Genomic DNA, 288,358 nt, shown 5'->3' with positions numbered 1-288,358 from the left:
TATTATTAAGACAGGAAATGATTCAGCTTCTTTTTTATATCCTGGATATCATAAATAAGTTACGACCCCTGGATCTAATTTTTTGAAACACCTAATAACAATTATTGATTGCTTAGTATTTATCCAGTGATGAGCTAAATGACCAAGTGATTTGTATAACATTAGTTTATCCTCATAACAATCTTTTTGATTTGGTAGCATTATTCTCACTTTATATTTAAGAAAACTGGAGCTCATGAATATTAAATAGCTAGGCCAAGTTCTCTTATTTAGTAAACATAGAGTAGGCAATCAGTTCCATCTCTGTTTATCTTCAGAGAGGATTGAATTATCATCCCTTGACCTTCTGGTTCTTAACCTTGAGCTTCTACATCTTGTTTGTTTTTTTTTTAATTATTTTTGGAAACCATGAATGCTTCACCACTGAGCCACATTCCAGCCCTTTTAATGTTTTATATTAAGACAGGGTCTTACTAATGAGGCTTAGGGCCTCATTAAATTGCTGAGATTGGCTTTGAAACTGTAATCCTCCTGCCTCAGCCTCCTAAGCTGCTGGTATTACAGGTGTGCACCATTGCACCTTACTACATCTTAGTTCTTACAAGGACCTTAAGCAAGGACCTTAGGTTACTATGCTTTTAGTTTAGGTTAGTTTGTTTTCTGCACATCCATTCAATAAAAGTTACTGAGTGGGTCTTATGGAGGAGAAAAGAGAGTATATGAAAAAATACAGCAATGATATTAAAAATAATATCCAACTGCTTATTTTTTCCCCTATATTTCTTACTTTTTTACATTTGTAGCAAGATTGTTACATTCCTTTTGCAACTTAGTTGTTTGTTTGAATCAAAAAGTGGAGGGCTTACTATACCTTTGCAAAGCATCAGTCTTCCTGTATCTATTTTGAGTCTCACACTTTTGAGTTATGCAGCATAATTTTGATGTGGAAAGACAGGTGGGAGAGAATGCAAAGCTAGAGAGGAGGCAGTCCATATAAAGTTGGTGTCACAATCAAACTGTGTCCATGGTAGTGACAAGATATCACTCACAACTTGCTGTTGTTGACTGGCAAGTTTGCCGGCAGATCCTCCATCTACTTATCATCAAACTTTGCTAAAGTGTATGGCTTTTGTTAGCACAAAAGATTTCTAAACATTGATGTGGTCTTTACCATGTGGTTATTACCAACCAGTGGTTAACCCTATCTTTTAAGTCTGAGTCAAAACTTACCTCCTTCCAAAATATTTCTCCAAGCAACCAACCCCTTCTGAATCCTTTATTTAGCATGACCCAGGATTTAAGAAATAATCTTTTATATTGTTGACATCAAAATGCTTACTGATTTTGTTTTGTTTTCTTCAGGCTGTGTTTTGCCTTTTATTAATATTATCTATAATACTAGAATTCAGCCAACAATTTAATCACTGCAGAAATTTATTTATATGTATATATACACACAGATATGTGTGTACATACATATATGAATCACATACATTTCAGAAAAAGTGTTATATATTTATGTGTATAGAATAGTCCATATATGATAAATAGTATATATACATATTTATTTATGTGTGTGTGTGTGTTTTAACTTAGACTATATCCAGACTGTTAGATTCCTTCTACAATCTTGCCTTTCTTTCCTTTCTATGTCACCTCTTGATCTGTGACGGATGGCTGGGTTCTGCTGCCTTAAATCCCAAACCACAACAGAAAGGATTGCCTCACTACACGGCCAAATGGCTCAATGTGTCAATGCCATTATAAATATTTCATAACTTCCGATGTGTGCATACATTTCTACTCCTTGCCTTTTTTAGTAACCTCTAAAATATCTACATGGTTCTCTTTGGGGCAATTTTTCTCCCATTTTCAATTTTCTCTCCTACTGTTTACCTACATATTATGAGATTTTTTTTTCCCCCTCCAGAAAATTGCTTCTGTGTACAAGATCCTGCTATCTTGGGCAAAACGGTCAGAAAGTACAAGCTGCAATCTGGTCTTTTCTAAGGGGAGATCTAATTACCCAGCTGGCACCAGAGAATACAAACATTTTTACTCTGGACAGTGCTTATCTATTTTTTGCAAGTGCATCACTTTGGAAAGCTACTTGCTCAGCTAATCTGTAACTGTCATGGAAATGTAATTTCTCCCTCCTTCAAACCAATAACAGGCACCTGGTAAGACTGCAGTATGCACCCATGCATTCAAGTCTCACTGTTGCCGTGGAAACCTACAAAACCCAGGTGCAAGGTTCCCAGCCCCCTGCCACATTCCTTTTACTAATCTTTACTGCTTGTGTGTCCTTGCTGTGAATTGCAACAACTCTGCAACTGACTTCTCTGCCATTCTTTTCCTTGTCAATGGTGGAGGACAGGATGCGGGTCTGAGATGTGGAATTTCCTCAGTGCCTCGTCCAGTGCCTTAGATTTAAAGGACTCTTGAAGTTTATGGATTCAATCAAATTGAATTAAGGGCTTATTGTCTCAGTCAGTTTAAGTTTTGTGATATCTAGAACTTGCTTATCACGAGCTTCCTCAACAGAATGACTAAGAGCTTGTTGAGTGAATGCAGTATTTAAACCACCAATGTAGATATTTTCAAATTAAACTTGAATTTTCATCCGTCTCTTAAATCTTAACATTTTAAGTCTATACAACTTAGAAATGAGGGAAAGTGTACTAATACTTATTGAGCAATGGTTAAATATAAATTTTCATTTCCCTGGGAATGAAATGTTATTATCTATAACTTACAGCCACCAAACACAAAGACAAAATGTGGAATAACTTTTCAGAGATCACACAACTAGTAAATGAGAGAGTGCTTTTTAAAGCCATATATCAGGTGTTCCCTTATTTTCCTTTAGGTTTGCTTATATGCATATAAATATTGAGATCTTCAGTCTGAAAATATTTCAGGCCAGTGATAACACTTTCCTGTCACTCAGACATCAAGAACACACAATTATGCAGAACATTGTCTAAAAAAGAGTAATTGAAAGGCAAAACATATGATTAAAAAGAAAGCCAAGTGATAAGTAATTGTCACAGTGAGAAAAGCCATTCTTGAATATTCTGTTTTATCTGGGTTGGAGTATAAGTGAATGGTTGGGATCATTGGTTGGGGCTATTATATCCAACAAGCAGCCAAAGTCTTGAACGGATGATACCAAAGTGGGAGGTATCCAGACAACTAAACATGGAGAGGTAGGGAGATAGAATAAAATGCTAATCAAATAACTAGAAGTGCCTATCCTCCTAGAGATTTTAGATTAAGGATGAAGAACTCCAACTAGCTCATGAGTCTTCAAAATTGTTATTCCATCACAGCAAAGTATAAGAAATATTTTTAACAATGATTGCTCCAAAAATGGGCACACTGGGTGGCAAAAATTATAGGATTCTGGTGAGAATAACCTTTTAAAAAGCAGATTTCTCCTTTCTTTTTTTTTTTTTGATCAACTATTTATTGTGCCTATCTTAAAGATAACACATGTGCCAGAAAGAGGAGAGTCATAACAATGGAAAACTTACATACAGTTCCTCTTGTAGTCAGGCTAGAATTAGATTGGAGAAAATAAATATTGAAAAACACATCACTAAAGTAAACATAAAATTATAATAGCTCCCATTAGGGGTAAGTTCAAGATATTATGAGAGACTGTGTATTTGTTTGAAAGTTTAAGGTATTTATATCAAGACTTTAGTGAAGTATATGGCTTTACCAAAAATAATTTAAGAAAGAATTCCAAGCCAAAGGAACAGCATGAATTTGGAAAAAAGGAATGAAAAGATAAGCATATAAACACAAAATCACCTGAATTTATTTACTTTCTCCAGATTCTTCGGAAACAATGCAGTTAACACTTCAATTTATTCTATTTTATGTCTTGTCTAATTTAATTAAATCTACTTTAATGAAGTAAATGACTTCATTAAGGGTCAAAGACTTCCATATACTATTAGGAAAATAAGATTGAAAGGGAGAATTCTTTTGGACTGGGGAACGTTCTCCAATGGCTCAGGAAACCCAATGTAAATATACATGTTTCAGAGGGTGAGCATCAGCAATGTTATGTTCAAGTTAACAGAGACATGTGTTTCTCCAGGAACTCCATGGTTTCTCTATTTCTATCCTCTCTAAATCCTTTTCCAAAGTTTGTACTAGATTGAAAAAAAGGTCAGTAGAGGAAAGGGAACGGGGACAGGGAGGAGGGTAGGGAAAACAGAAGTACTGGGGACTGAATTAGAGTAAACTGTATTCCATGTTTGTATAATTATGTCAACATGAGCTCTAATGTTATGCATAACTGAAATGAACTAATGATGTTTGTATTAGAGAATCATCAATGAATCCTTGTCTCTCTGTTTCTCTCTCACACACATACATAGATTGTTTTTATTGCAATAATTTATCTGGCAGTTCAAAAATTGTTCCTCTCTTGCCTTTAGAGGAAGAATTTCTATATTTGTTTTGTTTCCTTCCAGCTGTATGAAGAAATGAATAATTGAGGGCTAGGAATGTGGTTCAGTGGTAGAGTACTTGTCTAGCATGCTCAAAGTCCTGGGTTGAGTCCCCAGAACCATACACCACACACACACACACACACACACACACACACACACACACACACACACAAATGGAATTCAGGAAGTAAATAATTCATGAAAGATAATTTCATCACAATTGATTTAATAGTCTAAATAATCAACCGATATTCTTAACTTCTGGCAGTACATTATGATCTAGTCAGAACTTCTGTCTTTTGGGATGTGCTCGAGTGCCCTGACCAAACCTATACTAGATATAACTTTAAAATGCATCAATGATCTAGAATACTGGTGAGAAGCCCCAAACTAAGAAGAATAAAAACCTATTAGGTAAGTGTATGCCCACACCTAGTGACTTGAATTTTAGTTTCCATGATTCCAAATTAATGGAGAATGAAGGACAAAATATAGTATACTTAGGTGCGTGTCCTAGTTAAAACTCCTAATTAGAATTGGAACTTCAAACTACTATACCCTCAGGAAAAGAGTAAGTGAACCTGATTCCTGAGAGCGCTGCAGTGAAAATTAATGCCCCAAATTAGGCAGTTAGTGGAGAAGAAAAAAAAATCATTTGTGCATATTCACAGCTATAAAGGTTTACAGCTACAAGTAACACATAAGTCATGAATTCAGTTTGGGTAAAGATTCTCTGAATGAAATTATCCACTAGTGTCAAAAAACTGCCATACATAACTTTTGAAAAATATGTTGATATAGTAAAAATATTATTGAACATATAAGGGAACTGCAGCATAAAGAAGCACAGCAGTTCTCCAAAAAAAAAAAAAAAAAAAAAAAAAAGCTTGAGAAATCAAACTTGCAAACTGAAATAAGTAGACATGGAATAATGAAGATGTATGCTTAAAGTAGTTAATGAAATGCAAATAATTTCAAAATATCAGTATTAAGAGATTGTAAAATAAAGAAAGAAATAGATTAAGAACAAACTTCTAGAATTAAAAATACAGAATAACTAAACAGAATGGAAGATAGGTTTTAATAACATGTCAGACACAACTAAAGAGAGGAATAATAAAATGGAAGATAAGTTTGAAGATATGGTCCCCAAAGACAAAGAAATGGAAACAAGAAAGAAAATAATATGTGACAATGGGTATAGAGTAAGGACTAATATGCCTTTTCATCAGAGTTGCAGGAAAGAGAGAGAAAGAATTTGCTGAGGCATTTATCTGAAAATCGAACATTTTCTACAACTTAGGAAAGATACCAAATCACATAATGAAGGCTCAAGATAAATCTCAAGCCATATAAAAATTAAACTAGAAAGTACATTGAAAGCAAATGGTTGATGTAAGAATTAAATATAGTCGTAAAGAGCATAGAAAAGAATAGTCATCAATTTGAATGCTAATTTTAAATAAAAGTAGAAGTCTGAAAAAAGTAGGATGAAGTAATATCTGTAGTATACTGAGAAGAAAAAGATCATATAACCAGTGGAAAAAATACTTAAGCAAAGAAAATAAAATTTTAATCAAGGAAATGATGATTGTGCAACCTAAAGACCAATTCTGAAAGCAAGAAAGAAAGAAAGAAAGAAAGAAAGAAAGAAAAAAAATTATATATATATATATATATATATATATATATATATATATATATATATATAACCACACAAAAGGATAGAAATCTAAATATACTAGTAGTTACCATACATACAGGTGGACCAGATTCATCTTCTTCACAGCATATCCTATATACCATGGTTGTAAACAGTTTTATACCTCAAAAACTGCCAATTCTTTTCTTCTAGTTTTAAAAACACACCCCAGTCAACCTTTCCTCTTAATACTCTGCTGCTGTCCATGTTGTGAACACCATCACCTTGCCACACGCTAAGCTCCAGCCTCAGCCTCATCTCAGTTGAGTCATTATTAGCATTTAGCTAGCTATTAATCCCCCGTTGAAGCTTATTTTAATCTGACTTCTAGATGTTAGAATCACACATTTGTTATTGCATTTGTTTGTTTTGAACAAGTAGCTACTCCATTATGGGTTATCTGGCCTCTTGGTATTGGATTGGGAGCCTGTTAAAACTTTTTCTTTTCTACTTTTACTGCATTGAAGACCTTATCTAGTTTAATGAATTTAAAGTTCATATATATGCTGATGTCTTCCAATTTATATTTTGAATTAGAACCTTCTTTCAGAGACCTGACACAATATTCAGTTGCTCTTGCTTAGTATACACGTTTCACCAATCAGCAGTTAGGTTTACCTTTGCCCTGTGGGATCTCCTGCATGCCAACACACAGAGTAAACCCTCTTTCATTGGAAGGCCATATTTTGCAAACAAGAAAGTGGAAGTAAGGGTGAAATCTATTAAATAAGCTTAATAATCACATTATTTTCATAAATAATATTAATAACAGACATGAAACAGGATAGGTGATGCTCATTCACAAAGTAAATCAAGAAAAGTAAATTTAAGAATGCATATAAAAGTCACACCAGCACAAAATCACTTGAACTGGCCCCCAAATTTTTATAATGTAACTTGATGATTTTAGTTATATCAGGTTAAAATATGAAAAAATAAGTTACATGCTCATATACATGCATCTGTCTGTCTATACATTTTTCTTGGTGTTCATACATTAAATTTTCAGCACAAGTACACAATTTATAACAGGAATTTCTTCTTAGACATGAGAGAACTGAGTGAGATTTCTGAGCTCACCTGGGACTTCAGTTCAATAGAACATTAAAAGTAAAAATGATTTAAATGATAACTTGTTTTGAAGAATGGAAAATGAATAGAATGGAGATAATAAGCTCTATCTGATTTTATGATGCTAGTATAATATTAATTGTGAAGTATAAGACAGTTTAAGAATATTGCCATTATTTTCAAATAATAGAAGTACCATTATCACTATAGGAAACCAAAGATAATCTATGAAGTCTCATCAGAAATAGTAGAGGAATTCAGAGAACTGCATGAATATAAAAATAAAATACAAAAAAACTACAATCTTAAACATGAACAGGAACCATCAAAAGTAACAAAAGGTAATACCCAATTACAACATAAATTACATGACAGATACATTAATGTAACAAATTATATCATAAATTTCATGGTTCATTATATATATATATGAGCTACAATCTGTGTAGTTCTGAAGCTTTAGCACTGTTGAAGTAGACAAAAGCAAATTAGATGCCTCATGTAGCAGTATTAGTGTTTATACCGAATTGACACAAAACTAAAGCAGAACAAAATTACAAAAAAATAGTAAGTCATCACAGACTTAGAGATGACATTTGTATTCATGAATAACCCAAAACGGCTAACATTTAAATATGATTAAAATAGTTCATATAGATTAATAAGGAAAGAGGAACAAAACAATAGAGAGTGTGTAAAATGTGAATTGGTACTTCAAAGGAAAACAACACTTTGTTTAATGATTGTATGAAAATATTTCAATTTCACTCTTAATGAGAGACATATGAAAATTTGGGTAACAAAAAATTTCTCATTATGCAAAAATTTGCAATTTAAAATATCCAGACAAATCTAAATGGTTTTATAAAAACACATATTTATTCATGGTATAAAGGTGTGCATGGATACAATAAAGATGAATTAAACATGGTTAGGTATTGAGGGAGGAACAACCCTGGGGAATTCACAACAGGTTTAGTGGAATTTATAGATGTATTTCTAGACTGGTTAATGGTTAGGTAGATATTTATAATGTTCTTCTTCCTTTTTTTCATATTTTTAACTTCTCATGAAAAAGTGACATCAGCAGAAAAATCACTTGACCTTGCCTCCAAATTTTCATGACTTAAAATTAAGTAAACATATTTGTTCATGAAAAGAACATCATTTGTGTTTTCCTGCATCATGATTATGGAGCACTTTTTCTTTTCTATCTGTAGTTCTGATCTATTGTGAATATGCATGAGCCCATTTGTAAGATTTATTTGGATACATTGTAAAGCGAGAACGTCCATTATGTCAGGAAAGTAAATATTTTTTATATCTAGTGCATTTCTCTGTAAAGAATTGTCCTCAGTGCTTTGTGGATTGGAATGCAGATGTACACCATCATTATACATGGTGATTACCTTTTCAATAACTGATTTATGCCAAGTTTTTAAGCAATTAATTTTAAATAGTGTTTTTTTTTTTCAGAATGGTGCTAAAATTATGTCCTTGTGATGCAGTTATTTTAAACTAATATTCTATTGAAGTAGAAGAAATTTAATGCAATATATCCTTGCCCTACTCCACATCATTTTTTTCTTAAAGAAATTTCAGATTTTAATTGTCAACTAGTCCCATAATTGGGCAAGGTCTAATTTATATAATAAAACCCATAACACTTTTAACTTCTCTGTTCCTGGATTAAACTTCCATTACTGACACTAGAAGTGTTTCCAGGGGAACATAACTTCAGGAAGGACATCTGGGTTGGCTTTCTGACTGACAGTTTAGTCATGCATGACCCTGTTGCTAATAAGATGTGGGACATTGACAGCCCTTGGCACAGGGTCGTAAAATAGCTACTTATAGTCACCTACCAACAAGGGCCAATAAATGGCAAGGCTTTGTGTAACCAAGTAGTTAATGACATAGAATTTTCAGTAAAGGAAAAATAAGTATTTAAAATCTCCGGGGTTTCTTAGTTGCTTCTAAATGCACTATAGAATTGAAAGAAACAAACTGATGATGATTGTACTGAATAGTCTCACATCTCTTAAATAAATTTGAGTTTGTAGCTAAAAATTTTCCCACAAGAGATCTCGAGGCAAAGATAGCTTAACTAGTAAATATTACCAAACATTTAAGAACACAAATAGCATTTCTAGTCAACTGTTTCTAGAAAAACAGAAAAAGCAGCAAGCCTTCCCAACTCATACTATTACTCCTGCTATAGGAGGATACCAAACCAGACAAAGTCGTTATAAAAACAGAAAACCTTAAACCAGTACGCTTCTGAACACAGATTGTGAACAAGCTTTTACCAAATTAAGTCCAATCATATGTAAAATACTATAGCACATGGTCAGGGGAGGCTTATTTCAATAATGTGTTTGCTTTAATATGCAAAATTCAACCATTATAATTCAAAATATTAAGCTAAACTAAATGGAGTTAAAATTATCTTTATTATAATAAATATTGGTGAGAAGACCTAACATCTCTTTTTGATAAAAACTCTCAGAAACAAAACAAAACAAAAACAGTGGCAACAACTAAAAAAAACTAAAGGCAGAAGGAAACGTCCTCACCCTGATAAAAATAATCTAGGAAAATGCTATTCCTAATATTATTGGTGCAGAAAAAACAAATATTTTCCCTTTAAGATAAAGAACAAATCAAAATGGACATTCTCACTATTTATATTTCATCTTATGGTGAAGTTTCTTGCTAGTGAATCCAGGCTAGAAAAAGAAATAAATTGCATCTAGGAACAAGGAAAAATCTCTCTTTTCCATTGTCCATGGTTATTTAGTAGAGAAGTATGATGAAATATAATGAAAAGCTTGCTACACTAATAAAAGAGTTTGGAAAATCAATATGTAAACATCAATAGCATTTATATTGACTGTGAACAAACTTGGAATTTAATAAAAATATAACCTTCAAAATAACAGAAAAAATATGATAGACATAGGGGAAGATCTAACAAAAAACATGAGATGTCTATGCACACAACATTACAATGTACAGCTGAGAAACTAAAGAGGACTTTATGAAATGGAAAGATACCCTGGCCCATGGGTCAGGAGATTCATGCATTATTAACATATTAGTTATCTTCCCATGTATCTATAGATTTATCACAGAATGAACCAAACCCCTGCCTACATTTTGCTGTTTGTGCAGTTGAGAAACATGCTAAAATTCACATGGACATACAAAGCACTTAGAATACTAAAAGCAAAAAACAAAAACAAAAACCTTCAAAAAAAGAGAATAAGTTGGGGGATATAATAGTATCTTATTTCAAAGCTTATTTTAAAGCTGTAGACAACAAGAACATGTGTTATTGGTACAAACATAGAAAAATAGAACAAAATAGAGAGCCAAGAAATACACCCACGTGAACATGTGTAACTGATTTACAAAAATGATGCCAAAGCAATTCAGTAAAGAAAGATTATTCTTTTCAATAAGTGTTTTGAGGGCAATTAGATACTCATACCTGAAAGAGAAATGGCTTCTATCCATCTCTCTTGCCATATACAAAATCAATTCAAATGAGATCATGGAACTAAATGTAAAATTGAAAAATAATAAGGCATAAAGGGGAAAAACCTTATTAACATTACAAAATATTTTTATTAGATATAACCCCCAAATCACAATATGTGATAGGACAAATTCAGTGGACTTCATAAAATTTAAGCACCAATGCTTTTCAAGGTACACTTAAGAAAATAAAAATTCATTCACTGAATGGGAGGGAATACTTACAATCATGCATTTTATAACATAGTTGTATTTGGAATATAGAAAGATCACTCAAAACTCAAAAATAGACTTCCAGTTTGGGGAAGATGGGGAAGATTTTCCTTTTCTTCCCATTATGTACAACCCTAACCCTAGATGCTATGTCTAAAACCAACATCAGAAGACTCTGAACTGGAAATAATGAGGCACAGGAGCTGGGTATCTTGGGATCTAAGGAGCAACACAGTTTAATTCTTTGGGTTTTCTTTTTGCCTTGATTAGTATGCCCATACTTAAACTGATTAAATGATTTTTTTAAAAAATTTCCAAGACAATTCAGCAAAGAAAATGATCATTTCAACAAGTGTTGGTGGATAGTAACAAAACACCCGCCCCTGCCTTTTCACTGTGCTCTTGCAGAGAACTTCTGGAAAGAAAACTTCTACCTGCACCCAGCTGTAATAACTTCTCCCCAGGATGCCATCAATGCAGAACTAGTGGAGAGTAAATATTTGTGTCTACTCAGCAGGATCAAGGGCACATCATCCATCAGGCATCAGTAGAGACCACATAGGGAAGGGTGGACTTGGAAAAAAGGATGTTAGAAGACACCTAGTGGAGACTTGAGACTTCAGGGCAGCCATAAGGACATCCTCTGTATTAGGGGAGGGTAGGTGAAAATAATGATAAGGCCCCTTTCTTAGTCAGATTGGTATCAGCAGGAATGTAGAGTACAGACTGGTCCCACACCCGCAGTCCACAGAGACAAGAAACCCATCCACCCTAAGTGTCCACAGAGGCTGAGGAGACTGCTGATGTCCATCCCCATCTGGCAGGAAGTTGTTATAGGAGGGATGAGAAAACAAGAGATTTGATGCATAAAATAAATAAACTCAAATAAAGACCAGGGTCTTCTAATATCAAACTCCAATAATTCAGGTTTCAAGTGAAAATCACTTGTTTGTCCAAAGAAGCAAGATAATCAATTTGAATGAGGAAAGACAATCAATCACAGATACCAATACTGAAGAGATGTTAGGTTTGTCTAACAAGGGTTTAAAAGTGACCAACACAAAAATGTTTACTTAAACAATTACAAATATTTTGGAAACAAATGAAAAAATAGATAGTCTCAGGAAATAAATAGAAGAAGTAAAGAAAAACTAAGTAGGAATTTTATAACTAAAAATGAATAAGAAGTGACCATATCTAATATTGACAAGGAAGTAGAGAACTTGTAACTCTCATACATTGGTTATGGATAAATAAAATAACAAAACCACTTTGAAAAACAATTTATTTGTTTAAAAAGTTAAACATGCCTACCATATCAGTCTGTTCCCTTCCTAGATAATTACTAAGAGAAATAAAAACACATGTCCATACAAAGTTTTAAACACAAATGTTGTTAGCTGCTTTAAGTGGACTAGCCAATACTAGAAATAATACAAATGCCTATCAACATGTGAATGGATAAGCAAACGATTGTATGTCCATACAGTGAAATATTACTCAGCATTAAAAATTGTTTATTGATACATACTGCAACATAGATAGACTTAAGATGATTATTTTATGATAAAAGAAGCTGAACAAAAACTGGCAATACTGTTTGTTTTTATTTGTATAAAATCTGGAGAATGCAATGTCATACAAAGATCAAAGGCTTTCGGGGATAGGGGAATGAAGGAGTAAAAGAAGGAGGTGCTGCAAAGTAGCCAGGAGAAACTTTGCAGGTTGATGTATATGTGCACTGTCTTGATGTGGTGATAGTTTCACAGGCGCACTCATATTTCAAAACATCAGTTTGTAAATTTAAATACATGTAATTTATTATATGTCAACTACACCTTAATAAAACTGTTAACTATTTATATGGCTACAAAAGCCTCAATTTTTAAACTGAGCCATTTCTGATTAAATAAATTTCTTTTCTCTTTCTTATAGCCTTAGTAGAAATCTGATGGGACTTCCAATTTGAAATTATTCTATTATTTATAGACTTCTGCATATCAATGAATTAATTAATGTTTTCTTTTTATTCCAGGGATTCTTCTGCATATCTATTTTAAAGTTCCACTTAGATTTAACACTTTACCAAAATCAAAACTTCCTAAAGAGGCCATTGTAAATTAACATCATCTTGGTCATTAAAATTCCTTCTTTTGTAGATTTTGACAACTGTCATGGCCATAATGAGAAAACATTAAAAAACTCAGCTTGATTTTGCAGAGGACAAGAATAAAAAGAAGTTTTGATCTTTCAAATTAGAGAAATCCATATTGGCATAAACAAAGCAAAAATAGGAGATTTCCATTTTATTAATGGAAGGACAAATATGAATGACTTTCACCCCTATGTTTCCAAATGTCAAAATTATTAGAAGCATCAGTATAAACACACACAGACAATACATTTTTATCAACCAAATTCCCAGGCATCTGTCAGCTGACAGAGAATAAACCCCTGCTGTCCACCACCTGTTAGAGATCTCCAGATGGTCAGACTATAGAATCAAAGCCCAGGTTACTTACTTTTGCCATCTGGGGAAATAAACAATCTGCTGTGCACCAATAAGGCCATAATCAGAAACAAACTTAACTAAGAAATCTATGTAGCATGCTACAGCTGAAGTATTGAATTATTACCGAGGTGAGAGCCAAGGGAGACTGAGCCCTGCAAAGTGTACAGATTAGACTTCAGGGTCCACAACTTTATTGGCTACAATTGTATGATTCAGGCAATCATTTTTCAGGGGAAATTTCAGACATGATTTATCAACTCAGAAATATTGAGGGAACAGAAATATTGAATTATTTAATGAATGTGATTACTTATGTATGTGAAGGAAGTTTGCTCTCAATAATCTAAGTCAACAAAGAATTCACAGGAGAAAGTGGAAAGGGGGAGAGAAAGACTGGGAAGAGTGTTTTGTTTTTACAGATCTTATCTGCAGATAAGAGAGAGATTAGCTCTTGAGCAGGCTGATGAGAGTCCTCTAAAGAGGCTACTGTGGCTCTTCATGGATTCTTCAAAAAGGCTCAGGCATTAAGCCAGAGCATGTGCAGAAGATGGGGGAAGATACAGTTGAGACTTCTACCTTGAAGAGTTGGAAGGTGAGAGCCATTCTTTTTAGTCAATGAAATTAAGACATAATGATCAGGTAAAGCCTGGGTCATTCGGTGGATCTCATGAGCGAAGTATAGGAAAAAAATTGATCAGAAAAAGAACATGAGAAATAATCATACATGGTTAAAAAGTGCGTTCACTACTGGAATGTCATAGAATTAGAGAAAAGTTCCAAATAAAATGACATTTTAAAAAATACAAGTAAAGTTTGTTTTTCTTAGCATTCACTGGGAAGTCTGCATCTTTCCATTAGCTTAATTTGACATGCTATTTTTTTAAAAAATACCAAATGTGTAGATCATGCAAATACCCAGTGCTATTCTTCACATCTTCCCACCTTCCTCTCCCCAACCCTTCTCTCTGCAGGTGTTCTGTGGGCATCCTGCATCAGCTCTCCCTTAATATTGACTCTTAATTAAATGTCATTTTGTGATGTCCTTTTTCCTTTTATTTGTAAGCCTACTTGAATAAGTATTATAGAAAACTGACAACTAAGATCAAAAAGAACAAAAATGTGTTCCTATTTTCAGGCTTTAATTTTACCCTTTGAGGCAGTGGCTGTTATTATTTTCTTGTTATCCTTTCCCAAATCAGCTTGGAACATATATGTGGCTAGGTGTGTGTGTGTGTGTGTGTGTGTGTGTGTGTGAGAGAGAGAGAGAGAGAGAGAGAGAGAGAGAGAGAGAGAGAGAGAGAGATAGAAATTTATATGTGTGAATGAACATAAACACTCCTATTAATAACATATGCAACAGGATACAAATATATAATGTTTGGCATTATCCAGGTGGAGGTGGGGGATGGGGAGATGTAGCTCAAATTACAACGTTTCAGGTAGGCAGGATGGATAAGTTTGGGAGATGCTATTGTAGAACAGGGTGACTATAGTGAATAATGTATTTATGTACTTGGTTTTCAGGATAACATTATGTCAAGTGATGTGTGTGCTAATTAGCTTGATTTAACCATTTCACAACAATTTCATAATGAATACATATATAGACATTTCACAGTAAATATATACAATTTCTATTTTTTAGTGTAGAAGTTTTTTAATTTTTTATTTATATATGATAGCAGAATACATTACAATTCTTATTACATATATAGAGCACAATTTTTCATAGATCTGGTTGTATACATAGTATAGTCACACCAATTCATGTCTTCATACATGTGCTTTGGGATAATAATGATCATCACATTCCACCATCATTAATAACCCCATGCCCTCTCCCTTCCCCTCCAAACCCTCTGCCCTATCTAGAATTCATTTATTCCTCCCATGTTCCCACTCCCTGTCCAGCTATGAATCAGCCTCCTTATATCAAAGAAAACATTCAGTATTTGTTTTTTTGGGATTGGCTAACTTCACTTAGCATTATCTTCTCTAACTCCATCCATTTACCTACAAATGCCATGATTTTTTTCTCTTTTATTGCCGAGTAATATTCTGTTGTTTATATATGCCACATTTTTTTTATCCATTCATCTATTGAAGGGAATCTAGGTTGGTTCTACAGTTTAGCTATTGTGAATTGTGCTTCTATAAACATTGATGTGACTGACCCTGTAGAATGCTGTTTTTAAGTCTTTTGGGTATAGACTTAGGAGAGGGATAACTGGGTCAAATAGGTCAGTTTTCTAAGAAATCTCCATACTGCTTTCCATATTGGCTGCACCAATTTGCAGTCCCACCAGCAGTGTAAATATATACAATTTCATTTGTCAACTATATGTTTATACGTGTGTGTGTGTGTGTGCATCCCTGTGTGTATAAATCTCATTGTGACATAGGGAGCACAATAAAACACTTAATCAACTGAAATTCAGGGTTGCATCATTGGGGTTTGTTTTAGTCATTTTTTTTTTTTTTTTTTTGCTGCTGTAACTAAAAGACCTGACAAGAACAAGTTTAGAGGAGGAAAAGTTTATTTTGGGGGCTCACAGTCTCAAAGGTCTCTATTCATAGGCAGCAGGATGCATTCCCTGGGGCTCCCCGTGAGGCAGGACATCATGGCAGGAGAGTGTGGTAGAAGGAAGCAGCTCACATGATGACCAGACAGCAGAGAGAGGCTCCACTTGCCACATACAAAATATAGACCCCAAAGGTGCATCCCCAGTATTGGGGTTCCCCTCAGTGGAATAGGCTGTCTGAGAAATAAAAGCTAAGAAAAACAGAATGAAGAAAAAACCACAGGACACAGAGAATATTTGCAAAAAGCAGGGGTGGGATGGGCTAGCCGATTATATGGATCAAGCTTCCAGACTAATGGAAAAATGGAGCCTGCACCTGCTTTATCTATATCTGGAAACATCACAGGCCTTCATGGAATATACTTCACCAAAAAAAGTTAGATGTGTCCAGTTCCCAATATGTTACACCCATCTCCGGGGCCACCATAAGAGGTCTTCCTAGCAGAGCAAAGATAAAGGTCATGTGCTTTGGGAAATCTGTTGTATGGGAGAACCATGGATAGTTCCCAAGGTTAAAACCTGAAATCTTCCTGGCTTCATGCAGAGAGAGAAGATCCTCATGTGTTTTTGTTTGTTTGTTTGTTTTGGGTTTTTTTGTTTTGTTTTGTTTTAATTAGTTATACATGACAGTAGAATGCATTCATGCACTTTGATATATCATACATAGATGAGATATGATTTCTCATTTTTCTGAGTGTACATGTTGCAGAACCATATTGGTCATGGATTCACATATACACAAAAACTAATATTGTCTGCTTCATTCTACTATCTTTCATATCCCCATACCCACACCCCTCCCCTCCCTTTACTTCCCTCTGTTAATCTAAGGTAACATTATTCTTCTCTAGTCCTGTTCCCCCACCTTATTGTGAATTACCATCAGCATATTTGAGAAAACATTCCACTTTGGTTTTTTGGTATTGGCTTATTATTTTAGCATGATATTCTCCAATTCTATCCATTTACTGGCAAATGCCATAATTTCATTCTTCTTTAAGGCTGAGTGATATTCGATTGACTATAAATACCACATTTTCTTTATCCATTCATCTATTAAAGAGCACCTAGCTTGTTTCCATAGTTTAGCTACTGTGAATTGAACTGCTATAAACATTGATGTGGCTGCATTATTGTAGTATGCTGATTTTAACTTCTTTGGGTATAAATGGAAGAGTGGGATAGCTGGGTCAAATGGTGGTTCCATTTCAAGTTTTCTGAGGAATCACCATACCCCTTTCCATAGTGTTTACACCAATTTGCAGTCCCACCAGCAATGTATGGAGTGCACCTTTCCCCCCACATCCTCATCAACATTTATTGTATTCTTGATGGTTGCCATTCTGACAGGAGTGAGAGGAAATCTTTGTTTAGTTTTGATTTGCATTTTTCTAATCGCTAGAGATGTTGAACACTTTTTCATATATTTGTTGATCAATTGCATTTCTTCTTCTGTGAAGTGTCTACTAAGTTCATTAGACCATTTATTGATTCCTTTGTTTTTTTGGTGTTAAGTTTTTTGAATTCTTTGTATATCCTAGAGATTAATACTTTCTTGGAGGTGCATATAGTAAAAATTTTCTCCCAATCTGTAGGCTCTCTCCTCACATTATTGATTGTTTCATTTGCTGAGAAGAAGCTTTTTAAATTTGAATCCATCGCATTTATTGATTCTTGATTTTACTTCTTGTGCTTTAGGACTCTTTTTAAAGAAGTCAGATCCTAAGCCAACATGGTGAAGATTTGGGCCTACTTTTTCTTCTATTAGGCTAAGGGTCTCTGTTCTAGTGCCTAAGTCTTTGACCCACTTTGAGTTAATTTTTGTGCAGGGTGAGAGAGTTTTAAGTTTTAATTTCATTTTGCTACATATGGATTTCCCGTTTTGCCAGCACCATTTGTTGAATAGGCTCTCTTTTCTCCAGCAAATGATTTTGGCACCTTTGTCTAGTATGACATAACTGAATTTATGTGGGTTTGTCTCTGTGTCCTCTGTTTTGTACCATTAGTGTACAAGTGTATTTTGGTGCCAATACCCTACAGTTTTTGTTACTATAGCTCTGTAGTATAGTTTGAGGTCTGGCATTTTTATGCCTCCTGCTTCACTTTTTTTTTTTTTTTTTTTGCTCAGGGTTGCTTTAGCTATTTTAGTGTGTCTCTTATTTTCCCAAATAAATTTTATGGTTGCTTTTTCTATGTCTATGAAGAATGTCATAGGGACTTTAATTGGAATTGCATTAAATCTGTATAACACTTTGGTAGTATGGCCATTTTGACAATATTAATTCTGCCTATCCAGGAGCATGCGAGATCTTTTCATCTTCTGAGGTTTTCATCAACTTATTTCTTTAGTGTTCTATGGTCTTCATTGTAGTGGTATTTCACATCTTTTGTTAGATTAAGTCCCAGGTATTTTATTTTATTTTTTGAGTCTCTTGTGAATGAGGTAGTTTTCCTAATTTCTCTTTCAGTGGATTCATCGTTGATGTATAGGAATGTATTTGACTTATGGGTGTTGATTTTATATCCTGCTACTTTGCTGAATTCATTTATTAGTTCTAGAAGTCTTCTGGTGGAATTTTTTGGATCTTCTAGTTATAGAATCATGTCATCAGCAAATAGCGATAGTATGAGTTCTTCTTTTCATATTTGTATCCCTTTAATTTCTTTCTTTTGTCTTATTGCTCTGGCAACAGTTTCAAGAATGATGTTGAATAGAAGTGGTGAAAGAGGACATCCTTGTCTTATTCCAGTTCTTAGAGGGAATTCTTTCATTTTTTCCCCATTTAGAATAATGTTGGCCTTGGGTTTAGCATAGATAGCTTTTACAATGTTGAGGTATGTTTCTACTATCCCTAGTTTTTCTAGTGTTTTGAACATGAAGGTATCTGTATTTTGTCAAATGCTTTTTCTGCATCTATTGAGATGATCATATGCTTCTTGTTTTTAAGTCTATTAATATGATGAGTTATGTTCATTGATTTCCGTATGTTGAACTAACCTTGCGTGACTGGGATGAACTCCACTTGATCATGGTGCACTATCTTTTTAATATGTTTTTGTATGTGATTTGCCAGAATTTTATTGAAAATTTTTGCATCTATGTGGTTTTCATGGATGGCTCCCTGCACCCAGTGACTCACCTCTTTAGCCACAGGGTACTTGCCTTCAGTTACCCCTCAGTTAATCCCTATCAGGGGATTAATTCACTAATTGGACTAAGGCTTTCACAACTGAATCATTCCTTGTCCAAACCTTCCTGCACTGTCACACACATGAGCTTTTGGGGGACACCTCACCTCCCAACCATAGCAGGATTATTAAGAAAATACTATGAGCAAGATGAGACTGATAAGCCTTCAGAGAGCAGGAGGTTAACATTCCTTGGTCGCTATTGAGGTTTTTCACTGCCTTGTTGTCAGTTTTCAGTTTCCACTGAAATTTCTAAAAGAAGATTCTTAGTCTACCGGCCAGCAAAACTATTTACTAAAGCAGCCGGTACTCCTGCCATCTCTCTGGCTTCCATTTTGCCCACATGGTTTCACCTGTTTAGCTGAGAAAACACAGAGGCTGTGGGTACCTACTCATCTCCCCTGTGTCCCCTGATTAGAGTTGACTACCTTTTCTGTACCAGGAAACTTTCTTTTCACATTTTCCTTCCCCAAATAAGAACTTTAGTCCATCTGCATTTGGGCTAGTGGAAGGAGGGCAGTTGGTAAATTGATTGCCAATCAAGTTATCCAAATTATATTTCCCTAGGGCTCTTTAATACTATTACTGTTATTTCTAACTCATAAAGGTTATTATTTCATATCAGTAAATAGAGATAGACCTTGCTCTTTTTAAGGGCCATTTAGTTTCTCCATTGTACACCTGCAGCATGGGCAGCCAGCCAGATGAATTCTTTTTACTTTCCAGACAACCTTTCTAAGGATGATCAATAATGCAGATGCTTTCTAATGGTGCCAATTTCTCCAGGGCAGGGCTGGTTTTTAATATGCTCTGTGCACTTTGGCTGGAAATTCATGGGAGCGCTTCCACTGTGCTAAATGCAGAGCATCAACAGGCCATGCCTGTGTCAAAATTTCTTTTATGTCCTCTGTCTCCCTGTTCCTATCTGGGCTGTTTTATCTCAGGTCTGTTCTTATAGCTGCCATCTTCAGACATCTTTTCACCACTCACTAGAATTAAGTTCATCTTTTTTAGACATCATTTATGTATCTCCTCTGACTTTGTAAACATTATTTTCAATATTTTCCTATGAATGTATTTATTAAAAGATTCAATTTTATAAATACTTCTATGCCAAAGTGTCTTTTTTCTCCTCACACTTAATTAGTAGTTTGTTTGGATATAGGAATCTAGATGGAAAGTAGATTTCTCCCAGAATGTTTAAAGTACAATTCTATTATTGTTTCAGGTATGATCAGTTGGCATGTTTGTTTTATATTTTTCATTATTTTTAAAATCATATATATATATATATATAACCAAAATACTACTTGTGAATAATAGTTTAAAATATATAATTTTAATGGCGCTAGCAAAAAGAGTCTCCCCCTTCTCCATTCCTGTCAGCTCAATTCCTATTCTCCACAGTCAGCTACTTCCAATGCTGTTACTTGCTTTTTACTAATATTTATAGAAATATTCTCACACTGGACAGCCTCAGGAGGCCTTTGTGTCCATGAGGAACAGGGGAAACACTTCAGTTAGAACGGGGCTGCTGTGCTCATGATGGTGATCAGGCATTACTCAGAGAATGAACTGCAACAACTTCCAGTTAAAGTGCTGGCTCCCGTGGAGATATTTGTTAATAGAAGATGCCAAGTAACAAATATGCTTACTCTGACTTGTTTAAAAAATGCAATACACTGACTTACAAAAAATAAGAGACCAGAACATCCTAGTCACACTCAAATCTACATGCTTAGATTTCCATCTTTTTCAAAACCACAGCAGTAACAAGCTCCTTCCTTTGTCCCATTATTCCCCTTATTGATTTCTCTTAGTGTTAGTCTGCTATCTGCATGATCCTGTGCTTTTCCCATTTATTTTTGGTACTAATTTAAGCTCACTAATTTCAATTCTTATATTACCATACATCATTTAACTCTTTTTACTGAGTATCTTTAAAGCATATGCAAGCCAACTCATACTTCTATAATCAAAATTATACCCCGAATCAATTGTTTATTTTTTATTATGTCCTATAGACACTAGTTACTATTGAATTATACTATATGTTGTTGTTGTTGTTGTTTTTTTTCACAGCTTCTTTAGTCAATTATGCCAGTCCTGGTTGAACTCTTATATTTTCAAAAATTTCCTTCCTAACTTCCCAAACAGCAGGGCAGCAGAACCATAACTAGTGATATGGAGGAAAGCATATATAATGGAGATTTGATCTTCTGCTGTTGTAGGAGTTGATCAAGATATCTGTGAACGGCTGTGGTGTTTAGAGTTCATGGTGGTGCTAAATCACTGTGGGACAGAAAGGTGTGCAGAAACCCTGGGAGAAAGCTGAGTGAGAAGTATGAGATGTCTGGGACTAACTAGAACTCATGAGGAAAAATTGTAACCTACAAGGACAAAGTGGATCTCATGGAGACAACCTTAAACTTGTATCTGATTCTAATCACCTCCCTACTCAATGACCTATCACCTTGCAGATATGCCCAGCCCAGGACTTGAAATTTTAAAGAGGAGATTCTATACAAACTGTGTTTCTGTGGCCCAGCTAACAAGAGCCGCCCAGAGATCAGTGGAAACATGTGAGCTGCAGTTGCATTTGATACCTTACATTGACGTGGCCACCTCTTGCCCAAGACAAGAGAGGAAGGGAATTCTGGGAAACATAATCTCAGTTTAACTTAATTGACAGTAAACACCGACCATGGGCACACAGAGATAAAACAAAACAAAAGACTGGATCCATGAAACAAGAACACAATGTAAAAGAAAAAAGTAAATTCAAAAAACGTATTCATGCTCTCTTTGAAATTGGTGTGAACCTACACTTAAAGGACATCTAAATTTGGCCCTAAGCCACATTTCAGTATTCAGTTGTCACAAACAGTTAGTGAGAACTGTAATAGAAAACTCATCAAAGAATTTGTGAAAAATAAAGAACTTCAGAAAAATTTAAATGTTATGGCAGATCTTTATAATTTAATGTAAGTTTATGAATTTTTGATGTGAAACTCTCTAATAGAATGGATCAAAAAGACAGAAAAAAATAGGATATAAAAAATTAGATATTTACTTTAAGTGAGGATTTCTAAACAATGCAATTTTTTTAGAGAGAGAACAGAAAAAATTGAAAGGAAGAAATCTTTGAACTACAGAAGAAAGCAACCACAGATCACATTAATGTTCAAGACTTCACATCCTCTACAGAGACAGGGAGCTTTGTGTATAAGAAATTTATGAATGATAGAAATGTAGCATTTTATCAATTAATATAACTTCATAAAACTCTAAAGAGTCATAACTTCATACTTGGCCAGAAAGATACAAAGTCTAGAGTGCGAATGAAATATCAAAGTCACGATCTGTGTGGCACTGGTCATACAAGAATGGCCACAGCAATCAAACACAGAAATAAAAAAAAAAAAAAAAAAAAAAAAAAAAAAACTATGCACCAATCTCCAGCAGAGAGAGATGCAGGGACTCTTATATAAGTGCATCAGGACCTCTTGCTTTTGATCTCAATGTCTCATAAACCATTGCTCTTCATTAGCCTCATGTCTCCTAGGATTCCAGCCACCCACTGAATTCCATGCATTTCAAAGTCAGTACCTGGTGTTGATTCCAATCTTCTTAGAGTATCTTCTGTGGGGTGATATTCTTTCAGACTAATTTCCCAATTGGTATCCCCTGCAGCCTCTTGGAACACTTATCACCATGCCCAGTGAATCAGACCCCTCCCAAATCTTAGAGCATATTAACACAGGTTATTTCAGAAATTGGCTCAGACTCATTGCTAGAATTTTATGTGAACTGTTTATACCAACAGTTATATTTCAGAATTTGGGATATATAACTCATAAACTCATGCCTAGATTCTCATTTATGACTTATATGGCAATGGCTACTAATTTCTGGCCCCCTAGTCAATGGGGGAAGCATCAAAGGTTTCAAGGGAAATAAGAAAGAAAAACAAGTATATTTAACTAGTTTCCCATAAAATTAAATGTACCTGATTTAAAGATTCTAAATAATTCTTTATAATATTTTGTCATGTTTTCCTTTGTTTTATGAAATGATAGAAGTAGTAGTTGATGATTTTACTGAACAGATCTTATTTGGCCAAATTAGTTTCTACCCCTAAAAAAGAAAAAAAGCAAATTAGTTACCATCATCATTTTGCAAATATTGAAATGAAAACACTGCTGACAATTGATTCAAATCATTGTGACAGGAAAAGCCATTTCTCTCAGTATATTACACTGTAGACTTCACTGTTACTTTCAAAACCACATAAATTAATTCTAAATATGCATCAATATTGGAAATTTAATTGAATGAAAAAAGTATATATGAAACAACTAGAATTTTGTTGGAACTTCTCATTGTTTAGCTTTATAATGTCTGTGAAAGTTTTTATCTTAATTATCAGGTTGTATTTTATCTCATTAGTTAGATGCATGGGAGACGGAACCAGAGAGACATCCAGCTGTCAGTATCGGGCTCTGCCTGTTCATCAGGTTTATTTCACATGAATCTTTAGCAAATTAGAAACAGCAATGACATAGGATTGCTTTCACATATTTGAGTACAGAATATCTGTCCCATTTGAGGGCCTTCCGTTTACATGAAGTATATTTTTTAAAAATAGTATAGATTCTTTTAGCAGCTTGCCTCTTTCCTGGTAGACAAATTATAGATATTTCTTAAATGAATAATTGAATTTTTGGTATGTGCCAATATACCAGCTAGCAAATGGATTAGAGAAAAAGTAAGAATGGCATTTTAACAGTGTAAAATCGGAAGGGGTGAAATTATAGGATTATTTCCCTATGTAAATAGAATACCAGGCATCATTTACCCTCGACTAAAATATACAGCTCTTCCTGTACTTAAATAATTGGAAGACATAGCAGCATAGGCTCATTTTTCTCCATATTTACATATTTCACCCAGAACCCTGTTGGAAATTCTTTTAAGAATTCCAGTTTTCCAGCAATGATTTTCCAAGCCCACAGTTTCTGCTCACACACGTTATAAATACTTTTAATGTCAAGCTCTAATCCTGAGCTAGATGACAATTTTACATCTCTAATCATGAGTCAGATGGAGGCATTTCACACGCCTGTGAGGCAGCAGTGGGTGTCCAAGCTGTTTAGCTTACTGATCCTTCAGCATTTATCTTCTTATGGAAATTTTGCAAAGCATAAAAATGCCAAAAAAGCTGACCTTTAGGTCTAGCGTGGTGATCTCTAACCTCAGATCTGACAATCATTCATGGGGAAGATTATGGTATGAATGCTAGAGGCTTTCAAAAGACTCGCAACGTGATGAGTCCCTAAACCTTTTTCCTAGTTTCATGATGAGAAAGACAAGAAGGCATTTTTTCCAGGAGAAATTTCACAGCACCCCTAAAGTGCCAACACTTTAATTAGAACAATATTTCAAGTGTCAGTGGATAAGACTACTAAATAAAGCCGAAGGATAAGCTGATGGAGGTGAGAAAGTCCTTGAAGGCACTTCAAGCTCCATGGAGAAGGAGGAAATGTGTGCTATACATCATAGAGGAGACAACAATTAGATATAATTTATACCTCGAGATCTCAGTGTAATCAGATGTCATCGGATTTTCTCACTAATGGACTTGTGTTTTGTTTCCAAAGATCGTGTTGATGATACATTGCATTTCTTTAGAGACAGTGGAATGTTTAGTTTCTTTCTTTCACACATGACCACTCTCTGTACTGTATTTCTGCTGAATTTGACCTAGCCCATAGACAGGGAAGAAATATTCTCTCTGCTCTCTCTGGAACACCCATTCCTCTTTCCTCTCTGCTCCTTCACCAGACTAACCCTTACATGCTTTTTATGATTCAACTTAAATCTCCTCCACAAAGTCTCTACATGGTCCAGGAACACTGACATTGCTGTCCTTTCTCAAAAATACCACAACCCCTTGTGTTCCTTCATGACATACCACTTGAGGATCTGTACCCCTTGATTTATTTCTAAGTTTCTACCAGGAAGCTACAAAGTTCTGTGTTGTTGTAGTTAAAAGCTCAGTTCCACAGCTAATATATACCTGCATTATTAGCTTTACAGCGAGCTCTGTGGCCTTGGGTAGATGATTGAACCTCTTTGTGCGTTAATTCTTCATCTGCTGAATGGAAATGATAGTAATGATTGTTTTGCAGTTTTGCCATGATGATATAGTTTGGTAATGCATATAAAGAACTTAGAAGGTGCTTGGCAGAGAAACAGCCTGAAAGGTTTTTACTCCTGTCACTGTTATTTTCCATAGCAAGGATATGCTTTCTATCTATTATCTGATTCGTAGTAGGAGTAGAAACATATTGCATAAATAAGAAACATTTATTTCCTATTTCCCATTCAGTAACTATGAAAGTTGTTTTATTTTTTAAAAGTCATTTTAAATTAAAAAAAAAGAACTAGAAATAGGAAAACAAACAAAACCTTTCACTTCTGCTCTTAGTAAATGTGATAGTAAAATAGATTGTATCTTTATAGAGGTAAGATACTTACTTCAGATAAATCTTGCAAAATCCTCAATGCAGCAAAGACCTTTTCCAGGAAAAAAACTATAACCAAGAACTCTGGTGGCATAGGCAGGTTTTTATGTATTAATAGTCCAATATCTTATTTCGTCTGAATTACTGATGGTTTCACAATAACAATATATCCAGATTCAAATATGCTGTATCCTTTTAGAATATCTAATATTTTAGATTTTCTATCTGCATGAATCAATTACTTCTTCTTAACACGAGAATCTGCTTGTCCACCCTAGGCAAGAAATCCTGAATCTGTGAGTCATTACCTTGAAGGTGCTTTGTAAATCAGTAATTATATACAACCGTGAACAATCATACCTGTTTGGGAGGAAAATTGTTTCCAAGCAAAAGAGAAACAAAAGAAAAATAGCATTTCTCATAGCATTCCTTGTCAGTACTTTTTGTTTCCTATTGGTTATTACATTAAATCTCAGATTCACCACCTGGCTTCCAAAGCCATGATGATAATGAAAATTATAGCACCTTGAATTTATATACTGCTTTGTCATTTACGATGTGTTTTCAACAATAGCCAATTCATTTCTCCTGCACCTTCTATCCTGGATGAAAACAAACCAGTAGAATTCCAAAATTATCCTTTCAGAATTTCTTGGAATGCACCACAACAAGACACCATTAGAAAACTCAATTTACCAACACAGAACAAATTTCCTACAACCATAATCTAGAGAATGATGGTGCTTGTCTATAGGGTATCAATCATGGACATTGTATACGAGGACAGGAACTGATTTGATGCCCTTGTTATGTGTCAATTGGAAAAAATGATCGAATCTGATTTTATTGAAAACCAATAATTAGGGCACAGAACTGAGCCTCATTCTTGGCCACCTTACATGTCTCCATGACTTCTTTATTTCTCATCTGTTTCAAATGTATAGTAACTTGCTGTATTTATGTGACACCATAAACCACTTCAAGTCCTTTTTAAATAAGGCAGAGCATATATTATTAAAGTATTTTCACATATAATATTCTATTTGATTCTTATATAAGCCCTGTGCCAAAGAGATATTACTAACCCAATTTTAACTATCCATCCATATATTTCACTATTTTCCCCCAAACTGCTAGATGTTTTATGCAAAATTTGAGACTGGCAGAGAACTATATTTGGAATTCTGTGCCCTGTAGCCCTGGATCCCACTTTGTAGAATAGATCCCAAAGCCGTCTGATGCCAGCATGTGACCTGGAATCTATGCCAGCATCGTGTCTCTCCAGCACTGATTAATTTCTGTGCCTAAAAGCCATGTGTTCTTTGTGAATGATAAGCTTGTTGCACAAACACAAGCTAACCACACTGAGTAAGTTTGGCATTAGTTTTGTACAAATCCCAGTGAGAAGGATATTTGCCAATAGGAATAAAAAATAATTGCTGCCATTTAGGCATGAATGAAATGTTTTGAGACATCTGTAGACTTTTATTACTAAAAAAAGAGAAAACATACATTTATAAAGCTGATTTCAATTTTTTTTCAACCAAGGATGCTGCACTGAGGAATCCTAGATTTAAGGCTTTGGAATTGGCCTGAACTTATCCTTAGTAGCAGATGCATATAAACACAAGTAAATATAAAATCCTAAAAATCAAAACACGTTAACATGCTATTGTACTAATTCTCTTCAAAATACTCAGATTCAAAGAAAATAATGACACTATTCTGAGATGTACCAAAATGTGATTTCTGTGGTTGTAATTATAGAAACTTGAAAATTTCCAGATCAATTTTCTGCTCCTCCTCCCTTTAAGAACAGGACAAAGGAAAAAGAAATAAAATCTGTGGAGAAGCCCAAACAACCACAGGAACAATGCCATTGCAGATTGGATAACCTCAAGAATCATTGTTTTTAGCTTTCCTTCTGGTTTTAACATAAGAAATATTCCATCTTTTTATTTTTCAAAAGGAGTTTTTTTTTTTTTTTTTTTTTTTCATCTTTCTGGGAAAAGAAGGTAAAGCAAGGCCATGTGTAGATGACCAATTAGAAACAGAGATGGCAGCTGGTGGGAAACCTGGGGATCATTTCCTAGATTCTCCCACTCGGTGCCTCTGTGGCAACTCTGACAGATGGCCATGGAGCATCTGCTGGGAAACCCTGGTCCTGAGACGCTCAGCACTCGCCTACTACTGCCCCCTCTGCCTGGGAGGAGGCTCCTTTTACCCTACGTGCACCTTTACTGAGCTCTCTTTTTGTGTTCTTGCTCCTTGGAGTATCAAAGGACAGGCACATTCTTCCTACTAAAGAACAGTCCTACAAATTGGGAGAGGCTTGCTGAGAGCCCCATTGTGATCCTAACTCAGACCCATGCATTTTCCTTGCTTGTTCCACACATGACTTCCAGAAGTTTCACTCATCTCATCCCTCTTCTCTGAAGAGAACCAACTTGTTTCTCTTTTCCCTAAAATGTAATTCTCCAGATAGGAGCTGGTCAATTTAGGCTGTGGGGGAATATGGACTTCCTGAGAGGAATTTGCACAGTATTTCCACTGGTCTGGCCTAGGACTGAAATAACATTTAACAGACACACTGACATTACTTGTGTTGGTAAGGATTATAGTTACATGTGTGCTCTAAAGTATCTAAAGATTTCTATTTAATGTCATTTTTAGCTCATTATAGTTAATTTTGCCAAATACTTGATGGAAGGATCATATGCTAAATCTAATAAAATTGTTTCAGAACCTCGTGGAAACAACCTCTCAAACATGATTTTTGTGCTACAGATACATTATCCTATGTTATAGATAGGTCTTATTCTGAATAATCTTTGTATGCCCTAAATATTCCTATGTAGCTGGGGAATCTGAAATTTATATATTATCCAAACATGGTAGCAATAGTCATTTCTAACTATATTGTGTGTATAACCAGGATATTGAATGGAGACAATAATAGGGAGAAATTTTCCCTTTTTTTCCCTCATTTTCTTTTTCTAAACTTACTCCAACAAATTCCTGTTTCCTTCTCCTGAACAACCCCATTGGCAATCTTTTATAGTCTTTCCAGTCATTTTAAATTAATATGCATTCACTTGAAAGCACTGTTTACTCTTACTTAAATGCCACCTCCTCTGCTGTCACTGGTGCCAGGTGGACCTCTGCCCTAGGACTTGGAGTGGGCAGAACGCTCCTTTGCTCTTCCTTAGTCCCCGGACAGGGACGGGGCATGGAGATAGCACTGTGATGGTTTGGTCCAGCTTTGGCTCCTAATTATCCAACTACATAAGTGCCTAACTCCTCTGGTGTTTAGAACTGTGATGGGGAGTTGAGGGGGGGATGTAAAGAATTATAACAAAGAGGAGACACAGACAAGGTGCAGGAGCAGGTAAGGTGGCAGATTGTCTTTTTGTCCAAGTGGCCACATTTATTTATAACAATAGGTTAAATTAGGTCATTAATATCATAACCACATTATTGTTTATAGTAGCAGTAAGGTTGCTTATTCTGCAGTTACATTTCATAGTTTCAATATGCAATGTTAGGAGCTTTGTGCTATTCTCAAAAAGGTCCATTGTCTGAAGTTACTATTAGGTGGGCAGCACCAGAGCTTGACGAAACATTGCAGTTATGTATCAAACAAATTCTTCTATTCCCAGGAGCTATGTGCCTCAGATCAAGGTTGAAACCCTGGAGAAGAGCATGGCTGCAGTGGCCAGGCATCCCATGTCCTTGACAGGGTACTTTCCCAGTATCCAGGCATTCTGCATCTTTGCACAGAAACTTCCAAGCCACCACGCGTGCCACAATCACGACGAGTATCAGAGACCCAATCCCAAACACAGGACTCCTACAGGGGAGGAGAGATGAAACTCTTGCCAACACTTTGCCCGACGTGGACTGCCACAGGATAGTCCTAGAAAGTGGTTGTCCACGTGCTGAATCCTCCATGGAAACCTTCACAGTTTCCTCTTCTCACTTGGAAGACCTCTATCCATCTGGACCTATTTCTCCATGATTTCCTCATAGATCCCACCACTGGCAGAATGGCCCAAGCTCTTTTTGGCTCTCGCCTCTGCTTCTCCCTTGCTGTCTACATCTGAGGCGAAGTCATTCATTAGAGTTCTTCTAACTCTTAGCTGTGTGTGTGTGTGTGTGTGTGTGTGTGTGTTGCATTTCCCTTATCATGGGCGCTCCTTTGGATGTTGTAATGTACATGTCTCTTGATCTTCATCCGATAGCTTTTCTTGATAATTCCAGACAAACAGAAACCAACCAAATCTGTCTGATTTCCTGTTTCAATTCAGATTGGTCATAAGAATCTCTCATTGTACTCTATAAAAAAAAATCTAAAACTCCTTTGGTTCTGATTTATGGTTCTGAGGCCTAGAAATGTCTACAAACTCCTGTTTGCAGCGTCTCCATCATATAATTGTGGGGCAATCTGAGGATCATTGTAGCTGGAGATATTTATGCTTTACTTCTCAGGCTTTTTGTTAGATGCAGGGCAGCTTTGCCTTTCAATCTCCTTTGCTCTGTTCTGAGAATCTAGGCCAAGGCTTTTCTTCTCTGGGAACCCCTCTATCTTTCAGAGAACCACTGGTGTTCCACTCTCACTACTCACATCCCTTTTCCTTGGACTCACAGAGGAGGAGAACTAGTCTTTCTGATTGAGACACCTTGAGGGCACTGAATACTGAAAGCCCAGTCTGCTGCAGTCTATTTTAGTGGGAGAAATAGGAGTTAGGTTTAAAGTCAGATGAGCAGCACTATCCGTAATGACAGTAAAGAAACATGCAAGATGAACATTTCCCTCATATCTGTGTAACCTTTTTCTGTGGTCGTAAACCTCACTCTCTCCAGATGTAGATAGACCCTAAATACATATGTGGACAGATGTTTATTGTGAGCATTCATAACAGACAGTGAGAAGATCTCCCACTTGGATCCCCTCAATGCAGATAGCTATGACATCAATATTGATATATCCATACTCCACATCTGATTATTCCTGTTGTTACTAGCAGCCTCTCTTTATCCTTTAAATCTTCTTACAGGAAAATAATCATTTAATAATAACAGCAGTGAAAAATTGTTTGAATCATAAATTATAAATCAAACTCACCAAGCATAAGATCAAGAGTTGGAATGGGGAGTTAGAGTAAATATAAATTTAAACTTATTGATGGCTGCTTTATATCCAAGAATGTACTTTTACATTGCTTATTGAGAAATGAAAATGACCTTACTACATTTCAAGTACTAGATGGACCAGGATTGAAGAAAGATCAGTCAGGTAGAAATAGATATAAGGCAGGGCAGAAAACTGTATGGAGATATTTTGAGCAAAGAATGCATAGACTTTATAAGTGTAAATACAAGTGTGTCCCCATTAGCCAGATCTTTCAGGGTACTTACAGATTTCACCTGGTTAGGTGTCTTACAATGATTGCTAAGGTGTGGCATCCCCATCCTTTGAAGGAATTGAAAGAATGAGGGATAATTGGGAAAATGAAAGAATTTTGATGTGATTATCTCAAGTACCTGAAAGGTGGTTGCTACCGATTCAGGTGAAGACAGTTTATGGACATTATAGAAAAGGGTACAGAAAAAAAAAGACCTAGAACACTTTCTTTTAGATTCAGGATGTAAAGAAATATTATTGGAAAGGATAGTCAAACTCTCTGGTGTCTACTGGTGAATAGGACAGAAAGAGACTTGTTCCTGTCATTGTGTGGGTGAATAATTTCCACTTTCATTAACAGGGTTTTATTCATCAACTTGGTCCTCTTACATTGGAACAGAATCTGTTCTCTGGCCTGGACCCTTTCCCCATCAGACCCAGTGAGGGGCACACTGGTCTTTGGGGAGTGACGTCTGCTTGAATAACCCCGAGGTGCATATGGAATGCCGTTCCTTCATTCCTTAAGCTTCTTCCCTGTGCTGGTCCTTTCCTTGTGTCCGATGCAGTCTTGGCCCAAAGTGAGACTCTTGTTGTACACACAGGGAATGATTTTCAGTGTTCTGACATTCAGGACGCTGTGATGTACATTCTGTCTTGTCCTGATGCCTTTCCTTTTGCTCAGAGAATTTCAACCTATCAGAAGATGGTAACTTTCCATTAGAGTGAGCAATTATCTCCAGCAAAACCCCACAATTTTGAAACAAATTTACTCTTTACAGAAAATTAGCCTAAAGCAATTTTGAAATAGCTCCAAAATTTAGGTGGAACAGTTTTCTTTTTCACTTGTATCCTGGTAATCTTATTCTGTGAACTTCTTTTTGATTTTTTTTGTTTGTTTTAATGTATTATTAGACCTAAAGCATTAGCTGTAGCATCCTGGTATAATTAGTTTAAATGTCTGTTACCTTAAAAGAAAGTAGTATAAAAAGGAATAACCTAATTTGAGCCCTAAACTACCTTTCTTTTAAGATAAGTTCAAGACCCTGCTTAAATACAGCTTAAATATATTCTCAATGGAATATTCAAACTGGTGAATTTAAAATCACCAAACACTGAAAAAAAATCGCAATACTGGCATTTAAGCTGAATCGTGCTAATGAATAAAATTACTTATAATAAAGGATAAGAAAATTTAGATTTAAAAATATTTCATTTAAAGTAATTGACTTATTTTATTGCTTAGAAGAAGATGCTATTTGAAAGGCAGTTGTAGAGTTGGTCGTTACTCTGATTTGAGCCTCAAATATACACAGACTTTAAATAATTATTCACCCACAAAATGACTTGTTACTATCTATGATATTAACTCATTCATACCAAGAGTTAATTCAATTGTTTAAATAAAGCAAATTATATCCAAGCAATTTCTTCATTCTACATGAGATGGGGACTCTGTATTTCATTTCACTGAATAAAGTTTCCTCTAAGCAATGCTATATTTCTTTCCCATGGTGGGTGAATAGGAAGCCACCCTTTTCTTTTATGCACTGATATATTATCTAACCTTATCTAGTAGATTAGATAATAAAGAATTATTCATGAATTTTCCAAGAAAGACCTAGGCTGTTATTGGTTAAACAACTAGTTTATAATTCTTCGTATCCTCAGAAATGTGCAATTTGTTGAAACTTCCTTTCTAATCCAACAGCCACCATCAAAGTTGACATGAGGATGCGACAATATTAACTCTTTGCCTTGAGTCATTGCAGAAGCAGGGGAAGCTATTTTTATTGGTGAAAGTCAACTCTAAAGTTGTGTTCATCTATCATACATTCCTGAGCAGGCATGGAAGAAGCATTCTTAATGTTTGCTCACCTTCTTGTATTCCAAGCTTGATTTCCTGAGAGGGACATATGTGACATGCCCACCATTTAATATTATTCAGTTAAGTCCTTCTGAGAAACTTGGATGGTGATGGATATATCAAATATAACCTATCCTACAGCCAGCTATACCTGCTTGAATTCCAAATTCAGGATCCTTTCTTTGTGTTTGTTTTATTTTAACCCTACACAACTCAAGACTCTGATTAAAACAAAACAAAGACAGAAGAAAAACCTCTTAGCCTTAAATGTGCCTTCATTACCCAACTGGAATGGTTTCCTAAAGGATCCCCAAAGTTTCTATAACACCATACAAAGCGTGAGTATCCCATGCTTTCACATAACCACCAACTTTATTCTTCAGGTTAAGGTCCTGTCCTAGGTTTATAACTTTGCAGTCTTGGTGCCACTCTTTCTTCCTCTTGGAAGCCTTCCATCCTTTTGGAGCCTGGGTTTAGATGATATAAAGGTGGAAAAAGAGTATATAGACTGCACATGGAGCCATTTAGCACTATTGCTGAATTCCGCAACTGCAGAATCCCATCTAGTGTGAAGGTAAATACTGAATTAAGAAAACATTGTTGAGTAAAGTGAATTTAGTTTTAATGAGTCAGACATCAAAATCTGTAACACCCAGAGGCTATGAGCCAATCTCAAGACATTTCTCAAGAATTCTTTATGACAAATGTCCAAATCATACAGTAGGGAGATGTTTTTCTTAAGTCTGGAAACAAATAGAATACTTCTAATGTTTTTTTTAAGTTTCTTGCTCAGATCTGCAAATAACATATTCAAAAAAATCACCATGAGATTATAACAATTCTCATCAAGAAAAAGAAGGATAAATGGAGAAAACACTTTCAAAATTTTCAGTATTTCCTTACCTTTTTGCATTCAACTGTCCATTTTCAAAATAGAGAGCTGTGTAATGATGGAGTGATAATTATAGCATGAAGATAATTGGCCAAATAAAATCTGCTAAGCACAAAGGTAATTTTAATTTCATCCTTAGATTGATTTTAAACCAGATTATAATTATAGTTTTATCAGGAAATACTAATTTATTATTCACATAGCATTTTGCATGCACAAAGCTTGACTCTCCAATTAGTGTTTTTGAGATGGAGTACTTCCACCTAACAAATATTCAAAACTGACTACAGATAGTAGCATGCTAGATAGAAAAGCCTCCTAGGTTTCATATTCACATACTCAATGCTCCTTGTATGAAATGGAAGTAAGTACAAGGATACCTGGGTTTGCTCTCTTTCAGTTGGAAGAGTAAGGATCCATGAATTATCTGGCAGTCACTGGGGATTCCAAACTGACGTGGGGAACTCACTGAAATATATGGGTCCTGAGACAGAGTAGGCATCATCTGATTTTAAATTGAATGTTGCCATTTTCTGAACTTCAGGGTAGAAAGGAGGTAAGATTACAAGGTGGCAAAGATGAATATTTTGCCTGAACACAAAGACAGATTTTGTACTCTCACAACTAAGGTAGAAAAACATTCTGATTTGGAGTTCCTAGAAACACAGAAGTCTGTTATGTCTTAACAACCTTAGGTTACTGCATAAGTCATGTGTACTGAAGGGTTTCTTGGCTCATTCCTGAAGCTTGGCTCCTATCCTAGGAGAAAAGGTATCTCTGTGATGGCTGCTTCCTGTCTGGACCCAGACACACACACACACACACACACACAACTCTAGTCAGCCTGGCATAATAACATAGATGATAGGGAAAATATAAAAGCTTGAAATCACACTAAATAACAAAAATGTCAGAAAAATATCAGTCACTCTTTCAGAAACAGTACACTAGAACCTGAAAGAAGGCTTACTAATGGCAATACTTCTAAGGGATCTCAGGGAAATTTTATGTTTGTTTTATCCCAGCTTTTCCTCCTGAGTGGAATATATACTTGTGAAAAAACAGTGGAGGAAGGATATTGTATTAGTTAGCTTGAGATGCTATAACAAAACCCTGGAGTAGATTGCTTTATAGTGCTGGAGCCTGGAAATCAGAGATCAGCATGCCAGCATGGTCAAGTTCTGGTGAGGGCTCTTGCTTTCTTCTTGCTGTATGCTGTGTCCTCAGAGGGCCTTTTCTTGGGATGTATGTGTGGACATCATTTCTCCATCCCTTATGACTGCATTTAGCTTTGATTTTATTTTGAAAACCTTAATGCCATATAGTTTATAGGTTAGAGCTTAATTGGATGAGTTTTGGGGGATCAAAATTAAGTAATTAAGTATATAGCAAATGTAGTGATGGTTTAATATTTAAAAGAGTGGAGTAAATTTTTATTTATTCAGCAAAAAATAAGAAAATAAAATTTACTGAAAGACATAAGAAATATGACCTTCTATATAGCTATAAATATAGTGGGTATAACTAGGTTCTCTCAGTAATCGATAGACTAAGAACTTATTACAACAAACAAAAATGCCAAAAAAAAATGTTTTCTATGAGACACATCAATACACATACATGCATGTAAACACACAGACACACACACACCTTAAAAATAGAAAGATGAGAAAATATTTGCCAGGCAAGAATGAACCATAAGAAATCTTAAGTGGCAATATTAATCTCTAAAAAATAAAAATAATTAGCAAAGATCTTAAGTAACAAAGAAGGCTCTTCCATATTAGTACAAAGAACAATCAGAAAATGACCATATTCATAAAAAATACATACTCAAGTATCCACCAACTAATGTAGGTTGAACATAATATGAAGCAATAACTGACCCAGCTATGAATTGATTTATATAAAAATATTAAGATTTCTATATCTATTAAATTACTCTTCCATTCATATATTTTTTTCAATTGTATATATTTTTTAAAAAATCATTTTATTATTCTTGGAGTATGAATTATCTGGAGATTGTGGAACATGAATTTTATTTACACTAGATTCTTTCTGTTATATATGTTTGCATATGAGAATTTTCTGCAAAGTATTTTATACCATCTTTACCAAGTTTTAATTAAAAATGTGATGCTCCTAGTAGATAAACTAATAAAAATTTCCATCTTTCTTATGGTCTACTTTATTAGAACTACTCATTTACTCTTGGTTATCTGTGGTCTCAGAAACCTTTTATTTGCGATTCCTTCCTTGATAGATATCTTGTTTTATAAGCCTTTTAAGGTTTTAATATTCTTTGGGGTTTTTTTGCTTTGAGTTTATTTTATAAATACTTATTTTGATTAAAAAAAATCCTTTTTCTTTGGTTTTCAAATTAGTTTGCAACAAGTTGCCTATGTCATGCTTGAGTTTTCTTTAAATTTTTCTGTTTTTAATTCTGGTTTCCATCTTCATATGCCATCTTGAATATTTTTACTCTCTCTAGTGGTCTCTCTCTCTCTCCTTCTCTCTTGCCCCTCCTCTCCCTTTTCCATATCTTCTCCTTTTCCTTTTCCTTCCTCCTTATTTCCTTCCTCCTTCCTCCTTATTCACATGGGTCCAGATAATGATAGGGATTTAGAGAGACACCTGTGTGACCTGAAGCAGCCTGGGGATCACTTTCCCCTCCTAGTGCTTATCTATCAGGGATCAGGCAGGGAAGTGTCTTAGCTGAATGTTCTTGAGCATGTCAATCTTCAGTGCTTAGGACTTTAGGTACACACTCAAAGTTACAGATGTTCCTAATCTGCCTAGCGCAATGTTGATTTCATTCATTCATAAAATGAATATGTTGATTTCATTTTACTCAACTTTTCAAGAATATATATGAGCATGAATTATCTTACTCCAGGAAAAATGGTGAGATTTCATTGTATTTTCAAAAGGTCACAATTTACTTTTCTAGGCAATGAAATGCTTATTTTATCATTGTTTTCATTCAATATTTGATAAGATCTACCCCTGCTTCTCACTGTCTCACTTCCCACAGTAGCAATAGGAGAAGAAAGCACACCTGTGAGCACCACATTTCTGAGTTGTGTCATGTGAATAGCAACTTGCCAAGGCAGGGAATTCTTGTTCACCCTGAAAAGCCTGTAGTCTGCCTTGTTTTGCACTGATACCTACGGCTTTGCAGGAAAGCTGTAATTCTCACAGATCTCTAGTGTTGCTCTTCTGGTGATAGGGCCCTTCTCTGCTTACATCCCAACAAGTCTGATGAGCAAAACTGTCACAAAAATATTGACCATTAGTAAAAAGAAAAGAGACAGTCACAGGCACAGAAGTTATGGATTTGTTGCACACCAAAATATTATATGGAAATCTACTGTAATACTAAAGAAAATCTAGCAGAAATAAATACTTTTCTAAGAAAATATCTTTGTCAAAATTGATCCAGACAGAAAACAGGAAGCCTTAAATGGATCAATTTCATACAAAAGATGAAAAGGAGGTTATGATTAAGAAGTTTATGCAGAGTAGACTTCCCGCCAGGACTATCTTGCAGGAAGTGGAAATTATTCACACAGAATTGTGATGCAGTAAATTCAATGATATATACAAGGAGGCTCTTAGGATTCTGGAATTTCAGAAACCAGGTTTTAGCCACAAAGATATTTGAAAAAACAGAGCAATTGAGGTAACCAAAGGTAAGAATTTTTTAAAGGCAAGAGTCTTTTTATTGGTGCATTATACTTAATAGTGATATTCATTTGACATAATCATGCATGCATGGGATATATTTGCTCCATTTCATTCTCCAGTCCTTCCTCTTTCCCTCCCCACTGCTTCACCCTTTCCCCTTCCTTGACCCTACTGGTCTTCCTTCTATTTATTAGTTTATTTAATTTTAATTGTGAATTATATATAATATTGGGGTTCAGTTTGACATATTTATGCAAGCATGGAATAGAGTTTGATCTAATTCAGTTCCTAGTTCTTTCCCTTTACTTCTCCCCTTTCCACTATTCTACTGATCTTTCATATATTTATTTATATATATATATAAATTTATATATATATATATATAGATAGATATATATAGATATAGATATATATAGATATAGATATATAGATGCTGTTCCACTTATTCATTCTTGATTTTATTTCTTGAGTTTCAGGAGTCTTATTAAGGAAGTCAGTGCTTGCACCAATAGGTGAGAGTGTTGAGCTTATGTTTTCTCCTAGCAGTTATGAAGTTTCTGGATAATTCCTAGGTATTCTATCCACTCTGATTTGACTTTTGTGCATGGATATAGGAATCTATCATCATTATTCTACATATGAATATCTAGTTTTCCCACAGACAGATCATCCTTTGTTTTGTATCCTAATGTTGTGGGTGGCCCTGACCTAAAGTATTGAAGGACACCTTCTTTGTTGGGGGCACTGAAACAGGCCAGGGACTTTCAGTGGCTCCCACTTATCTCAGGATGTTGCATCCCCAGTGCAGTGTACAGCTGCTCTTGAAAACTGCAAGTGAGAAAAGGGGAGAAAACGGGGTCAGTCCAAGGAGACTCAGAGAATGTCCTGTAAAAGTGAAGTTATGTGGTAGAGAAGGTCAGGACAACCTTCAGTTGCCAAACAAGAGGAAAATCATCCTTTCTCAGCCCAAGCTGTAAGCCAACAAATGGTACTAGAGATTGAACCCAGGGGCATTTAACCACTGAGCAACATCCCCAGCCCTTTTATATGTTATTTTGAGACAGAATCTTGCTAAGTTGCTTAGGGCCTCACTAAATTGCTGAGGCTGGCTTTGAACTTGTAATCCTCCTGCATCACTCTCCCAAGCTGAGCTGCTGGGATCACAGGTGTGTACCACTGAGCCCAACTGATACAGTGGTTTTGAGATTTTTTTCCCCCAAAATGACTTTCTTGAGGTAGGTGTTTCAACAATTTTTTCAGAAGAAGAATTATTATAATTACAATAGTATCTATAGTTAAACATTATTGAACTTCTAATCTGCTTATAGTTTAGTACATTGTTAACATGGGGTGTCATCGAATATTCACAAAACTCTAAACCAGTTGTTATCATCATCTTCAGTTTCACATATGAGGAAACAAAGGATGTAGAAAAGTTAAATGCCTAACTTAAGGTGACAAAGGAGTCTGATGCTAGATCTTCTGCCTCATGCAAAGCTCTTCACCTGTATTTTTTCAATACGGGTGTCCAAGTTTCTTATGTGAACAAAATGGGCCATCCTACTTATGAGTTAGATCTTTTAGATTATTCAGTTATCTGTATAATATTTTCTCTCCCATCTTCCTATTTAGGTGGATATCTAGGTCAGGTCATTGTGATTTTATTTCCCAATATTCTTTCTGACTTTTAAATATCTACATTTTGTTTTATTTTATGCATGTAATTTTCAAGAGCTATCACATGACTTTACTCCTTTATTTATTTTTTTAGTTGTGGTTGGATACAATATCATTAATTAATTAATTAATTTTTATGTGGTGCTGAGGATGGAACCCAGGACCTCACCCGTGCTAGGTGAGTGCTCTACTGCTGAGCCACAACCCCAGACCCTTATCATGTGATTTTTAAAATCACCTTCAGTGCTTGTGAAATCTCTCTGCCCCTATTGAAACAATGGTGGTGTTAACAATGGCTTGCCTTCCTAATATTGCTCCTCTTGGACCTGGTGCTTATCACCTTCAGTGATCGAATTTGACTCATGAATTGTTATTAAAATTTATAATCCTAATAGGATGCAATATGCACCCAAAACAATATAATCTACAGAGGAGACCTGTATTCACAAAACACAAGAAATATCTAAATAAGTCAAATGACATAGTGATGAAATCCAGAATGTGTCAAGTTATGTTAGATAAAGACAACTGGCCCAGACTCCTTGCAATATTAATGCCAGGAAAAACAAAAGACATAATCTATATTAAATAATATATATTAAGAATTAAAAGAGACACACAAAAATGTATGTGCATGAAATCTGATTGTATTAAGGAATAAAAGTGAAGGGCCAGTAAAAAATCACTTGGGGAACAGACAATTAAACTTTAGAAAGCAAATGATAACACATAGAACTGCTATTGATTTTATTAGTGGTGAAAATGGCATTATATAGGGAAAACCATTATTTTTTATGAGATATATATTGAGTTATTTAGGAATGATGCTGCATTTGAGAGGGAGATCATTGCAGGACAGTGACCATTCAGCATTCCATTCATCTTCTTTAAGGTAAATCATTTTCAAAATGTGTAAAGGAGCTTCCCCCCCCCCTAAAGAGTTTATTACTCCTAAATTATTTCTTTCTCTATTTCCTTTAATGTTTAGAGGATTTCTGCAGATTCTTTATCTGCTCGGCTATTAGAGAGATAAAAGGCTGATCCTAAGGTTTGAATGTGGGTGAGGCTTGCTCACTTGGTTTAACTGGTGATTTTTTTGTAGAGGTCTCTACTGTAAATATTGTCCTGTATTTCCTCCTGGGCAGGTCCAATTCTCTAGAGAATTGTTTTTATTTATTCCTTTATTTGGTCTAATCAGTTATACATGACAGCAGAATGCTCTTTGGTTCATTGTACACAAATATGACATAATTTTTCACTTCTCTGGTTATACATGAAGTAGTGTTACCCCATTTGTGCAATCATACACGTACCTAGGGTATTGGTGTCCGTCTCATTCCACTGTTTTTCCTAACGTCATGCTCTCTCCCCCTCCCCCAGTCCAAACTTCCTCCACTCATCCCATGCCCCCACTCCTGCCCCATTATGTATTAGCATCCACTTATCAGAGACAACATTGGCCTTTGGTTTTGGGGGATTGGCTTACTTCACTTAGCATGATATTCTCCAATTTAGAGAATTGTTTTTTGACCTGCTCTCTGGGGCTGGGTATTTACTTAGAGGTAGAGCCCTTGCCTATCATACATGAAACCCTGGGTTCAATCCCCACTATTGAAAGAAAAAGAAAAAAAAACCCTGAAGGTGATATGGGTTCTAGCAAGGAAAGGAGCTATAAACCTACATCAAATTCTAAATTTCCACTTTTGCATGCTATTCTTCCAGCACCCTGGTGCGGAGACAGACCTTCTAATTTATTCTCTTCAGAGCATAATTCTCAAGAAATGAAGAGACAGTTGTGTTTAACTGTGAGGCAGAGCAGACAAGGGGCTGAAGCAGACCTTCTTGACACACGCCTGTTGCTTGAGTTCCGCCCTCACTTCTGTTCAGAGGCACTTGGCATTGTCGAGGTGTGTGACTATTTGGGATTCCCCATTGTCTCACCAGTTTTCTTATATTTGCTATTTCAATTACAACTCATCCATATGCTTTCAGCTTCCAAAAGTTTGCTGCATTTGCCTTTTTTTTTTGCTATAGATTCCTGATTGCTTTTCCTGAAAATCTTTTCAAGAATTTTAGTAGAATTTTGGGGATAAGCAAGAATATAGGTGTGTCTGTAACTCCTCGATCGCAACCAAGTTTCCCCAAAATATATGTGGATATAGAAAAACATTGAAGATAAGTTTGTGTGTGTGTGTGTGTGTGCGCGCACATGTATATTTGCAAATTTTTGTTTGTAAAAGCTGGTATTTAGTAATCCTAGTTTTTAATGGTTTACTTTTATATGCACAGAAAATGTATGGACAGTACAAAAGTCATAATTGTACTAATAGAAATTGTCCATATTGAATTTAGGTGAACTTTAAAAAATTTATTTCTGATCTTGGTCACTAAATTCTTAAAATGGCAAATATTAGTATTGTAAAAAGAAAAACACATGTAAGTGCTACACTGAAAGAAAATAGTAGTATTTTCCTGTACATTATTGTGTTTTTTTGTGTATGTGTGTGTTACCAGAATACCAAAATTCAAAACAATTACTAAGAATATGAAATGGAATTTATGCTTTCAAATAATGCTCCCAGTTTGAACTATTTGCATGTTATTCTTTTAAAAATATTTTAGTTGTATATTGACCCAATATCCTTATTTTTATTTATTTAGCTATTTTTATGTGGTGCTGAGGATCACACCTGGTGCCTCAAACATGCTAGGCAAGTGCTCTACCACTGAGCCACAACCCCAGCCCTGCATGTTATTCTTTAATGACAAGTCACTTCCTGTAAGCGAATGTATTTTATAGTTGCCATAAAGAAATAAATCCTTCATACCTCTGTTCAAAGATTGGATTGTTATCCCTGTCCACAATAGTCATCAGACTAGTCTTATTAGGAAGACCAACTTACTATCATTTCCAAATGAGCAATAAGCTTTCCTCCAATGCAAACCAGAGACACCAAACCAGGATTTCTAGGTAGAATAGATGAAAGCAGTGTTGGCCTAAGTCCATGAGACACCACTGAATCTGATTTTGAATAAATCTGCATTTATAAGGAATTCAGGAACACACTTCAGATGAAGGAAGGGAATCATGAGATCTTTATTTAAAAGCTTTCAGAGGACTTGATGGCATCCACTTCTGCTCTTTGATTATCTTCCAAAAAAGAGGCCAGTCCCAGAGGGACATGGGAGTCATGTTCACTTGGCCTCTTCTTTTTAGAGTGAGTTGGCCAGAGGCAGGCTTGTAAGGAACACAGTTTCAAGAATTCACGTTTTGAATTTCATTATATCAAATTTACATTAAAACTGGAGAATGATAGGACACTTGGTGAATTGTAAATTTCCAAAAGCAAAGGATGCTAGGAAATTGAGTTTTCAGCCAGGAAATATAGATTGTGCAGACCTGTGTCATGAATGATGTTGCTTTTTAACTTTTTGTCTTTCAAATTTTACTCCATAGGTTATTCTGAAATCCATGTTTAGACCATCTGACCTTGGATGGGGAGGAAAATTCTGATTCACAGACTTTTCAGTTGAACATCAATTTTCCTTTCCTCTATTAATGTCCTCTACTTCCTCTGAAGTCTCTGAATAAGAAGTTGATATTTTCTTGTACCAAATTTTCTGTCAGGTTGCTAATATTTTAGCTTCCATTCTCCACTCAGGTTCCCACTCCAGGCTACCAATTCGCCCTACTTTGGAACTCTTGAAGACTTAAACCTAATCCACGTACTTGTTACTCTCCCTTAGCTGATTATGAACAAAATCCTAGAGTTGCTTTGCTTACTGAATCATTACTAAAAGTGGCAATCTCTGTCATTTAAGTTTTTTTTTTTACTTAAACAATTTTAATTGGCATATGAAAACTGCATCTATGTTGTAATTACATACATTTTGATATGTACACATTGTAGAATACCAAAGCTAGGATAATCAATGTATGTCCTCCTTTACATATTAATCATGTCTTCACAGCAAGAACACTTAAAATTTACTTTCTTAACAATTTTCAGGTTGCAATATATCTTATTAACAATACTCACCATGATGAACAATAGATCTCATGAATTTATTCCTCTTGTGTAACTGAAGTGTTACATCCTCTGACCAATATCTCCATAATCCTCCCATCCCTTAGCCTCTGGTAACTAAGTCCTACTTTCTGACTTTTTTTAGATTCCATGTACAAGTGAGATGACCAGGTATTTGTCTGTCTGTGCCTGTTTTGTTTAAGGTCACATAATATCACTTGGGCTCATTTATGTTGTCATGAATTATAGCATTGCTTCTTTTTGTGAAGGTTGAAAAGTATTCTGTTGTGTGTATAGATCTCATTTTCTCTACTCATTCATCTACTGATAAATAAATCTTGAGGTTGATTCCATATCTGGGCTATTGTGGCTCGTGCTATAATGGGCATGGGAGTGCAAAACTCCTTCAACATACTGGTTCATTTTCGTAGCTATAAACCCAGAAGTGGGATTGCTGGATCAGATGGTAGTTCTATTTTAATATTTTGAGGAACCTCCACACTGTTTTCCATATGGCAACACCAATTATTCTCCCACTAACACTGCATAAGGGTTCCTTTTATTTCCTCCACATTCTGTCCAGCATTTACTAATTTTAAAAATAATAGACATTCTAACCCAGGTAAGATAGTATCTCATTGTAGTTTTGATTGTATTTCCCTAATGGCTCATGATACTGAGCATTTTACCATATATTTGTTGGTCATTTGCTTTTCTTCTTTTGAGAAGTGTCTATTCAGATCACATTCCTGTATTTTTATGGTGTTATTTATTTTTGTTGTTAAGCTTTTTGAGTTTCTCACATATTCTGGATATTAACCCTCTGTCAAATGAATGCTTGGCAAATAGTTTCCCCTGTTCCCTCTGCTGTCTTCACTTTCTTGATTGCTTCCTTTGCTGTGCAGAAGTCATTTACTTTGATGACATTCCATTTGTCAATTTTTGCTTTTGTTTCCTGTACCTTTAGGGTCCTATCCAAAAAATCATTACCTATACCAACGTCTTCTGGTGGTTTTAAAGTGTCAGGACTTAGATCAATATTTGATCCATTTGGAGTTGATTTTTGTCTGGGGTGTTTTGTTTTGCTTACTATCCTGTTGTCCTAGGTCTTTTGCTCTTACAAAGTTCCAGTCTCTCTTGGTACTTTCCCGTGTTCTCCCATATTCATTCACCTTACCATGCAGTTATACACCTGTTTTTTTGGTTATTTGTCGAGGAGGAGTCTAGGCTTGATTCCCTTTACTATAATTATTCTTAACTTGAAAATTATTACTTATATCTTTTATGGAGTCTCAAAAATGGAACTGCTGAGTCAAAATATCTGCATGGTATTGATTTTAATAGATGGGCATTCATATATTCAGCAACAAGTGAAAGTACCGATTATCACACAAATTTCTTGCTAATATGTATGAAAGCTATTTGTTTAATTTTTTTTATTACATTAAGTGAAAAGCAATATCTTATCACTCTTTTTATATTTTGAAGAATTAGTTACATATAATTTGAACAATAAAACCACTTATTTTAAGAGCACAGTTTGATGAATTTGCTAAATTAAGATAACTACAAAAACAAAGTCTACATAATTTCCAGTGCCCAGGGCAATATAAATGTGGGTCTTTTTGTTCAAATATAATTGTAACAAGTATTATTAATATTACATAATGTTAAATTATATTCATAATAATGCTTAATAATATTTTAAGACTTTCTAAGAAGAGACTGCAGAGTATTAGATGAAATTAAGGGTTCTTCTGAACATAGGGCTTCATGGACTGCACAGGTCAAACATCAATGAAACTGACCCTACTTCTATCTCAAAAAGATTCCTTTTGTATTAATACCATTTTTTAGTATGATTATGGCTATATTTTTACTAACCTATGACATTTTACTATTATTGTTTGATTTGACTTCTTTCTCACTCCTCTCAGGTTCTTCTATTGCCTAACTTTGTGTTAAACACATTTGGTATATCAGTGACATATCTTTGTGTTATTTTTAAATGATCACTCTGGTGATTACAATATGTTACTTTAACTTTTCAAAACATACTTCATGTTGTCTGACTTATTTTTGATAAAACATGGGGAATTTGCACCAAAAGAGCTCCACTGCCTTCCGTTTGTCATATTGTAATCTGACTGGAACATTGTATGAAATTGTAATATATACATATATTATATTTATATATCTAAAGACATGATAAACCCCAAATTACATTGCTATAATTTTGATCTAAAATGTCTTTTTAATAAATTATTAAAATGGCATTAAAACTTTCATAAATTTTTGATATCTACTAACATAGTAATTAGTTCTGACAATTTCCACTTTTTCTTCTGTTTGCTCTCTTTTCCTTCAGTCTTTTTTCAACATTCATTACAATATAGGTATTGGAGGACATGATTGCTAGGATTTGCACCTCATGTTGTTCATACATGTTGAAATGTCTATGTCACCTTAATGTTTGAAGTATAATTTAACTAGAAATAGAATTCTGTATTGACAACTATTTCTTTTTCTCAGTACTTGGAGTACACAGATGCCTCTTGTCTTATGATGGGGCAAAGTCTTGATAAACACATTATAGCTTGGATGTGAGGTGTTCCCCAAAAGCTCACATGTAAGACAATGCAAGAATGTTCAGAGGAGAAATGATTGGCTTATAAGAGTCTTAACCCAACCAGTGAATTAATCCCCTGATAGACATTAAATGAGTGGTAACTGAAGTGGTAGGGTGTGGCTGGAGGAGGTGGGGCCAAAGGGCATGGCTTTGAGATATATATATATTTTATATCTGGAGAGTAGAAATTCACTCTCTCTGCTTTCAAATCATCATGTGAGCTGTTTCCCTCTGCTGCACTCTTCCACCATGATGTCCTGACTCACCATGAGCCCCAAGGAATGAAGCTGGCCTTCTATGGACTAAGAAGTCTGAACCCATGAGACCTCAAATAAACTTTTCCTCCTGTACAATTGTTATGGTTGGGTCTTTTAGTCACAGCAGTGAAAAAGCTGACTAAAAAACACAAATCATAAGTCAAAAATGTGTGAATTGACAACACATCTAACACACGAGACCCTCTAGACGTCATAGCTTAATAACACCACACACTGTAGAGTATGGATTGTTCATTGTCAGGATCATGGGCTAATGGGCACTGTGACTCACTGCTATTGCCCAGCACTTCAGGAGAACATCATACTATACATCAGTAACATAGGTGAGATATCAAAATTCAAAATTCAATGTATGATTTCTACTGAACATGTATAAGTTTTATAATATTGTAAAGTTGAAAACTCAAGTTGAACAATTATAATTGGGTCCCTGCTGTTATTATTCCATTGTCTTCTAGGTCTATTATATCTGATAAGAAGTCAGCTGTTGAACATATTATGATTCCCTTGGAGGTGGTATGTTATTGTTTCCTCTTGTTTCTTATAAAAATTTCTGTTTATTCTCTGTTAATGTATTTTCCTATGCTATTTACAGAGGGCTTATCTTTAGGCTTATCCCACTAGTAGTTTGTCTCAATTCCTTAGTCTGTGAATTAAAATTTTTAAAAATATTATTGGAGGGCTGAGGTTGTGATTCAGTGGTAGAACATTCGCCTAGCACGTAGGAGGCTCTGGGTTCAATCCTCATAAAAATAAATAAATAAAATAAAAGGTATTGTGTCCAACTACAACTAAAATACATAAATATTTAAATATATATATATATATATATATATATATATATATATATATATTTATAGTTGGAAACATTTTAGGTATCATTTCCTAAAATAATCCTCTCCTGTGTGAGCTTCTGGAAATGTCATTTACATATATTGATACACTTGATATTGACCCATAAATTTGAAGCATTTAAATTTTTTTTTCCTCATCAACCATTCCCAATTCATTATACGCATGGGTCATTTCTATTGATATACCATGATGTTTACTGATGCCTTATAACGTCTGAAATCTACTAATGATTCCATTTAGCAATTTCTATTTTTGTTATTGTATTTTTAAGGTTTACAATTTAGACTTTTTCTTCTTTATAATATTCATTTATCTCTTAAGATGTTTCTGTATTTAGGAAAATCACACTGACAATGAAACTGATAATATTTCATTATATTATTTAATATAATATTATTTATTAAAAATGTTGAATTATATTATTTAGTGTATTTTCCCAAAATTATTTGGCTTTTTTCTTAGTATAAGCCACAATTGTCTATTTTTTCATGTGCAGTAAATTTTGGTTGGAAGCACGTTATTGTATGTGAAGTGTTTTATTGAACTTCATTATGGTTTTGTCTTTCTGAAGATTACATTTTTTTGTTGTGTTAATAGACAACCTGTCTGAATAATTTGTGAGATCTGTGTCTAGCACAGTGTGTAGCGGATACCTGTCACTTTTTAAAAAGAAATTTGCCTTTGACTTAGTACCTCAGACATCTGATGGAAATAATGTTTTCATCTTCTGCTGCCTGAATAAGGAATAAATTCAAAGACATAGAAAGTCTGTAAGATTCCCTAGACCTTTAATTTATTCCAGCCTCCATGGGGTCCACTGCATATGAATATAGTTTTATCAGTAGCCAGAAATGTGGAATAGCTGTTATCTCAGCTTTCAAAATCTTCCCCCTATATTAACAGCTCCAGTGACATCTGCAATAAACTTAGCCTGCCAACTTCAGTTAAAGCTAGAGGTGAAAGTGACACCCTGAAGCGAAGAGGTCACAAAATCGCATTGTTAGCAGCAGTAGGTTAATTTTCTTAATAAGCAAACCCTTCTCATTTGGTTGCCTGTATTTGATCATTTTCCCACTTCTCATGCTTGTTTTAAGATTTTTGTTTGGTTTGTGGTATTTTTCTTCAGAAAAGAAGCATATAACTTAATCCATCTAGATTAAAAAACTATTTTTTAATAATTTTTTTAAAAAGTTAAAAATATTTTCTTCCTTGTCTCTGAACTCTCTCTCCATAACTTTGCACTTTTTCCTTCTAAGCTATTTGCTTTTATCTTTAAAAAATACATAATATAATTCTTAATATTTTAAAAATTAACAATTTAACAATTTCTATCTCCATTGTAAATCTGTGTTCTGATTCAGTATTCTCTGATATTGCCTTTTTTAATCAAAGAAAAAATCAAAAAATAATTTTTATCTACTTTATTGTGCGTTTTTCCTTTTTTGATTTCTGAATTTCTTTTATTGTTTAAGGAGTTTCATCAATGCACTAATGGCGCTATTATATTTTTCTAAAAACTTTTTTTTTTTACTTTTTAAATTAACTTCCTGATGCATTTGAAATTTATTTTTCAAAATCTTCACAAACTGTCATTTCAATTTTTATGTTAGCTCCATTTATATAATATTGATGTATTACCTATTGAACTGAGCTACCACATTTAATATAAATTAACTTTTTATATATATCATAACAGCCCCATAGAATGTCCCTGAGGACCTTCAGTGGAAAGACAAGCAGGAGGAGGCAGAGATGCTGTTCCTGACACTGTGTAGGCCAAGAGTACTGTGTATGTTTGTGTTGTTTTGACAGAGAAGCTTAAGAAGTTATTAAGAGAAAAAAAAATCTCTAAATAGAAAAAAAAAACCTTATAGAATAAACATATGAGGAAAGAAAATATTTTTGTTTGGCTGTAAATTGTTTGCGCTTTCTCATAAGTATTATCACCAGTAGTTGAAAAAGTTAAAAAAGTACAAAGTTATGAAGACAAAGGTTACAGTTAAACTAAGGTTAATTCATTGATGAAAAATTTCAATCAATCAATCAAGTGCAGTTTAAGGGTATAGTTTATAAAGCCTGCAGTGGTGTACCTCAGTGTCCAAGGCTTTGACATTCACTCAGTACTTGCTCATTCACTCTTTCAGGGACACTTCCAGTCCTACAAGACCCACTCATATAAGTGCCAAATACAAACGTATCAGTTTTGGTTCATTAGACTTATATTTTCTATTTTAGGTATGTTTATATAGACAAATATTTATCATTGTTACAGTTGTATATTATATTCAATACGTAATAAAGGGCAAAGCTGTTTTTTTTGTAGACTCTTTAACAAATTAAATACTATTTATATATTTTGTGTCAGAACTTTGGGATTTCCTAGGATTTCAATCTTATCATCCATAAGGATTCTTATCTCTTCTTTACTGACATTTACTCCTCGTTATTAATATTCATATTTTTGAACTTTGATAATCCATTCAAAACAGTATTAAATGATAATCATGCCAGTAAGTATTCCTATCTAATCACTAATCTTATTTGTAAAACATTTCAAACAAGTATTCAAATAAGTATTATGATATTTACTTTAGGTTTCAGATTTTTAAAAAAAAGTTTATCACATTTAAGTAACTTTTTTCTCATATTTGGGATGTTTATTTAGAATGATTGTCAAAATATATTAAATGTTTTTAAGGCATTTATCAATGTAATCATATTTATTTTTCTACCATGGTTTATTGATATAAGAGATTACAGTGAATGTTTCCTGATGACAAATTATTTTTACATTGCTTGAATAAACCTTAATGGATCATGCTACTTTATTCTTTTGGTACACAATGGAAAACTATTCAGTAAGCCTCTATTTAAATTCCATGCCTCATTTTTCACAAATGAAGAAAAATATAAACAAATTGAGTCAATCTATGGGCATAGGTTAAAAGACTCAATGCTTTTAATATGGCAGCTTTGGCCCACTGGACCATTAGGTTAAATACAATATCAACATTGCAGCAGACATTTTAACTTATACTAACAAAGAAGTTCAAAACCATAAGGAGAAGGCAAAACATTTAGACAAAAAAATTTTGAAAGGGAAAAATTTCATAAATTTTATTTTTTATTTCAAAAATTACTTTAAATCTATAATTATTAAGACAGAATTGTCCAGTCATAAGAGTCATACAAATCAATGTAACAAAATGGAGACTCCAAAAGTGAATCTTTGTATTTGTAGTCAATTGATTTTTGTCAAATATACAAGGCAATTCAGAGGATATTTTGTTTCTGGGACCACTAGATAGCCACAAGACAAAATATGCACTTTCCTCAACACATTCCATACACAAATATGGATTCAAAATGGGTCACAGATTTAACTATAAGAAAGAACACAGTCACACTTCTAGAAGAGAACAGGAGAAATTTTTGAGACCTTGGGTTAGGCAAATACAATACCAAAGCATGACCCATGAAAGAAAAATAACTGATGAATTTTACCTCATCCAAATTCAAAATTTTTGCACTTTGAGGGAAAGCATTAAGAAAATGGAAAGACAAACCATAAATTAGGGGAACATATATGCTGCACACACACACCCATGCATTTTACGTGGAATTGAATATTATAGTAAATAAGACACAATAACAAATGTTGGCAAGGGTGTGCACAGAAAAGCAACACTCACTCATTAAAAGTGAAAATGGTGTAGTAATTTGAAATATGGTGTAGTAACTTGACAAAGTCAGACACAAGAGACCACCTATATGAATGCATTTACATGAGATGTCCCGAAAAGACAAATTGAGAAAGATGAAAAGTACATTAGTGGTTAACTGAGAACTGCAATGAGAATGGGATTAATGTAAATGGTATAAACAACTTTTGTTTCTTTTTGGTGGGGAGGTAAATTAAAATGCTCTAAAGAGATTTGATGGTTGTATCACTCAGGAAAGTTACTAAAAGCACTTGGAACAGATGGGTTTTATGATAAATAAAATATATCACAATAAAATTGCTTTAAAATGCAGTGGTCATACCAACAGGTGTATTAAAAATGCTAAATATCAATAACCATCAGGGAAATTGAATTCACACTGAGATGTAACCTTACTCCAATAAGAATGTCTATTTCAAAAGAGGCAAAACTACAAGTGCTGATAAGAAAATGTCGGGGAAAAGAGACCCTCATACACTGTGGATACCCATGTAAATTAGTTCAGCCTTTTGGGAACCCAGCTTGGAGAGAGATTCCTCAAAAAAAATTTTAAAATAGAGCTACCATTTGATTCAGCCATCCCAGGTCTGGGTGCACATTCAAAAGAAAGGAAATGGGTCTATTGGAGAGACACCCGCATGCCCAGGTTAATTGGGATGGGAAAAGAGAAGTCCATATTAACTGATGAATATATTTTTTTAAAAAATGTGAGACATTTATACCATGAAAGAATATTCAGGCAGAAAAAAAATGAAATCTTGTCATTGGCAAGAACATGGATGGGACCAGAGATCACTCTATTAAGTGAAATAAGTCAGGCACAGAAAGATAAGCCACCTGTATAGTCACTCATGTGTAGAATATAAAAATATGGCTCTCACAGAAGTTGAGAGTAGAACAGTGGTTACCAGAGAGAGAGACTGGGGAGACTCCTGAAGGGTGAGAGATGGGGAAGGTTGATCATGGGTACTAAGATACAGTTAGAGGAAAGTAAGATGTTCAGGTTGGTACTGCACACCAGGTCACTATGAACAACAGTCATATAATGTTATTTCAAAAAGCTGCAACAAAGTATTTTGGGGAATTTACACCATAAGAAGTGATAAATAAGAGATAGATCCATTTAACCTGATTTAAACATTCCACAATGTTTATGTGCATTGAAATATCAAATGGTACACCATTAATATGTATAATTTTTATTTATCTGTGCATCAGTTAAAGCAAATTAGATTTTTAAAATACTGGCAGGCTGAGGGAGGAGGATCACAACTTCAAAGCCAATCTCAGCAACTTAGTGAGGCCCTAAACAACTTAGAAAGACTGTTTATAAAAAAAAAAAATATATTAAAATGGGGATGTGGTTCAGTAGTTAAATGGTCCTGAGTTCATTCCCCAGTAACAATAAATAAATAAATAAATACTATCCACATATAAAAATTAATTTCTAGTTTCTACATTCTTGCTCATAAATTCATGTTTTACTTACTTTGATTTGTTTTTTTTTAATTTCTTTTTTAGTTATAAATGGACACAATACCTCCATTTTATTTATTTTTATGTGGTAGTGATGATCGAATCCAGCACTTCACACATGCTGGGGAAGCACCCTGCCACTGAGCTACAACCCCAGCCCCTACTTTGATTTTTTTCCTTAGTATTTAAAGCTATTTTGTTATTTTAGGTCATTTGCCTTTACACAATAAATTTGGAAAGAAAACCCTATTAGGATTGTCATTTTGATTGCATTAAATCTTTAGATCAATTTTGGCAGAACTGACAATTCAGTGACATTGAACATTCCTAAATGATACTATGAGGCAGTTATGCTGATACCCAAACCAGACAAAGATATCACTAGGAACCTATAGAGCAATAACTCTCAAGACAATACATGAAACAGCCTTTAAAATATTAAGTAGATATTCAAAGGAATATTATTCAGCTTTAAAGAAAAATGAAATTATGGCATTTTCCAGTAAATGGATATAACTGAAGAATATCATGCTAAGTTAAATAAGTCAGTCCCCCAAAACCAAAGGCTCAATGTTTTCTCTAATATGTGGATGCTAATCCACAATAAGGAGGGGGGCACTAGGGAAGAATTAGGTAGAGATTAAGTAGAGGGGAGTGAAGGGAGGGTAGGGGGGGTATGGGGATAAGAAGGATAGTAGAATGAAACAGACACTATTACTTTATGTTTATATATGACTGCATGACCAATGTGATTCTTCAATTTGTACAATCAGAAAAATGAGATATTATACCCCATCTATGTATGTATGTTATATCAAAGTGTGTAAATGCATTCTACTGTCATGTATAACTAATTAAAATAAGTAAAAAAATATTAAGTAGATAGATAACAAAAATTCAGCAGTGGGTGAAAACAACGATACTTCATGTTAAGTAGCATATATTCAAGGAGTACTGAGCAGGTTTAATATTTCAGTTTCAATCTATGCAATTTATCATATTCACAGATTTAAAATATCTCATTAAATATTATTACATACTCATGTGAGGTTATGTAAGACTGTTCAGAGGTGAAATAATTGGGTTATGAGAGTTTTAACCTCATCAGTGCACTTATCTGCTGATAGAGATTACCTGGGCAGTAAATGTAGGCAGGGAGGGTGAGGCTGGAGAAGACAGATCATTGGGGGCGTGGATCATTGGGGATGTATATTTTGTCTCTGATGAGTGAAACACTCTGTGCTTCCCAAGGACCATGTCCTGTGCTCCTTTCCTCCACCACAGTCTTCTGCCATGATGTCGGGCATGACTGTAGGCCCAGAACAATGGAGCCAGCTGTCTATGGACTGAGGCCTCTGACACTGTGAATCCTAAATAAACTTCTCTTCTGTGTTGTTTCTCATTGGGTCTTTAGGTCCCACCAAGCAGACTGGAATAATTGTATCTTGGGTGTTTAGACTTCTTCCCTCTCTTCTATATACAACTGTTGTCTTTTCCATTTTTAATGTCATTTTACTCTTTTCAATGGATTTAGAAATTTCTAGTAAATCTCTAATATTATACAGTAATTTTATTTGCATCTGGGTTTGAAACAAATTTAAACAGAATTAAAATAAATATACATAAATAAGGAGTCAATGGAAAAACATATTGCCCATTTTATCAATGGACTTAAGCTCAGATCATGGTATACACAGGACAAGTGGGCTTTCTACACAGTTTGCACAGGACACCAGAGGTTGAATTACCCACCAGTCAGAAATCACATCTTATTAGAATGAAACTGCCAAATGGAGACATGGTGAGAAGGCCTAGTTTGTAGATAGAGCAGATATCTTTGAAGGCAGCTGCCTCACAGTGCAGGATGAGGGTCTCTGAGGAAGCCACTGCTGTCCATCCATGGAATGGAAAGGGGATGAGGTCAAGCATGTCATAGCTTCATTTGGATGGACTCATAAGATTTGAAGACACAGAACTTCTCATGACATAGGGGAAAATATCTCTAAATTATTTGTAAGGAAGTAAATGATGTGTGTGTTTAAATTTTTCTTTGTTTCCTAAATTATCTATGATTGCTTTATGCTTTTCATTTCTTTCTTATTTTTCCTTTTTTCCCCTATTTGCTTAGCTGCTTCTTTCTGTCCATGTTCTTGCATTACTCTGATGTCTGTCATTCTCTATCAATCATTCATCATTCATTTCCTAGAATGAGGCAAAGAACCAGCCAATGCCTCTTGAATAGAGAGCTTCTCTTCCCACTCTGTCTGCTCCTCTTATCTTTATTTAATGATGCACAGGGAGGGAAATTCTTTTTCTTAGATTTATGTAAAGATAGCAGAGTTTAAGATCATGAACTCTCAGGGCTAAAATAGAATATCAGAGAAAATATTTAATCATATTTTAATTTTGAGCAGATCTATAGTTTACAGTTTTGAGAAGTTAAAATACACTTTCTTTTGAAAAAATCTCAATTTAGGGGTAAATAGATCTATCCGTTAAAACAGGTTATTCTTACATGACAAATTAAAATAACATCAACTTTTTAGACAATTTAGAATTTATCATTTTGAACAATAGATTTCTTATTCTAGTGAATCAACTAGTAAATTTTCCTGAAGTATTCTCTCAATTCTGCAGCATATGCATGTGTGTTTAACATAGTTACGCTTTTAAAATGGAGAAAATATCTAGGTGAGTGATTCTCCAAAAATATATTGCAGAAGAGTAATCCCAGGAGATAATCCTTAAAAGAAATATTTCCCTAAGCAATTTACTTTGTTTTCCTCTTGGGACTCACTCTGCATACTAACACACTTTAAGAAGCCATTAGTAAATAAACCCATATCTCTTTTAAACTCCATCCTAATGGTTTACCATAATAATCTTTTACTCTTTAAAACCCTTGGATTTGTCCAGGACCCTAATGGCAAGCAGAGCATACTTTAGAAAGGTACCTGTTCTGTATTAGTTAGTTATAAATGTGTGATTATTAATTATAGTACATAGAATCCAATAGAGAGCACAGTTATTATAGTATGTTTTTGCTGAAGACAAATTTTTAAAATTTGTGCTCCTTTAGTCAAATCATGTGGGAAATGATTATCAATGACTTAAGAAAAGATATTTGCACCTGGGCCTTCCTTCAACAATTCAGGCCCTTACCCTGTGGTTGAAAATATTTGAAACTATTTAAATAATATTTCAGAATCCTCAAAAGAAAGTCATTTGCCAAAAAATGAACAAAAGTATCTCCTTTATGCAGGAGATAAATATTTCACCGTCAAAATATGAGTAAATTTTTGCTGTTTTATACACCAGAGACATTATTTTTAAAACATGCATCTGGATAAAGATGACTAAACATAATAAATATATAAAATATTAAATGTTCTAGCATCAGACCAGGACAGATTGCAGAAATTCTTGTCAAAGTAGCTTGTGGCAATCCCAGTTTTATTTGGTAGAGATAACATTTAGAATGGAATTAAAGCCATCCTGCCCATTGATGTTCACATTTATTGTGAAGAAGCAATAAATGTTATTATCTTATAAATGGTTCTCACTTATAATATTTAAAACTGACCAAGGTTTTGTTTGGCTTATTAGAGTCAAGTGTCCACCAGGTTCCCTGGTTCACCCTCAGCAAGGATTCAATAGTATCATTATGAGGAGACTTTTTGCAAATAGATTCCTATACCTCTTGGGAGATGACTCTTAGAGTCCCAGGGAACAGACTGATTTAATGTAAATTGAGCTCTTTTCTGAAGACCCCTTTGGTTCAAATATTTCCCTTTTTGGAAATCTGCCTTAATATGAGTCTAAGAAGTTCTTCCGGTGTATTTTCCTAACTGCCCTACTTATAGATTCCACTGTGCTTTTCCTTGCAGTACATTCCCCTAGGCTGTGTGACGTTATGATATCTTTATGGATTTCATTTGTGACTCACCAAGAAATAAAAAGGATAATGACTTCCTAAGCATTACCGAATTCTAATCTTCACCTTCACAAACTTGTTTGAGAATTTCTGCTAGAATGAAATTCAGTCTTTCTTATTTTCCCCTCACTTTTTTTTTCTGTTATAACTTTTGAGTTCCATTTTTTTTTCCATACTGATGTGTTTGAAGGGCTTGGTATACCCATGAGTCTGGGGAAATCTTCATTAGAAACCTTGGCTTTCCATTTCTTTTATGTCTTTCTTAACACAGAATAGAAAAATAATAGCAATGCTGATCAACTGATGTAGTCATGTAGGGTAGTGGATTACCCTAAGTGATCCATTAATAGAAAGTGGATCACACAGTGGAAACATAGCATAAGAATATCAAAAGGCCCAAGGAAATTTCTTAGCATTTTGCAAATGGAAATATTCCCCAAAAGATTCGTATTAATTAATTGGGAACATCAAGTTTTATGCCAAGAGTACTAGGACAATTCAACTCTTAGAGTTGAACTTTCCTGGAAAGTCTTTGAGAAAAGTAACAAGCCCCTGTTTTATCTTGATTATTGTGTATTTTTACTTATCAGGATTTTGTTCAAGCAAAACCCATTTCTTCATGGCAATGGGAAGGTGATAAACAGAAAAAAAGAAGGACTAGAAATGAACTGATCTTCCTACTAATATCATAAAAAGATTAGATGAGCACCTTCCTCGCCCTCCCTCTCCTTTGTATTCTCTTTCTCTGTTTCCTCCTCTTATTGATTCTTCTTTTCTTCTTCTGTATTTATTTAGAATACATTTAGACTAAAAGATTCTTTCTTTGCCAATTGGCTCCTTAGCATGAGAAGATGGACCCACTTTCCAAAGGGTGTGTGTGTGCAAATGTGTGTAAACTGTTCCTGGTTGTCATGTCCAGTAAAGATTTTAAAATCATAAAGAAAGCTTTGTAGCCATATCATTACACAATTAGAAAGCGCTATGTTTGTCCATTAGTGAACAAGTGTTTTCAGAGCACCTGTCACACCAAGATGAATAAGAACTGGAAAAAAAGAATCAACTTCTGGGAAAGAAAAAGAAAACAAACCACAAAATACATTTTCTCACTTTTACAGTTTCTTGTGTGTGTCCGAAGATGAATTATGAACTTTACTCTTTTTGGATAGTTTTTATTATTTTCTTTCAACATTCATTTCCCTCTTTAAGAAATACTTTTGTTGCTTGAGGAATTTTTAAAACAGATTTATGCATCCTCATCTCACAGTTATAAAAATCCATGTAAATGATTTTAATAGATCATTTCATGGCATATTGTAATAATTTTGTTTTCTGCTGAACAACTGAAATAAAGATCACAGAAGAACTTGTAAGCTGTTCATCATAGTTGCTATTTTTTTTACTCTAAGAAATATGGTATTATATTTTTGAACAATTTTCTTTCTTCAGAGCCTTTTAGCTCACATTCCTACACAACCTGTCTTCCATACAGTGTCATGGGGAAAAGGGAAGTGTGCACAGTGGCTCTGTAGCAGGGCTCACCACTTCTCCCTTGGATGTTCTTACCTTTGAATTGCTACAGACACTTATTGAGGTGCTCTGATAGCACACCTGTCCTGGACCTAAATCCCCAGCAAAGCCTTCATTTTCCTTTTCTAGGAAGTACCTTCTGGCACTATGTTGCAATTTAATGGTCAGGACTGAAATTTTTCATTGAGTACTGTTGGAGTGGCAGCTCCAAATGCTATAGCAACTAAAGGGACCCACACTCAGATCCATGCAGTCTCAGGACAACCCCAACCAGAAACAGCCACTGCATGCTGAATGAGTAAAGTTCTTTTGAAATAAGAAAGGACAGATACATAATTTTATTATAAAATCTAATCACTAAAATATGGTGCTCTTGAGAGTGGGTTCTAGAGGTGGGGTAATTCAGCCTCCAGCTCTTTAGGTATTCAACTATAAGAAAACAAGGAGTTAAAGAAGGTCTTTACATACAAAATGTTTTTCTGGGGATAGATAGTTGAATTTCATGCTCAAGCAAACATATAAATCTATCCTGTGCCTGACAAAAATCTAGGATGCAAGGAAACCATGGAGGTCAAATAACTTTATTAAACCAGTAATAAAAATTTATGGAAAAGATAGCCAGGATCTTAATAATACCCCAAGACCAGATTCAGATAGAGATTTTGCATTCCCCATTTACCATGATTCTTATTTCTAATTTAATGTGTAGGTTCTGAAGGATTCTATAGTTCTCTAAGAAGGACAATGTAGATATGAATGCTGAGTAAAAAGGAAAACAATTTTTAAAAGCTTACCAGTGTGACACCTAAGTAGTATTGAACACACTCAATACCTAGATTTAAATTTCTCCATGCCATTTTCCAAGAAAAGACCAGGACTCATTGGAGAAATGGAAGATTCTAGGTCTATGATATTGAGAATATAAGATAGACCTGGAACATCTTGTAGTGTTAGAAAGTAAGAGCATCCTCAAACAAAACAAAACAAAACAAACAATGGGGTAAGTCAAACTGACACAGGAACCAATTACAAAGAGCATCAATAGCCAAAGCTAAATAAGAATGATGGTACTGAATAATATTGCAAAGAATAAATATTCATGAGCATATAAAAATAAGTAACATTGATATAATCATTATTGATTTAAATAAATAATTTTTAGGTATTTTTGTTAGTAAATACCTAAAACATAGACATAAAGAAACTAAATCAATAAATAGGTAAAAAAACAAAAAAAGGATGGATTATTCTTAAAGAAGAATTCCAAATAATATTTAATTTCCCTCCATTCTACTTTGGACCAGAGTTTGTGATTCATTTCCACAGAATTCAGAAAGTGGGAAACACGGGAAATTCCTGGTGTGCAAACTTGACAGACATGACCTTTGCCACTTGATCAAGGTTAATGTCAGTGGTTGGTCATGTCCATATCATATGTTCTCTTAATAGCTGATGCATCAAGGGGCTGGGGTTGTGGCTCAGAGGTAGAGCACTCACCTAGCACTTGCAAGGCGCTGGGTTCCATTCTCGACACAACGTAAAAATAAATAAATAAAATAAAAGGTATAAAAAATAGTTGATGCATCAAGAGGATTTCTTATATTTGTGATACTTTTCTTCAAATCCCATAACCCTAGTTTCTATGGTTGGTTGCGTCCACCCCCAATTCTTATGTTGAAATTTAACCACCTGAGGTGATGGTTCTGAACTGGGCTTGGGGTGAAGATGAGGTTTTGGGGATGAACACCTCATGAATGGGTTGAATTCCCTTATAAAGAGGTTGCAGAGTGCTGCCTAGGCCATCGTCCCTCCCACCATGAGGACTCAGTGGGAAGGTGCCCTTCAGGAACCAGGAGATGGGCCCTCCTCACCAGACCCCAGACACTTAGTCTTAGGGTATCTTGATCGTGCATTTTTCAGCCTGTGGAACTGTGAGAAATACATCTCTGTTATTTCAGCTCATGATATTTGGCTACAGCAGCTTCAATGCACTGACATTAGTCTAATCACAAGGAAACTTCATGCAAACTCAAATAAGGTGTAGTCTACAAAGCCAACGTTGTGAGTAATCTTCACAAGTGCCGATGTCAAGAAGACAAAACCATGCAAGCTTCAGGAGACTAAGGAAACACTGGGACAGAATATTGTATCCTGAATTTCTTCCTGGAACAGAAGAGGGACAGTAATGTAATATCTGAAAAAGTCTAAATTAAGTCTGTTGTTTAATTACTAGGATTGTAACAATATTAACATTTTTTATTTTGACAAAGTATTATGGTTAAATAAGATGCTAACATTTGGAACAAGTGGTTGAAGAGTTTATAGAAACTCTATAACTGTTCATCTAAAATTATTCAAAATCAGAAGCTAAAAAACTTTAAGGTAGTCTTCTTCTATAAAATATTATACTGTGGTTCCAATATTAAAATAACAGCATCTCCTATAAGATGGAAAAATATTCACTCCATCCAGTAACTTGTAATCCTACCCACATCATGTCCTAAAATATGTGTTTTAAGGATAAGACTGATGTTTATAGCATTAGAAAGGATCATAGCTGTGACTGTAGCAAATGATAATTAATTCTTGCTGTGTGTTAAGCCCCTCTGGTGTTTAAAAACAAAAAAACAGGCTGGGGCTACATCTTCAGAAATCCAGAATCCATTGTTGTTAGGTAAAACCAAGATATCATTGTTATGTCAAGGTCTTCCTAAATGATTCTGTTATGCATCTAGTTTTGAGACCCACTGTATCTAACCTATTGAGGCATGTATGCATTGAGATTCAAAAAAGAAATTAAAAAGAGTTAGAGAGAGAGAGAAAGAGAGAGAGAGAGAGAGAATAAATATTATCTTAAATCTCTAAAAGGGCCATTGGATAATTTCATGGGGAAGCAAGTCAAATAGGATTCCACTAGTAGGCTAATCATCCATATATCATGATTGTGGGATAGATAAGAAAAACAGCACAGATATCAGGATTGAACACGGAACTGTCTCATAAGTGCATGCTTTTTCTATCTTGAATGGAGATAAAGAAAGGGGAAGAGGTGAGGCACAGCAGGATGAAGGAGAAGGAAAATAAAGATCTGTCACTGATTTTGTTCAAGGCTCTCTTATTAGCCTTATGTAATCAGAGTGGCTGGCTTTCCTTTATGGCTGGCATCCCTTCCCATTAGTATTCATAGATTGCATTGTTATTGGTAAGTGACTTTCATAGCATATTAGCTATTATGCATACTAATTGAGACCTATGGAAGAGTGTTAATGTCAGAAAGAATTCACACTTGAGTTTCTGCCATTTTAAGCTGACTTCATGGCACTTCTGAATGTCAAGGACCAGAGTGCCGGAGGGGGAAGAGTAGGAGAGGGAAGGCAAGCTACTGCAATTGAAAATGAGGGAGACAGAGTGAAAGAGAGAGAGGGAAGAAAAAAATGATTTTTACGGAGGTTGGGGGTAGAGTCAGAGTTCTCCTCTGCGGTGCTTCTTAATCAGCCTGGATAGATTCTTAATAGAAGGGCAACTATCCCCTCCCCTGTCCCCTCTTGTATTTTACAGTTCAGAATTTATTACTTGGCCACAGGGATTGGGAATCCTCACAGCTCAAAACACACCCTGATTTCTACCACAGACCCCAGTATGAATCAGGAAGCAGAACCTCCCAGCCACAAGTGGCTTGTGGTCTAGGGTCCCAGTGCTTTGGTCTAGGGTCCCCAGCTTCCAGAACTTTAAGAAACAGATAGCTGCTATATATTAGCCACTCAGTCTACTGTAGTTTATTTAAGCAGCCTGAACAAAGATACTGCCCAACATATATTTATTGAGCAACTGCTACATGTCAGGCCCATTGCAAGTTCATGGAGTTAGAAATGTACTAAATAGACAAATTCTTATCAATGATTAGTTTATAATCAAAACCAAATAAAAATGAGACATTCAACTCACATAATAGTTATTGATAATTTCAGAATAGTAACTTTGTTTTTCTTTAAAATGATTGTCTCTATTATCACTTCCTATATAAATAGTTATTGATAATTTCAGAATAATAAATTTGTTTTTCTTTAAAATGATTGTCTCTATTATCACTTCCTATATAAAAGGTTCCTAGTTATCAACTTCCTCATTTAGTTATTAATTCCTTCCTGGATAATCTGTGTCACCAAATATTTACAAAACTTCTGCCAGAGCATGAGGGTTCGATGAGGGCATGGGGTATGCTCTAGTTTTCTTTCTACCATTTGGCACATATTTATATATTGCTATATGCTAAACAAATGTGAAAAGACGGAACGTGTGCTGTATATTGGATTAATCAATATGAAAACAGGCTCTGGACCATCTCCATCAGCAGTCTGGGCTTCTGACCTTAATCAAATTTTTATGTTTGTTTTTAATCTCATCTCCACATCAGTATTTATATCCATCCTTTAAAATATATTATTTTTATGGAGTATTATCTCTAAATATACTTCCAGAGTATTCCCTGAAATCCTGCAATCGTGAAAATAATTGAGATTGATTTAGTGGGAATTTAAAAATCAAATTCATGTAGTTTTATATCATGAGTCTCATAATAAATTTTTATTGTGCTTTGTTTGTAATTGTAGTTTTCCCCTGAGATTTATATTTTAAATATCATTTACATCTGTGTTTAAATTAAATTCTGTCATATGGTCTTTGAAAAGAAATATGCAGAACTCTGAGATATGTAAGAAGCTATCATTTCATTGGTTAATTTTTTTTTCTAGAATTTAAAGGTAGGAACAATACTACCATTGGCCCCTGATGGAGAGGTAAGGGAACAGACACTTAGCCTAATTTGAATTATAGTATCATTTTCTTCTTCTTCTTCTTCTTCTTCTTCTTCTTCTTCTTCTTCTTCTTCTTCTTCTTCTTCCTTCTCTTTAAAGAGTAAAGTCATTTTCAAATGGAATAATTAATATTGATCTGTTAATTAGTTAGTTCTAACTTACTAATAGTTATAGGAAGTATATCATAAGGGTCTAAATAATTTTTTAATGTAGGTTTATTCCTTATATCTGAGGCATTCATTTGAAATTGTGAGCAGAATTTATATCCTGAAAACTACAGGAAAAGAAGCCTTTCTTTACAGATGATATAAACACTATGGTTTTAGAGTGGGGAGGACAGAGGGAATTGGGTATTTTTTTAGATTATTTCCACATATCATTGCAGAATGTTTGGGGAGAAATGTAACAGTACTTTCCACTTTTCTGTTTGAAGTAAACTCCTTTATATTAAAATTATAGTGCCTTTGAGGATCGAACCTCCTCAATAAGGTTATTGAGGACATTTATTATTAAATCCAAACACAATTGAAGTCTTCATTTTTAATTACATAATTCTCTTTCCAGGGGATTAAGCTTCTAAATTATTGTTGAAAACTGAGCATTTGAGGTTATTTGAATAAAATTATATTCTGTATTCTCTATTACTAAAGAGCTACAGAGGATTTTGATGTGAATGATGTGTCCTAAATTCTACAATATCCCTGAAAATGGTGGGTCAGGATGTCAAAAAATAAATTCATGGAACAATAGCCCCAAGAGTCATGAAGTACTAAAAGACAGGGAGAGATGAACTTGAACATGCCAATCAACTCTTCCTCAGTGGTTAAGCATTGTATCCAGATGGTGTCTTCTAAATGTCCTTGTTCTAGTACATTTGACCAACCCACTCCTTCAGCCCCAAAAGCCATGAAAAAGGCAATCAGGTACTATCCCCTGATTCAGAGCTTTGATTCTCAGGTGGAATTTTTATAGAGTACTTTGATTTTCAGGGAAACTACACAGCATATGTTTCTTAGCTTTTTGTCACTGTGAACAAAATGCCTGACAAGAACAATGTAGAGGATAAAAGATTTATTTTGGCTCACAGTTTCAGAGGTCCGGTCAATGGTGGGCTGGCTCTATTTTTCTGGGCCTGAGACTAGGCAGAATGTCATGGCCTAAAAGGGGGGTGGGAGAAAGCTGCTCAGCTCCTCGTAGCCAGGAAACAGAGAGCAAAGAGCCAGGAACAACATATGTAGTTTCAGGATACACACCCAATGACCAACTTCCTCCATCCATATTGCACATACCTACAGGTACCACCATGAAACCACTCAAATTATTAATCCATTAATATGGATTAAACCACTGATGAGGTTGTAACTCTCATAATCCAATCTTCTCACTTCTGCATTGCCTAACACAAGAGCTCTTTGGGTGGCATTTTTAGATCCAAACCTTAACAATAGGAAATAGATACAAACCTGAGGTTATTTCCTGAAACACTTTGCTCCCTCCGAAAGAGGCAATGAATCCACAAAAATAATTCCATTAAAAAAATAGCTCAGCAAAAATGATAGCATATTATTACTCTAGAATCACATGTTCTTGAAATAAGTTAGGGGATTTTTCATTCATGAAGACAGATTACAATGGCCAGTAACTGATCACTGTTTAAAACCTGTGATCTTTTCAGTTTTAGATCTTCTTTTCATATTTTATACATGAATGAGTAATGACTAATGTAAAATGATTAGCAAACTAATAATTAAAAATAAGTTGATCTATCTTACTTTACCCTGTTTATATTTACTTTCATTCCTGTTTCTCTCAATTTTATGTGAGAAGAGGAGAACCAAAAAGAGCTTGGCTTCTTCAATTCCTCATAAACTTCAAGGTGCTTGCTCTGTCTCCCAAAAGACTTACTTCTGCTTTTTAAAGTATCGGTGACATCTGAGTCCTTAGGATAAATTCTCCATCCCTTGAGACAGCTTAAGAAGTTTTCTGTTTCTCAAAAGAAAATAATAATCTACAACTAGGATATTGTTCTTTTCTGTAAACTGCTCCTTATTTAACCAGAGGGCTTTAACAACTGTCTGTGTCAAGGAAATCCATCAAGGTTTTAATGGGATAGAACTGCTTTTTATGCAGCACTGTAATTTATTTTCCTTAAAATGTTTTGTGCATTTGAAAACTTTAGATATGCAAATATATTCCTGAAAAACACAGAGAAATACTAAGTATAGCAAAGAAAATAAAAACACAGCCACAATTTGACCACCCAGGGTCCATTATTAACTTGTCGATGTATTTCCAGTCCAGCTGTTATTGTTGTTAGTTGTTTCATTTCTTTTAAGCCCCTCAAGTTATATATATATATATATATATATATATATATATATATATATTTAAGCCCCTCAAGTTTTATATATATATTGTTGTTGTTGTTTGTTTGTTTTGTTTTGTTTTTTTGCTTAAGAAATCAAACATCAGTGGCTGTGTCTTGCTCTGGAGATAGCCAGCCTTCTCCCTTGAATGTGCATTGCTTACTTTACCCCAAGATATCTCTTCCTTGAGAGAATCTATGTTTTCCCTTGTATGTTGATTTGCTTTTCTAAATAAACGTGTCTCTGAAAAAAAGAAATTGCCCAAAACACCAAAGTCTCCCGTGACAATCATTCCCAATTCCGACTGTTCAGTCATTGGAAGACTGTTTTTTGGTTTATTGTAGAACTTCACATATGTTTCCCATACATTTAAACATGGCAAATAAAATTATAAAATATCACTTGTGCCTGAATAGCTTATCTATAAATGTTTTATTATCCTGTGCATAGTATTTGACAACTTTTTTCATGTGTAGTTATTTAGTTTATTTCTTTAAACATTTCCTTGAATTTCATATTTGTAGTAAATTATGCCTTTTCCACTGATAAATGTTTTGATATTAAACAATACCCACAATTATAAACAATGCAGTAATGAAATTTCTTGTGCATGCCTCTTCATACACTTATACAAGGGTCATTTAAGGTAAGTGCATTTTAACTTTAATACTTTCCAATGCACCTTGATGTTACACAGAGTCTGTGTGTCAGAGAATGGCCAGTTCTTCACCCATCTGGGTCCTTAGTACTAGAAACACAGAAAGCTAAACTCCCAAGCCCTCTTAGTGTGAACCTTCTTCCACCCATCCACATGACCTAAGACTTAAAATTCTGGATTAGTGATATCACAGAGCTAAGGAATCACTACTTGAGTCACTCTGGAAGTGAACTAAGAGAAGTCCCCACCATGCCTATGCTCTTCCATCTAACTGAGATCTACAACAATTCATGCCACCAGTAGAGATATTTACATCTTGTAGAGCAAACCAAAACCGTCACCTACACAATGTGACTTTGGTTAGTGAAAATCCTGACAGCAGGGGCAGGAAGGAGAGAGGGATACTTGCAGTAAGCTGGGAGGCGAACAACCCACAGCTCCAGGGGAAATCTGCAGAGAATTAAAACATGTTTGACAATTATTGTGATGCATTTCTAGAAAAAAAAATTTTTTTTTTACAGTGTTGCATAAAAGGCAGTTCTATCCCATTAAAACCTTGATGGATTTCCTTGACACAGACAGTTGTTAAAGCCTTCTGGTTAAATAAGGAGCAGTTTATAGAAAAGAACAATATCCTAGTTGTAGATCATTATTTACTTTTGAGAAACAGAAAACTTCTCAATAGCTAGCGTGTAAGCAAGAATGCAAGGGAAGCCAAGTGGCAATTCAGGACATGGCAGGCTGAAAAAGCTGACTGATGTTAGAACCTCAAATGGAAAGAAATAACATTTTTAAGAGCTCTGAGTGGTGAAATCCCAGAATGTCTCACCTGTGTACAGTGACTTAGAACAAATATAAGACGTGATCTTTTCACCTATTTTCCCAAAGAATTTAAAATAAGCTGCTATTTAGTAGAGAAAGCAAAGACCATGGGGTTAGAGTGGAGAAGGAAAAAAAATTAAAAAGCAGAATAGGTTTGTCTTTGAAGCCCCCAAAGAATGCTGGGTGTGTACTGTAGCATAGAAATGATAATCCAACAGAGCAGAAACTCTGTGCAGAAGCAATTGCAGTTTTAAAGAACAGTTTTTAATACCAGACACAAAAGTCTTTGTTCAAAGCAAAAATAAAAACATGGAAGCAAAGTGACTAATCCCTCTGCCAATACCAGAGGGTTTTGGTTGCTGTAGCTGTGCAAGTCCTGAAATCAGGTAGAATTGATTCCTCACAATTTATTCTCCTTTTTCAAAATTAGCTATTCTAGTTTCTTTTTTCCCATATAATTTTAGAATAAACTTATATGCACCTTAAAATGTCTTACTGGGATTTTCATAAGAATTATATTAATCCTTTATATAACATAAGGAAAACTGACATCTTTACAATGTTTAATCAAACTCCAGGTCATGAACATTTTATTTCTCTGTATTTAAATATTTTTTTTAGGAAAATGTTTCTTCATCATTGTTTACTTTCTAGCATAAACCCTATACATGTTTACTAGATTTACACCTAACTATAATTTTTGAGCAACTGTCAAAGGTATTATATTTCTATGTTGTGGTCCTTAAGTTTATTGGTATTCTACAGAAATACAACTGATCTCTGTGTATTTATATTATATCCTGTTACTTACTGAACTCATTTAGTGGAGGAATTTTTAGGATTTTTTGTTTGTTTGTAAATTTCTTGGGATTTTCTATGTGATTTGCATCCCTAAAAGGGAATATTTTTATCTCTTCCTTTGGAATCTGTGTACTTTTCTTTCCTTTCTTGCCTTATGCACTAGATGGTACCTCAAGCAATAAGTGACTCAGTGTAGAGGGCAGATATCCTTGGATTGGTCTTGACAACATGGAGAAAACATGAGGTCTTTCAGCATGAAAAATAACATTAGCTGTATGGTTTTGTAGATGTTCTTTATCATGTTGAGAAAGTTCACACTATTTTTGTTTTTTCTCAATGCTTTTTCCATGAACAAGTTTTGACTTGTGTCAAATTCTTTTTCTAGTGTCACATCATCACATTATTTTTTTCTTTGTTTTTTTGGCCATAGTGGAATACATGGTACATTTTTCAAATATCAAACCAGTTTTATATCCCTGAAATAAAGGCCAATGATCATAGTATGCAATTTTCTTAATTTATTGCTGAATATATTGCTAAGGATCTGTGCTCCTGTATTCTTGAAGAGTATCCTCACCTCTATTATTATTATTATTATTTTCTACTAAGGCACTTAACCACTGAGCCACATCTATAGCCTTTTTATTTTTTATTTTGAGAGAAGGTTTCATTGAGTAGCTTGAAGCCTTGCTAAATTGCTGAGTCTGGCTTTGAACTGGCAATCCCCCTGTCTCCGCCTCTCCAGCCACTGGAATTACAGGTATGCACCACCACACCTGGCACCCACCTCTTATTTATTTATCTATTTATTTATTTTCTGGAGGAGATTATATAGAATTGGCATTCATCATTTTAAAATGATTGGTAGGATTTTTCCAGTGAAATGATCTGGCCTAGAGATTTTTTACCTTTTGGGGGGATAGATGGGTTAAAATTACTAATTCAGTTTCCTTAATAGTTGTACAGCTATTGACAGTAACTCATATTGAGTGAAATGTGGTTATTTGTGCTTTCCAAGAAGGTAGTCCGTCTTAGCTAAGTTGTCAATTTGGCAGATGTAGAGATTTCATTGCATTTTCTAGTCATTCTTGGAGATATCTGAAGACTGCATAGGTATATACCCCTTTTAGTTCCTCACATTGGAAATTTATATCTTCTCTTTTTATTTGCCCATATTTTTTAAGGTTTATCAATTTTGTTGGAGTTTCCAAACAACCAGTCAGTTGTTTCCCTGGTTTTCTCTGGGATAGACTAATACTCATTTGCAGAGTTTTACTATACATTGTCAAATTTCTCATAAAAGCAAAAATATACTAACAAGTTCACAAGCAGTCTGGAAGGAAAACTCAGACTTCTATTGAGATAAATGTTGTATTTTTAAAAGCATTGAATCATTATGATATAAAGAAGGAATCTTATTATTGCTTTAATTTGCATTTTTATTAATAATGATAACGCAAACTATTACATATTGATTAGTGTTCAATTTGTATTTCTGTTTTTGTGGGGGCCAGTTTTTCATTTCTTTGGCCAATCTTTTGTCAATCTCTTCTTTTTGGAAAATCTCTTTTTATACTAATAAATATTTTTTTAGATTACATATATGTATTTTAAATATATATATATATTGCAAATGTATATATACACCTTCATATTCATTGCAATTAAAAAGTCTATTTTTGCTTCAATCTTTGTTGAAGGGAATTTTGAAATTTAGATATTTTAAACATTTATTTCAAAGATATATGAAAATGTTTCTTTTATGATTTCTGTTTATGGTATCAAAACCTTAAGTTTCATAAAGTATCTTTTTCAGATATGTGACATACAAAACAGGGGGACAGAAAACAAAGCCATTCAATTTGCAGAGTTCATCCAATTGGCATTATCTGTAAAGAATTTTTTTTTTTTTTGAGATAAAGAAGTATCTTCTTTGAAGTGGACATTATAATATATTTTAAAGTCTCTAATCTAGTGCATTTTAAACACAATGAAATAAAGTAAAAAAAATTAAACAAATTTAGCAAGGAATACATTAAAATTAAAATTCCATTTTTTTGAAAGCTCTGGCAATGGTGCCAGAAACAGTAGAAACAAGAAGTTAGGAAACCCCAGAAATACTAGAATAGTTAAATTTTTATCACAAATTGTTTGGCATCTAATTATGAAAGACACTTTTCCAAGAAAATACTTCTAAATTTCCAAAGCAATATAATTATCATCCCTGTTTTAGATGAGGAAAATAAACATGCCTCTATGTAGAAACTAGTTTATTACCTGTATAAGATAATACCTTCAAATTCTCAAAACCCAAATTTCTTGATGATTTCATCTAATGATTTTCATTGATCTGTTCAACATTCCAATCAACACAGCTGGTAATATGTCTTTTAGATTACCAGTAAATATTTTAGGAATGGCCTACGATTTGTTTCTTTTTATTCATTTTTATTCATTATTTATGTAGAGCCTAGTGTATTCTTTATCATCTGTTGTTGGAAAATATGCTAATCTCATGTGATTTCAAGTTCTAACAGTGAGTGAATATTTCATAATAGTCCTATAAATAATCACCCTTACACTTTGTTTAAAATAACCAATGTGATTCTGCAATCTGTATATGGGGTAAAAATGGGAGTTCATAACCCACTTGAATCTAATGTATGAAATATGATATGTCAAGAGCTTTGTAATGTTTTGAACAACCAATAAAAAAAGAAAAAAAATTCTCTTTGTATTTCCTTAAAGTTAGTTCACATAGAATAACATTCAGAATGATACTTAACTTAAAAATTAAGTCCTTTATTTCTTTTCAATAATACATTTTTCATAGTAGCCAAAGGGAGCTGAAGCCATCATGGTTGGTGATTAAGTTATAGATGTCTCTTTGAGCATCAGTCCTAAGAAAATACATTAATTATGCCAGTAAATAGTCAGAAATCTTGACTAGTGCAAGAATCCCATCACTCTGTGTCTCCTTCTACCCCATTCTCTACATTGCTATGAGAACAGTACTTTAAAATCTCAGTTCTGAACATATGCCATCCCTCTTCAAAAGCCATTAACAGCTTGGGGTTATTTTGAGCATCTTTTGTACGCCTTGTCCATAATCATCTTCCAAACTTCCATCACTCTGCCTAAGTCATATGGATTATGTGATAGTGACACATGAAGATTATTGGTTCTTTGTCTTGTGAATTCAAAGACTGAGATCCACAGACATGTCTCTATAAAAGAAATGGATTGACAATTTTTCTCTAATTCCTTTGCTCTTGTTTTGGTTTAGATATGAGGGGTCCTTTAGATATGAGGGGTCCTTTAGATTTGAGGGGTCCTCTAAAAGCTGATGTGTGAGACAATGCAAGAATTTTCAGAGCTGAAATGATTAGATTATGAGAGGTGTAATCTCTCTTATCAGAGTATTAATCCACTGATATAGGTTAGCTAAGCAGTAAGTGTAAATTAGAGTGTGGCTGAAGGAAGTAGGTCACTGGGGGTCTGACTTTGGGGTTTATATGTTGTCCCTGTTGAACAGAGCCTTCTCTTTGCTTCCTGGTTGCCAAGCCCTGAACTCCTTCTGTCCACCACGCCCTTCCTCCATGATGTTCTTCCTCACCTCAGGCTCAGAGCTATAGATGGAGACATCTGAAACTGTGAGCCAAAACAAACTTGTTCTGCTCTGCTTTGTTCTTGGTGATGAAAGGCTGGCTAAAATAGTCCTTCTTCTGAAATTCTGAATTTTGTAAAAAAAAAATGTTTTTAGTTGTCCACGAACCTTTCTTGAATTTATTTATACGTGGTGCTGAGAATCAAATCCAGTGCTTCACACATGCTAAGCAAGCTGCTCTACCATTGAGCCACAACTCCAGCTATCAAAATTCTTATTTGTTTTTAGCCCAATTGTTTAATAGGTGGAACCTTAAATTACTTTTTTTAAAATTCTTGGTACTAGGGATTTAACCAGGGGCACTCAACCAATGAACCACAACCCCAGCCCTTTTATTTTATTTATTTATTTATTTATTTTGGAGACAGAGTCTCATTAAGTTCCTTAGGGCCTAAGTTGCTGAGGCTGGTTTGAACTTGCGATTGCCTGCCTCAGCCTTCGGAATCACTGGGATTCCAGGTGTGCACCACCATGCCCAGCCTAAATTACTTTTTAAAAGTATTTCTTGGAAGGACAAAAAGAATTCCATATTTGTGTCCCAAAATCCGTCCGTTCGCTGGAGGAAAGTTTTCAAAAACTGGAAAGATTCCCTCCACACCCAGCCCATCAAGCAGTGCTCTAGAAACAGCAAGCTTGGCTTCCTTCTACCCAGCACTTTAGGAATTTTAGAAATGCAGACCAGAGGGCAGGAAGCATAGCCTGCACGTTCTCCATCTGGAAGACACAGAAAGTGACATGGAATGATCCAAAGGGTAGAGCTGGAGTATTCACTTATTTGCACTGAAATTTGTATTTACCTGCACCTTGTTGGCGTTCTTTCCTAGAGTGCCCAGTACCACCCTGAGGCTGATTTCCAAGATATTCACCAATATGTTCTAAACATGATGAACCATTGTTTACAAAAAACCAAAATCTTTTATTTTTGTATTTGTTGTATTTTCTTAGTGCTGTAATGCTTCTTTAAGGAATATAGTTAGGAAAAGATACATCTATGAACATGGCATGTGATTGTTATTTTCCAGTTCTCTCTGGGACTTGGCACCACCAGGTCCTCTGCCCCGGATCTGAAATGTCTTTGCACACATACATGCTCCCTCAACTCTGCAGCCCACACTCCTTTGGTATGTTGAGTATTTTCCACCGTCCGTACCTCATTCCTTGTTTTTGTAAATTATTTTCCATTAAGTTCTAGTACCATCCTTTTAAAAATGTTCCTGTCTTTGTATACATAAAATGTGTCATATGAATATATTTATACAAACTTGTATAAATATATGCGAATAAATATATGCAATTTATAGGAATACTGTATATATCTAATCAAATTTAAGTGTAAATTTGGATCATCTTTAAAGACCTTATCAAAAATTACACTTGGACACTTTATGAAATATAAAACATTGCTTCCTTAAGAATATGCATTCTTAAATTATTCTAGTGTGTACATTCCACTTATTAAATAAACTTTCTATGTGATTTAGAATTCATATCCACTTAATATTGCCTTCTAAGATTTTTTTTTCAGTATACTTTTTATTAGGATACTTTCTTTTTTTATTGGAGCATTATCGTTAGGATCCTATGTGTTTTTTTATATTATATATGTATCTTTTCAATGAATCTTTTTTGCTTTTAAGAAGTCAGTGTTGTGGAAGCAAATAAATATATGTTTCCTTTGTCATAACAGGTTTCTAGAAATCATTATAGCTAGTATAATTTGATAACCCTCATTTGTCAGTTACATAAAATATCTAATCTATACATGGCCAAGAAATGTTATTTATCTGTTACAATTTTCTTCCTAATAGCTATATGTACACTAAGTATAAATATTAGCTTTTTTATCATGCCCAAAATTTTCAATAATTTTGTCATTCTTCTGTTCTCTCAAGCTTATGATACAGCAGAGTTTTCTCACACACTCTGTGTTCAACAAAGGTGTGGCAACCTTTCTGTTTTTGATTTTGGATCAGTAGTTACTCATGACAAGTTTTTGACTGATAATAATGCATGCTCATATTCCCCTAAGGCCTTATTTAACACTGCTGTAATATGTCCAGTCTTCATGGGGGTGACCATAGACCAATGTCCTCCACAATGTAAGCAAGCTGTGAGAGAACCCACAAGACCACAGAGGAAATCACTGTATGTTATTCAGAAATAATTGCATATGGAAACCATCATGTTCACAGAATCACTTTTTAAATTAAAGTTGTATTTTTGCTACATTTTGTTTTGATATTAAAGCATATTGTGTCATTATTCTTAGGTTTTTTGGTGTAGTTTTAAAAATCTCTTTCGCTTTATGGAATGGCAATATGAACTAGAACAAAAGTTATAAACAAACCCAAGGGAACAACAATGTCTGTATTTTCATTTCAAAATATTTATAAAAATTACTTTTAAGTACCATTAGTAAGACTTCTGCAAAAATCCATGAAGGAGAAGAATTAAGTGAACATAGAAAAAATAAAGCCAATTTAGAAAAAGAGCTCTATTAAACCTTTTTCATCATTTCTTTGAAAAAAATTTCAGGATAATGTTATTCTTTTCTCCACTTGGACTACATATTTTTGGTTTTGGGTTTTGGATTTTGAGGTGCTGAGAGATTTCATATTTTTATTATTCATGTTTCGTTCTTTATTTTGTTCTTTATGGGTTTTGTCCTGTTTAAATGTAAAATCATTCAAATTAGAGTTTTTCTGTAAGTTAACAAATACTGTTGAGAAAAATAAGGTAACTTTATTCAACCACTTGATAGCTGACCTTTAAATGATGTTATTTCTTTATTAAAAATCCAAAATAATGAGATTCATAAAAACATAAAACAAAAATAATCTGACCAGTAATCTCAGGTGTTCTGCAAAATTGCAGATCCGTGCCTGGCTTCCTTATTATAACTCAGGACCCCAGACATTTTGACCATTGCATATTCAGGGTATATATCATTTCTAAATTCCTCTAACATCCATGGGTAGAAGGGGTTATAAGCCAGAAACATGTCTAAGAGGGATTTTGGAAGAAATAGGTTGAGGCATCATTCTCTTTCCCCTCCCCTCTGCTCTCAAGATGGTTGATCTGATATGAAAAGCACTGTATTATGTAGCTGCCTGGTGTTGAGGCCACTATGAGGGTGTGCATCTATGCACTGGTCCTCTGTGCGGTATGACATATTTCTCTGATGTAGGCATGTTCTCTCTCCCTGACCTACTATAATCACTGGCATTCAGTGAAGAGATGGCCTGAGATGGCTGGAATGATGTTGGTGGAAGACACTGGCTAAAACTCCTGTGACCCTAACAACTGTAAGAAAATTCGTAGTAAACTGACCATATGCAAAGAGGAGAGAGTGACTTTTTGTTGTTTTTATTATTATTATTTTTAACATTGCTCCATTGAAACCTAGAATTCTGTAGTAAAATTCCCAGCGTTTTTGAAAGTTGTAGAAGGGTTACGCTTCTGGGGATTGTCAAGAAACACAAGGCGAGGCTTGTATGTTTATATGTATGTTTGTGTCTGTGTGCATTTTTATGTGTACATGTGTGTTTATGTGCCTGAGTATGTGTTTTATATATGTGATTGTGAGTGTGTATAAGATCAGGTTGATGAATTGCTTTTTAAGTACAAATATTTTGATTCTATCATAATTTCAAATAGAAAAATAATGAAATGATTCATTTTCTATATGCATATGAAGAGAATATGTGGCATACACCACCTATGGAAAAATATATCATGAAGGTCATGATAGAAAAATCTATATTTAAATATCTTTTAGTGGAGATATTATAGATAAAATTCAATTAACTCTTCAAGTACATTTATCCCACAGCTATTTTGAATAGCTGGTGTTGACAGTATGAGACCCAAAGTTTTCCAAGAAAGACGATATGAGGAGCTTATTTGCCAATGTTATGGTTTGGATATGAGGTGTCCCCACAAAGCTCCTATGTAACTCAGGAATATTCAGAGGTGAAGTGATTGAACAGTGAGAGCTGTCAATCAGTCTATCCTGATTCAAATGGACTGACTGGATGGCAACTATAGGCAGGTGGGGTGTGGCTGGAGGAGGTGGGTCCCTGGGGGTGTGCCCTGGAAGTGTTCATGCCTGCTGGACTTCCTGGCCACCAGAAGTGAGTTGCTCTCCTTTGCCATGTCCTTCTCTCATGACGTACTGCCTCATCTTGGGCTTAGAGCAATGGTCTCCACCAAGGACTATGAACTAAAGCTATGAATCATGAACCAAAATAAAGTCTTCCTCCTCTAAATTGTTTTTGTCAGGTTTTGTAGTTATAGCTACTCAAAGCTGATTAACATAGTCGGCAAGCCTCAAATTTTATGTCTAAGAAAATTTTCCCTTTCCTCTGGATTATGTTTTTTTTTTTCCATCAAGAGTAGAGGTCTTGCTAATTATCAGGATGCTTGGTGGAATTCTTCACGGGACTATTAAGTCAGTCAAAATGTGGTCTGCATAAGATGGCCTGAGAAGTCGCTAGAAACACAAGTTCCCAGACCTCACCTCCAAACTACTGGAGGCCTGGGAGAAAGGCTCCACAATGTGTGTTTCAGTAAGGCCCCAAGTGATTCTTTTACGTACTATTGTTGTAGAATCACTGACATGTAGTGTAATAGAATATATACTCTTAGTGAACTTACACCAACACAAACCCGCAAGCTCCTGCTTCCTACACAGAGGCAGTGAGGAGCAAAGACAATGTTGAATAAATTATAGTGAATTATGATGTTTGCTTTTTATACAAAGAGTGAAGCTATTATCTAGATTTGAATTAGCCACCTCTGCAATCCATTGTACTTCCAGACACAGACATACTGTGATTCACTTATGTCTTCCATTATTTTATAATAATTTTTAAAAAGATGCATAGTTTTGAAAAATCTTGTACTAAGACCTCAGAAGTATACCCATTTTCAGAAAGTGAATAGTTAATGAATTTATATAACTTGCTGGGTATGTGATACAAGTACAGATGATGGATACCTTTTTTTTTTCTGTGCAATTTCCCATGACCATGTGAGTGTGTTTTAGATTTTATGTAATGTGACCTATTTAATAAATACCTTGGAGTTCCACAACTTATCACACTGTGTTTCCTCCATTTGGGGCTGAAAGAAAAAAAACTGATACAAGTTATATGGTAGAAGATTATTAAGGAATAATGACAAGATGCTTTTTGTTTCAGTGTTAGCAAATATCCTGTCAAAAAGAGCATTTAACTCTTTATTGATACAGGTTTCATTCTCAAAAATGAAATGGGACTAGTTCACTGGAACAAAATGAAACCAATGGGACTTGATAGAATCCTCAGAGTGTTTTCTTTGGTGTATAGGACCCCAGTTCACCAGTGGGTGAATGGCATCATAGGGGGTAAAATATAAGAAGGATATAGACATCAAGTTTGTCACAAGTAATATAAAGAAAACTAGAATTAATTGAAAAATATCTCTACCATTGTATACCTTAGTACCTAAGGACCATAATAATAATCTTTCAAAGGCTCAGTGTTAATGCTTTTTGTATTAAAATGTAAGCATCTCCTGGGACAGCTTGCCTGATCTCAACTAATTACAACAAGATTGTGCTAATGGACCAAAGGAAATGTTCCTAGGAGAGTGTGGACCAAAGGAAATGTTCCTAGGAGAGTGGGCAGTTGAGTGTAACAGGGAGAGGAAGAGGCTGTGTGGAGAAAATGTAGGACACTTGAGAACAAGCCATCTGTTTCATAATTTCATGGGGAAACTTGCAATTTTATACTTCATTAAAAATTTTTGGTGTTTAATGTATGGGAGGCTGTATTGGAGCCCAGTTGAAAGAGTGGTTTATAAAATACAGTGCTTGTACATTTTTTTACCTTGTTTGTCAGAATAAAAAAGATGTTCTGAAGGTCATCCTTTTCTCCCAGTATGATTATTTTTTATTTCACTAAAATCAGTTAATTTGGAAGAGAGTGAAACTTTCTGAGAACGAGTTGGGTGCAGCCTCATCAGGCAATCAGACACAAGATCAACACAGCTGTTGGGACTGCACCAGCTGGAAGATTCTCATCACAAGCCCGTCAGAGTGCAGGAGAAGAAAGCATGGTTGTCATGTGGGGTGATACCAGCAAGATTTATTAATTTACTCCTCTAAGAGATATTTAAAATCACTGCCAGGCTTCTTGAAGATTATAAAGCATTGAATTTTAATATAAGCAGGATTTGGGCTGTTCTAAAATTTCTTTCTTCAAATGCAAACACTGCTTTTCTTGAAAATGGGGCACACAAAATCTACTTTTTTTCTGAAAAAAACATACACCATACCACAAACCAAGATTTTGTGTATAATATATTTATTTGCATACAGAAATATGTATTTCTATGGTACATTTTATTATTGTATTTATAGTATATATATATATAAGCATACAGCATATTCCAGATAGATATATTAAATATGCACACAGTTCATGCTACAGCGTGCACCCTTTTAAGAGAAGCTTTTATTGAAGGGGCATGGTATTGTATATACATGCTGAAAATACACAGGTCCATCCAGCTGTGGGTGCTTTCCTAATCTATTTGCAACACCAGTACTATGGTTGTTGAAAAGGATATTATTAATCTGGATAGGGGAGGCAACTATCAGTGAACTCAATAGAAGAAAACAAGTAGACTGCATTACTAAGTAACTGTTGCCATCATGTTGAACACCCATCTGTCAAAATGTCACCTCTTCAAGACCAAAAAGCAGCGAGTGGACAAAGGGCAGAGTACGTGGGACCTCCAGCTTCCACATGTCAACCCAGAGAGCTTATTTCTTGTGACTTATTATATTGACAACTTTGTCTTACAATAGGGATCTGGGATTAAATTAAGGATGAACTGGTGAAAAGTGAATTATTTCTTTTTTCAGGAAATGTACTGGTCCTTTTCATATTCTTAATCTCATCTTATAAGACCACTCTGGGATATTTACATTATTGCTACGAGGAAAGAAGCAATAAAGACTTAACAGATACGGATGTTCCCAGCAAAAGCTAAGGAGACGAATTGTATTGTCTCATTATTCTGAAAAGAAAAATGGTAGCTTTGATACAAATTGACCATATGAACTACAAACATTTTTGATGGTTAACAACTGCAACCTTCTGACTAGACTCCATGACAATCATGATCAAACATTAAGATGTTAGAAATAATGAACTATATGCATGAATTGGTGACTTTGAATACATACATAGGACCTGTGTTCCCAGTCTTTGAATCATAAATACTCCAGAGTCAGTAGAGGAATGTTTCTTGTATGTTGTTGATTAATATTACTTTTATTTTCCAACAGGTGAGCAATTTGCAATAATTTTCTATAAGTGAGTTATTTATCCACTCACAGAAAGTTAATTCTAGGAATTCCTTTATAAAAAAAATGAGTTTCTTAGCCATGGCACTATGTACATTTCAAAATAAATAAATTTAGTTTGGAGGGGATGGGAGCCTGTCCTGTGCATGGTGACCTGTTCAGCCGTATTCCTGGCCCTACCCATTAAATACAAGTGTCTTCCTCCAACTTATGGCAGCAAAAAATGTCTCTATACATTGCTCAAAATGCTAAATGTTCCCCTAGGGAAAAAAGGGCCCTGGTGGGGAGTCACCAAAATAGGCAAATCCAACAACAGTTAACATAAATTTTTGATACAGTTTCCATATTTCTCCAATCACCTTCAGTGTTCCTTCCATTTTTCTGATTCTAGTTTCCATGGTATGGCAGTCTCACTTGGATTCTTTTCTTTAATTTGGCAATTTCTTTTTCAATGAAGTTGTGGTGGCTGGGGTGTATATCAAGAACAAAAGGAAGATGCATACAATGGCAATGGATAGTTAGATACAGTTTGACTCACATACTTTGGGTTGTTAGAGCAAACAAAACAGAAGTCCCTCATAAATCTTGGGATCCAAAGGGTTCATCCCAACTAAACTAAGTCTACATCATGGTGATACAACCAATGAAAAAGCAAACTAGTAGGACAAGGAAACAAGGAGCCCATTGACTTGATGTTCTTTCCACTCAATTGATTTTAGCCAATGTGAAGAGATGCTATGTAAAAAACTATGTGAATTTAAAATGAAAAAGTTTACACTGAATTATTTATAGACTAAAAATAATTATTTATAGACTAAAATAGCCCATATGAATGGATAATATGAAGTTACACATGAAATATTGGGTGGGGGTAGACAAATGGAATTGTTCAACCAAAGAGTTATTTTTATAAATAATGTTACCTACAATATTGTGGGCAATTTTCTTCTTATTAATTCACAACTTTTGTTGTTGCCTTTGTGCTTCTTCTTCTTCTTTTTCTTCTTCCTGTTCTCCTTCTTCAACTCTCCAAATTGATGAGAAAAGTTATATAAAATAACAGTAGTAAGTTCTAGGCTGACAAATTTGTCATGTAACTCACATGACCTACCACATCATATCGGGGCAAGATATTGTGTAGTCATGAATCGTAAATGCAATATATGACATTTGAAATAAAATTTACAAATTTAATTTCTATCCATTGGGTCATCTGTATAAAATATGATTGGAAGACTATAGAGAATAATGTAAGAAAATATATGAAGGTTTAAAATAACTAATGAAATGTGAATCAATTTATACTACACTTTTTGTGCTACAAAATAACATGTTTGTACATGGACAAGTTTCATGTAATACCAGTATAATTATTCCTGACCTGACTTTTTTATGGTCTAGAATTAGTGAGAAGAGACAGGGAATATCCACCTACATTCTTCTGTCATGTTCGGAGAGTCTGTTGGTTAACTGCTACATTTGGATCACAAAGAGTACTTCAATTCTACTAAAACCAGAGAATTTTGTGTTAAATAATCTTAGGGAAAGTTGGCAAGTTGAGGAATATGAAATATGTACTTTCAGATAAGTATTTCTGATTTTTTTCTCCTTCCAACAGGTACTAGTATAGTTATGCAACCTAATTTGATAATAATTTGAATATTCACCATGATTGGGCAATGAATTGAAGATTTGACTCTTCTGAGACTAAGTAAACTAGCCTTGTTTAGAAATCTCAATGAAAAAAGCTGCTGAAAATATCAGGAGTTTGTATTATACAAGTTAACATTTCATACTTGGGTCAGGCAGATTCAGGTTCAAACAGAAAACAACTCTAACCTTCTATCTTCTCATCTCAAAATTCATCTGGCATCTGTACACTTTCTCCAGCTGGACTGTCCATTTTTTAATTTGAGGAAATCTCAACTTTAGGATGACTTTGATTTCTCAAGAATGTTTATGTGTTAGGGAGACTATTCTGTTAAAATAAAAGGCTACTGTAGAAGGAAATGTTCTACACATAGGATCATAAGTGAATTAAAGCCTTATAGAATTTCTGACTCCCAGGAAGGCCAAAGATGCAGTGAGGAGGGGTGAAGTGCCCGTGTTCCAGCTGTCTCTGGATGGATTGGATGAAAGTCCTACAGGTACTACCATTATGCCATGTAGAATGGACAAGTGCAAACCTAGACCATAATAAAAATAAATGGTGTCATCTAGATGGGTTTTTGTTTGTTTGCATTGCATGGATGGAAAAAGAGACAGGTGGGGGAAAAAAAAGCGCTGATTGTAGTGTGGTCCTCCAAATAATATCATACCAAAAGAAGAGAATCTGCTTAATACTCTGGAGACTGTTTCTGCAGCCTTTTGGATTTCTTTTCTTCACTTGCCCGTTGTATAAAGTCCATTTCTCTATACTGAAGTCTCCACATTAGTGTGTATTCTGGCATTTCGTCCTCACAGGGACACATGAGAACAAAAGGAAAGAGAAACAACAAAAATGAATAGGTTTTTCTTTTGTGCAGAGACTGACAGATTTGTAGATTCAGAAGCCCTTCTTCAAGAGAGTACGGCAGCCTAGATTGTTCCTTAAATGCACAGTTCCAACATGCCTCTTTTATTGTCTCGTTGCTCCTAAACTGACAGTGTTTATAAGGTGAAAGGTTTTTTTTTTGTTTTTTTCAAACTGGAGCTATGGCATGAAAAGAGGGTCACTGTGGAGCTCCTTATTTTCCATTCCATAATAAGACCATAAAGTGCAAGGGCAGAGATTTTAATAGTAGGAGCTCTTTTATCCTCTTTATACTTCCCAAGCTCCCCTGACCATTTCCCTTCTTTTCAAAGGTGTTTTACCTTGTTGCACCTATGTTCTTGTAATGACACATGAGAAGGTGTTTAAAGGTCTTCTTGAAGGTGGCATTACACAGTGCATAGCAGGCGGGGTTGATAGTACTGTTGATGTAACAGAGCCAATAACCAATGGTCCACACTGTGTTGGGGATGCATGGTGCACAGAAGGTGTTAATGAGCACCATGACATTGTATGGGGCCCAGGTGATGATGAAAGCCAACAGGATAGCCAAGATTGTCCTGGTCACTTTCTTTTCCCGGGAAGGAGGAGGCTTCTTCTTTGCAGGCTGCTTGGTCATCTTCACAATCTTGCGGGCTACAATGTTCTGTTTTTCTTCTCCGTTCTGACCAGAAGACCCAACTAGCTCCACAGTGGTATTAGTTGGCGCACAGGAGTCACCTTTTTGGGTCTTGGTGACAATTTTGATGCATGTTTGCTTCGAGTTCTCATCTTTGGAATGGCCCAAGGAAGTGGAAACTGTGTTTTCATCCTGGGTTATTTCATCATCTCTCATATTGGAAGCCACAGCACTGACCGAGGTGGAATCGTTGGAGCTCTCTTTCTCTTCCCCCTGGACGCAGTTCTCGGTCACAGCATCTCTGGTGGCCTTGCCATTCTGGATTCTGTTGTGTTCCAGGCCACCATCGTTGCCGGGCATGTTGTTATTATTTGGCTTCACTATTCTTCCTTGCACCAGACTTGGAGAAACTGGATCTTGGTTGGCCACGGGCTCCTTCTTCTCCTTCTTTATCCTGCTCTTGCTGGCTCGGGATATATGCCAATACAGCACAGTCATGATGATCACTGGCAGATAGAAGGCTGCAATGGCGGTACCAAAGGTGACGGCGGCATTGGAGAAGAACTGAATGTAGCATTCCCCATCCTCCACAGTTCTCACCCCTACAATGAACTGCCAGAAGAGAATGGCCGGAGCCCAGAGGATAAAGGACAGGACCCAAGCAGCTGCTATCATCATCCCTGCCATTTTCGTGGTCCGCTTAACGGGGTAGGTCAGAGGTTTGGTGACACAGAAGTACCTGTCAAAGCTGATGATGAGCAGATTCATGACGGAGGCATTGCTGACCACATAGTCCAAGGCTAGCCAAAGGTCACACACCACAGGTCCTAGAGGCCAGTAGCCGATCACAGTGTAGAGGGTGTACAAGTTCATGGAGAAAACACCTATGATGAGGTCAGCACAGGCCAAACTGAACAAAAAGTAGTTGTTGACTGTCTGGAGGTGGCGGTTGACTTTAATGGAAACCATGACCAGGATATTTCCAATAATAGTCACCAAGCTGAGGGATCCAGCCACAAGGACAATAAAAACCACTTCAAATGTCTTATAAGGACTGGTAATAGCCAGGCCATTATTAGAGGAGTTTGTTGAGTTATTCATTTTGTGTTCAGTAGCCAAGTAGCCAAATCAACATTTAAGCCTGCAGGGAAATAGGATAAAATTAAGAATTATAACATAAATATGATTTAAAATACTTTAGATTTCTCTCTTTTGAGTTTTACTTCCCCCTACTGCCATCTTGCTTCTCCTGCATGATCATTGTGCCTGCCTGTATGAGTTCCCCACAAAAAGGTCAAAAGCTTCATAAGGGGGATTTAAGAGGTCCTCTCAGGGTGGCCATGAACTTGAAGGCCAAGAACATTTTGAATGTTTCCTTATAGGGATGTGAGGTACCTATCTATGTATCATCTTTTCATCTCACGAATCAAGTAAACAGAGCATAATTCTGATAAATTGAACTAAATACACCAAAGCTACCAAAGCATCAAGGGACTTCTAGAATGTACATACAGATTAATAATCCAGTGGGAAGACAATATTATGGGAGAAAGCATGAAACTGCATGTGTGGCTTCTCCAGTCAATAGCACCTGCCTTCCTGGTAGCTCTAAGCCTTTTTCATAATTATATTAAGGAGAGGGATAGTAAAGACAACATAATGATATTTTATTAATCAATATAATTCCCCCCAAAGAACAATTTTCTTTGACCTCTGTTTTATGAGGTCAGAAAAAAATTGTTCTTTGAGGGGAATTATCACCTAGCATTAAAATTTCCAATATTCCATATTGCTTATTAAATGCATATTGATATAATTGTACCAATTTTCAGAATGTTTTTTTTTCTTTCAAACCACTATGAACTCTGTTTTTTACTGTGCTTTCTACTAAACCTTTTGCTTTGCAGAAAATGAAACCGTGGTCCAGAAAGCTGAGAAACTGGTATCAGGTCACATTTAGAATCAGTGACAGGGATGAGACTGTGAACCTGTTTGCACAATCCTTCATTTGTTTACCTTGTACTCATCCTGTGGAGCAGCTTCACTCCATTAGGCATTGCAATATAGTCTGAGCATTCGGTGATGATGAGGACAGGGTTCCTGCTTGTGAGAGGCATGAGTTCTGGCAGCTAAGATAGCTTGGATAGAGAATTGATTATATAAGCTGTGTGCACTCTCTGCTGCCTAACCCTGTTGCACTAAAGTAAATACATCATTGCCATTTTTCCACACAATTCTGCCAAAGTCTGATGACCACCAAGTGATCTTTCATAAGGGAGAACATATGGTGGCCTTTAGGACAGAAAGTTAAGAGTTCATCAAGAAATATGTTTCCGGAGAAAAGCATCTAAGAGAAAATGTAATCCAACTTCTGCCTCTTTTTGAAAAAAAATGCTGCGAGCTGTGTGTGTCAGAAAATAAGAATACTGAGAAATTATTTGGTGTCACTTCAAAATGCAGAAATCTCTATTGATTCTAAAACCACTTATTTCCAAGTAATGGTATGAGATTTAGTGGGGGCAGTGGTTTGCTCTTGAAATTCATGTAGAAAATTTTTTAAGTAGCTTCACAGCAGAAATAGCATTTGAACAAATGGTTTATTCTGCTTAAGAGAACAAATTATCTTCAAGCATTTTAATAATAAAAACCTTAATAATAGAGTAGGATTTTGACCCTAATAGATCAGATCATAAATTCAATAGCCATAAAAATATTCAGTAAGTACTGCATGCATCATTTTTGCAGAGAAAAATAAATTAATATAGAAAAAATATTTGTAAGCACATAACAGAAAATCGCCTATTTCCCTTAATACAAAATAGTTTGGGGGAAAAATAAAGGAAAGATAAAAGACTAACAACCTAAAACACTGAAGTACAAGTTACATTAAAAAATAAATTAAATATAAGTGACTTTTACATATAAAAGAAATATTCAACTTCATAATTTAAAAATGAAAACCCATATATATGAGGCTACAGTCTAGTTTTAAGAAAATATTTGGTGATTTCCATCAGAGGATAATGTATAACATTTACTTATAAAAGCAGGCTTTTGAAATCAACTGATTTGATTCTTTATTTGAAAGATTACAGAAAGCACTGGAAGAGTAAATAGGGGATTTGTCCCTGATTTTTTGATTCTTGTCATAATTGTTGCTAATTAATAATTATAATTATTATTATTGTAGAATTGATATTAACACAGTCATATAATCCTCACTCTGTCCTCTACTTATTATTTTTTATTTTTTTATTTCCTCTCTTCTCACTCATCCTTCTTCTGTTTACCAGTAGCATGCATTTTTTTCAATAGAAAAAATAATTAAAGGAAAATGTAGCCTTAGGTCTCCCAAACATGTACACCTTATAGAAATGCTAACAGCTATACAAATACACAGGGCAGATTCTATCACCCCCTTTATGTGAAGAAAATTGAAATTATAAAAAAAGGTTAAGAAACCTGTCCTTTCAGCCCAAGGCTGGTGAGCAAATGATTTACAACTAAACCTACCATCCTTCCCGGCAGGTTACCCTTTCCCCTTGAAAGAATTGTAATTCATCCAGTAACAAAGAAAACTGTTAGGCAGCAGCAAGAAGATGAACTATACCCAAAGATTTCTAGCTGATGGACTGTTATGGGGAACTTGGGATGCTTATTGAGGTAGAACACTTTGTACTAACAGAGTTAGTTACTATTACATCCCCTAAAATTTTAGTTGTATTATTTTCTTAGTTCTGCTAATGCTCTGTGTAAAAATGGAAAACATTCTGCTTAGAAGCAGGCACAAGTATTTGAAGGGTGGCCTTCCTGTCTTCTAGTGTAAGCACAGAGTCGTTACGCATGTTCCTCCTCCATGAAAGAAAGCTTCCGTTTGTCAAGTCCATCAACCCCTCGCTGCTTCTGCTGTTTAAATTTCTACAAAAGCTTTTACTTCTAGTGTGGCACCACAGGGTGTCATTAAGGCAACAATAGTTACATCATTGATGAAACAACATAATCACAACAGACTAAATGATGAAGATGACCTTCAAAGGGCTCTGCATCTTAATATGGCAAGTGTGTAATAACCGTCCATCTGGTATTTTACAGTTTGTTTTCTGACTAAGTTCTGGAAGGGCTATGGAAACTGATGAGAAGAAAATTTTTCTGCCCTTAGTTTCTTTGCTACTTGAGTCTCTACACATAGCAGAGAGGAATGTAACTGTGATTCAATATTTTCTTCACAAAGTTATGTGTGCTAATCTCTGCTCTCATTTATTAGCTGGGTGATGCTGAACCTCTAAATCAAATTCTAAAACCTTAATTTTTTTTCTCTCAAATGGGAATAATAATCCTCCTTTTATTTCAGAGTGGTGGCAAGGCTCATAGTGACATAATGCCTTTGGACCATGATCTATAAATGTTAATATTAAAGAAATGCTAGTAATTTTCAAACCTGTCAAATGGGTATAAATTATTCACCTTTCCTAATAGCTAACAGAAAGTCATGTGTGTGTATGTGTCTTTGAACCATGTTAAGAGTGGGAAGGTGCAGGGTGTAGAGGCTGAAGTAATACTAAATTTTCATTATCAATGATATAAATTACTAATAACACTAGTACCAACAAAAATTATGATGATAAAACATTTAAAGGATAATAACTCTTCGGAGCAACTCATAAGGTGATTAGTATTTTTATTATACACCTTTATAACATGTTAAAGATCAAAGAATTAGGTTACTTGACACTCAAACGGAAGTCACCCAACTCTAGACTATGCTACAAGCACGGTCTAAGGACTGGTCTCAATAGTTAAAATCACTCACAAACACAGTGACCTGCCATACCTGAATCCTATACTCAAACATCAAGTTAGTATCTCGATGAGGAAAACTAAGTAAAGGTCATCATATCTGGTCAATATTGCAGCTTTGGGTGGAGATATTCACAGCAAGATAAAAAATCAGTAAGTGGAGTTCTGCATAAGAAAATATGTGATATTTGAGATTCAAAAAATTTTACTGAAAACCCATCAAAAACTGTAATTTTTGATTTGTAAGAGAGCTGGGAATGTAGCTCAGTGAGATAAGCAAGATATGCAAAATACCCTGGTTTTGATCCCAGCACTGGAAAGATAGCTATATGCATATATTACCATGTGAGCTGATAAATAGCCCCTCACAAAAACACTCATACTGATGGCATACGTTTTCTAAATACTAACAATAATGGATTTTTTTTATGAATTGTTAAAGAGAGAATACTAATTAATTTTTTAAAATATTCTGAAATATATTCACAAGTTGATAATTAAATAAAACAAATGGGATTTTCTTCAAACCCTTCCCAGCTCAAGCAGCATGCCTAATGAACATATGAAGAACACTTACATAGGTGCATCTGTGGTATAGTAAGCTAACGACCTGTGAGTAGCCTAAGTGCTAGACTTTTTTTTTTTTTGCATGTCATTTCATTTAATTCTCACAATAACCCTAACATGATTATTATTCTCTTTTCCTGTTTTATAGATGATTATAATCAGAGAGCCAGCAACTGCTGGGGCCATGATTCAAATTTAGGTCTGTGTGACTCCTAGGAATACATTATTTCCACTAATGTTCTAACATGTAATAGAAAGTAAATCACAAAAAATGTGTTCTAGAGGAATTAGAAAGTCAAGGGGAAAAATGAATCTGTGATAGGAAATCATTAAATCTGGAGGGAGATGATATGTGATCGTAAAATAAAATTTAGAACAAGAAGGGAGTTTGGAAATCAAGAGGGACTTACATAAAGTTGAATTTATAATTGCTTATATTTCTTTAACTTTTGTTTTTAAAATGTAATCTTACTGAATACACTTCTAGTTTTTGCTGCCATTTGAACACATTATTAATAGTAGCAAGATGTTCTGGATGATCTTCCTCCATCTCTTTCAGCTATTGAGATCTAAAAAGCAGCATATTCACTGAGCAAACACAGTAACAGAATCATAAGCCTTGCCAGAGTTGCCTGAAATTCCCACAAATGACAGGGCAGCAATAAGGTCATGTTAACCTTTAACTTATGGTTATTAGGACTAAATTTTTTTTTCAATCATATTATACTTAGGTATATAGCTTTCAATATGTATGTAAAATACTATCATAAGAAACAAGAAAGATATAAATTTGATTGGCACAATGTGACAATACAGGGAAATATCAGAGTATTGTAGAAAATAAAACTCTACCTACTCAGGGAGTAGCAGATATTGGTGGAGAGAATGCAAACATTCTCTTTCTTCTTTTTAGAATGACTTGTGGTGATCTTGTGCTATGTTATCCTTGATTAGGAAGCAAATTAAGCACATTTATTTGTAATTGCACATAATATTTATAAATAAATGTGGTATAATTCATCTGATAAGTGAGATTCTGAGTGTAATTTTTTCACAGAAGATGTGACTTTTGAGGTATATATAATCTGTTTTTGATACTTTTAATATTCAATTAATCCCAGTAATCTGTAAACCACATTGGTACAGGTATTAAGTAGGATTCAAGATGATCAATAATCAATCACTCCTTCTATCAATAATTTGGGAGAGAAAATTTAGAAAAAAATATGGGAAGAGAGTTTTTCAAGGAAGTTTTGAGGAGCAAAACCCCTTTCTCTAAAGGAAAATTTTGTTGTATGCAGATTTTAATGTTGATACAGCTGATAATATAGATTGCTTGTATTACAATGGGCCTTGCAAATCATGAATGTCTTTAAATTTTACTGACAGGGAAAGAGGAGTCCTTGCCTGGGACTCAGGAGACATTCCAACATTCACAGATGACAATATTGACATTCTACCTTCTGACTGCTTTGACAGCCTCACACAGAAATGGAGTGAGTCTTTACATTTTTTCCCCTTTAATCAGGATTTCCTTTGAGTTGAGCTGAGCTGCATGTGATGACTTAGTCAACATTTCTAGTGCTTCTTTGTGGGCTCCTGGATCTCAGTGCAATAGCAGTTCTGGTGGGGGGTGGTGTCTGTAGGGAGGAGTAGGATCCTTGCTAAAAAATTAGGTTTGTTGCTTTTTCATTACAAAATTGCTATTGAAGTGGCCTTGTGAACTGATGACCTGATCTTCCTATGAGATCAAGAGTTGCTGGGGTGGAAGTGAAGAGGAATGGGTGCTCAGAGACACATTCTTTCCACAAGGAATTCATAATGCAGGTAGACACAAATTGCTGAGAAACTTCCGGTTTTCTAAATCAATTCTGGATCAATTTAATGTCAGGTGCCAGGGCTAGGAATCTATGGAGGAGGTCTGCTCAGAGTGGGATGAAATAAATAGATAGATAGACACAGAAAGTTCCCTGGAAATCTTTCCTAAGATTTGAACCATTAGGTTCAGAAACATGGAACAAGAACACAGTACAAGGCTTACTCACCTACACTGAGTTTTTCATGTTATCCAAAATTATGTGTCAAAAGTATTTTGGAAGCAACCCGTGAGTTTTTCCCATTTTGGAAACTGTGGCACAGAACAGCAGACTTTACTAAATGTGCAGGAAGTAAAATATTAGGGGACAAAATAGCCACACTGCAAACACTTTGCATTTTCCAAGGGGCACATTTATAGGGTCTGCGCATTACTATGCAGAGGCTGCACTTTGACAAAAAAAAAAAAAAAGAAGAAGAAGAAGAAGAAGAAAATGCAAAAGCAAATGATAGAAGAGTGAAAATAGCTGAAACAGCAATCTGATCCTCACAGTAGTACACATGGAAGAGAATTCATGAATTTTCACAGTGTGAAAAACATCAGGATTATGCAAGGCCTTGTTATATAGTGCAAACACGTGTGCTGTGCTGCTTTGGCTGCTTGTCAAGTATAACACTATGCTTAGTGATTCTGGGACAAATCTCCACTCCATGACAGCCAAGCCATCCTTTCCCTTCTTCTGAACACAACACCACTTACCCTAAATAATATCATGACTAACGGGGAAAGAGTCGTAAACACGATTTAACTAGGATCCTGTCTTTCTTCTGACAACCATGGCACATTTTAGTCATCGGCTCGCACAACACACCTCCTGCTGGAAAGGAAAAGAGATCTGGACAATTTGAAACCAGACGAAACCTGGAAACACCCAAACTTTTGACTTTTAAAAGTCAAATTCCATCTGAGTAAGCCCTGCGGCACCTACCCTTCCCTGTGCCAGGAATTTGACAGAACTCAAGACAGATGATGAATGCATCGAAGGAGAGGGTGTAGGCTAATCAGTGCGCTCCAGAGCACACAGCCCTTGAGCTGAGGAAGCTCTCTGTCCAAAGGTTGTTCTGTCCTCCCAGGGAAGAGTAGTGAAAGGGAGTGGAAACAGTTCCCACAGAGCTGCTGAATGTTGCATTTGATTAGGCAGCTGTATTTGAATCAAAGTCTGCATCTTTCTACCATCTTGAGGAGCTGAAAATATATAGTCGGCTTTTTTGTTTTTGTTTTATTATTTTTCCCCATGAAGTTGGCAGACTGCTGGTTTAATAACTCTAAATTAGTTAATTCATTGCTTTGAATTAAAAATGTGAATCAAATTTGCAGAGGCATTGAGGCTTGTTATGACTCTGATGGAATATTCTAGAATAAAAGCTGTTGTTCTCTGTAGAAGCTGGTCAATCCAAACAATGCTTCCCGCTAGGGAGTCTTTTCAATGGTACACGTGCTTTCCCTTGGAAGCTGAGCACGTGGCAACACAAGTTGGGTACAGCAGGTCAAGGACAGCTTGGGAGAAAGGAAGAAAAATCAGTTTAGGAGAAGAGAGTTCAAAGAGGAAGTTACTGTGTTTTCTCTGAAGGGTAGACCAGGATACTCAGAGTAAAATAAATGGATCAGAAGTGGGAGGTGCACACAGATGTGAAATTTCTTCTTCCAAGTATAAAGAAAATAAACATTCAGATAATGCAATTTACAATAGTTAACCAGAGCCAAGAACACTTAGTGGTACGTAGCAATGTACAGTTGTTTATTTATGATACTGGGGATTGAACCCAGGGACGCTTAACCACTAAGCCAACATCACCAGTTCCCCACTCCTTATTTTTTAAATTTTGAAACTGGATCTTCCTAAAGTGCTCACTAGGTTGCCCAGGATGGCCTTGAACTTGAAACTTGAGATCCTCCTGCCTCATCCTCTGGAGTTACTGTGATTGCAGGCATGAGATATTGTGTATGATTGACATAGACATTTATTTTAAGTTGTTCTCTACTTTAGGCTGCATTGGTGAAGAAAAGAAAGAAAAAGATCATCATCAATGCAGGTGTTACTCTTCATTAAAAATCACATTTGCATGAAAAATAGATATAATTAGATTATTTTATAGATATAAGTTTACTGGCTACCTCCCATTAAGGCACATGCACCTATAAGGGTAGCTTAATAGATACCCCCTAATCTGGTAGCAAAAACTATAACATAGGTACTCATAACCCAGGGAAGCAAATTTACCTCCATGAACTTTGAATCCCCTCAGTTTTCAATGACAGAAATGATACAGGCCTCATATACTTATGATTCATACCGGATTCAACGAAGCTATAAAAAAAATAGTAAGGAAGTGTAGAAAGTAATGGGCAGCAAACTATTTTTATTGTTTCCAATCGAAAAAGAATGATTGTTTGCTCAGAGTCTGATTGCAGACTATTTCTAGAACTGAGTAAAATGACCACAGTGTTATCTCACTAAAACTTTAAAAATCAGGGAAGGGAGAAGATGAAAGTCTTCACTAAATGATCAGATGGCAACTGAGATGAGGGGACATAAAAATCTGCATCAACTCATCAAAGATTTGTGAATCTGAGGCACTGATTTAGAGTTAAAATAAAGCAAGTTGGTCAGAAAGAATGAAGAGGTTTATGTGGAAAATCAGAACAGTCAACTTTACCTGCTTGAAATAAACCACTTCTTGTTGATAACTCCAGGTACATCACAACATAATTATGTGATACCTGTCATTTCACACTGCCAATCCTCTCTTCCTGCAGTCCTTTCCCTTTTGGGTCCCATCATCTTTAAAATCTATTTAACTATTTAAACATCCCTTCTCTCCTTCAGTCACAGCCTCTCCACACAGGAAAAGTATATCTCTCATGCAGACTGAGTGATAGCTCTGACAAAAGTGACACTTCTCATCCTCAGTTGTACCATCTTGGTTTGGAAATGGCCTCATCCTACTTTATCTGCCTCCATCTTCACCATGTCATCTAATAAAAAGTAGCTAAAGTTTGAGCATTTCATACATGGAGATGCTTAAATACAGTTTCCATTCCTAAATCATGCATGAGAAGGGAAGATCTTCTAATGGAGAGATGACCAACAGATTGAGACTTATGCACAAATCTGGTAGGTAGGATGTTTGCCCAGAAACACCACTGTGTTCCTATTAGCAAAGCAATTTTAGTATGTATTGTTTGCTGGGAGAAGTATATGCATAGCTGTACCTCTAAGAGGATGTAGGATTCTGAGTAATTATCAAATCACTGGAAGATCTCAAGTTGGAAGGAAGCAGGAAGCTGAGGGATTTTGTCCTGGATTCTTCACCTAATCACCATATCAGTCAAGCATGCCAGTTGAGGAGGAAGGAATGATAACACCTATGAGAAGATAAGAAAGACAATATTTCTTCTGCTAAAAGCAGGCAGGTTAAGGAGAATTTCTGATGAAGGATTAGTACAAAGTGACAATATGTTACACAGAGACTTGCAAGTTCAAAACTGGACTGGTGTGCACAATTGTCCAAACATGAAGAATGGCAACCGTCTTGTTGACACTTGTGGAGGGAGAGAGTAGCGAAGGTCCTGGATACACATCTGAGGGATGGACCAGCAGAAAGTTGGCTTCTTGCTCTGTAAGAGTGAGCCATCTCTCCTTCCTGTAACTTTCACACACAGATAACTGTGAAATGTCAGTGGAATCAATAAACCTGAAAATGAGGCCTATCTTTGCTGTTTTCTGGTTGTGTGAACTTAAATACGTTGAAACCTTTTCCATTTGTGCAAGATCTAACAGTCATGGAAAATAGCATGTGCCATTCACAAATTCTTCTATATGAACTCAATATACTGGGCTCTTTGCAGGCGCTCTATAAGCACTTGCTATGACAGAGTTCATTATAATTGACAGGTGGTTCTTACAAGCAAGTAGAGCATGAAGAAAAAAAAATAACAGAAAGGAACAAATTATACTCTTCATATTTCTCCCAAAATATAAGAAGGCAATTTGACTAATTTTTATTTTATATGAGTCAATTCTATATGAATTTTATTATTTAATTCCATTCATCTTAAGGATTCCAGAAATCGCACTATCATTCTGTGGTATCCAGGTGCTCATGCTAAAGTGGAATCATCATTCTAAACTTCAATAACAGTTCTGTGAAAATTAGCAACTACTTTTCCTAAACAAAGGGACACAGACAAGTGAGCCTCCAATCACAATTCTTGCTGTAGATTCATGAACAATTATTTTGTAATTCTAAACTGATATATTAGCTCAAAGTAGTGAATCTTGGAAAAGATAATCTTTCTGAGGTTTTTCTGAAGAAAAAACTTTAGCTGTTCACAAACACAGATCCATTCCCGAAATGAAGATTTCTTACTGACAAAGATAAAAACAGAAGAAAAATTGAATACTGCAAATGCTTAGTGCATGCTGTATGAGTAGGCATAAAAATGAATTTGTGACTTCCATTTTACAGATCACTCCGGGTGCTGCCTTCAAAGAAACAACTGAATTTAAAGTCTCATTTTAGTAGTTTTACTAATTGAAAGAAGAGGCCTGTGACAAATAGAAGTCAAGAACCTTCTTTCATCCAAAGGCCTGTTGACCTGAGTGGCTTACCTCAAGCCTTTTGTCACTTAATCATGAGAATTTCTCTTGACAATTTCATTTCCTTTATCCAAGTCCTTGTCTTTCAAATATTTATTCACTTTCTCCCTTACCATCCTAACTTCAACAAGTGCAGCATGTATGAGATGGCATCAGCTGTTTGAGAACCACAGAAAGAGGGATGACTACCTAGTCTTTCATGCCATGTTACTCTTCTGGTATGACTGTCTAGAAGGAAGAAAGGAACTTTATTTATGGATGTGGAGGCTAAAAAACATGATCTGGAAATGGTATTCCACTAGACAATGGAGATAGCCTCACCATCCTAGAACCCAGGAGTCAAAACTAGTTCAGAGCTGAATTCCAGTAGCAAGACAGGAATCAGCCCTTTGGGGATAAAATGGTCCATAGCCACTAGCTGAACCCTATCTGATGGGCCACACCCAGTTCTCATGGTTGTCTTGGAGAGCAGCTGTATGCTCTTATCCCTCAGTTGGTCTTCACTCCGGTTTATGGGTGGCTAGTGGGACAGATATGCTTAGTTAAAATGTTCCAAGGATGGATTCATTTGCAGACCTCCTCATAGTCCTAGTTCTTCATGATAAAACATCCTCTGGTCTGTGTGAGCATTTAGAAATGCAACTTGTGAGCAGCTGCCTCCGTCTTTGCTCTTGTTTGGTTGCTTTCAAAGTCCATTGGAAAACTGAAACCCAGCCTGATGTTTTTCTTCTTTTCCTTTTAGTGTTGTTATTAAAATTTTAAAAATGATACTGTGAACAAAGTTGACCTCTTTCAACAGGGACTAAATAGTAAGTCACAGTGGGATGGCCCTGTCTAGGGATTGAAGAAGTAACTGAACTACAAAAAAAACCTAAAAACACATTGTGGGGGGCAGGGATGATGGGAAGAGATTTCATTATGCTTGCCAGAATGTCCAGTACATGCTCAAATTTCCAAACTGTGCTTTAAAATAAAGATTTGGGAGTCACTGAACCATAACTAACTTCTGTGTTCTTAAAATGAATTGCACATTCCTTCTCAAGCAAACATAAACCCTTGAGTGGTTTACCATAAAAGACTCAATGGATTTATACACCTCAAACAATATTTTCATACACTGAGGTTAAATGAATTGGAAAATTGTGAATTACTGTCAACAAAATACACAAAGATATAAAAGACAGAATTTTTTTTAAATGGTAAATAGTTCTGGTTACATTAACAGTAGTATGCAAAGTTGGATCAGTAACAAAATAAAAATGTGAACAGACTGATCCTTGATTTGTGCCTTGAGAATAAAGCAAATCAGAAAAGTGAAGTCATTTAAAATAAAAGTAGGTTAAGTGAGGCCTTTATATCTGGTTTAGGGCTGAGGATGTAGCTTGGTGGTAGAACACTTGCCTAGCATGTGTAAGGATTGGAGTTCACTTTCCACAAATGACAATGGATAAATAAAATAAGAAATATTTTGTTTAGTTGCCTTTTTAAAAAGTAAGTAGGAATTATTAAAGATAGTGAAGAGAAAAAGCATCCAAAAACTTAAGAGCAATAGTCATCTCTGGTTAGGCAAGACCTAAAGAAAGCAAAAGAGAATGGATCTGGAGACATGGAGAGAGAAGAACCCCAGAATTAATCTCACAAACAGAAGAGAAGGGGAGAAAGATCACAGTGGGTTAAATTAGTTCCAGAGATGCCGATGAATTGCATGTTTAGGAAAATTTCCTTGAACCCTTTATTGAGGATGAAGAGGGTAGTAGTCAGAGGACTTAAAGAGAAATGGAGTCTGGGATCCCCAGGGAAATGAAGCCCACTTGAGTTAGAAACTATCAAAAGCTGTTTGTCATCAACCAAACTGGCAGTAAGAGCTCTCTCAGCAGAGTCTTGGCTCAGGTTTCAGTTTCAATGTGCCCATCTTCATTGCTTAGATTGTTGCCTCTCTGGGTTTGAGTCCCTGTGTGACCTGGTCCCTCAGCTGTGATCTTGTGAAGGATCTCAGTAGCACTTTGGAAATGCCCCACTCCAGTCTGTGCACATGAGCACTCTCCTAAAACTGTTGTTGTCTCCTAATCCTTCAAGAATAAGTTCATGTTGAGATGACCACTGCTAAACTGGTTGTTAATTTCATAAATGAAATGATGCTCATAAAGGTATTTAAACCCAGTTCAGGCTCTGAATCCTTTATTTATAGACTTAAGCAAAGGCTTAAAATTGACTCTGGCTAGGTCAGGGGGAGAAGTAAGAAGAGAATTACTTGTACAATTTGCAGAATGGCCAAAAACGTATGCTATATCTGTTTGAGATGTTGTTCTAATACTTTGTTATTTACGAAGCAGATTCTTAGATATTTTAATATTGGAAGAATGATAAAGCTTTGTCTTACTTATTCTGATCAATAACCATTGACCTGAAGTCATAACCTCTCACATTCAAATAATCACTATTTATTATTGAACTCTGTGTAAGTCTATAATAGATCAATTTGCTAATAATTGTTTCCTGTCACTAATGTTATCCAGAATTGGATCCTTTCTTGTCACATAACAGCAACATGTGTATGGGGAGGTTGGCAAACACTGTTCCTTCTGTTTACTTGTATTATGTGTAGAACAAACTGCAACAGATTATGGATGTAATCAGAGCATACATCATGACTTCTGCTTAACTATTAATCCACTTTTTTTTCATGGGATGGCACCCAGGGGCACTTAAGCACTGAGACACATCCCCAACCCTTTTTAATTTTATATTTAGAGACAGAGTCTTGCTGAGTTGCTTAGGGCCTCTGTGAGTTGCTGAGGCTGGCTTTGAACTTGTAATCCTCCTACCTCCTGAGCCACTGGGATTACAGTTATGCATCACTGGGCCTGGTTTATCAATAGATTTTTTTAAAAAAAATTAAATTTCTTTTAATTAGTTATACATTATCAATACATTTTTGAATCATTATAATGACATCATTTAATGACTCCAGTGATTTACATCTTTAGGTTACATGATGAAAAACAAGTAAATAGGTAAAAAAGGGAGGTATGAATTGTAAATAGTGTCCCTGGGCCAATTATTAATAAACTTTCCATGCAAATGGGCATCAGTCTCAAATTATTAAATTATCCAGGTGAGGATTTTCTGATGAAAACAATTGAATGAATTCAAGAATACCTCCTTGCTGTCTTTAATTTTGTGCAAGCCATCCACTGAACTGTCTTGCCTGAATGGTAGCTGCTCTTATTTTTTTCTCCTCCTGAGAATGTGTGTGTGTGTGTGTGTGTGTGTGTTTTAATTTAAGACTTCGTGAGCACTATCAGAGAGAGGATTTTGATTTGAATCTCTTTTATCTCAAAAATAAGTTGTTTAATTTTGAGAACATCTTCCTCAGGAGTTCAAGCATATTGAACTCCTATGTAGGCCCATGGCCTACCCACACCACCTCTCCAGTTCTTACGTGGATCTATCTGTTTTTAAACAGTAGTGTTGTTCTAAGCTCCTGGAAAGAGCAGGGGTCTGCGATGGTAGATTATTTGCCTTCTCATCTGGGAGGTGCTATTTAACCTATCTGTGTTTGGTGTTTGTCCTCTGTGGCAGGGAGGACTTCTGAACTAATATCCCCTTTTGTTCTAAAATTCTAATTTTACTTTAATTCTCTTAGGACCTCCATGATGCTGACTGAGAGGTCAGAGACGATGTCACTCACGTCTCCCTTAGATCTGCATTTTTCTAAATACAATATCTCACTTACTTATGGTGAGAAAACAGCTGTCTCTCTAGTGAATCTACACTCCCCGGGCCTTGCTGGCCTCACTGCAGAGCCCTGTGCTCCGTGTCAGCTAAGTCTCTTTGTCATGATCCATTCCTCCCACCCCCAATATCCTGGTATGTTTCAGCTTCCTTCTGTGATCTTTCATCCATGCAAGCTTGGAAATTAGATTCAAATTGCTATCTGTATCTTCATTTCGCTCTCAATATTGAAAATGTACAAGCGCAAAATAATTCTCTCAATCGAGCTCCATATTTACCTACCAATTCATTAAATAGTGGCTTCCGTGCAGGGGCAGGAGATCATATATTAGAGAAGGAAAGCAATTTCGTCAGCAAGTTCATTTGTGCATTCTCTGGAATGTCAGAGCAAAGGCTCGTCCTTGGAATAAGGGTGTTCTCTCACCCGGTCTCATCTCTCTGGCTGTCTGATTCCTCAATTAACTGACACCTCTGGACCAGTGATTTCATTCTGGACGTACTTAGTGGACAGACTAGAAATAGTCATCCAATGACTTACATCCTCTTTTATAGCATCACTATAATCACTGCCTAAGTAGCCCTGCAAAGAGGGAGGGAAGTGAAGAGAAGTCTCCTGGAAAGAGTGTGTTTAAGTGATGCAATAATTTGCAAAGGGTAAGGAAGGGTATTTTGACAATTTCTACTGGAAGCCTGAAATTTGAACAAAATTCCAAAGATCAGACAAGAATAAATTGGCTCATGTATTATGTTTTGAGTTATGGAGCAGAACTCATTGCCAAGGATTATCTATATTAAGTCTCAACTAAAAATGGTGTATTTTTTCTTTTAAATTAAAAAAAAATGAGGCTTATTTGTGATATGATTTTGTTCTGCTCCCAAACTCTTCTCCGCCTTTAAATATTAAAAAGTAGAAATGATTGCAAATGTCTTTTTCTAATTTTCAAATTAGAACTTAAGAGAAGCAAGCCAAAGGGGGAAAGAGGTAGAATCATTCGTACCTGACCCACAAACAAGAGCTCTCTCTTTAATGCCTATGTAACACATAGATTTGTGTTTTTGTTTTGTTTTTAGTTAATTTCAGGAGGCAAAACTATGAGCAGTATCTATTTGTTGTCAAATAACTTATAGCATGGTTGGGAGCACCTGTGGACTTTCGGAATTTTGTTGTCTCTCTTCCCAGGCACAAGCAGGAGCATGCAAGGCCCTCACTCTCAGACACATACAATATTTAAAAAGTTTTAGATCACACAGCATGTCAATGCACTGTTTCCCTATGGCCAGGCCAGAAAATGAAAGACAATCTACACTTTGGATGGTGGGTAGGCTTAGACCTGCAGAGAACCATCATAGCTTTCAGCTTTGGTCACAGAGTTGACAGACATTTGGAATTATTAAACAGTACTGATAATCTGGATTTTTATGCATATTCTCTCAATTGTTATATACTTTACCTCAAAGCTATAAATACTGACAAAGGAACAAAATATATAGATGGACTGGGTCTGTAGGCCCATACTTCATGAACTCTGGGATTTACTACGTTACAACATTTCCAAGTAAAGATAATCATGGATATAGGTAATCTTCTAGTACATAATTTTAATGGGTACAATATTGAGTTTTGTGGACATACAATAAATTCATTAAATAATTCTCTCTTTATGGCATTTACAATTTTACACTTTAACAAATAATGGTGCAGCAAACTTCTTCACACATGTATCCTGTTTATAGATTTGGGTATGCTTTCTGAGAAGAAATTTCTATAAATTGGCTCATTGACCAAGGTTACATAAATTGCTCTTTGTGATAGTAAAATTGCAAAAGCAATTGATAGTTCTGATATATTCCTATAACTCATAACAAAAACAATAATTATTTTTAAAACACTTCACAAATCAATATATGAGCTTATCAGTAAGGATAGTTTTAGTTATCATTTTATTGCTTTGAAAAGTTTTTTTTATTTTTCATGCTATTGATCACTGATATTTTTAAAAGTCTCATGGTCATACTGACTGAGCTAGCTGGGCTCATTGGCATTTTTTTAATTTGTCTTTTTTCTTTGGACAGGGACTTTTCATACATGTGCTTTATCTGTTGATATTTAACCTTATAGTGTTATGGAAAAACAATTTGTCTATCCCAAAGAAGTAAATATTTCATGATAATTTTCTTTAACATGTATATATTTTATACTCAAACCTGTAATTTATATGGACCATATATAGAATAAGGTGTGAATATATCTAATATTGACTTTCTTCCAAATAATTTAAAAATCACCCCAGAAACATTTATGGTATAATTTACATCTTTTGCAATAATTTGCTCTACCATCTAATGAATATTTTTGTACCTCTGGGGCTATTCATGGGAGTTATGGTTTTTTCCAATTTTTTCTTGAGTGACAAATATTTAATAAATTAAATTATTGGGAAAATAAGTAATATGCAAATATGTGGTAAACAATCCAAACAAAAGGGAATTTTCTGTTTTTTGTTTTGTTTTGTTTTGGTACTGGACATTGAACTCACAGACACTCAACCACTGAGCCACATCCCCAGCCCTATTTTGTATTTTATTCAGAGACAGGGTATCACCGAGTTGCTTAACACCTCACTTTTGCTGAGGCTGTCCTTGAACTTGTGATTCTCCTGCCTCAGCCTCCCCAGACACTGGGATTACATGAGCCACACCTGTGTGTGTGTGTGTGTGTGTGTGTGTATAATTTATTAGTGTTCTGTTTGGAATTATCTTTATTCTATTTTCATAGACTTTAGAATATTTTGTGAATCTATTTAACCTGAGAGATTCTACTGAATTGTTTTAATCTCAGAACACTTAACATCTCTATATTATTTTCACATGAAGGAATGTTTTTCTCTAGTTCAGGTTTTCTCTCTTGATGTCTGTGATGTCTTGTAGTCATGTATATGTGTGTGTGTGTGTGTGTGTGTGTATGATCTTATATATAAAATTTTTATACATTTGGGACTTCATATTATATTTGTTTGCATTTTGCTAAGTTAGACCTTGTTTAGTTTTGGATACACAGTGAAGGAGTATTTTTGTCCCTGTATTTCTAATTGTGATATAGCATATGTACATAATTCAAGTAAACTACAGGGAATATGTCAAAAAAACTAAAATCATTAATTTTATGTTTGGCCACCTCTATATAATAGTATAGGGCATATTAATATATGAAAGTTATTATTTTACAAATGACTCTTTTCCATATATAAATGAATGATATATTAATTAAAATTATTCTTATATAAAAGTATGCTCAGATGAACTTTATCTTATTTCACAGTCTTCTCACCTCTGAATAAGGATTGGTGGCCACTCTCTTGCTTCTAAATTTATCCTGTATAGAACTAAAAGTTTTCCAAAACAAAGAATATAAAACATAAATCTGCATACCCTGTTTCCTATTAAACAGACCCAATCTATACTCAATTGAGACACGTGGGTTCTACTCTCACTCATAAGTTAGTTTTTATCTCATAATTTAATATACTTACAAATTAAAAATACATATCTAATATATTTGCTTTACTCATTTAGAACCTGAAAAATAACTTAACAATTGACAGTTATTTGAATTAAGGCAACAATGCTGAGTTTGTTTTTTTTGTTGTTATAAAGCAGAGAAGGAACTTTAGAAAGCAAATGTTTTACAACAAAATAAATACAAATACAAAATAAAAACAAAATAAAATAAATACCTCTATGTTAAAATTGATGTGGCTTATGTCGTGTGGCCCAGTGAGGGGAAGCTGTGAGGTGGAAATAATACTTTTAAGTCAAAGACATAATATTGATGATTCTGTTACAAAGCCAGAACAACTCAAAAATAACTCTTATGTGGAATAGCCACTAAATGTCAGTAAGCATGGGTCCAAAATACATTACTGACTTTTCTGAATTACCCTTGATGTCTGAGCTCTGACACTTTTGATTATAAAATGACAGCTTTATTTTTGCTTTAGAATGTCCCCTGATTCTTCCCAAGCTCTGTCACTTTATGATGCAGAGGTCAGGGACAGGGTTGGATCAAGGGAGCAGGTACACTCAGACAGAGAGCCTTTGCAAGAGCAAGGTCTTGATTTCACCTTCCACAATTAGTCTCCTGTCTTTGGCTGGTATGACTACACTCACACACCAGCGAGCAACCTTTAAACAAAACAGTAGAAACACGGTCACACGGCTTTTTCTTTTAGTATTGTATATAGGAGCTAATTAACTAAAGCTTTTCACTGGGTGGCTGTGACCTCTATGTGACTGAATTTGTGAGTGGTTTCTGCTTTGGGAAAGAAAATGGTATCAAAGGCATTGGGAATCTGTATTTTGTCCGTAGCATACTTTTTCTTTCTGCTGTGGGATTGGCTTCTTTGATCAGAGAAAGCAGAAATGAGTGCCTAGGCTAATGTATTTGAAAGCTTTTCTTTCTTGATGATACAGGGTCAAAACCATGCACCTGCCCCATTCCATGTTCTTCCTAGCCTGAGCTGATCTTTCTGACACACAGGAGGTCTTTGGGCTTCAGCAGGCACTTTCCTGCAGAGAACCTGGCACTTGTCTGCCTGCTCTGCATTAGGGGAGTTTGTGCCTGGGTACTCCCCTGCATCTGTCTCCACAGTCGCCAGGAGCCAGAGCTGGGAAGAGCTAACATTGTTGGAATATCTATTTTAAAAGTCCAGATGTCAAGGGTGGTGCTATTTTCATCCTCACATTTATAGATAAGGCACATTAGTTGGGTAAATGGGTAAAATTTTCCGTGCCAGCTAGTGAATGGTTGATGCTCAGTCTTGAAGTTCAGGGGGTGTCAGCGAAAAATTTTGTTCCCAATTATGTGGACATCTCACTTGGAGCAGGAACATATTGGATCTTGCTTTCTCTTTCTACCTGTCTAGATATAGTTAGGACTCAGTCCTATAAATAAAAACACCACTCAGTGAACTGGCCTTACTGTAAGTACCTCAATATCTATCATGATTATGTGACTATGACAATTGATTTTATGAGTCGACTTAGTTAGGCCATGGTATTCAGTCATTTGTCCAAACATGAATCTAAGCGTTGCTCTGAAGTTATTCTGTCGACATGGTTAGCATCTAGCATCAGTTGAATTTAAGTAAACAAGAGTTTTGGTAATCATGAAGGTGGGCCTCATCTAATATGTTGAAGCCCTAAAGCAAACACTAAGGTTTCTGGTAAGATTTTTTGCCCCAAGGCTGCAGCATTCACTTCTGCCCGAATTTCTCACCTATTGGCCTGGTCAGCAGATTTCAGGCTTGCCAGTCTCTGTGATTTCACAACCCAGCCCCTTACTGTGAGTCTCAATAGAGTCAGTTCTTGTTATTCACAAGGATTGTTCCATGAAATCAGTATGAACACCAAACTTGAAAATACTACATTCAGTTTTTTGTTTGTTTACTCATATTTTGGTGCTGGGATTGAGCCCAGGGCCTTGGAACATGCTAAGAACATGATCTACCAGGGAACTATACAATTCCAAGGAACTGACTGAAAATTCTAAGTCATTGCTGCTAGGAGAAATATAGGGCTAGGTTCAAAAAAGTCTGATATTTTAAAAAAATTAAACTAAGAAAAAATTGACATATTAAGCTATGTGCTTAAGGTAGAATATGCCTCTTCTTTCTGATAACCTAAATCTACCGAGTTTGGAATAGCAGACATATCTTAACTAATAATTTGACTTTGGTTTGTGGTTGAACTTTAAACTAGAGTTCATAAAAATATTCTAACTTGACCATATAGATTAATTACCTTTTAACAAAAGTATCAGATATCCAATTTGACCTGATGTATCTGCCTTTCCAAAAGTCTATTTTGACTTCTTAGCAAATTATATTATGTCCGTAAAATGTATTAATCCATTTAAAGGTTTACTGAGCACTTACTATATGAGTTGACTTAGTTAGGCCAGGCATTGGGCGCTGGAGATACACTCTTGAACAGGTAAGATCCAGACCCTGCTCTCATGTTGCTAACAACCTGGTAGGAAAGAGAGACAAACAATGTATGGAAAACAGTAAAAAGAATTACAAACTTGCCCCCAGACAGGAAAATGCTGCATATCTGTCTTCGTAAGAACAGAGTTTGCACTGGAATCCTTGGGAGAGAAGGTTGAGGATACACAAGTTAGAACCAAAAGCTTGAAGTATGTATGTGCACCCTGGAATTGATCAAGCCAAAACTCCACTTTTGCAGGAATGTGGGGTATTGGCATGTCCTCTAGGCCTGAGAATAGAATCCCGGGTACTAAAGGGCATGACTCTGAGAAACACGGCCTGAGCAAAGGCTGCAGCCTAGGAGCAGTGTGGTAATAGGGGTAGTAAAACCTGGCTACCATTAAGAAATGGGAATCCATGACCATGATGTGCTCCCAGGACACAGCATGTGTGCTGAGTTCCCACACACAGAATGATTGAAAATATATTATGCGTATGATTCTATCAGGCAGACATGGAAGAAGGATTTTCATCAGAGAAACAGAGAACCCCAGATATCACCCAAGAAAATTACCGCAAACCTGGCAAGGCTCTGAAATGGAATACTATGGTACCTACTTCAAATTGTTTGTAAAGATTAGATACAACTAATTTCGATAATATGGCATTGGCAAGAGACAAGTCAAATAAGTCAATGAAAAAGACGAGGGATCCCGGAAAGAGACCAACAGAATAGGATGAAGATGGCCTTCAACAAATGGACTGGGAGCTGTACACCCACATGCAAAACTTGAATCTAGACACTGACATTCCACCTTTCTGAAAATTATCTCAAATGCATGATAGATCTAAATGTAAACTGTAAAACTCCTTGAAGATAACACAGGAGAAAATCTGCAGGACTTTGAGAATGGCAACGATTTTCACATGCAACACCAAAGGCATAATCCATGAATAATTGATAAGATGGGTGTCACTAAACTTAAAGATATCTAAGTCTGAAGGGAAGAGTCAAGACAATCAGAAGACAAGTCACAAATAGGGAGAAAATATTTTTAAATGACATCTCTGATAAAGAACTGTTATCCTCAATTTGCAAAGAGCTCTCAAAACTCAATACTAAGAAAACAACCTGATTTAAAAACCAGCCAAAGGCATGAACCAGATACCTCATCAAAGAAGATAACCAGGTGGAAAATTAACATATGGAAAGATACTGCATATCACATGTTCCCAGAAAAATACAAATTAAAACATCAAGAAGACCATTACACACCTATTAAAATGACCAAACTCCGGAACACCAAATCCCATGAAGGATGGAGGGCAACACTACCTCTTGTACACTGTTGTTGGGAATTCAACATGGTAAAGCCGTTTTTGAAGATAGTTTGGCATTTTTCTATAAACTAAACATGCTCTTACCATATGATCAAGCAATCGTGTTTCTTCGTATTTTTCAAAGGAGTTGAAAACTTATGTTCATAAAATACATTGAACATAAATGTTTGTAGCAGCTTTGTTCATAACAGCTTCCCCAAACTAGGAAGCAACCAAGATGTCTTTTAGGAGGTGAGTGGATAAATAAACAGTGGTACATCCAGACAATGAACTATTATTCAGCACCATAAAGAACGGAGCTAACAAACCATAAAAAGGCACTGAATAACCTTAAATGCATGTTCTTACGAAAAAGAATTGAACGTGAAGAGGCTACCAACAGTATGATTCCTACTACATGACATTCCAGAAAAGGCAAAACTGTGGAGAGAGTAAAAGATCAATGGTTGCCAAAAGTTGGAAGATTTTGAATAGGCAAAGCACCAAGGACTTTTAGGGCAAGGAAATAAACTGGTTTGCCACTGTCATGACAGACGTATCCCAACACACATTTGTTCAAACCCACAGAATACAGAACGCAAAGAGTAACTCCTAATGTAAACTGAATACTTTGGGTGGTTATGGTAGGTCTAGTGGGGAAGCTATGCATAGGCTGCGTTAAGAAGTTTATGGGGAGTCTCTCCAACTTCCTGTTAATTTTTCTGTGCATCTAAAACTGTTCTGAAGAGAAGACTTAAGCAATAAATATGATCACAATGATGTGGTAGAGTAGTCTGAGAAAATGTAGAGAAGCAAGACATTTTAGTGCACATAAATTAAATGGTGCTGGGAAGGCAATTTTTTTTCCTGGGAGAATTGAAAGAAGATGGCTAAGAGAGGGGAGTTGTGAAATATTCATATATTGTGCTTAAGAAACTCAAACCTTAGCCCATAATTGGAATCTGATGAAGAATTCTAAAAAGGATCTACTCCAAATAAATTTGTAGTTTAAGTAGATCTCTTCGATCACTGTGAAGGAGATAAATTTGAAAAGACAAGACCAATGACAAGAAGATTAATACCTAGGTCAGGACAGTGATTTATGACCCTGAACATTTCTAAAAATAATAAGGGTCGAAAATACACACATTGGAATGTATGATTGTATGTGGGGACTAGGGAGGACGGATTGAAGATGACATACACATTTCTGTCATGAAGTGTTAACTCCAAAGAGCAGAGGGGATCACACTCCTTATAAAATATGTGCATCAGAAATATCCACTGTGGTGGCTATTACAATGAGTTTGCAAGACAATATAAATTTTATTCTCATTAAGTAATCTGCTTCTCAAATAAGCATCTGAATTCACATAGTTTAGGGCATAGCACTAAAACAGAAAATCCATGGGGCCTGATGACTTAAAGTTTGATTCCTCCTTTAGTCATTAATTATTGTGTGACCTTGAATTAGTTACTTAAATACCTTAATCCTCATCCATTTAAATATTTAAATATTAAATAAAAACAAGGAAAAGCTATGAAGTGGGAGGAGATATATGAAGGCAAAATGCAAAAATTGCAAACCATAAGGGTGATAATATTTACCCCGGCATGTATTTCCTCCTAACATGTATAGAGATGGATACATAAAATATGGAATCGATACAACTTGGGGTCAAGAGAATGAGGCCTAAAATCAGACTTCAGACTAGTGAGGGACAGATGGTAGCCCTGTCATAACTGTTGACATTTAACAAGAAATATAATCTCTCCATGCCTTAGTTTCCTTTTATAAGATGGGTAAAATAAAGTCACCAACCTCATAAGTTTGGTGGAAAGACTGTGTAAAACTATGAATGTAAAGTATTTAGAATATTTCCTTAAACTCAATATGTCTAGAAGAAATATTAATTACTAGTGTGAACATGTAAACTTATTTGCATAAATATGAAGTGCATGTATGTATGCAAACATACTTATTAGGCTGAATTATATAATTGCCCGTGTTCAACCATTTTGACTCATAAAAATGGCAATGTCCTATAGTTTGACTATGTGTGTGTGTGTGTGTGTGTGTGTGTACGCATATGTGTGCATGTGTGTGTGCATGTAGATAGATAGGTAGATATATAATATACTAATTTAATTATCTCTTTTCTGATAATTTTCTTAGGTAAGCAATAAGGATTACATTCTAGGGCAGAGAGTACTTCTGGATTCCAAATCAGAGCTGTGTAACCTTGGACAATCAACTTAACCTCTCTAAGCCTCTCACCTCCTCTCTACAATGAGAAGAATAGAAATTTATTAGAAATATTAAAGGAGATAACATATGTGGTATGCATAGCAAATAAGCCAGTTAGATAACAAATATTTAAATATGTTAGCTCTTAATGCATGAATCATTAAATATTTACTTAAATCCCGTTTTTTGCAGATGACCACACTATATTTTCTGTCCTTCAACTTCTTTCCTTTTTCTTCTCTTCCCTTTTCTTTTCCCCTTCTTTGTCATCCCTTTTCTTTCCCTCCCTGTCTTCCCTTTTTAAATCCTTTTCCTTTTTTCCCCTTTCCCTTAATTTACTTTTTAGTAAGTTTTCTAGATATATTATAACTTCCTGGAATATAATCCAATGTGTGTGTGTGTGTGTGTAAATTTGAGGGCAGTGGTGAGATTCCTATGAAATTAATTGTGTAAGCAGAGTTTAGACACACAATATTCCTTCTCATCCTAGAAGAGAGCCTACTAATGCCAATCCATGAACCTTCTTTATTTGCTTGTAAGAATATCTAATGAAATAAGAAAATGTTGGAACTCTTGTGATCAATAAAGAATGTCCTACACATTCTCCTGAAAGACAGAAGGACTTAATTAAGATCTGAATGTGTTTACAAGAATATTTAAATGGCCCTAGACAGAGCAATGACTGAAAAAGGAGGGATATTAATTTAGAAGGATGTGCTCCCGGAAATAGTCCTTGGTAGCTCTGATTTATGCATGCTCACCTGTGTAAATTTACCTGTTTGCCCTATCTGGGGCCATTGGAACTGCTGTGGTCCATGTGAAGGGCAGAGACAAAAATGATCCCTAAGCTGCTTTGAGAATTTGTATTCTTATGCCAGGACCACGTAAGTAAAAATTGGCTGTGCCATAAATACCGTTAAATGACAAGAGGGGCTCTAGGAAAATCTTTGAGAGAAGCGCTTTACAGATCCACCTTCTGACCTCTAATCTGAAGAGCAAGGGGAAACCCTGGTTTTGGAAGGTGCAAATGAAGGCCCAGTAGTAGGCAGCCCATTAGTGCAGCCCTGTCTCCGGGAAGACAGGGCACATGAGGGAGAAGGTCTGGAGGTGGTCGCTGCTCTCCCACACAGCCTTGCTGCAGCTGTATCAGCCACTGAGGAAAGGTGATTGTGAGCCTGGACTTGAGGGAAGAGAGAAGTGGAGAAAGGAGGAGAAAAAGAAACGGAAATAAAGAAGTGTACCTGGGAGCAGTACCTGACTATGTCAACGACATTGAAAATGCATTCAGTTTCCCATTTAGAAGAGTTCTTGTTGGTTTGTATTGGTTTTGTCAGTTTGTTTCAATTTTACAAATACAAAGGTGTAAAACATTTTGCATCGGATTACAGGTAGAAATTAAGCTAATAAGTAAATGAAGGAATGAATGCATATATAAACCAATTAAGTCTAGTATAGGTTGGGAATATTTCACCTATAGTCAGAATTAATTTCAACTAAAATCCTCTACTCAACCTAGAACCAGGCAGGGTCCCCATAGATAAGGGAGGTCTAGCTTAGGTATATATTATGTAGGTGCTCCTGGTTGAATATGCACAAGTATGGGCCTGCCCTTGGGCTTGAGGGGAATGTTTTATTAGCTCTTTGTAAAAAAAAAGTATTTAAACCAATTTTTAAAATATTTTTAAAATTATAACTAGGAAAATTATGGACGAAGAAAAATGGCTGATCCTAACTGGGCAAACACATCTCAATGGATAAAACACAGATGTGAGAAGGAAGGAGAATTCTTTCCAGAGAGCAGTTAGCAGTTCACAGTGAACTGGGAGTCCTCATGACCACGTGGGATCAGTGCATACACTGCATTCCTTTGCTCTCAGGCTAGAGTGAGAACTTCTAGCTCAGAATCTATGGGTAATGGGGTTGGTCCCATAAGTATACATAGTATATTGCTTACATTTTTTAAACAATGATTTAAGAAGCAGGAACGTATTAATGTAAATAGTCTCATCTTGGGGAAAAACATACCTCAATAAGTAAAGGTATTAGGATGATTAATACTTACTGAAAAAAAAAAACTACCAAAATAAAGGAATACTTCGGTGCTTCCTACTCAAGGTTTTAATATAAGACATAGTTATGGAGTGGGTTTAGGAGCCGATGAGAAGAGCAATCTTTTTCAGTTTTATCCATGCTGAAATATGAGTCATAAATCAGCTGATGGGATTCTCATATATTTCTAGGACGACAGAAGAAAGCAACACTGGATTTAGTTATTGAGAACTTATCCATTTATATCAAAGAAAATGAGAAAGAGCTCTCATTGTCCTCAAAATTCACCTCCCCTCTGCTTTTAACCCTTTGTGATATGGAAAAGTAGTAGGAGATTTTGTGTGTGTTACTTGCTTGTTAAGAAATTTGTAATGTTTTGAACAACCAACAATAAAAAATTAAAAAAAAAACAAAACCTGAAAATAAATATAATTATTAATTAAACATTAAAAGCATTTCCTTTAAAGTTAGGAATTAGTAAGAGTGATCATTATCATTCCTTGTAATCAATATTTTATCTGAGGTTGTAGTAAATGTAATAAGTCAGTAAATATTGAGGATAAATTATCTTAATACAAAAATTTAGTTTATTTTAAAATATGATATTCTAAATAAAAAAGAAAGTATACAGATGATCACAATTTATAATAAATTTCTTTGAGATGAAACAAAAAAAAAGAAATTTTCTCAATGTGAAAGCTGATCATTGCAAAATTAATATGAAAAATCAATGGCAATCATAGATGTCAATTTCCCATGAAGGTCTGCCTGCTTAGCAATCAAGTTTATATAACTCATTAAACATACCTACATATTGGTTTTGTGCAGTAGAACACTACATAGGAAACTGAAGGAAATGTTCAAGTTACAATAGGTCCTCAACATAAGACAAACACATCTGGACAACACTAGAAATAACTAAGATGCTAATCTAGGACATTTCTTAAAAGCACTCTTGGAATATTGAAATATAATCCTGCCTCATATTGGTACAAACTCCATTAGTTTCTTCAGTGTCATGTTTCAGATTATTTTGGATATCAGAGGTGGCTTTCACATGTAATTCTAGCAATCTACAGAATGCTAGTAGCTGGTAAAAAGTAACATAGTTAAAGTACACACATTTTTGCATCTGTAAAGTTTATGTCAATGCTGTTTGTTGAAACTTTGGCATCAGAGTTTCCCCGCAAACTTACTATGATATTAAACAAGCATTTACAAAGTTGCTCCGTGAAACTTTAGTTCCAAGAGTAAGTAAAAATGTTCTCACCCTCAGTTACTTGCTATCTGAGCTACAATGTACACTGGTATAGTAAAAGATGTAAAACAAAGCAACCAATTTATCTTCAATTATTTCATTATATCTCAAAATTATTTTATTAGAGAATAGTATCTTCTAATGGGATATGTATCAACATCTTATAGAAAAAAATCATACCATGGAACACACTATGCTAAATGAATCCAGAAATTGATCTGGCATTTGAATTGAAATAAGTAAGGTTTCCTGGATGGTGATTCTTTTACCTTCTTACATTTGTGCACACTGGTTCTTCTCTCTGAAATAAGAGACTAACTTTAGCCACCCACCCATTCCCATGACTTTCCCATGTTGGATTGGATCATTCAAGTCCTAGATGAAAAGCAATTGTCTATGATATTTTTCCTGATAAGCTCACATCTGCCTTGGTTGTCTCACCTCTCACTTTTCCTAAAAAAAAAAAAAAAAAAAAAAAAAAAAAAAAGTGTGCTAGCCTTCTCACAGCACATAGAACTCTTCTGACTCCTCTCTTACTTAAAGGGATTGGCTGTGTCTCACTCCATATTGTAAACCTTGTGCCTCTGAAAAGACCCAGCATATAGGAAGTGAAGAGCAAATACTTGATAAATGCAGGCATGGGATGAAAGGAAAAAAGATCCAGGGAAGCATATTCTTAGGTCGGTTTGACGGATCAGAAAGAGATCTAAAATCCTAAGCAAAAGGCTTTAGGGAATCAGAGGAAACTACCTTGTACTATAAAAATCTATCCCAGAGAGAGTGGATCCCATGTAACCGCTAAAATGATGGAATCAGTTGTAAGGGACATTTAACTCCTACTCTTATGGGTAAGAAAGATCCTTAAGATAATTTATTCACAAGTTGCTTACTAATCTGCTTTAGAAGGAAGCCATGTGAGGAGCTTCTTTTGGATTCTAAAGCAAACAGATGTTCTTTCTCCCACAATGGTGCTAAGCTACTTACATCCCCCCCACCCCAACCACCACAGAAAGCCAATAGTAGTACACACAGCGCAATAGGAATTTTATGCATTTTCATGGAAAGGCAACTACATCATTTACATAGTCAATAGACTGCAACATTTTCAGAAACAAAACCCTATGAATGGAAGGAAGGAAATAAATATCCTTGAAGGAAAGCAAATACCACTTGTGAACTAGGCAGAGAATTAGGGGCATTGTTTCAGGAACCCAGTTGACAGGGGCCTGGCTGAGAGATCCGTCTCTACTACAAGGGTAAGAGTGGCTCTCTCTAAACAAGCATGACAGCGTAGACATCTTGCTCGGAGTGAAAGTACAACCACAGGCTCACCTGCAACCTCTTCTGTCCTGAGGATTGTTCAGTCCCTAGAGTCTCTGACTTAATCCATGAGACCAGACCCTGAACACTTCCTTGGCTTTTCTTCCCCCTGCATTTTGACAGGCCAACAGTAATCTTGATGGAGAGGCTGAGGTCCTATCCTGGGCCAGGTTCACATATCTGCTCTATCATGTGTCACTGATGCTATTTATACATGGTCCCTACACATTTCACTCCTCAGTTTACAAGTCTGGAGATGAAAATCTTACCTACATCCACGGATATTATTAGGACCAAAGTAGGTATTGTCTGGCACTTGTAATAAGCACTCAGAAAGTGTTAGCTGTTTGTTCATTTTATTAGTATTAATAATATTAATATGTTATCATTTATAAAGCAGTAAATTTACAACTCCTCCTTCCATTCAAAATCTGCTAACTTCTTCCCAAGTCTAAACTTCTAAACTTGGGAGGCTTCTGTCTCATATAATACTTCCTAGGCCACTATTCCTCACAATTCTAAAATTCATCCTGGAGACCTACTACAAATACCCCAAACCTGCTCAGCCCAAAGCCCTGCATTGAGGTTTTGTACATGTGGTTCCCTTTTCATAATGCAAAAAATCTTCCCTTCCTTCTGATGAGCTGATTTCTAATCATCCCTCAAGATCTTGTTCCAATCTTACTTCACTGAAGAGATCATGCTCCTCTGCTGTACTTCCTCTTCTGTCCCTACAACACTTGGCATTGTGTCACGTAAGGGCATTGATGAGAATTTCACGAGGATATCATCCAGAATATTTTTCTTGAAAATATGATCAAGAACCCTATTATTCTTGATAGTATTGGAATTACCCTGATACACTAACAACGTGATTGGAGAAGGCGATAAATTCTCCTACTTTATTTTCTTGTTTTGTTTCTGTCATTTGATTCTTTTATTATGGGCACTAATCTTATAGGCTTTGTTCCAAGTTCCTACCAACTTGCACAAAAAGAAGCCAATAAGAGGACATGAAACAAATAGAAATATTATAGCCTTCCTAATAAAAGAGCAAATATCTGTCCCTTGATATTATAGACCTTGCTTGAGGGCAATGAAAAATGACATCTTAATATTTGAAAATGTCAGCATGATGACTTTACTATTGAATTTTATTTTGTTTTATTGGACATGTCAGGTCAGATTTTCCAACCTGAAAAGTAAAATCTTACTCTCTACTTTCCCATGTTTGTAAGGATAATTATTAGTTATTCCCCCTTTTCTTCTTTCCTCTTCTTCTGTCCTTCTTTACTAATATTTGTGACGGAGAATTTTATATATTTCTCCAATTAGAAATGTAATTTTATTTGGAGAAAGATATGGGTCCAGAGACTCTGGAAAATAATAGGAAATAGAAAGTGAATTCTAAGTCATTTAGGAAAATTGTATTTTCTTACAGAGTGTTGCATGTACCATTTCATGGATACCTCATTTCTATCCTAATACTTCTGCAAGTAGTCCTTTCTAATTACATTTCCTTCTATGAACTTGAACTTAATTATTTTTGAAACTGAAAAATTTAGCAAAAAATTACACATTATTTGGCATTTTTCATTCCCATGTAGTAAACAAATAACTTGGAAATCATCCTATTCCTTCCCATATTTTAAAATGTTTTTTACCCACTAAGATACTAATTCTTTTCTGTTCTATACATCAATCCCCTCATTCGCTTTGCTACTGTCCTTGTATTAGTTGAGAGTTTCAATCTGCTCTCACCTTCAAAGTCCACCCACTCACTCTAATCTGTCTCCTACCTTGACTTCTCTAAGAGCTTTCTAACAGCTAAACATGTCATTGAACTTAGTTGATAGAAGATAAAACCTTCACATAGAAAGGCCTATAAGAACTTCCATGTGATGTGGTCTGCCTGACTCCTAGTGCTGTCTGAAATCAGAAATATTTTTCTCCCACACTCCACTGCTCCAGAGCAATGCTGGAGTTGCTGCAGTTATTGTAAAACAGCCATATGCACTCACGCCAATATACTCTTATGGATTCTGTTTCTTCTATTTGAAAAGGTTTTTCTGCTTAAATTTTCCCTTGAAGTCGTAGCTAAAATGATCTCTTCACAAGTAAAACCTTGCCTGCCCACTAAGTGACACTTAGATGTTCTTTCCTCCTGTTTTTATGTACCTCACGGAAGTCTATTTTAATAAATTTCTTACTGTGCTGTGAAGTTTGCAATTCTATGTCATCCATTAGTATTCGAGATAAACACTGTTTCTCCTCTGCTTTATTCACATCTACCCCATAAAAAGGCATTCAATAAACATTCAGGATAAGTGAATATCATAAGTTCTCACTAAAATACTTCAACCTATAGGCAAGACCAGCTTCCCTTGAATCTGTCCAGTAACTTCCCAGTGCCAAAATAAGCTCTGAATGCTTGAGAGAAGTTTTGGGAGAATGTTTAGTAAGCAATTTCTGGCAAATAGACTAATTTACTCAGGTGGCATAAACATTAGATACTATCTAATTTAATCATATTTGCAAATAGCTCTCATATAAAAGAGAGTGATGCAAACATGAAACTGCAGCCAGGGCAGAAGTAAAAGTGAAATATTGTTGAATGTTTTATTCTCAGCACAGGCAACTGAATTATTTTCCAGTCTTAAGATTATCAGTCAAATAATAGAACATCGACTGTACTTATTTGATGTCACTTTAGCCTATTAAAGTTTTGCTATATTTTTCTCCATTATTCTACAATTGGATCAAATTATCCCCCAAACTCCTGACTCTTCAGAAGGAAAAGCACACAGACCAACAAATAGGGATCATAAGCATCATGTCCCCTCACCATCACCATCCCCATCCCCATCCCCATCCTCATCCTCATCATCACCATCAACGCCACCACCATCACCATTACCAGTAGCACCACCACCAATACCATCAATACCACCACCATTGCCACCATTATCTCCATCACCATTATCTACAACCATCATGACCACACTAACATCTTCATCAACAGTCTCGATATCAGACACAGGATTTTTCCAAGGTCCAGCCTAATTTATTCAAAGCTGAGTTCCTGTTTGACAGAACTATCAACCATATTCTTTTTTCTTTGCAAGAAATTAAATCCAAGAAAATGCTGGAGGGAACGGAATCACTGGTCTGGAAAAGCAGAGTTCTTGGCAAGCAGCAGACCGTTGTGTCACTGACAGAAGGAGAGAGAATAAATAATGGAAGTGCCACAGGCTATTGTTTCTGGAAACAAGATATATAAAGTAATAGAGGCTGTTATCCTCTAGTTTGAACAAAACGAGGTAGAGATTCAAAGAAGGTGGACAGATTCAAGGGAAGCTTAAAATGAACACAGGGACCAAAACTTTGCCCAAGGCAAAGGAGATTTTTAAAAAATGAATAAACATTTCACTCTCACCTAAAGAGAATAAATCCTTTTGTTGTGTTGTTATCTGTAAGTGGATTTATGTGATTCTGAAAGATGGCCTTTATTGAACTTCAGGAGAAAAGCCAGAGAATATAAAAAAAGTCATGCTGACAATCCCCCAAATGGCTAGGCTGCTTGGCTATTCCTCCAAGGCTCAGTGTGCATGATGTCCAAATATCAGATCAATCAGGAAAAAGACCGTCAAACCATTTTGCCCTTTTCAGAATCATGTAAACAAAGCAGCAGTTTTCACATAGTTATTTTGGTTCAACATCAGTTAGAGGGTTCAGAGATTTTACCACTTGACTGCTCCCTTCAAAGATTAACACCGAAAATACTGGTGCAAGTGGTGGATGTGAAAAGATCCTCTAGCCTGTGAGAAATTCAAGATGCTTTTTAGTTTGTCTTTTAGTTCGTATTCAGATCTTTACCAAATCCATGAAAGCAAGGTAGGAAACCCTCTGTACTTCTTTCCTCCTCCTTTTAGTTATTAAGCAAATCTATCCTCTTCTCTTTAATGTTTTTCTTTCTGGTTTTTTATTACTACCTATTTTGTTATGATTTTCCTAAACTCCTTAAGCATGTCTTTAAGTTATCCCCCTTAACTCACTAAAGCTGTGTGTCTAAAATATGGCATGTAGGTAAGTCTGAGGTGGGTGGTGTAGGGTCAGTAGATAGTATTTAATTTATGGTCACTTTATTACTTGAGGGCAACCATGTTAACCTCTACTATAGACTTCTAAGCCATCACTGGGAAACAGAAGAAATGGGTAAACTGATCTAGGCAGTATCTGAGATCTGAGATATGTTTCTAATTCTACCATTTTCAGTTTCTGTGCTGGCAGATATCAGCAATTGTCCTTGAGAATTATTTCATTCTGCATTTGAGCTAATTATTCAGTGCATATGATTGACAGAAACTGAAGTCAGAGGATAAAGAGAAGTAAGTAACTTATTTTGTCTTATTTTAACAATTATTTCCTTTGGATGTTTTGAAATTTGGGGAAGTTAAAAGGACACCATAATCTCTCTATTTACGTTTTTCTCAGTGGAACCTAGAGAGAAAATGTTGACAGGCTTGGGCACTAAGAACATCGCCTGAGAGTCTCCAATGAGCCAGAGTGAAGCAGAGTTTGACTGTGTAAAGTTAAAAAGAAAAAGAAGAAAAGAGAGATGGCCTTTTTCCTCTAAGGTATTCACATAGAAGTTTTAGGGAAAGTTGAAATTTTAAGAATCAAATGACCAATTTAAAAATCAAATCAGTGGAGAATTATATTTAACCTGCTAGTTCATGTACATGCTCATTAAATGCTGTTGAATGAAGAAAAGTCTGAAGATGAATCACATCAGCAATTACTTTTCTAGAAACCTGTATGCTCAGTACAAAGAAATCCACGATATGGTTTTAGTATGAAAAAGAATGGCAATGTAATTGTGGAAGCATCAATACAACCATGATTAGTGCTGTTGCCACTCCATGTGGAAAGTTACGTAAAATGAGAAATTGAAATAGGTAAAAAGAAAAATAGAAATACAATACAATAAACTAATGATGGGTAAACTTTGAATAAATGGGAGGGGGCAGATCTTTAAGAAAGAGAAAATGAGAGCTAAAAGAGTATCAGGAAGGAATACAGATGCAGTTGAAGCAGAGAGGCTTTTTAAGGGAACACAAAGAAATGAAGCTAGAAATACGATTTGGAACCACATTGTCATGTGATTATATAACAGTTTGTTATAGGTTGAATGAATGTTTATGTCTTCCCAAAATTTATACATTGAAGCTCTACCTCCTGTGAGATGGTATTTGAGATAGTGTCTTTGGGAGGTGACTTGGGTTCTATGATTTCATGATGGTGGGGACCTCTTGAAGGAATCAGTGCCTCTCTAAGGAAAGACACCAAAGACTCCGTCTGTTTTCCATGTGAAGACAGGGCTATAAGGCAGTCTTCCGCCAGCCAGGAAGAGAACCCTCACCAGCACCTGTATTGGCCAAAACCTTGATCAAAACCAGCCAGACTCTAGAAATGTAAGCATATAAATTTTGGTTGTTTAAACCACCCAGCCTGTGGTATTTTGTTGTGGCAGCCAGAGCTGACGAATCCTCACTGCATCCCATAACTATTGGCAAACATTGGTTTTGAGACAGTGATTTTGAAAGAAGACAAGCAATCATTAAAGTAGCAGTATGGAAGGCTAGTGTACGAGGGGAACTTGTGTTAGTTTATGAGGAATGAAAAGGCATAAAGCCACAGGAAAATGGAAGGAAATCAGAGCCCAGTCAGAGGTTCTTAAGACAGTAAGTGTGCTGAGGCAACTCTTCTCAGAAACCAAGACATGGTAGAAAACACCAAGCAGAAGACAACCAGGAGAGCCAGGCACAGTCAGAACAATCCATGGACCTGGTGGTGATTTAGGGATGAAGTTTGGAATCACGTAAGAAATTCAAAGTGGGATGATTTTAGTAACAGGAGGCTATCAAGCACAACGTCAAAATTGGAAAAGTAGCCAAGAATTTGGAGATGCATGGAACCAAGATTTCAGATCAAGGTCATGGGTCATACCAAGTAGATAACCATGAACCATGTGGATCCAAATAAGAGAAAGCGAATTTTAATCTAATGCCAGATAAAATATATGAAACCCAAAGAAACAGAAAAAGAGTGTAAATTTACAGGGTATTAATAGATAAATAAATGTCTGATTCTTGAAAATATTCATAATAAGTCATCATTTTTTTCTCTGCATAATTCTAGTGCTGGGAAACTTCCAACTATGAAATAGTTCCTTCATCCTTTCAGTAGGTCTTATTTTATTTATTAACAAATTATTATTAATTATGAAACAAATCCTACTATGATGTCTTTTTAAACTTGACCCTAGGTCTTCTTCCTGTAGCTATTTAAGATATGATTAACTTCCACATAACATTTCTTGAACAACTGAAGATGACTATTGCTGCCTCTTTCCAAGCAAACCATCTTTCTTTATGCATTTTTCATATGACTTTGTTTTTACATTATTATGCATAGAATGAATATAATATTTAAATAGGCTTTGTTGAGTAGAACTATTGATGCTCTTTTCCTGAGTGCAAAATTGCCATTATCACTCATGATTATGTAACACACTTAATGTTTGGTAGTTTATGTTAGTGGAAATTGGATCAAAATAGGTATTGTTTGTCTTTTAGTTCCTGGTTTATTTCACTTAGCATAATATCCTCCAGTTTCATCTGTGTTGTTGCAAATGATAGGCTATTCTTCTTTTTAAAGGTTGAGTGGTATTCCATTGTGTATGTATGCCACATTTGTTATTTACTCTAATCCACTAGTGGAAATTTAGGTTGATTCCATATCTTAGCTGTTGTGAATAGTTCTACAATAAACATGGGAATGCAGATCTCTCTTCAACATATTGATTTTAGTTTCTTTGGATATATGCACCAAATCCAGGGATTCTGGATCATATGGTGATTCTATTTTCAGGTTTTATTTTTGAGAAACTCAATACTGTTTTCCAATGTCCCTATTCCAATTTACATTCTGGCCAACAGTGTGTGAGGAAGGGGTTCATAACTTAAGCAAAACTTGTTATCTTTAGTCCTTTTCGTAAGAGAGATTCTGAGGTGCTGTCCCTTTTAAATTTTTATTTTCCTGATGATCAGTAATGTACACTTTTTCCTATTCTGTTGGCTATTTGATAGGTTTTGATGAGACTGGATGGGCAGGGAAATCTGTGGTGAAAGGCTATAAATTTCCAGTTAAATAGGAGAAATTAATTTCTGAGATCCATTGCAGAAAAAAATGATAAGTTTGTGATCTGAAGGATATGTTAGTTTGATTTAATAATCCCGCAATACATACATACATATAAGAATCATATGTAAGGCTGGGGATGTGGCTCAAGCGGTAGCGTGCTCGCCTGGCATGCGTGCGGCCCAGGTTCGATCCTCACCACCACATACAAACAAAGAATCATATGTACCATAAATATAAAGAATTAACATTTTTAATAATAAATTATTAATTGAAAGAAAGATAAAACATTAAATCCAATGTGTACTTTTCTTCCTTCTCAAATTACCACAATGTCTCATGCACGTGTGTATGAAAAAATTCTCAACAGAATAAGAATAGTACAGAAGTTATTTTAAAAGATAGACATGCATGGGATTATATCATGAAAGAACATCATAGAAGATCACTCAGCATAACTATAGTTTCATAGAAACACTAAGCACTGGATATGGACGTGAACAGGGGCAAAGGAACTAAAAGGTAGAAGGTTTAATAGAAATGATAGCAAATGAAAAACAAGGGCAGACATACTAGAAGAAAAAAGAGAACTTTTATCTCTAAAGTGTCAATATTCAAACCAGAAGGGTTTAATGTGTTTCAAAGAATATATTTGCGATTAACTTGAACAATACTCGACTTTTCTCTATCTGAATCATTAACTTAGATCCACTTTCATAAAGTTGGATAGTCAATGGTTTGAATCTCCTTAAAATTTAATTTTGTTTTAATTTGCTTATTGTCTTATAATGCCAAGATCTTCTCTAATTTGGACTCCTATGTTTTCCCTCTCCTTTTCGCGTTATTTGCAAACTTGCCAATCATAACCTCTTTGCCCTCAATGCATTGATAAAATGCTAACAGGTAAAAACTTACCCTTAAAATTGGGTAAGAAATCTCTAAGAGGTAATTAATTAATTTTAAATATAGACAAAATTGTTCAATAGGGTTTGAACTGCTCTTTATCCTACTACTATCCATATGTTGCACAAACACACATCCTAAAAAATTTTGCCACTTGACTAGTTACAATCAAAATGTATAAGGATCTAAGATATTCTTCTGCTGTAGCCATTTAGAAAACTAGATGAGGTTTTTATTGATTTATTCTTAGGAACTCTTGTATATCACATCCTAATTTTCAACCTGTCCCTAAGCCATTGATCTCAACATAGAACTTGTGTCTGGTATCAAGCTCACAGATATATACGTTTCAAATCATTCTCTTTTTTGCTTTGTAAAATATTGAATCAACATTCTATAAGATCTCATACTCCAAGACATTTCAAGAAATTTCCACATCGATTCTATAAATACAACAATTAATCATTTTAATATCTATATGTAAGTTTAATTCAAAAGACAATCAAGATAATGGTTCCCAAGTCCCGAGAGATAGACGGATAAACATACAAAACACACACACACACACACACACACACAGAATGTTTTGAGGTAAAAGCAATTGTGTTTGTTACATTTGTTAAAAAAAAAAGACATCCTTTTGCAAATTGCGGAATTTGTGCAGATTTATATAGACAATCCAGTAAAATTATAATGCTTATCTTTCTTTAGAGAAACTGAAAGGACAAGAAGCTAAAAGACAAGGACAAACAAAATATTCTGCCACTATATGTACCTTTTCTACTTTGTGTCATGTCCTGCTGGTATTCAAAGAGAATTTTAAAAATTAAAAAGAAAATTCTAGTTACTTGGGATTTTGGATTTTATGAACCAATAAAACAATATTTGTAAGCAATATAACATTACCAGTTTTTTATTTCATCATATAATGATATCACAAATAGCTCTCTTCTACCACTGTCATCATTTCACCAAAAACAAAGCAAACAACGGATGGTACTGTAGCTCATGGTAGAGGGCTTGCATAGTATTTGTGAGGCACTGGGTTCAATCCTCAGCTCCATATAGAAATAAATAAATTAAATAAGGTATAAAAAAACAGAAAAATATGTGAAATCTGCAAAAACAAATGAAATAAATAATGGCAGAAGAAAGAACACTTTTAAATTAAATAAACTTTTATGAAGTAAAGTCACTGCATTATTTTTATTTTTCTTATTTTGTAAATTATGAACATTTATAAGCCAGTGATTCAAACCACCCAAGTTCTTCTACGCCAACTTTTCCTTTTTTGGCATCATGATTATTCTGCCCTTTCTAGTTTAAAGTACACCCTACCTCACAGAAAAATGTAGCAGCAAAACAAAGTTATCTGAGTTCCCTTTGGTACTCTGTCAACATTGTAGCATATTCTAAAGGGAGGGAAAAAGGGTTTCTTTCTGCCCTTTCTCCAAGTAAAGGCTGAGTGTTACTTTGACACACTCTTTAGGCTCTTTTACTTAGATATATTTCCTATCAAATATTATTCTGCCAACCTCATGTGTCATCCATTTATTTTTCATTAATCTGTCATCTGTGTGGATTTTTGTCTATGTGTTCCATACCCAAATTTGCATTTGTAGCCCTTTGATACATGTCCTCATCATACCATGGTTTTTGCAGTTCACCACCTGGAAGCTGGGTTTCAAGGACTATATGGTGATATCCACTCCAGTGAAAATACTTTTTGCATTTATTTTTGTGTCTATAGGAACTTCTCTTTCTCTTTCTTCAAAATTGTTTGCAATTATACTATCAGCAATTTATTTTTGAATTCCCTCCATTTATTTTGAGTTATTTTCCCTTACAGATTACATGGACCTGAAGTCTTGTGTACGCCTATTGGGTTTTGAAATTTCTTTTGCAAGATGTTACGGTTATTGTGCAAAATAAAATGGGCTGGCCATTCTCTCTGACAACTTCCTTTTGCCTAAATTTTACTAATTTGCTTTCATCAATCATAGTATTCACTACTTTCTTGACTTCTGAACCATGGAATTCACACTAAAACAAAATATTGCCTTTTAGATTTCAGATGATCTCTATTTAGAAAACATTGCCTTCTAACCAATATATGAAGATCTGAATTCTCTCACCATTAACGTGTTTTTTTTTTTCTGCATCAGCTTGAATATCAGAATTAAAAGAGGCTTTTACCAGGAAGTCTATAAGGATGGGAATACAGCTCAGTTGGTAGAGTGCTTGCCTTGCATGTACAAGGCCCTGGGTTCAACCCCCAGCTCACAAAGGAAAAAAAAAATCATCCTAAACACCATTTCTTCTTTTTATCTAATATTTTATTATAATGTAAAGGCCCACCACAATATTTTATGTATTAGTTCACGCATTGCTGTAGTTAATTCTTTACACAGACATTCCACTATTTATATTATAAATGCATTATTTAAACAGAGTATAACTTCCACAGCATTATGTCAATCGTGAGTCCGTCTCAACAAATTTTTCATTATTTCTAAGGCTTTGTAGAAACTAGAAGGTCATCCATTAAAATTATGTTTAAAAACTCAGAAGGGAAAAAGTCTTAAGGTAGAAACTTGATAGTTTTATTTATTTTAAATAGACTGTTTTCAATTATTTTATTAAATATAGTTGTTCCACTGTTCAGAAAAGGGAGTCAAAGGAAGGAAACTGAGATGATGTCATGTAGTGGAAAGAGAATAGGTCCTTGCTGCATGTGTCACAGACATCTGGGGACAGTGTGCTGTCCTTAATAGCCTGCAAAGGCAGAGCTGATTCTGGCTTACTGGACTTTGCAGCTTCTGTTTTTCTGTCTGCAAAGGAAAAGGAGGTAGGAATCCATTATTTCCTTTGGGAGACTGGACACAAAGAAAGAAGAAAGTGCTTTGGCAAAGCTGACTAGTCTTGTAATATTTTCTGATATTTTGCAGGCCAGCAACTAAGAACTGTTTTGCTCCCAGCCCTTAAACTGCCAAAGCTGACTGAGGACAGTAACACAAAGGTTCCAGACACCATTCAAGAGGCATCCAGAGGTCATAGAATGTTAAGATTTGGGCTATTCTTCATTACTTACAAAATCTGTAAGCATTGGAACAAGTTGAAGTAAAAGTATTCTGCTAACTGGCAGTAATACATTTAGAAAAAAGGTTTCAATTTCTCTCTTAATTTTTAAAGAATATATTGATATAAGCCACGTAGTGCATGCCTGTAATCCCAGCAACTGAGGAGGCTAAGGCAGGAGAATATCAATTTCAAGACCAGTCTGGGCAAATTAGCAAGACCCTATCTCAAAATTAAAAAAAAAAAAAAAGTAAAAAGAGGCAGGGATGTAGCTCAATGGTAAAGTGCCCCTGTGTTCAATCCTCAGTATCAACAAATAAATAAACATATAAAATAGTATATATGTATGTATTTATAGATATAGACATATTTAACTTTTGCTTAGTGAAATTAGCTAATAGTACTTTTTTAAAATTACATATTAATAAAAATGTTATACTCTCAGAATTTACTTTTTCCCCTCTGGCACAACTTAGGAAAGAATTACTTGGCTGGCCCTTTCACAAAAACATATGACTCAGCAGCAAATTGCCACATTTTCAAAACAAGAATGTCCTGTGAATAAAATCGACATCATCAGTGACCGAATGCCATATAAATTCAACCCATAGTACAGTGTGCAAATGGCAAGTATAATAAGAAGACCTAAGTGTCAACAAAAGAAAAGCTGTTTCTGTCCCATTTGGAATCAACCAGAAACCTTAGCTGGGCCGCTGCTATAGCAGAAGTCAGTGCAAAACTCCGTGTGTGAACTAGTGGGTCTAGATGCCTCAGAAAGCATGTTGGAGTCATCTGGAGAAGTCTTATAATCAATGCCTCTGTCCAAGTCCCACTTGACTGACACATATGTGTATATGTATGTGTGTGTGTGTGTGTGTGTGTGTGTGTATATATATATATATATATATATATAATTTTCCCCCCACTCAGGTTTGTGCCTTTCTCATTTTTCTACATACAAAATACAAATCCAGATCTTATATTTTAGTAGCTTTCCTTCTTTGTAAATATTAAATACTTAATCACAACTGTATCAAATCTTCTTTATAATTTCTGTTTTCAATTTATCTACAAGTGCATGACTTTTTTTCAAATCAAGACTGTATCTGCCATAATTCCTACTACCTAGAGACCATATGATCATATTTTAAGCCCTTAATAAATATTTGTTGCCTTTGGGGTATTAATTATTTTTCTGTGAGTGAACCTGAGTCACGCTGAGCTTTTTCAGTCGTTCTATTTTCAAGTTCTATTTTCACTAGAACTTTTTGGATTCGTACAATAGGGCTGTTGGCTGTTTATTCCAAATATAATGTCATTCTCTGGCAGGTGAAACATATCTTTTAAATTTGTACTGGATATTTTCCAAACTGATGTAAAGTAAATAAAATTCTTGCTTTTTCAAAAAATTACATTTCTTTATTTTTTCCACTTTGAATTAAAGGGACAGTTTAATATTTGAATTTGGAAAAACAAAAGAATGCTAACCAAAATTAATAAGGGTGAATTTGTGATACCATGTGGAGGAATGAGAGAAGAGAGTAAAACCCAGGTCCTGCTCTGCTTGCTATCTGCCCTCCACCTACAGCCTCAGGGAGCCCTGGGTAGCAATTGCGCTGTGTGAAGTTTCTGGAAACCGGGAGAAGGCCTTGAACCCAGTTCTTAACGTACACTCTACCCCCTTATCATGCACTGCATAAATATCCAGCCTGGAAAATGTGGACACTGGTTTCTGCCTTCACATTTAAGCACATCCTTCACATTCTGAGAATATTATTAATCTCTCCCAATAACTGTCTCATCAACCTTTCCATTTTCCACCTGTCAGGGAGCTGCTGCATCTACATACTGCAGCTACATGCTGCTCTGCACGTCTGTCAGGCACTCTGTCCCAGTAAGCAAATTTCTCCTTATTCTCCTGCTGCAATCTCTTTATTTGATTTGGGACAGAAGGGCAAAACCGCCTTTAAAAATATACTTTGAAATATAGTGTGAAAATGAATACAGTAGCATCTGCACATTTAGTTATAATGTATAAACTTATTGATGAGTATATTCTCCAACTTCTTTTTTTAAACTGAGGGAGGTATCCAGGGACTATTATCAAAGGAAAGAGGCAGTGAAAGAGGTCTGGAAAGCAAGGAGAAAGGAAAGTAGAAGAAAGAAAGGGGAAAGGAGTGTGGGAGAGGAGAGGGCCATTCCACGTGGAGAAGAGAGGAGAGACCAGAAGAGCTGGGGGGCGGGGGGAGGCAATACGACTAGGACCAGTGGCAATGGCAGAGGTACCCTTGTCATTGTTCCCAGGATACCAGAGCCTATCTCAGAAGGCATGCAGTCTCCAGGACCCACCCCAAGCACATGGTCTCTCAGCCACCTTTCCAGATATCTGTAAAGGCAGGAGGTCAACTGGTCGGCCTCAGACAGATGATATGGAGGGGCATCAGGTCAAGTTTTAGAACTTTGGTAACCCATTGTGTTGAGGACAGAGCTGGTGGCCTGATTACTTCCTACCTCCACTGAGGGGTCTGAGATCTCTTGCCGTCCCCACAGCTCCTTATCCAGTCTCACCCTGGACAGATGACCTTGATCCCTCCTCTTCCAAAGAAACATAGAGATGAAGAAAGAAAGGTCACATGCTCTCCATGTGGACTCTGGTACAGAGCGATGGGTCGCAGAGCCCACAGACTGCTGGCTGCTGCTGGCTGGGATGTCTTCACATCTGGCAGCATCTCAGCCTGTCCACTGGATGCCTTCCTCTCTCGCCTACTCACAGTCGTCATCCTCCCACGCTTCTGGCCAGGGTCCTCTCCCCTCTCAACTGCTCCTTCCCATCAGCACACAGGTGCGCAGTACATTAAGAATTTGCCAAATTCTCATTAGAAATATTGAAATTTGTAAAATGATGGCAGGGTAACCAGCCACATAATGGATCCCCAAATTGAATAGATTCAATAGTTTCAAGTAGCCACAGTGAGTGATTGCTATTTTTCTAAATCAGAAGATTAAATAGTAAATATTCAGCCTTTAAACTATGTTGGTTTATAAAAAGTTAAAATTTCAATTGTATTTTCTTAGTACATCGATTGGAGGAGCGGGGGTTACTCAGGGGCACTAGACCACTGAGCCATGTTCCCAGCCCTATTTTGTATTTTATTTAGAGACAGGATCTCACTGAATAGCTTAGTGCCTTGCTTTTGCTGAGGCTGGCTTTGAACTCATGATCTTCTTCTCCTGCCTCAGCCTTCCGAGTGGCTGGGATTATAGGTGTGCACCACCACACCCAGCAGTGAATTGATTTTTAGGAATTCCTAAATTGACAAAATGTTTTAACTGATTAGAGATGTGCCTTCAATAAAATACTCCCCTTATATTCTAAATATGAGGATTTTTTTATTTAGTAAATGAAGTTACTGAGAAGTCATAATATTTTAATCTTGCTTGCAGAATTCTACATCACATCTAGTCCATTCAGTAATGAAACCAAACAAAATTTTTAAGTTGACTGAGAAATGAATGGACACCAGATGCTTTAATACCACACAGAGGAACAGAAGTCCTGGCCTTTGCCTTGTGGCTTTTTTAGGTACATATGTCCTCCCCTGGTGGCTCTCCATTTGTCAGTGATCCTAACTCATTTCTCAGGTATCCCTAAGCAATAGCCAAAAAAGAATAATCTAATATGGTTCAGGATATTAAGGATTTCATTGCACAATAAACAAATAAGCTCATTTTCTTTCTCCGACTTGTGTGTCCATCAGCTGAATACTTCCAATTCATTTGCAAAGGCATCAGATCAGTAAGTAATAACTTGAAAACTGGAACCCACTGAACACTTTACCAATAGTGAAACTACCTGATTCCTCAGTTACTAGATCTATCTTAGGAAAATAAACTAGATCTATCTTAGGAAATAAATAAAAAGCAATGACAATGAAAACATTGTGACAAGTTTTGTACCAGCAGTGGGCTATCTCCAAAAGACATGCTGGGCAAGGAACAGAAATGGCCATTCATATCCCTGGCCTCCTGCTTGGGGTGAGCTCCTGACTTCCTGTGAACCTATCTAGCACAAATCAAAGTAGGATTCTGCCTTTCACCCTATAGGGTCCGCTTACATGGTTGCCAACCGAGGCCAAAGAAACTGCTTCTTCCACTAGGTGTTCCTGAGGGGAGTTGGAAGCAGGAGAGTCACATCACAACTGGGCCTCAAGTCGGGCATGCCTATTGTCTGCTGAGGGGTCAGGGCACAAAGAGGTCATCCTTCTGTCTCTGGCAAAACAAGTGTCATAATAATACCAACATGAAAAAAGAACCTTCCTATGATCCCATTCCCTTCTCCCTTCTCCTGTGTGTGTTGTTTCATTGCTTTGGTTTATGTTTAAAAATTCTCTCAGCAACTGACTGTACAGCTGTAGGCAAAGGGATTTGGATTAAAGGTGATGTATTGGCAGTCCCCATTTCTTTAATAATAAAAGATAATATTAAGATGCCTATCAACAGAAGAACAAGTCTAACCATGTTCAAATGCTGTTGGCAGAGGGGAGTGGGAAGGTGGGTTATGTGGGGAGACTTCCTGTCTTCCTTTGCAATGGCTAAGCCCCATGGCCAACTATTTTATATACTGGTGTTCCATTTGGAGGATTCAGAAACCAGTTATATTTTCAATCTGGGCTTCCTGTTGCTATCTATACTTATCTATGTGTGTTAATCTTAGGTCAGAATGGAGTGGGTTTTTGTATTGTTGTTGTTGTTTTTCCTAGATGACTAAGAGTTGGCATTTCCCATTAAACAGTATATTTATATTAAAGATCATCTAAAAAACAGCTCCAACAGAAAAGAAACAATATATATAAAAAGAAAGTGCAAAACCCAAAGAAGAATCAAAACAAAAAGGCCACTGGCTAACAATCCTTTCCCTTTCTTCTCTCATAAAGACCATATGTTATAGTCTTTGCCAATCCAGAGTCCTGAAATAGACTCTCTCCTTTCTCGAGATCATCCTCCCTTTGCTTGTTCAAAATTATTTTTAAATTCTACTCTCTGTGTTGCAATAGTAAAATGGTGACAATTATAGTCCCTTTCATTTCACCACCAAAAATACACATCAGGGTGGACTGGAATTTAGAGAGTTTACTTTTGAATTATTTCTAACATCAGGAGAAGTATAAGGATAAGAGAGTGTTTTTTATAATTACCAGTTAGTGCATCTACACAAATTTATTCAGGTAAAATAAAATAAAGAAGAATCTCAAATACATACTTCACACATGGAGTCAACCAGTGCAGTGGATGTTGAGATCGTGATGTGTTTAACACTTTATACACCTGTGAAACAGGCCAACTGGGAGATCAGGTATCAAGAGAATAGCAATGCATTAGTTGTTATCAACTGAGCTTTACAATAATATTTTTCAAAGTTGGAACCAAATGATACAGGAAATGTTCAATCTTCAGTGTATGAGGGTAGTTCATCTGAAATAATGCAAAACCAACTGCTCAGACTAATGACCCTTTTCTAGGACTCCAGCTGTTTAACAGGATGAAGTGTGTCTCCTTGAGAAGATAGAACAAGGCCAGAACACTCATGATGATGGATGGTATAGCTGAATTGGGTAGCCATGGTGTGACTGCTTATGTTCTCTGCAGTATTCATGGGTTGAAACTTCATCCCCAGTGTGACAGTGCTGGGAGGGAGGTGGGGTTTTTCAGAGGTACTTAAGTCACAAGGCAGAACTCTCATGAATGAATTAATACCATCACTTAATGGGCTCACTGAAGTGAGTTCTTGTTTGACCTTTCTACCTTCTACCAAATGACAATGCAACAAGAAATCTCTCACTAAACACCTTGATCTTGTACTTCCCAGCCTCCAGAACTGTGGGAAATAACTTTCTGTGGATTGTAAGTTACCAAAGTCTCAGGTGTTTTGTTACAGCAGCACAGAGTGGACTAATAAACATGCTTGTCATGTCCATGGATGCATAGTACATTCACTTCGTGGTTGGACTTTGTTGCACAATATGCTGACAAAGCCTGAGGTACAAGATATTCCATTTTATTCTGTCACTGGAATTCAGACTTTGCCATTAGGGAAATAATAAAGAGCCATGTAGGAGACTGAAGACAGGAATATTCCAAAGAAGTAAACAAATATCAAGTAGAAACCTCAATGGAATAGTTACTTACAGTGCCATTTTCACTCACATTATTATTATTTATGTCAGTCATGTTATTTATAAAAACTGAATTAATTAATGCACTGGTATTATGGGATTATATAATGCCTTGACTCTTGAAGGAAGCAGTCAGGACATATTTTAGAATTTGGCCATGAGAAAATAAACAGAAAGGTGAATGTTTTTCTCAAAAGGATTGGTCTAATGTTAAAGAAAACATAGGGAAATGGCTGGGGAGAGAGGGCTAAGAATGCTACAAGAAGACCCTGAGGTCTTTTGTGGCTAAATGGAAATGGAGAATAGTAGAGTGAGAAGGGTAACTGTGAGAAATGGTTTGTCCTGGGGTTCCCCTATCTGTGAAAATAATTAACGTCCAACTAAATGAAAATTATCACAGGGACCAAGGCCTGCTCCATTTAAATTGATGTGCTGGAAAGGAGAGAAAACCACTTGAAGCAGCTGTGAGACCTGTTCTTATTGAAAAGGGAGTCTAGCTGAAGTATTTTTTCCCTTTGTAATAAATACACGGCATATGTTAAAGAATTTATAAAACTTGTTGTTATGCAGATTCTGATACACCATGACTTACTGTTACATACTACGATTTTAAAAAGTATTTCATTTATGATTTTGCTGATTAAGGAATAACCTCTTTTTTCCTGGCTACTACTTAGCCTTTAAATATTCCTTAATGAAGGAAATTCTCATGGACAGAGGTCAAGGAAAGGGATCAGTGTGACAAGCATACTCAGAGAAATGTTCCTCGGGGTCTTCTTGTAGCATTCTTAGCCCTCTCTCCCCAGCCTTTTCCCTTTCTTGATTTGTACAGTTATTTTAGAAACCTTTCCTTTTTCCTAGAACTTCTGTTCCTAGGGTAAGACCTGTATATCCTACTCCTACCACACAGCTCTAGGATACTACCACAAAGGACCCCAGAAAGAAAGGTGCCCATCCTAGGGTAGAGTGCCAGGAGGGTCATTACCACCTTCAGGACTGAAGGTGACCGGGAAGGTAAGCACCGTGCTATGATGAAGCCCCTCTGACAGGCGCTGCAGGCTTCAGCAGAGGGATGCAGCAATCTGGAGAGACCTTACAGAAGGAGCAATAAATGCCTTCATCTAACTCTTCTTTTGTTTTCAGATCATCTCCTGGTGCCTCTCATTGGTGCTGGAGGGTAGGCGAATCCAGAATGTAGTCCAGAGCTGTGTGCACTAAGCGTGGTCAGAGAGTGGAGAATGAGATGTGTCCAGCTCACCCAAAGGTCTGTCTTGTATATTTCCATTGTTTATTTACCCATCTTTTCAAGACTTACATGTTTCCCCTTGTTTCTGGTCTATGGTTTTAATTGTCCCATGAACTCACTGTTCATGGCAGGGAATTTTTTTTTTTTCAAAGATACTTCAAAACAGGAAATCCGCTGAACACAAAAAAGAAAAACATGTAAGCCTGAGTCAAAAGAAATAAAATAAAATGAGAATTTATAATGGATTTAGATGAAAATGAACAAGTCCCTGGAACCTTAAGGAAAGACAGGGGATGGGGAAGAAAGCTGTGGGGAGATTCGGAGACTTTCCACGTGGAGACACGGGCCTGGGTGGCCTCGGATCCCTTGCTCTTCTCTTCTCCAGCTCATCAGGGTGCCAGCTCAGAGTCTGTTTTGGCACCAAGTTTCTGACTGGTATTTGCAGCTGAGCTCTGGATGTTCTCCTTGTGCTAAGTCCATTTCTCCACTGATTCAATCCCCATTATTTAGTTGACTAGTCCAGGTCAGTTCCACGCTCCAGTGTCACCAAGATGGGGAAGGAATGGGAGAAACTGGCAGGGAGATGTCAGAATGCATGTGCTTGTGTGAGACTTGTCCTTCTCCTCTGATTAATCTTCTAGTCCCCACTGTCAGTCAACATTTTTGATAGACTCGCTCTAGAGAGGAAGTAGGAGTACAACCCGGGGCCGGAGATACAGGCACTGTATCTCTATTTATTTATGTATTATTTATTTTTTCCTCCTCTTAGTTTGCTTTGTTTGCCTAAAAAGACTTGACTCATTCTCTAAATCTTAAAGATTCAAACTTTTGATTTCCCTGTCTATTTCAGCCACTGCCTCTATCTTTCTGAGGGGAAAATAGGTCTGTCTTGTATATTTTCATTGCCTATCAGAATATACTTGGCAGGCATTCAACAAATGGATGTTGGGTGAATGTTGTGTATGTGCAATAATTAAATGTTCCATGGACGTGATATTTTACTAAGTATGGGTTCCCAAGGATAAGTAAAATATATTAACTATGCATATAGGTGAGATATTTGTGACCTTGGGAAAAAAATCATTAAAAAAATGCACCAGAAAAGCTATCTGTATGTAACTGCATTTTGGTAGGTTGTTACAGAGGGCAACTTCTCTATTGAAGAGTCTTCCAGGTCCACTTGGCAATACCACAGAGTCAGTGGTATTGATATAGGCAACTGATTTTGGAGAATGTGGGTATTTAGATGCTCAGTCTCTGAACACTCAAACTGTACTTAGCTTTACTGAAGTGAAATAGAAAACAAAGATAATAATTAATATTTGACATAATTGTGATTCAGTACTTATCTTAATATTTATCAAGAAAAGTAATCACATGTAACAGATTAGGATTTGTGATGTTAATATAGATGCTATGGAAGATTTCTGGGAGGTAGTTTACTGGAGTTGCACTCTGGTCACAGAGGGTGGAGAATATCAATTTAGGACCCAGAAGACCAGACTTCCTGGTTGAAAATGGTTTAAGAACATAAGCAAGCTGAAAACTACTCTTGGCACTCAATTCCTCCTGTGTAAAGCAATAGGGCTGAATTATAACATCTCTGGCAACGGCTCAATTAAGTCTGTAAATCAATAAAGTAAACACATGAACAATAGCAGAAAGAAGGAGAGGCAAAAAATGAACAAAGGCAAAGAAGAAATTAAACGATTGCTTTTAGCAGAATATTTTGTGACTTGTAGTGATAGGACATGACACAGTTACCAATATTATATTTTATATTGTCACATGAGAATTGCAGAGCTATTTGTCCTGTGCTAAATATTGGAAAAGGATCAGCAATGCTTTCAAAGTTTCCCTATGGTCTGTTTGCCCCTTTCTCTTCCCCAGCCCCCCTAAGCCTTCCCATATATTCCTGCCCTGTCCTGGCAATCTGTCCACACACCACAGGGTCCTTCTCCTAAGCTATCCCTGCTTCTTTCCACACTGAGGATCTATGGTTTCAGTTCAGTGCGTAGGAATCTGCAGGGCTGGACCCTGTGCATCTGACAGGGGAGTGAGCCAAGGCTGCATGGAAATCAGGGCCACTCCAGGGACACCAAAGTCTCCTCCTTCTGAGAGATACCGAAGAAAAGAGAAAGAGGAGAGAGCAAGAAGGAAAGATGGACAGCAGAACCTGGGAAGCTAATAACAAGAAGAAAGGGAAAGAATGCATATAGACCATAGGAGGCCATTTCAGTTAAAGAATAGGACTATCTTCCCCAGTTCTACTCCGCATGTTGTTCAAGGAACATGATCTGGTGCTCACAGAATGAATGAGCAGAGTAAGGAAATGAGGGAAGGAATAAATTCAGTGAAATATTACACTTTAGTAGGTTTCTCTGATACCAGGTCCCAGGGATCCTTTGAAGCCATTATTAGGAATGACAGCAAGTCATCTTCTGTCCACTTCTCTTATGCCAAACCCCAACTCCCTCTTTTCTCATATGCAATCAGAGGGGGAAGAATAGCAAACTGTCAAGTGTGCTATACATAAAGTGAAACCAAAGGGAGAAGCTTCAGTAATATAACCTCCTCTCTCTGGCCTGCCAGCCAGCCAGGCTCTGGAGCCAGTCACATTTTATTACTTTCTGTTCCAAGTGTCCCCTCTCTAGTGCCCGTCATGTATCAAACACAAAGTTGCAACTCAAATCTACATTCTCCCTCCTTTCTTCTGATTACCTTTTCTATGCCAGTAGTAGCTTGACAACAAATTTCATATATCATCACGGTTGACAGGGTTCCCGTACATTTGATGTGCCTGGTGCATTTCTGTTTCATTTCTATTGGAAGGAAGAAGCTGAAGTAACAAGAACATTTCTAGATAGATATTCTGTGTACTCCTGGGCAAAAAGCTTCACCCAGGCACCCACTTGAGAGGATGAGGACTCTCAATTGTTCTGAGTGTCAGGCTTGCTCAGTTCTAGCACAGTCTTTTCCATCAAATCCTTGTGTCAATTTGAGCATCTTACTTCATGTTATTGATACAAAGTCTACACTTATCAAATGAAGTGGTCTAGGAGAAAAGTGCAATCATCCCAATAGAAAAATATGCAAAAATGATATGAATAAATATTTCACAGGACATATTTAAGTAAGTAAATAAATAAATAATCTCAGCACCATTACTAATTATACTAGTAATTATAAGCATCATTACTAATTATACTAGTAATCAGATAAATGCAAGTGAGGATCACCATAAATCATTTTCATTGCACTAGATATGTGACAACAAATAAATATCACAATACCAGGTGCTGAAAATAAGATGAACGAACATGATAACTTTTACCACAGAAATTCCTGGAGAACTGTAAATTCCAGCAACTTGGAAGGCTGGGGCAGGAGGATCACAAGTTCAATGACATCCTTAGAAACTTAGTGAGGCCCTAGGCAACTTAGCAAGATACTCTTTCAAAAAAAAAAAAAAAAAAAAAAAAAAAAACAGAGAGCGAGATGGGATGTGGCTCAGTGGTTAAAAATAATAAAAAAAGGAAATTGCCAGAGAAATTTTCCATTATATAAAACAATGTGGTCTAATAAAGGGGAATATTTCTATTTCCTGCATCTTATTCCTCATTGTATAAACTTACATAACAGAAAAACATTACATTTAAAGTTCGTGGATGAATGTGTAAGTGTATTTACCTATATTGGTAAGACTCGAAGGGTCTAAAAATTAGGAGTTATGAAAGAAGGAATCAATATGTGCATGTACAGTTTTCTATATTTATTTTAGCTTGTTTTACAAATATCTCACTTGATCATTTAAAATGTCAAAGAATGTTAGGTAAAGTGGATACTTTTGCTTTTTTCTTTCTTTTTTGAGATAAAGAACTAGACTCAAAAACTAACTGACTCACCAATTAATCCAGAAGGTATGAATATGGAACTAGATATCATCAATTATTTCCAGTTGATAGAAGAGGAAGAATGCTTGGACAGATGTGGGTTTGGAGTTTGTTCTAAGCATATCTGTATTAGTAACTGAAGAAGAATTACTGCATCTCTGAGGTTCTATCTTGCTCTCTTAAAAAAAAAACTAAGGATACTGATATGTCCACATTCTGGAGTCATTCTGATGACTAAATGAGATACCTACACTGTGATAAATATTAGTTCCTGACTTCTTTTTCTTGTCATATTAATACAAGCTTCTTTGCAATAAGACATAGGTGAAAAATTCCATCTTGCCAGAGAAATTATCCCTTGTCTCCATGGTCTAAGCACGGATAACCACTGATCTAGAAGGTCATTCTGTTTTGCTCCCTGTCCTTGATGTCCTTCATCTCTTGCTTGCCTTCCACAGCTGCTTTCCTTCCCTTCTTGTGCTGGGAGCTTTGTGGGGCCACTGTGGGTGGACTTGCCTCTGCGTCACCAGTTGGAGACTGCTCACCCTCTTGTTCTCTCTGCATCCCCAAGTTGTGGTACAGAGAAGACACACTTCTCTGTAATTGTTCAAATCATTCCCTCTTAGCCAAATAAAAACAATGTGACATTCTGGCCATTGAATCCTCCCTCTGCCCTTTCACCAAGTCTCTGGTCCCTCACTCACTTTCTCAGAATCTATTGGCCTTGACTTGTGGTAGTTTCCTGTGCTTCTGCTACCACTAAGCACACAGTTTATCTAATGAGCCACAGAGTAGATCCCATGAATGGCTAAACTAGCATTTCTTGGCCTCTTCAACTCCATTTACCTTCATTCCCACTCACTTTCTTTGAACTGCTCTCACTGGTACTAGTCTTACCTACTTATAAATCAAAATTATTCTCTCCTTGAGATCCTTAATATTCCCCTTTCTGTCTCCAATTTAGAGTTCTGGTTCCCCATTTTCTTTATTCCATTATACTGACTTCTTAACTGTAGAAACACCTCATTGCTAAGCCATCCACTTAGTAATTTTCCCACGAGTTCTTTCAATTACCTCCGTCTCAACCGAGGCAATACTCTAAAGCTTGTTTCCTTACCCATCAGTGGACTTGGATCACTTGCTCCTCGCAGTCATATAGAATGTATTCTGCATCCAATATCATTTTAGATGCTCCAGTGCAGGATTAACCCAGCCTACTGCTGTGGAGAGTTACCTAGCCTCAGGACTGGAACCAGGATTAAGATAAGAAGAATCCTCCTCAGTCATCTCTCCATCCAAGTGTTCTTAGCAGCTGTTTCAAATCTTCACTATTTGTCTCATGTTTTTGTAGTTCTCACAAGTGTTTCGTGACTCCTGTATTATTAGGAATTGAGGTTATCAAGAGAAGGTCCTAATCATCCTTTCATGACACCGATGATGTCCCTCTAATTGAACCCAACTTTTTCTCTTGGCTCCTTGGAAGGCAACTTCTCTTAGCAACACTTAACCCCACCACCTGGTCCCACCTGCTTCTAGTTCCTTAATCCCTGTATCCTGACCTTTAAGTTATAAATAATACTACTGTTAATGGAGATAATCACTTTCTTCAAAGAAGCAGAGCTTCCTAGCAGAAGTCCCAAGCCGGAGGAATTCCTATCAGGTTAACAGGTACATGATAAAGTCGAAAAGGCCTCCTGGGCAGATGGCCAAACCAGCAATGATGAAAGGGACATAATAATTTTTCCATGGTGAAAAATGTGTTATCACTTAGAGAAAAAACAGTAATAATAATTATTTTACAGCATGTCTACATTAACCTCTGTTATGAAATTAAGAAACAAACTCATATATCTCAGCTACTGTATTCTTTCCCACAATTTCACCTTTTGACTGTGACATTATTTCTGTCTTTCAAATTGACTCTCCATCCCTAGGTCTTAAGGAAATGAGAAGATATAAGGAAAAGAGGCACATAGATACTTTTAATGTACATCATATATTTATCTATTTTTATTTTTTTCTTCCTAATACACACACACACACACACAAGACCAAAAACCCACAGCTGAATTTTTTTACATGATGCTCCAAATTACTTGCTGACCTTGGAACATGAGACTAGTCAAATCCATCCTCAGTTTGCTAGAGACAGTGATGGTTTGATTGACATATTACTAGAGATGAGAAGAAAAATGATTTTGTTAATATAAAATGGAAGATTTTCTTTGGGCAGAACTTCAATAGAAGGAGTCCAGGAATCGCTTCTTCAGGCATATAGGCTACCAGGGAAAGAAATTATAAGAGTCCTTTGGTTGCCATTCTCTAGGTCTGGAACTGAGGACCCAGAATCTGACAGAATGAACTAGAAAGTGGCTGTTGAGGTTGTTTCCTTTCTCTGTGGAGGAAAATGCTACCTCCTGAAAGGTTTCCTACTTCTGCCTTAGTGTAGTCCTAGATCCCAGACTAAGTATAAAAGTCTTTTGCCTTTCCACGTTCAAGTGATTTGGAAATGGGTACAACATTCTACCTGCAGTAAGTTTGAATATAATACAGAGTGGAGAATACAGGTACCAAGCCACAGCACATATTCTGTATTGGGAGTGAATGAAAACACTTGACTTCCTCCACTGTACTTTTAATCACAAGAAATCTAAGGATGAGGACAGTGTTTCACAAATAAATACATGCTGAAAATAAAATTAAATTTTCTGAAACTTAGCAATAACACCAATGTAGCTTTTAAGACTATAAACCTTTTGAGGGAAGGGCTTTGTCTCATATGTACCCTTGGACCTCCTGCTACTCTGTACAGTGTATTGATTTGCTTTACAAATTTTAATTTTTTAATCAACTTATATCATCTATTTGAATACTTTTTCCAACATCAGACTCCCTAAATTTTTCTGTTTATATATTCCAAGTATTTTACATTCATACATTTCTTGAAATCTTACAGCAGTTTGATATATATTATGTAACTTGATATGCAGAATGACACCCGAATTAGGTTGGTCTTCCCATTTGCCATTCAAGGCCAGTGAGTTTAAATACAGTTGAATGATTTGCATGTTGCAAATTTATCTAGAATCAAAGCTGGAACAAATATTTCTGCCTCAAAATCTTTAGGCTGGTTCTCATTCCATCTCAACAAGCTGGTATTTTTTATTCCATGATCATACAATCTATGCAAGATAAAAAATAATTGAGCCAACTGTTGGAGGTTATTTGGGCCACTGTAGAATAGCTGGTCACCCTCATGGGACAGTGTTCACATCTTTTGATCTTATTTCTAGCTGGGTTCGAAACTTGAATTAGTAGTAGTATAATCTTGATTATTATTTCATCATTCTGATATTGTCTTTCTCCTCACAAACAACAAAATTATAATATTTATCTTATACAATTGTGAGGATTAACTGAGAAACTATATAAAGTGTTTAGTATTTGGCCAGGCACACAGTAAGTTGAGGTGAGAAAGTCTTCTGGAAGATTTCCCACATTACATATGTGGCTGAGAACAGACAGTGTCAAGTCTTGATTTCCCCCTAATACTCCTATTATAAATATCTCTTAGTCAGCCTTTCCTGCCCAATCACACACCACCCCTCACACTTGACACCCCATGGTATGCATCTTCCTCTTATACCTCCCGTTTACGCATCTGAACCTAGATATTCATGCCAAGACAGTGTCAATGCAGCGCCTGCTCAACAGCCTGGCAATTGTAACTGCTTCTCTACCTGCTTCTCCCATTCCCTACTGACATAGGACCCTGTTTCAAGGTAGAAAACTTACTTGAAGGGTCATGTTGGTCCTGTTTCTGCAGCTGTGTTCAGTAAGTGCACAGCCACACATCTGATAGTCCTGCTGGCTGCCACAGGGCTGTGAGTCATGTTCAATTTTGTCCTGCACTGCTGTCTGAATATGTGCCCAGGTTTCCCCTTTTGTGCACATGGACAGGTGGTATCTCCATGTATTCCACTGAGAGAAGTCTGTCAGCCAACGTTTTGGCTAGTGTGCATGAATACGCATATTCTCTTCTGCTGTGGTGTTTATTTTAAGATATTTTGTGCCTCCATAAGAAGCTTATGGACATCTAAACCTCTGTTCCATTATCATACCAAGTTCCTATCAGGCCATGTAACACTATTTCAGGTAGAAACATGATCCTACCTTGAAAGTGTAATTGATGCTAGTCCCCAGTTTTTGGTCTTTGAGAGAACCTCTTCTACTCTTGCTCTAAAATATTTCCAGAAGATAATATCAAGTTAAAGAACCATCAGTTCAGAAAAAAAAAACAACTTTTGGTCAATAAGATATTAGTTATCAACTCTTATAAACCTAATAAGAACATGATGTATCATGGATGCATAAATTAATGCAATCTTAGAATTCATATTGTAACGGAAAAGGTAATAGTAGTAGAAACAAAAGTGCTATTTCAGTGACAGAAAGCTATGCTTCCATTCTCAATTTTTGGAAAAAATATGATGGAGAGTTCAGTTTCCAACAGAAATCAAAGAAACAGCAAGGAAACCAAATATACCAGGAAAGGTTAAAGGCACGAAATAAAAGGAACACATGAGAAGAGATAGCTTGTCTAAGAGATGATAGATTTCTTTGGTACATCTCCAGAGACAACTTCAGTAATGGTTAGATGTCACCAAGAGACAGATGACAGCTAAAAAAAAAAAAGAAAAAGAAAAAGAAAAGAGAGAGCCCTGATGATACTATGTTCCTGTAATGGGATGGGCTGTAGTGTCAGAGAGACTCCTGACATTGGAACACTCTAAAGGAAGGGTCAAGGCTGCCTGTTGCATGAGCTGAAGATGGAGTAGTCCCTGTGTGAGCTGGGCTTGGCGACCTCTAAGTTTCCCTCCAACGCGTGTAGGTCACGATTAAAATGGAAATGTGAGCGAACGCGCAACTCCTAGTCAGGGAAGAAAATTCTGACAGTCAGAGGTTAGAAAAGGATGTGAAGGACAAAGACACATTATCAAGGGGACAAAGAAGGAGAAGAAAAGAGCTAAATTAAAAACAAACTCTTTTGTGCATCGTCTGTGGTCGCCCAGTGCGTGCCTGCAAACCAGCAAAGCATGTGCAAAATCAAAGAGGATAAAGACGTTTGGGAAAACGAAATTATTTCTCTGCATCCTCTGCACCACAGAGGCTGATGAGAAAGCAGCCTGCCCTGGGGTTATTCTTCCCCGACAGTGAAGGTGAGCCTCTGTCAAGGAGTGATGTGTTAAACGAAAGGGCAAAAGGACAAGAGGAGAACTAAAAACGCCAGACATCACAGAGAAAGGATGCCAATTCTGGAAGAATGAGAGAACAGCACTTTGGGCTTCCTGACAAAACTGTGTTTTATCTTTCAAAATAGGCACGCTAAAAATTGAGTCCTGCAGGGGCGCCCTGTTTGTTATTGAGTTTTAGTAATAGGACTGACATGGGTCCTGGGGACAGGCAGCCAGGAGCATTTCCCAAGGGAAAGAAGAGGATGAGCTTGCAGAAACTGCTGGAACCCAAAACCTTGCTCTACCCAGTCCATGATGCAGAAGTTAGGAAAATGCTTGCTGAGGTTTTCTTGAACTGGATCCTTCTCATGGAGCTTCCCAGCTGCTGCAGAGGTTGGGGACCTTCCAGGAGATGACAGTGGGTTCCAATGAGAGAAAGACAACAGACCTCAAATACTCTACGTTTAATGTCTTCATCCTTTAAATGTGCAAAAACCAACACTGGGTTTTCATAAGATTGATTCTAATAATGGCCCACCTCCTCTGAGACTCAGTTCTAATTCCAAAGGCTGAGCAGTTGTTCAATTATTTCCCTGAGACTGTACAAGGATGTAAAAGTAAGACATGAAGGTCCCTGTTTAGACCTAGGAAACCAAGGCTCAGAGAGGTGTTCTTACTACCCCTAGGTCACATAGCTGGACATAGACTTAAACTGCTGACTGTAGAATTTGAACTTAATCCTCTAAATCATGAACTTTTTCATTACAACTGGGTTTTCTCTTCTTCCTTACAACAGTCTCAAAATTAGCAACGGCAAATAATCAAACAAGAAGCAAAACAATCTCAGAAACATCAAGAGCCTCAGTCTACCTCACTCCTCACTTGACTTTGCCCACTGTGACATATGTATGTTTCAGAACATTTGAATATATTTATAGGTTTGAAGAAAACTACAGAAGGCACTATTTATAGATGGTGGAAAGATAAACCTCTCTCTGGGCTGCATGGAAGAAATAATGTCCTACCTTGTGGTCCAGGCCAATGCACTTTGCTTTGCTTTGCTTTAGTTGTGGATGTCTTGTCCACAGTCGTGATGGAGAGACTCGGATAATAATCCATGGTCCTCTCGTCTACTTAGAGGTTTTTGATAAATCATGAAACATTTCAGAGCCTTTTTTACCCCAGTTGATAATGAGAGCTCTACGTCATGTCTGAGTTACCTTTTGATCCTAAAAGCGGTGATTCTAAATGTTGGTTGCAATAGGTCATAGAAGAGCTTGAATGCCAAGTTAACTTTATCCTGAAAACTATGGAGAAACCACTGCAGAGTCTTAAGCAGAGGGCTGATATAATGGTGGCAGCACTTTGGAAAGATTAATCTTGTAATGGGATGCAGGATGGATTGTACTAAGAAAAGCTTAGTGGAATGAGGTTCAGATAAGAGGTTAATGCAGTAAACTCAGGACTGAACAGATAAGGGGATGAACTGGAGCCCTGGCCTGGAAACTTTCTGTAGGACTATATTATTAGCCAGGCAAGGTCAAAGCCCTGTTGTACTTGACAGTCCTTCAAATGTAAGGAGACAATGTGCTTTTATTTGGCCATTGCTTGTCCAGGTTTAACTTCAGTTTGTCAGCCTACCCTCAAATAAGCATTATTTAAATTAATAGAAAATGGTATTTCAAAACCAAGTAGGTTTCTATCACTTAGTTGTGTTATATAATCTATCTAATTCAGTTTTTCCATATGCAAAATCAAAATAATAAACCTAGTTTTTAGGAGATTAAATATAAATGTTACTTCTTGCTTTAGAGCTTACTATATGTTCAATAAATAGCAATTTATTATCATCTTAATGCCATCCTTCTTGCCTCTTTGGACATGTTCCAGGGTGCAGGCACCATGCCCCATTCTTGGTTTGTGATTCCAGATTTTCACACTGATAACCATAAAGCCTGACTTTGTGCCAGGCAGGGCCGGTATTGCACACCTGGGGTAGAATCTTAAGCCTTATAATGCCTCAGTCAGCTATGAACTGATGGTAACTCCATTTTATAGTTGAAGAGATGAAGGTAGAAGATGATTAAGTTACTTTTCTAAAGTCACCAAACTAGCAGACAGTTGCAAAGCCAGTATTTAGCCATGTGATCTAATTCTACTGTCTATGTGTTTAATTTGTCCATAAAATTTCCTCTGAGGGGCTCTCCATCAAAGAGATAGACATTACTGCTACTGCTCCCTACTCAGGCTACCTCCTGAGATTGTATTCATGTTTTAAAGCATGTGAATCAGCCAGGTACAGTGGCTAATCGCACACCTATGATCCCAGCAACTCGGGAGGGTGAGGCAAGAGGACTTCAAATTAAAGTCCAGTCTTGACAATGCAGCAAAACCCTGTCTTAAAAAAAAATTCATTCACACTACTGACTTGTTAATTTTGCTGTCACCTTCATTGATTCTTTCAATAAAAATTACTATATAAAATTTTCCTATTTGGTTTAATTTTTGAAACAGTGTATAATATTGTACTTGCTAACTTAATATTACCTGGTTATTCTTTTAAAAATATTTTTAGTTGTAGTTGGACATAATTACTTTATTTTATTTATATATATATTTTTTGATGTGGTGCTGAGAATTGAACCATTGCCTTGCATGTGCTAAGCAAATGCTCTCCCACTGAGCCACAACCCCAGCCCTCACCTGGTTATTTTGGCTCATTAGTAAACCTACTGATATGACTTACATTTATTATTGTAAAATTAATTTATTAATTATTTTTTCTGGTACTGGCTATAAAACTCAGGGCTTTGAGCATGCTAGGCAAATTCTTTATAGCTGAGCCACGTGCCCAATCCAACTGGATTCAAAATTTTAAAAATATCCTATTCAACTGTTATTATTTTACAGATTTCATCTGGGAAATTAAAAAAAAATGTATTAAAAAGTGCAAGAACCAAGTACAACATAAAATCACAACTTGTAACCTCTCTATAGACCAACACAGATAGACAATCAATATTCACCTGATATACTTATTTAACTGGCTATTCATTTCTTTACATGAATTTTCTTACATTTCACAACATTTAATTTTCATTTTAAGTAGACTTTCTCCTGTGAAACTTCATCAAATGCTCAGTTAAAATATATTAAAAAATGTGTTTTATTTCTCCCAATGTAGCAGCGATATGACCTTTCTTAACTTATTTGATTTTCATGAAGCACTTTCTTCTCATTTGAAAACCATAGATAGTAAGCCCTTTTAGTAGTATTTTAATTATTTTTGTTAGAGTCAAATTATTGAACATCTAAAATTAATTACTTGATGTTTCCATTCCAATCTTATTTTAAAAGGGAAAATAAATAATATTTGCATAGATTGTGTAATTTTTCTCCTCTACCTTTCACAATCGCACATGAGTTCAGTAAATAACATTGTCCTGCTTTACAGATAAAAAGCACTGAAGCTTAAGAAGCATTTTCCCTAAATTCTCTTGAGTTGATTGGAACATTGGAACTAGAATCTGTTTAACTCAAGTTCATATTATTGTTATTAAGACCAGTAAAACCCTGAATAAAGCTGCAAGTTAATGGAGCCACACCTAGATAAGCCTATAAAAGCAGAGATAAAATAACAATTCTTTCTAAAACCAAACACAACTACTGTTAGAGGGAACATGGGACCATCATTGTCCTGTAAGAGACCTCTTGGCAGTTTTCCTCCTGTGCTACATCCTCATGGGGACAAGTAAGTTGCCATCTGTGATGGCTAAGTGGAACCCATATTAGGAGATGTCCTCTGAATGTGGCTGTGAATGGAAACAGGCAGAGTTCCTAAGCTAAAATCCTTGTCTTTAATTACTCTACCTCTTCAAATAGGAATTATTTAAATTTTGGATTGCTTCCTGAGCACTTTCCTTTTAAAAGTTTCTGAATCCATTAGCTTCATAACAACCTGCAAGAGAACCACCTCTGTAATTGGCTTTTCTAGAGTAGTGTGCAGAGGTAGTATTCAGATTTGAACAGGAAGAGGAGGCTTGGGCCAGTTCACCTAACTCCATCCCACCTAGCTGGCCTGTTCCCAACTCTGGAAACACCCACCTATCCCTCATGAAGAGTGAAGCCCAAGGATCCAATTATGCTAATGCACTTGCTTTTGGTGAGCCATCAGACTTGATTCCTCTTCCTTACTAGGAAAAACTCAATTAGAAGTAACTGCAGGAGACCCTTTCCTATTAAATCTAAGCTCAAAATGTCATGGACCATGTGATGAAAGAAAATGGGCTTCACTTCCCCTTTCTAAGTGAGATGTAATGGTCATGTTTGATGTCAAAACCATGAAACTCTTATCTCAAGACTTGATTGTCTGTTTTTTCAAGCCTATTACATATATTTATGTCAATCAAAAGAAAATTCTTTACACTTCTCCATTTGGATAAGTGCACAGGGCTCGTCTTCTCATCAACCAACTTGAAAACCTAATTATATTGAAGCAGATGTTGTGTTTAACACCAATTGGTGTGGCAAGCAGTTGTTTTTTGACAATGACACAAATGTCAATTCAAATTGCTTACAATCTATCCTGGGGGCTGGATTCCAGTGCAGTCTCAGTCATTGCTTCATCTCTTATTTTTAGCTTATTCAATTGAAAGGGTGACCAAATGGAGAATGTACCATAACATAATGAAGCTTTATGCAAGAGAGATCGGAGAAAAATCCCTGATATTCAATGAAATCAATTGAGAAAAGGTGGCTTGCATATTAGAATCATTAAATTCTGAAGTGCATTTTTCCATTCAGTTTGGCTTCTTGTTCACATATAAGAACTAAGAGTGAGGATAAAATAATTTTTTATAGGACCCAGAATCCTTCCTAATTTTGTAAGTTATTTTAACCATCCTAAGCCCATATGTTCAAGTCACTAAGGATGATAACTTCACTTATGTGGCCATGGAAAACTGTGATCACTCTTTCTGTAGATCCTAGGTAAATCAGAAAAAGTATTGAAAGCTATCTATTTTTATTCTATTCAAAACTTATGTCGTTGGGCCTAGAGACAATAAGAAAATCTGAAGTACATTAGTATTCAGGATGTAATGAAATGCAATGCCTCCTGGTTTAAGACACTGTGCTTATAAGAAACTCTATTTATGTGAATGGTTTGATAGGAATGGTGTGATCTTGAGACTTGAAGGCATGTGTGACCTTGATCTCTTTGAAACAGAGCAGATTACAGGAGGACAGCAGTGCAAAGTCTGCAGCTTTATCCAGATGCCTTCAGAGCCTTTTCACTTAAAAAGAAAACAAACAGAGCGGTAAAGGATGATATGGAAGAAAATGCTAATTTGTGCTGGTAAAACATATGTAAAACATTGAAAACTATCATTGGTTTTGTTTCTGATTACGAGGTAGTACCAAATAATTGTAGAAAATCTAGAAAATTCAGAAAAGCAAAACAAAGAAAATGAGACTGTATTTAAAGTCTATATTACCTCACCCTTTATTTCTGTGTATAAGTAGAACTCAGGCACAGACATATCTTTCCAACATTCCACTCAAACACACACACACACACACACACACACAGGATGGTTTTAAACTATTTACCTATGACTGATGTATAATCTGCTATTTCTGATTCATAGTTAGAATTACCATTCATTTAAAGACAATTTCTACATTGGTCAATCAACAGACCTTTTAGTAGATGACTATTAACCACTTATTACATTTAATTACAGTACAAGGTGATGTGACACTTGTAGTTTTTACTTTTTGTTCTTGTTGGTGGGATTGCAAATTAGTGCCACCACTCTGAAAAGCAGTATGCCAGTAACTAAAAAGCCTAGGGATGGAACCACCCAGCTATTCCACTCCTTGGCATTTATCCAAAATAACTAAAATCACCATACTTTAGCAATACAATGCACATCAATATTTACAGCATCACAACCCACAACAGCCAAGTTATGAAACCATCCCAGATGCCCAAAGTAGATGAGTGAAAGAACATATTGTATATATACACAATGGAGTTTTACTCAGCCATAAAGAAGAATGAAATTATGGCTTTTTGGTAAATGGATGGAACCGAAAAACATCATGCTGTGTGAAATAAGCCAGACTAAAAAATCTAAGAGTCAGATGTTTCCTCTCATATGCAGAAGCTAGACCTGAACATGGGAGACATTTTATTATTCCCTTTGCTCTACTTTTCTCAATTTGAGTAGAAACTTATTTTAATCTACAGTACATTTAAACAATCAACAATCGCAATCACTTCATGTTAGGATAGCACGAAGTAATGGAAAGGTGTACTAGTTCATATATGTAGGTGTATTGGATAGCAATTTGTATTGTGTGGCTAAACTAACAATGGGAAATCCTCACCCTACCCAAACATTGTGAAGTTGTAATATAAGATGGAATTAATCACTACTTCCCCAAGGTTAGAGGGCAGGTGGGAGGGACAGTGGGAACACCTTGGTTGTAGGTCAATGTGAATATCAGTGAGGATTAACCCTGTGAAGTCTGACTTTGGGTTAAATCCATTCTCCTTTCTCAGGAAAGACAAGGTCTACAGAAGGCTAATGTTTAGGGGAAGAAGAAATTGGCTGCTCCCTAGAATTAACTAGATGAATTTCTCATAGTCTCTAAGGATAAGAACACATATGTGGATACTTGTACCAACTCTAGCTTCTATATAATAAAAAAATAATAATACATGTTAAGAACTTGAGGAAATCTCTCTGCCTCCAATGTAACTTGTCTCCCATCAGAATATGAGAATTGCAAGGTAGGGTGATCCAGGCAAGCAAACAGTACAACCAAGGCTGCTGCCTACACCTGCTCCCTGAGAGAACAACCCAAGAGCAGAAGACTGACAATTTGCATACATTTTATTGTCATTTCAATTTTGCCATCAGGTGTCCAGGTGCCTGTTACTACCTACTATTTAATCAAACTCAGCTCAATTTTAAATTGTCTAATTTACTGGTTCCCACCAGAGCTCTACATACTTCCCCAATTTTAGTACCTCATCTAGCCCCTGAGTTATGCGGCTTCTTTCATAATTGATGCACACCATCTATAAGAAAAAAAGCTATCCAAATATGTACAGTTCTGTCTCTGAGGTGTCAGTTTTATTCTTTCTCACTAATTTGTTTATGCTTACATAGGAGTACAGTGCCTTAATTCATATAACTTCATAATAAGTCTTAATATATGGTAGAGCAAAAGTCTTTGGTTTCTCTGGCCCTTTATTCTTCCATGAAGTTTTAGATTTTTCTTTATTAAGTCCATAAAAATTCCTATTAGATATTGGAGGGCTCCGAGTTGACCTGGCTGCAGCCATCTTGAGTCATAACTGCCACGCTTACCCCAAAGCAACCCTGGTCAGTTTTCCCCACACAGTTTCCCGTCATGCTTAAATAAACAAAATCATCACAGTGGTATGTGGAGCTTTATGAGCAGACCCTGGCACCATCCTTGCCAGGAATGTGCCTGATGTCATGATATTAATTTGAGATAGACCAGGTACGTTCTGGCTTGGATGAAGTCACTTTTGCCCTGACATTATGTAAGCCCCCTCCCTCTGACCTACATCGTGGGGATCCACCTTGTCTTGCTGCCACCCAAGCTACACTTCTGTATAAGGTCCCCAATAAGTTCCCTCTTGGCAAACCCACATGCGTCTGCCTCACTCTTTCAACTCTCAACCCCTCACAGCCACTTCTCATGGCTGAAACTATTTTTTTTTCTCCAGAACAGAGGTTTTAATTAGAGTTGTACTGGATGTAAAGCACAACTAAGGGAGAAATGGTATGTTTAAAATACTGTCTCCCTAGCCAGGAATGCAATCTGATTCCCATTTATTTTGGTCTTCATTAATGCCTCTCACAATTATATAATTTTGCCTATTCATGTCCTTCCAATTTTTAACAACTTATTTACAATTTATTGATATATTTGACATGATAGCAATTAATGTCTTCTTGGCAATTAAACTTTTGGTTATTTGTTTCTAGGGAATAGAAAGGCAATTTGACTTTGGGATTTTAATTTTTGGTTAGGCACCTTTCAAAATTCTTTATTATTTCTAATAATTTATCTGGAGATTACATTCTGTTTTTCTGTAAAGGATCACATTATAATAATGACAATTTTACTTATACTTTTCCAAACCTGATCTTTCAAGTATGATTTTGTGTTTCATTTCGCTGGCCCTCCCACACTGTCAAAGGGATTGTGATGGTAATGGGCATTCCTAATACTGATTAGGACACTTCCAGTGTCAGAGATATCACTAATAAAACAGGATGCTGGCAGAAACCTGGCTCATTAAATTTTACTTCAGCTACCAAACCGCAGCCCCGTTTAAGACAAGAGCTGTTGCTTGTATGTTCTTATTTCTACATTACATAACATAGGGGGGAAATGTTGATAGAACTAGGAACCGATGCCCCCAAGAGATGACTCTGTCTCCAGAAAGTGTCCCTGGTAAATAATATCAGTATCAATTGAAATGTGACTATTCACTTCTTCCTGTGCAGGGATTTGGCAGAGTACTACAAAGCCAAATCCTGCGACTTTACTTTTATGTCAACATCACATTTTTCAAAATTTCAAATCTAATCATTTTTATTTCTTTAAAATATAATCAAAGGGATAATGAAGGACAAAGATTTATAATAAAGAATGGTTATTCAACTATTATTAAGCTGGTTTCATTTTAGGTATTCTGCAGAGTGCTAAGTTTCTGATGAATCACAGAGTGAGTCTAAGTTGCAAAGAATTTACTATTAGGGTAAGGTTCTTAAAACTTGATTGCACATTAAAATCATCTGGAGAACTTTCAGAATGCCCAGTATGCACTCCATACTGATGACATCAGAAGCTTTGAATCTCAGGCTTATAATGGACTTTGGGAGGAGACTAATGATTTCAAGGTCCAAACAAGGTTCAGAACCACCAAGCTAGGAAATTTGGGCACATCAACACATGGCATTTATCAACTCTAGACTGCATAATTAACATGCCAGGGGATTGCGGAGATGAAAAATGGTAGGATTAAATTGTTTAAATAGGAAAAATTTGGATGTGGCTAGAAATAAATATCATTTAAGATAGCTGACAGAAGTCAAAGATAGGCAAAAATACAAATTTGAATCTTATTCCAATGGGGATATGCTTAAGATTTTTGAAAAGTGATTAGATTCTGGAAAAGTCCTTAGGAGGATGAGGCTAATTAAAAAGAGGAAGACTATAGAAGGTAGTTAGAAAACAACTCTGTCATCAATTTAAGAAGTAATCATGTAATAAGTGAATACAATTTATTTGGAAGAATAAAAAATCCAAAACACTCAAAGCAATTCTAAGCCTGGAAAGCAATGCTTAAGACATCATCATACCAGACTTCAAATTATACTGCAGAGCTACAGTAACAAAAACTGCATGGCCCAGTGGTACAGAATAGAAGACACAGGGACAAACTTACACATATACAATCATATGATCCTTGACAAAGGTGTCAACAACATACATCAGACAAAAGACAGCCTTTTTAACAAATAGTGCTGAGAAAACTGGTTATCCATATGTAGAATGATGAAACTAGATCATTCTCTCTCACCCTGCACAAAAATCAACTAAAAGTGGATCAAACACCTGGGATCAGAAACTATGCAACTTCTTGAAGAAAACAGGGGCCACAACACTCCAACATATAAGTAGAGGCAATGACTTTATCACTAGGAACTCCTAAAGCTCAGAAATAATGCCAAGAGTTAATAAATGGGATGCCATCTAATTAAAAAGCTTCTGTACAGCAAACAAAACAAATAAGAATATGAAGAGACAACTAGTGAATAGGAGAAAATCTTTGTTATATAATCTTCTGACATAAGATTAATATCCAGAAAATATAAAGAACTCAAACACCTCAAACACCCCAAATAACCCAGTTAAGAAATGGGCAAATGAGAATGTATGTTTGATAAACACTTCACAAAAGAAGAAATACAAATGGTCAACCAATATGTAAAATACATTCAACATCATTAGCAATTAGGGAAATACAAATCAAAACTACAATGAGATTTCATCTCACTCTAGTTAGAATGGCAGCCATCAAGAGTACAAACAACAATAAATGCTGGAAAGGATATAGGGGATGTAGGAGATGTACTGTTGGTAGGATTATAAATTAATACAACCACTTTGGAAATGAGTATGAAAGTTTCTTAAAAGACTACGCATGGGACCTTCATTTGATCTAGCTATACCATTTGTCAGTATTTATCCTAAAGAATTAAAGTCATTGCATTACAGGGATACATGCATAGCCATGTTTATAGCAACACAATTTACAATAGCCAAACCATGGAAACTGCCTAGATGTCTGTCAATGGTTACATGGATAAAGACAATGGGGGATATATACACAATGGAGTTTTATTCAGCCTTAAAGAAAAATAAAATTATGTCATTTGCAGAACATGGATGAAACTTGAAAACATTATGTAAAGCAAAAAAAGCCAAACTCAGAATATCATGTCATATGTTTCCTTTCATACATGGAAGTTAAAGAGAAAAAAAAGGAAAAGAAAGTTGACATGAAAATCAAAGGGAGATAAGTAGATTAAAGGAAAAGGAGGGAGGAGAGGAGAGAGGAAATACTAGGAAATTATAATGGCCAAACTATACTTTTCTATTGTGTGCATGAACAAATATGTAACAACAAATGCCATCATTACGTACAACTGTAAAGCACCAATAAAATTATAAAAAAGAGTTATAAAAAAGGAGTGATAATGGCATTAAATATTACTGTGGACATATAAATGAAAAATAAGAAATGGGTTTAAAGTATTATTCAAAAAGATTGACTTACTTTAGTAAAAGAAAGGAAAGGAGAGGAGGGATATAAAAGGACCTAAAATTTAAGGTTTGATGACTAGAATAATGATACCGACAGAGAAATATAAAAAGCTATAGGAAATGATTTAGATGCATTTTTTCAAACCAACCAGTCTATTCAACCATTACTCTGCTTTCTGTCTCTATGGCTATGACTGCCCTGGAATTTAACATAAATAGAATTACATTGAAGTGGTCCTTTTGTGTCGGGCTTCTTGCACTGAGCTCACTGTTTTCAAGATTAATGCATGCTGCAGCATGCATCAGCACTGTGTTTGTTTATACTGATGAATAATATTCCACTGCATGGAGGTGTCAGGCTTTATTTATTCATTAGTTGATGGACAGTTGGGTAATTTCCACTTTTTAGCAATGAACAAAACTGCCATGAATATTCATGGATCATCTTCTGTTTGGACATGCATCTTCATTTCACTAGGAGTAGAATTACTGAGTCATATGGTGACTCTATATTTAAGTTTTTGAGGAAATACCAAAATGTTTTACAAAGCTGCTGTAAATTTTTCATTCCCACCAACAACATATGATGGCTCAAATTTCTCTACATTCAGCATGTGTGGAACAGTATCTTCTTGTGGTTTTGATTTCTATTTCTCTGGTGTTTGATGACATTGATCATCATTATTACTTATGATTATGACAGTCAGCTTATTGACCATTGTATTCCTTCTTTAGAGAAATATCTCTTCAGATCCTTTGCCTATCTTTTCATTAGGCTATTTATCTTTTCATCAATAAATTGTAAGAACTATTTATATAGTCTAGATATAACTTCCTTGGGAAATATATGATCTATAATATTTCCTCTGATTTTATGTATATATTTATTTGTTTTGAAATAAATATTTCTTTTCAATTTGAAGAAAAGAGATTTTTCTGGGTTTTTTGTGGTTTTTTTTTTTTTTTTTTGCATCATATCTAAGAAATTATTGCCTAACTCACAGTACTCTAATGTTTTCCTCTGGGTTTTAGAGTTATAACTTTCATATTTAGTCTATGACCAGTTTAAGTTTTTGTAGGTGGTGTGAGGAATGACATGAATACAGTGTTTTGTGTGTGAATGTCCAGTTGTCCCAGCACATTTGGTAAGTAGAACATTCTTTCCCCAGTGAACTCTCCTGGCATCATTGTCAAAACCAATTAAACATAAATCTAAAGGTTTATTCTGGCCTCAGAGAAAGGGTTAGATAATACACTCCCCACTTTCAATTTTTAAGATTTGGTTTTAAAAAAATGGTATTGATTCTTTAAGGATTTGATGAAATTAAACTGTGAAGCTATCTGGGTCAGGGATTTTTTTGTGTGGAAAATTTTAATTACCATTAAATCTCTTTACTTATCACGTATCTACTCAAATTTTCTAGTTCTTCTTTAATCAGTTTCATTAATTTATCTTTCTAGGATCTGTTCCCTTTGGTCTGTTATTTATCTTGTTCAGTGTACATTTATAATCCTTTTTATTTCTATAGCTTTCTTAATTTGGGACCAGATTACTATATCTGTTGTTGTTGTTGTTGTTGTTATTATTATTATTATTATTATTATTATTGGTATTTTACCAAATGCAATCTACGTAGATTGCCAATATATAAAATAGGTGAAAAGGAAGCTCCTGGAAAAAAACCTCCTAGAGTTTGGTTCCTTGTCCTCTGTGGCGCCTCCATAGAGGGTCCTGAGACCAACAATAAGGAAGCTGAGACACCACTGAACACAAATTCCAAGTTAGGGCTGAGCATTGAGGGGGAGTTTGTTTCTGATCAACCTACTGAATGTTAGTTGTATCCTGGCTATTTTCTTGGGAGTCAGGCATCTGGACTTGTGATCTGTCTTTCAGTCACCTCTCCAGGTGTGATAATTGAAGCAGCTCAACAAAGTGGTTAAGAAGAAAAACACAGTCTTCCGTGATCAGATCCAGGAGGTGAGTCTAGACTATGTGAGCCAAAGGAGAAAGCAGAGGCTTGTCCAGGAGCGGAGGGCAGGCACCCCAGAGGGAACAGTGAGCGATTTTTGAAAGGATCTTTGGATTCAGTGGAGGTGCTAGGAACTGTCTGAGTGCCGTATGGTGCTTGGTGTGATCTATAATCAAATGTCACTGGTCAGCTATTTCTATCGGATGTACCTGGCCTCTTCTCTGGCAGTACCCAAAGGATCTTCACAGCTCCGGGAGGTCTGCCATTTCTGTTTGCTGCCTTAAGCCATGCCTGCTGCTCAAGAGGCCTGGGGCTGGCTCAAGGAGTCCAACTCCTTATCACCTAACTGCTGTCCTTAGTGCCTTATCTCTCCCTGGGTTTCAGCTGTTCCCACTGTGCATTTGCTGGAACAAAGATCTTTTTTTGTCTTTGTGCCCAAAGTAGTTTAACCCAGAGTAGTTTGGAATAAAAATCTAAAGTAATGCTGCTTCCCCATATCCTAAATTGTCTTACCAAAAGAAACCCATTTTTGAAATTTTTGGTTATTTGTACTTATTCCAAAAGAGTTCTAAAAGTCGTTATATTAACCATGTACATGTCTACGCCATTGAGAAACAAAACAAAATAAATTTAAATGATCTTAGTAACAAATTTAGGATAATTCCTGTAACTGACACCCTATTAAATGCCCAGAGATCTGGAATATGGGGTAAAGACATTTTTGATTACTTTTTATTGTTTTTGTTTGTTTGTCTTTTTATTTTATTTACAAATAAGGCACTGACTACTTTAGTTGCACCATTAATATATCAGCTAAAGTAAAACTTTCCAGAGAAGAGTTTCTCAAATTGTAATGTAGAAATAAATCAGCAGAGGAACATATTACCCTGCAGAGTATGATTCAGAGAGTCTGGGACCTGATCCTCTGCATTGCCAACTAAATTCCAGAAGAAGCGGACACACAACTTTTGGAATCTTTACTGCCGACTATCAATATGGCAATTCAGCAATGTACAATAGCAAATGTATTTTGTTTCAAATATTAAGAGAAAATTTTAGCTGTAAGACTAAAGATAATAAAAGTAACCAGCAAATAATCTGGAATTTTAATTTCTGAGTTAATAATACCATTTTCATTCAAAAATCTATTTTAGGTTCTAAATATATATTTGTCATAAAATTTTTTTGCATGGTTTGTACAAAAGTAAAAGTCAGGGCTGGGTATGTGTCTCAAGCAGTAGCGCACTTGCCTGGCATGTGCAGGGCACTGGGTTTGATCCTCAGCACCACATAAAAAAATAAAATAAAATAAAGATGTTGTGTCCACCGAAAACTATAAAATAAATATTAAAAATTCTCTCTCTCTTTTTAAAAAAAGTGAAAGTCAGTAGGCAGAGCATATTGAGATATAACTTCAGCTCAAATAGATTCTAACTACACCTCTGAGGCAGAAGAGTGAATAAAGAAAGATTGTGATAAGAATCTAAAAGTATCACAGTTGTATCTACGATTAGTTCCCACTTAACCACATTATATAGTTTTGTCTCTGGAAAGTGAGTTCCACTATACTTATTCAATATAATTATAAATGCATCAGTGTAAATCATGAAGCATACAGATCAGAAATTCTATAGGCCAGATACCCCAGGGCTGTGTTCCTTCCAATATACATTATAAGAACAGAATCATTTTTTAAGAAACTGAAATTCAACTGGATTATAGCTGCCCCTGGTGCCCATTCTTTATTATCAAGCTTTATCTTTGTTTATCATACAAGCAGGTATCAGCCTCTCTTTCAAATACAATCTGACAATCTCTGATTTTAATGGGCTATTCAGTCTACTCATACTTTGTATAATGACTAACAAACTTGATAGTAATCCTTCCGTTTTATTTGATGATTATTTATTCTTCTTTTTGATTTTTTTCTTTATTCCTTTCTCACTTTCACTGACATGGTCATGATTTTAATCATGAAATTTCTCCTGGCTAACTTGGAATTTCATTACCTCACTCTCATTAATAAATGTTTCTCTTATATTTCTCATTTTTCTATTATTTGAAAAAAATTACCAAATATTCTACTTATGCCCCAGTTTGTTCAATTAATCCACGAATTAACATCTCCCACCTACTAGACCCATCTATTTCATGCTGACATTTGATTGGCAGCTCTGATTTGATAAGAATGTAGATCATAATGGCAAGAAGGAAGAAATAAAGGGAGTAAAAAAAGTAAGAGTGGTCAAAGAGGGTCTCCCTCTTCTTCAGAGGCCTAATCCTAGGATAGGGTAAGAGGCAACTACTGTATGTCTTTGTCTCCTCCAGCTTCCATGGGTTGGAAAGTTTGGTAGGTCAGGCAGAACGTATCACCTCCTTCTCCAGTGAATAGCTGTGTCCACAAAAATTATGCAGCAAAATACCCATTAGATGTCTGGCTGATTCAATTAGTAAGTTTGGAGCTGCTTCCAGAGAGCAAGTTAGTGAAGGGAGGGTAAAGCAAGGTGTCCTTCATCTCATGATTTATGAACACAGGGAACCTAGGAGGGGGAACAGCCCTTTCCTTGAGGTCCTCCCTCAATGGCAATGATCACTATCAATGTTTCAAAGCCTTGCCTCCTCATGAAATGCCTCCTAATACATCCTCTCATTTCAGCCTCTCAGCAGTGCTTTGGATTGGAACTACTTTTGTTTTTTATTCCCATCTCAAGTTACACATTCTCAAAGGTTAAATGTTTTACCCCCGTCACAGAGGCCAATAAATTGTTCACTTAGTATTTCAATGAGATATCTGATTTAAAACCATGAGCTCTTTCCAACATAGAATACCATCAAGCATGGTGGAGCTGCAGACCATTTGCACTACAGTCTTGAAATCATGAGTGAATTCTTCTCCAAAGAATATTTACTAAATAATCTCACTGAGAAAAAAATAGCAGCTGGATTAGCTTGCTGCTAACTCAATCACTTCCATTATTTACAGTGAATACAAGTAAAGTAGCTGAATATTAAAAACATTGTTTCCTCTGCTGTTTTGAAGTGCTCTGAAGCACGTGTCCATGCTCCAGGATCAACATAGTATCCAGCATGCAAACCTCACCCTCTCACATTCAGGAAATATTCATTATAAATTACTGATAATCCACATCCTTCAAGTCTTTATGTCAGATATTTCCAATATTTCATTTGCTTTATAGTCTCTTAAAGAAGATATTGTATTCTCAACATACTCATGGGAACTACAAGACTCAGAGAGGTTAACTAAATTATCCAAGGTCACATAGGCAAAAAGTTGGGATTTGATACCAGGTTCAACCATTATAGCAACTTGTTCCTCTTTCTTTTTCTTCTCCTTCTTCTTCCACTGTGTGCAAAGCTCTTTCCAGCAACACCATAGAATAAGAAACAGCTTTGTTTCTGGAAAAAGAACTGAGATATAAAATGAAGAGCCAGATCTCTACTCAGACTACTGAGAATCATTTGTATCACAGACAGTAGAGTACATCAGAAAAATAGCCTAAATTTCATCATTCTGTTTACCAGGCTCATTTTATAAGCCTAGAAGTAAATAATTTAAAGATCACGGTCACCTGAATTACACCATGTAAAAAGGTATCTATCATCTTTGTGACATGGCAAAATTCTCTGCACAGATTTTTGGAATTCCCAGTCCAATAGTTTTACTTAAATTTGCTACTAGTAATGGAAGCTTCAAGGGTATACCTGCTTCCTCCAAGCAAGAGAACTTGATCCCAGACCACTTCAAATGGCTTGTCACTTGAGTAAAACATTATCTTGGGAATTCTATCCACAGATGCCTCGTTCTGGGTTATTTATTTTATAATTTGTATTTTCTGACATTAGAACTTCCTATGACCTTAATGCTTCCTTGAGCAATCTTTTAAAATACAATTTCCATAAGACTGCATCTGTTCTTTTTTTTTTCTATTCATCTAGGGACCCATCAACTGGTGGAGATAACCTTTGGAGCTAAAAGAAACTATAACATTTAAAATAATAACACATGCACACCCCCCATTTTACACACCAGGAAACCAAGGCTCAGAGAAGTACCACTATTTTCCCCATAGTTTAATGGCATATCTGATATTGTAATCTGGATGTTAAGGCTTCTGTTCCAGAGAGCTGTATGCAGGCAGTTTTAAACGTTTTACATAATATAGAATTTGTAATCCTCATTCTTAACACTGTAAGTAGAGACTTTTTATTTTCATTTAACCGACGAAGCAGTTGATTAACCTGTTTAAGATCCTATTCCTCAATAAAGTCAAACTTGGAACCCAGGTTGTTGGACCTGAAAAGCTAGACTCCTGCACCACTGTAAGCAAGCACATGCCAAGGTGTGAAACAACTAATAACAAACGTCAAGGCAAACAAAACTTTGGTCCCTGGTTGGTAGAGATTGCAATTAGGGGATCCACTAAATATGCTAGTTGGGAGCATGGCTTGGTTTTCTAAGTTTATCCTTGGATATAAATAGAATTTCATCAATTACATCTCCATACATCTGACAGCTGCGGCAGGAGCACCATCAGGAGGCATTGCAAGCGCCATGACTGCCTTTTTCCTGGATGCTCACAGCAGAGTACAATCTAACCAGTGCAAAGGAACAGGGACAGATGCCACAGACTCCTGGAGCGCTCTTCTCTTCCACAGATAGTTCATTTCCTGCACATAACCCAATCCCATCACCTCCTTTGCAATGTTTCATGCTACAGCGTTCACCATAGCTCCAACCCCACTACCTAGTTATGAGACAGGAAACTATGGGCTCTCAGCTTATTTACGGTCATGTGTGGACAGAAGAACTCAAAGGTGCAGAGTCCAAGAGCTGAGAGTTATAAAGACCGATTTGTGTGACAGAATGCATGGACTTCTACCTTGGGAAAGATATTGGTCATTAGTTTCATCCCATGCACTGATACCAAAATATTGTCTGATTTTACAGGTTCATGAACAGCATCAGTGTATCCCCACAATTTTAGACTTTGTGTGTTAAGAAAATTAGTCTGAGTTAGTTTATAAATAAGGAATAGGGGAACTAGATCAAAGCCTGGAACCAGGATTTAAAAATTGCAGGCACTTTCCTTCTAGGAGACAAGGAAAAGGGGCATTCACCTGTGGCAAGCCCTCAATGAAAGTTTTAAGAGAAAACAAGGGAATATTAAAAGTCAGGCATGACATCGGGAGAGAAAAAAGAGATGTTAGGAGCTGAAGTCAGACCTAAAAGTAAGGCAAAAATGTCTTTAAAAAGTCAAAAGTCAATGGGCTGGGGTTGTGACTCAGCGGTAGAGCGCTTGCCTAGCACATGCAAGGCCTTGGGTTCGATCCTCAGCACCACATTTAAAAAAAATGGATAAAATAAAGGTATTGTGTCCAACTATAACTTTTAAAAAAAGTCTAAAGTCCTGTATGTTTTGCTGCTACAAGGGGTGACAATGGTTAGTTTCCCAGCATTCAGTCCATGAATGGGATCTTGCCATTCTTAGTAGATATTGGAGGTTCATGAGTGGCTATGTGAAAACACAACTATTTATTATTATTATGTTGTGAAGCTGTTTCGACTTTTTAAATTGTTGTACTTTTTTGAACAAAATAAAAGAATCATTAATTGACATATCATGAGATACGAGATTACCTTTTAGTAACCATTAAATTTGTTCTAAGATGTTATGTCTGTGATATTTTATTGCGCCATAAATTCCCGAAGTTACATGGAATTAATAACGCCTGTATGGTTAGACATACTTTAAGAACAGAATCTAGTTCATCTGAGATAAAGAGAGGCATGAGTTTTATTTGACTAGCAGCCTGATGTCTAACAAGGCAAGGATAAAGCCAACACAAACACAGCCCTTGTTAATAGAAATAAAGACGCCAGGTCCCTAGGAACAGTGGTCTTACTGTAGTCAGCATTGCTCAGAGCACAGAGGAGTGATACATTTCACTCAGACTCACACATTTTAAGAGGAACTTTAATAAATGGCTGCATATTAGCCACTTACAGGAAGAGATCATCAGGTCTAATGTGCCTTTATCCCTTACAACTTCATACACAATACCCTGTATTTAGTAAAAGCTTGATAAATGTTTGCTGGATGGATGAGTGCACAAACGATTACAAAATGATGGCAGAGTAGGTCCAAATACAGAGGCTGAGTTGGGGAATAATAACTAAAATATTAATAGTTTTTTTCCAGAAATACTGTGCATTATTCCAGAAAGTGAAACCATGGCATTTAGGTGAAAATAGTCACAAACAAGATACACCTCACCATAAAAAAGAGTTTCACAACAATTAGAGTGGTCTGGAACTGAATGTGAGCACTAATGAAACTGCCCTGGAGGTGGCCAGCAGCCAGGGAAGGTCCACTGCTCAGAGCTGACAGAGGGGTTATCATGCTGTATGGGAACTCTACCTACATAAATGCTTGGGTTTTTTTCCACTATGAATTTATGATAATCAACCACAAGGTATAAAAGTAAATGTAAACATAAAACCTCATGCCAAAATATCACTGGGGGTGGGGGGATTTCATAGGAGTATTATATGTACACACACAAATACATAAATGTCTTTTCTTAGGAAACTTGTATTTAGGTGAATGGATTAGAAATTATTTACAATTTGTCTATTGACAGGAGGCCAGAATTTCAGTGTTTGAATTTATGAAAGTCTTTTGTGTAAGAATACAAGTCATTGTCAACACTAATAAAGATGTCATTGGGACACCTGTCACAGGCACATACCAGTTGAATGCTAGAGCATACATCCTACTCTGTAGCTTCTGTTCCTAATTCAGTGCCAATCAGTTTGTGTTTAGATCTGGGGCCAGTTCTTTCTAAGTATCCACTCATTTTTCTGTGCCTAACATTGGCTGAGCAACTGGTTATACTGAAAATCTCATCAAGTACATGACCAACAAGGAAATTCTACACCAGGATCTTCCAATCAGTTTGTGCAGAGGGAGCAGGGAGCATCCTCCTGGAACAGAGGAGAGTGAACAGTCCATACCATGCTATTTTGGTTAACAGAACTTGAAATTTGGTAGAGATTTCACCTTTTTCCTGACATTAGCAGGAAAAAAATGGCAATTTGTTTGGCTATTAGCTTTTATTTGTTTACTTGTTCACTTATGACCTCTGTTTTTATGAAGTTGCCAGATGCATAGGTTGATAACAAAGAAAGCATCTTTCAAACCCATTTTCAGACTTGTAATAATGATCTAATGACCCTCTGCTCTACTAGATGTACCAAATGACATTGTAATTAAGGTTCACAAGGGTGATATATGCCAGGAAGTTAGCATGTGATAGCTCATTTAATCATACCATTTCTCTGAGACAGATCCTATTGTAATCCCTATTTGATAGATAAGTACATTGAGGCTCAGATGATTCAGAAAATATATAAAAGAGTCACTTTCCCTTATCCTTTTGTAAAGTATAAAACCCCAGACAGTCTTTTATTAGGCTATCTATCAGGATAAAGATGCAAGGAAAGAAGAATCAACTCAACAGACGGAGCCTTTGGTAATAAGATCAGAGTGCCAACACAAGTTTCTAATTGCTCCCAGTTACTGAGGTCAGGGCTAGGGATTGATTCTCAGGAGAGTAACATCAAATTGAATGATTGAAAGATAAACTGTGGATATCTAGGCCAGCTGGAGAGAGTGTAAGGGAAAGCCAGGTTACAGAGGAAAGCCAGGACATGGTAGGGGTAGAGTCCACAAAGGAAAGAGAAGGTAAACTGTAGAGAGTGCATTGGATGGACAGAGTGTAGAAAGACACGATGAGGTCAGTAAGCTGTGGCAGAAGAGCCTACAGGATGTTGAATGTTATATAAAGGAGTCTCAGATCTTTTTCTAAGAAGTACAGAAGAATGTCTTTAAGCTGGTGAACAGATTTTCACTTTCAAAAGATCATGCTAGTTACTCTGTGGAAAAGAGCAGGTCCAGGAGATAGCCTGGAAATATGTAATGTAGGGGAAATATGGTGTGGGGCCAGATCAAGGCAGTGGCAGTATAAATGCACAGGAATTTGAGAAATATTTGTGAGGCAAAATTTACCAGGACTTCTGCGTTGTGTGAAAAAAAATCAAAAAGTCAATCAAAAAGACACCAAAGTTGCTGCTTGAGCAAATGAGCTTTTGCAGAGAAGAGGCAGCAATTCTGACCCCAGGACACCTCCCAGGGCTCAGGAGAGGCTGGAGAACATGACTTCAATGGCTCTGATTTGCATGGATGGGAACCACTTGGCAGTGTAGGAGCAGCATCTGAGAAGAGAGACTGGTTTTTATTTAGGAAAAAAAGGGACTTTTAAATGACAGTGTATAGAACGCAGTTGGGACAATGATTTGAAGTAATACAAGAATATTGAACTTGTTTTCTCTGATATAAGGTGGGTGACTCAAAGTGGGGTAGGGAGGGAGAGCATGAGAGGAAGATTATTTCTAGATAGGAAAGAGGGGTGGGAGGGAAAGGGAGGGAGAAGGGGAAGAGCAAGGATGGTGGAAGGAGACGGTCATCATTATACAAAATACATGCATGAAGATGTGAATTTGGTGTCAGCATAGCTTATAAACAAACATAGATGTGATAAATTGTGGTATAAAGGTGTATTAAGAATTGTAATGCAAAAAAAATCAATAAGAGAGCTCATATATAATGGCATAATTTGGCATGAGAGGAATGTAATAACCCAGGCGATGTCTAATTCTGCTGGCTCTTGTTTCTATGTAAGAAAGTATGATTCTCTACTATACTTTTTAATCTGTCACAGAAGACAAAATTAAATTAAATGAAAAAGTTGAATTCTTCTTTTCAAAATGTGTCTCCATATGGAAATCCTAACCCTTGTTTGCTGTATTGTTTGCTGTCAGACTATACAGAATTCACTGAGGACAGCACACCTACAGTGTGGACAGGAGTTCCACCATGAATAACAATGATAAGTACTCCTCTGTCAACCTCCTTCCCTGAATCCCTGAGATTTTTGCATGTTTCTACCACATAATCCTTTCTTGATTTCCTTGTGACCGGAAGTTGGAAATTGAAGCTAATTGATGTGTATGGGTTTAGAGGAGAAATTCTGGTTTAGAGGTTATAAGATTTTTCAGTTTCCCCATAGAGAAAAACATGATCCAGTCCTTCAGAAGTCTTGAGATTGTTTAAATAATATCCATGACATAAAGTGAGATCAATGTGCTCAAATTAGTGATCATTTCAATTTAAAACCAATCAGTCAATTCAGGGGAGGTAAATTAGTCACATCAATGTTTCATTATAGTCTCAGCATTTGAAAATTGGCCAGACTTTTCTCAGTGAATTATTCAGTAAATTAATCTGATGGTATGCATGTACAGCCTTGGTTCATTAATCCCATTCAACCTGAGACTGAATGCATAACTGAACCGTGTGACTCTAAGCAAGTTACTTGACTTTACCATTTCTCCTGGTATTTTTCTTTCCCTACACTATAGAAATGAACCTTACCTTAGCTATACATACCTCTTACTGAATATATCCCTTTTTTCCCAAACTAATTTTTGTACAAATGGAGTCAATATTGTAGTAGACGCCTGTACGTGAATTAATGGTGCCAGCAACTCCCAGAGGGTTTGGAAGTCATACTCTACATATAGTGTGGATACAGGAGTGGGTACATCAATATCTCTCTCTAGTCCTCATAATTAAAATTATAGGACCACAGCTCTTTCTGTGCCCAGAAATCATCCAATTATCTAAAAGAACCAATGTCCTTCTTGATGAACTAAAAGCACCCAAGAACTTAGTCTGCCATTCACTTAGCAACGTCTACTTCTTTTATAATAACGAATGTTTGTATATAATTTACAAATTACCAAAATCTATTATTTGAATTTTTCCTTTGTTCCCCTTTAAAAGGTAGGTTTGATTAATATTTCAGTTTTATAAATGAGGAAACAGGCTGAAAAATCCCATTGCTTCTTAAAAGTATTCAACATATCTTCAAGGTAGCACTTGAATCAAGAAACATCGTGTTCCCTTTCTTTATTAACTCTGTCTCATTTCCTTTATTTTTAAAGGGCTCTTTCTGATTCTGTTCATGGGCTGCTCCAGGTGCAGGTCATGATGCCCCTTTTGGAAGTGAGGGGGATAATGTCATTCCCAGGTGTGCACCAGCGTGAAAGCCCGGCAGCACCCCAAAGAGGCCCACTCTGCCTTTTTGAAGTAAGCAGGCTGACAGTGTTTATTCCTTCACTAACCACTCTAATATGCAATAATGAATAAAAACTGTAATTGTTTTTTGTTCAGCTATAACCTTTCCTTAGATGCTGTTTTATGAATCTTTTGCAATCAACTGGAGAGTAGGTGAGCTGGAAATTGCCATTTCGGTGATTGCATAATCGATGGAGAAAAATGGTATGAAAACCAGGAAAGGAGATGAACAATGGGAACAATAATGAAATGAAATAAAAGGAAGAGGTGGTAAGCAATTTTATGTGTATTTTTGGAACCCTGATGCAAAACAGGAGAAGGAGTTGGGAGGAAGGGAAAAGAAGTTAATCTCAGATTTCACCTGTCATATTTGTGGATTTTTTGCAATAACAGCAAGACTTTTCATTCAGTACAATAACATAATAATTAATGATAACCAGCCCTGTTTTGGCATAACACCCAAATAGTCTCAATAGTAACTATAAAACCTATATTTGGAAATTTAGCTTTGAGAAATAAACCTGATGTGGGGGGCAGTTAACTATGAAAGGAAATGAAAGGCGTTAACAGAACTCCAGATCTGCCATTTACATGTTTTATCATTTCTCTGGACTTCAGCTTTGTTCATAATACCAGCTTCATAGCATTGTTTGGACAAGTAAATGCCACCAAGGTGATAAGCCCTAGGAGGCACACAGAAATGGGAGCTGGTTCTTACGTGTTCAACAAAGTGACTTTTTATAGGTCTCCAATCTTTGGGGACAGAGATAGCTCAGCTGTATTTGCTGTGGATATCAGCTGAGACAGAATCTCTCCTCAAAACCAGAGAAATGTGCTGTTGAGACCTCCTAGAGAAACTGAGAGATTACTTTTGCAAGGTTTCCAAAGAAGTTTTCTCTTCTGAAAATGGATTTCTTTGAATAACTTTTTTTTTTCTGTAGAAAATAGAAAACTGATATACTGCCACCTTGAATAATAACTAGGCTAATACATTATTTAGTTTATTTTTAGTCTGAAATTTTCAATCAGGAAGATGCCAGCTACAAAGAAGATGCTTAAAAACATTTATCATCCAGATTAATAGAATAATCTGCTTTGTATTATGGAATTATTTGGATAAATATTGAATATTCATTAAGTTTGACATTTTGTCAAGAATTTCATATATTATAAATGTATTACTTATAAGTTTATTTTCTATAAGATATAAAAAGCAGTTTCACATTTAAATTCTAGATTTTACCCTGTCTTTTCTCTTCCACATAATAGAGATGAGCTAAATAAACTATAACAATTACATCGTAACATTTATTGTGCCTCAAGTCTCACATTGAACTTGTCAGATTAGTTCATTGCACACCACAACTCTATGAGACAGGCATCATTTATTGCCCATTTCACAGAGGATATATTAAAACTTTTTAAATAAATTAATACTATGTATGTTAGTAGTACATTTATTTAAGATCTATTAGCAATGTCATGATAGTAATGATACACATTCATGTGTTTTAGTTAACTTTTCATAATTAGTATCCATGGAATGCTTTAGGTTTTAGTCTTATTCTTATTGTTTTAGCCACCTAATGAGCTATGCCAAGAGCCAGACATTCTGGGCTTAAATAGAAACTGCATTCCTACTGGGAGGAAAAAGAAGAGACCTTTTACATGTATTATAATTAATTCCCACCGACACAGAGTGACAGTTCTGTGAGGTGGGATGAAGAGAGTTCAGTGTGGAGACTGGAAGAAGGCAGGGGGTCACAGTACTCTCAGGACAGGGAGCAGGATTTACTACCTTTATATCTCTCCAAGCAACACTTCTGTTCCTGCCTGATGCATTCAGATGGGTAAAGGATCACTTGGGTATAGTTGGAAATTAATGAGCAATAGATATAATTACACTTTTTTCTTCTCCCTCCAGTGAATAGGCTAAATTTCTAGCCACTATGATTAAAAAACATATGCTCTAACTTACTGAAGAAGAAAAGCATTCATAGATTTTTATCCTTTAAATATTAGTGTCAATAAATTACTTGTAAAACATGTCAAAATCAATGGAACTACAAAAGGGAATCTAAGATAACTGATTATATATATCAATAAATTTTTTTGTATTGGCCAACGTAGAAGGATGGAAACAAGTCAAATTACCACTCTTTCCTTGACCACATCCAATATTGAGAAGTAAATATTTAGACACATCTTGCTTAAAGAAAACCATAAAAATTATTGAAGGAGAAGAGGTTAAAAACTTTCAGTTATATTTTTTATAATATTAAAAATATTTCCCATTGAAACGACTGCCTTAGCAGCTTTCCCTTAGAAAGGTATAAAAAATTAAGATCTGTCTTTAATCACATTTCTATTGTGAGGACAAAATTGTAACAAAGAAAATACTACAACAAAAATGAGTATTCACTATTAGCCAATTATTTATAACTTTATTTTTAAAATATTTGCCCATAAGGGTAGTTATTTTAATATGATTGTATTATATTTAGAAATATGGGAGAATATTATGGATGACCACTTAGGAATTCAGTGCAATCTATTGAAAAAGATTTTCTACTCTTGCGCACAGTGTCTACTAAGTTTCCTTAAGGCTTTTGCTAGTCCATATTGATGAGAATATTATAGACTGTATAAATAAGAAAAGATAAATAAATAAAGTCCTAAGTACTATGCAAAAAGGAAAAGAAAATAGGTCTTTTTTAAAAAAAAAAGAAAAGAAAGAAAATTGACTACACTGAGACATGTTATAGTTAGAGAGCAACTACTTGCTAAGTGCTTTCTGAAACCCAATACAACTCGCCACTTACTTCTCTTCTTTCAACTGCTGTGTACATGAAGATATTGCCTGGGGATTCAATAAATCAGACTCAGCTCATTGTGGTAGAAAGGGTTTGGGTTCTGGCCTTGACAGAGACTAGTCATATAACTTTGGGCAAGTTATTTAGCTCATATTCAGATCCTTAGTTCCTCAAATACAAATGAGTACAATAATAGTATCTAATTCCTAGAATACTTTTATCTCTAGAATACATAGCCAAGTGTAAGTATACAGCAAACACTAAATATCCCTGTCTCTTTGTTTATTTTGCTAAGATATTATTAAAGATATTATTATATAAGATATATTAGATTTTATATTTGCTATGGTGTTAGTTCTATGAACTAACACAACACTACATTCATCTACATCATTGCTAAAATCTAATTCTTAATTTGCTGTATAAAATCAATTTTCTCCTCACATAAGTAACTTAGGATCATTATAAATAAAGTTTGTTGTTTTTTTGTTCCTTCTTTAAGGCTATTTGAATGGAATTGATGAGAAATAACCAGTTTTCTCTAGAAGTGACAGAAATCATACAAGGTCAGCTCCACTACTCAAGAATAGAATTTCTATATTGAGTCAACTAAATTATGAAGTAACAATTTACATATTGGATCCACTAAATTATGAAGTAGCAAGTAAATTTCAAATGCCATTTGGAATGACCATGGAGTGACAATAATTTGAATGATTTCATTTGGCACCAAAATGCTCTCTCTCTCCTATATACACACACCACTTAAATTTAATAAATTACACCAAAACTTAAGAATGATGCAATCAGGAGTTAGAAACTACTCATCACTCACAGAACATTAGTGGCCTTGAAAAATAGTAACAATGACAAGACAGACACAAGAGAGGATGCGACAGTAGTTTTAGCTGTGCCTGAGCATCCACACACCTCCAATCATGCTCCTTTTCATGTCCCACTTTAGCAAACATGGAAGGCTTTATTCTGGGAATCTCAATGATGATAAGAGAGTCATAGTTCTCATATCTTACAAAGCTGACAGGTGACAGATGTACTAGCTGAGCCAATAAACAATCAATGCTTTCATATGAGGGCCTTAAAGTTCTGAGAGATGATTCAAAATCCTGACAGAGAATCTACCTTATTGCAACAATAATTATTTGGCTTCAGTTCAAACTCCCAGGGAGAAAAGGCAGCACTAAGCTCACATACACAGAGAATGTTACTAATTTACTATGTTAATCAAAACCATAAGTAATCAATATCTGCTGAGTAGTTATCAAGTAATAACACTATATACCAGGAAGGGACAACACTTTAGATATTAAGAACAAAATTATTATACAATTGTCTTTTGTGTGCTCTAATTATCTCAACAAACTAAATACAATATTGTCTTTGCTCTTTTGTACTAAAACTTCTTCTCTGACCATAGCACCAACTCGACCTCTTGACTTGGCTTAAAAAAAAAAATTGCCAGTATTCACCTACATACTGAACATACATGAATTTTAGTGTGTGTAGGGATACAGATGCATGTATAAAATGTATTACGTATTTTTACATATTGTGTGTATATATCTCTATATATAATTTTATCTTGGAAAGAATGTTTTTTTTCTCTACATGATTTTTGTATCTTAAATCACCCCTTCTCTGACAAAAATTGCATGCTATAATGTAATTTTCCATGAATGTTGGTAATTTGTGTCAGCTACATAAAAGGGCTTAAATAGCAACTCCATTCCCACTGGGAGGAAAAAGAAGAGAATTTTTTCATGTATTAAAATTAATTCCCACCGACACAGAGTGACAGTTCTGTGAGGTGGGATGAAGAGATTCAGTGAGGAGACTGGAAGAAGGCAGAGAGTCACAATAATGTATGCTTGACTTGAAGGAGGAAGTACCTCTAAAAGAATGTGCTTGGATAGGTTTGCACATGAGCCTCTATGTAAACATGCTCAAAGAGCCAGAGAAGTCAAGGATACATTTACTCTGCCGGGGTATGTATGTATGTGCATGTTCATGAATGGATACATACATTGTGGTTCTTCTTGGGATAAAGTTTATCATAAATAAGAAGCTGACCTCTGCAGGTGAATTTTCTGCATTCAAACCCTTGGACCAACATTTATAAGCAGTGTGACCTTGAGCAAGTCATTTGAACACTTTTTGTTTAGTTTAATCATCTATAAAGAGGGCATAAAATTGTACCTGTTTCATTGAGTTATACTGAGGGTTAAATATGGTAACTTTTTAGAAAGCTGGGACCTGGCACATTTTTAAAAATGTAATCAGTAAATATTATTATCTATTATTCTGTCCTCAAAAAGGAGTACATATCTGTACAACATAACTGGATGTATCGTGAATGATTTATAAAACAAGATTGTGTCCCTGTGTGTGTGTTATCGTCTCCTTTTCTCTCCCTACAAAGGCTGACATGTATGCCATATGAATAAAATAATAATAGTTGGAAGCAATTATTGAGCCCAGAAACACGCCTGAGTCAATGAGATGAAATTCCAGTCGGATTCCTGTGTGCTTCTGGCTGATCAGCATGTTAAGCATGTTATTACACAATTAGCACACAAAAAGATGGAGCAGAAAAATCAAGGCAAAGACTTGTCAACTCCTTGGGAAAACAAACTCGAAAATTTAAAATTCAAAAGAATTTAAAATTCTCTCTGTTGTTCCATGCTGTTGTAAGTAGGTGATAAAGCATTTTGAGTTCTGAGTCTACTAATACACTCTCGCCTATATTTTAGATGCAGGCTTATCTTAGATCCCGCAAGTTTATTCTCTTATATTTATTTCACCTCTTTCTTTCACTAACATGTGAAAGATTTGTAGATCTTGAGAATCGATGTTCTGGTTATATTTTTAGAAGATATTCATAAATAAGATAACTTCAATTTCCAGATAAACAGATGGATTTTGTTGGAAATTCAACCTTGAATGTCAGAACAGTTCCATTCATTTTGAACAAGTCATAATACCTGATCATTCAAAACTTAGCTAATGCACAGAAGCAGACTGCCAGGGTTAAAGAGAAGAGAGAAAACTTTTTGACAAGTCTTAGGATGTTCCTTTCTGCCAGCTGTGTAAGGGAGAGTGGCCTCACCCCTACCAGTCAGTTGCTTCAGCTACCCACTTTGCAAACTTGTAAAAGTTTTCCCACCCTCTATAACTAAAAACCCAATTTATAAATCTATCACAATCATAGGGTATAAATATGAATTCATTTATGAATAAACCCAGGTACTTATGTCCCATCTTGCTCTGTCCTTAGTCCAAAAGTGTTAAACTGTTGAGGATGTATGACATAGTACTTGAATGTAAGCACCCTGCAACTGTTGCTATCCCTTCACAGGTGTGTGGTCTCGAGCAAACCACTGGAGACAATTTTCTTGACTCCCAAAAAAAGGATGATGATTCTAACAGTCATCTCCCACAGTAAATACTAAGATAGTAAATGTAAATGACCTAGAGTTTCAGGAATATATGAAGTCTTCAAACATGTAATAGCTATTATTTTTATGATTCTCTATGTGTACAATGCTCTTTTACTATCTCCCAACTAGAAAGATGATAATCATGCTTCAATCATAAACTCAAGTAATTCTTTCATAAACCCTTCCTGTCATCTCCAAGGAAGTCAAGCAATTCTCCCCTGGGGAGAGATGAAGAAACACCCAAAGAAAGGCAGAAGGTGGTTTGGGGTAGTAGAACTGGGTGAGGGATGGAATGACCCAGCCCTGCACCAGAGCTTGGGGACTTCTGTTTTCCTCTCAGGGGGCATCTGCTTAGTCTGGGGAGATTGAACTCCCAGAATGGAAAATAGAAATGAGGTGTTGTTTGTTTGTTTGTTTTATTGGAACTTTAGATTTTTTGTTGTCTTCATTTTTATTGGCCTGGTAATGCCTATTTTTAAGTATCTTGGTTGAAATAGAGTTTATTGCACAAACATATTACACAGGCTGGGTCTAGGCTCAAGAGAGAGACACAATGGGAAACTTTCAATTTCATTTTTTAAAATATTACTCTTTCCTGGATAAAAAAGAATTAGAGATTTAGGGTGAAAAGTGGAAATGAAAACACTTCTCGCATATGTCAGAACCTCCTTCATTGTTACTTCTTGGTAACTCGACTGACAGGTGAAGGGAAGCTCTTGGGATGTTTTGTAAAGACACCCACTAGATTGAATGACCCATTCCCATGTTCTTTCAAGACCATTTATCCTACTTTGTGGCCAGAGACACAGTGAAGCAATTGATGTTCTGCCTCCACTTTCACAAACTGGTTATGAAACCCTTGTTGTCCTCAAGATAGAAAACTTTGGATTCAAGATTTTTGTAGTCATCTAAGCATTCATGGGTGAGAACAAGAAAAAGATATATACACATGCCTTGGCTCAGGAAGTACTAAGTTCGTGAAAATTAAACTAAATGTTGAAATCATTTACAAGAAGTTGAATCAGAGAAAAAGAATTTAGAATTCAATCCTGCTATATAAAGACTTGTGATCACAGAAACCTATGAGACAAGAAGTAAAAATCATCGTACAGTATTAAGAGTTGCTTGAAAATATTGGAATAAAGGAAATCACATGTATATATAAATAATGAAGTATTAAAAATTAACAGCAATAATTTCACTCTTTCATATTATATCATCAAAAACATAAAATTGAATGTGAAATAAATGAATGCTAATTTTAAAAAATTTACCCAAAGATATTTTAGATAGTTGCCAGGAAAATAATGATGAAATATAGTTTTTCTAAGTAAAATTAAGAACAAATTAAATTTTCAAATGGATATATAATCTTCAAACCACTATTTTGAGGAAGAGAAAGAGAATTCATTACACAATAATGGAGAAGAAATGAAACATAAAAGACGTACAAAATGAAAGCAAAGCAAGAGAGATGGGGGGGGGAGATAAGCTATCAATCTAAAAGCAAAGATTTAAGGTCAAATAAATAATTTTTAATTGTATAACTATTCTGAACTAAATATCAAAAAAAAAATTAAATGAAAAGGTAGTAAATTTTTGCCAGGCAAATGAAATGGAAGAAATAGGAGATACAAATATAGTTTTAAATAAATGGGAATTATAAGCAATATGCATTAAAGAGAACATAAAAATGGCAATAATTATGTATAAAATTCAAAATATGCTTAAAAAACAGAATTTGACTCAAATACAGTGACTGCAAGGACCAAAAATACAGCAACCATGCAGGCACATTTATTTTAAAAAAACAAGAACTAAAAGAAATGAATAATATAATGCATATAAGAAATGAATATGCATGACATATGTATACTTTTGTGGCTGCACATGTATGTATGTTCATGTGTGTGCATAATTTGGTGGTCCACAATAAAGAAAAGAATTTTCAGTTATCCAACTAAGACTGAAACAGAGACAATCTCAAACAATTGATGTCATAAGAACACATTCTCTGGACAAAATAAAATAAAATTTAAAATTTATGAGAAAATTTTAAATGAGGATCACCTAAGCAACAAACACCTGGAATTTGAGATTTTAATAATTAAAATAATTAACAGGGCTAAAGAAAAAACAAACCATAAATATTGCTATTTGTGTTGAACATTTGATTTTGCTATAAGTGAATTATACATTTTCGAATATATTATCTCATTTAATCTTACCAAGAACTATAAGGTAGGTGTGTTTACTCTAAATCATAAGTGAAGAAATGGTAGCAAAAGTTCCTTGCACATTATGTGTGACAGAGTCAGAATTCAAACCTAATCCCATTTCATTCTAAGACTATGTTTTTATTAATCAGGCTACATTTTAAACTTTTGGTTGAGACCAAAGTAATTGTCAAAAGAGTAACATGCCTCTTAATGTTTTCAATATTAAACAAAGAATAAAGGAAGAAGAAAAGTAAGAGAAGGAAGAGGGAGTAAGCATTCGATTGAAAAAAAAAGTTACAAAAAGAAGAGAAAAAAATCCCAATGGAATTATATTATAATAAAGGAACTTAAAATGTCACAAAATTCTGGAAACCTTACTAAAAAGCATGAGAAAAATAGAAAATTAGGAAAATAAAAAGGAGTAAAGTTGGAGAATAATCAATTTAACGGTCATATGCACAATTATTTGAGAAAAATGTAAATCTATTATTTGCCAAAATTAACAAATAAACACAAAATTCAAATAAGGAAATGACTTAGAAAAATGGAAGGATTCTCTTTTAAAATTTCTGTAAGAACTAGTTTGCACTTTTTCCCCTAATGTTTATAGATTGGGGCATTCAAATATTTATGATCAATTTCATTTTATGGAAACTCTTTAACAGCATAAGGAAAAAGGAGGAGCCACTGATTAATTTTACATATGTGTCTCTGATAGAGATATAAGTCAAATATAACACAAAATTAAAACACTTTATCTCAATCCCACTGGTAAATGTAGATGCACGAAGCTGTAATAAAGTAGCAGCAAATGGAATTCAACAGTACATTAAAGAAGTAACATAACAAGAAAATTAAACCATGGAATTAAGAAATGTGTTAATATTAGGGAAATTAATATCAGATCACACAACAATCCCAATAAGAAAAATATCTTATATATAAGACAATCCTCAAACATTAACCCCCAAACTTTTGACAAAAGTCATTCTAACATATATAACACCTACCTTAAACCAAATATCAATGCCATATTACTGTTGAAAGACAAATAGAATTCTTATTAAATCATCACAAAAATGATTGTTTCAACTTATTAAATGTCACAGTTGTCCCCCCTGTCCGGGGTTTCACTTTCCACTGTCCCAGTTACCCACACTAACTCCAGGGTAACCATGGTCTGAACATATTAACTAGAAAAATTGTAGAAATAAATAATTCATATGTCTTAAATAACCAACACATTGTTATAGCTATTTTATTTTATTATTAGTTATTTTTGTTTATCTCTTACTATGCCAAATTTTTAAATTAAAATTCATCATTGCAAGATTTAAATAGGAAAAATTATAGTGTATATGGGATTTGGTACTTATCTGCCATTTCAGGCATTATAGAACATTCTAATCTCTGTGGGAAAGAGGGGACTACTGTATTATAAACCATATGTAGCAAAAAATATTTAAATAGATGTTAAATGAAAATAAAAAGACATATTTACTTATGAACAATATGCTGACATACCAACTTTAGAAGTCCAATACATTGAAATTCTAGAAAAAAATCAATTATTTTATATGCTTATTACTCACCTATTACTATAATTCATTCTATTATTAATTAAAATTCACAAGTTAATATTTCAATTATACTTCTATCATTTCTAATCAGCTCTTAAACAGATAAATCATTTTACACTTATTTTCATCTTAATAGAGTACAGCGTGACATGAGTTTTAATCATATCCACAAAAATAACATTTATTATTTTGATGCACAGGTGTGAAGTTTGTTTGTCCCCAGTTTTGAAACAGGGAGGAGTAAGCTTTCTTTTGAAGGAGGTGTGCTTACACACTATGGATGATGCCAATTTAGTTCCTGGGGAGATGGAGTTGGAAGTGTCCGCTGCTTGTGAACAGCTCAACAGCATGGAGTCCTCCAGGTTGGTGTATCTCTAAACGTGACCCACCTGGAGATCCATGGTGTCGAACAATGAACTTTCCAAACAGGCCAGGCCTCCATAAAGTGAGGGGGTTTCCTCTTCACCATCGTTGGTTGAAGAACACACAGCCTGCACCTACTCTAACCCAAATGAGTTCTGCCATTTGTCTTCTCTGTCAGAACTTCCTCCAGCCGTTGGCCATTTCTGGCCTGTTGTTTAAGCTTCTGGCTATGAAATTTATTTTGCAGACTCCAGATTAATCCCAGGCTTGGACATTTTGCCTTTGGTTAAGAAGAATGATCAAGAAAACTGGCAAAAATTTACAAGTAGTGTCTATCTTACCATAATGGTTTAAAGAGTACAAAATTGTTTTCCATATGGCTGCTGTACAGCAAACAGAAAATTGCACTAGGTGGCCAAACATTTACATCTTGCTATGGAATTTCAAAATCCAACATCTATAGATCTCATTGCACTTATCATACTTTCACGATAGAGAAAGGATGCCTGGCTAAGAATGGGACTGAACCCAATTTTTAAGGATCTAATTGTTTACAATTTACCCTTCCACATTACATATGGAAAGTACCTACATATATGGTGTGAAATCTTAAGATCTGAAAAGAATTGCATTTAATACTTACTTCCCACCTACTTCCAATTGCTAGATGTGTTTAACCATCTGTTAGTTTTCAATTAACGAAAGAGAGAAAAAAAATTAAAATGTGTATATCCGGAGCTAAGGGAATATCTCAGTGGTAGAGCATTTGCTTAGCATGCATGAGGCCCTGGGTTCAATCCCAAGCATTGCAAAAAACCAACCAACCAACCAACAAAAAAATCAAGGCATATCCTTAGAAGACATCACAGCTTACTTTCTTACTTCTTATGAAGTTGCTACCTAAATCGAAACTCTCAAAATTCATGTCAATTATTATTCTGAAAATAATCCTGATTATTTTAATAAATAATAATTCACTGCAAAATTAGATAGATGATAATGTATGTAGGAAGATGAGAGAAATATAGACCATAGAAAGATAGACAAACAGACCAAGTTTAAAAAGATGATAAATAAGTCATAGTATGAATGTTAGAACTTCCTATTTTGAGCTGAGAATAGGCTTTGGCACAGGGAAATCATGAAGTCTGATAAAAGCCATGGAAAGAATGATCTGATAAGTTGAAATGTTAAAGACAAATTTTTGTTTATCTGATTCAGTATGACCAAGAATAGCATTTTATTAAAGAGAAAGAGATTAATCATAATCTATCTGGAGTCCTCCTGACCTGGTTGGGTTACAACTTAGCATAGTTAGAGATGAGCACACACTCCTACACCAAAAAACTTGGACTAAAAGTCGCATCTTGAGGCTCTCGCAATTGATAAACAGGATCATCTTGACAAATCGTTTAGCTTCTGAGCCCATGCTTCTCCATGTATTATTTGGAAGTGACAATATTTTTTTGTGAGGTGTATATATGATGATGTGCACATCTTTATAAATTTTTAAAGCTTATAGTTTTAAGACATTATTAATATTATTTTAGTGAATAGAACTGATCAAAAAGCCAAAGGGCTAGGTTCTTACAATAAATGGATCAAAAAGTATTTGGATGTTTCTAAAGAAGGAGAAAATGATGGAAGAGAATGGCCAAAGTTGGGTTTGGAGGGATCCAAGGATCAGAGATATTTGTGTCACTACATGACATGTGAGCAGCCAGCTGGCTTGTTTGACCCACTGTAGTGCAGGGCCCAGCACGTGAGGAATGCTACATAAGTATGTGTAAGATGAACAATGGAATATTTTTCTTCTCTTTTGGTCAGCATTTGTCTGTATGTTTTCAAACCTTCCTAGATGGCAAAGCCACATTGACTTTGAAAACCTGCCTCTTCAAGATCCTGTGGATCTGAATCACCTTAATCTTCTTCCACCTGAATGCAGGTGTAAACCCCATACCTTCTACTTTTCCAAGAATCAGGGCCACCATGCTATGTCTTTTATTTCATGCAAATCTGTAGTGCCTGGTTCTTGAAAGGGGCATTTTCACTCTCTCCAGGCACCAGTCTTCATATTAAGATACCAGACTCCAGCCAGGGGTTGGAAAGACCACTGGCTTTTTAAAAGAAAATATTTAAAACTCTGTTCTTATTTATATTTATCTTCTTTTATAAAATAAAGTTGTCTCTATACACTACAACAAATGAAACCAAAAAATATCTGGTTCTATCTATACAATAAAACAATAAATATCTACATATTGATCGTAGCTCAAATTATATTTGTGAGGGACTAGGGATGTCACTCACTGGTTGAGGGCTTGCCTAACATGAGTGAGCTCTGGGTTTGATCCCTAATATCACACAAACAAAATGAAACAAAACTGAAAAATTATTGTTATGATTAGAAGTATGTAGCTAATGTTCTCAGTAGCCCACAGCCCTGTATCTTCCAGATCTTTCATCATGCTTGACTTCAATATGCCAGTACCAGTTTCTCCACATCTGAGAGCTTTCTCAGAAACCTAGGAAGCCTTGTCTGCCTTCCGCTAATCAAAGCTGGAAATAGCCCCCAAATTTATAGCCCCTAGGAGCAACCTTTATTTATTTTTTTTTATTTACTATGTGTCAAATTTATGTTGACAAAGGGAGCAACCTTTAAATAATGATTGTTTCAAATAATAATCATTTCCGCAGTTGGCAAGATGATTATGAGTGATTTGAAACCATTTCATACAGTTTCTCCAGTCTGTAGCTCCGTCACCCTCTAAGGTACCCAGCTTTCATTGAAAAACCTTTTTCTGGCTGCCTCCCTTTTCCTGTTGGTGTTCTCTTTTCTCTAGTTGGCTTCTTACATTTCCCAAACGAAAGTGGGATCTTGCTTCTGGGAGAACCCAAGGTAAAGGAAAGTGGGGGGCCAAAGTCATTTGATGCTACTACTCCACAGTGTGACGCCCATTTTATTGCTTTTCAAGGCAACCTGCTTGTAATCATTGATAAAAGCAGCGCCATCCTGGTTTGACTCCTCTCTGTGGCTTAGGTTAGAAGGGTTGTGTGGTATGAAGGTGTCAAATCACATAGGTTGGTCTTAAGAGTTGTTCAGGGATCCTTGTTTCCTTCTACATATTACCGCTGTGCAGCCCTGACTGCTCTCAGGTCCTCAGAGTCAAGGAATAGGGGGATACTAATGTCCATGGCAATGATAGTACCAGAAAGAACCCTGCCTTTTTGTTTTAGAATTGCTTTTCTTCTGTTCATTCATGCACACAAAATTCTGCTCCCTAGGATTCTGAGTTTGTTGGTGTTTATTTAAACAGTCTTCAGTGCCTCCTGGGAAACTAAAAGGAAAAATAATGACAATAATAAAAACTAAACATTCCTGTTTAGAGGAGATTATTCTTCTTGATCAGATAATTTTCAGTTATTTATTTTGCCGCAGGAATTTGCTAGAGATATTTGCATGAAAACAAGCTTTTTAAGAGACAAAGAAATGTGCCCGTATCTACTGCTTGTCACCTAATCCATAACACTCCAAATCTTCCCTTCCATATATTGACTTAGAAGAAGGTCCTGACTTTCTTAAAAACAGATTGTTGAGTCAAAGAAAGGAATATGGCTAAAGATGAATTGTAATATTCTCTACATAAAATCACTAGGGAAAAAGACACAGAATCTAATATTCTATATAAAAGTCTGCTTCAGTGTTTCCTAAGGCAGTAATGGAATATACCACAAACCACTTTTACTGATATAAATAAATTTACATCAAATTTATATCTTTAATTTCTTAAATTTAATGGAGTTATGAATATTCTGATTCTAACAATTATACAAAGATGCAGTATAGCTAGAAAATCTTCCATATTATGTAACTCATTTGGATATTAGATAGAAATGATGCAGATCAATATGGATTCCCTGTTAGCTTCCCTACAAAAAAAAAAAAACATTGGATTTGAAATTAATGACTGAGAGCCTTCTGACATTAAATCTATTATTCACATTAATACGGTGCTAAACATGCTCCAGGGTTAGTGCTGTACTACAACAGGAAGAACTCTCATGATGCCCAATTGTGGGGTATTTTTTAGTTTGCTAAATGATGAAATTTCAACACAAAATCAGTTTACTTTTGTTATGGTTGATGAGGTATTCCCCAAAAGCTCATGTGTGACACACTGTTCAGAGAAGAAGTGATCAGATTATGAGAACTATGACCCAATCAGCAGATTTATCCACTGCTATGAACTCACTGGGTGGGAACTGTTGGCAGGAGGTATGTGGCTGGAGAAAGAAGGTCACTGCAAGTATGGCTTTAGGGTTCGTATTTATTCTGAGCTGCTTCCCTCGGTCATACCCTTCTGCCATGATGTTCTGTCTCACTTCATGCTCAGAACTATGGAGTTGGCTGATCATGGACTGAAGCCATGAGCCCAAACAAACTTTTCCTCCTCTAAGTTGTTCTCTTCAGGTCTTGTGGTCACAGATGAAAAGCTGACTAAAGCATTATTTAAACAATTTATAAGAACAACATATCTATATAATAAAATTTCCAAAATGAAATTGTCCTCTTGTTGAGAACAGTGGACTATGCCCACTAAGATGCTATTGAAATGACACAGATTGTAAGTTATGAGGGATCACGAGAAATAAAAGCACAACATTGAAATTCTAATTATCTAATATTCCTTAGTATAAGTTTGCTGAGAATGATGACTGTCACAATCTGAATTTGTATAGAACCATAAATTAAACATAAATCACGAATCAGGCAAATTAACTTATGGCACATAAAATTAGCTTCATGTACAATATTTTTATAAGCTTATTAACTCTTTCACATTTTCTATTCTTCCATAATTGTTTTATGTATGTTTTTATTTTAGCAAACAAATTTGAACCTCTTTGAAATCTTTCATTATGTCCGTCTTGATAGTTTCTTTAACAATTAAAATAAATGATGTTTAGTCTTTTAGTTTACTACTTTGTGTAGTCATCATAGCATCATTTCTGTACCTTCAGAACCCACTTCACTCAATATGTACTGAGTGAATCCTTTATCCAACTTTCTATTTATCACGTATCAAGATTGGGTTAACCCTTTCTAGTCAGCTACTCCTTTCTCTAACCTTGAAAATGAACTGGTCACTGCATGTTAGTCTCCTCTCTCCCTAACAGAGTCACGGACAGAATACCACACACACACACACACACACACACACACACACACATCAATTTTAGAGAATTAACGATGCAAAACAATTCACGGTTCAACCCACAATTTTAGAGAATTAACAAGGCAAAATAATTAACCGCATGCATTAAAATCAATGTAATAAAAATCAGTTATTGATATGGCCTATACAATCTTATAAATGCTTGTATTTAGTACTTGACTTTGGAGATAATCTGTTATCAAGTTATGAGTCGTTTCTAGATATGACACTTTAATAAGAGGGCATTGATAAATCTTTGTTTTTAATTTGAAATCCAAGTAATGCTTACATGAGATTACCAGATAAAAATTTTCATAACCATTGGTATGGACCATAATAAATATGTAAATTTTGAGAAAATTATTTCATAAACTTCAATGTTAATTCTAAGTGAGTCTTGTTTTTCTGTTAAATTTTACTTTCAACCCTTCTGCTATACCATATGATAACCAGAAATAAAATTACTTAGAATTCATTTATTGCTATTACAGAGTGGCCATTGCTGACATCAGTAGCTATACCAAAGTATTGGAGAGAAATACATACCTCCAGGTAAGCTGGCCCATGATTGCATTAGACATAATGCAAGTGGACATAAAACTTAAGAGTGCATGTTGAGCTTAGTTACAGATGACATTTACTTTCTTTTGATCAGCATTCTTATTTTTTAAAAAAGTTAAAAACCACAATAGGAGAGACATAAACAAAAGACCCAAAGTGAAGAAAAATAGTGATTCAGGTTACACAGAAGTAAAAATGAAGATGAGCAGATATGCAAATATAAGCTCTCCCCTGAGAAACACCACAAAGGCCGTGTCTGTTTTTACTTCTCATGACTGTTATTAATGCTTGCTAAAAATGGCTCTAATAATGGTGTGATCCACTGCTCTTTAATTATACTTTGGGTTATACCTATAGTATTCAAAAGGCAAAGACATAAAACAAAAAGCAGGGAAATGAATAAAAGATAAACTGTTTTCAATTAAGAAAAATGGCCTAACACTGCTTTCTACTTCAGGACCTCATTTATTACAAATCTGCCTTTGTTCATCACTACTTGGCAATTTTACTTCTTAAAGAGATCCAGCAAGAGAGTTGTTGAGTTGGTAACAAGTATGAGTTGAAAATAAATTGCTCACATATGAATACACAAATTCAATAGCAATTTGCTCTTTGTGTACAGTTGGCCATCCATATCCATGATGTGACCATGCCCAGATTGAATATAAAATTAAATTCTGTCTTACTGAACATGCATAGACTTTTTCCTTACCATTACTTTCTAAATAATACAGTACAACAACTATTTACATATAACTTACCTGGTGTTAGATATTATCAGTACTCTAGAGATGATTTAAAATGTGAAAGAATGTGTGTAGGTTTTTATGCCATTTTATAGAAAGGACTTAGGCATTTGAGGGTTTGGGTATCTGGGACCAATCCTTTGCAGATACCGAGAGCTGATTTTACTGGCAAATAGTACATGTATGTCCTCCATCCAGATCTCTCTACTGAGACTTGAACATCCAATAACTTACACTACTCTCCTCTTAGATATGCTTTAGTTTACTCAACCCCACACTTACAAGTAACCTAATGATCCTTCTTAAGAGAACTGAACTATCTCCATCTGCACAGTTACCTATTGTAGAAATCTGTTCCTCAGGTCCAATCTACCACTATAACCACACATACTTAATAGCCGCAGCCAGTCAGTTCTGCTGTTTAATATTTCTCTAATCTGTCCGGGCCTTGCCAACTGCATTGGCATTAATTTAGCTTGGAAGCCATCACCCAGTTTAACCTCAGTTCTTCATTTTGCTTTGCTCTTTTCAATCTTTACAAATGATTTTGCATTCCCAAAATAGAATCATTTCTCATACACATAAGTCAATCTTTTTTCTTCCTTGATTAGCCCTTTAATGATGTTCCACTTCCCAAAACTTGACCTTGTTAAGTTTTATCCGAGTCTCTTGGTAATCTGCCATGGCCCACCTGCCCAGCTACATGGCCCTGCTTCACCATGCCTCCCCTACCATCCTTGTCTGGTCACACTCAGCTACTTTAACTTGGCAAACACTTCACGTTCCTCTGAATGATTCTTCAGTCTCTTTTGAGACTGTAGGCTCTCACTGTGCTCTTGAATTCTTTCATTTAAGCTAGAACCACTCTGAGTTCACCTGTTAGCCTGCACACACACCCTGTTCACACACTACACAAGGTAGACTCACTACACATAACAGCAACAAGACCTCATTTCTCTTTGGGTTGAGGGGGCTCACAGTTTAATCAATGAGATTCCAGCTTGGAAAGTACCACTTTCTACCTAAAACAAAATAATCCATCAGAATGAGGAAGGCATTGCTTTTCGATACACAGGAAAACATTGCCATAATGCTTTCTCGACCCATAAAATTTAGGAAAAAATGTTTACCATAACCTCTGACAGCCACTGAAAAATTAGGTTTCATCTCTCAAATAATTGTAGGATAGGGCTTTTCTTTGCAATAGAAAACCGAAACTGACTTTCCAAATGCCTCTGAAGGATATCATCTCATAGATCTTTTGAAAGTTACCTATTCAGCCCCCTTATTTTTGGTGAAGGAGACTGAAGCCAAGATGAATGTGCTGTCTCTCTGCAGAAGTCTACTGTTGTTGTTATTTTCTTTTTAGAAAGACATAAAGGAAAATTTCCCATTGCTCAAATGTTTTCATTTTATTGTACTAACTGCAAAGCGAAAAAAAAATCAGTTTTCATTACACCACTGAAGCCCTTGCATGTAGGAAGCATAGGCTATGTCCCAGAAATGACATGTTCAAGAATTAATCTCAGAAACATTGTTCAGGAAGTCCCCCCGCCCACCAGACTTACATCATCCATCCCTCCAGCTCTCTCAAAAATTATCCAATTAATTATCTCAGTGGTGGTTCACAACATCAAGACTTGCATGGGCAGAAGCACTACTCCATGTTCCCAGACTTTCTGGCATTATATCCATGTTTCCTATGGTAGTAACCATACTAAAGAAAAAGGGATTTCCCAAGGGAATATCATTTTAGGGATGAGAGGTAAGGTAAAGAGCATATAGCAGAAGGAATACTTGACTGGGTTAAATCTTGCTATTGCAATCAAGGAAGAGAAAGGAGAGTGGGCAAGCTAAGACTAGAACCCCATTTTTTTTTAAACTAATTCACATTTAATTCCAGAGAATCCATGTGAAGAGCTGTAAACTAAATTTAGATAGAAACAACTGGCTAGTCAGGTGGAAACATTAAAAAGATTCATAAAATCATCAATTCTCTACACTAAATAGAACTCCTGGGCCAATGGAAGTAGGAATGGAATGATCTGGAATGGTTACAACTCAAAATGTGTATCAAGAAGAAAACTTAGGTCTTGGATTGCTAGCAACTGGAGGATTTTAAAATATAGTTTATTTTAAGAGCACTTTGCAAAGTTATCAGGAGTTAGATTCTCATTAAGCATTTTCAAAATTATGCATTATAGAACACATAAATTTTATCAAACTTGAGATGAGACCTGTTTAAGAACATAGTATTAGATTTCTAATCACAGATAGAAATTTGAGTTTCTACATTTGAATCCATAAAGATAATGTAATCTTCCCCAATTTTCTTTGCTAGTCCTAGAAAATTCTTATAGCCCCAACATACAAAGAGATAAATGGATACCCCAAAGTGTGGAATAGTTACTTGGGGAAAAAGGGAACAAGAGAAAACAAATTTTAAGCAAGCTTAAATGTATAACAGACCCATTCAATAACCTTCACATTGTTAATTTGGTGTGTTCCCAATGAACAATAATGACATCAATGTTTATTGAAAAATTAAAGTCTTTTCTGGAAAATTTCTAAAGATAAGTAAATATCCATATAATTTTTGAAGATTTACATGATATAGTAGAATACATAATATTTAGAATTTTAGTAGTTATGATCACTAATTTTTCTGATTGAAAAATAAGTCCATATATGTTATACATGCTTAAAAATAAATACAGAATTCTAAAAAAATGTATAAAGAGAAAGTTCATTATGTTTAACTCTGAGGGTAAATGTAAATCTAATATTACATTTCCTATATACTATTTGGGATTGATTTTATTCACATGCCACCCTTTAGACACCTCTTATGATGTTGGTTTATCATTGATATTATTTCATATAGAGAATAGTCACAAGGGATCTTTAGAGATTAGATGCTTTTCATATATATATATATATATAATATTTTTAGGTGTAGATGGATGCAACACAATGCTTTTATTTTTATGTGGTGCTGAGGATGGAACCCGCGTGCCGCCCGTGCTAGGCGAGCACTCCACCGCTGAGCCACAAGCCCAGCCCCAGATGCTTTTCTTTTTAACTTTCTAAAATGATTTGCATTTGCCTATGGTCTTCGCTAATGATTCATATGAAGGGATGTCACCTCCAAACTGAGGACAGTTTGGTTATGATAGAACAAAGAAGAGCCAAAAGCCTTCTGTAAATAAGATTACAGTTCTAGGGTAAAAGAAAAGGTATAATGGGCTGACCCCTGACTTAAAAGCCAAGATAAGGGGAAGCACATAGTTGGAAAAAAAAAAAAGAAAAAGAAAGTTTGAAGATGTAGAATGAAAAGGAAAAAAATCAGGAAAAAAATAATAAGGACTATTTGTAAGGACGAGTAGTCTGGGACCAGTGACTGATTACAATCACTTCATGGAAGACAGAGAGCCCACAAATACACAACCCCATCCGCCCATCTCCTCTTTCCCTCAGCTCAGAAGATGGTGGAAACTAAGCTGAGCACAACACATGGAAACTAAGCAGAGGTGGTTATGTGATCAGGTGAAAGGCTTCCTTAAAATGCTTACACCTCCGTTCATGGAGGACTGCAGGAAAGCAGTCTTCTACAGACCTGGATTCAAGGTTGGATCCAGCAGTCAAGATCCTTAGTGATCTAGGTGGTTAAATACAACCTCTTGATGAAGTAAAAATGCTACAGAGGGCAACCCCTCAGGCAGCAATTAGCTTGGGTAACCATGAAGGCTGACTCCATGGCCTCCATATGAACCAGTGGCAGAAGGACATGGATTTACAGCCTCCTCTCAACTCCATGTCATTTTGATCAACCACTGATGATAACATCATTTTAACTCAGGCAATAGACTATTCCAACGAGTCTTTGAAGATATGCTGAGGTATAGTTGAAGTAGGATACCTGCTTCCTGCCTCTTCAGATAAGTCACTGCAGGATTCCTGCTCCCCTCCTCAATCAAAAATGAAGCAGCCCAAGACCACTGAATTAAGAAAAATATAGCTACACTTTTGGTAGAGTTGGGAAGGACAGAGGTCAGATCCTAAATGGCAATGAGCAGAGGAGACCCTTAGACATTTTTAAGTATGTTCAACGTTTCCCTTTCTTGGTATTTGGGTCCTTATCATATCTGAGTCCAGATGACCTCAAGGGCACCTGTTTATTTGCTCTGTTTGGTATGTAGGTCTGACTTCCTCCTTGTTCTTATGCCAGGCACCTTTATTTTCTTCCCCTTGAGCTTCATCTATTTGTATGATTTTTTTTCTGTTCAGGGATCATCAAGTATGACAACCCAGAGGGGGTCTCTAGTGACCAATATCATCTTTTTTTTTTTTTTTTCTGGCACAGGGGATGGAATTCAGGGGCACTCGACCACTGAGCCACATCCTCAGCCCTATTTTGTATCTTATTTAGAGACGGGGTCTCACTGAGTTGCTTAGCACCTGGCTTTTGCTGAGGCTGGCTTTGAAATCACGATCTTCCTGCCTCTGCCTCCTGAGCTACTGGGATTACAGGCCTGTGTGAACACATCTGACCTCAATACCACCTTATGGAAGAGTTATAGGATGATTTTGCTTTACTTTTCACAGAAAGTAAATCTTGTTTTCTCTATCTTCTTAAAATACCCTCTCAATTCATTTATCCAACAAAGCAAGGAGGAGAGATGGCATTAAATGTATTAAATGAAGCACAATTTACCAACTTAATAACTGAGGCCAAAGAGATTTTTCCTAAATAGAAGGTATCATCAGAAATACCCAGTGCAAGTGGCTTTTCCTTCATTTTTCAATTGCAAGTTTGTTGTTTATTTTAATCTAAGATGCTGCAATTGGTTCATTCAGTCAAGTGATATTAATACCTAATGTATCAGACATGATTTTAGAACACATTGGTAAATTAGACAGCTATTGTGCCTGTCTCTTACTGAGATTCAAAAACATAAAGTGAAAGTTAGGTAAATACCTGTATTAAATTCTAGGAAGTAAACAGACAAGGTGCTAAAGGCTCCTAAACCAAGGTTATGATTTTAGACCAGATTCACTAGAAAGGCTTTCTGATGAGTGGCAGATGATCCAACTGAAAATGAAGATGTTTGCCATGGCACTCATGCAGAGGTGGCAAGATGGAATGTTCCACCGGAGGAACAACATAAACCATATACTCTAAATAGAAGCCTTAATGCAGAAAAGGGAAAATCATGCCCATGAAGCTCAGAGACAAATAAGTGGGGCTGAAATCTGGTTTAAGCAGCAACAGTCCAAGTTAAGATAGGAGAGGTGAAAAGTTCTCAGTCATGCACTGAAGGCCACAATAAGGAGCATGGTGGCAGAGTCAAATATGAGTCACAGTGAGCACTGCAGTCAGGGGTCAGACTTAAACATCATCAAGTAATAGATCCCGTGGAGAGCAGGTACCCCCGATTGATCTTCCTTCCTGAAGCTCCATCCTCCCAGTCTCACCACGAGAAAATCATCAGACAAACCCAAATTGAAGGACAGTCTACAAAATTTCAGTCCAGAACACCTCAAAGCTGTCAAGGTTATCCAAAACAAAGAAGGTCAGTTATGATGAAACAGTCATAGTGTCTAAGAGCCTGAGGGGAGAGACACAAGGACTAAACTTATTGTAGTATCTGGATAGGATCCCAAACCGAATGAGGATATTGAGTAGCAACTAAAAATCTGAATGAAGTACAGATTCTAACAATGTTTCAATATTGATTCATGAGTGTTAACTATATCATAGTATCACAATAGCTTAACAGAGGAAACTAGGTGATGGGTACATGGGAAGCCTTTGTACTATCTTTGCTGTAATTTCAAAACTATACTAAAATGAGAAAGTTTTTTTTTTCAAGAAATAGGTTCTAAGTTTTATAGAAAATTAGTGGATGGTGGTGCCATTTCTTGACGCGGGAGAGGTAAGGAGACAGAGTGGGGACAAATGCAGAGGAAGGGCTACTTTGAGGATATGCACACACACCCACAGCACAGTGGTATTTTAATATGTACTCAGTAAAGGGCAGTTTTAATTGCTCTAAACTGTCTTTGCATAAAACCAGGGGTCAGAGCCTCCCTCATGTGCATAGAGCTGGGGTAGTGACCCGGCTTCTTTTGGGGGCCAGAAGCCACCACCATACAGTTCTGTTACTCACCGGAGCAGAACCTGTGGTTTCTGGCTACCAGAATGAAGGCAGCCTTCTGGGGCTTCTCCTTAGAACACCCCGGTAAACAGACTGTTTCTATTCATGATCTTTCTGCCTCTGAGTCACAAGTTCTCACAACTGCAGAACATGGCAATTTTCTTTTGAGCACTGGCATTCTTTGGGGATTCTGCAAAGGAAAACTACTTAATTTGAAATGTAGCCAACGGTCACAGAATACTCTTTGTCCAGACATTTTGTTATCCCCAGAATACCTGATCAATATATTGGTTATTCTTAGCCGCACACACACAGAAGCATGTTCCCGTGTCAGAGTAGTGACATGAAGCACTGTCAAGGAGACATCATGGTTCTGACGCCCTGTGCCCACACCTTTCCCTAGATCACATTTCAGTTGCCTCCTTTCTAACCCTTATCAGCAAGATATAAGTCAGCACTTACCAAAAATCATATTTAAATGCAAACTAGACATTTCTTAATTCTCTTCAAGATTAGGAGCATGTTATCTCAGTTTTGAAGAGATTTCTTTGATAATTTGGAAATAACTTTAACCTACAACCCTGAGTTAGAAAAGATACAGAAACATTAATTGTAAAGTTCATGCTGGACATGAGCAGAAAACAATTAGGAACGGCTGGGCGTGGCAAGTTCCTCTACAGCAAGGAGATGGTTTTATTCTTCATTGACAATCTTGGTTAAATGGGAAGGAAGCCATGACCTCCTGCCCATGTCTTATATTTGTGAAATGTCTCTGGGTCTACCAGGAAGGAGTATGTCTAACAAGACAAGGAACATAATTTTAAAATGTAATCAACACAGAGAAAATGGCATCCTTATAATGGTGCTATTATCTAAACAAACCAAATAAACATCACCAGAGGTTTCATCCAAAGCTGAATCACTGTAAGTAGCAATTACAGTTGTAGTATGCTTCATGCATGTAGCACGTAGTTATTAAAAAATGTTTTCAATGTCTTTTATCCATGAAAAACCTCAAAGTAAGAGGTACAGATAATAATACAGTCCATCATAGAAATGAGGAGGCTTCAGGATGAGTGTTGGCCTGAAACTCGCTCTTTATTGGAGAACTGTTCCTCATTTGAGTTGGGAAAACTGAGTTGGAGGTGAGATTGGGCAAATTCTTAATTACTCTTGTCCCTCACCTGGAAATCAGTCTTAATCCTTATCTTCCATGATTATCAAGACAAAACAGATACAAAAATGTGAAAGTCATAAATGTTAAGAAATATAAGAGGGTTGTTCTCTTCCTCAGCTCAACAGGAGCTTGAAATCTTTTGTACATGCCCCCAGAACACTGAAAGCCACTCATTGAAAGCTGACCATGCCACCTCTCACACCAACATAAAACATCTCTCCTTCAATATGGAGTATTGCATTCATATTGGAGAACAATAATTTTGAAGGAAATGGGGACACTGCAAACTGGGTTATAAGACTGAATAGTTGTTTTTTTAATAAATAATTACTTTCAATTGATATTGGCATATCAACATTCCTTTGCAATTTCTGAGCCATTTTTTTTTTTAAACAAGAATAACCTTTCTTGAGATTTTCCTGCTGGAGGAAATAAAAGAAGTCATAACCCATGCTAAATAAAAGGAAACTGTAGCATAGTTATTGTCAACAGAGTCTGAGCAGGAAATGCTAATATCTCATTTCTCAAAATTCATTCCCTACCCCAGAGACCTTTTATGTGCAATGTCGAATGCAGATTATTTGAGTTGAAAAATGTTATTGCTACTCATATACATAATTATATTCTGGAAAACTGCTATAACATTTCTCAATGAATTCTCACAACTCCCAACATCACAGGTCAACTGCTCACTTTAGGCTGAAGAACGGATTGATCCAGGAAATTTCCCAAATCTTATTCCCCCATGCAGAAAAGAGCAGGGACTGGGATGTGTACTGATAGCCGAAGCAGAGGGAAGAGGGGTAATTTGTCTTCTCTCTATTTTAAGAGAGTAAGACCTTTCTTAGGTTTCATATAAGGGACTCATAGACAAAGCTATGACTTGACGCTATGTTTATCTGTGAGGAATGACTGCTCATTGATAAAATTCTGTTTAAATTCTGTAGAATAAAGAAGCACACCTAACAGAGCCAGAGCAAGTAAGAAAGATCTGGAAAGTTTACCATGGCCTGGAGAAAAGAGGCGTCTGGTGGACTGTCCCAAAGATCCCCAAGTTTGAGTTGTCTCTGTAAATCAAGAGTAGCCATCAAAACACTCCCAAGACAAAGAACATTTCCTCCCCACATCTGCTTCTTCTAGTGTAAATCAGGATGTATCAGATCACAAGTTATTTTCAAGTAAAATAAAACAAAATGCTTTATGTATCTCCCACAAGGGAATTGCTTCACAGAGATCAAGCACCAGAGACTTTCTCTACTCTTCAGGTAGACCCTCTTTCTCCTCAGGAGGGAAGGCAAAATAGTTACCTTGAGGCAGGGTCAGTGAGGTTTGAATTTTACCATGAAATTCTCTGATTTTTTTTTTGAGGGGTTAGAGAAAAGTTTGCGGGGGGTGGTTCAAGGGAAAAGCTCAGAGTCATTACTCTTAATTAACTTCTCCAAAATTCATCTACAGGATTTATCACAGATGAGCGGCCAGTTAATTTTGTCATACATTCAGGGAATTTCTGTCAATGACAGTGTCAATGAGACTGCATCTAGGCTGTGTCACCTTGGACAAGTCATGAGATGTTAGTAATTTTGATTTTCCTCAATTCTTTATTACCACCCTTTGGGTTTTTTGTAAAAATGAAAAGAGGAGATGAATGTATTGTTCCATAGCAAATTATAGCTTTTTAAAAAATGAAGTCTTATTTTAACCCATATTTAACCCACAAATATCACTTTTCAAGTGGATAGCACAAGAATGGAATGGTGGACATGTATTCTGAAACCCAACTGAGACACCTGATTGAGGAGGGATTCTTGCAGGACAATGGGAGGCAAGATTCGTTTATTAGAACTACCAAAGTAAAGCAAGTTCCCTTTATCCATACCACATGATGTCAGGGCACATTGCTTCTCAATTTTGAAATTATTCCTCAAAGTGCATCAGAGGCAGTTATCTGTGCACCTACTTCTCCAAAGGGATCAGAAACAATGGGATACATTTTCTGCTTCCTTCAATACCTTGGCCATTTGTTTTAGGATACACATAGGAATGGTCCCAGTGATCTAGCCAGATCACTTGACGTCAGATCATTTGACGCTATGAGTGGTGAAATCATAGGAATAGAAAACTTGCATTGTGTTTTCATGTGTTTCACTGTGCGGTTGGCAGATATCAGGCTAGGTGTTGCTATTTACCAGTCTAACTAATCCTCTCTGTCATGATTCTTTTCAGATTTTCTATGACTGTCTTAGGTGAGTGTCAAATGAAATAGAATAGTGAAGGGCATATCACTTAGGTAAAATGTTTCCTTTAGATGAAGGAGTTTGCACATAGTAACTGACAGGGCAACTCCAAACCTTTGGAATTGTTTACTATCTTATGATCTGACCATCCTAATGTTCTGCTCTCCTCCTGATGACCCTAGGCTGTGATAAAAATGTGCAGGACTTGCAATGTTCCATTCTTATGCTATGGCACCATGCATCACCCTCTTCTGAGAGGTCCTTCTTGCTTCCTGTCAATTCAGTAAGACCCTACTCACGCTTTACTGCTTTATTAAACCAAGCTTCAGCTGGCTTAGTCCCACCCTCTCCTCCGTGATTTCGTAGTTCCCTCTAGCATCCATATATTATGTTTCATTTATTTTTCTCCTTATCTTCTAGGATAGACTATAAGGCATAGAATTACTATGCCTCATCTTGAATTCTAGATGTCTAGCAAGAGTACCTGGATGCACCTAATTTTGCAGCGATAAATGTTGGAGAACAAGTGAATAACCAAATATTTCTAATGCAGAAATATCTATCCCTTACAAACCTTGTGCTTTCCATACTCTAATGGACTGACTGAATATAGCAAGAAAAAGGAAAATAAGCTTTAAAATGAAGAGTAACAACATGAGTGAAAATGGTACTGACATGAAAGATAATCTTTTTAGGTTTAAGTATAGATGATAGCCTCCTTATTTATATTCACATAAGCTACCTCTGGATTGGAAGCTATTTTTCCAGGTAGAGATGGAGTTGGAGGGGGCTTCCCAGACTGCTCCCCTTTGCAAGCAAGCTGTACCCCAATTGTCTTTGGATCCTTGTGCTTTCATAGACAAAAAAAAAAAGGTTAACTTTGAGTTATGTTTGTTTCTTTTGCTCCATTGTTAAAGAGGCTCAATCTTCCAAGGAAGAACTGCCATTCCTGTCCAAATCCTCTTTCCTGTGGACTTATATTAAGATGAATGAAACATTTTCCTTAAAAAAGATGGCAGCAAATTAACTTTCAGTCTCTTCAAATGCAGTTTCTCTGAAAACAAAGTCCTATATGTCTTCTGTTGGATTACTGGTACCTGTTAATGTCACAAGCCAGTATATAAGTTGGGAGCTCATGTAAGAAACACAGAAAACAAATAAACAGAAAAACAAATTTCCTGTCATTCGTTGAAATGTTTCAATTTTAATTTTCAGGCTTCATTGAGTGTGGAATTCTCTCCTAGTGAGTCAAGATAAGCAGCTTTACTTCCTGGCAAGCTTTCCCTTTTGGTTTTGCTACAGAGTAGCCCTTAAAGAGAATACAGTATTTACAAACAAGGTTTCTGGCATATTCTCCCATACTTCCCTATCCTCTCACAGTTCCACACGCCTCTTAAAATAGCTTTACAAGTGCCTTCCCAACATTCCCCAGAAGCACATCACGTTCCCAGGGTAAGTGACAGGGGCTGGGAGAGCCATCTATCACCTCACTGTGAATGTCTATGAACCATGAAATACTCAGTGTCTCAGACACCACCAGATCTTCAACTCATCACCAACTGCTTCTCCTTTCCCATTCCCCAGATCAAAAGCAAAGCAAAAAGATGACCCAAAATACAAACATTTCATTTTGAAAAGATTAATGGCAAAACTAATTATATGTATGGTTACAGGACTCATGGAAGAAATCATCTGCTATTCGAAAGAAAACATACATTGAAAGAATTAAGAGAGGTGACATCAAAATACTGCATTCCAGTTTGTCTCCTTTGCTCACTGCAAAGACAGTGCATGGACAATTTTTACAAATGGGCCAGTAGAAGTGATAACAGCTTCCTAACAATTTTTGAAATGAGAAAGTAGAAGAAAGAACTTGAATTTGATGTAGTTTTATAAGAGTTAGTCTATTATCCTTCCTTAGGATTTCTGAAACAGTAATACATCTACAGGGAACAAGTATATTGTGTGGTTTTCAATTATTCTTGATTTCATGAAACTAAAGTGAACTAAAAGTTCTTATGGTTTGTTTTTTTTTAGCACCAATATTATTTTTTAAATTATTGGTCCAAATACTATAATGATTAATAAAAACTCTAATTATTTACATGTAAATCAATAACAAAAAAATGACTACATGATATCTCCAAAACCATAGAGTTTTGCTTGCTGAACCAGGGATGGTTTAGTGGCTCACACATGTTCCAAGGGATCAGCACCATTTCAAAGCTGTCACTGAAGTTTTGAAAATCTCTTAGTTTTGAATCCCAGCTTTTCTAAAAAAAATATTAGTTCTAAATCATGGAATACCTTGATGAAATATCAGTGGGAAAAAAAAAACATAAGAGTTGGAAAAAGAATAAAAAATCCCAGAAAAAATGAGAAAAAATAAGGAGGATTTATAGAATCAGGTCTTGGTCAGGAGGAATTAAATTCTAAGATTAGCTTAGTCATGGTGGATGATGAAATTAAGGTTAGGAATCAGGATGTTCAGGCTCAGCTCCTGACTCTATCACCTTGAATCATGGTAACCTTCCTGACAACTCACCACTGTTTCTTGGTCAACATCTCCTTAGGTGTAGAGCAGAGGTCTCAAACAATACAATGATGAACACTCCACTAAACCATTGAGACTGTGAGGGCAGAGGGAAAAGATGAACTAACAGTGATCAAATTCTCTTTGAAGTAGCCTGGGAAAGGGGTTGTTGAAACCTTCTCTCTCTAAGCTCCTAAAAAGTGGTGGCCAATGGAAGTCACCCTGCAAGGGAGCACAGGTCCACCATAGCTATGAGATAGCAGTAGTGCTATTATCAAGTAGTGTTAAATCTGTGTTTGCAGGAGTTAGTGGGCCTTCTCTTCCCTAGTGATAGGAAGATAGCAAGCATCCCCAGCAGAAAGGACAAGGTGGGACACAAACACACTGTTAGGAAGAAAATGTTCAGAAAATACTGAGTGAATGAGTAAATAAAAGTACAAATAAATCCATACTCCAGGTTTTATTCTTAAGGCTACACATGGAAAGTTATTCAGAATGGTACGTAGTTTCATAATGTAAATTTCTTTTCATCTTTTGTCACATATCTCTTAGATAGGGTCAAGTAAGAAGAGAAAATGTAGTAAATTTATCCCTAATATGTGGAAAGATCTATTTAAATCATATGTGATTAGTTTCTGGCTAGATTTCTTTCAATATATGTTATATATAAAAATTAGAGTTTGCTGTCTTTGGAAGTTCATGTGCTTGAGATTAATCGGATTCAGTTTAACCAGAATAACGCTACATAAGCAGCCTGAGGAAACTCTGCTGAAGTTTAGATGCAGTGATGCTTTCAAAAGTGAGAAAATGTGTCAGAAGGAAAGATTAATTCTGAAAGGTAAATTTTACCTAGAAAGAGTTTCTTTGAATTATTTCAGAAAACATCAACTTAGGAAATGAACAGAAGTAGTTTGGAATAGTAGGAAACTTGAAACTGTTAGCAGAACACCATTTAAAATCATCATTAAATAATGTTTATTGTGCCAAGAATAAGATTCAAAACTGAAAAGAAGAAAGAAAAAGAAAATGGGAAGGAGAAATAAAAGGAGAGAAAGAAAAATAAATGACATTGAAATCCAGCTCTCATGATATAGGCTTCTCCTAATGAAATCAGAGTATATCAGGAGAACTTTGCTGTGTGAAGGAGCTGAAATATCAAGTATGTGTGTAAGATAAAGAACAGGCCCAAGTGAAGATGTTAAAGTCAAGTTAAATAGGGGGTATCATTAGCTATCCTGTGCATACCCCGTGTCTAAACAGCTGGGATGACTAGATCAACACACTAAATAACATCAATTTCCTAAAGGTAGAGGGAAGAGAAAAGGGCACACCCCAGGGGACACTAAGTGACCTAGTAGGATTTCGCTTACTTCTCAAATAGAAAGCAGAGTTCCCTATCTGCTGTTGGTAAAGTGTTCTCATTTAGGGGTCAGTGTGCTGTTTCATGCAATGGTCTTGGCCTCTAGGTCGCCAGCATTTTTAACCTGGCCTCATCATGACCATGACTGCTGAGTCTTGGGAGATCAACTGAGGAGGAGAAATGGAAAAGAAACAGCTCCCTGACATCCTCTCCTCCCCTCCTCTTGAATTTAGATTCAAGGGAGCAGAACAGTTTGCCCAAATTGGGTAAACAGACCATTTAAATCCTTCAACACAAAGGTAAAGAATTTTATTGCCTGAATTACTCTAAAAACTTATAAAAACAACAATAACAACAACATCCTCATGAGTAAATAAAGCTAGTTTAATGAACACTATGTAATTCCAAATGAGAGTGCTCCCTCTAAGTACTGAATTAGGCAGAGGGTATATTAAAGGAAGAGGAAGAAGAGATAGAATTAAAATATTCAGGACACCAGTTATGTGATTATTTTTGGAACGTTACAGAATTTAAGAACATGGAAATTAAAGATTAGAGGAAAATCTAGTACAAGAATGAAATAATATGCATGCTGAAATGAAATACATTTTTCTAATATACAGCTAAAATATACCCTCAAGGAACAAGGGAAACCCGTTACTGATAAAAAAAAATAATATTATTCATTTCTAAAAAGAGATGAACCTTGAAGCCGTGAAAAGACACAGAACAGACTTAAATGTTTATTACTAAGTGCAAGAAGCCAGTCTGATATCTAAGACTTTCTAGAGAAGACTAACCTGTGGAGAAGGTTAAAGGATTTAATAAGGGATGTCAGGGGTTAGGGAAGCGGAAAGACACTTATCCACATCATCATGTGGATAAACAAATGCCATTATACATTGTTCAAATGCATACAATGTACAACACCAAGAGTGAACCCTAGGTGGACTCAGTGGCATACGCCTGTCATGCCAGGTACTCATGAGGCTGAAGCAGGAGGACCACTTAAAGGCAGAAGACCAGCCTGGGGTGAAGTTCCATCTCCAACCAAAAAGAGAGAAAAAGAATCAGGAAGAATGAGCCCTCAAGTAAACAATGGGCTCTGAGGGGTGATGACATGTCAAGGTGGGTTCAGGGACTGTGAACAAATATACTAGGGCACAGTGATCATAGGGGACACTTTTGCATGCATGGGAACAGGCAGTCTATGAAAGTCTGTGTCTTTCACTGTATTTTTCTGTAAATTTAAAACTGCTCCAAAAAAAAAATTAAGTCTATTTTTGTAAAAAGAAAGTGCAAAAAGATGTCTTTCCATAATTACATAGAAGGGGAAATTTTTGAACATTAGATAACTGACCTCTAGGTATCAAGTCTCATTTCAATTGTATTAGAAATGTGAAGTAAGAACATATGAGTTTGGGAGAAATAATAATTTTAGAATGTGGTCAAATGCTTGCTACGAGGGAAACGAAAAAGTCGCACTAATTTAATTAAAAGAAGCAAACAGGAATGACCTTTAGAAAATCTGACCAATATATAGTGCAGAGATTTCAAGGCTCTGGATTCCCCAGACTTAGGGAAATCAGCTCATATATTTGGCAGTGCCATCCGTTATTTCTGAAAATGCATGTCAGATACCAAGAGGTGCCAAAAGATGGGAGTGAGAGCAACATCTATTAAAGGAGAAGAGGGCAGGGCTGCCGATGATAGACAGCATCTAGATTTGGTGTCTCCTAAATTGATGAGACCAACACAGACAGGAAAATTTAAGAAAACCTTACGTGCACACTGAAAAAGCTAAAAAGAGGCAGGGCCAATTAAGTAGCTGAGGACTGGGATACGGAAAAACACCCAGAAGAAATGGGCCGTGGGAACTTGCACTGTAGTAAAGAACCGAAAAGAAGCTAGAGAACATCAAAGTGGGAGACACTGACTACCACTCTGTCTTCTATGAAAATGACTCTTGGGATTCAATCAGAACACTTCAATGATAGAAAGATGTCATTTTATTTTGTTTGAATGTGGAAACTCACTGGAAAATAAACATGACCTCCTTTCTGTACCACTGGTAGAAAATTAAAACAAAAAAAAATCAAATAATTTGAATTTTCAGTAAATTCTTAAGGAGGTAGAAGCTGAAGAATCTTTTTAAAAATGGGGAAATTTTAAAAAGGAATGTTAAAGATGTGAATTTCCTGCAGAATGTGTTATGTAACTAACAAACTGCGAGGGAGAGAGAAGCAATTATCACTTTAATTAATTAGGGCCCGGTTGTAGCTCCCTTGTGAAAGATAATCCTTGATTAAAAGTGTCAGTATGTAAAAATATTGACTGATATTGAAGTGTAAGAGTGTGAAATTTCAATTAATTGTAAAAAATTAGCTGGTATTATCATTTACCAATAGACACTAATGATTCTCAGGAGACCTGGGGTATACAAACAAATGGAGTTGACAATGGACATGTAAACAGGGGCAGAATTTGTCTGCTGATGGTTTAACCCTTAGAACAATTAGGTCCTTTAGTCTTCTGTTTGTGTGTCTGCAATGCAGAGGTTAGCATTAAGTAAGAGAGATTAATTTAGACAACAACAGAACTAATAAAGCTATATGAAATAGAAAGAGATTAAACAATAACATTTTACCCACACTTGGTGGTTTTCTATTCAACAGAAACATCCTATATATATGAGACTACTCGGCTCATCTCCATGCCCAGAAAGAGCTCCCAGGAGACCCTGAAGCCTGTCAAACTTTCAAATGTGAAGTCTGTAAAGTGGACTCTGTCAGGAGGTTTGTGGCCAAGACGGTGGTTTTAAACCTCACCTGAGACACATCCCTCCCAAACAAACTCTGCTTTTCCCAATTCCTTTCTCTGAACACTGAGGGAGAGTGACACTTACCTTCATTTCATTTAATTCCCTGTTTTTCCTTGACTTTATCAAAATTAAATATCAAACAATATAATGACATTAAACAGCTTCTCTTAAAGAAGCTGTTTGTGATAAGTAAAGTAAACCGATACCATTTAAAAACTGATTTTTAACATTAGATGTGGGTCTGATGCCCAAGTTACAAACTCACTCTAAAACTGAGACCCTGATATTTACTGTGAAAGAGCCCCAAAGTCCAGATTCCAGAAGCAAAATAAACAAACATCACTAAGACTGGGTGGGAGGGACAGGGGCAATATGTGTAAAGAATTGGCAATGACCCTAAATTTTGTCAACATGAGAAACAGTTTAGATGCCATTTCGTCTTTCTTTGGTCCTTGTTATTGTCACAGAAAATTATCTTGTTCAAAATTCTGAAATTTCCCTTTATATGGAAATATCTAGTCACACAAAATATCCATCCATGCTCCCTTTAAACTAAAGGCAAACTTGGGCCTCTTTGTTTACCTTTGAGTGACACCTATTCGCCAGAGACAAGAGAACTTCAACCTGCATCAGCCAGAACTCTCCTTTCCTTCAGCATCTCCGTACTCAGTACTAAGGACAAAAGAAAGAAAGAAAGAAAGAAAGAAAGAAAGAGGAAAAGTTCTAATATTTCGACTTACATGTGAAGACACAACTGCACACTCCACTGATAAAGTCTGGTAGAAAAGTAATTTTGAGGATAAAGCAAGAAAGCAGCAGACCTACCTGGGAAACATGCTTTGGCCCCAGGGTTGCTCTTTATCTTCTCCCTAAAATAAAACCAGAAGTCCTCAAAAGAATACAATTAAGTGCAATTTCTCTCTTTCCCTGTTTTCATGCTGGTTTTGGTAGAAACTTTTCCCACAGTCAACAGTGCTGAGGAAGGTACAAGTTCAACAACATGAAATTGTGTATGAAATTTATTTAATTTCTCCTATCGATCAAATTGTTCTGTGCTTAGCTTTTGTGAAAAGTGAGGGAAATTATCCTTCAGGTAATTCTTTAGCTCCACGTCTTGACCCTTGTAAAGAGTTCCTTAGTAGTTAATTAAATAATGAAGAAACAAGAAGCTTGCCTTCCTACAGAATTTCATCCTGTTTATTGGCATGCATGGATGGTGAGGTAGGAAAAAGCTTCTTTTCTTTTATTAAAACAGAAGAATCATCCTGATGATTAAGAGTAAACAATAACATCAGGAAAAGTTATTACAATGTTCTGATTCATAGAGGAGATTTGATATTATATCAATGTGTTATTCAGGTTAATCATGGTGCTCCAACATTTTGCAATACTAACAGCCAAATGCATCCCTTTTCACCTTTAATACAGTTGTCTCAGATACACTGTCCCTCCCCTATCTGAGGCTGAGAGAGAGAAGGAGGAAGAGGGCCAGATGCTCCATTCAACTAGGTCTCCCAGAAAATCTAGACAGAACGTTGTATAGAAGAGAACACAGAGGAGCTTCAAAGTCATGAAGATATTTATGATCTGAGAAGATGCACAAAGAAGAGGACTGTGAAAGAGAAAAGATGAATCAAGTCTTAGAAAAGAAAAGGGCATACTTATTTCTTAAGCGGTTAGGACTAAGAACATAAGGTATGCAGGTGGCATTGTGCTCCAGTCAAACAAATAGGTATGTAGGTTCCATAGAAAATGGAAGAGAAGCATCTTTATTTATGGCTGCCCTCCTGAACTGTGATTCATCACTGACACTAGAATCTGCCTAGGGAATCAAAGAGTCTCCGGCCACAACTCAGTACTCTCTCTCTCTGGGCCTTGGTGCACCTGGGGATGGAGAACCCACATGGAGCTGAGCTTTCTGTTTTCCTCCTCAATGCCCCTTAGCTTCCAATTTTTCATTCTACAATTATGTAAAATATGATTATCCACTTCACGATCATGTCAGGTGCTTGTTAAAAATCTAGATTCCTGGGAGTCATCTTCAACTTGCTGACTTATAATCTCTGCAAGAGCAATAAAGTATTTTAGCTACTTAACCTGTGAATTAATCTGTTTTTTAAAGACTTCTTAGAAGATAGTGAGGACTTCACTAATTCAAAATCTTGTCATTTAAACTACTATGAATATTGACTGTTAAGGAGAATCTTCATTCCTGTAAGATGTCACCATTCAAGGATATGTAGCAAGAGAGGTCTTGCTTTTATGAGCCAAATAAATACAGATAGCTTCAAAACATTGCCCTGTTGCCATGCTTTTATTATTTATTTTTATTTATCTGAAAGATTTAGGTCTTCAGTTTTGTTGTTGCTATTCCATTTTCCATGAGCTGGAAATCTGACCTTAAACTAGTATTTAACCCATGAAGAAGCTTATACCTTCTCTGATACAAAAAAAAGGGAAATATGAATACTAATGGAATTATAAACTGTGACAAAAATTGGGGAAAAGACAGTGAAATGTTAAAAAAAGTCAATTCTCCCTACTGCTGATACATTTAAATAAATAGTGCTATCATTTGTAAAACATGTGGCCTCTGCTTTCACTTGAGACCTCCTCTATATCCCTCACAACTTCTAGTTATTATCTGTTATCAGCACCAGATAAAATCATCTAAGTTGCCTAGAATTGGTATTTTGTGAATAATTTAGTTTAATCCAGGAATATGATTCACCCAAATCCCCAGAGCTCATTAAAATAAAAAAAGAAACTCACATTTTCACTTTCCAAAAGACTTCTTTGTATATTAAATGCCAGAAAGCTACATTATCATTATACCGATTATATATATATATATATATATATATATATATATATATATATTAGCAAGAATGCAGTTTATCATTGCTTTTTGATACAGTGAGCACACAAAGTTACATGAAAAAGAAGAAGGAGAAGAGGTGGAGAATAAAAAGAAATATTTTGACATATGTACCAATCATTATACTCGTATAGCTATTTATGAGTATTCCCTCCTGTGCAGTTGAAGAATGAAGAAATGGTGGGTGAGATCCATCAGGCAAATAGCTTTACTCAATTATGGCAGATCTTGAGAGAGTTATATCAGGGTTTATCCAAAACAGTCAAGAAACCCTGAAGTTTTTCCCAAGAAAATTACATCTTCAGATTTGCATTTTAGAAAGGTCACTCTAGCATTGAGAGACTAGATTGTACTAGAGAAAGACAGAAGGGCAGGAGACCAGTTAGAAACATATGGCTCTGGTAATAGTCCATGCGAGAGGTGCTAAAGGTCTGAAAAGACGTGCCGATGGAGTGGAGGGGATAGATCCTATAGAGATCTCAGGGATAGACTTACTGGATTGGAGGAATATAGACTTTGGTGTGAGGAAGAATGAAAAGCTGTTGGTAGTACATCTGCCTCATTTCCAGTTCATTATATCTTTAGTAATTAAAAATAATGTGAAATTGAAATTAGAGTTCATATTGTTCATATAATCATAGAAAAAATAAAGCTTCCAAATATTTCCCGCAAGAAAAATGGTTTCCATTCTAAAGAGAGAAGACTTCCATTTTGAAGTCTTAAAGACTGAAACATATAGAATATTCTATTGGGTTCTCTAAAAGATATCTCAGTGGAATCTCTTATTTCTCCCATAGACACATTTTCACAATGTTAGGTATAAAAGGATACAAATATCCCTCCCTTTGCAATAATTGTCTAGAATGCTGCACAGTACATAACACTAAACAATGCAAAAACAAATACTTCATTGTAATCTCCTTGCTTCAATTATATTAATTAAAAATCTTTCTTACTTATGTCCATTTCAAATTGTAATTGAAATTGGAATCCGCACCCCCCCACCCGGCAACCCCCGACACACACAAAGCTTTAAAAATAATGTCCTTATCCTGTCCAAATCAGTGTGCTTCCTGTTACTGAACACCAGAGGGCATCAGTCAGCGAAAGCTTTACTGTAGGGGGAAGGGGTGGGGTGAGAAAGAATTCCATTACTAATGAAAGAAACTGGTTTTTTAGTGTATACCCTTATCTACCATGAAACATTACCATGGTAACAGCACCAGTTAAGATGATTGTATATTTAGGTCATAGTATAAAAGGAGCTTGAACATGTGAATAACGAAAGAAGAAAATGAAATAAAGTAAGACAAAAATATATAAGGAGTAGAAGGAGGCAAACGAACTGGAACCCACCTCATCTTTTGTTAGTAGCAATTCACAAAGTCATGTTATGCCTTTCAAAGTAAAGGTGGACAAGAATGTATAATTAAAAGTAAATGAAGCCACTGAAGTTCAGAACTTTAAATGCCCCCAAAAGAAAGAGATGCTCATTCAGCATGGCCAAATGAAGAGGCAGTAGACTGGAAGCTGGCATGTGGGTGTTCTTGCCAAGCTCTTGGTTAGCTGTGTCACCTTGGGAAACTCTATTTGTCCACTTCAACACTTGTCATGAGTTCGACTGGATGATACCAAAATCCCTCTTTTTTTTTTTTTGCTTCAGACAAAACAAAATCCATTTAGTAATATCTCAGTATAGCTGAGAAGTGGAAATGGCATCTGCCAAAATGTCAGGTAATTTGGGTGCCTTTGTTTTCCCCTGCCGGAGGCAATCACTGACTAAATAGAATAAGCATGTTGTGCCAACTAAGAATCTTGTTGGCACTGAATCTTCTTTGCTTAGGGTTTAGGGGATCCAACAAGAACATGCAAAGTTGAATTAAACAGATGGGTAGAACGTCATTGAACTCTGAATACAACAGTTTGCATTCCCTAAACATAGGGAGAAACAAATGATACAGCTATGTATAGACAACCAATCAGCACAGTACAGGAGTGAAGACTGGAGTCTGACAGGCTTGCGTTTGCATGCAGGGGCTGCATCATACAGGCTGTATGATCTAGGACCCTTTGAATGCTGGTTTCCTCTCCTACAAAACCAGAAAAATAGCAGCTGCTTCATATTTTGTTGCAATGATGAAATGAGAAAAATCAAATAATCTATTTACTCAGTGAACAAAGATAAAATAAGTCCCTAGGATGTGCCTGGCACTATCTTAAGTTGTGAAGATAAAGAAATATAGAGCACTAACAAAACACATAATATAATACGTGTAAGCTGATTGGGATGGTACCAGAGACTTATGACATACTCTGAAGATACCTGCCCAATGAAAGATGACCTGTTTCCCATCCCCCCATAAAACAAACACCACCAAAACCACAACACAACCCAGTTAAGCTTGGGAATGCAGAGAAGCTTGGGGATGTAGTCCTCACACTTGAATTGATGATCCTTAATGAAAGGAGTCCTAACATTTTCTCAGTGAGCCAAAGGGAAACAGAATGGGAACAGATGATAGGAAACAAAAGCCAGTTGTTAATAGCCACAAGGAAGATATTGACAGTGTTCAACACAAGGAGGCGTGTGACAGAGACCCCACATCATAAAATAATGGATCAACTCCAGTATCAGTTTCAATGAAGAAGATCAGCCCTTCAAGCAAACCGTGTAATAAAATGTTTATCTATCTCTATGTTGCTGAGTAAAAGGAAGAAATTTTAAGATTAAGTATGGGGGAGCTGGGGTTGTGGCTCAGAGGAAGAGCGCTTGTCTAACATGTGTGAGGCATTGGGCTAGATCCTCAGCACCACATAAAGTAAAATAAAGACATTGTTTCCACCTATAACTAAAAAATAAATATTAAAACAATGGGTCTTCACACAATAACCTAAAGAAGGCCAACATAGGGACAGAAGATGATCCCTGCACTGTGAAAAAACAGCACACACCCCCACAGATTCTTGCTCTCCTTCCCCCATTTCCCGTTTGTTCCCTCCTCTTTTCTCTTTCATTCTATTCTGTATTCTCTTCTTCCTCCTCCTTTGTACTTGTTTTAACTTTATTCATTGCCAAGGGTCAGAGGGTGACTTCTAATTAGCCAGCTTATTCTCCACTGATGGTTGTGCCATTTATACCTTCCATGTCTTCCCTCTCCGCCAGCAGGCTGGTGACTGTGCTATTTTCTTCCTACCTTTGAAACTGCCCATCCATTCCTCTTGTGCCCTTGGTCCTGGGGGCTGGCTGCTGAGGATTGGAATTGGGAAACTGCCTAGTGGACATATATACAGCTGTCTGACTTTGGGGATTGTCTGGAAGATGCCAACATCACATTTAGAGCAATGTAGTCTGTTGGTTGTTGGTGGGGGGGTTTGGGTGTTTTTTTGTTTTTTTTTCTTTTTTTCCTGGGGATTGAACAGGGCCTTGTGCATGCAATGCAATCACTTTACCAACTGAGCTATATCCCCAGCCTGTTGTTGTTTTTAATGTAATGATAGCCATCTCTGTCTTCCCAAATTGAGAGAATCTGGGAAATCATTCCAAAAGGAATTTTACCTGGGTTTGAACTGCTGGTTTCTTCCACATCTGTCTCTGAAGTCAGTTAAGAGCTGCAAACATGTTCTTTGAGTTTGCTTGTACTTGAACTATGATAGGGATATTCAAATCCACTTACTTTCTCATTCCATTTCCCCTCCAGGCACCCTCAGGCACACGTATATAAACAAACATTGCCTTTTGCTTTTATCAGAAGACAAAGCATCTGTCAGGCATTCTACTCTGAATTTTGAGTCCTAGGACTTTCAACCAAGCCCAGCTCACCTCATTCACAGAGCTTTCAAACAAACCAACCTGGCTGGAGTCCCTATATCTTTTAAGGATAAGTCTTATTTTTAAGCGTAGTTGGAACTGTTATTTAGTACAGTAAAGCAAACAGAGTAAATGGGAAGCTGCTTATCTTTCATATTTCCACAACTGAAGCACCTCTATTAATAATCTTAATAATAATAGAAAACTATTATGGCATTAGCGTTACTTCTTGAGACCTTAACTGCCCAGCCTGCAAAGCTGCGATATTGCTGGCACAGAATTTTACCATCCATTTGACCAGAGTCTCAAAAGTCCACTCTCTGAATTGCAGCCTAATGGAGTTCCCAGCATGAAACTGTTTCTTGGCCAAATCAAGCGGTTTTACTTCTACAATCATCAGTGCCTTGGTTATCATCCCCCAACAATGATGATACACATATGCCTAATGCCTAATTGTTACTGGTTTGTACTGGTTCCTAGTATCATCATCCCTATTATTTACTTAAAAATGAAAATTCTTATTTTATACACACACGCACACCTTCTACCATATCCTTATCATGACTGTTTATACACATATCCCCATTAAAAGCAAAGTACAATGTGAAGGGCTTCGCCTTACAATCCGGAATTAGTTAACCTGGAGTTTATGACCTGCTTTATTTTTAGAGCTTCTTCAATCCAGGGACACAGGATTGCAAAGAGTGAAGAGAGGTTCTGGCGCACCCCAGCACTAGGTCATTGGACTTCCCTGGGCAGGCTAGAGTAAGGATGCTGCCCCGTCCGGTGGCCTTCTGTGGGGACAACCAGTGGCCTGTGCAGTAGGGACAGAGGCCTGAGGTACAGCAGCCTCTGGAGCACTCAAAGCTCTACATAGGGGAAGCGCAGAGTCGTTCCTCCCAGAGCCTCCCCCTCCACACTCCCCATCCAAATATAGTTTTACTGCAGGCCTTTCTAGTCGTTCCAGAGTTACTTCTGGAGTCAGCTGGCTCCCCTCTGCTGTGCGGGTCCCCTCCCCATGCCGGTGCCCTGGCCACAGATGCCCCGGGCTGTCCAGACTGTGCACAGAGCGCTGGTGTGTATGAGACAAAGCGTGGGGATGGGGACGTGTGCTTTTGTCTCTGGTTGAGTGTACTAGGGGACAGACACACCACAAGCCTGCCAAAGTACTCTTAGACACCCAATGCTAAGAAAAAAGCAAGAAAAACAAAACAAAACAAAAGGAAAAGAAAAGAAAGAAAAAAAAAACAGAAGGTAATGGAAAAAGAAAGTCAATGTGGGGGGATTCCATTTCAAGCTTGAGGACCGGGAGGCGCCACTCTCTGGCAGGGCTCGCCGCTCCTGGGCGGGCACTTGGAGCCCTGGATAGCTGCAGTCACAAACATGCCATGGCTGTGAACTGACATAAGGACACAAGAGGGCGGCTTGGGTGACATGTCAGCGGGCAGTTCTATTTGCCTTAAGCGTTTACCTCCATTTTTTTGCTCTCCTCCCTCCTCTCAAGCGATTCTCTCCGCGGATATTTCCATATATGCAAGAGTCTTGGAATCACAGACAGGGACTGGCGGGTCGGTCGACCCTCCCTTGGATGATTTGATGGCTCAGAGCAGCCTCGAGGACAGCTACTTGCAGGAAGTAGAGAAAGGTTTGCGGTGCTGAAGGAGCACGGAAGCTCGGGGTGTGTGCCCACTCTGAGTCAATAACTTGGGTGAATTTCACTACAGGAGCTCTCTGCTAGGCAAACCTCCACCTACTCCACGGGGGTCACACCAGGGGCGCGGGGCAGAGAGCACAGGTGGAATTTCTACGTGTTCTACGCGCCACTGCGCTTGGACCGTCCGCACCTCGCGGGTTCCGAAAGCTACAAGTTAGCGGGGATTGCCCAGGTCCAGCGAGGAACATTCAGGGCACGCAGCTTCCTGTCTACGACCTCATGGCCCTGTCGGCTGATCCAGTCCCCACCGCGAGTTGGGTGGCAAAGCCCAGGCACTATCTTGCACCTCACCAGTTCGGAGCTGGGACCCTGTCTTACAGTGGCGGCGGGCCGCCAACCTTGTGCGCCTGTCACAAATTGGATTGGGTGGCTGAACGCTTCCTTCTCTTTTGTCCTGGAAACCGTGCCCCATTCTTATTCACCTGCCCCTTTGCCTTGATACACCGGGACCGCAATGCCAACCCTCTCTCCTGCGCTGAAGGGGCTGCTCCGAAGGCGGAGTCAGGGACAACACCGAGAGAAGAGCAGCAGGGCCTCCACCCTAACGCACAGACGACGTGGTCAGACCCCGAGCAGAAAGGAGCTTGAGGGCGGAAGAAGCAAAGCTCTCCTAGTCTTTTCCATGAAGGCATCTGGGCTGAGGGGTTGACTGGGAGAAGGTTCAGTGACAGTGGAGAGAATGACATGCTCTAAGGAGTGATGCTGCGGGGCAGCGCGTCTCCCACGCTGCTTTCGCCACATTCCTCCGGTCTCCGTGACCCGCGTAATCGCGCCCGCACCCTGCGCTGTGCCTCATTTCCCCCTTCTTTCTAGACCGACCATCGCTGCCCTCATAACTCCAAGCCTCAGGGGCTAAAGTTTCCTTTGGAAAATATGCAAGTGTCAGGGACCCCCCTCCGTTTCTCCGAAAACCGCGACCTCTCAGTGTACAGGGTAGGGAGATTGGGAGGAAACCCCTGGCACCAGGGTCCCTGGTGTGGGCAAGCGGAGAATTGGGTAGCAGGGCGCTCTTACCTGCTGTTGGTTTAGCTCCTGTGGTCACCCCTGGCTGCGATTTGGCTAGCTGGAGCGAGGAACCCTTCGCGGGTTCTGGGTCGGCCACTCCGGCGCGAGCTGCGCACCGCTTAGAGTCCAAAGCCAGCCTCCGCCTTGCTTTCTCCCTTGATCTTGAAAGAGAAAAGGCAAAGATTAGTTGGCGCCGCGACACTGGAGGGGTGGGGCGGGGGAGGCGGGGAGACTACGGACCCAAAGGCTCTGGCAGGAGCTGCGGGGCTTGCGCGCGCGCGCAAGCACAGTCGCGCACCCCACACCGGTCCCAGTCACTTGGACACTGTGGGACAGGTTCGCGATTTAGACTGGAGTTAAATTGATGCTGCCCCCACCCTCCACACCAAACCACCAAAAAAGAAGCAAATGAGACTTTCAAACCTGGACTTCACGAAGATAAGTCTGGAGACCAAAATAGAACCGAGACCTGGATGTGCCGGCGGGCTGGGCGGGATTCATTTCTTCACTAAAGTGCCTGGGGAAGTAGTAATTAGTGTGGGGAGAGCAACACTTATTCCAATCCCTCTGGCGAGTTCCTAGTGGAATCTGAGACTCCAAGGCTCTGGCCAACCCCGCAAGCTGGTGTGTGTGTGTGTGTGTGTGTGTGTGTGCGCGCGCGCGCGCGCTCACTGTAGTAGGTCTCTGTGCCTGGCTGTCTTCGGCTTGGGTACAGCAGGAGCGTGTCTGTATTCATGTGTTTGTGTTCGATTAGCTGCAATGGACGGACAATTTCTGGAGAGAACATTTACAATTTGCTTTCAATATGACAGGATTAGTTGCCGTTGACGGAGCTCCTCCAATGAAATCTTCTCTGCTCTCTGATTTGGCGGTTCTTCCAAGCAAATATGACAGCCTTTTCTCCAGGCTCTTTTCTGCTTCTTTCCATGTCCATCCCCAGAGCCCCGCTCTCCATCTGCAATTTCTACATCAGAACCTTTGCAATCACCATCACCACTCCCAAGTCCCATTCCAGCAAGTGTCTGACTTTGCTACAAAGGTGACATGGCATTTTGGGACGAATGCAGTGTTGCTTGTTGATTACAGAAGATACTTAAGCCCAGTTTTTCCAGGTGGGGAAATGTTAGAATAAATGTACTGTACTTTGTAGTAAATATATAATCATGCTGACTTAGATTGTTATTTCTTTGGGACATTGGTAAATGCTTCCCCCCCCCCCTTTTTTTCATTTAATGAGAAGTAGCCTACAAAATGTGTAAGATGCTTTGGTGAATTTATGATGTCCATGAAAAAAAATAGTATGCAAACTTTTTTTGTATTAGGACTAGCCTTAGGTTTTTATTTATTTTAATGAGAAGTTCCTTCCAGAAATTTTACCCATTATCTTTAGTTACTAACCAAACTGATAAAGGTACAATGATATGATTTTTCTAAAGTATAGCTGAGAGCAAGTCTTGCTTTTGTGAAAATATTTTGTATATGAAGTTAATATTAATACATGATGTGTCATGTAGTTTGCATTTTCTCTCATTCAACTTAAATTAAATGAAAAGTGGTTGAAACCTTAAATTGAATAACACAGACAGGGACACATCACCTTTCAGATCACAAAAACAGACAAAGAGCAATTAATGATTTAACATATTACAATTGAATTCAGTTTAATTATTGATGTCCATGTTTTGCTGGGTGTTAAAGGGCACAGAATAGTGGTAGCCACTGTTCTTGTTTTCTAGACGCTTCTAATCTTATCAGTGAGAGAAGACATGCATATGAAACACCTACATAGATGGAGTTATACAGTAATACAGATTCAATGATTCATGGAAATTCTACACTAAAATGTTTGGCTCTTTCTGTTAACTCATGGCTATCACCCAAGAATCTGACAGACTCTTGATTTTGCTTAGTTAATGCTATCCTGAAATAAAATATCACGTTATACCTACTATCAATGTCCACACTCATATCCTACCATAACAGGAAGATGTTAAGAGCCATGTGAAAAAGTAAGGACAACTCTGATCAATCTTATCCCCAGCCTCTCCCAGTGCAGGTCCACAGCATAATCTGATTGTGTCACACACACACACACACACACACACACACACACACACACTTGATTCACTTTTGAAAATAAATCCATGATTTCACTTCTTATTCCACTGTTTCTATTTACTAAGCCTCCATAAACCTATGTCGTTGCCTGAATCTGAACACACACACACACACACACACACACACACACATCCCAAAGCAAAATCAAAACAAAAGGAACTGATTCCTGATCAGTAAATAGAGAGGAAAATCCAGTGATTTGTTGCTATTATGTTCTTTCTCATCATTAATGCCATATTACTAACAGGTGGTACCTATTCCAAAAAATTAATAGCCAATGAAGGCTAATAAATATGTTCCTAGCTGAAGTACAATGTTCAATAGAAGTGACTATACCTAAGGTCTTTGGGGAAGCACTGCAGACTGAATCATCAATACTGCTCATTTTCTTCTCCTACATCCTCATTAAGAACAATTTTACTTTACATACTTGGATCCCTGCCACTTACTGCATGATTTTGGAAAAATCATTTAACTGCTTGGTACCTCAGTTACTTAACCTGTAAAATGGATACAGTGATATCTGTATGGTTTTATAAATGATGATAATATAATTAATTCACATGAAGTTCTCAGCAGAGTGCCTGGCAAAGAACAAATTAGTTCTAAAATGTCAGGCAATTGAGGATGTGGCTCAGTGATAGAGTGTTTCTATCCCTAGCTCAACACACACACACACACACACACACATACACACGAAAATGTGTGAAAAACATTTATTGCTGCTGAGTCTAAAATATTTAAAATACGAAGCTCTTTTTTCAAACAGGGGTTTAAGATTTTAAAATAAAGCTATCTGGGTCATGGTCATGATCTACTGACACAAAGTATTTAGTAGTGAGTCATGCCCCTGGAACCATGCCACTCATTAACATCATGAACTAGGTGTGTTAAACATAATTCATCACAACTTGACTCCAGGGAGCCCCATTCTTTTTCTTTCTGGTTTCTTCCTATACAAGAAATAATAATAATCATGCATGTTCTGGAACATTTTATATTCATATCTTAAGCAACTTTAGTTTCTGAGATAAAAGAGTTCTCCTTCACCCTAGGAATATAGCATTTACATTTATTAGTAACTCTCAGTGTGGAACATTTTCAAAAGTGCTTTTTAAAGATTTTGTAGAATGCATCTATGGGTTTTCCTTTATCTACATGCCTATTTTCCATCTCAAAGAACTCTAATAAATTAGTAATTTCCACTTGTGAAGCCTAACTTCATTACCCACCTTCTCACAACACCCATTTTAGGCTTGCACTTAAGATGCCTGTAAGGGATGACTTTGAATCTCTGACAAAGTTTACTTTTGAACAAGACTGTAAATAAGGTCACCACTAACATGAAAAGAACGAGACCAATGGGTCTTATTCCTGGGAATGTGGCACACATTTTCTTGTGCCAAGTTGATTTCGGTGCCGCAATAATTAGGCTTCGGTAATTAGATGTACAAATCAGCGCTCTATCATCTTAAAAGGATTAAGAGGGTGACAAGTTCAACTCCAGTGCTTTCCCACCAGGTATGGCAGGGATGGCTTTTTTGTTTTTCTATTTTCAAGGAACTAAGAAATGAAGGTGACGGCTAGATGGGGAAAATGAGACTAGAGTAGGAGATCTTGCCTTGTCCTTCATCTCCCACTCTCACAAACTGTTTAAGAGTTGAACCAGGGAAACACAGGATTTATCAGCAGGAGGTTTGGCAAAGGCAGCCTGATTTATCTGACGCATGCCAAAAGGACCTTTCATTTCCTTGACCTCGGTTTGAAATAAAACTATCTTGGGTTAAAAGTGGATCTCCACTAGATGACAATCACCACTTAAACTGGGTTCTGCAGTATCCCTCCTTGTTTTTTGAAATCTTAATAACAGCCGCATAATAGACATGCCATTCTTCTTAGAGTTATTTATTTTCCCTATAAACCTTCCCGGGGAATAATCTAAAAGCTTCTATTCTTTAGCTAGAAAAGATGATCTCTCTCTCTCTCTTTTTTTCCCTAGAAAATCCTAAGCTTTTCTTTTTCAGACCCTGCAATAGAGATTTTCATTTACAAATGGGACTGATTCTGAGTGACAATGTTTAGTGACAGTCTGACAAACAATGCTTTGCTGTTTTTTTTTTTCTTTTCCTTTTTCTTGAAGTTTGGCATCACAGATGTTTTAAACTCTTCCTGTCTTAGCAGTAGTACTGTTATCCAAAGCCTGAAAACATTAATTGCTGCTGAGTCTAAAATATTTAAAATACGAAGCTCTTTTTTTCAAACAGGGAATATTGGGAAGGGAGAAAAGGACAGGGGAGCAGGGGTACCACCCTGCAAAATATGAAGCAGTTGCAGTGGTCATAAATCGGTGTTAAGACTACAAAAAAGGAAAGGCTTCAAGGTATGCAGATTTTCTTAGAGAAGCATTGAATGTGGATGAGTTTCCCCTACCATGAGGTAAAGCTCAGGTCTCCTTCTGAGGTAAAGCCCTAAGATAGGGTGAACTGAAAAGTTCCAACATCTATGTCTGGGTATATTTTCACAGACGGCTTAAATTTCCCCTTTTCACAATCTCAGTTAGATGCTGGAATCCCAGATGGAGATAACGTTCTAGCAAGTTCAAAGTGAAGGTCCTATCAGACTCTTTTATATGCATGAGCCTCCAAATTATTTGATTTAGTACTTCTTTGTGCAAGAAGGAGTCATCCAGGAATACTTAAAATCTTAGTCTGTAGGGAAACCTGCTTTACTTGGAGTTGAGAGTGAACTAATCACTCATGAGAATTCCTGTAATGTCTTAGATCATATAGCACACTAGTTAGTTTTAAAATGGCTATGCCAAAGAATGTGTCCTGTGAGCCATCATAGTACATGACAGCGTTCTTACTAAATGTGATCCAATCCCCTATTTATTGAAAGTGACTGTGATCATTGTGATACAGAAAGTACCATTTTGCCAAGTAAGACTCAACTGAGGGTGACTGCTAATATCAATTCATATAGATTGTTTCACTTTTAAAACAGACTCTTTCCTCTAATCATGCCAAAGGAAGTGGCCTCTAAAGAATTCGCTGATTTACTGTGCCTAATAAGACACAGCCTGGACATTCTGTTCTTTCTTCCTCATTTAATCAGCAAGGTGACTAGGTGTTGGGCTTAAGGACCTCATTTACAAAACCTCAAAGGCAGTAGTCTATGTATCATCACAGAAGGGGACAAAGCCAGGTCCTAGTCACAATTAAAATATGCGTGCCATTCCTACAAGGCTTTTATTGACAAATATTTTCTTAGACAGTGAGTTCATTTTAAAAGGTTGCAACAAAAGCTTGCATTGGTAATCATTAAATGCTTTCAATAGCAACTGAAAAACCTATCCTTAGGGCTCCACAGATGATGTAATGCACTCTCCTTTCATTGATGCCAGGATATCGGGTAGACAGTTTCTCTTGCTGGATGGTAGCACTCTGAAAGTACTTCTTTCCTGAACAACTCTTGGTGTCAATAAGCAGCCATTGCTTTACTTTCCTGTACTTGTGGCATGAATTGCAAAGTGAGGTTCTGAGAATACCAGTTCCAGTCTCTGAGAATGAGTATTTCTAAGGAGCCTACCCTAAATCTGAAGCATTGGGATTAGTTTAACAGATATTTATACACTGCTTAATATTCTCTTTGACACTAGGGCTACAAAAGCAATAAGGAAGATTTCCTGTCACTCAGAAGCTAAAGATCCAACTGAGGAGAAAAATGTAAACAAAGATGTTGCTTTGAGGTATCTTTTATAAAACCCTTGATGTAACCCATGGAGGGTTCAGGAAAGGGCCCTGATACTTCCACATCAGAGGGCTGATACCGGAGGTGGATTCTAGCTGACTTACACTCTACCTTTGGAAGCTACAACAAGTTGGATTTTGTGGGTAAAATCTCTGGATGATGAAGTGATCCTTAAAATACTTAAAGATTTTTATCAGGAAAACACTTCCAATATTGAAAATATTATCAATGACCATATTTCAAAAGGTTGGGTATCCTTTACAGCACACATGGAATCTGAGATCACTGAGTACCATGTCTACTTTCTGCAGGATAGCCATATTCCTACAAGCGCTTTGTGCAGGATGCAATGCTTTAGGCTGTATTTCCAATCTTCCAGCCTCCTTGTAATTCTTTCTTTTCTTTTATTATTACTTTTAAAATTGTATGTTTTAGAAGTAATAAGCCAACTTGCTTACCAGTGAGTGTCTCTGGCACATGGACATTGTAATTTCTTGAGAAAACTCTTGGCTATGGTCCTTACAGCTTGTTCTAATTATGTAATGGCTTTGGGGGGACTGGAACTGGATGTGGTCTCTGAGGACAGGATGAACCTGAGAAATGAGCTATAGTAGATGCCTTTAGTTTGCTGGCTAATCCCTAGGGGTGCCCTCTCAGGTTCCTATGCATCTTGCAACAGAATTTGCCCATAGAAATAAGTGAAAAAAATGAGGAAAGGGAAGGGATGCAAATTTCAAGGTGAACATGGAAAAATAAGCCACCCAGATCCTACAAACAGTGCTGGGGAGAAAGCATCTGTGTCATCATCTCAAAAGCAGGATCGTCTTGGCAAGGGGCAGGAGGTAGAAGACTGCAAAGGTTTAAATAGTAGACTTGCTTTTAGGGCCCAAACATGGGAAAGATGTGATTCAAAACTCTGCATACAGCAAAGCCATGTTTAGGCTCAAATTTCACCAATCACTACACACGTGACTTTAGAGAAAATGTTTACCCACTTTATGCCTTAGTTCCATAAAAGGTAAATAATATAAAAATTTTGTCCCAGCATTGTAATGTTGATTAAATAAAATCCTGTTTGTCAAAACATTTGTAAATAATTGACACATTATTATTGATATGCATTATTATTGATGATAAACATGTGACTAAATTGGCCTATGGTTGATTTCTTTCACCTGTGTCAAATCCCAATGCCTTGCTAAAATATGAGTAGTGTTCATCATAGAGTTCATTACTTTAGACCAGACACCAATATACACATTAACATAAAATACATTATTCACATATTATTTTTTTAAAATCCCACCACATTAAAGTCTATTTTTTTTCCTTTACTATGACTTCTTAGGGAAGATGTCACTTTAGGAATGTGAGAGTTGCTATGTCGTCTTGTTTTATTCTTTCCTTTTTGCAGAACTGATGATTGACGATTTTGTTTGTAATCCTTAGTGAGTGTAACCTGTGAACTCAGAGGAAAGCATTGAATTAAAAACTAGTGAAAACAGTAAAATAGGAATAAATTCTAATCATGACTGCATCAGATGGAAAGAGATTGGAGTAGAGAGAGGGAACATGGGAAGAAATTATGGAAAGGCATCTACTGAGTGAAAGTGGATGTCCTAATGGAGCTGGTGCTCATGATCTAAGAGAGCCACCAAAGAACCAGCTCCTCATGGCCACCCAAGTACGCCCATGGGAGATGGGAAAGTAGATGAAGAACAGCCAGGGAAAGACAAGGAGCCATTGCTGTTTTGTGTTCCTTCATTAAACTACAGCACAGACATCAGCTCCTCAAGATGCAGATTGTAAACCTCTTGCATATAGCTCTTAAGGAAGGGAAGTATTAAAAACAAAAATAGTCCATAAAATCTTCTAGTTCTTTCTTTTCTTTTGCTCACTGTCTCCCTGGTGTAGTGACAATACAGCCTCTTTGGAAACCTGATGATACAGACAAAAAGAATGTACCCAAAATAATCTGGGGGTGTTGAGACACAGTGGAAGAGAGGATTGGAATGCACAGCCATTGAGTAGCTGAGGATGAGGGTCAGACTCTAATACCCCAGACCAGGGCGCCCCAATCTCTCTCAAAATGGATCCGTGGTGAACTGTAAAAATTAATCTAAATGCTTTATTAAAGATATAAATAGCATCTCCCATGCCTGTTTTACAAAGCACAACAGTGCTAGGGAGACAGCATATTTTAAGCAATTTTATGTGACTGTATATAAACACGCAAAGTATTTGTTTAGCTTTCAGTTAGCCCCAAAGAATAAACGTGGCTCTCTAGCCTAGATAATACTCCGTAATATAATTTCAAACAACACAGATTTGAAGATGAATGATATTCAGGAGTAGATCTCAAGCCTCCATTCACCTGCTCCTATATTTGCCTCCATCCTCACAAATGTTGATATTTTTCCTCAATAGTTATCATCTGGAATCATTTAAAAATAACTCCTCAAACATGTGTCTATTTATGTGCTCTCCTGGGAAGAAGACAGACTTCAAATGGTGAGCTTTGGCTTCTCATAGAAAGGATGTACTTTGCAAACAGTACTGCCCCGCTATAGTGGCAACTATATACTTACCCACACCTGGGAACATGAAGTTCTTGTAACTAGGCCACCTGGAGCGTTGGGATACTCCTTATATTACATCTTACATTACATACTTGTAGGAATGCTCTTTTGGCCAGCATCAAAGAATGAACTTATTCTACCCTGTCAAATTACCTTTGTAATGTAAATTATAGCTTTGAGACTTTTTTTTCCTTTTTTTGGCTTAACCAATGAGCCACATCTCTAGTCATTTTCATCTTTTTATTTTGAGACAGGGTCTTGCTAAGTTGCTGAAGCTGGCTTTGAACATGTGATCCTCCTGCCTCAGCCTCCCGAGTCACTAGGATTACAGGTGTGTATCACCGCACCTGGCTAACTTAAACCTTTATGAATTAAAACAAAAAGTACTACTTGATAGGCTTGTGGTGATTGTTTTTAAAATAAATTATCTTCCTAAATGGAATGCAACAAGAATCTCAAATGCCCTGGATCCCAGTTTCAATTCTTCGATATTATATAGCAATGGATAAGTCATTTAACTTATCCCTGCCTCACTTATTTTTAATCTATAAAAAAACATTATGTTCATCCTAATATCCTAAGTAATTCTAGATGTTCAGAAATATCTGAGAACAGAAATAAGTTATTCATTGTGCTTCTTTGACCATTTTTATCATAGATTTTATAATCTGCAATATTTCTATTCATCAGCTATTTGAGGGGGAGGGGATACCAGGGACTGAACTCAGGGGCACTCGATCACTGAGCCACATCCCCAGCCCTATTTTGTATTTTATTTAGTGGCAGGGTCTTACTGAGTTGCTTTTGCTGAGGCTGTCTTTGAACTTGTGATCCTCCTGCCTCAGCCTCCTGAGCCACTGGGATTACAGGTGTTCCCTATCCTTCTCGGCTGTTCATCAGCTTTGGGAGGCAGAGTAATGCCTCCCCAAGATGTCCACATTCCTAATTCCTCAAAACTGAATGTTTCCAGCTTCTCTCAAAAATAGCAAACAAGAAATTTAGGTGACAATTAGAATAAAGCCTGCTAACCAGCTAACCTTAAGTTAGAGAGATCATTTCACATTATTGAAGGGGGTGCTATGCAGTCCTAAGAAACCTTAAAAGTGGGCATCCAAGCAGACAGCTGAATATTGAAGTTATGTGAGGTGAGAAGCCTGGCCATCCATAACCTTGAAAATGGAGGGGGCTGGTGACCCAAGAATTCATGCAGCCTCTAGAAGTTAGAAAATATAAGAAAACTGATTTTTCTCTCCTACAGCCTACAAAAGGAACATAGTCTTACTGACACCTTGATTTTAGCCTAGTGACATTTATGTAGGACTTCTGAACTACTGAGCTAAATAAATTTGCATTGCTTTGAGTCACCAAGTTTATGGCCATAAATGTTGTTGCAGTAACCTTAGGAAACTAGCACATGAGACTCATGTCAAAGGAATGATTTCAGTACTACAAGCTGAACCGTAATTTATCCAAATCTCCAGGTATATTAATGGTACTATAATTGTGCCAAATATTTTGTCCAAAACTCTCAGTCAATTACGGTGACTACAGTAACCACCTAACAGAGCAAGAAGGATACAGAAGGAAAGAAATTTGCTGACACTAAACATTCAGCACTAGGGACAGTTCAGGTATATTTCCCAGTTTTGAGTCAGAACCTTGGAGAGAGGTTAGGACATATGCCTCCACAGCAGATTATCAGGATAAGGCCAGCAGGTCAATTATTCTATGATGTCAGCCTCTGCCAACATCTCTGAGATTTGGGGTGTGATTGTGCTAATTAGAAACTGAGGAGAAAATACAAATCCCCCTCCATTTTAGCTCATCCCTCAACATCAAGTCCCCCCAATAGCAAAGTGGCCTTTGCTAAAGCCACGTGGAGACACCCTGTGAGGTGATCTTTGACTCTGCACTGATTACTACATGAAGCTCCTGGAAGCCTTCTAGTCTTATTCCACAAATAGTTTTTTCCTTACAGATTATTCTATTCTGACTGGTAAAGATTAGGCAGGGAAGACATGACTCTCAAGAACTGACTCTCAGGCAAAGACTGGATGATGATAATAAGTGAGAGAGGTTAAGTCCAGAGAAGTAATGTTTCAGATACAGGAAAGGGCTGGTGAGAAGCTTGATAGTGCCACACAACTTGAACCAGTCTGCACATGAATTTTTGCTCTGACAAGGAGTGTTTTCCCTGTCCTATTTCTTGCATAATAATTTCTATTTCTTCAAATCCTGATATTAATTTTGAAAGTCAAAGTACATGTTGGAAGCAGTTCTGATATCCTACAAATCCAACCCTAAACTTCCAACAAAGGACCCACCTTATTTCTTAACTCTACAATTAGTTTTTTTTCAGGTTCTTGGCACTATCTTTATACCCTAACAGAAGTTCCCATGATTCTCTTTACAACATTGAAGCCAATGCTTAGGGACCTCTCATTCATTGAAATCTCATCTTGTTGCATTTTTCTCAATAAGTATTTATTCAACAACTACAATATTCCTGATCTTGAGACTATAATAAACACCCAGGATAAAATGGCAATCAAAGATAGAAATTACATTGGAAAGGAAGATAAAATATTAGCTAGTAATCACACTGATTCAGAGGAAAATTAAAAATGCAATGAATGTGATAGAATTGTTATTTTGCTCTGGGTGTACACAGCAAGGTGATTTGAACCTGCCAGAGGAGTCATGGAAGATATGCTTGAATGAATGAAGCTTCAATTAAATCTCAAAGATGGGTAGGAATCCATTGGGTAAAGAATAGGAATAAATGTTGCCGTAGTGGCAGAACACATGAACAGTAGAAAAGGCAAGGACAACCGAGAGATGCAGTGGGGGTGAAGGAATGAGATTTAAATGATTCTTCATGAAAGAAGATGGGTCAGGTAGGCTTGGATGAGTGAGGCCCTGCATGACTCTATAACCAGGAATAGGAATTCTGTCTCATCAATGAAAATAGTGGGAATCCACTGGAGGATTAAAGTGGGTGTGGGAAGGATGACTATAATCAAGTGCATTTCAAAAATATTTTCTGGCCTTCAGTGAGAAGGAAAGGGCTGGAAGAATTCATAAGCAAATGTGGATAGATAAATGTGGCATTGCTCAAGTCCAACTGACAGGTCATGTCGACTCTGACCCAGAGCACAATGGTAGGAAGAAGGCAGCAAATTCCAAGGTGGTTGATGAGGTGGATTTTATGAAATTTGGTGAAGCTTGAATATGATTGGCAGAAGAGGGAGGTTTTGAGGATGACACCAGACAGTGGTGATGTCATTCTATGGAACTAGCAACACAGGAAGAGAATAAAACTCTCAAGAGGAGGTTTCATGTTGGACGTATTGAATATGAAGGACTTTTGAGACAAACAAGGAGGGGTGACAAGAAGACAGTTGAAAATACAGATCTGGAACTCGAAGTAAAGGTCTAAGCTAGATATATAACCTTGTGAGTCATTTGCTCCTAGGTGGTAATTGAAGCCGTGGGCAAGGCTGCGACTGCCTAGGGAGCAATCATAGAAGAGGAGGAGCAAAGGGCAGGAAGCCGGGGAGACAAATGGCGGATCAACAGAGCGAGCAGGGAGGGCATAGCAGGTGCAGGGCTGGAGCTAGAGCTGGATCAGGACAAACATCAGGAAATGTGGAGTCTGCCCCTACCGAAATCCAATCCAGAGATAAGGCTTTAAAGACTTTGTATCCCAAGATAGAAATTCTTTACAAGAGACTTTTCTATATGAATTAAACATTCACAGAATTAGATAAGAAAGAGCAGTTCTCCAAAATCAGCTACTGCTCTTTTCCCCTTAAGTTATTCCAAATCTGCATGTTCATAAACAAGAGGCACATTCCACAGACACATCTTAAATCTGCAGGGCACACAGACATGCAGCAGATGATTTACATTCTTGTGGGAACAGGACACTGGCTACCCGTATGTGCCAGGACTAAAGGAAAGCAGTGGTTTTCTTTATCAGAAGACAGACTCCCAACAAATGCAAGACTTGGAGCATATCTATAAACCCAGAAGAGCAAATAAGCAAGCAGACATCTGCTGAGCATTAAAAATAGATGCTTAAAAATAATAAAATATATGTTTTGTTGGGGGGGATTCTTCAGGTATTAACACAGACCCATTTTTTTCTTCTTTTTATATAAAACTTTTACCGATTCTACTGTTTCCCAACCAACAGACAATTAACTGTGTCTGGTGATAAGGACTAAGGAGCTTCTGGAAGCAGGCATGCAGACACTGAGGTTAATAGATGACTAGAATGCTGGCAAGAGGGAATAAAAAACAAAACAACAACAATGATTAAAAGTTACCCTAAGCAACTCAGGAAGCAGAGATGTCTGAGGCCATAACCTGAACGCACACTTTCTCAGCCCCATGGCCCTAAAGCCCTAGGCTGTATTTCAAGATGGTGAAACACTTTGAGTCATGCTAATAATCCCGAGTTTGAATTATATTAATTAAATTTCGAATATACCTTTAATATTAATTTCTTTAATTAAAAAAAAGAATACAGCACTTGAGGGGATCAACTTCGGTCATCTTGAAATGAAGTTTGCCAAACCTCTCATTTCTGTGTGAGCTAGATAAATGTATGAGTTTGAATTAATCATTGCACTAGCCAATTAGTTCTTTTCTTCCTTAAGACATTAGCTGGGAACATATTTAAACTAGAATATTAGTTCTTTGGGATGCTGTACCTACAAAACACAAATGGGTGACCCAAACAGCAGAAACATATTGTCATATAGTACTAGAGTCCAAAACTCCAAAATTAAGGTGCTGGCAGGATTGGTTCCTCTTGAGGAAGTGAAAGAAGGGTCCACTCCAGGCTTCTGCCTTGGCTTATATCCATGGTTGTCTTCAGGTTCACTGTATGAGAGTCTCTCTCCAATTTTTTCCCTTTTTTATGAGAATGCCAATCATTGGTTTGGGGCTTCCCTTATTGACCTCATTTTATCTTGGTAAAAACCCCAACCCTAGAAAAGGTCACAATCTGAAATACCGGGCATTAAATCTTCAATTTTGGGGGAAGGGGAACATAATTTAATCCACAATAGTTGGTATCTGTGCAAAAAGAATTAGAAAATAAATTCATAAATGTCCTATTTTCCACCTACTGATAGTTTCTGCCAAAGGAATCCTCTTTAAAGTTTAGTATAGCTAATGGGTCATCTTAAATTCATTGCCTTATTTTCTTTATGATCAAAAGCATTGTCTAATAATTAAAGACTAGTCACTGTACTTCCATAATATTTATCATAGTCAATCTGGTGCCCTATTCTTTCTAAAATATACTTACCTTCTCTAATCTTCTGATAATGTTCTTGGGAACAAGAACCATATATTAATCATCTTAGTATACTTGTTGTACAGCATTGTGTTTTAAACATGATACATCATTAATAAGCATTTTCGAGATGAATTGAATTGGAATGTTAGTTTGGATTATCAATTTTCTCAGTGACTCTGGAACTTTGTGAAGTTAATTGACTCACATAGGAGATTGCCTTAGTCTCACTCACCAAGTTCTAATTAAGTAAACTAATGAAAAATTGACAAATGGTGGCTCAATTAGACCTATTCCATCTGTCTTATTCACTGGACATTCACTGGCCTTGCATTCCTAGAATGAATGTAATTAATTGGGATACATTAAGACTCTGGTCTCATCCCCTGAAAAACGTAAACCCCAGAATTTGTTGGGCTTTCTTCAAGAGTCATGTCAGTAGGATCTTGTAGCCAGCTAATGAGGTTGTCACAATCACTGATCAAATTTTCCCACAGGCTACATTCTACTAATTGAGACAAAAGTTCATAGGTGTGAATGGAATGAAATTTCTACATTGTTCAATAATTTACATGCAGTTATGATGTCATTTTCAGACACCAGTCTCAGTCTTATGACCTTTTCAAATATATCTCCATGATAATGCAAACTAAAGATACCTATTTACCCCATTCATTTTCTATTTTTATCCTTTCAGAAATTATCTTTTTAGTGCTGAGCATAATTGAAAATAAATTCTTTATATTTGTTTTCACTCATATATTCCACCCACACCCCTACTGGAATATAAACCCAAGAGTTCAGGAGTTTAGACACCCTCTCTTGCTAGCTCACCAAGGCCTGGCTGCAGGAGGAAATCACAATAGTTGGTAGGTATGACTATGTAACACAATCTCTGCCCTTACCAGCTCTCTGATGTCTCACAAATTAACCTTCTATTCATGTGACTCAGCTCTTACAGGTCTCCTTGCTATTATTTCAAGTGTCTTCTCAACATATAATATTGCCTTTTCTCTATGAAATCCCCCTCCATGCCTCAGACTTTCTAATGCTTGGATTTGCATTGCTTGTTTCATGGCATACACCATGAGACAGAGCATATATTCATTTTTCCTACTGGTTGCTGTGATCCACCACTCAGAAAACCCTGCAAGACTGAGGCATTCATTCTCCAACCTGTGAGGAAGGTTTCTTGCCCACCATCACAGTTTACAAATTCACTCTTCTAGAAATTTCCCTGGCTATGAGAAGCTGCAGCCCACATCAAATACCTGGTCAGTGGAGAGGCCATTCCTGCTCCAGAATCACCTCTGGGTTTTGCAGAGGTCTTTGTTACAATTGAGTCTCCATTTAACCTTTCCTTCTGCCCTTTCTTGTTCCACTATCGCCTTCACACTGATGATTCTTAATAAAACTTCCTATACACAAACTTTTATTTAAGAATGCATTTCCTGTGAACACAAGCTAACCCACCAATGTAGAAGTATCTGGAGTGCACAGTTCATGAGAACAAAGACTCTGCCTAGCAGATCCTTACTCACTCTTGTGCACCAGAGGTCAAGAACAGTTCCTGAAGGGTTATCTCTCCTCCTGGAAGTTAATGTGTACACATGGTGAATTCTATGTATGTTTTACTTGAAGACAATACAGATCAGCTTTGAGGAGGCTGTTCAACTCCTTGAAGGAAAAATGCTACCACATCATGAATAACCGCTAAGGATGGTGTATCTTGCCTATCACCATTTCTAGTTATTGTCTTCTCATAGACATTCACAGGCACTCCAAGGTGACCTCACAGCTCATTTGACCTTTTTTGAAACATGAAGAAACCATATGAGTAATTCTTTATTTTCTAAGTGAAGAAACTGAAGATTAAAAGTTAAAATGACTCATTTAAGACCACCTGTTACTAGACCTCAACAGAACTAGCCCCTAGACCTTTGCTGTGTTCATTTTCATTCAAGAACAAGTCTGGCTACTAATAACTAAGCTTAAATTTTATGTAAGTATACTTTTTACACACATGTGCATGTGTGTGTGCTCATGCATGCATGCGCGCACGCGTGCGCACACACACACACACACACACACACAAGCACACCCTACTAGTTTACCCAAGCATTATTTTAAACTTGATTTTGTTCTTTAAAAGACTAGATATCCCTCTTTGATTATGACTCAGAGGTTCCTCTGTAGTGTTGAAACAAGAAAAAAAAATAAGTAAAAAGAAATTATTGCTTTTAAAATTTATTTGTGAAGCTCTTAATAAACACTGCGAGAAATGATAATCGTTATGCCATTGATCATAAGAAGTCTTCCAAGAGCCACTGACTAGTCCTGATACTATAGAGATGTCAATATGGCTTGTCAAGATAACTTTATTATATAAAGTCTGAGTTTTAACAAATGATAGGCACAATGTATTTAATATATTAGGATATATTTGATGTTTTTATAGAGATTTGTCTTATGTATCCATGTATAGATATCAAAAATTAATAGTAAATTTTAATTGACATGCATAATAATTCCAGCTAATTTGCTTTAAAAATGGCACATTTGATTTAATATATGGTCCACTTGAACCTCATGGTCAGTAAGATGAGAACAACTAAGAATATAAAAATTTCAAATATTTCAGAGCAACTTCTTTTAGGGGAATGAAGAACACCACCACAGTAGGACCCACGAAGATGTTCTTCTCTGCTGCACACATTGACTGGTGACCTTAGCTGCTCTCTCTGTCTGGATCCATGCAGTCCATGGTTCACATAGACTCTTCCTGATGAACAGCAAAAGGTGCCGAGTAGGCCCATGCTGGTGAAATGACAGACTGCTCCAGCAGGTGGCATTGGTTTAAGGACTCCAGATTAACCTGGAAGAACCATTTGTACAACTGTGCTACAGTCCAAGATTCTTTTTACCTAATTTTCCTAAATTTCACCTCTCACCTTCCAAAAATGTTGCATGTTCATTCCTGTCTAAAAGAAGGCATTTATAACTTCCCTCACTTCCTCCCCCAATAAATTTTACATACTCATCCAAATACATATGAGTATCTGCTTCTTGGCAGATCTAGTCTAATGCAAATGAAAAAGATTATGTGCACTGTGAGATGTTTCACCCAACTTCACCACTTCCTAAACTGAAAGACAACATTTAGCATAACTTCCAAAGTAATGATTCCTTTGCCTAGCGTGTATGAGAACCTGGGTTTGGTCCCCAGCACTGCAGAAAATGAAAGCAAACAACAAAGTAACTATTCCTCACTAAGTTTCCAGGAGACATCTAGAAATATCAACCATCACACAGCTTCATCCATTCTCTGGAGATATAGATGTGACAAAGTTTCATGATTAGTTTTGACATCATGTGAAAAATTGCTGTGCTATGGTTGAGTTTCTAGAAATTGTTCTATGATATACATCAAAGTGGACAAAAGTATAATCTTAAGAAGGAAAGATGATATTGAATTATAAATAAATAAATAAGGTATGGGAGAACAATGACACTATGTCTGCCATTACAGCCTAGGAAAGCAGTCAGTACCATAGACAGCTATCCTTGCTGGGCATGCCCAAGGGAGCAATACATCGTCTATGAGCCTGAATCTGCACAGACAGACACACACAGGAGCTATGATATGCAGTTAGTTACATAAACTTCATAATGCAATCATAAATTTTTCTGGAAAGCATATGTGTTAATTCTGATGTGCTATGAAATGATTTATGAGGGACTATCACTTGACGGTCATTACATATTGGTACATATTGAGTAAGTACACAGAAAGAGACCTGGGCACCACCAGATCTGCCAGTAACCAGTGATGAGACTTTGGGTCTATCACCTGGGCTCTGAGTTAAAGCCGCCTGATGGGCAACAATGTTGTCAACCTCTGTATCCTCAGCTAAAAAGATTGTGCATATTCAAAAGAGTCAACATATCTAGAAGGACTTTGTAAATGAGAAAGAATAACAAGAATAAAACATACTATTTTTCATTAAAATAGAAGTCTATACTGCAATTTTTTCAGAATTTTAGCTCTGCTGTATTGTTTCACTTGTTAGAACCAAAATCATACAATGTAAGTATGAAGAATAGAGGTGCTTCCTGTGAACTTTCCCGTATATTGCTGTCATTTGTGGTTTTCAACTCTTAATGCAGTGGGGTGGTATTGGCTAATGTTGGGTAAATCATCCTATTTCCACTTATAGGCAGGAAATATAGATTTTTAAATGTAACTCATAAAGTTTATTAATCAGTGACCAAGACACAAATAAACATTTTACCCAGCATATAATTGAATCCCTTTTAATTCCCACAACAAGGTTCTTTAGTGACATTTATGTTTCTGATCGATGGGCTTTTTATTACACAAACTGAAATATCAGGGAAAAAATCATCCAGACTCCAGTCATCTCCCGTCATCTACGATCTATTGTAATACTAGGTCTTAGAGGTTTTGTTGTTTTTTTTTCTATTCCTATGACTAGTATATATTATAGGATACTTTTACTTCACTTGTACATGTTGACAAGACCTCCAAATGGAATCCCAAAGGCTTCTAGTCCCTTCTTCCTTCATGTCACTTCCAATTTGGCAATGTGTCTTCTGCTCTAAACTCATCTGTGGCTTCTTGTTGGGTGATATTCGTCCTGTTTAGACTGACACTCAAAGCCATCTGCAGTGTGATTCAGACCCACCTCCTCAGACATGTTCCCCATTATTTATCTCTACTCAACTTTTACTCTAGGGGGGAAGTGGTTTACTCACTGATTTCAGAATTAAGTTTGTACTTTTCAGCTTCTTTTTCCTCCTTTTTTCCACATGCATTCCTCCTTCAATTATCACATAGTGCTTGAACAGGAAAGCCTTCAAGAGATATCTGTTTAAAGCCTTTAAAAACCAAAAGATCAACCAGATCCAATTCCATCAGTTAATGAAAACTCTATATTCCCAGACCACAGCTCAAATTTCTGACATTTATATGTCCACTGTGCCCAGCAACATGCAGTGAGTTAGTCATGGAGAGGAGGGTAACACCAGGGGACCAGGAATTCTAAAGAAGCGTTGTCTGACATCTACCTTAAACGGTACTCCTTTGGTTGATCCTTCAAGATTGAGTCAAATCAGGAGTTAGCTCTATCTATTTTGAATCTCTGTATTACTTTTATTGTCTACATAAAATTTACCTGAATACTAACCATAGGGCACTTTATGATCTTTTAAACTACAAAGGTACTACCTACTTGCCATTATACATTCAAACTTTACAAAGAAACATAAAGAAAAAATGGAAAGGCTACTCTCTTTTTATAAGTCCCCTATCCAGAGTAACTACTGCTAAGAAATTATTATCCTATACACCTTGTAATATGTACATAGAGCTGGTATACCTAGAAAAAGTTCTAGTTTGTTCTTCAAAGAGCTCACATTTAATCTTTCTTGTGCTTTCTTGTTCTTCTTACCCAGTATGAACACATGGGCGCACGCACATTATTGTACTAATGCTATTTATATTAACCTTAAATTTAAATACATATAATCTAAATTTAATTACATTAATAATTCAATTTCTCATTGATACCTTTTTTGCTTCAAATTATGAGTACACATCTACTGTTTTCCCAGTGAGCCTCTCTTCAGTACTTACTCCTTTTGACAACTGTATAAGATTTTGAGAGAAAAAAAGAGAGAGAGAGCATGTACTTATATAGAGCACATAGAATAATTATGTATGTAATTTATCAAAAATAAATTGTTATTTCAAATGCACATGTACTTCAAATTTTATAAGTTTCCATATGTATGCATTTTTTGAAGGTAACTAGATATATGGCCTTCAAAAATTCATCAACTGGATATAAAAGTTTATTTTCCTCATCTTCAGCACTCAATATGTTTACACTTTTTATGCATTTGATGAATTAAAAAATGCTAGCATGTTATTACAATATGAATGTATATATGTATATGTGTATTTGATTACCTTTTCAGTTACTTTTAGAATTTTTTTTGAACAGTTTCCTATTTCCCATTTCAATATTTCTTCTATCTTCTTTCTTTTATTTAATTTGCTATGATTTCATTTTGCTAAATGTCTTTTTTCTTGTTTAAAAGTCAATGAGAACTTAAGGCCAAGACTTTCTTTCCAGCTTTGTTTCATCATAAGTTTTCAACACAGAATTTTCTAGGACCAATAATTCAGTAAGTGCTTAGAGTTTGGATTCTCTATAGCAGTTTGTCTAGCTATCGATCTTAAAATTTAACTTAAACAGAGATAAGGGCTAATTAAGCCAGATGCATTTGCATTATGGGCTTCAGAATATTGGCTGACTTTGATGCACTTTTTTCCCCAATCTAACAGGTGTCAGTAAAGCCAGGTATGAAGAGATCTTGAACGTGATATCTATATGCAAATGGGCTACAGAGTTAAGCATACTTATCTCCTTTACTGATCTGTGAGATGGTGCCACATAGAAAATGATAATCTTCATAGTTTTTATTCTACCACACATACCGCTCTATACCTCATTTTCATGTACATTCAAGGCTCCTATTCTGTCCTCATATTTTAGGTTTATATCATGTTTTCAAACAATTATTTAGCACTTGGCATCAATTGATAAGAATCAAAGTTACATGCCTGGTTTACTTCCTTTCCTTCTGATCAAATGAGTATATGTCCCAATCTTTACCTCTAGGAGAATGAAAATATAGTAATAAAATATTCTTATTGAGTAGAAAGAAAGGAGGGAAACATGATCTGAATCCTCTTCATGACCATGTGATGCTTGCATCTCACTCAGGAAGGGACTTTCTCTCATAGTGCCAAATGTCCCTGTAGCTCGAGTAAACTCATTTCTTTGTACAGATTGAGGAAGCAGCTACCCATCAGCTGTCCAATGGGGGAAAAATCCATCAAATCTTACCCAAGCATTGAATATTATTATTTCAAATTGAATATTCTTTCTGTTTTGTCAATGGAAAGTATGTAAAGATCTTGGAACGAGTTCTGTCTTTCAACTATCAGACATTTGGAACACTCCAACATTCTCAAGGGCACCTAAGTAACTTGCTCTCTCACCGTCTTCCCAGGGAGTATAGACACATATCACTGCACTTCCCCTCCATAATTTCTTCTACATCCCCACTCCCACATGACTAATTTCTGCCATTCCATAATATGAACCGCTGCCTAATTACTCCCCCACTCATTACCTTGCCTTCCTGTCTCTTTTCTGTCATATAGCCCAACAATCCATGGATGGAAATTGGTAGGTGTGAATCTCCATGCTTTATTTATTTATCAAGAATATTTCAGGAAACTTTGTAGCCCTTCTGTTGCCAGAATGAACTCAGTTTTACTTCTGCAGCCTGAACCTGTTCTTCTCTCCGTGTTGTGATCTCTTTCACTCTTTTCCTGCGTCACATCTTTACCACTGCATGAAAGAGTAGCCTGTCATACGTATCCTGTCTTACTGTAACATTTGTCTGTATTTTTCTCTTACTCATCTCTTTTTTTCCCAACTATCTGCATATTTTGCTTTGATCAAGTTCCCCTTTCTTCCTTTTCTCACTTCAGTGCCTTGGGTCTGGTTTTTGTTTCTGTATTATACATCCTTTTTTTTGTTTCTGAATTATACATCCTTACCTTTCTTCCCAGAGGCCCTTTAAGGAAGCAGCCCTTGCTGTTTCTTAGGCTGGTTTGTTTCATAAGGATTTCTAAAAGAGTTGTTAGGGAGCCAGTGATCCCTGTGATTTATGAGTATTGCTCAAGCAGTAGCATAGCTGGAAGAATTGAGCAAAACACAAGGATCCAGAGGGAAACAGAAAGCTAATGTAAAATGCCATAGACCTCTAGTTTCAAATGAATCCTGGCAATATTCTAGTCAAGCCTCAGTACCTTATAGAAGAGCATACTGACTTTCAAAGATGGTGAGTAATTTACAGAAGGCCATACCTCTAATGGGCAGCAAGATTGAGAAAAGGGAACCATACCCAAGGTTCCTGTTTGCTACTTGGGTTCCTTCCTCTACCCCTTCCATTACCATCACTTCACCATTTTTAAAGTTTCAGAATTAAGTACCAGCTATGCAAACCCTCTCTCATTAATCTAGGGGTACAGATCTCTGGCATACATCAAGGGAGTTACTTTCCATGGAAGGGAAGTCAGTCTGACAACAGCTCGGGAACTCACAATTGCATTGTTTTAAGAGCAAACTGCCTCTCTGATCTGCCTTCTAAATTATAGGGGAGGAAGAATCCAAGCTCCTAATAAAGTTTTAAATAGACTGCATCGAGCGGCATGCTAACTTTGAATAATGGTGCTATCCTGGAGAGCCTCGTCCTCATTCTGGGAGGCAGAGACTTGGCCCTAGCACCAGAAGGGAGTTAATGATGCTCAGGGTAATCCAAAGAGAAAAGCAATAGAGTCTCCAGTTATCTTCCCTTGATACCTTTATCAGTTTTATGCTTAGAGAAAGGAGAAGGAACTCCTCACCCTGGGTAGGTCATGCTGGTTTTTTGCAAGCAATGTTGTTGTCTTTGCAAAGTTGCTGTCTCCAGATTTATGTCAAAATTGACATACTGTAGGAAAAGGGGAGAAGGCAATTGTGGAAAAAAGAAGGCCTCCAACACACTGTTTTATGCATTTCAAGAGGCATGGTCCATATTTATGAGTCCTTCTTTCCATGTTATACATTCTAGGATTGGTGCCTTGATATTTTGTTCTTTTCCCCTTTGAAGTATTTGGGAGGGGGGATTAGTAAAATGGGCTCCTGGAGGAGGAAAGAAAACATTTTTAATTGCAGATTTTAGATGTTCTTTTTATACAAACAAACCCAGTAAGCATTATTTGTAATAATGTCTTATGTTTTTATTTGCTTGGGACACCCTGGATTATTTCTCATCGGGGAGAAGTCTCTGAAACTACACTGCTTCAGTTTAGGTTTGAGTTACTAGATCCAATACAGGACAGCCAGTTAAATTTTAATTTCAAATGAACACTAAATATTTTTTTAGTATTAGTTGCCCCAAATATTTCATGATGCATAAATACACTAAAAATGTCTTTGTTTTTCAATTAAAATACAAGTGTAAAAATGCATGCTTGCATTTTTCTTTGCTAAATATGGCAACCCTATTTAAGATTTCAGTATTGAGCCAACTGTGGATATTTCTGCCTCCGCAATTATAGAGAAGTCTGAAGTTACAGGAATTGTTAGATAGAGTGAAAAGGGAAAGGGGGAGAAAAAAGCAAAGAATGCCAAAATACTATGGAAATGATAACAATTTCAAAGTGTTTCTTGGATATGCTAAAAATCATAGGTTGAAATAATGAAATTATGATTTTTTGATTTCATTGAAGGGTTTTGTCTTATAAATGTAGCAGTTAGGAATATTCTTTTATCATTTGTCACCACAGTGGTGAAAAACTATAGAAGCAAATGGTTTCAGGCTTTTGGGGGTGAGTAAAGGAGGAGTATTTCATGGTTCTTCAAATCTGGGGCACCGTATTAATACAGTGAATGTTAACGCTCGGGATCAACCACTTATTAGGAATACAGTGTTGTGTGAGTCTTTTATGTGTTCTGTGCCACAGTTATTTCAATTTTAAATTCAGAGCAAAAGCAGTTTCTCTCTCAGAGGTTCTCCATGGGGACCTGTGAACATAATGCATATAAACTGCCAAGCATTGTTCTTGGCTAACCAATGTCCAGTAATTAGGAATGACTGTTCTTCCACCTTCCTCTCCATCTTTGAAAAATAGCTATCAAGATTTTAAAAGAGGATAAAAATGTGGTATATCCAACAATTGACTTTGACTCAACAATAAAAAGAAATGTGCTCAGCAACATACACTAAGAGTTTTATCTAATACCATGAGTACAATTTTGAGCAAAAATAGCCAGGTAAATGAGACTAAATTTTTTATTTGTGGCATATTTGACATAAGGAGAGGACCATTTTTAACATATCTGTTCTATGTAACAAAAATATCCTCAATGATAATCCTAAAATAAATGCAGATAACAACTGACTGAGGAAACAAGGTGAACAGCAAAAATTTGAAACTGTTAGTAGAATCACTTAAAATAACTATTATAGTATAAAAAGGAAAAAAACTGATGACAAAGGTATTTGACTTTATTTTTATAAATGCTCATATGTGTTTTCATAATTGTATGGGAACATTTCTTGAAAAAGTTCCATTCTAAATGGTGACTGTGATTATTATTTTGTTGTGGTATGTTGGGGATATCTTTCTTTATTATAGTTAATTTCAACATTATTAGAATGGAAGTGTAAAGAATTGGTGTATAAAAAGAATTATGTGATTATTTTTTCTTTTGATTGTAAGAAAAAGTAATAAACGATAAAACTAGTTTTTAAAAAGGCAAGACTGATCCTTCTTATTGTCTGAGATCAGAATTCAGTATTAACAGGCAATATGTGATGCCTCTCTATTGACCTCATGGTTTATGTGTCCACATTCCCCACTGTTAGGTTTACTGAAGAACAGGAGTGTGAAGAATCAGTTAAAGAGCTGATTACAGGAAGGTGGTGGGATTCTGCTTTAATTATCAACAAAGCATAGACATTATCATGAAGTAATTACATATGAATAAGTATTCTCAGGCAAAATATTTCCCCCTTTTCCAGATCTTTATGTATCAGCTATTATTTTTACCTTCTAAGTTTTCCATCCAAATGTGACTAGCTTTTGTCTCTTCACTGAATCAAAACTTTTAGAGAACTCCTTAAAGACTCCATCTTGGATTCCTACCTTTGAATAAAAATCACAGACAACTTGACACAGGGTTATTAATTTTTCAAAAATAATAGCTGTCAATCATTATGGGGAATCAACATCTCCTATAGAGTTTTTTAAAAAATCCAGGTATCTGGACAGGATGTGAGTCTCATTGCTTCAGAACCTCTGTTGGTACATTTATGAATTGTCTTCTTTTTAAAATTTAATTCCACACTGCATGTGAATGGATAGCCAGGTTAAATTCTATTGCTCCAGTCATGGAAAGCTGCTCTCTGTACAAGAAATAAAATCAAAGAAAAGACATTAGGTTACATTGCTTTAATTCTAAATCAGCTATAATTGAGCAGTGAATTCCTGGCAACTTCGATTCATAGGTAGAAGCTAAAAGAAGATTAATTTTCCTCATAGCATATTTACATCAGCAAAAGCATTTCTTGGGAATTGACCTTTTCTCAAATCAGACTTTTTTGATCTTTTCTTTTCACATAATTGAATCTCTCATTTATAACAATTTGACTTTCACGCCTTACAAACAGCAGAATCAAGAATTATTTTATGTATTTGAAAATTTAGATTGGATTTTTGTTTCCTTAATTTTGCACTTCAAAGTCCATTAACAAATGCAGCATTTATAATATTTGCTGGCTAAGAATCAATCAATACAGATTTCATTTGCAAATTGACTTGTAAAGGAATATACCTTTTTAAAAAATGAGATTATTGAGGGATAATTGGTGCTTAATAAACTGCATCATATATGTTTAAAGTATAAAATTTATTTAATTTTGAAATCTTTATACACTTTAAAACCATTACCACAATTAACATAATATTTTTATTACTCCTAAAGTTTTCTCATGTCTCTGTAATATATCTCAATCTACATCTCTGTTCCTAGGCAACCATTTATCTATTTTCCATCACTAAAATAGTTTTGTTATCTAGAATTTTTAAAATATGACATTATACACATATACCTTTAGGTCTGATTTCTTTGACTCATCATTTTAAAAATATTTTTTGAATCTTTTAATCAGTGATTTTAAGTTTTCAGTGTATGCAAGTATTTTGTTAATCTATACATAAAGTTTCATGTTTCTGAATGCTATTGTATGTTTTTTCTCCACCTCAATTTATAATTATAGTTTATAGACCCTGTATTCTGTGTCTTTGCCACCTTAAATTAGTAGTTCTAGAATTTTTGATGCAGAATATAAAATTATTTTATAAAAGCTGCCATTTACATTCAAAAGAAAATTTATTTTTTAATCTAAAATTTTCATGCATTTACTTCTTTTTTTTCTCTGATTGCATTGGATAGTAGATGGAACACATTCAGTCTCTCGTAATCGAATTTTATGTATTTATTTTATATGTGTGTGTGTGTGTGTGTGTATACACACACACACACACACTTTTATCAAGTTGAGGAAATTCTCTTCCAAGTTTATTGAGTTTTACTTTTGATGAATGTTGAAAATGTTAAATGACTTTTCTGCACTTACTGAGATGATTAAACTTTTTTCTATTTATGTTGATATGTTGAATTACATGAAATGGTTCTCTCTCTCCCTTTCATGGTAGTTAGATTTTAATTAATTAATCATTATTTTGGGTGCATATTAATTATACAGAATGATGATTTTCACTGTGGCACATTAGTAGATACATGAAAACATAACTTTGATCAATTTCCTTTTACCAGACTTGGATTTCCATAAATATGCTATGTGCTCCTTTTCTTATTTCTTTATTTCTCTTTTTTATTCCTGAACGCTTTTGGATTAATTTTCTGTCCATAAGATTTCACATAATCTCTGTCACCGGGTCATTATTGATACTTCTTTAAGCAATTAATGGTTACCTTAAGTTTTACAATATGCAGCTTTAATTAATTATAATATAGCTTCTTTCAAATAATCTATCAACATTTTCAAATAATGCTATGTGGTTTTGTATGTATAAGAATCTTACTGATGTCTATGGATTCCTTCCTTCTATTTTTATCCTATTGTCATGTTATTTCTTCATAATTTTAAACTCTAAATGTATTACTATTATCTATATATTATGCAAGAAAATATCTTTTATAGCAACTAAAGCATTTTAAAACATATTTATATTTATATTCATATTAACCATTTCCAGGATTTTTTTTTGTATGTGTATAGATGTAAGTTTTTATCAGTTACATTCAGGCTTTCCTGAAAATCATATTACAAAGCATTTCTGTGGCACAAGTCTGCTGGCGGTGAACTCCCTATTTTTGTTTGTCTAAAGAATGTCATGTCTCTTGCACTTACATAAGTATTTTCACTGTGTATAAATTTTGGGTTGACAACATTTTACTTTCAGTGCTGTAGACATGATGATCACTTTTCTTTGGACTTGCATAATTTCTGACAAGAATCCTGCTATATTTCTCTCCTTACTCTGTAAATATGTATCATTCTGACCTCTCACTATCTTCAGGATATAGGGTTTATTTTTTATTTTGAATTAATGGAATTTGAAGTATATTGGTAAGTATGTGAGCATCTTATTTCCTTTGTTTATAACCTTCTTGGTTTTAACCAAAGTTTCTTGTATATCTAGTTAAAATTATCATGTTTTTGTGGTTGTTGTTGTTTTTGTTTTATTTTCTTTTTGGAAAATTATCAGCCATTTTCTCTTAAACTATTTCCTCTACCCTGTGCTCTTTCCTTTCTTTTTTTGGAAGAATTGCATGTTTTCTTTTGACATTGTCTCACAACTTCAGTTGCTCTATTTTTGATCTTTTGATTTTTCACTCTCTTTCTTTCTCCTAGTTTCCATTTGGGTAATTTCAATTGATAAATCCATAAATTCAAAGATGCTTCTCTGAGTTTTGGGGGTCTGGACTGACACTGTCCCAAGTCTTTATATCTATTTCTTTGGTTTTTATTTCTAGCATTTCTTTTTGATTTTTTTCTTATGGTTTTTGTTGCTCTGTTTAAATTCTGTGTGCATTATTGCATTTTATCAGCTTTGTCTACTAGAGTCTTGAACATATCAATCATTATTATTTAAAACACCTACCTGAAATTTCAACTCCATCTCTAAGTCCAGTTTTGTTGATTGCTTTGTCTCTTGACCATGTTTTTCTTCTCTGTTTGCAATTTTCAGGAGTCCCATAAGTTTTCATTGAGTATTGAGAATAGTTTTCAGAAGAGTGGAGCTGAAATAATTGAATAACTGAAATGAGCATTTTTCTATTGTTGAACATTCAGGGTGGAATATTGAAAGTATGGGCAAGTGTGAAGTATTTTGGGATTTTGTTTTCATTATTACTTTCACTGACATCAAAATCCTTTAGTGTTACCATGTGCTTAACGTGAGAAGTATGCTATTGCATACAATGTTTTACTGAATAGAAATATTACTTAAGCTGCATCCAACACAGTTTTTGATTTTACAATTTTATTTTCATTTTTAGTTGATTCAAAATATTTTAATTTAAATTTTAATTTCATCTATTACCCATAAATTATGCAAAACACATTATGTTACTTCTAAATATTTGGAACATTCCAAATATTATTAATTTATAATTCAATACTTTTATGGTCAGAGGACACATTTTGCATGAATTCAATCACTTCAGATCTATTGAACCCTGTTTCATGGGCAAGCTCATTGTCTGTCTTGGTAAATGTTCTGAAAAGAATATAAATATGCTATTCTCTTAAGTCATTTTGCTTGATAATTTGTATTATCTATAATTTCTCAAATATTTTCTTGATTTATCAGTTATTGAAAGAAAATTGTTGAAATCTCCAAATATAGTTATAGATATGTTCATTTCTCCTTTCAGATCTATCTGTTTTGCTGGATATATTTTGAAGGCTTATTATTAGGTGCATAAAAATTTTGAATTATGTCCTGATGAACTTTTATTTTGAAATCACAGTCTTCATCACTAGTAATATTCCTTATTCCGTGTTATATATTGATAGTAGCAAAACTAGACTACCTTATTAGATTAAGCAAAACCAATATAAATTCTTTAAATTTATATTAGCATAACATGTATTTTCATCATCTTTTAAAAAATGTGTATTTACATTTATTTATATCTAAATGGGTTTTTATACACATGTAGCTATACAAGATGCTATTTATATTTAAGTGAGTTTTGCAATAGATTCTAATGAGGTCTAGCTTATTTATCCATTTGGAACATCTTTGCCTTTTATTGGTTAATTTAGACTACTGACAATTGTTAATTGTTATAGTAAGGTTAATTCTACCAACTTAATAGTTCTTTTCATCTGTTTTTCTTCTTTTTCTTTTTAGACCTTTACATTGATTGACTTTCATGATTTAATTTCATAGTCTGTATTATCTTATTATATATACCTCACTATTTAATTTTCCTAACAGGTACTTTCAGGTTTACAATATACCACTCTATGTATACCAACTCAGGTATAGTGTAAGGATCCTACACTTATATATTTCTCTATCTGTAATTGCACAATTGTCACATATTATGTAAAAAAAATAATTTTTATTGTTAAATAATTTCATACTTACATATATTTATCAGAAACACTACAGAGAGACCCTGTGTAACATATATAGTTTTCCCCAATGGCACTATTTTGAAATATTATAGTACAAGATCACAAGCAGAACATTGACATAGATACACTCAAGACACAAAACACTTCATCACCACCAGGTCCCTCATGGTGCCCTCATAGCCTCACTCACTTTCCTCCCATCCGTGGTCCCCTCTTTGATCCCCAGCAATTGTTAATCTATTCTTTGTTTCTATAATTTTGCCATTTCAAGATGATATATAGATTAATCATATAATCTGTGATCATTTGGGATTGGATTTTATTTTACTCAGTGTAGTTCTCTGGAAATTTACCAGACTGTTCTTGTGCATTTGGATAGTAGATAACATAGCTAGCACAGTTAGCACAGTTAATTAAGCTAGCTTAGCTCAGTTAGCACAGTTCAGTTAAGCATTAAACCACTGAAGGACATCTGGATTCTTCTAAGCTTCTTTATATTACAAATAAAGTTACTATATACATTTGCATCAGATGAACAGGTCTTCATTTTTCTGGGATAGATGCCAGAAGTGCTATTGTTAGGTCATATGGTGGTTGTATGTCATCTTTCAAAGACATTGTCAAGCAATTGTTTTACAAACAGTCTCCAAATGATTGTACATTTTCATCAAAACATGGATGAGCCAGTTTCTCTGCATCTTCATCAGCACTTGCTCTTCTTACAAATTTTCATTTAGACATTTTTCTAGGCATGTAGTCATACCTCATTGAATGTTCCCAAATGATGATGATGTTAACAAATATTCATGTAATGTTTGCTATGTGACATTTCATTTTTTGGTGGAATGATTTTTGTGCATTTTGACAATTTTCTAATAGTATTGCGTATCTTTTACTGTTTAAGTTTGATAAGTCTTTTTGTAGTATAGATATTAGTCCTTTGTTGTATATGAGTTTGTAAATATTTTCTTCTAGCCTATAGCTTATCTTTTCATCCACGAGAGGATATTTTGAAGATCAATTTTTAAAGCCTGGATTAACACCAATTCATTAATTACTCTTTTTATGGATAAAAATTTTTTAAAACTCCACCTAACACTAGATACAGGTTAATTTTCTCTTATATTCTTTATCTAAAGCTTTTACAGTTGACAGTTTTACACTTTACATTTAAGTCTGTGATCCATTCAGATTTAGTTTTTGTATAAGTTGTGAGACTGAGGTTGAAATATATGTTTTGCCTATGTATGCACAATTGCTAAAGTACCATTTGTTGCAAAAACTTTCTTAAATTAGTTAGGCATATACCTAAGTGCTCAATTCTTTTTCATTGATCTTTACATACTACAAATATGCAATGAGTACTGACCCTGAATAGACTGTTTCCTCCTACTCATTTTTTTAAAAAATAATTTTAGCTATTTTTTCCATTTTAACTTTATAATAATTTTGCTTATATTCACACAAGTCATTTTGGGGCTTTGAAGTAAATTGTATTAAACATGTAAATACATTTGGGGGAGAATTGTCACCTTTACTGTTTTGAGCCTTCCAAATAAAGAACATCGTACATTTACCTGTTTATTTAGGCCTTCTATTAGAATTTTATATTTTTTACCACACAAATGTCTACCTTTTATTTTAAAACTTACATGTGTTTTTCTTTTCAGAGCAATTATAAAGTATATTGCATTTAAAAGTACATGTCCACATGTTCATTTTTAGTATGTAGAATCAAAATTGATCTTTTACATTATTTTTTTTTTGCATCCTGCAGCCTTGTTGAACTTACTTAGTTCTGGGATAAGTTTAAGTTAAATGGAAACAGTTTAACCCACTTCACAGTTGTTTTTCTAAGCTTTGTTCCCTGGGTCTCTGGAAGAATCCTTGGATTATGGTTAATTTTTTCCCACTATATAGGACTAAATCTGCTGAAGTTTCCATTTGATATCCCAAGCATTATGGAGTCATTACACTGTGACTGCTTCTTTTCTTCTAGTGGCTTTCTCTCTGTGCTAAAATTTCCTCACGGGTCTTCTCTTATGAGATCTTAACAGAAAACAGGATGGTATCAGATGAATGTATCTGTAGGGCTCTCTCTCTCTCTCTCTCTCTCTCTCTCTCTCTCTCTCTCTCACACACACACACAAACACACAAACAGACACACACACACACACTACAAATTCTACTAATCGTGTCCCTTATGAACTCTGAGTTCTGTTTAATCGTACAAGGAGGCCACTGAGTTCTGATTGGGTTTCCCTACGATGTGTTGTTATCTGAGTACTCTTTAGGAAGTATTTGGGTGCAATCATAAGCCTCACCTGGTTTATTTTACTCTCTCTGGGATAATTGGGTTGCCTCATGTTCACTATCTGAAACTGAAATATTGAATATATATATATATATATATATATATATATATGTACATATTTACAAATATATATATATATCCAATTTTGTAGTTACTTGATAGAGAGTAAATTAAGTCCCTGTTACTATATTAATTACTATATTCATTAATTCTAATTCTACACAATTTCCCTCAGATAATAGCAGAGAATTGGACACTTTCTAACTCATATAATGAGTTCTATATTACCCCCAAACCCAAACTAGACAAATAAATTACAAAAAAGAAAATTAGACCAATATGTCTCATGAACATATATTTTAAAATGTCCTAAACAAAATAGCAAGTCAAATTCAGCAACATATATAAAATGGTTGATACACAACAAAAAAGTGGGGTTTGCCCTTGAAGTAAATGCTTAGTTCAACATTTGTAATCCAGAGAACAAGGAATTGCTAAAAAAAAAAAAAAAAAAAAAAAATTGACAGAGCCCTCCAAAAGACACAGGAATATATACGTTTTGTAAAGAACTACAGAAAGAGTTCAAAGGCTCCCAACCCAGAGAATTGATAAATGTTTAAGGAAATGGAAATGCTAATCACCCTGATTTTATCATTACAAGTCACAAACATGTATTTTATAACATCTCATAAAGATATACAATCTTTACTTGTCAATTAAAATAAAATAACATGTATTGAATTATATCATCCCATAAATATGTATAATCATTAATTTTCAATTAAAATAAAAAGTAAAGTAAAAAGAAAACATCCTCTGGGAAACAAATATAGACCTAGGAAACAACCTAGAAGAGTTCACAAGAGCTAAGAAAGTATATAAAGATAGTGTTGTATATATAAAGAGTTCACCTGAGCAGGAAAGTATATAAAGATAGTGTTGATTATAACTTCAAGATAAGACAAATATTCCCTGTGTCTATGCTTATTTAAGCAAATAGCTGAATAAGTAAATAACTGGGGGAGAAGGAACACATTTTTATAGAAGAATTCAGAAGAATAATTATAAAAGGAATAGGAAAATAAACATTTGACACAAAAATAAGTACTCCAAGTGACGTTTACTAATACACACTAAAATGCATGGATAACACTTCAAGAATCAAGATCATTCTGCAACTTCAAAGCTTTCCTCCAAATTTCCATTCACTGCTGTGGATGTTTTAAACATTGTCCAAAAAGTATTTGATGTTTCTTTCTCCAAGAAGGTTTAATGTATGTTACTACATTAATAAAGTGATCAAACTTAATATCATCAGTGTTGTCATACTAGTATCATGCATCTCTTCATATGATGCCAGGTTAAAAAGACTGCTTTATAGAATATTTTCCCCAAATCCATAACCTCATTCTAGTGGGAAGAAAACACCAACAAATTAAATAGAGGAAACACTCTACAAAATACCTGATCAGCCGTCTTCAAAAGAGCCAAGGTCATAAAGGAAAACAAAAACTCACAAACTCTCACAGTCTAGAGATCAATAATACCCCATGATTAAAAACCAAGGCACCCTGGTTTGGATTTTGAAGTATACAAAGAGCATTGGTGGAAAAATTATTAAAATCTAAAAAAGTCCTCCAGTTGAGTCAATCACATTGTGCTGATGTTCATTTCCTAAGTTTTTAAATAATGTTGATCCTAGTCTCTAGATTTTTAAAAGTATATATTTAGTTGCAGATGAACATAAAGCATCTCCATTTATTTTTACGTGGTACTGAGGATTGAATACAGTGCCTCACACATGTGAGGCAAGCACTTTACCACTGAGCTACAGCCCCAGCCCCTCATTTCCTATTTTTAATCAATGCATCATGATTCTATAGCATGGGACATTAGGGAGTCCTGAGTGAAAGGAAATAGGAGTTTTTTGTATTATGTTTAAATCTTTCCTATAAGCCTCAAATTGTTTCTAAATAAAAATTACAAAAATGGGGGCTGGGGATAGAGCTCAGTTGGTAGAGTGCATCTCCAGCACTTACACACACACACAAGAAAAAAAATTTACAAAAACAAAGTTCCCTAACACTTGCCTGCATAGCAAAAGCTACCTCTGTCGCTCTCAGTCTTCCTGCTTCAATCAGCATGGTGTTCCTTCAATCTCTAGTGCTAGGGATGATCCCTCCTACCCAAGGGATTTTACACAGGACTCACAAGTTCTTCCTCTGGCCTTAATTCAATCTTTGATGTCCTATTCTATAATAATAATCCCTTATTTGCTCTGCAGATCTCCGATGAAGAATCTCTTACTCACTTTTGCTAGAACAAATTCTTCAGGTGTAAGTTCTCATGTGTCAAGGACCACTCCTCCATAGCCCTACACCCAGCTGCAATGTCTCTGTGTGAGTATTTATTAATCCTTGTCTTTTCTACCACACGGTAAGCTGTATTTTCAGGGACTATCCACAGTTCAGTCTACCCAGTGCTTAGCACAAACTCTGACATAGTGTAGCCACTCAATGCTAGTTCAGTAAATAATGTTGTTTCTTCACCTATCTGAAACATTTGAAATTGTTCTTCCACTTGCCCACAGAAGGAAGAGGGGCCACTTCTCTTTCTATCAAGCATGTTGGCATGCAAAATATCCCAGTTATAAACATTGTATAGGGAAATCATTTAAAGGAAGCAGCTCCCAGTTCCTCTCTGTCCAATCTCTCACCCCAGAAAAATTTCAGGCAGCTCTGCCATGCAGGGTGAGATCTTCCAGCTCCTTCAACAGTAACTTTCACTCACTAGATAAAGAATGAAAGGATTCTCACCAGCCTACAGTGCCAGCCAAGGAAGCCTCTGTCTCTCTTTATTTCTTTTCTTTCTTCTTCTGCTTTTTACTTTTTATTGTTAATTGAGAGGCATTAAAATCCAGTTTGTGAGTTACTGTTTATCAGATAAATGATTCTTTAAGGCAAACCCCTGTGGGACGTGCTTTACATTTTGGGGACATTCCAGTTCAGTGACAGCAGATGGAATATCATAGTAAGAATTTTAAAAAGAGACAGTGGAATAAGTTCTGGAGAGGTAATAAGATTGCAGTTAGTTACACAAGGGGGAATATAGCTAGAAAAAAATTATGTTTAGAATTAAAACCTATACCCAGGTGAGAGATAAGAGAATGTGAAGGGATGTGAACTTTTGGTGTCAGGTATAAAGTCCTCCTTGTCACTGACTACCTGAGAATGGAATCCTTATGCTGATCCAATTTCCTGCAGTGTCCAGTGTTCCATCTAGGGGGTTAGGGGAGTAATAAGAGGAATTCAAGTCCATCAGATACTTGGTACAGACCCTTGGTCTGGATGTGTTATTTATTATTTGCTTCTCTATGGGATTGTTTTTGGACATTATTAACCCAAAATATAGAACAACATTAGTCCTGTATTAAAACACTATCAGGTATTAAGAAATTGACAGGAAGAATTCCGGGTGATGAGTGTTCCCTTATCTCATGGCCAACACACGATAGATACTTAACACTCAGCTAGTTTCATACATGAGTTGTGTTGAATCATATATACAAAAACTGCTCATTGAATGGATAATGAAGTGCAGGAATTTATCTGAAACCAACATTTCTTTTATAGTAAAAGGCCATTCATGCACCATTTCATGTTCATGTTTAGAAAGTTGAGAGAATAAACATAACTAACCTATAATCATCCACCCAGAGATCATGCCTGTACCATGGATCTTTTTAATAATTATAATCATTAAGAACAATGAAAACACTGGTTATTCCTATTTATTTGCTATATCCTAAGAATTTTCTCTTATTACTAATGGTTTCTCCCAAATAAAATGGTATGCAATAGTTCAACAGCTAAAAATTAGGAAAAAAATTATTTAAAAAATCATTAAAAAATAAGACTCAAACCTCTAAGAGATTTCCAAACATAATCTGATGTATATATTGGGTGAGGTTATCTAAAAAGACCCCCATATATGGTTGTGTCTCCTACCACATGCCAGGGTCATAAACTGAGAATATGACTGCCCGAAGCAGTTTTTAGAAACCGGCACAGTCATGATCTGGTAAGAATTAACTTCACCAGAGATCTCATCATCCATCTGTGAATTTTCCAAGGACCTCCCTTACAGCCAAAGAGACATTCTACACTTTGGATGCATTTGGGTGATACCAGATGACTGTTATGTCTCCAAATTATTTCAATGTTGTCCTGGATGATTTTATTTAAAATTATCAGTCTTGTATGGGTGTCTGATCAGTTATTGGCTACTCTAAGGAACTATGTCAATACCATGGCACAAGGAGTGGAGCACTGAGCATCTCAAGTGATGGCTAATGACCATGCATTACAAAAGTCCTTGTATTGATGCATCTGAACTGGCCCAGGAGGTGGGATAAAGGGCATAGATGAACAGAGCATAATGGAGCTCTGAGACATGGAGTAGCAGCCAGCAAAAGTGGACTAGAATGGTAGTGATCATTGGGAAGTCATTTGAAAACTGACTCAAGGGACTTGTAGAGATGGAGGGAGTAGGTATGTGATAAAAAGAAAAAAAAAGGTTTAGGCAGGAAGACTTGAAACTTGCTGGAAATGAAGAATCTTAGGAGTTATGAAGCATTCGAGTTTAATAAAGTCAAGGTCAAGATATTTTTAAGCTTTGTTTTTTTTCTTTGTTTATTTTAATCTGCCACTGGAATGTAGCATAGTTATTACTTACATATTAAACAGGGGACACTACCTGACTTTTTGGTCTTGTTGAATGTTACATAAACCAATTTCATGTTTTTAGTTTATCTGGCAGAAGAGACAATTCTGAGGAGGGTGGTAGATGAGGTATCAGGTATCTCAGAATGCTTCCACCAGAGCCTTCATCAGGTGCAACTTTCTGTTTATGACAGTCAATATGTTCTCATACAATATTGCAATTCTGCATAATATAATCTCACTTATAATGAATTCCTAGCCTACAGAGGAGAAATGCTGCTTATCCATACTTTACTGAGACATTTTTAATTACCTAAATATATCCTCATATTAACAACAAAACAAATAAACATGACATTTAGAAAATGGAAACAATGCTTGCTCATGCATAACTTGGAAAAACACAGAAGGTGGGTATTAATTAAGAAAGCAGGATTTTTTCAAGGGCATCACTTGAGATTCATAAGTCAGGAAGCATCTATGGTATAGTACCTTCTTATGGTAAATACACTTGGGTAAATCATATGTGCAAGAACATAATTTACTACAATAACAACTGATTTATCTTCTTTTCCTGTCTTATAAAAATCTTATGTGGGGGCTGAGGTTGTGACTCAGAGGTACAGCGCTCATCTAGCATGTGCGAGGCCCTGGATTCCATCCTCAACACCACATAAAAATAAATAAAATAAAGGTATTGTGTGCAACTACAATTAAAAAAATAAATATTTTTTAAAAATTATGCATAAACTGGGTGCTGTGGCACACACCTGTAATCTTTGAAGCTCAGGAGGTTGAGGCAGAAGGACTGCAAGTTCAAAGCCAGCCTCAGCAAATTATCAAGGCACTAAGCAACTTAGTGAAACCCTGTTTCAAAAAAAAAAAATTAAAGGGGCTGCGGGAGTGGCTCAGTGGTTAAGTGCCTCTGGGTTCAATCCCTGGTTAAAACAAAACAAAACAACACCAAATCTTATCCATAGATTTGTTACAGATTTACTGAGAAAAGGGAATCACCCAACTGTAAAGCTTCCTATTATTTGCCTCAAACTTTGAAACTAAGAATAGTTTGAAATTCATTTTTTAATACCTAAAGCTAATGATCGCTGGGGAAGTTTCCATGGCTAGCTCTGTGGGGTTGAAGAGGAAACCTTATTTGTAGATTTTGTTGATTTCTTTGGCGCAAATATTCCCATCATGGTCAATGTCAAGTTAACAATATAATATCAACTAGCTCTCAAAATTCCTGAAGATTTAGTGGTTGTCTCTTCTGAGTTACCATCATCATCTTTTCACAGTCATATTTAAGAAGGATTTTCTTCCCATAGGTAAAAATTCAGAGAAGTGAATCTGTTTTCCATTCTTCCTCTTTGCCACATGAGTCAAAATAAATCACCAAGAGAAAAGCCTGGGCCTCAGAGGCCAGGTAGCTGAGCCCCTTCCTACTGGGTCTCCCACACACTTTGTGTTTCACTGATCCATAATCCTGTCTGGGATGAGGCAGTCAAGAGAAAAACCAGAATCACTCAAGAAAAAAAAATAGTGGGTCCTTTTTAATATGTGGATATAAAGAAGATTGTAGATGAGCTTTAAATTACATCCCAGCTTTGAGAACTCACAGTAGCAATTCTCTACTCTTGATGAGTATTAACATGAGCTGGGGGAGGTTTTAAAAATGCCCAAATGCTCCAATCCCCAGAGATTATGATTCCATCGGGCTGGTGTGAAGCCCAGGCATTAATTCAGTTTGAAATCTCTCAAGGTGACACATTGAAAAATCACTGGTTCATAGGTAGCTGACAGTTATATTCCTAGATAGATGACAATGAGCAGACACAAATGTGTAGAGAAGCTATCAGTGGTACTTGTGAAGGTTTTGAGGTGTCTATTTAGGTTTTGAAAAGATATTCTTTCAGTGCAAAGTGGCGCATTCCTGTATTCCCAGCAACTTGGGAGGCTGGGGCAGGAAGCTCTCAAGTCCCAGGCCAGTTTCTGCAATTTAATTAGACCCTTTCCTAAGATAGAAAGTGCTGGAAATGTAGCTACATGGTAAAAAGAGAGAGAGAGAAAGAGAGAGAGAGAAAAGATACTCAGTATATTGTTGAAACATCTAATAATGAAAATTAAATAGTATAGTAACATTTTGGCAAACTTATGTAAAAGGAGCCAGGTTATTGTAGATGTTTACTTATGTTTCAATTTGGTTGAAAGCTGTGCTTCTAAAAATCTAGGATTAAAACTCACAAGTGTTAAATCTTCAGTTAGTCTTCTGAATATCAAGAAAAGAAGGAGGATTGTTTTTTTTTTTTTTTTCTGTCTAGATTTTATTGTGGCTCCCAAGTAAAAAAGAAAAAGGAAACAATAAAGGCCAACTAATTACTTACAGTATTCCCAGGGGGCACTTATCCAGGACTTGCAAGAGGGATCTACAAAAAATGGTTTGGTGACACATGTTTCCCACCTCTGGGCTAGAAAAAAGAAATTATGATTCTTCTTAGAGAGGGTTTTCTCAAACTCAAATTTTAAGACAATTGTGGCATTTTCCCTCATTTCCTCACTTCAAAAGAATGAGAGGGTTTTTAAAGAGGGTCCCTTCTAGACATTGAGCTACATCCCTTACAAATTGGGAGGACATAAGGGACAGATGTTTGTCCTGTGTCTCAGAAATATGAAGGCAGAAGTTGAGGCTGGAGGTGAATGCTTGATGGGAAAGGGAAGGGGAAGTCTGTAGGGAAATCATCAGAGCCTCCTGTGGCCACAAGGCAGAAATGTCTCTGCCTTGGTTGAGGTGAGAGCCTCAGAGGAGGAAGCTGGTCTGTGGGTTATTTTAAAAGAAACCTCATCCAAAAACACTTCTTTTTGAAGTGAAGCCATCCTAGCAGAAAAAGCTGAAGGTGGATTCTCAGATCCAGATGCAAAGAAGACCATCCCCAGTGACCAGCCGGAGGAGGGGATATTGTCCACATTGAGAGAGATGCAGCCCCACTGTCCCAGTGAGGAACCTCTGCAATACCCACTGAACACCATCCAGAAAAGTCAGCTTTGAACACCTGCTAAACCCATGCACACCTGTAATCCCAGTGGCTCAGGAGGGAGGCTGAGACAGGAGGATGGTTAATTCCAGGCCAGTCTCAGCAATTTAAGAGGATCCTCAGCAACTTAGATCCTGTCTCAAAATTTAAAAATAAAAAAGGGATGGAACTATGTGTGGCTCAATGCTACAGTATCCTTGGGTGCAATCCCTTGTACCAAAAAATAGATAAACAAACAAACAAATGAATATCTGATAAAACTAGAGAAAAATCAACCTAAAAACAAATAAATAAATGTCCGATAAAACTAGAGAAAATCAACCTCAGACTATGGTATGACAGCAAAGACTCTGTCCCCATTTACTCCATATGGCCCCACTTAGACCTCTAGCCAAGAGTCAGTGTAAACTTCTGCACTGGGATGGGGGACAGGTAAGTAGGAACAGGCAGTTATAGCCCTTTTGGCACATATGCTCTGTCTCCACTGAAGGCTGCCTCGCTGGAAGCAGATCAAACAGGAGGGGCAAATATTTGACAGAGATCAAGTTTAGAGTTCTGATATTTAAACTGGATTGGGCACTTTGATTATGAAAATGGAGTCTATTCTTATAATCAATGAGTCTACAGATTTTTTTTTAATATCCAAAAAAGAGTAAGACTTAGTTGACCCACCCAAGGAAAATGGAAACAAAAAAGAGATATATTGAGCTCAAAGAGTGGGTTTCGAAGAACAATGACAGAAAGAATAAAGTTCTATTATGGTGCTCCCCATTGAAAATCTGCTCTTTCAATGTACTAGCTGTTCTATTCCCCCAAACGTCTGATTTGGCTAGCCAGTATGAAGCCTAAGAATTCACTGGAATACAATTCTTAACACTGTAACTGTAATTTTCCCCAAAATCATATAATCAGGATGAACGATAACAAAGGCCAGTCCCTCTACACGGTGCATGCATGTGGTGGAGAGAGAATTACATGAAGGAAGAAAACAAAGGCTGCTGTCTGGGTTGTGTCTTTTTTAAAGTGTGCAACCGAAGGAAAGATGTAACCTCTCTTAACCTCTGATGGCTCTGCAAACCAGAAATAATGATATTTTTTTGCCCTGCATGACTCCCCAAGTCATAGAGAAGATAATAGAAGAAAATGCTTTGAAAACTAGCAAATGTCTACAAATGTATGTGTCACAATGGACCATCCTAGGGCTCAGGATGGTGTACAGTGGGGAAGCCAACAGTTTTGCTGTTGTTCTTAAATTATTTCTATTGCCTTTTTGTATCAGAGGAATAAAATCTTTTCTCCACAGGATGCTTTTGTCTCTGTTGGTTCCATCCAAGAGCAAAACATTATTTCTCCGGCTTTTGTTTCCTCTAATGCATTTCCCTTGAGAGGTAGAAATCAGAGACCAATCTGAAGAAGACATACCCGTTACATTTGAAACTGACATTGATTTATGCTAAAAATGCATGGATGTTATGGAATATTTAGAAATACATAAAAGCACATAAAAATGTCTCCCCTTCTCCCAACAAGCACCTCAGGCCTACTTTTTCTGTTGTATTGTTTTTCTATTCATATGTAGAAGTTCCTATAGAGAAAATTCATTACTGAATAAGCTCCTTCACGTTTGAAGCACTTAAAACGTCTTCATTTCTCTCTTGTTTGTGAAAGATTATTTGGGAGGTATGCAATTTTACTTGACAGGCATTTTCTTCAAACATTGTGAGCCTGTCAATTCACTGTCATCCGCCTTCTATTGTGGCTTTTGGGTCTGTCTTCAGTCTGATTTGCATTCTTTCTAAAGCTATCATTTCTCTTTGCCTACTTTTAAGATCTTCTTCCTCTCTTTATTGCTACTTATTTCATCAAGATATATATAAGTCTTTTGTTTTAAGTTTTAGACGTGTGTATATTTAATGTTTAAATCATCCATTGAGTTTTCAGTATCACGATTGGATATCATTGATAAAAGTTCCATTTTTAAAAGTCCAGTTATTCTCTTATTATTTGTACACTTTTGTTTCTGCCCTTTATCTCTTCCAAAGACTCATGTATCATTAATCTATAGTTTCATCTGAAAATTCTAAGATCTTCAGTTCTCGGAATCTATATCCGTTGCTGATTCTGACTAATTATATTCTGTCACTGTGTTTTTGAACTCTGTATGACTCCTGAAGGTCTGAATTCAAGATGCTCACCCCCAGGGATCTTCACTTAGACTTTCACCAAGAGCCAGAGTTAAGATGGGAAACTCTGGGCCCTACACAGTGCTGCTACGCCCAAGCCTGCACCTTTCAGGTGGCTCAAGGTTCAGAAACTAATGGTCACTTGCCATAGGCCATTGTCCTCAGCACAAACCTGACTCTTAGAATTTCTATTGTTCACCATTTCTTACACAATCATTCAACAATTTGGAGAGTGAATAGAATTATGAACACAAAAATATATATTTTAAAATGCATCCTATCCAGATTTAAAACCTTGTCTTTGCCTTCTTCTCCTTTTTCTTTCTTTGCTTCTCATTCTGCTTCTCCTTCTGCATCTTTTTGGTGAGGAGTAGCGAGAGAGGAAGGTTTTCAGAGCCTCAGGTTCCAGTCAAAGTTTACAGAGTCTTTCACCTTTTCTATGTGTCTCACCTCCTTCATTTCCTCCACATTTCCATGAAGAGTATTTCAAGTTCATCTTGCACATCACTAATTTAATTTTCTGTAGTGCTTCTGTGTCCTTATTTGTTCTCATCCATATTTTACTTTTGCCTTTTTAGTTTTAATTTTATTACAAGCAGAGTGTATCATTTTCATCAGCTTTTTATTTATATCTACCTCTCATATAGCTCTTTCTCATATCAAACTGTAGTTTTATCAATTCATTATTCATTTCTCATTTCTTAGAGGTCATCGTTTCTCAAATGTTATTGAGAACACCAAAACCAATGCATTTGTAAATTTTATGTCTATTGCTTATAGTACTTTCCCCAAATATGCTTTAATTCTGGATACTGATTTTCCTTTTATGCTGCATATTATTACAGTTACCTATTTTAATAGTTATCCTTGAAATAAAAGCTACCTTCCAGAAAATCACTATATTTATTGAGAGAAAAAAAAGTGAGAGTAGTTTCTTCTTAATTATTATCTCAATTATTTTTTAAAATCTTATTGGCAGATATCAAACTAGAAAAGTAGTAGATAAAACACTCCTAAGTAAATTGACTTAAGTGAAAACTTCCAAATCAGTATCCTCATGAATTATCTAAAACAGTGTATGTGTGTGCGTGTGTGTGTGTGTGTGTGTGTTTCATTTCTAGAAACTGTTGTTGGCCACAACTTCCAATAGGGCCCTACTTGTTCAGCTTTTCTGGCCCTGACCCTTTCTGCTTTCAACTTCAGGGGTGGTGATACAACTCACACCTGTATTTCAATAGTGAGCATTTTCATCTTGGAATGAATGTGGGGACAGAAGAAAATGGAAGGACAGTAAATGGAGGGCAAAATGAGCCCAGGAGCTAATGAGGCAGAAAGAGACCAGTTGGACTTCTGGTTTGAACAGCTCTAGACTTAAAATCTAGATGGAAAACCACAGCAATGGGAAGAGACATCCCTGGAAGCCCATCATGCCAATCAGAAGGTTTGCCCTAAGCAGTGTTGCTGTTAATATCAACTGCAGATGGATTTTTTCTTGTTTCAGTTTATAAGTCTTAAATTAGTGGAAATTCTTCTCAGATACTACCAATAATTTGTTTTTTATTTCAGTTTTTGATGTTCCAGGTTTTTTTGTTTTGTTTTGTTTTTCAATCTTTTTTTTCTCTTTTTTTTTCTTTAATTTTTTTGTTGGTTGTTCAAAACATTACATAGTTCTTGACAAATCATATTTCACACTTTGATTCAAGTGGGTTATGAACTCCCATTTTTACCCCGTATACAGATTGCAGCATCACATCGGTTACACATCCACTGTTTTACATATTGCTATACTAGTGTCTGTTGTATTCTGCTGCCTTTCCTATCCTCTACTATCCCCCAATTGTTTTTCAATCTTCAGGTAGAATTATCTCTTATAACCACTGGGATTTGGTCCCAGGATTCTCTATGGATACTAAAATATAAGGATGTTTAAGTTCCTTAAATAAAAAGGCATAACCTATGCATTTAATCTGTGTACTTTAAATCTTCTCTAGATGATTTATAATACCTAGTACAAGGTAAACCCTATGCAAATTGTTGGTGTTCTGTAGTAGTTAGGAAAAAAATAGCAAGAAAAGGGAACTATGCTTCATGTTCAGCACAGATACATTTTTTTTAAAAAAATATTTTATATCCCTGGCTTATTGAATTTGTGGATGCAGAACTCATGGATATGAAGGTGCAACTGTGTTTCATTGGAAGCTCAGAGAGATCAAGTCATGGAATGTTAGTCAGACACCATCACCATCCAGAAGTCAGCCTGATTTTATGAGACACATTCCACCTGCATTCAAGTGTCATAACTTTTTCATTTTTTGCCAGAAAGAAGAAAATCAGAGGAGAGTGTAAAAAAAAGTCTCATTTCTACTCTTCAGTAATTACTTTTCTATGTTTTCTGCTCCTACTCACTGCTTTTTCTAGATAAGACCTCTTTAAGCTCTGTGTATGCTACTCACAAGGACCTGAGACTGAGAGTAAAGAGACTAAATCCCATCCATGTCAATAAGCAGAGTATGCAGTTGTAGTCAAACAGTTAATGTGACCGAGGTTTTCCTTATTTCTCAACTGAGGAAAACAATTGCCTTTCCTACAAAGGAGATGCCATCAAGTCTGCACAGGTTATTGGTGAAGAATCCAAGGCCCCGCATTTCAGGCAAACAATGTGCCATAAGGAAGAATAAGACACTGCCCAAGATCAGGGCAGAGAAGATGGAGGAAGGAGGAGCTAGAGGTCACAAGCAGAAGCAAATCCTGGCAGGTTTTGAAAATAGTGGTTCTCTAAGGGTGATTCCTCAGAAAACTAGCCACAGCAGTCCTGGGGCATTTCTTAGGAATTAAAATGCTTGGACTCTGCCCAGACCAACTGAATCAGGAACTCTGAGGTGGGACCCAGTAATTTGTGTTTGAACAAGTCTGTGAGACAATTTCTGATGCTCAGTCCAGCTTGATAATCACTAGCAGACAGAAATTCCTAAATATACCCCCTCACCTTCCTTCCTTCATCCTCAATGTGAAGACAATCTGACTCGCCTTTGAGTACCAAGCACCTCATGTCCTAAGAAAGGGCCCGCATCTGAGTATTTTTTTTTTAAACATTACATTGTCAATTAAATTTGAGGCAAAATTCAAGTTATCTAACAACAGGAAATTGTTTGTTTTCAATTCTATTTATTGCTTGTTGACTTTCTATGGTTCCACACTTTTCTGTACAAGTTAATCAGCAACTCTACTTCTTCATTATTAGCAGATGGCCTTGCTTGACCCATCAAGGGATTTCAGCCAACTTTCATCTTCAATACCTTGGTAATGACCCTACTATTTCCTATTATTATAATATTTCTATTATTATAATTATATATGTAATGTTAATCATTCCATTTCTATTATTTTTTCTAATAATTTTAATGTTTTATCAGTATCATAATACAATTATTTACTTATTCTTAAAACTGTCCACCTTTTTCTTGATAGACTGATAAGATGAAAGAATTAATGTTATCTTCTTGAAAGGAAAAGCTACACTAATTGCATTGCAAGCAGTTTTTTAAAAATTGTATTTTATTTTAAAATGTATATAACATAAAATAAGCCATTCAAACCACCATAGTGTACAATGCAGTGGCACTGATCGCATTCACAACGTTGTGCAACCATTACCACAGTCTGTTTCTAAAACTTTCTATTCCCATTCCCCACTAGTCCCTGCAATGGTCTAACCTATATTTTGTTTCTATGCATTTGCCTATTTTAGATCATTCACATAGGCAGAACCATGCGGTATTTGTCCTTCCTTGCTAATTTCACTTAGCATAATATTTTCAAGGTTCATTCATCTTGTATCATGTATCAGAACCTCATTCCTTTTTCTAACTGAACATGGTTTCATTGTATGTTTATGCTACATTTTGTTTATACATTTCCCTGCTGATGGACACGTGAACCATTTGTACCTTTTGTCTGTTGTGACTAATGACACAGTGAACACTGGTGCACAGATATCTATTCATGCCCCTTGGTTTATTTATTTTTTTATTTACTATTATGAAAACACTTAACATCTACCTTCTTAATGAATTTTTAATGCAAAATACAGCATTGTTAAAAATAGGTACAATGCCATACAGAAGGTCTTTTGAACTTACTCATCTTCCTCTTTTTAATTCTCTTGAATGTATATCAAGGATTGAAATTGTTCGCATATAGTAATTCTGTTTGTGTTTCTGAGAAACTTCCACAATCGTTGCACCATTTTACATTTCTGTTAACAACGTACAATGGTTCCAATTTTTCTATATCTTTGCCAACATTTCTTACCTTCCATATTTTTAAATTATGATCATTGCCATAGATATGAGTGGTACATCATAACAAAATGTAACTCATTCACATTCCTGTTACTTATAATATTGAGCATCTTTCCTTGTATTTATCAACCACTTGTGTATCTTCTTTGAAGATATATATATATATATATATATATATATATATATATATATATATATATATTCAAGTCAATACCTGATTTTATTTGAGTTCTTAGTATTTTTGTTATTGAGTTATAGGACTTCTTTATTTATTCTGAATATTAAACACTTATCAGATATGTAATTTTCAGATACTTTCTCTTATTTTGAAGGTTGTCTTTTCCCTTTCTTGGTTACATTTGATACAGAAGTTTTTGATGAAGTCCAATTCATACATTTTTTGCCATCACATACCCTTGAGCTTTCTTCTAATTTTATCATTTTAATTCCTTTGTTTATGTTTGATTATCCATTTTGAGTTAATTGTATGGATGTTGATCACAGAAGGCAGGGGTCCAACTTTATTCTGTTCTTTTATTTAATCAGAGAATCTAGACTCAGATGTAGCTACATAGAATTGAGAATGAGACACAGAAACTCAAATGAAAAATTATATTCATTTATGTATTAATTCACATTTTACCTTATTCTACAGAACTCATTCAAGCCTTCCTTTCCTCATATGACATTTACTGGGTGATGTATAGATACTGCAGAATGCCCAGACCCAAAGAGAGACATGGAAACATAGAAATAGTGAATAAAATGCAGAATCATGTAATTGATGTATGGATGTATATCTTGCTTTATTCTAGAAAAAGAACTTGAAGTATCGAAAGATAGGTAAAGAAAAAGACATTAATGTTGAATAATGCAAGAATCTTGTCTATTTCCTTTGCAAACACAAACAATGAAAAAAAAAAAAAAACACCTGTTCACTCTACAGTGGTTCCTGAACTTGTGCAAGTTAGCAAGAGGGGTAGATAGACTGAACTGATTTATACTGAGAAGGGCAAACAACTCTTTGCAGAAGAAAGCACCTGAAGACAAAAGATGAGAAGGACCAAAGTCTCTGTAACTGGGTTTTAAAGTGAGGGATGGTCTAAAAGAGAGATGAAGGTCTTTGTAGGGCAGGTGATAACTGAACTCTAAGTAATGATGCTTTGGAGGCACAGGTAATAAGAAGAGTTCAGGAGGGTTGTACTACCTGTAAATAGGACTCTGGAGATTTTTTAAAATTCTAATTAAAATTTAAATAGTTGCTCAGTCGTTTTGATTATTAGGCTGTCATTTCTTTTGAATAAGACACCATGTGGAGACAGATTACAGATACAATATTTTTCTCTCACCTCATTAATGACAGTATTTATGAAAAAGAAACAAAAAATAGTAGAGTATATAGAAAGAGCACTTAATTGAGACTTAATGGACTTTTTTAATCTGCTAAGATTGTCTTATTTTAATGGCAAGACAAAAACAGAAATATATACAAGGTAGATAACTATAGATAGATAGATAGCTGGCTTAATACCCTAACCACTGCCAAGAACAAACTGATTGCAAGGGCATACTTTATGAGGAGATGTACAAGATTGATTCTATATAAGTGGTGAGCATTCACTTCACAAAGTTTCTGGGAAGTCAGAACAGACTTTTCAAAGCTACTGTTTTTGTCATGACCACATCTACAAGTCAACCCATTCCTCAGGCAAAAAGCCTGGCTTTGAGCAATTCTTGATAAGACCGACTAAACCCCTGCAGTCACTGAAGTCATCAAAGAGACAAGTTCAATTGGATTTCAGTTTGATTTGTTTTAGCTGAATAGATACAACTTGAGATGGCTGGGAGATGCAGAAGGCAATTACCTCAGGAGTTTAAAAATTATGAATCTCCTGGGCCATTAATAATATTTTATTAGAAGAAATTATTTGGAGCTTTTTTCAATATTGTACTGTACTGTACTGTACAGGCCTCACTATGATGTTTTAAAATAATCTTATGGCCTCGTTTTATTGTTGCCAACCTATGGAAGCGTGATGTAGCAGAAAGATCAGTGATTAGGCAATCAAATCTTTGAAACTGTAATCCTGCCTAATCTACAAACAGCAAACAAATTAGCAAACTTCTCAGATCCAATTTCCTCATCAGCACATTGAGAGAGAATTAAACAAAAAGACATCTGTACTTTTCTTCACCTGCAGTATTTTCTAATAGCCTTTGTCATCTTTTAAGTTGCTTCTTCCAAAAGGTATGACAAGTTGGATTTGGAGGTGAAATTGATGCTTGGGGGAATGTCACTGTCTACTTACAATTCTTGTGTTTCCCAAACATGGGTCAGGAAATAACACCATAGTTGCTATGTTCATTTCATTTCAGTCATGTAGTTCCCTTTTGTTACATAGCACACATGAGTAGCTGTTTGTAGATTAAGGAAATAACCAAAGTTGCTCAGAGGGAAATAAGAAAGTTATGCAGACAATGAGAGAGAGAGAAAAAAAACGAATGTTATACAATAGGGTATGGCCAATATATTAGTCATCTGAGATCAAGATCGGTATGCTCTCCTTTTAGTTAATATTCTGTTGGGCACTGGAAAGCAGTATATGTGTGATTTTGAAGGTAATACTAAGATATACCCACACCCATGGACTATCTCTCACTCTTCCTTCCTCTCAAAAATTTCTTCCCACATGACCCAATACTCCCATTATCACAGTGATTCAACTGAGGTTAGATAGAGGATTATTTTCCCTACAGAAAACTACTATGTAAAAGTACATACAACCATGGAGAATAAACTTCCATTTATACCATTTTCTACCTCTATTGGGATTTGTACTTTGGTCTTTAACATGGGATAAGCATTTTGGAAGTTTTGGAGAAATAGCTTTTCTCCTCGTTTGTATCTCCTCAATTACTTCTTCAAAAAAGACATAAATCAAAGGCAAAACTTCACCAAAAAAGGAGGAAAAGCTTGTTTTATCTGTGGTATTTGAGAGAGAGGGATACACAAGTGCTACAAGTTTTCCTCATCCATCATACAGAGTAGCCTCTTGTTAGGGGCATAAACTATCTGCCCAGCATGTAGTAACTTTACAGAATTAGGGTTTTTTTTTCCTCACTAAGTGGGGAGATCTAAAGCTCTGAGTGAGTAAATTAAATTAGGGGGGAAATTGTAGCAAGCCTAATTGTGGCCACGAGTTAAGCCCTATTTTCCAATCCATATTTTTACAATCATAGCAGTGGTATTGGATATTTATTCCTATGAAAGCATCTGAGTGTGTTTCAGAGTTGGTAATGGGGATAATCACAGTCATGACTTACAAAGCTGTGACAAATGGATCATGGGTCAAAGAAAGATTCAAGTAGCACTATGGCATTGGAGTACCAAAATAGCACTTGGTGTGACAGCTTGGATTATATTTAAGCAAACTCTCCTTACCTTCCTTTTGATCAGAATACACCTTCCTGGCCATTGAGATTGAACTTGGCTTGGCTGTGTGATTTGCTTTTGTTGGTGTTAGTAAATTGAGCCAACTAAAGCTTAGCTCTTTTGCCATCCACATTCTGTTGATATTCTACCAACCCAAAACAACGGGAGAGAGGGGGACCAAAATGACACACAGCCCAGAGTCAAATTACTCAGCCTCAGATTATATTAGCCAAATCTAAGAGACTCTTTGATTTTTAAACAAGAGAAAAGAGAACAAGTGTTACTTCTTGCATTAGACTTAATTGGGGGTAATTTGTTAACAATGAATGATTAATACATATGAGTGCATAAGTCTTAGTTAGACTAGAGTTGAAATATCTGAATGTCAGAAATTTGATGCACCTTCCAATGTGGCTAGCATTTACTGATGACCAATAGCTGTTCTAACAGCTGTGATTATTACTTAGGTAGTCACAGAGGTCTCTGAAGATGATCTAGTTCAACACCTCAAAAGATTAACTTGACCTCAGAAGGAACTGGTCTCTGTTACAGACAACTGCAAGCATCCTGAGTTTTAGGGTCCAGACCTCCCAGTAATGTGATTTAAAATCAGTGGCTATGGTATAATAACTGTCTTTCATCAAATATTTCTTTTTGCTAGCTCTTTTGTCTAGAAGTCACAAGGTAAATAAAGGCTGTGCATTATCCTCAGTGACCGATCATACCAAGTCCACTAGCTTCTCTTCATCTCTTCTTTGGTTTATGCACAGAGGACAAAGAACATGGTGTGCTGTCTCATTTTCTCCCATGGTGAGCCCCACACCACATTACACACACACACACACACACACAAAAAAAACAGCCAGGGATGGGGGGGAATCAGCAACAAGTGTAGTGAAGTTGTAGAAGACATCGCAACAGTAGGAAGGCGATTGTGTCACTCAAGACATGCCGGACGGTGAACTCATCCATATCCAGGAGGAAACAGCTGTGACAGGCACTGTGAAGACAGCCAGGGAAGTGACACCAGAAAGACAGCCACAGTAAAGGAACTCTCTAACAGACTTCATCAAAGGCAGAAAGGATGAAATCCTGGAAGCTGATCCAGACTCAGAAAGGAGCAGCACAATTGGCCAAGTCATAGATAAATGTCTGCTCTGCACCTTAAAAGGAAAAGGCAGGTGCTGTTCAAGTGACATTTGACAGCCTTTTCACAAAGAAATAAGTCATGCCATTTTCACGGTTTCTAATGTCTATAATAGCAATATAGGAATGAATGTACATTTAATCTATTATTTATTAAATATTCAAAATGTCGTTGATTTTACATTTAATAATTACATCTATAGCAATATTATTTCGTATACATAATGATATGTCTATCACTAGATGTGTTCTAAAATTGTTTTTTAAATCTTCATAAAATACACTTTTTATAAATGTATCAAAATATATGTCTTTAGCATATTATTTTATTAAAAATTTCCCAGTACATTTATAATTGAAATGTTAAGGCTTTGACAATAATCTTTTAAATTTAAAGAACAATTGTGATTTCTTTTCCCATTTATTAGCAAGGTCATTTGGCACAGTTCTGGCTTATGGTCCTTTCTAAGGTCCTCCACTCCCCACATAAGGTCTGCCTGTGTGTGCCGCTATTTCGAGCTGTCCTACCCCTTCCTGGGGCTTAGTCCTGATTCCTGCAGGAAGTTATGTTCATCTCTTCTGTGTCTTGTTGTATTAATTTTCACATATCTAATTAATAATTGCCTTCCCTTGGCTCACGTCAGTTGTTGTTGTTGTTGTTGTTGTTCTTCTTCTTCTTCTTCTTCTTCTTCTTCTTCTTCTTCTTCTTCTTCTTCTTCATTTTACAATCTTATTTTGAATTTTGATTTTTAAGAATCATCTACTGACTTCTCCTTATGGTTTTAAGATTTAGCTTCCTATTTTACCAACCTCACCCCTCATTTGCTTTGCACCATGCCCCCAAATATTTGCAACTTAATTGTTCTTTATATCAATAGAAAATGTTTGTATCACAGCTCTGTGTGACCTACTGTTGGGTCAGGTAGAGGGTTTTGAATGATTGTTCTTTCTCTTTTCATTTTCTGTAATTCCTGGCTAAAAGTTACTACATTCTTTTTCATTTGCTTAGGTTTAGATAATTCCATGGACAGTGATTTTTTTTTACCTATGTTCCAAAATACAGAAAAAATTCCAAATCTTCAAACCCATTGATTTTGTATTTTTAAGTCCTCATTTCCATAGCTACCCTTCTTGTATCTCTTTGTCTTTGTCAGTTTTCTGTTTTCCTTATATCTTGGTTTTCTCTTTCCCTTCTCTTTCATATTTTGGGGTAATACATGCCATAAAATACAGTAGACATTAAGTGTATAGGTTTGTGTCTGTGTGCACATAAAATTAATGTAGTAATCTGCTGATCAAGGCACAACATGCTTACACAGCTGGGTGCAGTGGCACACAACCTGTAATCTCAGGTGGTCCCAGCAGTTCAGTAGGTCGAGACAGGATGATCATGAGTTCAAAGCCAGCCTCAGCAACTTAGTGAGCTCCTAAGCAACTCAGTGAGACCCTATCTCAACAAAATATTAAAAAGGGCTGGGGATGTGTCTCAGTGGTTAAGTATTCCTGGATTCAATCCTGAGTACCAAAAAAATACAACATGCTTCCACCACTAAAGTCCCCTGCATTCCTTCCGTCCTAGTGAACATCAGCACACCTCCTGCCCAACAGCCCCCCTTCCCTGCCTTCCCCTACAGAATTACGACTGGATCTCTATCATGTGAAACTTATCAAAGTGAAACAATTAGTGTCTGAATTCTTTTGATCAACATGATACCTGTGAGATTTGTCAACATTATTGTATGCAATAGTACTTTGTTTTTTATGTTGTACTTTATTGAATAGAATACAGTTTGTTTATCCATTTTCCTGTCGCATAGTGTTTTTGTGACATTGTGTACATAAGTAAAGCTGCTTGGAGCACCCTTTCATGTGTCTTTTGGTGCACTTTGGCACCTGAAGTACCAATGTTCTATCTCCACAATCATTCTAATTCGTGGAAAATGTATCCTATTTTTTTAAAACATATTTACTTCAGAAACAACACATGTATTATTTTACTGTATATACAATTAAGTTTTTTAGCCTCTTCAAGCATACATATTAGCTCTGTATAATGTATTCAGGAACATAAACACATATTTCACTAGGTTTATTGGTAAAAATTAGTTTCTAAACTTGCATATAAAACAGTGATGGAAGTATGCTAATCATCCAGTCTTCACTAAGGTTTTCTCTTTTATTATATTAGTGACCTATTACCTTAGTCCTTCCTGGCCCTCCTTTGCAAAGTGACAACAGAGAGTTGATCTGAGAATTTGGCATTTGGCTTTGATTGTCACAATGCTTAGGGGTTACATTTCAACACCCTAGTGATGTAGATTTTCAATGCTTTTATTTTAATTATCTTCTCATATTTAAAAATGTTTCTATCAAGTATGCTTTTGTCCTTTTAGAGTGTCTCTCTCATGGATTATAAAAAGATTATAAATAGAAAAAACAAATATAGACTGTCCCCAATTTATGATCTTTCACCCTAGTAATTTTTCAAATTTAAGATGCTATAAACATGACACTCATTCATAAGAAACCTTCAAATTCTAAATTTTGCTCTCTTCCTGAGCTAGTGATATGCAGTCTGATACTCTCTTGCTAAGCTGGACAGTGGCAGAGGTACTGCTCCCGTGAGGGATGTGATTGCCGTGGCAATAGTCTGTACTTTGCAGTGTACTGCATTGCTAAGCTGTACATTCAGTAGGTTAGGTGTCAAAAATGCACTTTTTACTTAAAATATTTTCACTTTAAAAATTGTTTTAGGATAAAAGCCCATTGTACATTACGTTATTTGAAAACCGAAGTGTGCTGCCTAGTCAGACGCTTTCACTATTTCTCTCCACCACCAAGAACAGAATCACTTCAGATGTGTAATGTCAAACAAAGGGCTGGCCAAATTATATACATTATTATTGGAAAACCAGAAACATAGAATGTGGTTTTTTCTGTGGCTAACTATTATTTCCCTTGGAATTGAATTTTCCTTCCAGAACTTTATCCTGCTACCACATCCAGGATACCATCTGCCACAGGAAGAGATAGAGAATCCTTGCGTCTTAAGGTCAGGATGCTCTCAGGGAAGGAACAAAGGGGATGGTGGCTGGTTGCCTATACACAGAGTGGACTCTAAGGTTGTCTGCCAGAGAGATCACTGCAGAGCAAGGCTGCACTTCCACAATCTCCCAAAGGACCATAGTAAGGACATGGAAGGGAGAACTTTCACGTGGGAATCACTGAAAGCACTGGGCATGTGCCAAGTTCAACTCTAGGAACTTTTACAGTTTTATGAAAATCTATTCTTTAAGAAATCTCTACTAGCTGTCTGCATTTAATAGATGGACAACTGAAGGCCCAGAAAGAGTAAGTAACTTGTCCAAGGTCACACTGTGAATGAGTGGCTCAGCTGAGGCTGAAACCCACATGGGTTATGCCTAGAGTCCACAACACTTCCTACAGCTACAATGTCTTCCTCTGCAGAACTTGTGGAGTTTGATAAATTATCCCATGAGACTGAGGATGCAAAATTGTCCCTCATGGAAGAAGAAGAGTTCCCACCTTTGTGAGCCACATTTTTGGTACACAATCTTGTTCCTTTGTCTGTGTTCCTGGGACCATTGTGAGGTGAGCTTGTGCCCAGGATTATAAAATAAGTCTGGGTGACCAAGTCATTAAGTTAAATCAAAGACTACCCTATACTCCAAAGTTAATGCCTCATCACTAATGTAATTCCCATTTCAAAAGTTTTCCCTGCCATCCCAGTGACTATAGCTCACTAGAGATCAGGCAGTAAACACAAATGACTCCATAAAATTACTAGGAATTGCTCATAAACATAAAAAGATCCCAATTTTGCACAATATGAAACTTCTTCCATAATTAAATTATCAAGAGAGAATTAAGGCCCCAAAATTCAATCTTCTGGCTCTTGGAATTCAACATCCTAAGAAATTAAAATCCTAAATCATCTGCAATTCTTTATTCTCATTGTGTTCAGTCTTAGGAGAGGTTTCCAAGTTCCTGGTGGAGTTGGGGATCATCCTCAGCGGAAGTGCCTCTATATTGAAAGGTACAGGATATCTCCAAAATGTAAATCGTTGAAACCAAAGTTTCTCACAGATGTGTACTTCTAAGTGTCATAATGAATTAACAGATCAAATATTTAGTGCCTCTTCTTGCCAAATTCTTCTACAAGACAGTTGCAAAATAAATTTTATATAAACACATATACACATGTGTATGGGGTTAAATAGTCATGTATGCATGTATATACGCAGTTAAAAATAAATAAATTTATATTATTTATATTGTAAATAGTATATATTTATTTTATAAGATTTATTTTATTTATTTTATTTAATACATTTAAATTGTTGGTCAGATTTTTCAATTTCTGTTTGTAGGTAATGAGTCTAGTCTGTCTCTCTCTCTCTCTCTCTCTTTCTCTCTCTCTCGCTTGAATTAAGTTTGTGAGGATGCTGGGGTAGTAGAACCTCCAGCCACCATGACAATTTCCAGTTCCAAGCTGTGTATCTGTATGGCTTTAGACTGAATTTCCTTTCTTTCTTGTTCACAGAGATGCTTATTTTGACAATGCATATATCTTTTTATTAGCATCTTTTTAAAGATAGCTATCAAGAAAGTAGTATCTATGATTGTACTAAATTAAATTATTAATGTAGGAGCAATTTCTTCATTAACTCATTTGCTATTTTATAATTATTATATATATATATATATATATATATATATATATATATATATATATATTTAAACACATAGACATGCACACCATATTCTAAGGATTGCTCTTTTGAATTTTGTACCTTTGCAACAAAACAGACTTGGAGCTGCTATGTAGGTGAAGCCCTGCAATTGAACATTCAAATGTATATGTGGGCAGAGTAGTGGCAGGTGAGGCTACCGGTCTTAAAATGCTTTATTATATTTTAATACTTAAGGACAACTTCTCTGTCATACATTAAGTATTCCTGCATTTTATTCAATACCATATCTTAGAAATATGTTAACTAATTGCAACAGCATAAATGACAGTATAAGATATAATCTACTTTCAAAACAAGATGAGCTTTTTCCATGCTCTTTCAGAAGTCAATTTTGCAGCACATGTTCACATAGAATGTGCTAATTCCAAATGGAGTTTATTTAATTCTTGGAGGAAAATATGCCCATTATCCTCCTATTGCAGGAAGTATGCCTTCCCTACAATAACCCCAAGGATCCTGGAGGCTTTTAAAAACAATTTCTTATTTTTGAAAGATATTTCAATCATTCTTACCATACTTGGTAGTTTGCTCTGAAAAATAGCACTATGGTGGAAAGAAAACAAATCTTAATGCTAGATAGATTTTAAGGCCAAACAAATCTGTGGTCTAACACCCACCTCTATTATTTTCCATTTAGGTGAACGTAGGCAAAATAATGTCTTTAAGCTTCATTTTTATGTATTTTTGAAGTGAAGCTAATAATGGCTTTCTAATTTCTAATACTTGGGATGCTAATAAATAAAAACTTCTCAATATGCAATTGTAGCAGAAATTATGTTCAGTATGCTTTAACTTCAACGTCTGTTTATCCAACATCTGTGAGATTATATCCTAAAATGTAAATGTGATAATTTTATGCATCTCTAGCCAGTGGGGTTTAACGAGTAAGATTATGCTTACAGCTCTTATGTCTCTTCATGTCAGAACTACAAAAGCTGGCTTGAGAACATACTTGACTTCTTTAGTTGTGCATATGTCTTTCCATTTCTTACTGCAGTTTGGTTTTGGTTTTAAAAAAGTAGGGGGAGTATTTGTTAGATAAGAAAGAGCTTGTGGGACACAACACAGTTAGCTCACCATCCTAAAATGACCCAGGAGATATTTTTCTATTTCCATAGACTCAATAAATAGATAATGCCATAATGAACTTTTGTTCTAAAGACATATTTTATACCACTAGCATATTAAATACAGCAAATGCCAAATGGAATTAAAGAGAACAAAACTCAGCACATTTGTTTCCCCTTGAGGTACACTGGGACAGGACCTAAGACACTCTGCCAAAACTTTTTCGTCTTCAAGTCCTACAAACACTATGTTGTGCTGTGCATCTTGATGCTTCTCTGTGAGCAGGTCACTCACTATTCATTGTGCCAATATCAGAGAAGTTGAGAATGCTTACGCAGTGAGCGCTGAAGTTACCATTCCAATGCCAATTATTTAGGGTGGGATGTTGCAAAAATGTTCTATGGGGAAAGACACACACACACACACACACACACACATACACACACACACGTTAATGTGAAAAGACTTTAATTCAAATCCAAGCTTTAACTCTTTCTTCTCATCTGACTCTGAACAAGTTAGGTTTTCCATCTAAAATTTAGTTTTGTAGCCTTTAGAATATATCATTTTTCCATGGTCTTAGCAACATGTGTCATATAATTGGTGTCAAAATACAGGTTACCCCATATTCTTTCTATGTAAATAATATTACAAACTCAAAAAGAAAATTCTTAGGCAGTTTCTGTGATAGGTAGTTTTGAAATACCAGTGATAGGATTTGGCTCACATGGACGTCTCATTAATATTTACATTATTCAACAAGCAGGTTCAATAGTGATTAGTAAATTAAATAGAGAACTAAATGGTTTCATCAAAGTCATTTTATTTTGTTTTTATTTGAGAAACTTCTTGATTTTCATTTTATTTTTTTAATTTTATTTATTCATTTTTAATTTGTTGTTTTTTTTAAATTGTACATGACAGCAGAATCCATTTTGATATAATTAGGCAAGCATGGAATATATCTTATACTAGTTGGAGTCCTATTCTTTGGATGTACATCATGATTTTCAACAAAGTTTAAAACTACACAGAAAATCTGAGGATAAAATAACTCTATAATTCAATATATGTTAAGCATCATTATATCTTGGGATAAACTAGGTACTGATGACATAAATTCAATAAAGCACCACCCAAAATTGTAACCCTCAGACACTGCTAATGGAAATGTAAAATGATGCAGATATCTTGGCAAACAGTCTGGAAGTTCCTCAAATAACTCAATAGAGAGATCCTAAATCATTCTGCAATTCCAGTCTGGTTATTTACCCATGAGAAATAAAAACTTATGCCCACATAAAATCTTGTGCATAAATGTTTATGACAAACATTATTTATTACAACCAAAAAGTGGAAACAACTCAAATTCATCAACTGATGAATCAATAAAATGTCACATTCATAAAATGAAATAATATTCTTCAATATAAATAAAGATACTGGTGAATGCCATGGCATGGGTAAATCTTGAAAACATCATATGAAGTAAAAGGAGTCAATCACAAAGGAATACATATTTACTGTATGAATTCACTTATATTAAATATACAAAATGGGGAAACTGGAGAGACAGAAAGTATATTGCTTAGAGCAAAGGTCAGGTTAAAAATGTTGGGAGCCCAAGGACTGAAGCTAATATGTATGAAGTTCCTTCCTCCGTGTGATGAAATGTCCTAAAACTGATTGTGGTAATCAGTGAATATGCTACAGGCCACTGCATTGTACACTAAATGGGTGAACTGTAAGTGAATTATACCTCAATAATGCTGCTAAAAACAAATAAAGCAGATGCCTGTTCCCAAGGGGATATCAAGTGTGACAGACATTTAACAAATCCATTATAATGGGCCCTACTATAGAGATCCATTTCATTGGTTCACTCTTCTTTCATCCTATAGGTATTGAGTGGGTACCTACTCTGTTTCGGGCACCATGCTGGAGCAGGACACACATACAATGGTGATCAAAATAGATGTGGCTTCTGTTCACATGGAGATATCCATTAATAGCACAGTAACAGGTGCTTCATTGACTTGCTTTGTTTAGAAAAATTAGAGTATAACACTATTGATTTCTGAAACTTAATTCTCAGTCCCTGTACCCTAAATGGGATTATTTTAAGTTTCATATAAGATGTAAACATTTTTCATGTGGGAATTCTTAAAGAAAGAATCAGAGTAAAAAAATAAAATACAATAAGAGGCCCTTCATCTCCCAAAGCTGAAGGAAGAGTCCCTGACTCTGGCTAAAATATGAGCAACTCTGATAAGCTTTACTGATGATTTTTCTTATACTCAATAGTCATTATGGTTTGGACGTGAGGTGTCCACCAAAAGCTCACATGTGAGACAATATAAGAAGGTTCAGAAGAGAAATGATTGTGTTATGAGAGCCTTAACCAATTAATTCCAATTAATCCCCTGATGGAATTAATTGAGTGGTAACTGAAGGCAGGTGGAGAGTGGCTGAGGAGGTAGGGCCCTGGAGGTGTGGCTTTGGTGTATATATTTGTATTTTCAATTAGAGATCTCTCTCTCTGCTTTCTGATCATCATGTGAGCTGCTTCCCTCTACCACATTCTTCCACCATGATGTTTAGCCTCACCTTGATCCCCAAAGAATGGAGCCAGCTGTCTATGGGTTGAGACCTCCTAAACCATGAGCCCATAAATAAACTGTTCTTCCTCTACAATTGTGCTGGTCAGGTCTTTTAGTCATAGCAGAGAAAAGGTTGATGAAAACAATAGTAAAAAATCATCACTATTTGGAGTTCATGATAAAAATCCAGAAATTTGTGAACTAAATAGCTTAAAAACAATATTTTGGAGAATACACAAAATCTCCTTTCACTTGTTATGCTTCATTTCCTCTGCCACTTGGAAAATGTTCTTCTGTATATACTAAAGTCCAGAGGACACATTGCCATGAAATGGAGACTTAGAAGGAGAGTGGATAACTTCTTCTGTAGCCTTCTTTCAATGTGCAGAAGCATGTCCACAACTTACTTTTTTCAACCTACCTGACCCTCCCAGTTCACTCAAAAAGCTAAGGAGAATATTGAATGAGACTCGTGAGGAAAAGGCATGGGACAAGAACTTCCAATCTAGGCTTAAAGAGATTGTATGGATAATACAGAGTTAGGTTCATGAGGGCAAACTAACCTGTGGAGAGTAGGAGCTGCTGTGATCTGATCCCTAGTTGATATCAAATCCCACAGTGTGATAGTGTTAGAGGATAGGGCATTTGGGAGGCGATTATCAAAGAGACTCCATAGAGAGAGATAGAGAGATAGAGAGAGAGAGAGAGCATGCATTAGCCTTCTCTACTAGGTGAGGACACAATAAGACGGCCTCATCTATGAACCAGAGGGCAAGGTCTCACCAAAGATGAGTCTAACTGTGCCTTGATCTTGGACTGCTCAGTCTTCAGAAATGGGAGACTTATATTTCTATGGTTTATAAGTCATTCTGTTTATGGTATTTTTGTCTTAGCAGCTTTAATGACTAAGAATTTAATCAGAGTAACAGCAATCTGGATGACAAAGCCTAGTTTTGACACTCAGAAGACCTTGATGTTCTAGCCCCTGCTTTACTGCTAACTAGTTGTGTAAGATTCCATGCTTGGTTGACTGAAGGAATTGAACTAAATGATCTTTCAGTTCTTCTTAGCTTCAAAATTAGTATTCTTTCATTATGTCACAGTGAACCTAAGAAATTTTCTTGTTATAGGTTGAGTGTAATTAATCGGAAAATCTGAAATTTGAAATGCTTCAAAGTCTGGAACTTTCTGTGCAACAACATGATCCCAGGGTCATGAAATTCCCACCATCAAACTTTCTTTCATGCACAAAGTTATTAAAATATTGTAAGAAGTTACCTTCAGGCTATGCACAAAAGGTATATATGAAACAAGTTAATATTCTTAGAATTGGGTCCCATCTCCAAGATATCTTATTATGAATCTGCAAATATTCCAGAATTGGAAAATAATCTGACAACAGCAACACTCTGGTTCCAAGAATTTGGACTAAGGGATACTCATTCCTCAGAAAGTTGTTTGGACACTAGGAAGACTCCTTATAACCTCATTTAATTGGCCTCTAAACAAGGGAACAGAGTGGCCTTGTGAGATGATTTTGAGGATAAAACAACATCCCATAAAGAAAGCACCTGGGCCACAAAATGAGCTCAATACACCAATGATATTGTACTTGATCTCCAGTGGATTTATTTGTTTTATGTAGTCTGCTCAGCATCCTTGGTATAACAATTATCTTATATGTTAATACTTTCTGATACCTTGCAATATTGCCTGACGCTAATATCCTAGGTGTCTTCCTCTTCTCTGTAAAGGCCAGAAATCATTTCTAAGCTCCTATCTCTGAGCCAAAGAATTATTACACACACCTGACTGCTGTCCTTTCTCTATGGCATTCTTGAGAGGCCTGTATTGATAGTGTGGGGAGAGAATGGAGGAAGTGGAGTGGAGAGAGAGAGAGAAGGAAGGACTTACATATATATATAAGTCCAGAGGTTAGAAGAGGAAAAAATGGTTAAGAAAAGCAATAGTATAAAAATGAACATCTTAATTAATTTTCATTTTTTAAAATATTTTTGTGGTTTGTAAGTCTTTTACAAAGACCAAATAGTACTTTTGTTTTGGGAAAACTTTATATATATATATAAAGTTTTTATATATATATATATATATATATATATATATATATATATATATATATATATTTTATATATATATAAACTTATATATATATAAACTTATATATATATATATATTACATAAGTTTATATATATATATATATATATTACAAGAAAGAATGTATCATTGTATAAAAACATATCATTCTTTAAAAATTCAAAATATCTCTGGAAAGGAGAAGAGCAGAGGCTAAGTGGATTTCTTCACCCCTGTTTAAAATCAGACCTGAGGCATTTATAGATAATGCTTCAGCAAATGCCCTTCTAGTCACACATATGTTTACAGATATCTTTCCAAAAAGAAGCATCTCTCTGTCCTTTTTACGGTTGAACATAGTATCACTAACCAAGGAGATCCATTCAGTCAAATAGATACATATGCAAACTCTTATTTATATTTATCCAAGTATGCAGCACAAAAACGCTGACACCCACACTGAGAGGAAGTATCTACACAGGCCAGCACAAGTCCTTTCGTTTTAGCAAACAGAAGACAGCCATTTTTCTCACAATAATCTTTTTGGACTTCCTAAGTACAATGCTTTTCCTTTGCACTTGAAAAATTTTGATGTGTAAGAGATCCCAATTTGCCACTAATGTGGCTTAGGATTTTGAAGTAGAAAATAAACATATAGTGAAATTAGTATCTTCCTCCTTATGCTTTAAGCGATGATTTCATAAGTGCCTTAGGACAGTGTCAAGTAATGAGGCTTTGGCCTCATTACAGACTTTCTGAGCTGGCCCCAGGGAAGCAGCAGTGGACACTGCCTGGTGGCCCTGGACAGCGCTAGAGAGATGACGTCACAATGTAAATGTTAATCCTATAGACTTATGAGTTTAAATAAGCAGGTTTCAGAGGTGTTAATGAAAAGCCCTGAAAGTTCCCCTTGTGGGAATAAAAATGACTTTGGTCAAGGTATTCCACATAAAAACTAGCACTGTTAGTATGGAAATTCAATTCTGTAGCAGCTGTGCTTTAGTGAGCATCAAAATCACCTGGAAGGTGTGCTCAAACATATTGCTGGGACCCACTCCTGGACTATATGATGGAGACACAGTGATTTAGGAAAAGTCTTATTGGAATTTTCCAGGGAGAAGAGTTGGAACCTGAATAGGAAAAAAAATGTAATTTTGCAAAGTTCTTTAGGAGATTCTGCTTCAACTCCTCTATCACTCAACCGCTGTCCTGAGATTGATAACTATTGGGCTAGGTAAATTAGCCAGTTTCAAGCACAGAATAAAATCCCAGCCTTTAAAAACTATGGGAATATATATTGTAGATTGAAAGTTACCATGGATTGGGAAAAGAAAATGAACAGGAGTCACAGTAGTTGTCTCATCTTGGCCAGGCTCCCCTAAGGCTTGGAAATGAATATTTATTTTAGTTTATGCTAACATGGTCTTGAAGTTATTGATTAAGTGACAATGAAGTCATAAGGTGAAAGGAAGGAAAGTTCCATTTGCAGAAAATTAGCACTAAAGATTCACTCTCTGGTAATATTGATTAGAAGATATTTTGTAGCCTTGGTCAATTAAATTAGCTACCATACCACAGCAAGAGAAAGATTGATTCTGAGTGTCTTAACTGGGAGAAAGTGGAGAGAATTAATAAAGGACAACAAAATGCATTCCTCTCATGGCAAGGCAAGAGAGAAATACTGAAGGAAAAACATGAGCTTCCACATCTGAAATGGAGTGCAAACCGTTTCAACACTGAAGCTGTAGCTATAGAGCAACCGTCCTCAAGGCACTGGGTTAATGATGTGGCTGATTGCTTCTATGCACAGAGTCATTATGACTGATATGGGCAAATTGCTTAACCTCTTCTGGGCCCAGTTTCCTCATCTGTAAAATGAGGAAGTTGGACTGGATGATTTCCGAAGTACCTTCCAGCTCTAACATTTTATGATTTAGTGCCTGACTGGCAATGTGGCCTCTTAAGTGCTGCTCTGCACAGCCGTGCATGACTTAAAACACTCCCATGCAGGGAGCCCGGGAGTGTGCACCACTGAAAGTTAAAGGAGCTGGCTTTGGGCAGAATTGTGAAGTAATCTAAGTTTTATTTAACCTTCCTTGGGTTTTATATAAACCTGACTTTTATACCCGTTAGATTTCCTTTCGGGCAATTAGAGTTTCTTTGCATTTCCTCACCGTTCTCTCTGGGTGCTGCTTTTACCTCTACAGCTAAGAAGATTTGCAGTTATTATTTATCATATAATGTGATTGGATTTTTGGAAATAGATTACCTCGTTTTATGGGTAGATTGTACTTAAAGCTAATTTTTCAGATGAACAAACTCTTCTGTCAATGCCAAAGGCATGTTGGGCACTGATAAACTGATAGGAAATATTTGTTGGGTAATTGATACTTGCTCTTAGTTGTAAATGACTATATGTTATTGTTCTAAAAAAATGCCTAAAGGCAGATGGTTATACTAAGACTGAATGTATCTTGAGAATAATTCTAGATTAAATGGAAGAGGCTGGACAATCAGGCTCAGAAATCCAAGCAAATTGTCAGACAACAAATCTGTGCTTTCCCTTAAGCAGACAGGAGACAAGCTTGGTAGGCTTTGAAGAAGAGGAACCTTGTTCTTCAAATACAATTTCATACAACCCAGGATACCAAACTGTCAAAGAGTGCTAAGAAATAGTCCAAGCTTGGCTAGCTTGAGAGAAATAAATATTGATGTAATTGTTAACTGTGTTTTCAAAAGATTATGTAGGTGTAAAACAGGGGAATTCCTACCTGAGTTTCCCCCATTGCTCCAGAAATCATAAAAAGTTTCCTTTAAGGAAGACCCCTGAAAATCTCAATGGGTTGGTCTCCTTGCTCCAGAAATCATCCAAGGCTTCCTTTAAGGAAGACCCCTGAAAATCTCAATGGGTTGGTCTCCTGTCCCTGCAGGTCGGCCATGCTTTTCCAAACCCCTTTCTGAATTTCCACCCTTTCCTATTAAAGCACTTTTTGAAGTACCCTGAGCTGATGGGAAGAGATGGATAAGCATGTGTCCAGGACACCAGCATTGGAGACTTCTTTCCTAAACTGGTTTGCCTCTTTTCTGAGGTCTGCCCATTCCTCTTCCTTTTCCCACCCAGTGTGTAACAACCCATGATCATGCCAAGCATATAGTCATGTCCCTGTGCTTTTGATCACCCACCCAAAGCCAAGTGACCTAGAGTTCCTATATTCCCAATCCTCCTGGCACTGAGACTTCCAGAATATGATCTCCAAGATGGGGAATAGCCGAAAAGTAAATTCAGGTAAGAGAAAGAGAGAAGAATAGTAGGAAAGAATAGTAAGAGTCTTAGTCCCAGGCTGTGGTATATAACCTGAGGTAAATACAAATACAGGATTAGAAAACTGCCTCTGAATAAGTGTCTTTTGGTTTTCCTATGGGAGTTCTATTCACTCAAAAAATTTACATAAATTGATTTTCTTTGCCTAGTTATTATATACAAGAAAAGAGTATATCTAGTAAATTATCATATTAATGACAGACAGCAGCTTATTCTAAGTTTGATATAGCTACAACATGAAATTCTAGTCATATGCTATGATGCTATGTCTTCCTGGATCATTGGTGGAGGGACTGTGCATACGTGTTCATAACCCAAACATAAATGATTGAGCTACTATGTTTATAGGTTCAGTCTTAAAGATAAATAAATATTGGTCTCTTTAAGATCTCCATTCAAAGGAAAAGATAAAGCTACTGCTTTTATCCATTTTAGAAACATTAGAAATAAGCTATTCTTATAGGAACCATGATCCAACTCAGCAGCCCAAGTTTTGTTCTTAATTGTTCCCTTTATACAGATGTGGCTTGGAAGACAACCAACAAACCAATCCTTTTATTTCTATATCCACTGGCTGGAATAAGCCCAGGTTGTATATTTTAAAATAATCACAACCAATTTTGCTTTACTTTTTAATGCTTTTTATGCTGAATGCAGAATTTAAAGTCCCTTATAAAATTATCAAGGGGCCTTTTAAGAAATTCAGATGAAGTCTTTGATTAATATTAACCCCAGCTCATTCTTGGTGTTTGAGCCAAGTGTGGAAACCTATACTGTTTTCCAAGGGCCCTGGGCTTTTCATAGAGCAGCTGTTGGTTCAGAGAAAAGGCAGCACATCCAGACGTCCTAGATATAGCTGAAAGAGAGGCCTGGTATATTTAGCTGGCTGATACAGGTACCCATTGGAACACAGATAGACTTTCCCATAAAACACATAGTAGGCCACATATTTTCCAAAGAATTCCCACTGTTTTGGGTAGAAGGGACCATGGGAACTGTCAATGATAGATTACAGAGACAATGCAAAAGGGATACTGTAAAAATGAAACTAGCATAAAGGAATGGAAAATCATTTTCATACTTTAGCATATGTCTTGTACCTTCATGCTTTGCCACATCCACATGCCACCTGTGATGTTATTTACTGAATAATTGTATTTAGTTACGTTTACATAAATTCATTTACATAAATTTGGAAATTAACCTTTTTCTCTGAATTGATATTTTTGAAAATCTGAGTTTGCATTAGTTTTTTCAGATATATATATATATATATATATATATATATATATATATATATATATCTTCACACACACATGAACATATATAAAATCATCTTGTATACTGCTGGTCACAGTGCTTCCCTTCCTTGTACCCATATCCCTGGCGATCTTCCATTGCATGACCCCAAACTTTGAATCTTTAAATCTGTGTAGAGTTTATGGTTCACTGTGGGCAATAAAACGAGGCAGGAGTGAGGTTATGCTGTTTCTGTGACTAAGCCTTCAGAGACTTGGTGCACTTCTGCTGACTCCTGGGCCTTTGCCTCCACCATAGCAGAGTTTGCAATAGCCATACATAACTGATAGAACCATCTACACATTTTCTAGTCTTCCTTCCTCAATTGAAGACAACCCTGTGATTGGATAGGATTGGCCTTTGGTAGAAACAGTAAAGAACATTCATTTTCTCTTTGTTGCTGGCTTATTCATTCTTTTATAGAGAAATCATATGTCTGCTAAGTCCTAAGGAGGCTAATTTCTGAGATAGAATTTTCTACTTGCATAGGATACCTGGCTTTGTAGGAACAGAGGAGACAAAGCTGTACTGTGAGAAAATAAAGGAGACCCCTATGGATAGACCCCAATGATAGATATAGTTACTTAATGTGAAAAAAAAAGTAGTAGAGGTAACAACAAATTTCATGGATACCCAATCCTGCTAAAAATAAAGTAGAACTGGAAAGGGCAGAAATACTGTTCAAAAATTGAATAAGCATTTGACTAATATATCTTTATTATTAATAGTGCTACTTTTTATTTATTTTTTTGGAGCCTCACGTGAGGACAATACCAAAGTTAGTTGACAGAATATTTATGCCAACATTTTCCAGTATGACAGCCAAAACCAAAGTGACAAAAATGAATGCATCACCCAAGTCTAGAGCACATGAAAGAATGGTAGAAAATTAACTGAACTATAGTACCAGCAAGTTTTCAAACTTTTCTTCCTGTCCATGAAGGTATGGAGGGAGAAGTTCCTCCAGACCAAGTCAAGTGATGTGAAAGACTTAAGACAAAGTCTTAGACAATACATATATATTTGGCTTAAATCTTCCTGGAAACATTTTTAAATGGTCATCTAGCTCAAGTTGCCTGTGGGAGCCAAATGAGGAAAGAGATAAAATAGGAACTCATTTCTCCACCAAATGCAGAGAAAGAGGTTTATGTACATAAGCTGGAGTGGAAACATAAAAGGTAGCTGAATGTGGACCATCCAGAAAATACCCTATCAAAATGAGGACATGTAACATCAACGGATACATCTACTTCCAGAATAGAATTTGGGGAGTACCAAACAGAATCGTTAGTGCAGATCCCATGTGGAGGAATCTCTCTATCACACAAAAGCACCCCATCTGAGACATACATCCTCAAGCCATGAGTCAAGTGAAATCCCACCCTTTCCTGTGCCTAACCATGGAGGATCATGGGGGTAAAAACTACTAGTGGGAAAGGTAGATACCAAGATTTGATAAGATGAAAAATAGAACACATAAACATTCCCTCATGCCTGAGATGGGACAGAGAAGGAAACTGATTTGTACTAGAACTGGAGTGGAAACATAAAAGGTAGCTGAATGTGGACCATCCAGAAAATTTAGTACCAACTGATTTGTACTAAATTTCCTTTAAAACAGATTAAACTTTCTGATGCATGATAATTTGTAATTAATACCTACAAACATCTGACTCATATATAGAATCCAGCGGAGATGTAAGCTGGAATCACATAACACAATAAATTAATGGTGTATGATGGAATTTTTTTTTCCTTTGGCATTACTCGGGATTGAACCCTAGGACCTTGAGCATGCTAGGCAAATGCTCTAATAGTAAGCTACATCCCCAGCCTAGGAGTACATTTCTTATTTTTGGAGTGGGAATTTACAAATAACCAACAAGATAAAGCTATAGTGACTTATGTGAAAATACACTACAATTGTAGACTTCAGTAATAACTTATTTTTACCTCAATATAGGTATAGGTAGTTATAGATAAAAGTATTTATAGATATATACATATGTGCAGATTAATGTACACACACATATTTCTTTGCATTGTCAGCTAAGCAGGCCTAAAAGAAGTAACACCAATAGCAAAATGCACATCTAATTTCCAGATCTTGGTATCTACCACCATGCTCTAGCAAAAGGAATAGGGCTCCTTGGAGAGCTAGCTGATACTAGGATTAGAGCAGAAAATATACATTGTAAGCCTGGAGCATCATGTAGTGGTAGAAAGCAATGAAGCATTTAAAAAAAATGTTGGAGGAATATCAAATAGATATGAGAAACAACTGAGAGAATTCCCAATGACCAAAGCTGGAAAAACTTGAACAATAAAATAAAGTAGTATTGCATTATAATCCAAACATGAAATATACATTTATTAATCATAATGATCTAAATAAATAATATGTTAATAAATGGTAAAGAAAAAATATCTACCCCAAGAATTATAAATTATAAGAGATACTCCACCATAAAAAAGGGAGAATTAGCCCCCCACTTCCCAAGTGTGGAATGTACACAGTAACTTCTTTCTAAAAGACTACAGTCTGGAAAAGCAGGAACAAAACTGTGGAGAAAGGTGACAATCACATGTCATCCAGGTGATCAAAATCAACATCAGTAGTCATTAATCATATATGAAAATGTATCTCCAGCATGATGTGATGAAATGGCATTTCTATAATCTTCCTTCCCTAAGCTAACCCTAATAATTAACCCCGAGCTAATTATGAGAATGAAAAAATAAAGCATCGATGGAATGACATCAAAAACAAGGTCTGGAAAACTGACATAGACAAACATAGCCTAAGAGTTATGAGAGTTAAATGTGACGTGGTATTCTGGATGGGATCCTGGAACACAAAAAGGACATTAGGCAAAATAAAAGCAACCCTGAATAAAACTGTGGACTTAGTTAATGCAGCAATATTGGCTCATTAATTGCAACAACTATGTCATAAAATGTGAAGTGTTAATAATACAAAGAACTGCCTGCTCATATTAAAAGGAGATAAAGGGTATATGAGAAACTTCTATTTTATGTGCACAGTTTTCTATGGGTGTAAAATTGTTCTAAAAGACAAAAGCTATCAGAAAACAGTAGCAGATGGGTGAATAAGAAGATCTCAGAGAATGGGGTTGGGTTCCTCATGATTGTCCTCCATTTTCCTCTAGAAAAATTAGCCTGAAATTCTTTTTTAAAATTTTTTATTTATTTGTTCTAATCAATTATACGTAACAACAGAATGCTCTTCAAATCATTATACACAAATAGAGCACAATTTTTTGCTTCTGTGGTTGTACATGAAGTAGGGTCACACCATTCTTGCAATCATACATGTACCTAGGGTAATGATGTCCTTCTCATTCCACCATCTTTTCTATCCCCATGCCCCTTCCCTTCCTCTCCCTCTCCTTTGCCCATCCAAAGTTCTTCCACTCATCCCATGCTGCCCCCATTACAGATTAGCATCCACTTATCAGAGAAAACATTCAGCCTTTAGTTTGGGGGGATTGGCTTACTTCGTTTAGTATGATATTCTCCAACTTCATCCATTTACCTGCAAATGTCATAATTTCATTCTCTTTTAATACTGAGTAATATTACATTGTGTATATATACCACAGTTTCTTTTTCTATTCATCTATTGAAGGGCATCTAGGTTGGTTCCACAGTTTGGCTATTGTGAATTGTGCTGCTATAAACATTGATGTGGCTGTGTCCCTGTAGTACGCTGTTTTTAAGTCCTTTGGGTGTATGCCAAGGAGTGGGATAGCTGGGTCATATGATGGTTTCATTCCAAGTTTTTAAAGGAATCTCCATACTACTTTCCAGATTGGTTGCACCAATTTGCAGTTCCACTAGCAATGTATGAGTGTGCCGTTTCCCACATCCTTGTCAACACTTACTGTTTCTTGTATTCTTGAAACTGCTATTCTGACTAGAGTAAGATGAAATCTTAGAATAGTTTTGATTTGCATTTCTCTAATTACTAGAGATGTTGAACATTTTTTTTCATATATTTGCTAATTGATTGTATATCTTCTTCTGAGAAGTGTCTGTTCCGGTCTTTAGCCCATTTATCAATTGAGTTGTTTGTGCTTTTGGTGCTAAATTTTTTTGAGTTCTTTATATGTCCTGGAGATTAGTGCTCTATCTGATGTGTGGGTGGTAAAAATTTGCTCCCATATTTTAGGCTCTCTCTTCACCTCATTAATTTTTTTTTTTCTGAAATGAAGTTTTTACTTCAAATCCATCCCATTTATTGATGCTTAATTTTACTTCTTGCTGTTTAGGAGTCTTGTTCAGGAAGTCAGGTCATCCTAATTTGGGCCTACTTTTTCTTCTATTAGGTACAGTGTTTCTGATCTAATTCCTAGGTCCTTGAGCCACTTTGAGTTGAGTTTTGTGCATGGTGAGAGATAGGGGTTTAATTTCATTTTGATACAAAATGAGCATTGTTGAAGAGGCTATCTTTTCTTCAATGTGTGTTTTGGGCATCTTCATCTAGTATGAGATAACCATATTTATGTGGGTTTGTCTCTGTATCCTATATTCTGTACCATTGGTCTACCAGTCTGTTTTGGTGCCAATACCATGCCATTTTTGTTACTATTGTTCTGTAGTATAGTTTAAGGTCTGGTATTATGATGCCTCCTGCTTCACTATTCTTCTCCTTTTTGCAGTTATTTGCTATGCTTTCTCTCTCTCTCTTTTTAATTCTAATTAGTTACATATGACAGCAGAATGCATTTTGATTTATTGTACATGATTGCAGTACAACTTTACTTCACTCTTTTTGCTAAGATTGCTTTGGCTATTCTGGGTCTCTTATCTTTCCAAATGAATTTTATGATTGCCTTTTCTATTTCTATGAGGTATGACTTTGGATTTTAATTGGTATCATATTGAATCTATATAGCACTTTTGGTAGTATGGCTATTTTGGCAACATTATTTCTGCTTATCCAAGAGCATGAGATATATTTCATCTTCTAAGGTCTTCTTCAATTCCTTTCTTTATTGTTCTGTAGTTTTCCTTATAGAGGTCTTTTATCTCTTTTTGTTAAATTGATTCCATAGTTGTTTTGTTTTGTTTTGAGGCTATCATGAATAAGATAGTTTTCCTAATTTCTCAGAAGATTCATCAGTCATGCATAGAATGCACTTGATTTATGGGTATTGATTTTACATCCTGCCACTTTGCTGAATCCATTTATTAAATCTAGAATTTTTCTGGTGGAATTTTTAGGATCCTCTAAATATAGAATCATGTCATCAACGAATAGTGATAGTTTGAGTTCTTCTTTTCCTATTTGTATTCCTTTTAAGCCAAACAAAGCATTCAATAGAAACATCACCAACAGACTAAACCATTTGAAAAACAGAACCTCAGACAAAGAAGACAAAATATACAATCTTGAGAATAAAGTTGACCACACAGTAAAAATGGTAAGAATCCATGAACAGAACCTCCAATAATTATGGGATAACATCAAAAGACCAAATCTAATATTTATCAGGATAGAAGAAGGCACAGAGGTAAAGACCAAAGGAAGGCACAATCTCTTCAAAGAAATAATATCAGAAAATGTTCCAAACATTGAGAATTAATTGAAAAATCAAATACAAAAGACTTATAGGAAACTAAATATACAAAATCACAACACATCTACACCAAGACACATTATAATGAAATTCTTAATTGGGCATCAAAGCAGTCATGACTTCAGAAGAGGCCTTCAGGAATCAGGAGTGTTTATATAGCATGAATGTAAAATAGGACTTCTTTATTTTTTCCTTTCTTTTAATCTTAGTGTCTTGTGCTCTGGCTCCCAAATTATCCTAGGACTATAATAGTAAGGGGGTAGCGAATACCTACAGAAGCCCCAAACCCTGAAATATAGGACTCCCCTCAAAGAAGCTATGGTCCCAAGTGACAGGACTCTTCTCTGTGTCTGTGTCCTCCTTCCCCTATACCCCGACACATGTAGCCTGAGGACTTGGACAGCACAGAAGGGTATATAAAGGTTTCCCTTCCTCAAGGGAGGAGCTGAAAGTACTGTGATTACTGCAAAGAAGGAGGAGGTGAGTGTGATCTCTTAAAGTCCTTATGAACTCCCAGGCTCATGTATAGGCTGAGCACAAGTGATCCTGACTCTAGACAGTATGTAGATTTTGGTAATTGAACTGTGGAAGAGACCACCGTTCATGTCCCACACTGGTCACTAGAGGATACACATATGGCACAGATCCTAAGAGTCCTGCAAAGGGTTTGACTGGCCTGGAGATTACAACTCATAGGTAGTCAGGACTTACGCTCTAATTCCAAACAAGATGACCGCCTGATTAAAAACATAGTTAATATTTTCCAAAGAAACTAAATCAAGAAACAGAGTATTCAGACTGTCCATGATACAGTCAAAAGTACTCGCCATGTAAAGAATAAGGAAAAATCTCATCCTGTTTGAGAAAAGAACCATCAGACTTCAACATCAAGAAAACACAGATGTGCCATCTTCTATCTTCAAAAGAACTAAATGGAAATTTAGAAAAGAAAAATATAATAGCCAAAATGAAACCAAACTAGCAAAGAGAAAATTTCACTGCATAAGGTAAATAACACAATGGAAAATCAGAGAAAAGAGTTGGTGAATTTGAAGATAGAGAATAACTTTTACCCAGTATGAATAATGAAAATTTTAAAAATGGGAAAAAATCAACTAGAGCCTGGCTCAGACTTGTAACCCCAGCAACTTGTGGGCTGAGGCAGGAGGATGACAAGTTTAAGGCCAACCTCAGCAATTTATCAAGGCCCTAAGCAAATTAATGAGACTCTGTCTCAGAATTAAAAATAAAAGGGGCCTGGGATGCAGCTTAGTGGTAAAGCACCCCAGGTTCAATTCCCTGTACTCTCTCCACCCAAAATCAAATACAATTTAAAGAACATGTGGGAAAATACCAAAGTGTCTAACATCCACATCATCAGTGCCTTAGAAAGAAAAGAGAAAGAATGCAGTGCAAATTTTTTGAAAACACTGGTGATTGAAAACTTGTCAAAGTTGGCAATAGTCATAAACCTACAAATTAAAGAAGTTCAACAAACCACATACACAAAGCTAAACCCAAAAGAAATTTACACCCATATGTAATCATAATCAAATTGGTTAAAACCAAAGATAATAAATCTTAAAAGCAGTCAGGGGGCAAATGATGCATATTTGTAGTTAAATGATCATTCAAATGACTGGATGTTTCATCAAAAATCATGGGGCCAAGAAATTTTTCTTTTTTAAAGTTGAGTGAAAAGAAGTGTAATGCAAAATTGTACATCCAGCATATATATCATTCAGAAATGAGGATGAAAGAAAAATATTTCCAGATGAATAAAACTAAGAGAATTTGTTACTACGCAGACCTGCTGCAATAAGACTATTCAGAAGTTCTTAAAGACAAGAAAAATGATACCAAAAGATAACTTAGGATATTGGAAATAGAGGAAAAGAAATGGGAAAAGCAGAGTAAATATAATAGAATATTACTTTCCTATTTAATTCTATAAGACATTTTATGATAGTTGAAAGCAATTACTATGTGTCAGTCCACTTTCCATTACTGTAACAAAATACCTGAGATAATGAACTTAAAGGCAGGTTATTATTATGATTTCAGAAGTTTCAGTTTGTGGTTAGCAGGCCCCATTTCTCTTGAGTCTGAGGCAAGGCAAAACATCATGTCAGAGAGCACATGGTGGAGCAAGATGCTTATCTCATGGCAGCTGGAATGAAAAGCATGGGAAGGCATCCTACAACCTTCATGACAGTTAATTCGTGAAACCAAAGAGGGACAATGGGGGATTAGAAAAAACAAATAGACACACAGTGAGAGAAAAAGCTGGGATGCAGAGAGCACCACATTCTGATGGAGTGCAATGAGGATGAGTCAGCTCAGCACATTTATTATATAGGTTTCAACATCAAAGGGATTCATTATGAGAAAGTTACTTTAAAACAGAACCAAGGTCAAAAGCATGAACAGTCCAGTTTCAGTTATCAGCTTAAGTGCACAATTCTTCAACCCCAGCAGATGGTGTTTAAACCTTAGATCATGAACTGATAAACTCCATGGTAACCATGGAATTTCCCTTGGACGAGGTATCACCATATAACTGGGTGGTTTTCTTGGTGCCTCTGCACCAAGAAATTCTGAAAGGTATCACTCTGAGCAGTTCAAAGACCATCATATGATCTTCATTGACCACTCCTGACCATATTCCCTTCAAGGGTACACCTTCAACAACCTAATATCCTTTCTCTAGTCCCCACCTCCCAATCACATCAGGTGCAGGGACTGAGCCTTCAATGCATGGGTCTTTGGAGAATATTCAAGATCCAACCTATAGCAAATTATAGCATTGCCTGATGAAGTTTTCACTGCATATTGATGTAATGCATGAGACACATACAATGTAATGAGGGAAGAGTGAATAGATTTATATGGTGGTGAGGTTCTATTTGAAATGGAAAATTTTCAGTAAAATTAAGCATGTGTATTAGAATTCCCAGAAAAGTCTCTAAAAGTTGTGCAAAGTGAAATCAGAATTGAATCTGCTGTGATATACCACTGTCAAACTTAGAACCGTTAAAATAACACTGACAGGGCCAAGTGGTAGCAAGGAAGAAGACCAACTGCTACTTTCAAGCATTGCTGGAGGGAATGGAAAATAAGCCAGCTACTCTAGAAATCAGTTTGGTAGTTTGTCATAAAGTTAAACACCCACTTATCACCTGAGCTCAAATCTAACTCACAGGTGTTCACACGTGAAAACTGAAAAACACATGAGTATACACATATGTTTAGAATAGCCCAAGTGGTTTTCGAAGGAATAATGGATGAATTGTAGTACATTCCTACTGTGTAATACCACGCATCAGTGATGATGATGATGATGATGATGAAGAAGAAGAATTAATAATTATTCAACATCTGAAGTGAATCTCAATGGCATTTTGCTGAGTGAAAAAACACAATCTCAAAAAGTCATACCTACTCATATAACAATCATGTAAAGGCAGACCTACAGATCAGATCATCAGTTGCCAGATTTGAGGAAGAACAGTGTGATTACAAAGGGTAGCAATGGGAGTCTTTCAGAATAATGGAACAGTTCTGAGGGTGGTCCCAGCTGTGCCAATTTATATGTGTTTAAATTCATAGAACTGCACATGCACACAAGTAATTCTTATTATGTTATATATAAAGTATATATGTGTATGTGCATATTGACAGTTTATCAGTTTATTAAGAAATAAGTGATATACAAAAAACTAAGCATAAAGTACAGAATTTAATGAGTTTTGATATATGTACGTAAACATGCAACCATCACCATAGTCAAGGTAATAAACATGTCCATCACCTCCAACATTTTCTTCCTCTTTGTTTACTCTTAAATTGTGTCAAGAATACTTGACATAAGATTTTTCCCTTTTAACAGTTTTGGAGTGCACAATACAGTATTGTTGGCTATGGGCACAATGGGATATAGCAGATCCCCAGAACTTATTATCTTCCAAACTAAACTCCATACCCATTCAGCAGAAACCCCTACACCACCTCCTCCCAGATGTTGCCAATTATCATTTAATTTCTGCTTTCATGAGTTTGACTCCTTTAGATACCTCAAATGAGTGAAGTCATGTGACTCTTGTCCTGTTACAGTCTAATTTCATCTTGCCTATGTCCTGCAGGTTTATCCATATTGTTGTATGTGGCAGGAGTTCCTTCCTTTGTAGGGCTGAATGATATTCTGTGGTTTTAACCATTCATTTCAGCCACATCCATTGATGGATATTTAGACTGTTTCCACATCTTCTCTATTATGAATAAATAATGCTGCTAACTAACTGGGGGGCACTGGGGGCACTGCTATGTCTTCAAGATCATGATTTCAATTCTCTTAGTAAATATCTTAGAACTGGAATTACTGGATCATGTGGTGCTTTCTTCTTCTTTTTTTTAAATTTTTTGAAAAGTCTTCACACTGGTTTTCATGGACAACTCATAGTGCATCAAACTAAAATGCTTCTGCATGGTGAAGGAAACAATCAAAAGGGAAAGGCAACTTGAGAATGAGAGAAAATATTCACAAAGCATTTATCCAATAATTCAATAGGGAAAAAATACCAACAAATAACCTGATTAAAAATTGGCAAAGAATTGGAATAGATATTTCTCGCAAAGAGAAACAACCAGCAGGTATGTGAAAAGATCTTAATATCCCTAGTCATCAGGAAAATGACCATCAGAATCAGCTTTTGATGTCACCTCATACCTGTTTTTATGACTTTTATCAAAAAACTAAAGAATATGAATATTTTAAAGCATTTACAGAGGTAATGAGGAGAATGAAATCAGAGGAGTTAAATGAAATCTTTAGCTCTGTGGTCACGAAAAGTAACAATACGGATTATCTTTTGGTTTCAGATCTCTTTTTACCCTAAGAGGTCAGAGACACAGCAATCTGATAGTATTAAATTCACACAGTGATCTTCATTTACTGGATAAATTTAATTAAAAAATCACTAGGCCAGATGGCATTGACTCAAAATGTTTTGAAGAGACTATTTCAGTGAGAACCCGCTTCCTACTCTATTGAGTTTTATCCATCATAATCAGTTTCACCTCTGAATTTCCAGGTCCCCAGAGCACCTAAACCATTCTTCATTTGGGGGCAATTTTATTAAAAATCATAAACATGTGTAGATGTGAAATATGAATAATACTGGAGTAATAAATTATCAAGGGATAAATATTAAGTTTCCAACTATAATATTCAATGAATGCTTGTCCATAAACATTTACCCTGAAATAATCCTATGTTATGTCCTCTGGAAGGGGACAGAGATAAGGTTTATAGTAGTGACTCTTGGATGCCAAGTTCTTAGCCCTTGTGAAAATTCTTGGGCACAGAAGAAAATCTTCTGTGGTTGTAAAGTGGACTGGACATATGACAGTATGAGCACCAAGAATTGCCACAAATAAATAGGAGGGAAGAGAAAAGACATTCTGAGTAAACTGGAAATGAGAAATTGATGGGATTTTCAAAGAACTTTTTTTTTCCTAATTAGCCCTTATTCATTTCCTTCATCAGAGAAAGGAAATCAAAGGAATAAATTTAAGATGACTGGCAGGGGTGGGGGACTGCAAGCTCTTGCCATTCTTCTTGTGTAATTATTCAGCAGGCTTATTGGAGTAACCTGGCAAGGATCAGCCCCATTACCCACTGTCATCAAAGGGCTAAGAATTTTATAATTCTCTTTCCTATTCTTTTTGACAATGTTTTAGTCAGCTTTTTCATTGCTGTGACCAAAAGACCTGACCAGGATAACTTTATAGGAAGAATGTTTATTTGGTGCTCAGGGTGTTAGAGGTCTTAGTCTATAGGTGCCCCTCCACTGCCCTGGGCCCAAGGTGAGGCAGAACATCATGATGAAGGGGTGTGGAGGAGGAAAGCAGGCAGTCAGGAAGCAGGGAGAGTTCAGTTCACAGAGGACAAAATATAAATCCCCAAATCACACCCCCAATGATCTATTTCCTCCAGCTACAACCTACCTGCCTATAGTTACCACCCAGTTAATGCATTCGTGGATCAATTCGCTGATTAGGTTAAAGCTCTCATAACTCAATCTTTTCACCTCTAAATTTTCTTGCACTAACACTGAAATTTTGGGGACACACCTTATATCTAAATCATAACAGACACTTTTATGAAGATTCTGACCCACTCTGGAAGAGAATTAATTACTCAGACTTTTCTAAAAGTCATTTTCTAATGTGATTGATTCCCTGAATTTGGTTGAGACCAAAGGACAACTATGATAATTGCTTCTCCCTTCAGATGTCAGAAATTTTTGACAGAAAAGTTGATTGGACCACTTTGGTACACTATTTCGAAAAGGGCGATAACAATATTTACATATCTGGAAGTGAGAACAATTGATATGGAAGAGAGGAATTTCCATAGCTGACTCCAAAGAAAATGGCTTCTCCAAACAGGTGACAGTTCATAAAAAGTCATCATAGACCAAGAGTCTTCCATTTTAGCTGCAGTCATAGACATTTCATATACACAATTTAAATGAATTCTAGCAACCTTGTGAAGGAGGTGTAACAGAGCTGAAATAGTCACTCATGATAATCCTTAGGTATCACCTATTAGTTAGCAAGGAGTGATTGAGCATGTGAAATGTAACAGTCACTCTGCTGGTTGTTGGACTGGACATAGTAGAGAAGGCTCCCTGCCCCACAGAGCTCATGGTATGGGGGAAAACATATTAAACAAATTAAAAAAATGATAATTAGGTTCTAGGAATTTCTAACAGAGCAACTTACCAATCATAATTGTCAAAGAAAGCCTTTTCCAATAGTTAATGCTAAAACTGTCCCCAAAATCATGAATTTAGGTTAGCTGGGCTGGGCTAGATGTTTCTTCAATGCAATGTGGCAGCCCACCCCTCTAAACTCTCTCTACCTTCTTTGGTTGTTACTGTGCTAACTGTGTTGGAATAAGTTAATCAAAATGTTAAAGCTAGAAAATAATCTAGCCAGAGTATTTAGAGCTTACCACAAATAGAATAATGAGAAGATTCAAAAAATTCAAATAATCAGGGTAGCAGATGAAGGAAACGTAATCTCAATAAATATCAGGATGGGGTTGTGGCTTAGAGGTAAAGCGCTCACCTAACATGTGTGAGGTACTGAGTTCAATCCTCAGCACCACATAAAAATAATAAAATAAAGATATTGTGTCCACCTATAACAAAAAAATAAATATTTAAATAAATAAATAAATATCTATTCTCCCTGAATGGCCCTCATGTCACCTATAAACAGATGATAGGCCTATTATTTTTCATATTTTATATACTTTTGAATATGCAAAATTAAATTTACATATTTAAATTTATAAACTTTTTAAAAGCCTTAAAATTTTAAAAATTTTATTATAGATTTCCAAAAGACAAAAGAGAAAGCAAAGTGATTTTGAAAGCAGAATGAAAGGAAGAGTAGTTAGTCTTTCCATCTTTAGGTAGATTCTGCTCCATGCTGGGGAGAATGTGGACAGGTCTCAGCAGTGTTGACTTTATTTGCATAGAGATAGCCAAGAACCTAAACACTTGCATTCCTTGGCTTGGTAAATTTTGGCACCCAACAGAAAATCACCAGAGAAGAATGACCCTGCAACCTTAGAAAACACGTTGCTCAGTAGCAACCAAAATAGGCTCAGTTCTGAAAGGACCTTCTGGAATTTCTTTGTTAAAATAATATGCTAAGACTTGCATGACTGTCGATAAGGGAGGAGACCCAATTGATTGCTTGCACTTAAATTCCAAATAGAGCTTTAAATCCAATTGAGTTTGATATAACAAAAATTTTAAAAAGTAACACTTTTGGTACAGCATTTAATTAACTAAAAGAATACTGATTTTATGTTGGAAGCAGGAAATTTCCATTTAGTGAAGTAAAACACTTTGATATTGTATGGACTAAAATTAAATACTAATTTGAATATACAACCATTGTAGAAACTCCTCTCACCTCTATCTTCACCCCCAAGTACACCCACTACCCCTCACATACTCCACATAAGAAGCAGGAAGCAGATACATTTTGCTTGGCAGTAGCAGTTGGAAGATTACTGGGAAAGGATATGAGAGAAAAGGAGAGTGGGTCTTTCTATTTTCTAGTTTTCAAATTTAATTCTAACTGAGAAACATGACCTAGAACTTGAATTCAAAATGGAATTATAGAAATTACCATACTTGCTGAATGAACATAGGTTGGGCTGCCCTCTTGGCATGACTGGCTTTGATTCCCTTCCAATTCCTCTGCCTGCGGTTGTTACCTTCCAATGTACCAAATGTGCCTTCTTCAATTAGCATGCCAAGCTTCCTGGCTGGCCCAGGGTCCTGGAATGAAATCAATGTTAATGATTCCTGTGATTCTGGTTGTTTTTGCTTTATTGATATTTTCTTCTCCTTTCATCCCACCTTCAAACTAATTTTTATTCTATTTGAAAACAACCTGAAATGATGAATTATTTTGTGCTTTCCTGAAGTGATAGGATTTAATTGCTTTCCACTAGCGCAGCTCAATTTCTAGCACAAGTGAATCAAATCCTTGAACATGAGGGGACAGACAATTTGAGAGATGTTGAATGATGGTGCCTGAGCACTATAAAATTCTGCTGAAAACCATTACATCACTCTCACAATGGAACATCATCTTTCTGTTTTTTTGTTTTTGTTTTTCTTTATGGCAAAATATTTCTATGGAGTACACTAGGAAACAGAAATGTTGCAAACAGAATTAAAAGAATCCAATAATTTTATTTTGTAGAGCGTAAAATGAAATTGCATAATTATATTTTCAATTTTGCCTTTAATATTTATAAAGTTTATAATATCTGCTTTTACTGATTGGGGAACAATTAAAAGGAAATACCCAATGTAATGCTGATGTGAAACATCTATTTGGAAACATCTATTGATGTGATTAAAAAAAAAAAAAACAGCCCTAAAACAGGTAGGCTATAATGGCAGCACTCTATTTGCCCCAACTCTGTTTGATAGTCTTTCCCAGGTCACTGGCATGGTTGTACTCAGCCAGCTCTTAGGGCTGAGGATCCAAGATAGTCTCAGTCCTGTATCTGGGGTTCAGGAGCTTTGGCACTGCCATTAGCTGGGTTGTCTTTTCATGTGGTATTTCTTCCTTCATGGGCTAGGTAGGACCTTATAATTAAACTGAAGGGAGAGACAGAACCTTCTGAGGCTAATGAGCGAAACTCTTTTTTTACCACATCTTATTGGTGAATGAAAGTCATGGGACCAGCTCAGATTATAAGAGTAGGGAAAAGGCTCTATGTTTTGATTGTCAAAACCCCATGTTGAATTTCTTGAAGGTAAGGATTATCATGTTTTTTTTTTTCATATTTTAGGTTTAGAGTGTTTTCATATAGTAGAACTCAATATTGAACAAGTATTTATGAACTATCGGATAAGACAGTATAACAAAATGAAATAATGATAACAATTCCTTTTGACAGCCGTATAATGTATGATTTTAATGTTGGTTTGTGCAAAGTTAATTATTGTGTGAGATTAATTTGGGCAGACTTATAAGCATTTAATTTCCTGCCTTTTTATCATTATCTTTAATATCTGCATATAACTTATAAGTTGATGCATACAATTGGATAACACTTCCCCCTTGCATATCCTCTATAAAATATGAGTGAATGAGCATCTGGACTAACTGACTTATGTAACAGATGTTCATTGCACATTATATATATGCTAAATTCACATTTTAAATAGCAAGCAAAGTAGAATGATTCCTCCCTCTATGGAGCTTGTAGTATGGACTGGGTAGAGCACATATTAAGCTAGTTAAGAACCAAATTATAAATTATAATGAGTGCTACAAAAGAAAAGAAATAGATGCCATGAGTACGTTTATAAGGGAGAGAGTATCATAATAGATCTGTGGTCAAGGATCATACTTCTGAAGAAGTTAACAAGTCAATTTTTAAAAATGCATCCATCCCAGTGAATGGTACTAGAAGAGCTATCTATACAGGAGGAGGAGTAGTATGGGTACAAATACATGGGACCAAAAAAAAAAAAAAGGATGGCACCTACAAAACAGAAGAATGTCAGGCTAGCTAGGGAGTGATGGGCTTGAAGGAAAATGGAATGAAGTTAGGGTAGAACCAAAGGCAAGGTCACATCCTATAGTAGGCCTTGGGAATGATTTCAAATTTTATCCAAATTATAACTAAAAGGTTGTAAATAAGGGGAATGGTTTAACAAATGAATTAACTATTCCCATGGTTGCTACATAGAGAATAAATCAGAAGGAAAGTAGAGGGAAAGCAGGGGACCCTGTGACCGCAATGTAGAGTCAGGAAGACTGGGGCAAGGGTTGTCTAGGCAGAGGTGATGAGGAGGAGTGGATACACAGTTGAGATACACTTTGGTGGTGGGAGTCACAGGATTCACAGCAGATTGTATGGAGGTGTGAGTGAAAAGGATGTGTTGGGAATGAGTCCCAGGTTTCTGCCTTAAATGACTACGGGACATTTCCCTAGGTGAAGATTTAGAAGATCTGGAGTTGAGATGTAGGTCTGTTGTTTGAGTTGTCTGTGATACAGTCAAGTGTGACTTTGAGTAATAAGTGGGTCTAAGAACATGGTAGTCACAGTACAGTGGAGAAAGGGACCAGGGGAAAGGGAGGTACTGGGGAATGAAATCCACCAAAGTAGTTGTGACATGTACAATATGTAATAACGAACCGTATCATTATGTATGAATCCAATGCACTAAAAAAATAATAATTAAAAAGAAGATGGTGGTCAGAAAAAAAGGTCTGGCTCTAAGATAAGAATTTGGAGCCTGTCAATGTATTGACGGCATTTAAATTCATTGTACTAGATAAAATCACAGTAAGAATATAGACAGAGTAGGAAGAAGAGCCACAGTTGTGTCCCAGTGAATTCTATACTTTCCGTTATGTTACAGAAAAAAAATTCTGGCAAAGGAGGATGTAAAAATGCAAAAAGAGGTAGGAGAAAAAAAAACAGCAGATTATGAGAATATCCTTAGACTTTTGCAAACCTAAAAGACAGTTGCTACCCACATCCTCTAATCTGCATAGGTTCCAGGAAACTCATGCAAAAAGAATGTACCATGTCTAAAACTGGAGTTTAGGTATATACTGAGATTTCTGAGAAACCTAGAAAGAGTGGAGAAATGAATAGCAACCAAAGAGGAATTGTGTGCATAGGTGAAGTCTGGCAGGCTGGAGCAATGCAAAAGCAGTAATAGTGGATGCCCCTCCATGCAGTGGGAGACTGCTTGGTAGCCCACTGAGCCAGGGTGTTCTCTATTTCCAACCTCACCTATACAGCTAGAGACTGTGGGAAAGAGGGGGTACTGGTGTAAATGAAAATCGTATGTCTCTGTCACTAGGATTTAATGCTCTATCCAAGAAGCATTTTCCAAAAGTTAGACATGGGAAGTGATATTCCCTCTACTGGCAGAAAAAACAGATTTGTAATAAAGCCACCACACTAGCTGGATCTATAATTGTAGCTATTCCTTTCTTTTAGAATTTGTAGCCATTTGGACTTCTGAGATGCATAAATGGAGGTAATTCGGGGGATATCTTATATTCATTTTTTGTTGAGGAGATGTAGTCACCAACAACATATTCCAGAATAAAATTTTTGATGAAGAGAATGCAGTTCACAAGAAAGCTCTTCCCCCAGGTCAGCGTTTTATAGTCTTCTTTTATGTTTAGTCCTATTCTCATATGTCATTGTCTCACAGAAGGGACAGGGACTCTTTGGTAGAAGAGAGATGGAGATTAAAATTTTGGAGTTAACAGAGTAAATCAGCTTGCCAAAGCAACATTTGTCCTTTGTCATTTTGATTTTTCCAAATGTCTCTTCCAATATGACTTCTAGGATTACATTGTATCTATATTTATTTATTTTTTGAGGGGCTGAATATGAACCCATGGCCACATGCATGCCATGCACATGTTCTACCACTGAGCCATAAGTCAGTCACATTCCTTTTTTATTTTTTTGTTAAAGAAAGGAAACATAAAAAGGTACATAAGTGACCATTATTTTTTGAGCTCCAGTGTGGATAATCAGCTTTTCACTGCAAACACAAGCTTTACCATGCTATATCAGGCTTCTTGATATCTGGGGTCATTTTCAATTTTCTGAATCAATAGGTAGAGAGACAAATGTCCAAAATTTCGTTGGCTCTAGAAATAAAAGGGTAAATATCCAAAAAACTTTTAGAGATCACAGACCATTGTGGAGACAGGAACTATGCTTCTTTTTATTACCATATTCCTAACTGCTCATTCAATATCAGGTACACACTAGACTCAACACATAGATGTACACTACAAAAACAAGTTAAACATGCAAATAAATAATCAAGTGAAGCCAGACATGGTGACACACATCTGTGATCTTAGAGGCTGGAGAGGCTGAGGCAGGGGGATTAAAAGTTCAAAGCCAGCCTCAGTAACTTAGCAAGGCACTAAGAAACTCATTGAGACTCTGTCTCAAAATAAAATACAGCAATAGACTGGGGATGTTGCTCAGTGGTTAAGCACCCCTGGGTTCAATCTCTGGTACAAAGTAATAATGATAATGATAATAATAATAAAATTATTCCATTCATTAAAACAAAGGGGAGGGGGTGAAGAACTATGACTCTACTTACTGCACAATGGCAGGGAGGTGAAACACTGTCTAATCCTTTAGCAGCTTTGACTCACACCTTGAATACCCGCATAAGAATCC

General features: G+C 36.1%; 1 protein-coding gene across 6 annotated transcripts; it reads right to left on the bottom strand.

Annotated features, from left to right (window-relative positions):
• Positions 1–79,338: 79,338 nt before the first annotated feature.
• Chrm2 (cholinergic receptor muscarinic 2) lies at positions 79,339–205,372 on the bottom strand. Of its 6 annotated transcripts, XM_058575727.1 has the most exons (6): positions 205,032–205,372; positions 204,618–204,769; positions 196,029–196,072; positions 195,786–195,875; positions 102,921–103,014; positions 79,339–82,553 (listed from the first exon to the last, which is right to left on the bottom strand). In XM_058575727.1, the coding sequence occupies exon 6, from the start codon at positions 82,511–82,513 to the stop codon at positions 81,113–81,115; it is 1,401 nt and encodes a 466-aa protein (XP_058431710.1). In that variant the 5' UTR covers positions 82,514–82,553; positions 102,921–103,014; positions 195,786–195,875; positions 196,029–196,072; positions 204,618–204,769; positions 205,032–205,372; the 3' UTR covers positions 79,339–81,112. The 6 variants fall into 6 exon arrangements, with proteins under 6 accessions (XP_058431710.1, XP_058431711.1, XP_046289991.1 ...); XM_058575728.1 differs by lacking the exon at positions 102,921–103,014; XM_046434035.2 differs by lacking the exon at positions 195,786–195,875.
• Between the last annotated feature and the right edge of the window lie 82,986 nt (positions 205,373–288,358).

Source organism: Marmota monax, unplaced genomic scaffold (assembly GCF_021218885.2).
Source record: "Marmota monax isolate L192 unplaced genomic scaffold, Marmota_monax_Labrador192_F-V1.1 WCK01_AAM20220418_F8-fsc00122, whole genome shotgun sequence".
Taxonomy (NCBI): Eukaryota; Metazoa; Chordata; class Mammalia; order Rodentia; family Sciuridae; genus Marmota; species Marmota monax.
Note: the sequence above shows the minus strand (reverse complement) of the source record. Positions and strands in the feature narration are given on the sequence as shown.

Coding starts and splice junctions, on each gene's coding strand:
- Chrm2 (XM_058575727.1), bottom strand. CDS start 82,513: ATGAATAACTCAACAAACTCCTCTAATAATGGCCTGGCTATTACCAGT.